The sequence below is a fragment of the Desmodus rotundus genome, chromosome 3 (genome assembly GCF_022682495.2).
Source record: "Desmodus rotundus isolate HL8 chromosome 3, HLdesRot8A.1, whole genome shotgun sequence".
Taxonomy (NCBI): domain Eukaryota; kingdom Metazoa; phylum Chordata; class Mammalia; order Chiroptera; family Phyllostomidae; genus Desmodus; species Desmodus rotundus.
In genome coordinates this window covers 36,206,627-36,476,972 of record NC_071389.1, presented here as the reverse complement: position 1 = coordinate 36,476,972, position 270,346 = coordinate 36,206,627, and the positions used below count along the sequence as shown (strand labels likewise).

The 270,346-nt window shown below is 45.9% G+C and overlaps 9 protein-coding genes, 1 non-coding gene and 1 pseudogene across 20 annotated transcripts; 6 read left to right on the top strand and 5 right to left on the bottom strand.

The window, feature by feature from the left end:
• Positions 1-82: 82 nt before the first annotated feature.
• On the top strand, positions 83-22,227 carry CYB5RL (cytochrome b5 reductase like). 3 transcript variants are annotated; one of them, XM_024571233.3, is made up of 7 exons: positions 83-141; positions 4,007-4,295; positions 5,167-5,315; positions 7,888-7,975; positions 11,035-11,139; positions 14,301-14,504; positions 17,779-22,227. In XM_024571233.3, the coding sequence occupies exons 2-7, from the start codon at positions 4,101-4,103 to the stop codon at positions 17,980-17,982; spliced, it is 945 nt and encodes a 314-aa protein (XP_024427001.2). In that variant the 5' UTR covers positions 83-141; positions 4,007-4,100; the 3' UTR covers positions 17,983-22,227. The 3 variants fall into 3 exon arrangements, with proteins under 3 accessions (XP_024427001.2, XP_053776494.1, XP_045060134.2); XM_053920519.1 differs by lacking the exon at positions 11,035-11,139; XM_045204199.2 differs by lacking the exon at positions 7,888-7,975 and having other exon boundaries at positions 5,167-5,325.
• An 11,427-nt stretch (positions 22,228-33,654) lies between these two features.
• CDCP2 (CUB domain containing protein 2) lies at positions 33,655-50,633 on the top strand. The gene is made up of 6 exons (XM_024571013.3): positions 33,655-33,786; positions 38,941-39,288; positions 42,387-42,722; positions 43,690-44,043; positions 46,942-47,120; positions 50,224-50,633. The coding sequence occupies exons 1-6, from the start codon at positions 33,708-33,710 to the stop codon at positions 50,548-50,550; spliced, it is 1,623 nt and encodes a 540-aa protein (XP_024426781.2). The 5' UTR covers positions 33,655-33,707; the 3' UTR covers positions 50,551-50,633.
• Positions 40,625-40,731, bottom strand: LOC128780633 (U6 spliceosomal RNA). The gene has a single exon (XR_008426571.1). It is a non-coding gene; the product is annotated as a U6 spliceosomal RNA (small nuclear RNA).
• Positions 50,634-78,805: 28,172 nt separating the features above from the next.
• On the bottom strand, positions 78,806-109,084 carry TCEANC2 (transcription elongation factor A N-terminal and central domain containing 2). 3 transcript variants are annotated; one of them, XM_024571029.3, is made up of 5 exons: positions 108,947-109,084; positions 107,885-108,028; positions 100,554-100,695; positions 86,479-86,672; positions 78,806-79,841 (listed from the first exon to the last, which is right to left on the bottom strand). In XM_024571029.3, the coding sequence occupies exons 2-5, from the start codon at positions 107,984-107,986 to the stop codon at positions 79,653-79,655; spliced, it is 627 nt and encodes a 208-aa protein (XP_024426797.2). In that variant the 5' UTR covers positions 107,987-108,028; positions 108,947-109,084; the 3' UTR covers positions 78,806-79,652. The 3 variants fall into 3 exon arrangements, with proteins under 3 accessions (XP_024426797.2, XP_024426798.2, XP_053776027.1); XM_024571030.3 differs by lacking the exon at positions 108,947-109,084 and adding an exon at positions 108,623-108,811; XM_053920052.2 differs by lacking the exon at positions 108,947-109,084 and adding an exon at positions 108,162-108,592.
• On the top strand, positions 108,982-133,974 carry TMEM59 (transmembrane protein 59). The gene is made up of 8 exons (XM_024571027.3): positions 108,982-109,355; positions 113,917-114,022; positions 115,539-115,633; positions 119,049-119,201; positions 120,735-120,816; positions 121,992-122,073; positions 127,219-127,327; positions 133,349-133,974. The coding sequence occupies exons 1-8, from the start codon at positions 109,167-109,169 to the stop codon at positions 133,502-133,504; spliced, it is 972 nt and encodes a 323-aa protein (XP_024426795.1). The 5' UTR covers positions 108,982-109,166; the 3' UTR covers positions 133,505-133,974.
• A 9,446-nt stretch (positions 133,975-143,420) lies between these two features.
• On the top strand, positions 143,421-157,688 carry LDLRAD1 (low density lipoprotein receptor class A domain containing 1). 3 transcript variants are annotated; one of them, XM_024571235.4, is made up of 6 exons: positions 143,650-143,853; positions 144,272-144,326; positions 146,915-147,040; positions 148,998-149,135; positions 150,890-151,018; positions 152,650-157,686. In XM_024571235.4, exons 1-6 carry the CDS (start codon positions 143,833-143,835, stop codon positions 152,796-152,798), a joined length of 618 nt encoding a protein of 205 aa, XP_024427003.1. In that variant the 5' UTR covers positions 143,650-143,832; the 3' UTR covers positions 152,799-157,686. The 3 variants fall into 3 exon arrangements, with proteins under 3 accessions (XP_045060238.1, XP_045060237.1, XP_024427003.1); XM_045204303.2 differs by lacking the exons at positions 150,890-151,018; positions 152,650-157,686 and adding an exon at positions 150,510-150,883 and having other exon boundaries at positions 143,421-143,853; XM_045204302.3 differs by lacking the exon at positions 146,915-147,040 and having other exon boundaries at positions 143,639-143,853; positions 152,650-157,688.
• A 7,742-nt stretch (positions 157,689-165,430) lies between these two features.
• LOC123480825 (transcription factor BTF3 pseudogene) lies at positions 165,431-166,314 on the bottom strand (annotated as a pseudogene).
• A 1,323-nt stretch (positions 166,315-167,637) lies between these two features.
• On the bottom strand, positions 167,638-189,088 carry LRRC42 (leucine rich repeat containing 42). 2 transcript variants are annotated; one of them, XM_024571252.3, is made up of 9 exons: positions 188,874-189,088; positions 187,525-187,557; positions 183,151-183,637; positions 176,216-176,347; positions 174,618-174,736; positions 173,207-173,295; positions 172,928-173,041; positions 169,349-169,433; positions 167,638-168,132 (listed from the first exon to the last, which is right to left on the bottom strand). In XM_024571252.3, the coding sequence occupies exons 3-9, from the start codon at positions 183,621-183,623 to the stop codon at positions 167,858-167,860; spliced, it is 1,287 nt and encodes a 428-aa protein (XP_024427020.1). In that variant the 5' UTR covers positions 183,624-183,637; positions 187,525-187,557; positions 188,874-189,088; the 3' UTR covers positions 167,638-167,857. The 2 variants fall into 2 exon arrangements, with proteins under 2 accessions (XP_024427020.1, XP_024427019.1); XM_024571251.2 differs by lacking the exon at positions 187,525-187,557.
• A 34-nt stretch (positions 189,089-189,122) lies between these two features.
• Positions 189,123-234,631, top strand: IFT25 (intraflagellar transport 25). Of its 3 annotated transcripts, XM_053919942.2 has the most exons (8): positions 189,123-189,195; positions 200,191-200,256; positions 200,947-201,059; positions 205,680-205,786; positions 207,364-207,432; positions 210,544-210,587; positions 224,785-224,904; positions 234,272-234,631. In XM_053919942.2, exons 3-8 carry the CDS (start codon positions 200,962-200,964, stop codon positions 234,326-234,328), a joined length of 495 nt encoding a protein of 164 aa, XP_053775917.1. In that variant the 5' UTR covers positions 189,123-189,195; positions 200,191-200,256; positions 200,947-200,961; the 3' UTR covers positions 234,329-234,631. The 3 variants fall into 3 exon arrangements, with proteins under 3 accessions (XP_053775917.1, XP_053775919.1, XP_053775918.1); XM_053919944.2 differs by lacking the exon at positions 224,785-224,904 and having other exon boundaries at positions 234,272-234,600; XM_053919943.2 differs by lacking the exons at positions 224,785-224,904; positions 234,272-234,631 and adding an exon at positions 215,136-215,344.
• On the bottom strand, positions 220,565-236,949 carry DIO1 (iodothyronine deiodinase 1). The gene is made up of 4 exons (XM_024571154.4): positions 236,628-236,949; positions 230,220-230,363; positions 223,737-223,936; positions 220,565-221,753 (listed from the first exon to the last, which is right to left on the bottom strand). The coding sequence occupies exons 1-4, from the start codon at positions 236,947-236,949 to the stop codon at positions 221,685-221,687; spliced, it is 735 nt and encodes a 244-aa protein (XP_024426922.2). The 3' UTR covers positions 220,565-221,684.
• A 3,742-nt stretch (positions 236,950-240,691) lies between these two features.
• On the top strand, positions 240,692-266,890 carry YIPF1 (Yip1 domain family member 1). 2 transcript variants are annotated; one of them, XM_053919940.2, is made up of 10 exons: positions 240,692-240,933; positions 241,657-241,736; positions 245,683-245,846; positions 249,197-249,277; positions 249,534-249,621; positions 253,147-253,263; positions 256,694-256,860; positions 257,211-257,393; positions 262,323-262,420; positions 266,386-266,890. In XM_053919940.2, the coding sequence occupies exons 2-9, from the start codon at positions 241,706-241,708 to the stop codon at positions 262,410-262,412; spliced, it is 921 nt and encodes a 306-aa protein (XP_053775915.1). In that variant the 5' UTR covers positions 240,692-240,933; positions 241,657-241,705; the 3' UTR covers positions 262,413-262,420; positions 266,386-266,890. The 2 variants fall into 2 exon arrangements, with proteins under 2 accessions (XP_053775915.1, XP_053775916.1); XM_053919941.2 differs by having other exon boundaries at positions 240,714-240,933; positions 266,406-266,890.
• The last annotated feature ends 3,456 nt before the right edge of the window (positions 266,891-270,346 follow it).

The window sequence follows — 270,346 nt, the reverse complement described above, 5'->3', positions numbered from 1 at the left end:
CAGACACTCAAACCAATCAAAAGTCAGGGCATCTTATTCTTGCCCCACCCCATAGGCCTTTCCCATTTTCTCATAGGTGGGACTCGGGGGAGGGGAGGGAGCGTGAAAGGTCCAAACGTGAAAGAAAACGAAGAAGTGTAGGTGAGTGGTCTTGGTTGTGACTGGGACGGCAATAGGACACCTAGACTTCACACTTGAACTCAGGGCAACCTGGATCTCTAACGAGTAGTTGGAGCCTGAGCAAGGCACTTTCCTCTGAGACCCAGCGTCCCTTGCTGTAAATGTGGGGATAGAAAGGCCTAACCTAGCACACCTGTACAGTGCCCGGGACGTAGTGGGTGCGCTGTGAGTTCCCTTACCTTTCCACCCACTTCTGCCTGCTGCGGGCACTTTTACCCTGCCCCTCCCCTAAGCGGAGAGTGGCTCTCTCCTCCACACCGGCGTCACGGATCGTACTGCACGCCTCTTCCCCGGCCCCGAGAGTGAGTTATTTACCTTCCTTTTCCTCGGGATTTCCCTTTCCGCCTCCCGGAAGCAAGGCCAGAGCGGTGGACGCAGTCCTTTGCTCATCGAGCAACACGTGTGTATCAAATGCCCACTGTGTGTCGGGCACTGTGCTGAGCATTGTGTTTGTGTTCGTGAATAAAATAGATGTGCGATGTAGCGCTCACAGTTTAATGGGAGAAACAGACAGCAGGTAACCAAGTGAGCAGTTGCAACGTGCGCACGCGCACACACACTTCCTATCCCTTTCCCCAGTTTTTTTTTTTTTTTTTTCCTCTTCAGCATTTAACACAAATATACTGTATGTTTTCCGTTTTGGTCTCATTTAATGACCATCTTTCACTAGAACGTGAGTTCCATGAGTGCAGGGGTTTCTGTTTCTTCACTGATACATCCCCCCACCTCTCGAACTGTGCCTGACACAGTAAATACATGTTTAATGAATGAACACTAATAGAAGCAAATAGTGTACATGATAGAGAGTGAGAAAGGGGAGGTTCACTGAGGGCCTCTGAGGAGAGGTGACCTTCAACAAGGTCTGAAAGGCGAGGAGAGTCATCCAGGCAGAGCAATGACATGTGTCGAGGCATGGCTTAAAGGCAGTGCCTCCTAGACCACAAGGTGGAGTGGAAGAGAGGCATGAGCCAGTTCTTTAAAATTCATGACTGACCTGGCCAACTTCCCTACCAGTTTCCAAAGTGCCGGGGAAAGTGGGATTAAGAAAAAGAAAGGTAAATTGAAGGCAAAGGCTGAGATGAATAGCCCTCACAATGTATAGCTGCTTACTGACGATGGCGTTCTTTCACTTATCTCACTTCATCTTAAAAAATCAGAGTGAGAAATAGGCATAAAGAGGGGACCAGACCTCATTCCCTCATATACATACCTGACACATAACATGCAGTAAAAGTGGGCCAGGTCGATGCAGCTCCGTGCTGGGCTGCAAGCCCTGTATGGTGGGGCCCGTGTCCTATTTACTTCTCCTGTATCCCAGCACCTAGGTCTGTGCTCGGCCCCCAGACCTTATTTGTAAACTGAATGAGCACTCACCGCTCGCTGGAGCCTTTCAAATGCCATGCTTCGTGATAGAATACAACCCTCAAGGGGAGTCCCAGCCTGCTAAGCCTTCATGAAATCATAGAACCAGCAGTAGAACCAATTTTCCCAAGCCAAGCCCTTCCATAAGAGATAGATTTATTGCATACAGAGGGAGGGCCCTTCTAAAACCTATGATACTGATAAGAAAGTTTGGACAGGTTCTGATTAGGAAGAGTCTTGGGCATCAGGCAAGAAGATTGAATTTGGTCCAGTAGGCAATGGGCAGCTGTTAGAAGTTGCTAAGCAGGGCACTGGTGTGGCAAGTGCAGAGTAGCTACCATCGCAGCTGGTGGCAAGTGCACCGGTGGGTGGTGTAGAGAGAGTAGAAGTGCATCCTTTGGGCCCATGGGAAGCTGCAGTATAAATGGATGTGGGAAGCAGTAAAAGTGGAAAAAGCCTTAATGATTAGGATTCCTGGGAAGTCATTGATAACCAAGAAATGGGACTTCCTCGTCCTCTGGCCAACATGGTGGTTCTACCTCTGCCCTTCCACAGACTTGGCCCACACCTTGATCCTAGCACTTTATGCACAAATGAAATTAGTGCCATTGGGAGACTTTGGGGTGCCCAAAAAATTCAGTGACAGTTTGGCTAGTTGGACCCCTGTTCTGGGCCAGCCCGGTGGCCGGGCACTGAGAATCAGAGATGAAGACACCCTCTTCCCTGCCCCCAGAAGCAAGAAAGCTGGTGAGAAAGCACCAGCCTAGAGACATAAGAGACCCAGGCGTGCATTACTCACCTCACTACCTCTGGCTTCCTGACCTGGGCCTCAGTGTTCTGCGAAGTGAGGAAGAACCTGAACTGAGGGAAGCAGTGCAAAGCGCTTGGCTTGGACTCTGGCTCCGCCGGTGGCATCTATTCTTATAATGGTTATCGTCTGTTTAGCCGATGACTCTCCAGTCAGGAGACTCCTCCAGAGCAGAGACAAGTGTCACTCACCTCTGCATCCATCCCAGCTCCTCGCTCAGCAGCCCCTCTTAGTACGTGTCTATGGCAGGAATGAATGGGAGGGAATCAAAGCCTGGAGCTCTTAGAGGAGCTGCATTTTAGAGAAATGACATTAACGTCAAATAACGTTCTGTGCATGAGACTTCCCCTCAGTTTGCTTCTCAGGCCAGAGGGAGAGAACACTTTGATTTGCCTGTGGAACTCTTTAAAAACTTATTTTTTTAAAGGTTTTATTTATTTATTTTTAGAGGGAGGGGAAGGGAAGGAGTAAGAGAGGGAAAGAAACATCAATGTGCGATTGGTTGCCTCTCACACACCCCATACTGGGGACCCAGTCCACAACCCAGGCTTGTGCCTGATGGAATCCCACTGGTGACTTTTCAGGTCGCAGGCTGGCGCTCAATCTGCTGAATCACACCAGCCAGGACACCTATGAAATTTGAAATGAATAGTTTGCTAATAGGTGAGATGATCAAAGCTATTTCTATGTAAACTGTAGAGTTCTACATATAAATAGGGATGACCTTGATCAATCCCAAACTACTCTTACAGAAAGATCTCTAGCCCTGGCTGGATATGTTGTAGAGATAAATGAGATGCAGCAATCTGGTGGGTGATTCACCAACAGTGCTGAGTGAAAGAAACGACACGATTCTGTGTAGGTAAGGACATCATTCATATGGCTTGTAAAGGTAAAAACTGAGCAGAGCTGAACCGTAGTGGTCAGGGCTGCAAACAAAGGGGACAAAATTAGGGGAAGTGGGGGAGCGATTACATCAAAAGTCAAGATGCTGATTACAGGGGTGGGGGTTGTGATCAGGAAGGGACACGCACAGGTGACTTCTGGGATGCTGGCAAAGTTCTTTTTACTTGACTGAGTGCTGGTTACAAAGCTGTTCTTTGATAACATTTAAATTTTTTAATGATTATTAAGTTACACATAAATGTTTTAGTTCATCATTTAAAATGTATTTTAAATTTATTTATTTTTAAAAAATTTTATTTATGTTTAGAGAGATGGGAAGGGGGGGAGAAAGAGAGGGACAGAAACATCCATGTGTGGTTGCCTCTTGCACATTCCCCACTGGGGACCCGGCCCACAACCCAGGGATGTGCCCTGACTGGGAATTGAACCGGTTACCCTTGGTTCGCAGGCTGGCACTCAATCTACTGAGCCACACCAACCAGTGGCATCATTTAAAATATTTTAAAAATTCAACTAGATTTCCTTGTAAATTGCTTAATCCAGTACTCAGAACACAGGAAAAGGCCAGGAAACCTTGGTTGCCAGTTCTAATTGTTATGTCCTATTTGCCTGCCCCCCCTGCCAGGCACCAGAGTCCAGGGTGATTCATCCCTGTCTTCTGTGTTCACAGAGAACACGGCTCCTGCAGGTCTCAGGAGGGTGGGAGCAGTAAAGGTGACCAGAATGTAACACATGTTTTCCCTCTCCCAGACTGGCAAGGGACCGGGGCCTGGGCCCATGACCTCACAGAGCCAGGCCAGCTCTGGGAAGAGCACTAGTCCCTCCCAGGCTCCTGAGCCCTCTGATGATGGATGAAAGGGAGGAAGACGATGATGAGGAAGCCTGGCTACAGCTTCGGCCTGTGGAGCCCTTGCCGTCCCAGTGCTGTGGCAGTGGCTGCTCGCCCTGTGTGTTCGACCTCTATAACCAAGACCTGGCAAGGTGGGAGGCAGCCCGAGCCAGAAAGGACAGAAGCCTGCTAAGAGGGAAGGAGTCACAGGTAAGGGAGAGCTGCTCCTCAGACAAGAGGGCCGGGGTGGCAGCATCTATCTGGCCTTGACCCTGCACAGTGTACCTGCTTGGGGAAGCTTTCTCTGACTCTGTACAGCAGAGAAAAGAGAGTGTGCTCAGTGGAAGCAGACAGAAAAGCCTGGCCATGAGTTGGGTATGGACATCTTACAGAAGAAAGAGATCCAGGAGTTACGGCATTCAGAGAAGACTTCCTGGAGGAGGTGCAGTTGGGGTGGAATGTTAAGGGCAGTGGGCTAAGGCCTAGAAGACATGAATTTGAGTCCCTGCTCATGATGTGACCTTGGACAAGTAAATCACTACCATCAAGGCCTCACATGTAAAATACGGATATTAGATTAGATCATCTTTAAGGCCTCATCAATTTCTAAATTTTGCAAATATGAATTTTAGCAGGTTTGAAAGATGGGTAGGTTGTTTGTACATTAGAGATGAGTGTTCTATACAGAGGACCCAGCTCAAGCAAATAAAGGCCCACATGTAGGAGGCAGCAGGGTGTTCTGGGGAGAATGGAGAAGAGCCTGGCATCTGAGCATGGAAGGTAAAATGAGGTCTGAGGGTCACCCACAGGTCCCGTGAGTGTCCAGCTAATAAGCCCACACTTTATCCTGGGGCTGAGGGGGAGCCATGGAAGTGTTCAGAGCACGGCGATCACAGCGTAAATTGCCTTGGCATCGTTAGATCAGAGTGTGGAAGGGACGTAAGGCGGGACTAGTCTCCACTGTAACAGAAAACTTATCGGCTGGGGTAGTGTCTCCTTGGGGAAAGTGGGGAGGTGCTTGTGGATGCTTGCATGTCTCTTGAGCCCCAGCATGTAGCTGTTGGATATTTTCCTGTTGCAGAGCTGCCCCTCCGAACTGAGCCCAGAGACGTTCCTGGCCTTCCGTATCAGTGCCATGGAAAAACTCACTGAAGACACCTACCGTGTCCAGTTTGCCCTACCCGGGAATAGCCAGCTCGGCCTGTGGCCTGGCCAGCACCTCATCCTACGGTACACGCAGGTAGTGGGAGGGTCAGTGCTGTGCAGCCCTGCTTTGCCCCTTGCCAGCTGTGCGGTTTGGGCAACTGCTCAACTCCCCACTAGTCATCTTCAAAATAGATATAGTAATACATGACTCAGAGGATTCTTGGGAATGAACCAGAGAATGCGTTTTTCATAATAAACTATAAGAGCAAGCACTTTTATAGCACATACTCTCCAAGGCACAGTTCTGTTTGCTGGTACATATGAACTCATGTCTTTCTCACAAAATCTGGTGTGGTAGGTGCTGTTATACCTGAGAAGAAACTAAAGTCGTAGAGGTTCAGTAACTTGCCTCAGGTCACACAGTTAGGAAATGTCGGAGCCAGGGTTTGAAGGCAGGCAGTGTGGCTCTAGAGCCTGTGCTATGGACCTAGTGTGGGTAGTACCAGTGGATAGAAAGAACACTGTCATTGAGAATAAGGGACTTGCCCAAAGCACACAGCTAGTAATCATGGAGCCAGGGTTCAAACTCAGACAGCCCAGCTCCTGAGTTACACTCTCAGCCACTCCTCTGAAGTTCCTTCTTCCTCCCAGCCTGCTTGTGTACTCTCCCTCCTGCCTCAGTCCCCACCTTTACCTGCCCAGGGACAAGACCCTTTGGGACCTCCTGATGGAGTCCTCTGCCAGGCGTTTGACTCTGAGTAGGAGGCTCAGTAGAGAGATCTGAGCTACGGACGTGGATATGGGCATCATTAGCGTATACCTAGACAGCATTTGGGAGCGTGTGGCGTGGAAAGAGGGAAGGGCAGGGAACCCAACCCTGTCTACTCTAGCATTTATGGTTTTGGCAAGAGGAGGAGGAGCCAGCAGAGGAGACAGAAGGTGCCGCCAGAGGATGAGGAAAACCAGGAGAGAGCTTATTACTGATCACACTCTGGCCCCTTGCCTTGCACTGACCCCCACTATTTGTGCCCAGTTTGTTCTGGCCTGTGGCCTGGCCTTCATCCTTAAAGCTCACTGTTCCAATGGATAGGAGGGGCCACAGGGTAGGTCACAGCCCCTTGCAACCAACCATCTACAAATCAGGACCTCCCTCCCTCCTCTCCACCCTTCTCGCCTCTCAAGTGACATTCCTAACACATGCAGCTAACTATGTCACTCCCTGTTCCAACACCTTCTGGTGCTCCCTAACGCCTCCCCAAAGACACCCTAGCCCAGCCTCCCAGCTTCCTTCCCACCAAGTTCTCCCTCCCCCTGCTGCATATTTACCCCTTGTTCTAGCCTCATGGATCCACCCAGCAGTTCCTGCCCTACATTATCCTACCTCAGCTTCTGCCCCACTGTTCCCCTGCTGGAATTACCTCCCTTCCTGTCCCCATTCTCACCTGCCAGTGGCCTGCTCATCCTTTAAACCCCAGCTCCAGGAGGCCTCCGGGGTTCCCGGGGCCCCCAGAGAGAGTGGTTGCTCCCTCTACAGCGTGCCACTTTAGCCTCTGTCGCAGAAAATGTCACTGTCCTCTTTGCATCCAAGTCATGTCATGTGTTCTATTTATTTTCCCATTTGTTCCACAAGCATTCATTGAATATTTCTGTTCAGCTTCCCTGCTTTTGATGCATTAGGACAGGGCCTTTTTAAAAGTATTTTCAAACATTGTAGGAATTGAGAGAGGAGTGCTTAGGTGCTTCTGGAAAGCCCTGAGGAGTAGTGGTAACTTGGCCCCGCAGTCAGACAGGGCTACGTGTGAATTGTAGCTGTGTGACCTTGGGCAAGTGGCTTTCCTTCTCGAAGCCTTGCTTTTTCATTTGGGTCATTATTTGAAATCAGTAAGATAACGCGTACGAAATGCTTGCTGTGTAGTAGGCAGTTAAGACAACTAGGCTGCTCTCGGCCAGGATGATCGTCCTGCCCCCTTGTGACAACATTACAGTGAGGATTCGTGCATGGGACCAGGCTCGGACTAGGGCACCTTTGAGGACCCTTCCAATTCTATGGGCACCTTTGAGGACCCTTCCAGTTCTATGGTCGAGAAGAGGTCAGGAAAAAAACCGCAGTGATAGCCTAACAACAGTTACTTCATTGGTGTACTTCTTCTTTTTTTTTTTTTTTATAAGATTTTATTTATTTTTAGAGAGGGGCAGGGAGAGAGGAAGAGAGGAAGAGAAACATCAATGTGTGCTTGTCTCTCATGCACCCCCTACTGGGGACATAGCCCACAGCCCAGGCATGTGCCCTGTCTGGGAATCGAACTGGCGACCATTTGGTTCTCAGGCCTGTGCTTAATCCACTGAGCCACACCAGCCAGGCCATCAGTGTACTTCTTGAAGCACTTTCCTTCTGTAATCCCTGTGGAACTACACAACAGGGGCAAAGATGGCTGGCCCCATCTCACAGAAGGCGGAGCTAAGGGGCTGATGACCTGCCCAGGGGCTCACAGCTAGCACATGGCGGGGGGAGCCTCAGTGCTTTTTTCCTGCACCATCTTGCTTGCCCCTCAGTGAGGACCACTGGGGATGACCCCACCCTACCTTCACCTTCACCAGCCTGGCGAGTAGATACTTATACAGGTTTATTGAATGACTGAGTGCTTCTCTTTCCCAGAGGGATAGTAGATGGCTTAGAAATTCAGAGAGCCTATACGCCCATCAGCCCTGCCAACGCAAAAGGATACTTTGAAGTTTTAATCAAGGTGAGCTGAAGCTCTAAGGGCCCCATGGGTTCCCGTAGAAGGAGGCTGGCTTGAAGGAACAGTGGGGACAGTGAAGAAAGCCTTCTCCCATCTCCTTTCCTGGTGAAGGGGTTCTGCCTGACCACCAGCAGAGGGCTTATTCCTGACAGATTTTATGGAAATGAGGCTCAGACTGAGAAAGTTAAAGCTGCCCCTTCCCATTTTCTTGCCAATTGATGGAGACTGAGTGCAGAGCCAGGGGGATGGGAGGCCCAAGCTGCCCGGTACCTATTGTGTAGTAGGCATGGGGGTCCAGATGCAACTGACATGTGCCTGTCCTCAGAGGAGCAGCCCGGACAGTCCAGTGTGACAGACACCAGGACAGGGGCTCCCAGCTCGGCGTGCTGCAGCCGTGAGACAGTAGGCTGGGCCCCCTAGCAGAAATGAGGGGTTGAGCGGTATGTTGGGGTGAAGGAGTAGGAACCAGAGGGGAGATGTGGGAAGGAAGCTCTCCATGCTGGGAACAGCATGTAGGGTGGTAAAGGAGGCATGACTGGGGAGCTGTCTATCATTTGTCCTGGATCAGCAGGGGGCGTGGAGGACCTTATGGTCCAACCTAACCTGAGATCACCTCTTGGGAACGTGGGCAGGGGCCAGGGCACTTGAGCTGGGCCTTAAAGGCAGAGCAGAAATTGGCAGTGGCAAGGAATGGCATCCAGGCCAAGGGGGTGAATAAGCAAAGGCAGGGAGGGGTGAAACAGAACAGGGTCTCATGGGAACTATTCCCAGTCTTAATGGCAGGGGAAAGGGGCTCGTGGAGGCAGCCAAGTGGTGAGGAATTTGGCAGAAATGAGATGAACAAAGTGGGTTGGATACAAAAGACCCCAGAGACCCAAAGAATAGGCACTGAACATGTAAGAAGTCACGAAGGTCCAATTATGTGGAAAAGATAAATAGGTGGAACAGCACGGAATTGCTGCTACTCTAATAGTCGACTTACAGAAAGAGCAGTTTCATGTGGGTTAACCTAATATATGGCTCTAGATCATCATTTCCCAAATGGAATCCTAGGGAACACCAGTGTTCGAGAGTAGCTTTCACATCCTTTTATCTCCCTTGTAGGACAGGAATTATTATCCCTATTTCACTGATCCCCAGGAGAGCCCAAAGCTCCACAGCTAGTGAGAAGGATGGCTGGCGGCGAGCCCTGGCCTTCTGATGGCGAGCCCCAGCACCGGCTCTGGCTTCTGCCTTCAGAGCCCGAGTGTTACTCCCTCACACGTAACCTTGGATGGAATCCCTTCTCCACACAACTGTTTGTCTGGGAGATTCCACAAATCCTCTCCAAATGGCCTGTTTCCCCAGGCTGCTTGTCTGAGTCTGTTTCTGTTGAAAGGATAAGCCTGGAGACAGTGTTCTCCCAGCTGCAAGGCTGACTTTCTCCTTTGCTTACCAGAAAGCCTCTCTTAGAGGGATGCGCAATTATCCCTAAGCCGCTGGCTAGAAAGAGCTGGAAAAGATTGCAAACTGGGAAGGTAGATGGGTTTTTTTAAGTTTACCCTTTCTGGTACACGGGAAGTAGGAACTGCCATTTCTCAGGCACTGTCTGGGCACCAGACACGGCTTCTGGCTTTTTATTTCCCTAACCACCCTACAGAGTAGATCGTGTTATCCCATTTCACAGATGAAGAAGCTGATGCTCAGAGATGATGTCATTGTCCCAAGGCCCCTTAAGTAACATAATTCCGAGTGGAAGAACAGAAGTTCAGTGTCAGTCCTCTTTAACAAGCGTGTGTTGAGCAGTCTCTGTGTGGGCTGTGCCTCCCTGAGACCACGCCAGACAACACTGGGTGTGCTCTGAGACACGGCCTCCAGCAAGTTAGGAGAACGGTAGACTCCCTCCCAGACCTCTTCCCAGTGACCGAGGACTTCCCTTGCTTTATGCATATGGTGTCCAAGGAAGTCAGGGGTGGTACTGGAGGTGGCTATGGGCGCTTAAAAGCATGTCTGATGACCAAAGCCCAGTCTGGTTATAATCTCATTCCAAACACCCTTCCAGTCCTGTTACCCAGTGCTTCCCTCTCACCGATCCTGCTGTGACCCCTTGCTGTTCCCAGCACATGACCTGGGCTGTTCCACCCTTGACCATACCACACCTGATGCCCAGAATCCTCTCTGCCCTCCTGCTCCTGTTCATTCCCAGTGAGTTTGATCTTACCTGCTCTTCAAGGTCCAGCTCAAATGCTTCCTCCTCCAGGAAGCTATCCTTGATCCTGCTCCGTTGGAAGTGCCTGCACATCCTTAGTGTTCTCCCAGCACCTTATCCTTCTCATGGGGTATTAGGGTGTCTCTTCTTTGTGTATATCCGAGACTTAGGTACCTTCTAGATTGTGAGCTCCTTAAAGGCAGGGCCTGAATCTGGTCAATTGATTGATTAATTGATTCATTCATTCAAATATTTATCAATTCCTTTCCATGGCACTGACTGCCTTCTTGGAGCTTCAGGCCCAGCTGTCTCCCCTGCAGCCTCAGCAGGGTGCATGCCATGGAGTGGGCAGGCCCCCAGGAAATGTAGACTGCCTTCCCCCCATGGAGGAGTCTCCTTCACATCCTTCATGTTTTTTGTCCAGCCAGGAGACAGTGTAAGGTAATGCAGGGATTGCAGATAAGTAAGTGGTCTACGAACTTTAGAAGGAGCATTCACTCCCCAGTTTACCACAGTCCCTACCCTTCCCCGCTGTCCTCTTATACTGAGACTGCTTGTTGTCATTAGTCATCTCATACCCAGTTCTTCACTCATTTGGGGTACCCGTATGGGCCCTTGGTTATTTGAGTTTGAGACTTCTGTAGTCAGGGCTGGAGGTCCTATGGGTTCTCATCCCAGCCTCACCATTTCTCTTCCATGTAAGCTTCTGAGCCTCATCTGAAAGTTGGGAACGACAGTACCAATTTTGTGGGATGAGGAGGAGGATTAAATGAGATAACACATGTAAAGTACTTAGCATTGTGGAAAGGGATGCTGTGGTTTGTATTCGCAGCATGTGCCTGTGCCACTGAGGTCTCCCTGGGTTTGCTCCTAGTGCTACCAGACTGGGCTGATGTCCCGGTATGTTGAGTCCTGGAGAGCAGGAGTCACGGCTTTCTGGCGAGGACCTTTTGGAGGCTTCTTCTATAAACCAAACCAGGTCAGTGCCAGCACCCTGAGTCCTCAGGGGACCCCTCCCAGCTGAGCCTCCAGGACTGCAGCTTCAGGTTTTGGGTTGTAGAGTCTCACTGTACCATTCTTCCTGAAGCCACACCCAAGCCTGGGAGTAACCTTGGGGTGGGACATGGGAGGAGGTGGAATAGGCACTAAGACACAAAATTGTTTGCCCATGCCCCAGAAATATCCGTGACTGCCGTTGCTTAGAAAATTCAGACTCATGCACTTGGTATTTGAAGCCCCATCCCATCTTACCCTCAGATGTCTTTCCAGTTCCAAGACTATAGAGACTGCCCCTAAATATGTCCCATGGCTCACCACTTGGGAGGCGGCTGCCTCCCAGCCTGGAATGCTCTTCTCCTTATCCTCACGCTGTGTTCAGAGCCTTCCCTGATGTTCCCAGGAAGAATTAGCAATTTCTCATCAGTTGGCGTGGTTCTTATTAGTTGGAGAGCAGTTTGGCAGTATGAAGAGGCTTAAAAATTTTTAACCCAGTAACTGCACTTTTGGAAGCCTGTCCTGTGGAAGCAATCCGAAACGCTGACTTCTGCACGCGTTCGTCGCCGCTCCGTTTGTAATAGCAGGGGATTGGAGATGACCAAGTGGTCAGTGACAGGGGCGCAGACACACGCCCTGGGTTACAAGTACTTAAAAGAATATTATCTTGGATTTTAAAATTATGTTAATAAATGATATGTGCTTATGTTATAAGATCAAGGGACAGACGCTAGTACAAAACTGAGTATACAACAGGCGGAGAAACTGAGTGAAAGTGCACAGGAAGGTATGAACAGGAAATGCAGGAAGCGATAGCAGCTCTGGGTGGTGAAGTAATGGGTGGTTTTTATTTTCTTCATTATACTTTCCAAGTTATCCACAATGAGCACTTATTACCTTTATAATTAAGAAAAAGCAAAACAAAGACAAATGGAAAAGAATGAATCATCCCTCTCCATTCTTTTTGTTTAATTTAAAAATGGCTTTTATTGTTTTTTCCCTTATTACAAATGCAGTACATGTTCATTCCCCCCAAACCCAGCAGATACAGAGAGGCAACAGTGAGGAATAAAGAACTCCTGCAGGCCATCTCCCCAGGCACATCAGTCTCTCTACCTCGGCATGTGCCCTTCCAAGCCCTCTTCCGTACAGGGCTGTTTGTACCCGTGTGCACACACATGTCTGTATAGTAATATCAGACATGTATGTGGCTCCGGTTTTAATACTTACTGTGTAGTAACTCATTTAATCCCCCCCACTGCTCCTAGGTGCTGCTACCCTCATTTTCCAGATATGGGGGTGTACGTATATTAATACTCTTCTACAGTGTTCCCCCAGGACTCACCATGCTCAGCCTTGCGTGTTAGCTGAGCATGTCCCTGTGTCCCTGGGCCCTTGAGGGCAGGGACTAGGGATTTTCATTTCCTCCCAACCTTGAGGTACACCTGGTGAAGGCTGTCTTGACCACCTTCTCCGGGTGGGGCCTCTCCACACCTTGTGGCTGCTCCTGTGCACCCGCAGAACACTGCTGGGGAGCCCCTGCAGTAGGGCCCAGCAGTGAGGAAGGACAGAGGGGGTCTTGCACGCTGACACTTGGACCCTGAACTGGCAGCTATCTTGGCTCTGCTCCTCTCAGGAGGCTGGGGTGCACCAGGCCTGTCCCCAGCCCTGTCTTGCTGCTCTGTACTTGTCTTCACTGCAGGTGGGCATCGAGTCAGCCCAGACACCGGCACATTAGCATCTGTCTATGCGCTCTTCTGCCCAGGGCCAGGCCCAGGGTGGGCCTGGAGGCCCAAGACGGGTCAGACAAGACCCCTGTCCTCCAGAAGCTCACGGTCTGATGGGCAGACAGACACACAGACAGATGTCAACAACACAGCATGGCCAGTGTAGTGAGGCAGGGTGCACTGAGGGCTGTAGGGAAACAAGGAAAGACCCTTCACCTGTCCCTGGTTCAGGGAAGCCTTCCCAGGGGAGACCCTGAGCAGCAGTGGGAGGAGGAGGAGCAGGCTAGAGACAGGGCAGTAAGTGAGCAGGGACACAGGGCTGGGTGGCATGGCTGGCAGTAGGGGCTCAGAAAGGGGATGGAATCTAATTGTTAAGCCCCAGGCCTCACCAGGCACTTTATGTCGCCTCTTTTACTCCCCATGACAGTTCTGAGGCAGGTGCCATTCTGGGGAGGTGCTGCTGTTGTTATTATTTATTACTTATTACTTATTAATTATTACTACTTTACCAAGGAAGAAACCAAGGCTCAGACAGGAGAAAGCATTTGCCCAGAGTGCGTGGCTGGGGGTTTATACCCAGACCTGTATGACTCCTGGCCCCCCAGGAGGTAGTTCAAGCAGTGGTGTGTGTTGGGGCTGTCAGTGAAGCTAGTGAAAACCTGGACTGCGTTCACAGAGGCCTGGTCTCTGGAGCGAGGGAGGTGAATACTGCACTGCACGGGTCAGGCACTAACCTTTAAGGCACTGACGGTAAAGCAGACTGCCTTTCTTTAAGAGGCCTAGAGCCAGGAAATGGGCTCGGCGAGGAGGGGCTGATGGAACTGAGACTGCTTAGGGTGGAAACTCACTTATTACATGGCTCTTCTGTGGTAGGTGCTTAAGTATTTATTTGGTCTATAGAGTGGAGCAGTCTCAGGGTTCCAAGCTAGCGCCCTCAGATGTCTACAGGGCTGCCCTGGGGCAGAGGAAGCAGCCCAGAGAGCAGACCTGGGGTAGGGGCAGTGGGGTAAGAGCAGGTTTGAGCTCAGCGTGAGGTGGGAAGACCTCCCTGGCAAGGGAGTCAGTCCATAGTAGAGCAAACTGACTTGAGAGGTAGTGGCCTGCCTGTCAGTAGAAGTGTGTACGAGTCCTATGGGGATGCTTTAGAAGGAGAACAAACCACTTGCAGGATGGGCCACACCCTTATCCTCCCTTTCAGCCCCCAGATTCCATGATGTCTGTTACAGAGACCTCACAAATTATAGACTTGAACAAGCAAATGGTTTCCTGGGGGAGGCAGAGGGGGAAACTCAGATGGATGGACACGGGAGGGGCAGTGCTGTCTGGTTTTAGCAAGCCCAAGAAAAGGCCCCATAGTGGGTGGGTGTGTGGGCGAGACCACTCCCAGCCCACACTGTCACATACCCACTCTGTTCCCCAGCACGGTGAGCTGCTCATGCTGGCTGCGGGCACCGGCCTGGCCCCCATGGTACCCATCCTGCACAGCATCACGGACAATGCAGATGATGAGACCTTTGTCACCCTGGTCAGCTGCTTCAAGACCTTTGAGGGCATCTACCTGAAAACCTTTCTAGAGGAGCAGGCCCGTTTTTGGAATATCCGCACCTTCTTTGTACTCAGCCAGGTAAGCCCAGGGAGAGGACTTCCTTCCCTGGTTGAGACTCTGCGGTCCCCTGCACCTGTCCTGAGCACGTGCTGTGGCCTCTGTGCCCCGTGCTGTGATAACAGCCCTGCCGCTGGTGGGATCCCCGCCACGTGCCTGGCAGGGCAGGCAGGTACAGTCATGTTCCTTATGCAGGTGAGGAGACACGCTCAGGACGGTGACGGTACCAGCCAAGGGCCATGCTGCTAGATGGGGCAGAGCCTAGATTTAGCCTGGGGCTGTCTGACTCCAGAGCTCCAGCTCTCACCCATCATGCTTTGCTGCCCACCATCCGCCCCCTGGCATCGTCAGTGGGGGGCCTGGTTGCGGAGTCAGTGGGCCAGGCCACGGAGTCCTCCTTGAGGCAGGGCCACCTGTCTGGATCACCACACTCTCCTCAGGGCTCAGCACAGTGCCAGGTGCAGAGTAGGCACCCCTCCACCCACTGCTGGGGGAGGAAAGTGGGTCCGACTTCGCTGCACTCAGAAGAGTTCCTGCCACATCACTTTGCCCTGCCTGGGAAGAAAGCTGCTTCCAGCTCTCCAGGCTACAGACTCTCTAGGCCAGGGGTGCCAAACTCATTTTCACTGGGGGCCACATCAGCCTCGTGGTTGCCTTCAAAGGGCTGGATGTAATTTTAGGACTGTATAAATGTCACTACTCCTTAACTGTTAAGCAAGAGCTCGGTGCTGCCGCTGGGTAGAAACAAGGTGGAGGGCCTTGTGTTTGCCTCCTGTGCTCTGGGTGACCCAACCCCTCTTACCTCTGAGTCCTCGTCCCCTCATTCACTCGGACCTTCACTCGCCTCCCCTCCGGACCATAGCATGGGGACCGTCATGCCCCTTATCACCAACTTGGCTCTCAGCTCTCTCTGTTCACCTGCCTTCCCCTGGCTGCATCTCCTGGTTTGGGGTACCCTGCTGGCGCCTCCCTCCATTCTCTGTCACTCAGGGTCCACCTGCTCCCTGCCCTCCAGGTACTCACCTGTATGTCAGAAGACAGCCACAGGGGTTGCTGATAACAGCCCCCTTCAGAGCACTTTGTGCCTAGTGCTGTGCTAAGCATTTGTGTGTTGACTCATGCAACCCCACACCACAATCTTAGGAGGTTTGTACTGCCATCACGCCTACTGTACAGATGTGGAAACTGAGGCACAGAGAGATTTAAGAACCTTGCCCAAAGTAACACAGCAGGTTGGTGGAGAGCTGGGTGTGAACCCTGGTGGTCCTACTCCAGAGGCCCTGCTGTTACTGCCCATCAGTATAAGACAGCACAGGGATGGGTGCTGCTGAGGGTGTTCACGATGCTGCAGCAAGCAGGGAGGGCTTCACAGAGGAGGTGGCCTCTGAGCCTAGGCTTGTAGGTAGAGTGAAAGTTCACCAGTCATAGGGCCTGCAGCCCTGGGCTGGGGCTTGCATGATGCCTGTGCCCTGGGATGTGGTAGGCGAGTGGGCTGGCCATCAATGGCAGGGGCGATGGAGTGAGAGGCACTCCTGCCTGTCCACACTCCCTCCACTCAGGATGCTCCCTCTGCTGTCTGGCACCAGTGACTGCTTGAATCTTCAAGCGTCCCCCTGCTCCAGCCACCCCACATTGATTTGTCCTTCATCCTACTGCTGGAAGGACCATGCCACAGCCCGGCCCTGCTTGCAGCCCTTCCCTGGCTCCCTGCTGCTGTCAGGACGGAGCCCAAGCCTGCAGGGCCATGCCAGTCCTGTGCACCCTCCCTCCCTCCCTGCGCTGTGTTCTGGTGTCACTGGTCTGCCTGTGGGTGCGGTGCTGGTGCTTTCCCCGACTGCCTGGCCTTTGCTCAGCAGCGTCCCCCTGGCCAGGAGCACTCTCCCCCACTTCTTCACCCAACACTGACTCCTCGCCACACCTCTCTTCTGGGGTGTAACTCCATTCCCAGCGCCTTCCCTGAGCCCCTGGGCTGGTGTCGGGGAGTCTGCACTCAACAGTGCCCACCCTGGTGCACCATCACTGCTCACCAGTCCCCACCCCACCTGAGCCGTTGCCAGACCCAGCTCATCTCTGGGTGTGCAGTGGAGGTGGGCTGAGCTGGACCGAACTGCCCGAGGGAGTTGGGCAGTGGGAAGCAGAGGTGAGGCCAATGCCCTCCACCCCCCTATCCCCCCACCACCCTCGGGCCAGTAAGGTGTGTCAGAGCATGGAGGGGTCATCAGAGGGGTCCCTGTAGGCACTGCAGCGCTATCTGTAGAGGGCCCTCGGGGTCCCACGAGCTCCGTGAGAGGCCTGTGCTCACGGAGCCTCTGCCAGGTGTCTCCGTCACCATACACTCAGTTGCTCAGAGAAGTCACTGTCACTCAGCTAGGAAGTGGCAGCAAAGCCCAGATTCCAACCCCAACCCACCCTTCCTGCTTCTGCTGAGCCCCAGGAGCTGGAACTTGTCTTCATGGGGTCTGCAGGGGTCTGAACAGTCCAGTTCTGCAGGGGTTTTGTTTGTTTTGGGTGCTGGGTACGGGAGTTTTCTTTGTTAACGCTCTTCAAGCTACATATACTCAATGATTTCTGTGATTTTGTATACATACGTTGTACTTCAATAACATGTTTACTTAAAAGAAACTCCCCCAAGTCAGCTGGTGGCGGACCAGCTTTTCTTTTGTGACCCTGAGGCTGAAAGCCGCACGCTGAGGCTAGAAGTGCAGAGAGAGTGGGGCCTGGGTCCATCGAGCGCCTGCTGCCCGGCCCCGATACACACAGGCGGGGCGAAGGCAGCAGACGTGCCTGTTCAGAGCAGCTGCCCTGTCCCCAGTGCCTAGTGCAGTGCCAGTCACAGAGTGACTGCTCTGTAAACGTTAAATCAACAAGCTAATGGAAACCCTAAAACAAATGAACAAAAGTTATGCTCCAAGGGTGGTGGGTACAGACAACCTTGGGAAGGTGCTAGGGCACCCACCGTAATGGGGAGAAAACATTTTCCCCAGATGACAGGTACAGCGGCCCCCAGGAGGCCATGAGACACGATAGGGCCTGAGTTCTAGTCCTGCTCCTGCCCCATTGTATGCCCTGGGGAATGCCCCCCTCTGTGCCTCCCCTGTTGTAGGAGGGTAAATGCCTGCCCACAGGCTTGGGGCGAGGTGCTGGGTGCCAACATGAGCTAGTGCCTGGGCCACAGTAGGGCTGGGTGAAGGTTGCCTTCCCACCCCCTCTGCCTCAGTTTCCTCATTTGGCAGAGACCTGGCTGCGTGAACTCTGAGGACCCCCCAGCACTCACCCTCATTTCTCATCACCCCAGGAGAGCTCCCCGGAGCAGCTGCCCTGGAGTTACCGGGAGAAGACCCGCTTTGGCCGCCTGGCCCAGGACCTGGTTGAAGAGCTGGTTGGCTCCTGTCGGAGAAAGCCATTTGCACTGGTCTGTGGCTCGGCTGAGTTCACCAAGGACATGGCCAGGTGCCTGCTGCGTGCAGGCCTGGACGAGGACTCCTACTTCCTCTTCTAGGCCTGTCCTTCCTTCCAGAGCCCAGGCCAGGGGCCTGCCAGTGGGACACAGAGAGGAGCACAGACAGGAACCAGGAAATGTGGATGGAAGGCCACCACTGACTCACCAGGTGGCCTTGGGTGGCCATCTTTCCCTGTATGTACTCTGCTTCTCATCCACCCCACAGGTACTGCCTCCCTCAGGCCAGTCCTGCTGTGTGGAGGGGGATGGACTGCAGGGGGACCAGGGGGTAGGGGGTGGTAACCAGCCTAGGAGTCAGGGAGGACTCCTGGTCCAGGACAGTAGGAGTTGGTAGGAGAAGGGGCTAGAAGAGCTCCCCTGCTTCCTCAGGTTAGAGGGCTCATGGGGGGCTCCTATCAGACCATGCCCTGAATATCTACTCCAGAGCCTGCTTCCCTGGACACTGGGTGTTCCTGGGGGCCTGCAGGGCTGGCTCAGATGAGGTGTCCAGGAAGTGTTCAGCGGATGACCACAGGGGCGGCTGAGAGCTCTGTGGAGGAGGAGCTTGCCTTACATACTCCAGGGCCATGAGCCTGACACAGGGAAGGTCTTGGGCCCTGTGACCTGACCACCTTCTCAGAGCAAGGTGGAGCCAGTGTTACCTGTGTTTTGTATCGGCCCTAGGCCATTCCGCTGCCAGTGACTTCACTCTCAGTTGCCCTTTCCTGGCTGGAGAGCCCAGCCCAGAGTCCTTTTTCCAGCAAGAGTCACAGCCGAAAATGTGCCTCCCTCCTGCAGGCAGCCAGCTCAGCCCTCCCTTCAGCTCTGGTGCCCTGCCGACAGTTGCTATGGAGATCTAAAGATAGAGCAGGAGTCAGGAGACCTGGGTCCTTCTCCCTGCTCTGCCCACTGAGTGAAGGCTGATTCCCATCCACCCACCCCTTCGCTCCACACCCGCCCCCTCCATCCTGCACGGGGCGTGCCCTCCCCAGGGAAGCCAGCACCCCTGGGCAGCGCACTGCAGTTAATGAATTCTGCTTTCCACAGCCTGAGCCCCAGAGCGCTGTGCCCGCTCAGGCTGGCTACAGGCATTCCCAGAATCAGAATATTAAGTCACGGACTCTCGGAATGAGAGAACCACAGAATTGTGGAGTTAGAATTTTACTGTCATAGGATCACAGTCCTCATTGTATCAGAGATTCAAGTTCAGGACTCCAGAGAGCATCCAGTCTGCCAGACCCACTGTGTCCACGGGGAAACCAAGGCCCAGGGAGGCCAAGTGACCTGACGACAGTGAACAGTTCCCAGCAGGGCCAGCCCTAGAAGCCAGGTGTCCCAGAGGCAGCCCTGTGCTCAGTCAGAGCTCAGAGCCAGCAGCTTCCGTACTGGGCTCCACAGCACACGAGGGTTTCTAACCTGGCAGCAGGGAAGGGACAGCCAGGCAGGGTGTCCAGGTCCCCCTTCAACCAGAGCAGTCTCATTTTTATCCCATTTATGTCTTGGGGCTTGGATTCATTTTCATTTGTGCAAAAAGGGTTTCCTTGCACCACCCCAAAACTTGCAACAGATCTCTGTACTGTGCCACGTTCAGTAAATAACCGTGACAAGCAGTAGGGGACGGTGCCAAAGGTGTCAGACTGTCTCACGGGCAGAGTCCCACGGTCAGGTACACGTGGGAACAGGGAATGTGCCCGCACCCAGAACCCCATGCACACGAGCACACTAACGGCTCTGAACGGTCCAGTGGTAAAGAGACTGTTTTCATTTTGTTGAACCCAGAGATTCCCAAGCTTGTTTAGCTGTAGAGCATTTTTATCCACTAGAATCTGTTGAGACCCGTGACCATGGAATATGCTTCGGGAAACGCTGGTCTGTTGAGAGCCTCTTTTCAGCGCAGTGGTGTGTGGGAGGGCCCTGCCCCAAGTCAGAGGTCCCAGCCTGTGGCGAGGGCACAACCTGCGTCCTCCCTTGCTGCTGGGGGAACCTGGGTGTCTTCCTCCGAGCTTCCCCTTCTCCAGTCAGCACACGTGACTGAGTCTCCTCACAAATACTTCTGGAGGGCCTACTGTGAGCCAGACTCTGTTCCAGGCACCCAGGAAACAGCAGTGAAAAGGCAGGGGCAGTTCTGGCAAGCTCCACCGAGGAGCCTACTGCCCGAAAGGAGAGCAAAAATGAAGCCAGTGGTTCCGCAGGGGATGAGTGCTCTGGACAGGGAGGTAGGGAGTGCTGGGAGAGTGGGGGGCGAGGGTTTGTGGCCCCACCCGGGAGAGGGCCAGGACACACCTCCACACGGAAGGTGGAGGCTTCACAGGTAATTCCTCACTCATAAGGGTGATAGGTAGGAGGTCCCTGCTTAAGGGGTAAGGAGTCTGTGGCAGTTCGTGCATGCGCCTTTGTTCCCTGTAGACATTTGATGTGTGGCTGTTAGACAAGGCCACCCAGTGATAACCAGCAGCCTCCCCCGCCCCACGCTGCTCCGTGCAGCCTGGGCACCGGTGGGGTCTCCTATCATCAGCCCTTGGGAGGGCCCCAGCCATGCCCTTGGTGCCAGGATGCCAAAGGGCTCACTCTTATCATCTGGAAACCTGAGAGCTCATGGGTGCTGTGCCTTGTCAGATGCTGAGTGAGTCCAAGGAGAGGACTGGTTGGGGTGTGTGAGAGCGGACCTCTTGAGAGTGGGGGGCGAGGTCCCCATCGGCTGGCCCATTCCTGCCACCTCTCCTGATAGTGCCCCGCTGCAAGTCGTGGGAGCTGTGCTGTCAGGGCTGGCAGCGAACACGGGGGCTGCCCCACTGTGTTTGCCTGCACCACTGGGCCGCCCCCTCAGTGCTCTCCCAGCCTCTAGCCTCTCCCCGACGCGCCCCACGCTGCAGCCAGACCGACTTCTTTATTGTGGTGAGAACACTTCACAGGAGATCCGCCCTCTTAACACATTTCTGAGTGTACAGCGCACTGTTGTTGACTGCGGGCGCAGACCTCCCGAGCTCAGAGCTCATTCAGCCCACTCTCCCTCTCACCCACCAATCGGAGCCTGTCAGGCCCTTGCTTAACCTCCTCCAAGGGCTCCCCTCTCCCCTCAGGACACAGCCTCTCAGCTCTGTTTACCTTTCCAGACTGACTTTATGGTTCTGACTCCTTGTCCCCACCCCCAGCTCCTACGTTCCCAACCAGTTCTCTGGCATCGGTCATTCCCTTCACATTCATTTGCTGCCCCCTCTGCCTGCCATGCTCCTGTCACCACTCGCCTTGGCCTCCTTGTTTTTCAAGGGCTCAGCTCAGCGCCACCTCCTCTCGGAGGCCTTGCCTGCCCCTGCCCCTGCCACTGCAGGCTGGGTTAGTGGGTGGTCCTGTGCGCTCTCCTGCTGTTGCACCTCTCAGAGTGTCTGGTTCGCAGTGAGCGCCCAAGGCCTCCGCACCTCGGCCTGGCCATTGTGTCCTGGGGTGGCGGGGGGAGTGCTCAGCACGTCCTGAATGTTGACCACCTGAAAAATAAACAGTTAATATTCATGGAGTACTTTACAGGTTGCAAAATGCTTTTTCATCTACACTGAAGCATGTAATTGTCACCAAAATGCATGCTATTTTAGTACCCCAATTGACTGATGAGGAAACTAGCCTTCTGGGACATTCGGCAGTTCCCCAAGGTCATGTAGAGGTACACATGCTGTAACTGTTGCAACGGTCGCGTGTGACCCATGAGTGCTCCAGGAGGTGTGTGTGAGGATTGTCATCGCTGTGCTGTTTGAAATAGCAAAGAATGAACAAGTACCGACTTTCCATCAGAAGGAGAATTGAGAACTGAACTGTTCTGTGGAGATTCGTCAGCGGAATACCATGCAGCAAGCAGTTCAAATGAATGAACAGGTCTGCCGGAAGCAACGTAACTACATCCTAAGAACATAACAATTGAGTGAAAAGCCATTGTAAAAGGAAAGCTCTGGTGAGATAACCATATTTGGAAAGTTTAAAACACAAAAGGATGCCAAATGCTCAGGAAGGAGATCACAGGGAGTGGTGACCTCTGGGGATGGAGAGGAGGAACCGGTGGGGGCGGGTGGAGGGCTTTTGTCTTTGTCACTTTCGAGCAGCGAGCCCTGACTGGTGTGACTCGGCTGGGCATCCATCGTACCGCAGGGCGAAGGGCTGCCCTGTGGCTTCCCGGTCGGGGCCCATGCCTGGGCTGTGGGTACCGGCTCCCATCAGGGCCTGTGTGAGAGGTGGCTGACTGATCTTTCTCTCCCTCTCTTTCTCACTCTCATCCCCTCTCTCTAAAGAGGAATGAATAAAATGTGTTTTAAAAAAAGAGTATTTGAAAAGAGTATGATCAAATAGGAACATCTGGTGAGTCTGGGTGATGGGTTCCACCTTTTTTATGGTGGAAATATTCCATAATTAAAGAAACTAGAGGCTTAAAAACATTCATTCCCTCTCCCACACCTCAGGTTTGCTATGTCCCTTTATGCCTCCAAGGTTTTGTGTCTCTCATTTGAAACAACTTGTGAGCACCTACTGTGTGCCGGCCTGGTGGAAACACAGCAGTGATAGTATAAACAACGTCCAGCGCCTGTAGTTTACATGCGGTTCCTTCTGCTCGTCCCTCTTCTCTTCCTCGTAAACTCGAACCAGAGTGACTTTCCAGGCACCACAGCTGGGATTCCTTTCTCCTTCTTTTTAAAAAGGTTCCTTTTAGTGGGAGGCAGGCTGGGATTGTGTCAGTACTCAAAGCAAGTAAGCTGGCCTCTCGGAGCCTCGGGTTTCTGTACACAGAATGGAGGCAGCAGCACATCTCCCTCCGGTGTGAGGGGGACAGGAGTGTGCGTGATGCCCAAGCATGACACCTGGCACAGAGCAGGCGAGGGCCCGGTCCCCTCCTGTCCTCGCCCTGGTGGCTCTTCTCAGCAGTGCCCGGCCCATGCTTGGCCTTGCAGGATAGCACCTGTTCTCAAACTTTGCGCTGTCGGGGACTTCCCTTTTTCTTATTTTGCCCATGCTTTGGAAGATTTTGATCCTAAGTTGCATGTATTAAGTCATTATTAATTTATCTCCCATTCCTTGTTAATCAAAGACATGGATAGCTGCCCCTCCAAGCTTCTGATCTGTACAGGCAGCTGGGAGAGTATGTGGGTGACGTAATTCCAGCCAGAGGCAAAGCCACTCAACAGCGTGTGTGGCCCGGGTGGCCCGAGGAGGGGCGAGTGTAGGTGCATCACACTCATTTTCCTGTAGCCGACCGTGAGTTGTGGAGGCTGCTGGCCTTGCCTGGTGGTCTCTGGCGGATGAGCTGGGGCTGAGTTTTCAGGGCCAGGCTTTAACGTGGGGCCCCACACGGGGCCCAGACCCCTCACCCCATGGAGCTCACTCTGAATAGATGGTGTGCACCAGTGCCACGCAGAAGAGTGTGGGGTTCACACAGTGGGAGTTGGCAAAGCCGTCTCACAGGCGGATCCCTCAGTCTCTGGCCAGAGACTACCACATCGCCTTGCCCCTTGCTTCCAAAGCTGGCAGAGCTTGTGTGGGGCACAATGACAGCCTTGACCAGGTCTTGGATCTGGGCCCTCAGCACTGCAGCAGGTGGGCACCCTGGGCTGGGTGACAGGCCGCACTGGCCAGCTTGGAGGGCAGGTGAGCCTGCATCACTTCCTCCACCTGGATGCACGGCAGCTTCACCTCTGGCCTGGCTGACCACAAGGGAACCTGGAAGGAGGAAAGGAGGGAAGTGATGGTGGGCGGTGTTTGCAACAAAGAACGTAGAGTTTGGGCCTAGTGTGTTGAACATAGAGTCCTGAGTTGGAGCACACGACTGGGACATTGGGATGGAAAACAGAATGCAGAACCTGGAACACGAGAGGATGACTTTATAACTGCAATACTGTGCAGAGATTAACCTGGCTTCCTAGTAGTTCAGCCCTAAGTGCCCTAGGGCTTGTGGACCTGACTCCTCTCCCTCCCCTGTGCTCCCCGGCCACTGGCCCACACATGTTCCTGGATGGTGCTGATGGACCACTGATGACTCAGCAGGAGCTGCAGAGCTGCATCTGAGCTCTGGAAGAGGTCGGGTTCTATGAAAGTGAAAGTGAGCATGGAGACAAACAGCGTTTACTGAGTGTCTACTGGGTGCCAGGTTTTCGTCTTCTGTGACAGGCTGGGCTTGCCCCGCAGCTGGGAGGTGATTCAGAGAAGCATGGTAAGGGGGTGGGGGAGGAAAGCCAACAAAGGGTGTACTGAGGAACAGGTTACCTGGGGGTCAGCTGGAGCTCATCTGCGGGGTCCGGCCATAAGACTGCTAAATGTTCTTGAACTCTCCAACCAAGGGGTATATTTATCCACTAACGTCCATCATCCCTCAGGGGCTGAGCCTTGCTCCCTGTGCACCAGCTCTTGCATTTGTGGCCTCCTGGGGGTGGCTCCATGCCTGGAAGCCAGAGACGCCCTCAGGCAGAGAGATACAGGAAGCCTGGTGCAGGTAGGAAATTGCTGCAGGTTCCTCCAGGTGATCTGGGCACGTCAACAGTGAGCTAAGTTATCTCACTTCTCATCGTATTCGGAGAGCAGTAGCCTCCCTATTTTGTAGGCAGAGAAACGAAGGCTCACGAGGCAAAGCAGCTGACAGGGAAAGCGGTGCTCTTGCCGGAGGGCAGGCCGCCACCCCGTGTCCACTCCTACCCCACCACCCGTCGGGTGCAACATCCGACCAGTGAGTGTTGCGCTGGCATCTGCTGAGCGAACGAACGAATGAATGAAGGAATGACCTGGTGGAAGGCACAGGACCATGGGGTAGCTACAGCTCTCCTGTAAAATGCAGACGGGACTGTCTTTCCTCCCAGGCTGCTTTGAGGAATACAGGCGATTGTGTCAGGGAAGTGCCCAGCGTTGTGCCTGGCCCGCAGTGGGGTCTCCATGTGTGTTTATTCCCTTTCTCTGACACCTCTAAGCGCAGCAGGGGGTCTCTACTAAGATGTGAACCTTCGTGCCCAGTTCAATGACCACCTTCAGGGAGCTGCCCCTGAACCTCCAGATGAAGGGCCCCAGGGAATCCCCCGAATGTCTCGACTGGCTCCATCCAGCCAGTCCCAAAGCCTGTCCAGGCATCCCCCACATTAACTCAACAAAGCACAGCGATAGCTTGCCCTGCTTCTTCTATGTTATTCCAGAGACAATGCAGTCTCGGTCTCTCTCTGTCTGTCTCGCCTTCGAGAGCTGCGCACAACTTGTAGAGACTCCCTTCTCACCTCCCTTCGCTCCTCAGCCCCCAGCCATCTGGCACTGTCCTCCATGTGCTCTCGACAAGGTTCCTGGCACCCAGAGGTTATTTTTCCGCAGCATTTGGTGCCGCTGTCAATCCCCTCCTTTCTGGGCCTCGGCATCCTCAATGGCGTAACAATTCCTACCTCCCCAGATCATTCTGAGGACTAAATACCTCCTTCATTCAGGTGTTCAGCAAACATTTCTGAACACCCACTGTGTGTGTGCAGGCTTTCTGCTGGCTCCAAGGACCTGACGTCAGAGGTGTCCCGTCTCCCGGGGGCACAGACTCGGTCATAACAAATGAGAGACAGCCTGGCACTCTGCCTGATACCTGGTGGACACTCAGTGACGTGGGGCCCTGTCTCCTTTCGGCCTTCTCTGGGTCTCAGAGAACCGGTAGGAAGAGGGTGGACTCGCTCTCTGAAGTCCCCTCTAACTCTGATGGTCCAAGGCCTTGGCCCACCCTCTTGGGTTTCTTGGCCCCTCCTCCACAGCGCACCTGTCTCTCTCACTCTGAGCTCCTGCGTGAGCCTGCATGCTGCCGGGAGGTCCCAGGGGCTGAGTGTGGCAGGTTCTGTGTCTGGACTTTTTGAAGTAAAGCTGGTCCTCCTTCTTGATGAGGGACCGGAAGTGCTGCTTCCCTGACCAGAATTGTCAGTGGCCTAAGGGACAAGTTGAAGGGACCAAGGCTGTCAACAAAGAAGGCTACAGGGGCCACTCCAGGTACCTACAGCCCATTACCCTAAGTCTGCACCAAGCTTGGCCCCCTTCTCCCCTCTCGCCCCCCACAAATGGCCTGCGTGTGGGGAGAATCAGTGCCATGGGAAGAACACGGACTTGCGAGTGGTCAGACTGTATCAAGTTTCTGCCCTGCCACTAAGCAGCTTTGTGACCTTGGGCAAATCATTCATTTCTCTGAACTTCGGTTTCCTCTCTTGTAAACCGGGGATACTTTTACTCTGTCTCTCAGCAGATCTTTATTGAGCATTTAGTCTGCACCACCGACAGAAGCACAGTTAGTGATAAAGTATGATCTTTACTCTCAGTGGTCGTGTGCTGGTGGGGAGATAGACAACACAGAGCCAGGAGTCCCAATCAGGGTAGCACTGCCCCCGGGGGACCTTGGGAATGTTGGGGGCACTAACACCTCCTCACAGAGCTGTGAGGATTAAGTGGGATAGTGTGTACAGGTAGTGAGTATTGCCCTGGCACATAGTAGGTGTTCAATAAATGCCTGTTGATAAATGAACTAATAAAAGCAATTCTCTCTGAGCCCTGATTACCAAACAGTGTAATAGAGCTAATAATCCTTACCTTGCAAAGTTGTTATGAAGATCTCTAATTTTGTTTAAATAAGTGAATTTAAATTAATAAGTAGAGCTTACAATATGCCATATACTCTTCTTCTAAATCCTTCGCAAATATGAACTCATTATTCTTATTTTACAGAGGAGGAAACTGAGGCACAGAGGGGGAGGTTAAGGAACTTGCTCAAGGTCACATAGCTTGGATGTGGCTGGATATGAATGTACCTGGCAAACCGTAGGAGCTCAACAGTTGCTTTATTTTGTGGGGCAGGGAAGTCTTAGGCTTGGTATCCTGCCGGCAGGGAGCTCTGGAAGGCCCCCATGCGGGGACATCTGGGTGTGAATGTGTAGCTCAGATGTGAGTGTGGTGGGAGGGATTGGAGGGGCTGCAGACAGGAGGGCTCGGAGGGTAAGAGGGGGAAGTAAAACCCCCCAGGCAACAATGCGGGGACCCTACCCCTGAGACAGCCACTGCAGCAGCCTCTCCTGCGACAGGGAAGGACTGCAAGGCAATTTCCCCTGATGTAACTAAACTTCCTCTGTTACTGGAGAAACCCTGGTTCTTCTTGCCGATGCAGGAAAGAATTACAGGTCAAAGCTTTTTGGCACAGGCAAAGTAAAGTGCCAAGTTCTAATGGGACAGCAAAAGCAAGGGTGACAACAGCAAGGGTGACCAGAGGCTGGGTGACCAGAGGCCGAGTGGTCAAAAAGGGGTGGCCAGAGGCCAGTTGTCCAGGCCCATGTAGCAAGAGAACCAAGAGGCCAAGAGAGCGAGTCCTTTGTTCTGAGGACTTCTATAGTTGGTGGGATGGGGTGAGAGAGTTACATTTTGATTGACGGATAAAGGTGGTGCCAGCTTCCCCCCAGGGAGACGTGACTGCCCAAACATAAGTATGTGTGGGTTCCGTTAGCCCCAATCCTTACCTTGCTTCAGACTCTGTTCATTTTTTTAAAGTTTTTATTTATTTATTTTTAGACATGGGAAGGGAGGGAGAGAGGACGGGAGACATCAACGTGTGGTTGCTACTTGAGCGCCCCCAACCGGACACCTGTCCTGACTGAGAATCGAACCAACAACCCTTTGGTTCTCAGGCCCGCACTCAATCCACTGAGCCACACCAGCCTGGGCACTATTTGTTCATTTTGCATACATCACAGAAGACAGTTAACCAAAGTTGTTTTAGGGGCTTTTCTTTGGGCACAGTAAACACCCCCACCCTGCCCCACCTTTCTCTCCCTTCCAGGCGTTGGGATGAATACACAGCCTTAAAGTTTTCCTTTTCCCAGCTACTGGAGCTGATACACGCAGACTTTCAAGGACTGCCCCCTCCTACACTGTCCTGTTTGGAGTGCCTGGCAACCTTACTGAACCAGGATCAGGATGATGGGGTCAACAGGTGCCTTTGCTTTTAGCCTCCTGTACTAAGTTCTTTATTAGATTGCAATGGTGAGGGCCCTGCCTTCATTTTCCCTCTCTCCGCTCATTCTACCGTAACATAACCTGTGTTGGTCTGTTGAAGATCCGGGCTGGGCCACAGGAGCAGGACTAATGGCCCCCAAAGAGGAGGTGGGGTGAGCAGTTGGGCCAGCAAGAGGCTTCCCTTGTGAGCCTCCCTCACGCCCTCTGCTCCCTGGCCCAGCACATCCTCCTGCAGGACCCTCTCTGCCAGGCTCTACCAGGGGGTGACCCTACTTGGTGCTCAGAGCACCAGCCTTGCAGCTCCATAGTCCTGGATCTGAAACCTTCCCGTCCTGGCTCTGCCCCTTGCAGGGCGTGTGATCCTGACCGGCACTTCATGCCAGCTTCTCCATTTGTACGGTCGGCGGCGGTGCTGCCTGCTCGGGGTGGGGTGGCGTGAAGGCTGAATGGTGACCCACAGGAAGCGCTTAGCCAAACAGCCAGCTCAATGCACGGCCACTGCGGGCACCGCTCCGGTGTCACGCAGCTCTCCTCCCCCTGTAAATACAGACTCTGTGGCGCACAGCTCTGTACAGCTTACAAAGCCCGTTCGCCTCTCAGATCCTGCATTCAGGCCTCAGGCAGCCCAGCGAGGAAGAGCAGGAGTGTGACCTTATTTCATACGTGTGGGCCCTGGGGTGTGAGCCACTTGCTTGAAGTCACGTATTCCGTCAGATGTGGCACGCAGTTCCAAACCCAGGGAGCTCCTAACCAAACCCCTGATCCCTCCGCTTGAACTGTGGGTGATAGCAGTCCAGAAGCTCCCATGAGGGGCCTGTTCTCTGCCTGACCCCCAGCTCCTGCCATGTCCTGGGGCTTGTGGGTGCCCACACTGTCCCGTTGCTGCTCCGGGGCAGGCCCTTTGCCATGCTGGCCCTTGGTTTTCTAGTTTGTAATGTGGGGACAGCACCCTCTTCCCTGGAGGGATGGGAGGTTCAGTGGAAGGGCCTAGAGCCTGGTGGGGCGATCTTGGCCCCCTCCTCACTTTCTTCCTATTGGCCCAATAACGGACGCTGTGCAGGCCATGCCCTTGTCCAGGGAGGGGGGCTCTCAGGACACCTCATCCTTGGCCCTTCAGGTCTTCTGGACAATCATTCCCAGGTGTGGTCTTCATACCCCAGCCTTTGGGAACAGAGACAGGGTAGAATGACTGCAAGAGAGAAATAGAGACTCAGAGAGACAGGAGCGAGGAGGAGGGGATGTGGCTTCCTCCTCTGGGCAAAGTCCCAGCCCTGGGGCTGGCGTGTGGCTCCCAGGGGTGGGAGTAGCCAGCAAGACCCAGTGGGCCTTGTCCTGCTGTCCCCGGGGTTCCACCCCAGCCCACCAGCAGCCATGGCTTTGTCAGGGAGTGGCTGGTCCTGCCTCCCCCAGGGCTAACTTTCCACCTCTCTCGGTGACCCCTTCACCTCTCTCTCGCTCTGCTGGTTGTTCTCTCTGTATTCCCACCCCCTTCTCCTTTTCCTCATCATATAGGGCCCTGCCCACCCCCACACCCTCGCACACACTGTACTGTGCCCCCACCCCCGCCCCGGGGCTTCTATCCCGCCAGGCGGAGGAATTCAGAAGTGCAGTTCCAACCAGGCAGGGCCAGCTCCGGCAGACTGAGGGAGGGGTGCTCCCTGACCATTCCTACCTCCTGGCCTCTGCCTCCAGGACCATACTCATGGAAGACCCCCAAGTCCCCAGGGCTCTGTTACTGGAGAGGCGTGGCTCCCTGGGGCCCAACCAGAAACCCCCAGGGTGGTCGCCTCCCTGCTCCCTGTCCTCTGCCTCCCCCTTTTCACCACCCAGACCTTTGGGGGGAAAGGGAGGTGTTAGGCAGCACCCTTGCTATCCCCTGGGCACCACCCCTATGCTCAGGCACAGGGACAGAAAGCGGACACAAAGACAGAACTGGCTTTGTGTGGAGCAGGTTCAGACGAGCACCCCAGGACTATGCACACATGTGTACTCAGAATTAGGGACACTCAGGCGCAGATTTGCGCCCCTGGAGGTGGTAGTTGTAAACAGAGACACAGACCAGTACACCAGCAGATAGCTGTGTATCCGTGTGGAGAGGCACAGATCCCCTGAGATTGTCATGCACACACGCAGCTGTGACATTTGCAGAGACATGATCCACACCTAGTGAGGGACAGGAGTCCCACGGAGGTCTTGGTGTAGGTCCAGAGAGAGAGCTGGGTACATGCGGTACCCTCTGCACGGACACAGAGCCACGTGTGTAGGCAGAAGCAGAGTGTTCGTGACCCACGTCTACACAAAAAGATGGGCACGTGAGTGAAGAAACACACATGAGGCACAGTGATGGGTGCAGCCATCAAAAGGCATATCCACACCCAGAGACGGACAGTCACCCGCAGAGCCTGGTGTGATGGTACCTAATGTGTAGACACTAAGATGGGCTCATGTACCTGAGGGTGTGGTTCATAGCCAGACGTCCCCCCGAGATGGACAAGTCTGCATAGTGGCAGAGCAGGCACACAGGGTGGCGAACAACCCCCAGCCCCCCTGCCGGACATGTAGCACCCCATCAGGGCCAGCCCCGCGTCCGTCAGCGCTGGGACACTGCAGAGCCAGCCACAGAGAGGAGGGCCATCTCTCTGCCAAGGCACCCCGGGAGTTTGAGGGTAGGCCCTCAGTGCTTGGGGCGTGCTCCCCGGCAGGCCCCCAGGTGCCCGGGGCTGACAGTCTTGTGAGCAGGGAGGTGAGGCCGCCTTTGTTGCATCTCCACCACCTCTGCTGGGGATGAGGAGAGAAGGCTGCTGATTGGAGGGAGGGGCCGCCAGGTAGGGGAGCCCTCACTCAGAAGTGGCTTGAAGGGCAGGTGGGTTAGAAAGAAAGGTGCATGAAGATCTGAGGCCAGTGTAGCGTTTGGAGCTTGCACAGTGCGTTGCGGTGTAGGGGAACACACACGGCCGAGCTGGAGGGTCTGGCACTCTGCTGTACACCCCGCGGGTCTCAGCCTGGTCAACCCTCACAGCGCCCACAGGGAGACGCCACTCGCATTTCACAGGTGAGGAAGTGGAGGCCCGGAGGGGCCCAGTGTCTTGTCCAACATCACACAGCCAGTAACTGCCAGAGACTCTGTTGAACCCACACGGTCCCGGGTCCAGGAGCTTCGTGCCCGCCGCTCGTACTTTGCTCACAAATGAACACAGGTTCCGGTGGGTAGGACGCTTCCCAGCGGGGTGTCCTTGAGCAGTTCAGTCCACAAATGGCAGCTGAGCACTTAGGATGGGGGGATGGGGGGGCGGCATGCAGTGGGGACAGAGAAAAGTGAGAGTTCGTGCTCTGGGCTAAGCCCAGTGCTGGGAACTGGGGTGAAAGCCCTGGGAGACAGAGGGTGTTCACAGAAAAACCAGCCAGAGTGCAGGGGGACCTCGCAGTGCTGGGGGTGTGCCCGGGAAGGGGCACTCTCCCAGCTTGGGGTGGGGTCATGACAGGTCCCTGGAGGAGGTGACAGTGTTCTGAAGGACGAGTTGAGTCTGTCAGGGGAAGTGGAGCAGAAGGAAGGGCCACCCCAGCCCGGGGCACAGCTTGTGAGGACACGTGGGAGACCTACCTGGTGGCGGGGTGTGGAGCTCAACGCAGGGGCAAAGTCTGGGGCTTCAGGACTAAATCCAAAGTCAGTCCTGAAGAGGCCTGCACACCAAGCAGAGGACTTTGGATTTTATCCTGAGCAGAGGGGGGACATGGTCAGATGAACAATCTAGAGACACAGTTTTGTCACTGTAATAGCAACAGTCTTATGGATGGCTCAGGTGACGGCTGTCATGGCCCTGACATGCCCTACGACACTCACCACTCCCAGGCATGCCGACGCTGTGCCTGCAGCCCCTGGACGGCTGCTCCCCGTTCACAGGCAGGCTGCGCTACCCGGGGTGAGGCCGTTGGCAGCCTACACACAGGGCAGCTGGCAGCTGGTAGACCAGCACTCCACTTCCTCACCCCTCGGTGGAAGAACTTGGGGTGGTAGTCTACACTGTCTCCAGGGGTGCCCGTGGGGGTCAAGCCTCATTTGCCCACAACAGCAAGCTGCTCACAAACACTCCCTGAATTGGCTGCTTTTCACCCCGGTCTCAGTTCCCCACTTCCACACCTAGGCCTGCTGGGGTCTTTCCCGACACAAATTACTTGCCCTTTAGTTCTTGTCAGAGGTCTTCCTGTGGAACAACCCAGCCCAAGACGGTGGCTTGGACCCCTGAGCTTCAGGGCTGTCCTCTCCGTGATGGGAAAAGTCTCCTACACACGTGCTATGGGAGGCGCCCAGCACTTAGGAGGGACTGGGCTAGCTCCTTCTCACACGTAGTGGTTGTTTCATACAAGTGCCCATCCCCTCAGACTGCCCAGGCCAGCTGAACCTTTGTTCCTGCCAATCAAGCCCTACAGGTAAGCAGATCCCTCCGGCCTGACTATTCCTGATGCTCTTTGCTGAACACCTTCCAGGTGGCCTCCCACGCCGGCTACAAAGGGCTCCCTGGGGACCTCCCGACAAGAGGACGGGCCAGAGGCAACATGAGGTCTGGCAGATGGACATCTGAGTTCCTCTGAGGTAAGTAAAAATCATACTCGCTCCCAAGCACGGAGCCAGGAGCTGGCCAGGACTTCCCATACATCGTCTCATCCACCCACCTGCAGCTACCGAGATGCCCTGCCTCACCGTCGGACACTGGGCTTAACCCAGAGCACAAACTCTCACTTGTCCCTGTGGATGCTGCGCCTCAGAGAGGCTGGGCGACTTCCCCAGGCCCCGCAGCCTGGTGGTGAGTGGGAGCACCGGGATCCAGACCTCACCTGTCCGAGCAGGAGCATGCCACCTTTAGCCCAAGTGCCCCGTGCTTGGTGCAGGCTCTGGGCAGAGGCGCCGAGGAAGTGAGTGTCGGGTGAGCCAAACCAAACAGGCTCCTAGAGGAAGTGGGAAGCTCCTGTTTCCTGTTAGACCCTGAGCCCTGGAGGGCATTCCTGCAGCCTTGCCCCTGCAGGGGTCTGGTACTTAGGGATGTCCGAGCAAGGTGTGTGGATCCAAAAAGAGGGAACATTGATATTCTTGGCCAGAATTTAAACTGTGGCCCCGATCCGTGGCTGCGTTAGGGGTTGCACAGTGTGATCACCCCATTCTGTCACTCCTGTCCTATTCTCCCGTGACACAGGCGTTTCCCTCGACAGCTGCCTGCCAGCACCTCCCTCACTGTCTATCAGAGCTCCTCTGAGTGTGTCTGAAGGATGCTTGTCCCACATGTCCCACTATTTAGAGGTTCCCTTCAGTCCCCCCGGGAGTGGGGATGGGAAAGCCTGCAGCAAGCCCCCTCTGTGTGCCCCTGCATGTTACCGTGTTTCATGCCCATGGCCGCCCTGTGGGCAGCGCTGAATGGTCCCACTGCGCAGATGGGTAAGGCTGAGACCCAGAGGAATTAGGCCACTTGTTCCAGGTCACCTGGCAAGTCAGAGGCAGACCTGGGGTGGATCCCAGCTCTGTCTAGCCCAGGACTCAGGCCCTTCCTCCACCACCAAACTCCCTCCGAGCCCCGGCTTGCTTCCCTCCCCCGTGCAGCGTGGCCAGTGCAGATCTCAGGACGTGTAAACCTGGTGACACTGGATCCGTCACCTTAGGGTGGAGTGAGGGAAGCACCTGGGGATCAGCTTACTAATTCGAGGGGCCAATGAATTATTCACGCTGCCATTAACTTGGAGGCCCTTTCAGCCTCACCTCTCTTTCCCCTGCTTCGGACCCTCAGACCCTGGCCTGCAGACTTGTGGGGCCCCCCCCAGAGGAGATGCTGACAGAGCTGGGGTGCTGCCTGCTGCTGGCAGTGGCACTGCTGGGCCCAGGACCCAGGGCTCGAGCCATGACAGGTAGGAGCTCCTGGCCACAGGCAGGAGTGGGGAGGAGGGGGAGGAGTGGGCAGGCAGCAGTGGGGGGCTCGGGAAGTTTCTATGTGGGAGGCCAGAAAGCAGGAGGCCTTTTGGGGGAAGCTGGCTGATCGCGGAGTATTGGCTTCTGAGATGGGGGAAGACAGTATTACTGAGTGCCTGCTACGTGCTGGGTGCTTTACATTTATGATTGCGTTTAATCTTCACAACAAACTTCAAGGTGGGTATTAGACCCCATTTTATAGACGAGGAAACTGAGGGTGAGAGAGTTTAAGTAATCTGTATGAGCCTGCATGGGTACCAAGGGCAAAGGGAATGGCTCAGAGAACCAGGACAGGTTTGTTGCTAGAAGGAGCCTTCGATCCGCTCCCGAGAGCCCGCTGTTCTTCCCACTGCCAGCCGGGTGAAATCAGAGTTCCCTGGGGTGGCAGTGAGCACGCTCCCAGCACGGGCTCCGATTTCTGTGCAATATCCAGCCTCTGGTGTGCTGTGTCCCCAGGGCATCCTGTACTCTGACAGAGGGTCACACCCCTTTCACCCGGGGCTCCTCCGCCTAGAGAGTCCCTTTTGTCTTTTTCCACCTGAGAACATCTGGCTCATCCATCATACTAAGGCCAAACACCACCTCCTCCAGGAAGCTGTCCGAGTCCCTTCTTCATCCGCAGATGCTCCCAGAACCCTCTGCCAGCACTGGTCCCAGGCCACTTCGTGCTGCTCTGGCCCTCTGAGCTGAGTGTGTGTGCTCGTGAAAGGAAGGCAGTCTCAGTTACTGGCAAGGGGCGTGCGCACAGTTGGGCTCAGCAAACAGCTGCCAGCACCTCATTTTCCTACAGGCTCAAGGGGGGCTCAGGAAGGAAACATAACTGGCCAGTCACCTAGCTGGTGGCACAGATGGACTGGACACCCAGGTGTCTCATTCCATGTCTAGGTGGTGGGAGGAGCCAGCTGTTCCCATTTTCCAGCATCCTGGGCTTCAGTGACCTTGGGGTGCCCTTGGGGGTCAGTTCCTGGGTAAGTCCTGGGCCATGAGAGTTCAGCTCTGACTCTGTCATGGCATGTCCTGTGCTGTGGGCAGGGCTGAGGGAAGGACAGGACAGCTACCGGGCAGATTGTCCCTCTGTCCTGCTGCCATAAAGGCGTGAGTCAGACACCGTCCTCCAGGTGTGCTGCAGCGGGACCCTGGTCTGACCCAGCACAGGTCCACCTTGCAGGCCAGTCAGTGTGGTGGCGGTGGGAGCCCCAGGATAGCCTGGCTGGGTCCTGTGGTAGGGGTGTTACCACACGGAGGCAGGGGAGCCAGTGTCGGGAAGAGGGGGCGTGTTGTTGCAAGAGATGGAGAAGTGGGTGCTGGGAAGACCAAAGCAATAGATGTGAGCTATAGCAAGTTAACTTCCTTCTCTGGGCCTCAGTTTTCTCATCTGTAAAATGGAGACAATAATACCTGCTTTGTCTATTTTATGGAGCTATTGTGAGGATGATGTAAGATCAGACACACATTCATTCAGCAAAAGTGCATGGAGCACCTGCTTTGTGCCAGCTACTGTTCCAGGTGGTTGGGATACAGCAGAGAACCATGCACAACAGTTCCTGCTCTCGGAGAGCCTAACAATGAACCAAACAAATAAGTAAAATATATAGTATGTTAGATGGTGGTGAGCGCTACGGAGAAAACGGCAGCCGAAAAGGCAGAGAGAGAGTATAGGATGGAAGGTTACACTGCAAACGGAGCGGCTGGGGAAAGCCCCACTGAGAAGGTGGCCACGAATGTGTTGGGTTGTTTTGAAACTTTTAATTACAAAAAATTTCCAACACACATGCACACAGTAGAGAAAGTAGCATAATGAATCTCTAGTCTTCAACAACCATCTGAAACAATCACCCACGTTCCGCCTGTCTTGTTTCTTCTGCTCTACCCCCTCCGTTTTGGGGGTCTGGACCACTTAAGGCCAATCTCAGATATGTTATTTCACCGTAAATATTTCAGAATATGTCTCTAACAGATGCACAGACTGTCCTCTCCCCTGGCAACCACTTTCCTACTCTGTTTCTATGAGTTGCACTTTTCTTTTTTAGATCCCACCTATCTGTGATGTGCAGTTTGTCTTTCTCTGTCTGGCTTCCTTCATTTAGCAGTGTCCTCAACGTCCGCCCATGTGCTCGCACACGAAGGATGGCCTTTCTAAATTCCATTGTGTGTGTGTACAGGGTCCAGCACACATCATTCTCCTTTTTTTATCACGGAATCTTCTATTACAAGATCATGTAACTCTGTAATGTAACAATGTCACACTCAAGCACACCATATGACATTTTAGGTGAAATGTTCAAATCGCAGTCCATCTCATGCGAGACATTCACGTACCCTACCAACCACACTCAAGCAGGCGTTACTTCTGCCGGACCCTGTACAAACACACACACACACACCCAGTGTGTATATCACCTCTTCTCCATCCATTTATCTGTCGATGGACACTTAGGGTTTTTCCATATCTGGGTTATTACAAATAATGCTGCAACGAACATAAGAGAGTGCAAAAGTCTTTAATATTCTGTCTTCATTTCCTCTGGACCCATACCCTGAAGTGGGACTGCTGGATCACGTGGTAGTTCTAATTGTAATGTTTTGAGGACGCTCCATACTGTGTGCGAGGCAGCCGCGCTACCTTACACTCCCTCCAACAATACACAAAGGGTTGCTCTTTCCCACGTCCTCACCGACACTGTCACCTCTTGTCCCTTTGGGAACAACCGTTCGTTCTAACAGTGTGAGGTGACAAGTCCGTGTGGTTTCGGTGTGCATTTCCATGGTGGTTAGTGACGTGGAGCACCTTTTCATGTACCTGTTGGCCATTTGTATGTCTTCTTTGGAAAACTGTCTATTCAGTTTCTCTGCCCATTTTTAATGACTGTTTTTTTGATTTTTGGTTTCTGAGGGGGGGTTGCTATGGAGTTGTAGGAATTTATGTTTTGGATACTAAACCCTTACCAGATGTATGATTTGCAAATTCAATATTTTCACCAATTCTATAGGTTGCCTTTTCATCTCATTACCTATAAAAGTAATTTTGGGGGGTATTTTTTAATTATAAAAAATTCAAATATTTAGCAAAATTGAAAGACTTTTACAGGGAGTACCCATCTACCCAACCACCTAAGTTTTATCTCATTTACTTTTTTACTCAGCAATTAGAACAGACACTGAAGACGATTATTTCATTAAGGTTTGCAAAATTCTGTTTTCCTAATGTGCTCATTCTTTCTGCAGTCAGCTATAAATAACAATGTTCCCTCACCAGCTATTTGGTTACCTGAAACACAGCACACAACAGGGGAGGCAAAGTAGATGCTTAATTCTTTCTCTTTCTACATACTAATGAAAGAAAATGAGTTTGTGCCCAGCAACCTCTCAAAGAAACCAATGAGTTTCTCTTTTATTTCTTTAGAGTTACGTTATGAATTCATGAGTTTTTATATACTTAATGTGCTATAATCCACTGCAATCATCACTCTAGTTTGGTGCTCAACCTGTACCTTCTTTAGCCAGTAGGGGCCCCTTCAAGTAGGTTCCCATGACCTTTGACCCAATTCCTGCAGTCTTTGCTGGCTTCTTTGCTTTCTGGAGTGACAAGATGTCCCAAGTATACTTTGTATGTGTCCTGCCCTAGGCCCACCGTTTCTCATTGGACATAATAATCCTAATCTAAGGCCCAGGGTGCAAAATACTACTTTAATATTGTTACTTTTAAGCCTTTTCAGTGAACAGAACTAGAACATTATTTTTCAGAAATAAAAAATATCTTAAATTTATATTGATGTTCTCAATTCAAGTTAAGGATCACAAGGGTTTTACTTAATTTTTAAATTTTATATTTGTATCATTCTTCTGTTATACTGAAAAACTTAGTTTCCATTGACATTAATACATTGCTTTGTTTCAATATATAAAAATACAGTAACAGTATTTACTATTATTACTAATAGTCAGTCTGCTGAATATACTTTAAGATTTCTTTGTGGTTTATTTGGTCCTCCGGATATATTCCACTAGGAGTATACAGTCAAAATAGTGTCTTTAAAAGTCATTTGAAATCATTTTTCTCCATGTGAATGTGCCTCTAACTTGATGATATAGTTAAGTTTATTTGTTTCAGTTTGGGATATTTAAGGGTTACTTAAAAATTTTTTGATAATTTAAAAATTATATTAAAATCATTCATAATTATAAAGTCAAAATTATAAATCAGGTTGCCTTTAAAGAGATTCAGCAGTCATGCCTTTTTCCTCCCCTTTGTTCCTTCCCCTGACAGAGAATCGTTTTTATTTGTTTCCTTCCATTGTTTTCTTTTTTAAACTATAAGCAAATGTATACATATAAGAATATACTTTTTAAAAAAGATTTTATTTATTTATTTTTAGAGAGAGGGGAAGGGAGGGAAGAAGAAAGGGAGAGAAACATCAATATGTGGTTGCCTCTTGAGCACCCCTATTGGGGACCTGGCCCTCAACCCAGGCAGGTGCCCTGACTGGGAATGGAACGACAGTCCTTTGGTCTGCAGGCTGGCCCTCAATCCACTGAGCCACACTAGCCAGGGCTAAGGATATGCTTTTAACATTGTAATAGGCTGTGCACATTTTCACTCAGGGTGACGAGGAGTTATTATTTAAAAAAATTTTTAAATTCCCTCCTGCACGTATCTAGGGCCTGACATACAGCACTACTTTGTCTAAAATTATAGGCTCATCTGACACCTGTCTCCTTTCCCTGCATTTTCTCCATAGCATTTATAACTATTTAATTTACTCTATATTTTACCTATGATGTTTATTGTCTGTCTCTCCCACCAAAATGTAAATTCCATGAGGGCAGGAATTTTTGTCTGTGTTGTTCGTGATAAAAACCTCGGCACCTAGAGCAATGCCTAGCACTCAAATGATATTCGTTGAATGAATAAAATAATGTTTGATAAATACATGAAGAATAAGTCAGTAAATGGACAACTACATGAATAAATGAATTAATTTAGGACCATGGTTTCGGGCTCCCTCCTCCCATCCCAAAGATCCGGCCGTGGAGCTGGGCCCACTACCCACTGCTGCGTGCGGACTCTGAGCCAGTCTTCCCTCTTGCCTCAGGTGTCAAGTGTGGGGGTGTCCTCTCAGCACCTTCTGGAAACTTCTCGAGCCCCAACTTCCCCAGACCCTACCCCTACAACACAGAGTGCAGCTGGCTGATCGTGGTGGCTGAGGGTTCCTCCGTGCTGCTCACCTTCCATGCCTTCGACCTGGAGTACCACGACACCTGTGGCTTTGACTTCCTGGAGATCTACAACGGGGCTGCCGCAGACCAGGGCAACCTGCTGGGGAGGTTCTGCGGCCAGGTGCCCCCGCCACCCTTCACCTCCTCCTGGCACGTCATGTCTGTCATCTTCCACTCGGATAAGCACGTGGCCAGCCGTGGCTTTTCTGCAGGCTATCAGAAAGGCAAGGGGGACTTGGCAGTGGAGGGGGTGGGTGGTCCCAGGGTGGAGGTCAGGGAAGAGCAGTGGGACTAGGCTGAGACTTGCAGGGTCCCAGCATCTTAGCAGGTGGGCTGCTCCGTCGTAACCTGGATGACTTGCTCTCAGAGCTCATGGGGCAAAGGCAACCTCCATCTGTTGTCGTCGTAGTTGCAGGGTCCGATCTTCATGGCGACAACCCCCGTGTCTCCCTCTGTTGCTCCTGGGAGCCCCCAAGTGTCACACTGTGTCTCGGTCCTCACTGTGCTCAGGAATGAAGCCTCTCATACTCTTCTATTCTTATCCTCCTGATCCCCTGCCCTGGCATCAGGATACCGGAGAGGACACCGTCCTGTCACTGCTGCCGGTCCCTCCATGGCATCTCATTACTTCATGGGCATATGACCCCTGCGCCCCTTCAGGGTCGTCCATTGGAAGGGTCACAAGAGTCACGGGGAGCTGGTGATGCTCTCCCTCCCAAAGCCTTTCCTGACCTCATCTCTTGTATCTGGGCTCCTCCCTCCTTCAAGCAGGCTGGCAACCTGCCCCTAGACTAGTGAGGGAAGCAGAGGCCCTGCTTTCCTTGCCTTTCTCCTTGACTCATTCCTTCTGTCCTGGGCTTCTCTGCACAAACTTATTCATGGCAGCTCAAGCAGCAAACAACCCCTGAGGCTCCTGGCACACGGGGTCCATCAACAGCAATCAGGGGGCTCAGGTGGAACCCCAGTTCTCTCTGACTTTAGAGGCACAGAATGGTAGAATGCTAAACCACCAGAACCACAGACTGATTTAATAACAGTTTTGGAGTCTTAGACCCTTAGATTTTTAGAATGTTCGGATATCAAAGTCATAATACCTTGGGCAAGGTGTTCCGACATTTTGAAAAATTTATTTTTAAAAAAGATTTTATTTATTTATTTTTAGAGAGAGGGAAGGGAGGGAGAAACAAAGGGAGAGAAACATTGATGTGCAAGAGAGAAACATCAATCAGTTGCCTCCCGCATGTGTCCAAACCAGGGACCAGGCCTGAACCCAGGCATGTGCCCTGACCAGGAATTGAACTCGCCACCTTTAGGTTTGTGGGATGACGCTCAACCAACTGAGCCACGCTGGTCGGGGCCCACCATTTTTTAAAAATTATATTTTATTGATTATGCTATTACAGTTGTCCTCATTTTTCCCCCTTTGCCCCCCTCCACCCAGCACTCTCAGGAAATTCCCCCACCATTGTTCACATCCATGGGTCATGTGTATAAGTTCTTTGGCTTCTCCATTTCCCATACTGTACTTTACATCCCCATGGCTATTCTGTAAGTACCTATAAACATATGGAACACTTCACGAATCTGTGTGTCAGCCTTGTGCAGGGGCCATGCTAATCTTCTCCATATCATTCCAATTTTACTGTATGTGCTGCTGAAGTGAGCACAGGGCCCAGCATTTTTTAAAACAGTAGTACCCTTATGTCAAACGGGACCTTATGTTAATCCCTGATATATGAGAGACAAAGGTGGCCAGTATTCTGGTGTATGCATTTGTTTTTAAGGTTCATATTTTTAACATTTATTGTAAGCCAATCATTAAAAACATACCGTAAGTCGGTACTTATGGCCACCAATGAGTTAAAGTTATAAGCCCTGTTGTAAGACATGTGACTGTGGATACCATCTTTTGTTGCATTAAAAAATAGTTTGAATAGTTTGAACACAGCATAGGAATGAAATTTGCACCAGATGCTGTGGACAGAGGCTCCAGAAGGCCCCTGCGGAGCCCTGGAGCACAGTCGGAAAGGCTCTGCTAAGGGTGTTAGCCTTGGGAGGGGTTGCACACTGTCAGAGCCTGCCCTCTCACTCCACAAACGGTAACTCTGAGGCCAGAGAGAGAACGCCCTCCCCAGGGTCACGGCTCAGAGGGGAAATCACTGGGACAGGAAGTCAAGTCCTCCGCCGCCCAGCACAGCGCTTGGTCCGCACAGCCACACCGTGGGGTGAGATTCTGGAGTCTCAGGAAATACGTCGGAGTGTGCCGCTCCCAGCTGGTGGTCCCCAGCCAGTCACGGCATTCGTCATCAACTGCCTCCTGGTTGTATTGGTCACACAGGGCTCCAAAGGGATTTCACCACCACCTTCTCAGACCCTGCACGAGTCTGAGCCCTGTGGGTCAGGCTGGGCAAGTGTGATGATTTCTAATATTCCCGTGAGGCTCAGAGAGTGCTGGGAGACTTGCCCATGGTCACACAGCTGACATAAGGCAGAGTTAGGAGGACCACCGTCTTCAGACTTCAAGCCCATCTCTACTTCACCAGGTCCTCTCTCTCTAAGCCTCAGTTTCCTCACCTGTTAGGGAGGTTTGACAGCACTTCTGAGCTCAGGCACGGCAGCCCCTGTGCCCCACCGGCCTGGTTGGAGGGACAGTGAGCATCACAAGATCAAGTGCACAGGCACCGCAGTCAGTCAGACCCCATTTTCCATGTTACCAGCCCAGCGACCTGCTGTCAGGGCCCTGGCCCTGTCCCTCGGGCCTTGCCACTTTAATGGTTCCTGCCAACCTCCTCATATCTTTGCCTGAGGGCTTTCTCTGAAGTCTCCGCTGGTCACCTCTACCCCCAGCTTCACACCAGTCCCCAAGTTCCCCAGCAGGGCGCAGCAGCTGGTTTGACAACACCCTTCAGCGTCTGTCTCCCTGTCCCTCCCCTTTAGTGTTCCTCACCACCCCCACTCCCCACATGGGGACCCCTGTATCTCCCAAATAAGCTCACTGTGCTCAAATCCTTGTCCCAGAGTGCAGGTGAACCCGAACTCACACAGGTAAGTAACTTAACTTCTCTGTGCCGCCATTTTCTCAACTGTGAATGGGAAGAACCACTGCCCCTCCCTCACAGGGATATGTAATGGTTTAAAAAGACGGTGCAGGTGCTAAGTGCCTGGCCTGAGTCTGCCACGCGACCAGTGCGCAGTGGATGGCGATGAGGTTCCCATGAAATGCCTGTGGCAGTGGCTCGTTGTGGGGTGTCTGGTGCCCATGGGAGGGGACCGTGGAGCCACAGGGAAGGAGAAGGGTGAGTTCAACCAGGCTCCCTTGCAGATGTATGTGGTGGCGTCCTGACGGGCCTGTCGGGGGTCCTCACCAGCCCTGAATACCCGAACAATTACCCCAACAACGTGGAGTGCCACTGGGTGATCCGGGCCGCTGGCCCTGCCACGGTCAAGCTGGTGTTCGAGGACTTCCAGGTGGAGGGCAACGAGGAGTGCACCTATGACTACGTGGCTGTGCTCGGGGTGCCTGGCCCTGCCCGCGGGCACCACTACTGCGGCAGCTCCAGGCCCCCCACCCTGGTGTCGCTGGGCCACGAGCTGCAGGTGATCTTTAAGTCTGACTTTAACATCGGAGGCCGGGGCTTCAAGGCCTACTACTTCTCAGGTAGGAGGGACTGCAGGTGCACCCCAGTCCCCGGTGCGTGCTGGGCACCTGCCTCCCCAGTGTGCTTGTGTGGAAAGAGGGTCACCCTTTCCTGCCTCTGGGCTTTGTGCTTTCTCCTCTCTCTGCCTGGAATGTTCTAGCACACTCTTCCCTGTCTGGCCAATGCCAAGACATAAGCATGTCACCTCCTCCATGAAGACTTCCTGATTCACTCAGAATTAATCTCTTCCTTCAGTTCATTACAGAAGTTTTCTCATAGCAATGATCTGTTGCCTGTTGATCTTCTCTGCCTGTGTGAGTCCCTACGGGCTTATCTTTGTACCTGCCATGTGGAGCTATTTCATTAATGTTTGTACAAGTAAATGAATGAACCCTTGGGGGATTCACCTTCTATAGGAGAAGATGGAAAAGGAAACAGGCAATGACAACTCACTGTGACCTATGCTATGTAACAGAAAGAATCATGGGTGACATCCTGGAAGAGGAGAGAATTAGGCAGTGCTTTAATTAGGCAGAAGGAAGGGAAGGGGGCCCCAAGCAGAGGGATCTGCATGTACAAACGCATGGAGGACAGAGAGGGTTTGGTGTGCTTTGCTTGTTGTACTAGGAGATGTCTGGTGAAGCTGGAAGGTAGGGGTGGATGAGGGGCAGTGAGAAAAAGGGTAGGGTCAGGTCAGGAACCACACTGTCAAGTCCAAGGTTAGGCTCAACTCTGAGGACCAGTATTAGATATAGTTTTTTAATTCCAAACAGAGCCAACATGCATGAAGGGAAGTGCCAGTTGGAATGAGATTCCCAGCTTTTAGCTAATTTCAGGTTGAAGCAGACTTTGGGATCAATTGTCTAGTTTTATGGCCATGGTGCCCACAACCTGCCACGGTGACATTATAATCACTATAGCGCCTGTTGCAGAAAATAACAGTCCCCACCCTTCTCACCATTGCTCCTTCTACCCACTGTTCCCCAGGAGAATGCCAGGAGGTGTATACAGACGTGCGGGGCAACTTCTCCAGCCCACACTACCCCAGCTCCTACCCCAACAACATCCACTGCCACTGGACCATCCGCCTGCCTCCTGGCTACCGGGTTAAGATGTTCTTCCTGGACCTGGAACTGGAAGGGCCCAACAGCCTCACCAAGACCTGTGACTTTGACCATCTGGCAGCCTTCGATGGGGCCAGTGAGGAAGCGCCCCTGCTGGGGAACTGGTGCGGCCGTCACCTGCCGCCACCAGTCACCTCAAGCCACAACCAGCTCCTGCTCCGGCTACACACAGACCGCAGCACCACCCGCAGGGGCTTCTCTGTGGCCTACATTGGAGGTCAGCTGGGCTTGGAGGGGTGGGTGTGCTGGAGCGGGAACAGCAAGGTGGGGACCCCAGGTCTTTGCAGCTTCCTTCCTCCATCCCACGAACTGGTCTCCACAATCTCTTTCCAGGTGGCTCTGCTGCCACCGACTCCTCCTCTGGGACCTTTGAGACTGTGCCAGTGTGGCCCTTACTTATTTCCACTGTTGCAGGGATCTACTTTTCCAGCTTCCAACTCTGCAATCCCTAATCCCTCCCCGTCTGGCTCCTTCCCCATTGGCCCATGGCCTGTCTTACACTGTGATTGATCTTGGTCCTATATCCAGGGGTAATATACAAAATATGGTAGTGTTATTTATGGTAAACAATTGGTATAACCACATGATGCCGGCCAGCCTTGCTTGTGTTAGTCAGAAACCCTAACCGCCAGCAGCTTGAACAAATGGCTTTTGTTTTCCTCACTTAAGAAGAAGTCTGGAGCCAGGCAGCTTCTGTGTTCGTTCAGGAACTCGACCCTGTCCCAGCTGGAATCTCTGGGATTCTCTTGGCCTCATTACTGCAAAATGGCTGCCACCACGCCAGGCATCATGTCCATGCTCAAGAGCCGGAAGAGGGTAGGAGAGGAGCCAGCCACAAATTTCCTTTTATTAGGAAAGCAAAACCATTCTCAGCAGCTGTCCAAAGACTTCTCACTGGAAGTCTTGGTCTCATTGGTTTGAACTTGGTCAGATGGCCATGCCTAACTGCAGAGGGGGCTGGGGACACTGGCACTCAGCTTTTCCAGCCTCCACAGTGCCAGTTAGATTTGCCAGCCGACATCGCTCCCTTCTTCTCACCGCCCTTCCCAGGGCCATGGGTCCAGAAACCCATTTTGCCCTCAGCCTGACCAGGCTGAAGCTCTCTGTTGTGCAGGTGCAGACACAAAGGTGCAGGGGGGGATGGCACAGCCAAGGCTAGAACTCACTCCCCGCCTTCACGTGTGGCTGAGCGGGGCTGAGGAGGCCCCGCTGAGCTCAGACAGACCAAGGCCACACCCAAGTGCTGCCGTTTATGACCATCCATCTGTAAAGGGGGTTGATGGATGCCCTAGACAGGCTGTCATCAGGATGAAATGAGGTGACACAGGTGACAGTGCTTGGCTCTGAGGCCATCCTTGCTGAGGATGGATTTCTTTCTCTCATGTGCCCCAGGCCTGTCCTGCATTTGAAAGATCTTTCCTGTCTCCTTACCTCACATACAAGAGGGGGTGGGGGACCCAGTGATGGGGAAGGGAACAGCAGAGCTGCAGCGAGCTAGTGGAGAGGGGTGGCCTGGGCAGCCCCACCCTCTGGGCCTCAGTCGGCTCCTTCCCTACACTGGGAGGGGAAAACGGTCCCTCTGTTAGCGGGGCGCCCTCCTTGGGTTGCACTCTGCACAGCCAGGGGCCATGGGGCTCTGCCACAGCTAGCTGGCAAGTCGCTTGCTCTCTGTGGGCCTCAGCTTTTCCACCTGTAAAACGAGGACATTGGCTGATGGATCTTTCAAGTCCCTTTTGGCCCCCTTAGTCTCAGTTCCAGGCCTGGGTCCCCTCCCAGCTCTGTGTGATCTCAGACAAGCCCCTTCTCCTTTTGGTGCCTCCAGGGACTGAGGGTGAGGCAGCTCTAATCCTGGCTTCTGTTCAGGGGCAGGAGCCCCTGCTCCCACCACACCGCACCTCCCTCCCCGGGTCCCCGTGGGAGCCTGGGGTCAGACAGGGGCAGTCATGCTGGGTGAGGTGCCAGATGTGGCCCAGGCTGCAGGCGGCCCCCTGGCTAGAGGACAGCCTCGCATCAATCAGAGGTGACACGCAATTCAGCGCCACCAAGATCGTTGTGGGAGACGGCAGACCCATAAATCCCTGACTGCCCAGACACCAGAGGCTGAAATATGTCTGAGGCATTTCCCGAAGGGGTGTTGAGAGTCCCAGGCCCCTGGCTGCCAGCTCTTTCCTTTTCCTCCCACCACCCCCCCCTTCCCCTACACTCACCCCTGCCCCCGCAGGCGCCGCCCCGTACACACACGTGTGCACACACAGGCCTGCACAGACCCAACATTTGAGTCACAGTGTGGTGGCCTGGGGGGCGCAGGGGCCCAGGTAGGGTGAGGAGATCAGGACCTCCCTAGTCCTACAACCTCGATGGTTGCCATCCCGCTCGAACCGTTGCAAACTGCTTCTCCTCGCAGAGCTTCGGTTCCCAAACTGTGGAGACGCTCTAGTCACGTTCACCTCATGGGGTCATCATGGGGAGAGGGTGAGGCTGTGTTCACCACTGTTTTCAAAACTGCAGCCCCTCCCCTCCCGGCCCCTCCCCTCTCCCAGCACCCGCACACACTCTGCGCTCTCTCTACTCTTGGCCTGGTTTGCCCTCAGATCGCTCCGGAGCTTAGGTGCATTGTACATGTTGCCCCTCACCCAACTGCAGTGTGAACTCCAAGGGGGCAGGAATTTTTGGCTGTTTCTCCCACCCCCCATTTCTGTATCTGAGGTACTTACAATAGTGCTTGCACATAGTAGGCCCTCAATAAATATTTGTTAACTGATTGAATGAATTGCTTGGCACATGGCAAAGCAATCAGCAAATAGTAGCTTTTATTATGGTTAAGAATATTCACTCATTCATTCATTCATTCATTCATTCATTCAATCGTTCATTCAGCATCCACTGTACCTGCCAAACTCTGTGTGAGGCTCAGAGGACGCTGAGAGGCAGGCATGGTGCCTGTCATCGATGGAGTTAAATGGAGTAATGCATATAAAACATCCCCGCAGGACTGCGAAAGAGTTATTCCCACTCTGGGCTCGGTCTTCCCATTCGCCACCCTTGAGTGGGAGCTTGGGGGGTGGGGTCAGACTGCCTGCCCCCAAGGCCTCCAGCTCCTCCCTCCTGTCCCCAGTGGTGCCCATGAACGTGAGCTGCTCCCGCACGGACTTCCAGATCCTGATCTCCACGCAGGCGCTGGCCCCACTGGGGCAGACCCAGGTCTATCTGGGCAGCCGGCGCTGTGCTGCCCAGGAGGTCGGCAGCACCTTCCGGATCCAGGCCCGCTTCGACACCTGCGGCACTGAGTCTCAGGTAGGGGCTGGGAGTGATGGGCGGGCGTGACGGAGGGCAGGCGAGAGAAAGGCACCTGCCATTCCTGAGCATTCAGCTTCTCTTCCTGGCTCTGATGATCACAAGTCTGGATACAGAACTCAGCCTCTCTTGGCTTCATGGCAAACTTGCTCAGTGTGGACACAACCGAGAACTCAGATAAGGGAGACAGATAAGGGAGCCCGTTGCACAGCCTGGCGCAACCAAAAGCTCCTGTTGGAGGCTCCTCCCACGAGGCCCTATGGATCGACCATCCCTGGGGGCCTCCTGCTGTCCCCCTCCCCAGAGATCCCAGGGCCACCCCGTCCTCACCCCTTCCACAGGCAGAGCTGCGTGAGCCCTGCTGCCTACTGCCTGCCCCTTCCCTAATATTGGGGGGGAGGGTTAGATTTTATTTATTTATTTATTTTTAGAGAGAGGGGAGGGAGGAAAAAAGAGAAATATCGATGTGTAAGAGAAACATCAACTGGTTGCCTCTTGCACACTCCCAACTGGGGACCTGACCAGGAATTGAGCTAGTGACCTTTCAGTTCATAGGCCAACACTCAGTCCACTGAGCCACAGCGGCCAGGGCCCCTTTGCTAGCTTTGTGATCCAAATCCTTCCCTGGGCTCCACAAAACAAAAGGGCCTTTCAAGTAATAGGATCCACCTCCCTCCAAAGGCAGCGAGACTTACAAATACATTATTTCTATTATCCTTGTGTTTTGGAAACCTTAAACCCAGGCTCGGGCCCTAAGAGCTGCTGAGCAGTGCCCCAGACACCCTGGATGTTTATACTCTTAGGGACAGATGGGGGGGGGCAAGAGGAGAACGAACCGTGGTCTCTATCAGGGCGACTCCCCAGCCTTGGTACCTGGGGGTCTGCCAGGCTGGCCTGGGAGAAACCACAGGAATCCAGCAAACCATACTCCCCCTCCCCCGATATTAGCCTAATATATGCCTCTAGCCCCTCCAGCCTACCCCTCTGCTTCCCAAGCCTCCTGGCAGCCGCTGACCTTTTGACCTGAGAGGAGAAGTGCGGTGGGTCTTGGCTGCTAAAATAATCTGCCTGTACTACTCTCCTGCCCTATGTCCCCCAGGGGTTTTCTCTGGGGCAGAACCACATTCCACAGAGTCAAGAAGTGAGCAGATGGGGAATTCTAGAAACAGGGAATTATATGGTCTAGAAGGAGGAACTCAGAGACACTCAGAGTCTCAGAGTCACGGAGCCACCACCAGAACGGGGAACTACGGAATCCTAGAACCTTGGAATCACAGACTCTTGGAGTTCGTACCTGGGAAACAAAGGGCTGAGAACCTTAGGCTCATGGATTCTTGGTGTAATGCTTTTCAGTCTTCCAGGAGAATCAGTCTCCGCACTGGGTTGCTTTCCAAGGCACTCTGCTCAAACAGCTGAAAGCCCTGGCAGCCTTCGTGTGCGCCACTTGAAAAGCACTGCAGAGCTGACTGCATAACCGTAGCTTCTTGTGTGGCCTTTGCTTCCTCCTCCAGCCTCGCACTCATAGAAAACTTTCCCGCACCCCACTTTATGATTTTTCTCCCTTCTTCATAATGAAGAGTCACTTCAGCCCTTTGGCTGGGTCCCCTTCCACGCCCAGGTGCGGCCCTTTTCTTGCCCAGTGTCCCAGTTCTGCGTTACAAAAACCCGGGATGCCAGTCCTCTTCAGAGGGTGTGGTGGCGGAGGGGCTGAGGGCACAGATGCAGGGAGGCTCCTGCGCTACAGAAACCCAGAGCTGGGAGACACCCTCAAGGTTGCCTGGCGTCCAAAACTCCCTCCTCCGAAGTGTCCAGGCCTGCTCTCTCTGTTTTAGGCAGCTTTCTAAAAAACATTATTTTTAGAGAGAAGGGAAGGGAAGGAGAAAGAGGGAGAGAAACATTGATGGGCTGCCTCTCACACACCCCCAACTGGGGACCTGGCCCTCAATCCAGGCATGTGCCCCAACTGGGAGTCAAACCAGTGACCTTTGGCTTTGTGGGACGACCCCCCATCCGACTGAGCCACCCCAGCCAGGGCTGTTTTAGGCAGCTTTGATTTTTAGAAGCCCCACCACTGGGCAGGGGCAGTTGGGCAACCTGAGGGGTGTATGGCTGCTGCAGATACAGGGTGGGTGGGGGGAGTAGCCCTGTGCCATGGCAGCCACCTCCAGACCCCTTCAGACTGCCCATCAAAATACTGCCCCCAGGCCTGGCCCTAACGCCTCAGCACCTCGGGGCGACTTGACTCCTGCCCCCTCATCTGTGGCAGCGGGGGTGGGGGTGGGGCAACGTTGGCCAAACCTCTCACATCTCACTCCTCAAGAGTTCTCCCCAGCCTTACGGCGCTGCCACTCTGGTGACCAGGGACTCAACAGCAGGGACACTTAACTGCTGCAGACATAACTTGGAGGAAAGATTCCAAAAGAAAAGTCACATAACACCAGGGACAGGGCTTATATCTGGGAGGCAGGAGCCGTGGCTTCCGGACTTGGCTCGGGGCGTGGCCGCCTTTGCTAGGCCCCAGTGCTCACGTCTGTATGAAGGGAAATGGAACTGGATGCCATGGAAGTCCCATTTGGTCCCATGTTCTTTGAGATGAATGAGGCGTGGTGGCTAAGAGCGCAGTAAGAATCGGGCAGATCTGGGTGAGAATATGTTCCCTGTCACGCGAGTGCTGTGTGACTCAGACAAGCACTGTAACCTCTAGGTCTCAGTTTCCTCATCTGTAAAGTGGAGGCACCAATAGTACCAATAAGAGAGGGTTGTGAGAATTAAATGAGATAGTGCACTTAAGATACAAAGCCTGGGGTGTGGCAAGCGTCCCTGTGCTTACTAGGGCTCCCTGCCATGGATCCTGCTTCTTTGAAGCCAGAGCAAACACTGACCCATCAAATCTGATACTGTCCTTCCAGACACCCTTGTAGCGCCCCTTCTACAGGTGGGGACACTGAGGCTCCCTGTGGGAAAGAAGTCAGTGACCAAGCTGGGACTAGAGCCCAGGCTCCTGGGGTTCTGCCGCCTTGGTGCTGAGTCCCCAGATACCTAGGGGGACAGGGTGAGCTCTGGGTCCCTTCGGGTACGAGTGAGTGCCCCGTGACCTCCACAGAGAAGGAACAACACTGCGGTGATCGTCAGCGTACTGTACATCACCTTCTCTGCTGCCGGGCGGGACGACACCCACGAGTACGAGGTCCGCTGTGAGCCCCGGCGCAAGGAGGCGTCCGTGCACTTGCTGTCCGGCTCCCACTGGCTCGGGCCCTATGCCGCAGCGGCCGAGCCCCTTCAGGAAGCGCCGCCCAGGGATGAGGTGGAAACAGTGGAGGTCCCCGTGGCCATGGTGGCCCAGGATACCAGTGACATTGTCTTCCTGGGCCTTTGCGTCCTGGCTGGAGTCCTCATGGTCATTGCCATTGTGGTCCTGATGCTGCTGTGAGCGGGCCAGGCAGGGCCCTGGCCACCGGCTTCCCTGGGAAGTGGCTTGGGAAGCCTACAAAAGGGGCAGAACCGGGCCTCGCTGACGTGTTGGTGACAAGGGGCAAATCACTGTCCCTCCCCGAGCCTCAGTTTCCTAAGGACCAGTACTCCAGCGTGCTGATCTTGCAGGGCTGACGTGAGGCCCAGAGAAGGGCGTGGACGGTGAGAGCTTTGTACACTATAGCGTGACTGGCTGTGTATGCGATCGTTGTCATTAGTTTTAAAGATACAAAAGAACTGTGTGTGGTACTCTCACTGGAGACAGAGTGGATAAAGCTGACTCCTTCTGTAACTTGTGAGAGTGTTTCACCAACTCAGGGTGCAAGTAAGGGCATCTCTTACTTCTCCAACGAGTCACGCACCCCAAGCCTTCGTTAACAGGATGTTCCTGATCCATCTGGAGCCTTCGCTGTCCACAAAATGGCCCAAGAATCCTGAGGACTTCATCTAAAGCAGCCCCGTCCTGCCTCCAGACTCCAGAAAGGAGGAAAGGGGCAGAAACCCCATGAGCATGGCTGTTTTGGGCCCTGCCACATGGTGTCGCTGCTGAAGACTGACCGCGTGCGGGGAGGTGGCAATGCCCTGCTGGGGAAGATCCCTGTATAAGCCACAGGCAGGCCTGCACCGTGCTCAGCAGTGAGGCTGGAGGCTGAGGACCTGTGTGTCCATCACATTGGCGTTTATCCTAAAATACCTGTGGTCCTCGACTGAAAAGCTGATGGAAGTCCCATGTGTCTCTGTCCTCCTTACCCCTGATGTTGACCTTAGGCTACCGCCCACCGCCCCTCCCCAGATGAGTTCTCTTGGAGCCCTCTGGACCTTGTCCTGCCATTGGACTTCACTCAGAGCTACTCTAGTCTACTCAGCTACTTCAGGCCACCCACATTTCTCTAAGTTCCCCCAGAGGGAGCAGGGCTGGTCTCTGAATGCTGACCTGTGGGAAGGCCTCGGGCATCTTTGTGCAGACTGGCTCATCCCTCCCTAGAGCTCCACATACCAAGAAGTGGAGCAATCTTGTTAGTGAAAAAGAAACAAACAATGCATTTGTAATACACCGCTTTCCCTTGTTCACCTTTATATTGCATAATAACACATTCAATTAAATCCTTCCACAATAACAGAAATCTCCAAACCAACCGTGCTGACCACTGGCATCAGTTTTAAAAGCTGTAGCCCAATTACACAATTCCTTCAACAACCCAACAAGCATCCACTGGTTTCCAGCTGTGTAGCTGTCAGTGTGACGGGCTGCAGGCACACCTGTCAGCCCATCAAGCAAATTCCTGCCTTCAGGGTGCTTGTGGCCGGGGCAAGCAAAATCAGGGTCAGGAGGGCCGGCAGCTGGGTAACTCGCAGAGTCAAGAAGTAGAGGAAGAGAGCCAGCAATGTAAGGGATGAAGTAAGGGGAAAGAGCTGCCTAGACATTAGAAGAACTGTGTTCAAGTCCAAGTTCTTATTAATTTTGTGAGCCTGGGCAAGTCACTTTGATTCTATGAACGATGATGTCTCTACTTGCAAAACAAGATGTAGATCATAGCTTGCTGTGAGGATGCAGCAACATGACGAGCTAGGGGAGTCTGCCAAGTAATGGATGTGACCGCAGGGAGAGTCGTGCCTGTGATCTGGGCACTTGGAGCACAGCCCCTTCCTCTCTCCCACCCACCTTCTCACTCTCAGGTGCCTCCAGCCACCGAGCCAAGCTACCACCGCCAGCCTGCATGGTAAACACCTCCCAAACCACCTGGGCCTCCGTTTCCCCATCCGGAAAGGACTGGACACACACCAGATACTCTGTGGGCGCCCAGAAGTTCTTCCCTCCAGAACCCATGGGTGGGCCTTGGGGTACAGCTGGTGGGACCTGAGACAGGTGAGCCCAAACTGGCCTTATCCTTGTCAGCTCATCACGGTGGGGGAGACAGGGGCTTAGCCTGTGCGAAGCCTAATTTTCAGAGCTGAGTGTGTGATTGTGTTTGTAGACTTGCACACGTGGGAAAGTGGGGGCCTCTGTCCGAACCGTCAGCAGCTGGTCTTCAAGGGCCAGCGCAGAGAGGCCAGAGCTCAGGCTTTGCAGCCAGGCCACCAGGGCCCCACTGCTTGCTAGCTGTGTCACCGTGGGCCTGCTCACCAGTTCATTGGGAGGATTAGGTGAGATAATGGGTGACAGTGGCCAGGACACAGGGAGGAGGCGGCAAAACGCAGTTGTTACCACTGACTAGCAAAAGCTCTGGCCTAGAAACCCAAGTCCTTGGCCCAACCTTGCCACCGACTTGCCGTGTGGCCTTGGGAGAGCCCGTCCCCTTCTCTGGCCTCATCTTCCCCATTTTCCACATGTGAGAAGCATCATTGTCACCCCAGCACTGTCACTGTCATAGCTCCTGCCTCCTCAGCGCCTACTATGTGGCAGGTGTTTCAGATGTGTCATTCTCACTTAAGCCCCCTCGTGAGGCCAACATAAACTGCCCCCATTTTACAGATAAGAAACTGAGGTTTGGGGAGGGCAAGTGCCATGGCCAAGATTGCAAGGCTATGAAATGTGGAGGCTTGTCTTAAAGGAGTCGGTTTTCCCCAAGCTGGGGCGCTCTGCGGAGATCTGGGTCCTCTCGGGACCCGGCCGATGCTCTCAAACCTTGCAGCTGTGCCTGGTTGGGAGTGCAGTGGAATGACTGAGAGGGAGAGAGAGGGGGGTTGTATTTTCACAAACGTGCTCAGGTCCCGCCACTCCCTGCCCTCTGGGCACCCTGCACGCCCACAGGAAATAACAGTCTCTGTGACAGCCCAGTGAGTTATAGCCGTCAGCCAGCACGCCTTGGCCCTGGGAGAGTCCAGGCCTGGCACCGCCTTCCTGCCCACCTGCCCAGCTCCCTGTTCCGCCAGTGGGGGCTGTGCAAGGAGCCGGGTGAGAACCCCATGGGCTGTGTAGCCTTGGGACGTGCCTACCCCCAGCTAGGAGCTTGGGGTCCTCCTTCCAGCCTGTCCCTGCAGGGCCAGTGCTACTGATGAAGAAGTACCAGGCAAGTGGATGTGCTCGCCCTGGGAAAAACACCTTCTGGACTGCATGTCAGGCAGACCGGGGTGCATTTCCAGTTCTTCCCCTGGCTCAGTGTGACCTTGGGCAGGTCGCTCAATCCCTCTGAGCCTCAGTTTCTTTATGTGTGGAATGGGGGTAGAAAGACTCCTCACACAGGTATGGTGAGGGCTGAGAGAACATGGGGAGAGCACCCCACATGAGGCCTTCGCCTGGGTGATCAGGAAGTGGTTGGCTGGCAGGCCGGGCCTGGCAAGGGCTTCCCTGGGGAGTCCTCAAGTCCCAGAGCTGGAAGGGGCCTGACAAGAAAGCAAGTCCCCACTGTGTCTCCCATGAGCCTCCCTGCTCTCAGTGTGCCCAGCCTCCCCGCTCCCCTGCTGTTCTGCTGTAGACCAAGGTCGCTCCCACCCAGCCACTCCATCTCCCGGTCCCTCTGTGTGGAACGTCCTTGCCCCAGAGCATTGCCTAACCTGGCCCCTTCACACCCTTCTCCACCCGCAGGCCCCTGAGCACGTACGTCCCATCGCACACCTGTCACTTTGCTCCCCCCTCGGCTTGCTTTATTTTCACCACAGGACATATCACCACCTGAAATGGTGTGACGGGTGTTTTTGCTTTTACTCCCTCACGTCTGCTCCTCTCACTATGGTGCCAGACCTGTGGAGGCAGTTTTCCGCCGTCCACCCCACCAGAGCCTGGCACGCAGGGCCGGCAGGAGTGTGGAGAACGAGTGAGCAAGCCCAAGAAGGAACCGGTGAATCTGATGTAATCCCATTCATTTAATCTCATGTGTGTGGCGGTATTGGTGCTTCGGTGCAGTTGGAGTCAAGGGCATTTCCCAGTGTCTTCTCTGAGCCCCCTCTTCACGGACATGCAGACAGGCTCAGAGGCGGCCCCTCCCTCCAGGAGCCCGCCGTCTGCGGGCAGAGAGCCAGCTCTGAGGCGCATGGGGCCTCACCCATGGCCACTGAGATCAGGAATCTGAGATGACTTTAATAAAGGGGCCATTATTTATTTATTTTAAATAATTTTTACTATAGTTGGCATACACTATTATGTTGTTTAAGGGGTACAACACAGTTACCACACTTAGACAACTTATGAAGCGATCCCCCCGGTAAGGCCAGCACCCGTCTGACACTGTACGTAGTTATTGCAATGTTATCGACCACACTCCCTCTGCTGCTCTTCACAGCCCCGTGGCTTTTCGTAACTGGCAGGCTGCACTTCTTAACCCCTGCTCCTTTCTCATCCAGCGCCCCTCTCCCATCTGGCACCCATCAAAAGTTGTCTGCATCCGTGAGTCTGTGTCTGTTTTGCTTGTTCATTTATTTTGCTTTTTTAGATTCCACATGTAAGTGAAATCATATCGTCTGTGTCTTTCTCGGTCTCTGAGTTATTTTACTTAGCATAATTCCCTCTTGGTTCGTCCATATTGTTGCAAATGGCAAGATATCACTCTTTTTATGGCTGAGTAATATTCCATTGTATACCCATGATAAAGAGGTTATTTGCAAAGGCGCAGGCAGGGTGCAGAGAAGCCATGGGGGAGTGCAGAATCTGGGGGTAGTGACAGTGGAGGCCTTACCATCCTCAGGCCTGAAGGGTGAGGAGAGGGATGCAAGCCAGCCAAGGGACCCCTTGCCCCCTCCCACCCTCCAGTCTCCTGGGGGGCCGTCCTCACGGGCCGAACCCAGAGGAATGCAGACCTCGTTGGTCAGTGTCTCCAGGGCAGTCAGCAGGGTGGAGAGTGATAGTGGATGGAGAGGCTCAAATGGAGGTGACACAGAAGTAACCAAAACACTTTCCTTTCTAAGGCTTTTGGGAACAGGACAGGATTAAATTCCTGACTCAACTTGTGGAGTGCTGGAGGAGCCCAGAGGAACACCTCAGGCTGTGCAGAAGGCTCAGCAGGGGGAGGAGGGGGAATGGCATCCAGGCACAGGGAACAGCACGTGCTAAGGCAAAGAGGCATGAAAGAGCCTGTCATGACTGGGAGACAGGACAAGGGCCGCTGGGGGAGCTAGGAGGTGCACTGGGGCGAAGCTGGAAAGGCAGACTGGGAAATGATCTGGATGGCACCGGCTGCTTCTCTTAGAAGGATGGAAGCCCTTGTGTCCTTGGCTTCAGAATGAAGACACCTGCTGGGCCAGGAAGGCCAAGTGACTGCTCCTTTCTGTCAGTGATGCCCCTGGGACAGCCCCCACTGGGAAAGGCCCTCGATCCGTCAGCACTGCGCACGCTGTTTGGGAGTAAACCAGCTGGGCACGGCGAGCTGGACCCTGGGTTCTGTCTCTGTCCCCTTCTGGGGAAGTGGCCTTAGTCTGTCAGTCTGCCAATTCTCTGGACTCCTTCAAGAGGCGCTTCCCCGGCAGCCACCATGAGCCAGGACCCAGGCCAGGGTGCTGGGGTCCAGAGAGGAATGGGGCATGGCTGGTGCAGGAGCTGGGCCTGGGCCACTAGCTTTCCACAACCTCCCCAAGTCTCAGTTTCCTCATCTGTAAATCGGAAACAAAAGTGGGAACATTTACTGAAATTTACTCAACACCAGGTATTGTTCTAGATGTTTTTACATTTATTTTCTCCTTTAATTCTCTACACAGTAGCTATTATTATTCCTTCTAAGCAACAGGAGACGTGGGATTCAGCAGGTCTGCCTGAAGAGCCCAGGCCTTACCGTAAAGCAGGTGAGGGGACTTCACGAGGAAACAGAAGCAACTGTCAGTCATTTGCAGCTGTGACGAATGCGTGTTGGATACGAACTTTGGGCTCCTGCGCCTGGTGTCGGTCTCAGAACCTAAGCGCTTCCCATAAATTAATTCGTGTGGTGATGTTGTGAGGCAGGTACCGTTATGAGTCCCACCTCACAGGCGAGGAACCCGAGGCACTGAGAGGTGGAGAGACTTGCCTGAGGTCACAGCTAATAGCTCTCAGGAACTGTCTGGACATTTCGTGTGTATTAGCTCGTTTAGGCCCCACAACAGAGTTGCTGAGGCACAGAGGCTGCGCATCTCACCCACAGTCACATCCCTAGTTGTGGTTGTAGCCGGGCCTCGAACCGGGAGGCCAATTTCAGAGTCTCTGCTCCTGCCCAGCAGCTCTGACACTTCTTGGCTCAGTGCCTTGCGCAGAGCAGGAGCTCAGTAAGTATTGGCCAGTCCCAGTGGGAGGCTGCATGCAGGGTGGGTTCCGGGCTCCTGAGGTGCCAGCCAGGCCCCATGAGCTGCTGTCGCGTCTCAGGTGGCTCGTCAGGGCTTAAGGCTGCTCCCAGGGGAGACTTCCGGGATCCCAAGGTCTCCGTGGCCTGTCTGTTCTGCCCACGCAGGCCCTGGCACACACAGTGCAGGAGTCGGGTCTGGCTGCCCTAGGCACTGAGCCTCAGGGCCTCCCAGGGCCACTCCATGTTGCCCTCCAAAGTCAGCAACTCGCCTGGGCTGGCCTGCCTCTGGAACATCAGGGGAGCCTCACTGCCCTCTGCTGGCTTCCTTCAAGCGCACACAGGGTCCAGGAGCAGCAGGAACCTTTGGAAAGGCACTGTGCTGGCCATCTGAGCACCCTAGCCCCACCTGGGCCTGGGCCCCAGTGCTGTCCAGACTGCCCCTCGGGGGCTGATTGTGAAGAGCCCACGTGCCACCCTCCTTGGAGTCACTGGCAGAAATTCGGACATAGTAGCAGTGGCCCCAGCTCACTAAGCCCCCAGGCAAGCAGGCGCTGCACCCACTCTCCTCCTCACAACCATCCCACTTTACAGATGAGAAAGCTGAGGCCCAGCCAGGCTAGGGGGCTTACCGAGGACCACCCAACTGGTAAGTGGTGGAGCAGTGACTTGAGCCCAGCTCCTTCTGGGGGCTCTTTTTAAAAAAAAAAAATGTTTTATTGATTATGTTATTACAGTTGTCCCATTTTGCCCCCTTTATTCCCCTCTGCCCTGGACACCTCCTCCCACCCGCATCTCCCCACCTTAGTTCATATCCATGGGTCGTACATATAAGTTCTTCGGCTTCTACATTTCCCATACTATTCTTACCCTCCCCCTGTCTATTTTTATCTACCATTTATGCTTCTTATTCCCTGTACCTTTTCCCCTACTCTCCCCCACTGCTGATAACCCTCCATGTGATCTCCATTTCTCTGATTCTATTCCTGTTCTAGTTGTTTGCGTTTTTGTTTTTTTAGATGCAGTTGTTGATAGTAGTGAGTTTGTTTTCATTTTACTGTTCAGAGTTTTGATCATCTTCTTTTTCTTAGATAAATCCTTTTAACATTTCATATCATAAGAGCTTGGTGATGATGAACTCCTTTAACTTGACCTTATCTGGGAAACACTTTATCTGCCCATCCATTCTAAATGATAGCTTTGCTGGATACAGTAATCTTGGATGTAGGTCCTTGTTTCTCATGACTTTGAATACTTCTTCCCAGCCCTTTCTTGCCTGTAAGGTTTCTTTTGAGAAATCAGCTGATAGTCTAATGGGAACTCCTTTGTGGGTAACTCTCGCTTTTCTTTTGCTGCTTTTAAGATTTTCTCCTTATCTTTAATCTTTGGTGATGTAATTATGATGTGCCTTGGTGTGTTCCTCCTTGGTTCCAACTTCTTTGGGACTCTCTGAGCTTCCTGAACTTCCTGGAAGTCTATTTCCTTTGTCAGATTGGGGAAGTTCTCCTTCGTTATTTTTTCAAATAAGCTTTTAATTTCTTGGTCTCCCTCTTCTCCTTCTGGCACCCCTATGATTCAGATGTTAGAACATTTAAAGTTGTCCTGGAGGTTCCTAAGCCTCTCTTCATTTTTTTGAATTCTTGTTTCTTCATTCTGTTCTGGTTTAACGTTTCTTTCTTTCTTCTGCTCCAAACCGTTGGTTTGAGTCCCAGTTTCCTTCCATCACTGTTGGTTCCCTGTACATTTTCCTTTATTTCACTTTTCACAGCCTTAACTTTTTCCTCTATTTTGTGACCATACTCAACCAATTCTGTGAGCATCCTGATTACCAGTGTTTTGAACTCTGCATGTGATAGGTTGGCATTTTCTTCTTTGGTTAGGTATATTTTTTCTGGACTTTGTTCTGTCATTCGGGCCATCTTCCTTCCTTCCTTCCTACCTTCCTACCTTCCTACCTTCCTACCTTCCTACCTTCCTTCCTTTCTTTCTTTTTGGTGCACCTGTTATGTATAAGGGGTGGAGCCTTAGGTATTCACCAGGGCCGTTGTGGCACTGTATGTGGGGGGAGGGGTCTGAGAGGGAACAGTGCTGCATGTTCAGCTCTTGGTGGGCTTTCTGTCACTTCCACCTCTACCCACAAGCAAATTGGGACCTTCTGGTGCTAATTCCCGAGTGGGTGGTTTTGTGTACATTCTAGGACCCTGTTGGTCTCTCCAGTGAACTCTCCTGTGAGGCTGGGAGTTTCTCCCACCACCTCAACCCCCACAGGTGTTTTCAGTCAGAGGTTTTGAGGCTTTATTTTTCCAACTGGAACCCTGGATTGCGTGGTCTGTCTTGCTCCCCAGTTGTTCCTCCTGGTTTATCTGCATGTGAATGTGGGACCACCCAGTCCGCCAACCGCTGCCTCTCCCGGCCAGCCAGTTGCCACCTTGCTGTGAGTCCTCCCCGTCTCCTACCAGTCTGGATGAATGTTTTTTCTTTAACTCCTTGGTTGTCAGACTTCCATACAGTTGGATTTTTTTTGGCAGTTTTGGTGGTTTTTTGTTTTTAAATTTGTCATTGTCCTTTTGGTTGTGAGAGGAGGCACAGTGTGTCTACCTACTCCTCCATCTTGATCAGAAGTTGATGAGTCTGGTGGCTCTTTTTATAAGACCCAAACCACACAGATTCTTCCTGATGGCCCCCTGCTCTTTGTGCCAAGAGGACCCCTCAGGGTATTATTCATGGCTTTGAGTGCCTGGCCCCGACTGGCCGACCTATGGGTGATGGGGAGACAGCTTCAGTGTCAGTGGCGGGCGTAGTCCTGCCCATAAACCAGCAACGACATAGAGCAGGTGAGCACTGTGGCCAGGAGTCCCAACACTGCCTGGAAGAGCAGCAGGGAGGGTCCCCTGGAGGGGATGATGCTTGGCAGGTCCTGGGGGATGAGTAGACATTGAACAGGTCATTAAAGGGGAGAGAGGAGGGAGAGGAAGGGCATTTTAGGCAGGTCATGGCTGGAGATTAGAGATTTGGGAGTCTCAAGGGAACCCCAAGTTCACCACATGGGTCAGCACAGAGTGGGACAAGAGAGTGGAGGTGACAATGCCAGAAAAGCAGGTGGGGACAGGGCCTGGATGTCCAGAGACTTCCCGCATAGTGACCATGTCAGCTCTTTGTCCCCATTTGGTGTCCCCAGGGCTCCTCTGGGATATAAGGGGCTCCCCAAATTATAAATGCTGTGCACTGGCTTTATAGCTGAAGCCCCAGAGAAGGTGATTGGTCTAAGGCCAGCCAGAAGAGCCAGAATCACACACAAGTCCCCTGACACCAAGGGACACTCTGTCCCTGCAGCACAACCTTACTGCCCTGTCTCCTTCCTGGGGGATGGGTTTCCACCCCACCACACTGGGGGGCAATTCAGAGCCCCCCCCCCCCACTGCACCGCAGGGATTCCCCCCCTGCAATAGTGTTGACGAGGTCCCGCCCACATCACCTGGGCCAGGCTGTTTCCCATCTTTGAAATCAAACACAAACAGACCCCAGACAGAAACTGCCCCACACCTGAGCTCCAGGTAAATGCAGCCCAGCCTGTGGGGCGTACACCCCTTTTGGCTCATACCCAGGATAGGCTGGGAAGCTGTTTGAATAAAAACTCCCCTGGACAGGTGCCCAGCCTTTTACAGTTTGCAAATTGCTTTCCCCAAACATTCTGCCCTTTGATCCTCATACCTGTTCTGAGAAGAAGGCATTACCCACTTTGCAGAGGGGGATACTGAGGCCTGAGAGGTGAAGTGATGTGCTCAAGGTCACAGAGCGAGTTGATGATGGGTCTAAATTAAAACAAGCGGCCGAAGGAGGCTGCACCTGTTGACCACGTGCCAGTTAAACGGCCCATCTCTGATGAGTGTGGTGGGGCTGAATGGGGCAGAGGAGGTGCCATGAGGCTGAGTCTTTCAAAGATGCAAAACAGTCACCGGGCACAGTGGAGGGGGCTGGAGAAGAAGGGCTTTCAGGGCAGAGAAAAGAGCGTGAGCAAAGGCCTGGAGGTAGGAAAGCAGGCAGACAGTTCAGCGCCTGGGAGCACTCCAGTGGGGCAGGTGCACAGGGAGTGTGGGGACACGTGGAGGTGGCCCCTCCTTTCCCAGGGCCCCTCTTCTCCCTTGCTCTGGGGGAGGAGTCAGGTGGGCTCTGAGACCGGCCCACCCCTTTCTTCCCTGGGGACTCAGCGCCCTGTCATTAGGCATCTCCCGCTCTGCCAGGGTGTGGAAACCCTTTCTTTCACAGGGTCTGCCTGCTCCACGCAATCTCCACCACAAAATTATGACTCCCTGACATAAAGGAAGCAGATTTCCTCTATCGCTCTGGCGTAGCAGACCCTGTGCTGGCTCCTTACAAACAGTGCCACCCCTGGAGAGGCTCATCAGGCGCCCAAGTCACCTGCAGGCAGAGGTGGACAGGTGGATCCAATTTTCCAATTTAGGTGTGTTGGACTCAGCGTGTCCCTCACTGCTCAAGTCTCTTACCAGAACCCCTCCCCACAAAAACCCCTATAAGTCTGATAGAGGATGGTCCCTCCACAGGGAGCAGGGGAGGGGCCAGAGAGGGGAGGGCCTTGCCTGAGGTCCCAGTCAGTGGAGAGGGAGCTGGAGCCAGGGTGGGGGCCATCTCTTCCAGGTCTCATTTGACACCCCCCACGGGGCTGTGAGGAGGCCTAGCAGGGGCGGTGGGGAAAGGGAGGCTGAGAGGCAGTAGGACCTCCATGCAGGGCGAGGGGAAGGGTCTGGCTGCAGGGCCAGCTTTGGGTGTGTGTTCCTGTACAGAGGAGTTCGTGTGTGTGTGTGTGAGAGAGAGAGAGAGAGAGAGAGAGAGAGAGAGAGAGAGAGAGAGAGAGAGAGAGAGAGCGCGCGAGCGCTCTCTCTTTCTCTAGAGGGGGCTGGAAGCGATGATCCTGCAGGTCCCTCCCAGCTCCACAGAGCTTGCTCCTGCGGCGCTGTCAGTGTTGCAGTATTTCAGGGCCTGTGTGGGCAGGAAAGTGTGTCAGTGTCTTATCCGCCTGGTGAGGAGAAAGCTCGCGTGTGCCGTGGGGGGGTTGGAGTGTCTGCTTCCACAGATGGCTCCTGAACTCCCAGGCTTTGGAGAGAAGGTTGGCTGACAGCTCTCCAGGTCCCTCTGCCTACCTGGCAGGGGCCTGGGCTGTTGTTGGGCATAGCGCCACCTTGTGGGGCCAGGAGGAGGGATCCGTGGCATCACCAGGAAGCCAGTGGCCTCCCAGGAGAGAATCACCGCAGTGGTGGTGGGGAACTGTGGCCTGGGACACCTAGAAAGCCAAACCACCACCAAGCCTGCTGAGCCACTGCATCTGGGCTGTGCCGGTTCCTGGCAGAAAAAAAGAGCCAAGATGCTTCCCTGAGCATTTTCTCCAACATCCCAAACCAGTCCCTAAACCCTCCAGCCATCCTCCTTCCCCCAACTCTTAAGCCCTGTTCCTGTGGGCTGGGGCGGAGGGCGGGGACAGACAACGACGAAACCCTTAGAACTGAGATGAGCAAAAGGAGATCAATTGTCCTGGTTTGCCCAGGACTGGGGACAGGGCAGGGGTGTGGTTCCTAACACATGGGACTTGCTGTTTTAAAACCAGGGCGGTCCTGGGCAGACTGGACTAGTCAGGCACCCTAGATGGGCAGGTGTGGAGGAGGAGAGACACCCCTTGCAGTGGAGACAAATTCCTGGAAACCTAGCTCAGTCCGAAGGGCCAGAGGACACCCCCTGGGCCCTCCTCCCAGCGGAGGGTCTTGCTGGCTCCAGACCCCTCAGTCTCTGCTCACCTGGGGGTTTTGTTTCATTTTGTGGTGTTGGGTGACTCTTAACCTGGGTCCCCCCCCAGGCCTCTCTCCTAGGTCCAGGCCCCTTCTCCACTGGCCTGGATGACAGCGCCAGGCTGTCCCGCAGGCACAGCCACCTCGCAGCCTCCTTCTCCGCCTGTGCTCCTATCTCAGGGAGCAGCATTGCCACCCACCGGTCACCCAGACAGGCACCCAGGCTCCTCTTGGGTCCCTCCCTCCCCTCCCCTCCCACACCGAGTCCTGTCAGTTCTCTGTGCCACCATCTCTTCAGCCCGCCCCTTTCCCTCTCATCCCCACCGCAGCCACCGCAGTGGCACCTTTAGCCTCCCCTGGGCGCCCTGCCTCCAGCTGTTGCCCTGAGTTCATCCAGACCAGGGGTGTCCAACCCACGGCCCGCCGCCGCATGTGGCCCAGGATGGCTATGAATATGGGCCAACACAAAACTGTAAGTTTACCTAAAACATTACTTAGTTCTGTTACTAAGTTTTATTACTTAGATACGTACATTTTCTATATTAGTGATCACAAACTTGGGATCTGCTCAACGATTTTAAAAGATTATCGAAAGGGCCGCTGCATAATTAGGGTTATTGTGTGAGGACGTTTTTGCTTATCTGTGGTGGTGGATATCACGAAAATTATGTATGGACCTTTTTTATGCTCATCAGTTCTCATTAGTGTTTGTGTATTTAATGTGTGGCCCAGGACAACTCTTCTTCCAGTGTGGCCCAGACACCAAAAGGTCGGGTTGTCCTGCTCTAGACCATGGCCAGACCATGGAGTCTGGTCCTGCTAGAGGATGGGAGAGAGTGTTGGCTCGGACTTGGTTCCAGGTTCCGGGCCCTGAGAATTCCTGTCGTGCCAGTCCGGCGACCCTCCCTCTCACCTGCCCTGCACTGGAGGACTGAGAGGGTTCCACTCGTGTCCATGAGGGCTTTTGTCTGGGCAGGATGACATGGCCGCCTCAGGCTCCTCTGCTCCACCCCACACTGCCGCTGGGGGTCTTCGTACTGGGTGGCCCTCACTGCTCTCGGGATGAAGCAGGAGCTCCGCAGCCTTGCTCACTAGGCCCTACGTGACCAGCCCTGTCACTCTCAGAGTGACGCTTCTAACCATGGTGGTACCTGCACCACTGTGCTGCCGGTTCTGTGGAGAATGAGGACGGTATGTGTGTAACGATGTGTGCGTGTGTGGTCAGGATGGTGTGTGTGTGATTGGGATGGTGTGTGTGTGGTCAGGATGGTGTGTGTGGTCGGGATGGTGTGTGGGTGTGTGGTTGGGAGGGGGTGTGACTGTGTCGGCAGGGACAGAATAGGGCTTGCAGACCCCTCACATCTACTTCCACCAGAGCACTTCCATTTGTGTCTGTTTTATGGGTTGGGTTTCCTGGATGACTTCCTTTGTAGGAAGACTTCTGGGGCTCTGACAGGTTTACGAAGACTCTCGCTCTAAGATGACCCGTTGTTCTCTGCTGCTCCTCCATGCTGGCGGGCTCCCACCACTGTGCTTTTACCCACGCTCTTCTGACGGCCACCATCACCGTCTGTAGAAATGTGGCCCTCTCAAACATCCCCACCTCCTGCAAGCTTCTGGGGCTCACTGTGGGGACAGGATGGCCCTCTCGGCTAGACACTGCTGCCCCTCGTCTCTCCCACCTTTGCGTTCTGGTCTTACTCACCCACCCAGACTGAGAGCTGCCACCTCAGGAATCTCCACACCTACATTCTCCCTTTCTCCTCCACCGACTCCTGCATGGACAGACAAAACCTCCACCGGGTTCCCGGGCAGCACACAGCCTGGTGGGGGAGACAGACACGGGGACATCATGAACTTGGTTTGGACCTTGCAAGTGTGAGCTGCTTGGGGACCATGCAGGTGGAAATGTCCTTCAAGCATTTGGAGGTGTGGGTCTGGAGCTTGGAGAAAGGCCTGGGCAGAGGACTGGGGCTCAACCGTCCTCTGCATGTAGCTAAGATTCTCAGGAGAGCAGGGAGGAGGGAGATGGGAGAGTCCGCTTATGCTGTGTGCTCTGGAAGGTGGGTCCTGACGACTCGCTCACCCCTGAGTCACCAGACCCAGCACAAGGACTGACACGTAAAAATAGCCACTTAAATCCCAGGTGGGTGAATGAAGGAGTGCACAGAAGAAGCCTGGGACCTGGGGGGAGAAACCAGCAGAGTACGGATGCTAGAAGCTCTGAGAGGAACAGGTTTCGAGGACAGAGTGGTCAGCAGTGCTGAGTAGCAGCCGCCTGTCTGGGTGAGAGCCGACAACCCTGATTTATATTTGGGAATGACAAGAGCACTGGTGAATCAGCCAAGTGATGAGGTGCAGGGGGAAGCCGGGGTCTGCGCCCAGTGAGCGTGTGGTCAGATTTGCGGAGTGGTACAAAGTCAGGGAAATCCTGAGAGCCCTTGTGGGAGGGCACATGGAGGGCAGAGTGAGCTGCAAGGCCTCATCGGTCAGCCTCGTTGTTGGGTCAGCCTTGGCCCTGGTCAGGAAGCTGGGATCCAACTGAGTGACCTTGGCTAAGTCCCCTCCCCTCTCAGGTGGTTGAGCGGCCACTCTTGGAGGATCTGCAGAGACCTGCCTGCACCCTCACCTGCTGTAGCCCCGACGAGCCTCCACAGGAGCAGCCCTTACCTGGTGCTGTGAGCCAGGCCCTTCTGCTGTGCAGAGGGAAGGACTCCCTACCTTGAGAACACTAATGGCCGCCCCTGTTTTTCAGTGGCCCTGAGAGGTAGGTAGGTGAGAAGGAATAACTAGAAGCTTATGTTTTCTTCCTCTCCTCTAAAGCTGAGATTTTTTCATAAGCCCTGGCACATCAGAGGGGAGGGCAGAAGGCATTTGGGGGGAGCCGAGAGAGCCCAGGAGCACCTGAAGTCAGAGGGAGGGTGGCCTTGCATCTGGATGGCTCAAAAGACCCCATGCCCACCTCACAGCTAGCTGGCCCTAGTCTAGTCTCCCAGAGCTGCTGTGGTGGCGCCTAGCCAGCAGGTGACCCCACCCACATCAGTGGGGGACCTCTGAGGGAAGAGTAGGGACCCGTTGGCTCGGGCCAACTCACTTCCTCGCTGAGCGGCTGATAGTCAGGGGGTCCTCTTCTCCAGTACTGTCTCTCCCGCGGGTTCACTTCACTGCCTAATGCCCTGACATTCTAGGGCTCCAAACTGCCCCACCGAGACCAGCTGCAGACACAGCACAGCACCAAAGGTCCCCGGAGACAAACCATCAGAAATGTGTGTGGGGCTCGAAGGCTCCCCTGCTCTTTATTGAGGTCCTACTAAGCACAAGGCACTTGGCTGACAGCAGAAGTGCAGCCTGGGAGGCAGGAGCTTAGATTCTAGTCCAGCTCTGCCTTTAACTCACTGCATGACCTTGGTCTCCACCTTGTGCAAGCACGGGATCAGAATCACCAGGAGATGAGGCTGAATGCTGCCCACCCCCTCCCACGTTTCCGATTCAGTGGATCTGGGGTGAGGCCCAAGATGTGCGTTTCTTTCAGGCGCCCTGGTGAGAGCCGCTGGCCTCGCCCCTTCCTTCCTCTGAGTCCGAGTCTCCTCAGCTCCCAACAGGGAGACTCATACAGCCCTGTGCTCCTCCTCCCAAGGGGTGTCGTGAGGCTCAAATTTTAGAAGCCAGGTGAGTTATGGAACTTCTGAGAGCTGGTTGGAACCTCAAGATTCATCTGCTTTGAATTCCCCATGTGATAGGAGAGGAAACTGGGGACCAGAGACTACATAGACCAAAGTCACAGCCATTTTGCTGGTGACAGAGCTGGGACTAAAAGCCAAGTAGCCTCCACCCTGTTTCTAATCTCCTTTAGCCTGAAGGAGATGCTTTTGGCCTCTTGTCTTTTAGACGAAGTGACGCTCATGGCTTTTGTGGCAGATGTTCTGAGCGTCCTGCCTGTGTCCCTTGGCATTCACCATTTCCATGCACGCTGACCTGACAGCTTCCAAGTGCCAGCGCCTGCTGTGCTGCCTGAGGAATTTTTCTGGCCTCAGAGCACACTCAGCCCGGGCATGAATGCAGGAAAAGTGCCAGAGACTTAACATGCTCTGCCCCGCAGCAGATCCTAGCCGATGTCTGGGGGAACACCAGCTCCCTCGCTCTGGCGCATGCTGTGCTATCGCCCAGAACTCCCTGGCGGAACTGAGCCCTGGCTGGTTAGAGCAGAAACTTCCTTGGTGACACAGCCTTCGCTGCTCTCCCTTCCTTGCCTCACCTTCCAGCACCTTCACAGTGCAGCTTCTGATCCCCTTTCAAATCAACCACCTGTCTCCAATCCTCATTCAGGGCCTGGTCCAGGGGCCCAGCCTCAGACAGCACTGTAGTGGTAATGACTGCCGTTCATCGAGCACCTGCTGTGTGCCAGGTGTCGTGTACACACGTCCTCATGTGGCCCTCATGGCAACCCTTGCCAGCAGGCCTTGTCACCTCTGCGTCACAGCTGCGGTTGATCAGATCCAGCGGGTAGGTGGCCTGCCTAAGGACTGGCAAGCTTTCAATCCACAAGGGGGACACAGTCCCTGCCCCTCACAGGACTAGGTGTCGAGGGACCTGGATTCCCTCCCTGGGGACCTAGCCCTACTGGGTGGCCACAAAGAGACAGTGTGGGGCACTTCTGAGCCCTGCCACTGTCCCCACAGAGGCGCCATTAATGGTGACAGCAGTGGGATTCCTTCCGAGGGCTGAAGAAGAGGATATTGATGAGCTGAAGAGGGAGAATAGATAATGATCTTATGGTGGCTGAAACCGACAGGCTGGCTCGTGGCTACTTCGGGGAAGAGTAACTGAGCGACTCTTTGAGGAGGGTCAGTTTCTGCTTGTGTAGAAGGGGGCTCAGGGTCATTGTATTTCGGACAAAAATGGGGCTCCGTTTTGTAGGCACAGGCTGATGGAGCCAGGCAGTGTTTCACCTCATACATCCTTTGTTTATGGAAGCGCAACGTTTCATTTAGGTTTAGGTTTCAGCCCATGTTTCCATAGCAAATAGTGTTGCTATGTGAAAAGAAAGCTACCTGAGTAATAATGAACTCATACACTCTTGGTCAGTAAAACCAGCTCCCTTGAAGGTACTCAGAGGCTCACATTAGAATTCACATCGGGCACATTTTCCCTGGTGGGAACGCTGAATGTATCCTCCCATCTCTGGCCTCAGTTTCCTCATGGGTGACAAGAAAGGCAGCTGACTGGGCTCCATGCTCCCTGAGGTCCCAGGTTTGACAGGGCCCGTGGCTCTCCCGGGCTGCTTGGCAAATCTAGACAGGTTCCTGCCCCCATCCGGCCTGGAAGTGGGTCTGTAACTGAGCCTGCAGGGTCACTGCGACAGGCACAGCCTGGAAATCTCAGCTGGGGAAGCGCCAGGGAGATACACCATGCTGCAGCTGGCTCTTCCTCGCTCTTGGGGTGCAGCCTGTCTCTGGGGTGAACATGGAGAGAAGGGGAAGCTGACAAAGCCGTTCCCCCTGGATGAGAAACTCAGCAGGGTGGGGGGCAGAAGGACCGGGCCACCTGTGGAAGGCGGAAAGGAGTGGGTGCAGAATAGGGTTTGCTCCTCGGAGCCCATGAATATGGGCACAGGATGATTTAAGCAAAAACAGGCTTGGTCAGACCGAACGCATTGTCGTGGAGTGTTGAAATGCTTGGTGTGCTCAGCACCAGGGCTGGGAGAGGGGAGGCACCCCTGAAGCAAACAACTGCTTCTTGTTTTATGTGTACTATATACCCCTCACAACAGTCCCGGGGGTAGGTACCTCGTGACATAGTTGAGAACACATGTCCACAGCACAGAGAGGTTAAGTAACTTGCTCAGGATCACTCAGCTAGTAAGTAGCTGAGCCAGGATCTAAACCCAGGTCATTTGACTCCAGAGCCTGGGCCCTAAATCACCGCGAATTGATCAATACGGTAGTGAGACAACAGCCACAAAAACTTCTGTGTCAGGAACCCATCACGGGGACGAGAGGAAGAACTGATGAGAGAGGGACAGCAGTGCCCCAGGCGGCGTGGCCGAGGGAACACCAAGTGCAAAGACAAGGGGCTGAGAAGAGTCGTTGTGTGTCCAGGGAATGAGGGCACAGTCGGGGAGGCTGATGGACAAAGGGGGCTGCGTGCTGACAGATGGATCTGGGAGGGAGGTGAAGCCAGATCCTGGGGAGCCTCAAGTGCCAGGCTAAGCAGCACAGGCTCTGCCCCGTGGACAAGAGCAGGGCAGTGCTAGGACCTGGTCTGAGGACCATGGCACTTCTCATGAGCTGTGACCTTGGACAAGGCTCTCCCTGTCTTGAAAACTCAGTTTCCTCATCTGTACAGCAGGGGTGACAGTTCCTACCAAACCTGCCTCTCAGGGCTTGCTCCAGGCCCAGTAAAGGCAGTGGACAAAAAGGACTGGTAAACAGTGAAAGCTTTGACAATGGCAGGCTGGTGGTTTGGACGGGACGTGAACAGCCCGTAGGTGTGCATTTAGCCAGCTATCTTTCCACAGATGCTATCAGACCCACTCCAGCTTTTCTCGTTGTTGGAAATCGCGCCGTTTGTACAGCACTTCGTCACTTGCCATTTGGCCTCCGTTACCTCACTGGAGGATCCTCAGACCTCTAAGTTAGATGTATTATTCCTCTTACAAGGGAAGACACAGAGGCAGAGAGAGGTGACATGACCTACCCCAGCCTGCAGGCCAGAGGGGCAGAGGGACATAACCTGGGTTCTACAGCTGCCCAGTTGTGTTCTTTCTCTTCCGCCTCACGTCACCTTATTTACACTGAGCAGCTCATCAGGGCTGACCCCTCCGAAGGGCACACCAAGGGCATGAAGGAGCAAGAAGGCAGGAAGCAGCAAGAACTGATGACTACAGGGATTCTGGATTGGAATATTCAGGTCTTGGTGGCTTGTCAATAGCCTCGAAGGTCTGTGACAGGTCATAATTTGTCATTCCACTGAGGCCCAAGTTTGAATTCTTTGCTGCAAAACCGGCATGTGAAGCAAAACCCTGTCAGTGAGCAGCTTTCGCCCAGCACACACTTCTCAGCTCAACTTCCCAGTTCTCCCCTCCCAGAGGGAGGTGGGGTGGCGGGGTGGGACCACACAGGAGCTTTAGGGTTATCCCATCTGGTCCAAAATCCCAGCTGTGGTACTTGAAGCTGTGTGACCTTGAGTAAGTGGTTTCCTGTCTCTGAACCTGACTCCCAATATGACAAACAAAGATAATAGTACCTATCTCAAAGGGTTGCTGAGAAGATTAATGAAACAGTAGTAATTCATGGGTTCTACAGGACATCCAAGGAATGGGTCACGTGGTGGCTCAGGGTGGTTCAGTGGGAGACAGGAATGCAGAGGAGGGAGACTTACTTACCGCCATATACCTTTTTGTAATTAAATAAAAAATGTGTAGGGTGTTCTTCATTCAAATGAATTCATGGAATTTCAAAAACTAAGAAATGCATGTAAAGTGCTCAGCGCAGTCTTGACACTTAATGCTCTATAAATGTTAGCTTTCATTATTATACATATTACTCTAAAGCAGTTTTTAAGAACTCTGTTTGTGGCAAATGAGTCCCCCCAAAGGTAAATGCTCCTTGATGGAGGCAGCAGAGGAAAGGCTAAAGCAGGGGACGCTTCTCAGCCAGAAAACAGGCGTATCACAGGGCAAACACCTGCCGTTGACTTGGCTCCGTGCTGAGTCAGGCAGGGCCGACGCCTGGGCACTTGGAGGAACGTGGCAGCTTTGCTGGAGAGGGAGGCTGGCCTGGTCGGGCCTTGAATGTGCGGCAGTCCATAGCCTGTCTTGAAGCCCGTCTCTGCATCCCGCAGGATGAGCAACTTGGGTGAGTCCCTGAACCTCTGAGCCCTCAGATTTCCATTTGACAAATGAGGATAATGATACTTGTCTGCCTTTTGGGGCTATGGGGAGCTTGTAAGAGTTCTGAGGTAGTTACCATTATCACATCCTCATCTTCATTGTTACAAGGCATTTGGACTTTATCCTAGGACCATGAGGGCCGGGAAAAGGTTTTCTGCCTGGGGTGGTACAATTGGATTTTACAGTTAAAAAGGTCATTCTGGAGGCCAATTGAGAGAAGGGACTGGAGGGGAAAAGCAAGCGGGAGAGGGAGAGGGCCTGAGGATTCTATATGTGACCCTGCCCACTCCCATCCCATCTGACCTCTCCGAGTAGCACCCTTAGCCATGAATTGGACCCAGCAAAAAAGATGGTTCTGAATTGCAGCAGGAAAATATAATCTTAATGTAACTAACAGAGCTTTACCTTATCTACTTGCCTGGGATGGTATTTATGCTAATCCTATTCCAAGCAAAAGCAACTCAGACTAATAAAAGCCACGCCCCAGCTCAGGACTCCATACCATCTGTCAGTCCACACACTTGGGATTAGTTTATCCCAGCAGCTGCTCAGCTGGGCTGCCTGGGTTCTCTGGGCCATGGAGGTGAGGAGGGGGCGTGGTTCACTTGTTCACAAGCACATTCATTCCGCAACATATGTATGGGGCCCTCGCAGGGGCCACGCCCTGGGGAGCTTGGGGAGAAGACACAGACAAGGTTGTGGCTCCCATGAAGGGTGTGCTCTGTTGGGAGAAGCAGAAAAATAAAGTAAATAAATGAGTACGGTAAGTTCAGATGGTGTTAAATCCTGTGAAGAAGAAAAGCACGGATGTGTCAGAGAGTGACTTGGGGAGTGAGGGCCTCATTAGAGAGGACGACCAGGGAAGGCCTCTCTGAGGAGGTGACACCTGAATGATGAGGAGCCAGCACGGGATCGCCATCAGAGTGTGCCAGGCAGAGGGACCAGTGGGTATAAACGTCCAGGGAAGAGCCACGGTTGGCAAGTTTGAAGGCCAGAAGGCCAGAGCGGGTCAAGCCACTGGTAGGAGTTAGGACAGAGACAGCAGCAGAGGTGGAGACGGGTGGAACGTGGTGGCCCCCTGTCAGGGCTTTGTGTGACGTGGACCACTGGAGAGCTCGGAGAAGGACAGGGGCATGACCTGCAGTATGTTCAATTTAGCTGTTCGCTCTGACTGCTGGGGGAGAATCCATTGCAAGGAGGAACAAGAGTGCCCCCAAGGAGACGAGGTAAAAGGCCCTGGCACCGGGGGCAGGAGACAAGCAGGACCAGGGTCACACTTTGGAGGTAACGATGGGAGTGAGGTAGGGAGGCTGGAGTACCCAGCACAGCCTCCAGCGTGTAAGCAGGCACTCACTACATGCTGGATGGGTTTTGACGATAGTGATTCTCCTCTGCCAAACAGCCTCTCCAAAATAATACTTTTAAAAAATCCTGGTATTTGATCAGCGCAAGAACTAGCCGGGGGCCCCCTGTGATGATGCAAGATGCGATTCCCCTTGTAGGTTGGCCTCAAATCAGGTCCCCCATGGCTGGTGGGCTGCTTACCTCTGAAGTGAACCTCCCGTGGGCCGTGCATTTCCTGGCTCTGAAGAAATCCAACACTCCGTGCTTCCTCAGGGAGCCTTGCTCTGTGCCTCAGGCAGGAAGGGATGGGGCTCTTGCAGGTAGAGATTTCCTGACCCAGCACCAACTTCAGAACCACTAGAAACCCATGGCTTGTGGAGGGCTTTCCTGCATGGTGAGATCCTAAGCAGGACTCAGGCATGAGTCCTTTTACAATATTTATTGTAAATCAACAAGTGCAGGGGCCAATGGAGGGGCCCAATGTCTCCAAATGGATCAGCTGGGTCCCAAAGATATACCTCTCTACCCTCCACTGCTTAAAAGCAGCCTTACCTCCTCCTAATGATCAGCATTATCATCCCTGGAAGAATAGTCACTCTGCTTCTTGCCTGCTGATCCCTTGTCACAAGGAGCTCAAAGTAGCTGGGTGGCAGTCCCAGGTAAAAGCTCAACAGTGGTCTTGTTTGGGAACTAGGACCTCTAAGCCTGCAGAACCCAGGACTGTGCAACAGGAAGCACAAACCCCTCCTGGGGCGATGGCCAGAGTGAGACCATTCCTGCTTTCATCCCCTGGCTCCTGGACCTATGCATTCTACCTGGGGGAGACAAAGTTCTGTGTAACAGTCTTTGATTTGGAATGTATGCTGCATCCTGAAGGACGGCACCCTATTTTCACAGAGTTTCTGAGGGGGTGCCTCACTGTGCCTTCAACAGAATAGCTCCAAACTGGCAGCCTAAGGATAGTGTGGTGTGTGAAAGGATGAGTGGCCTGCGGCCACTGCTTCGCCTCCCTGGCTGTGGTCATCAAACACACTGTAAACCCTCCGAGCTGTGCTGGATTAAGCCCTACTAACAAAGCCATATCTGGACTACGTCTACGCCAGTGAAAATGAATTGCAGCTCTTTCCAGGGTGGAACGGGTTTAATGTAATCAACTTACCAAGTGGCGGTTGTTCTCTAGGGATAGAGCTGCATCTGAGACTCAGAGTTGGTCTCAGTAACTGGCAGGCTGAACACTCAGCATCAACAATAGCTAGGTCAGTCTTGGTGAGTGTAAGCCCATACACACTCTCTTTCTAAGCCACCGTGGTTACTGTTTATGCACTCAGTGTGCTGGCTCTGAGGCCTTAGACGCTGGCTGATGTCAACTGCATACACATGGCTGTTCAGTGCTTAACCCATGGCATGCAACCTGGTGGGGGTTAATATGGAATATAATAACCTTCACACTTGGTGTCCACTCTCATAGGTCCGACCACGTGCCTCTACCACAGATTTCCTTGTCCTCCGTTTTCCAATCTTACTCCTTCCAGACTCCTCGCTAAGCAGACAAGCTGTTTGCCACGGCCCATGAGATCCACGCATATTCACAAAAACTGACTAGGTGCACTGTCCAAACCCATTGGGAAGACTCTCCCCTCTGCTGTCTTTCAAGGACACCCCTGCGTGGGACTGCAGCACAGCCACAGTCTGTTTTTGGCTTGCTCACTCACACTGGGCCGACTCACCTGGGAAAAGGCTGGGCTCTTTTTGACTCCAGCTGGATAGCTGAGGGGAGGCATTGGTACAAGGATGGTGGGTGACATAATGTCTGGGCCACCTACTCATGCAGCTACCTTATGCCTTTTGGCCCTGCTGTGCCCAATGCCAGTTGTACCTTGTCCATCATATGATGAATTGCTGCTGGGCTTTCTGACCTTATAACCTGGTGGATCTGACAGAATCCAGCTCTTGATGAGCAGCTTTGGCTGCATGGTGTACTTGATGATCCATGCTCAACCTGTCTTTTGCAGAACGCTGTAGCAAATTAGGAGATGTGTTTGGAAAAGTGTGTCGTTCCTGGCTCCAGGTGGCCCTGCCCCAGATTCCTAGAGGTCTACTTAGTGATTCTCCTAGGCCTTATCATAAACTCTATCAGCATCTTTTCCCACCAGGTACCTCAAATACCATGGATTCTGCCAGATCATATGGCCCACACAGCATGGCTCGTTGTACGATAGCCTGGACCTGCTGTGGAGCCCTTTCCTCATCTGGGCTCCCACTGGCAGGCTTATGTGTCATCCACTACAAGGGATGGAGCGGTGTTCCCAGATGTGGAATATGCTGCCTCCAACACCCAGAGAGGCCTACCTGGCACTGGGCTTCCTCCTTAATGGGGAAGGGGCAGTACAACAATTTGTCTTTTACTTTGGAGGGAATGTCCCCAGCATATCCCAGGCCACGGGCCCCTAAAAATTTCACTGATATCTCAGGCCCCCGAATCTTCATGTTGTTTCCTTGCGCGCTCTGCAACGTACGTGTCTCACTGAGGCTTCCAATATACTCGTCGTGTCCTGCTCATCTGGCCCAGTTAGCTGATGTCTTCGACGCTGTGGATCACTGTGATATTCTGCAAGATGCCTAGGCAGGACAGGTCTCTTCAGACTAGGTTGTGAGATGGTGGGAGAGTTAACAGCCCTGGGGCAAGACTGTAAATGTGTATTTTTATCTGTCCCAAGCAAATACGAACACTGACCTTCCTTTCCGATGGGGAAGGAAAAGAGTAGCATTCACCAGATCAATGGCTGCATGCCGTGTAGCTGAGAACATGTTAACGTGCTCTAGGAAAGATGCCACATCTGGCGCAGCAGCTGCAATTGGAACTTCCACTTGGTTGACTTTGCCGTAGTTCACTGCCATCGTCTAGGATCCATCTGATTTTTGCAGGGACCAGCGAATTAAAGACAGACATAACAATGATCGTTATCTCTGCATCCTTTAGGTCTTTAAGGGTGACATTTATCTTTGCCATTTCCTGATTACTAATGAGGCTGAGCATCTTCTAACACGTTTATTGGCTTATTTCCTTTTCTTTAAATCCCCATAATTCATAATCATTTGCTTTTTTAATCGTTTATCTAGTCCTTGGCACTCACCTTCACGACTGTGAACTTGGGGCCACAGACTATGTCTTATTTATCTCTGTGACCCTTGGATCTGGCCCATAGGAACTCAATAAATAAGCACTGGATGAGTGATTTTAACAGGATAAAAGAGCAGCATTTGATTGGACTTCCTGGTCTTCTTGAATCTTGAAACTAACTTCCTTGGCTATGAGTAAGCAATCATTTTGGTTGATTTAAAAGAAAATACAGTGTCGCCCTGACTGACGTGGCTCAGCTGGTTGAGTGTCATCCTGCAAAGTGAAAGGTCAGGGCATATACCTGGGTTGCGGGCCCGGTCCCAGGTTGGGGCATGCGTGAGAGTCAACTGACTGATTGATGTTTCTCTCCTTCTCTCTCTTCCTCCCTCTCTCTAAAAATAAATTAAAAATAAAACCTTAAAAAAAATACAGTGTCATCCAATCAAACCACTGCTCTTCAGAAATCAAGGCAGTGTCACTGAATTAATCGAAGCTCCCAAAGCCTTGTTTTCTGGATGGACTCCCTTCGAGAGCAATAATGGGCAGTAACAAACTGAGCCTTCGTTCCATACGGCTGTGATAAATGCATCCAAAACACATTACAGATCTCAGAATGAGGTTCTGAGGCCTGAGGCTGCAGCAAAAGAAAACCAGGGTTGACAGGCACAAGTGTGAGAACCTGATATTCTTTAAATGAAAAAAGGCCAGCTGCCTGTTCCCTTACCACTGAACACAGTAAATGCATTATCTGAGCTTCCCGCCATTTTTCAAACCTGGGACTATCTAATGACATCTGTTTGGTCAACTCTAAACTTCATTTGTCAAAAAAATATCTGTAATTTACTGAATCTTGAGTGTTTCTTTCCTTTACCATAAAATGTTGGAGTTTTAAAAGATTTAAAATTTTTAAACTATCTGTTCATGTAGGAACATTTTTATCTTTCTAAAATGTACATCTCATTAGGTCCCTCACCTCCTCTAAACATCTCATGGCCTCCGCTGTCTGAAGGCTGAAGTCCAAAATTCTTCTCAAGGCCTCTAAGGCCCTGGTTTATTTTTCTGCCCCATTTCTCTCCACCATTCCTAAGAACCTTGTGCCTCCACCACTTCCTGTCATTTGACTTTACTGACACAAGGCGCACACTTTACACCTCTGGGCTTTAGTGCACCTACTGATCCCTCTGCCAAGAACTCCTATCCATCCTTCAAGACTTGGGCTCAGTCATTAACTGTCTGTGAAGACTTTTCCTTCCCTTAGGATGGTATTCACTCATTTCTCCACTTTCTCAACATTTTAAATAAATACCTACAATAAACACCTAGTACGCTATACTGCAATTATTTACTTATGTGTCTGTCTCCCCACCAGACGAAGAGCTCCTCAAGGATAGAAATTACATTTCATCTATTGCAGTTTCCCCAGTACCAGTCTAGTCCTTGGCACAGGGCAGACAGGCAATGTTTGTTGAATGAATGAATAAAAATTAAGACTCAGTCCCTACCCAAAGGACCAGGACCTCCAATTTAACCACCAGAAGAAAAGGATCAGTAAGCTGCTGAAACAGACTCTTAACAGTATTTCATTCCCAAACTTCCTCTGGCAACCAGACACATTTAGAAGGCATATTCATGCTCAGACTTACAGGTAACTCAGAGGTACTAGGAACTTTTCTTGCCTCATTTCAGGAGCTGAACCCTTCATGTTTAACAGGTGCTTCTGAGGGGGTGGGTCAGCTGGGATGGACGTGGGCAAGCCTTTCCTCCGACAAGCACTCACAACAGCTCCATTAGCGTTCATGGAAATTCTGCACATGCATCAAGGAGAAAACGACCACAAGTAACACAGCCTGCTCTCCAAACCTGCAAAGCACATCTCTGCAATCACTTTACTTTCCAATATCACTACGGAAGCCTTTCAGCCACAGAGCAATTTGTTTTCAACTTACTCTGAGTTCTTAAGTTAGCATAACTTCGGTTGCCTATAAATGAAGCTTCCGACTTCCAGTCTGTCCCCTGCTCCAGCTTCTCTTCCACAGCCTCTGAACAAAAGACTAACCAGTTCCTGCTTAGAATCAATCCATACAACTTCACCCGTGGCTCAAGATGCTTCAGATTTCGTCCTGGTCCTTGTCTTCCTCTCCTGCCTCATTTCCAGCTACTCTCCTCTGCTCTAGCCATACCAATCACCCTCCAGGTATCTCAGTTCTGAGTCTTTCCATACTCTGCTTTCTTTGCCAGGCATTCACCTCAATCACATAACTCACTAACTGCTCTGCCCTTTAAGACTTGTTGCATACAGGTATCCCCTCCTCCAGGGAGTATTACTTGATTGGGTTAGATGCCTTTTCTGTGCACCCAAAACTAGTCATTCAACTAGTCAACAGTTATGGAGAACTAGTTTGTGCCAGGCTTTGTTCCAAAATGAAGACTCTGCTCTCATGAAGCTTAAATTATTTTTGTAAATTTAATGACATTTATGGTTACTAACATGTAAGCTGCAGGTGTACAACTCTGTAAAGCATCATCTGTATGTCGCACTGTGTGCTCACCACTCCATGTCCAGTCTCCTCCTGTCGCCACACATTCGACCCCCTTTAACCTCTTCCCTTCCCCTCTGGTAACCACCGCGATGTTGTGCTCTGAGTTTGCAATCTAGTGGGGAGACAGAATCAAAAGCACAGCCACAGAACATGTGGATAGGTACAGAACAACACACGGGGTATTGCGGCAGGGGCAGGAGAGGGACTTAGGTAGAGCAGCACTTCAGAGACAATAGCATGAGAAAATGCTTAGAGGGGAGTGACGTGGTGGGACTTACAGTTTTGACATGTCACTTTGGTCCTAGCACAGAGAGGTGGATTTGAAGAGGCTAAGCCTGGACGCAAAGGAACCGGTTAGAAAGCCCTGTAGTCAATCTGGGCAAAGAGGATAAAGTCCTAAAGTGGTCCTAGGGATGGAGAAGGGGCAAGAGATCCTAAATATACGTGAGAAGTAAAACCATTAGGACTTGACTAGGTAAAGGTAGGAGAGGCGTCGTGTAGGTGACCCCCAGGTTCCTGGCTAGAGTACCTGGGTTGCCAGTATTGCCAAGGGAGAGAAGACGTATTATATCTGAGATGCCATCTGAAACTCAGGGACCAGGCATGGTCTGAAGATGCAAATTAGTGTCACCGGCATGTAACCATGAGAGTGAATGAAATCAACCAGAGAGACTGAATCCAGTCAAAGAGACCTGGGTTTTGAATCTTAGCTCTGCCACTCACTGTCTGTGTGACCTTGAGGAACTTACTAAACCATTCTGAGCCTTCCTTTTCTCATCTTTAGTAGGATGTTGTTGTTATTATTATTATTATTGAAATGTCACAGTGCTGAGCACATGGGAAGTGCTTAATTATTATTCTAGCTCCAGTACTTCCTAGCAGTGGGAAATTGAACAGGATACTTCTCCTTGGTGGGACTCAGGGTCTCACCTACAACTCCTGCTAGGAATCCACAGGACCTCGTGGAATGGGTGCTCAATAAATGGCTGCTGAATAAATGAAGAAACCTAAAAAAACTGAAACAATACCTACTAACAGATGAGAGGATGAAACAGGATTAAAAACACTGTATAAAGATCAATGTAAACGCTAATGAATTATCTGGCACTTAGAAGGCAGACAACGTCAGTCTTGTCCTTCTGTCCTTGCTTTTTAACCCATCTTTTCTTTTTTTGTATTTCAAACCTCTCCCTTTTATTAGCTGTCTTTTCAGATTACAAACATGCTCCAGTCTCCCCACCCTAATAACCTTTCTTTGGATCTTGCTCTCTCAGATTCTTGTCCAATCATTCTTCACTTTCACCAACTATACTTTTTCTCAACTCAAAACACTTTTCAATGAACAAGTGACATCTTTTGTTTTAGGGAAGAAAAAAGTCCCAGTTTATTATTACTTAAAAAAAGAAAAGCAAATGTCATTTACATAATTGTTCAAGCAGAACTATATAGAGGTATTTCATTTTAAAATATATATGTATGTAATATTTCTACTACAGTAATTCATTTCAAGGAGAATTTCATTATGTATCTTTTACCGAGCCCTAAACCAAGAGAGTCAAGTATTCAAATAAACCCCAAGGTGTGGAGATGCTTCAAGTCAGTCCTTCATTAGGAGCCTCAGCATGGGGGCTCCGGAGACCAACACAGAAGGTTTTCCCGGGAGAGCTCAGACGTTCAGATAAGTGAGCTCTGGAAAGAAGGGGTAGCGGGCTGGCTCTGGCAGGCTCACCCCTGGGGCAGAGCAAAGGGAACAGACAGGGTAGTTCTGAGAGGCACAGAGCCATCTAAACTCAGGGGACAGGACCAAGTGAGCGGCAGCAGTCACTGAGTTTCAACTGCCTGCTAGGTGGCGAAATAAAGCAGTAACTTCATCTGCCTGACGTGGGGGAAGTTTAGAGGCATCCCTGGCACACTCACAGGGAAACCTGTCACCTTTTGCTGTGTTGGGTGATGGCAACCACACAGCACCAGCTTCCTAGTGGAGCCGGCGCACTACAGCTAATGAAGCATCTCCTGCAGGCCTGCCCCCCAGGGCTCTCTGCATCCTCTGTCTGAAGGAATGGCACCATGGGAAAATTTAGCACAGCCAGCATCAGCCATCACCCAAACTCAAAAGAGTCTTTGAATGGCAGAGAGGGGCCCATTTTCTTTTTCTGCGGAGCCCAGGGTTAGAACCATCCTCAGGTCATTTTCTGTGAGTCTGTACAAACGAGCCGACTGGCAGCGAGCCGTTCTTCACCTGAGCCCGGATTTCAGCTCGGTGCTTTAATGTGAAGACCAGGGCTCTCACCGTCCGCCGGTACGGCCCATTAATGAGGCGGGAGCAGAGATGAAACGTTTCCCGCTCAATATTTTCAACCAGTAGGTGATCCATCTAAAAAACAGCAAAATTGTCCAATTAGGGCCTTGCATTGCATACGGATTAAAAAACAAGGGAGGCTGGAACGCTCTGCTCAGAGGCTTCCACTAATCAACTGAAATTCAAGGACATCTACTTCCTGTCACAAGAGAAACAGGAAGAGCAAATTAATTCCACCCTGGCAATTAAGGAACAAGGCCATGTGCTTTGTGACAGGGACCTCGTTCACAGCCCCTGCCGGGTGGTAATATTTGCCATTATAACAGGAAACTGGCCTGAATTCAGCAACGGGCACTGGGCCCAACCAGGAAACGAAGACCAAGGACAATAAATCAGTGTAACATTTATACTTTTTTTTTTTGGTTTGTTTTAACCCTTGACTGCATTTCAGAAACACTGGATCTGGACCCTAATACGTGTGTAGAGCAGTTTGTGAATCACTTTTCACATTTAGTGCTCACAACTCCCATGACCTCATTTTACAGATGAGGAAATGGGTTCAAAGGGGAAAAGAGGTTCAAGGTCTTACATCTGCTAAGAGGCAGGGCTGGGACTCTGACCTGGAGCCCCGACTCTGAAGTTCACGTTTCTTCCCTTTCACCACACTAACCGCCTCGTCAACCTCCTGAGAGACCAGTGGAGTTTGGAGAGACGCTTGCAGGGTCAGCTGAGCAGAGCAGGCCTGCGGGTGTGACCTGTAGCAATTGTGACGTGGTCTGGCTCAGGCCCAAATCCTCCTAAGGCCACAGACGTAATGAAAGTAGGACGGGCCTGGAACTTTGTCCACACGGTCTGGATCCAGGTCAGGTTGGGCTGCTGGTCAGGGAGCCCCTCCGCCCTTTCTTTCGAGGCCCGCTCCCCACTGTCCCCGCGTCAGTCCCCAGCATGGCCTGGCAGAGCCCACTCAGCTGCTTTCACATGCCTCTGTGCCTCTGCACAGTGTGTGTTCCCTCAGCAAGGTCCACCTCGCCGAGGAAACACATTCCTGTTTGTATGTCGAAACTTAGCTAAAAAGCAAAATGCAAAAAACAACAACAAAAAATACGAACCAACCAAAAAACCAAAATGACAACAACAAAAGCAAATCCTAGCTCAGAGGACTGAAGGTTCTGCTTTGGCCGCCGCCATGTCTGGAGCTCCCCTGAGTCATTACCAGAATGTATTACAGTGATCCGTTTTTTGTCTGTCTCCCCTGAGAGCAAGTTCCTTGAGTACAGGACACAAATGTCTCTCTCACTTCCTTTTTTCCCTTCATTCAAATATTTATTCAGCACTTACTATGTGCCAGGCTCTGTGCTTGGGGAGGGAGAAAAAGCAGTGAATGAGGCTGGTGCAGTCTCTGACTGCAGGGCCCAGTCCAGTAAGAAACAGGTAGGGAACTGGGATTGTAAGAGTACTGAGCGCTGGGAAAGAGGCCGGAAACGCATGCTGGGGCGCAGGGGTACAGCAGAAGGACCCACCCAGGAGGGCAGGGTCTGGCTGGGTAAAGTAGCATTTGCTTTGTGATAAATTCACTGACCGGCACATACATGTTTTGTGCGCTTTTGTTATGTATGTATCGCACTGTTATTTAAAAAGCAAAGTTTAAGAAAGAAATGCACCAAAAGTAAAAAAGGCTCACCTGACATTTAATAAAATATCCTAATATAAGAAATAGACAGACCAAAACAAATAGAGAAAAGAAATTTGGAAGAAATAAGGACCAAGCAGGGAGTAGAATAGAACTGAGAGAGAAACCGAGAGACAGAGGATGAATATCCAGGCCCAGACATCTGCCTAACACAGCAGACAGGGGATGTTCAGGGGAGTCTGTGGTCCCGATGACTGACCAACCCCCTAGGCTGTGCTGGAGTGAGTGGACTTGGCACCATGGCTGTCCAGAACCCAGACTCCTCAAGCTTTTCATGGCCTCCTGGGTGGGCACTGACCCAGCCCCTGGCCTGAGGCAGCCCTGGTAGCAGATTACTTTGGGAAGCTGAAAGGGTGGCTGGCTGGCTGCCCAGCATCTGTCCAGAGACATATGCCAGACAGCCTCCTCAGTCCAGTGTCAGGATGGTTAGTCACTGACTGTTTAGACATTCACTTAGTTTAACAGTCAAGAAAAAGGGATTTTTAAAAAAATTTTTTGAGGGGAGTGGTTGTTTGGGGAAAAGGGTATATATACATGCATTTGCAAAACAGGTTGTGGCCATTCCATCAAATCGTAGTATATATACGAAATAAAAAAGAACTTGCAGAGTGCCCTGGAATTCACAGAACTGGATCCTCATACATTACTTCACTTAGCAAACAGTCACTGAGTTGCTATGCTGAGTCTGGCCTGATCTGGGGAGTGGGGACTGAGCAGAAGAGACCGGACCCCGGCCCTCCAGGAACTCACAGCCCAGAAAGGAGACGGCGTGTACACAGACAACCGTGGGGTAGTGGAAGAGGTGTTCCACCCACCATGTGGTGGGAATAGGGAGCAAGCATCTAACAATTCTCATGTCTTCTTATTAAATGAAGGCCAATCAGAATGAAGAAGTAATGAAAAACACCACTGATGTTAAAATGTAAATTCTATGGGAAAATGCTTCATCAAGTACCTTTCTGTATAACAAGTTCACTGCACAAAGTGAAGAATGCCTGTCTCATAACTGCCTTTGGATAACCCCTCCCCAAGTTACTGAGTCCTTCCCAACCGGTCCTAACCTGGTGACTTAGGTAATCCCTTTGGGGACTTATCTAAAGGACCACAGTCTCACTGAGACCTTGAGAAAAAGGGGTTTTGCTGTGCGATGCAACTGTAGGAATGGGAATAGGAATCTGTTAAAAAACATACAGATCTATGTAGGGACCATATGCCTTCTCTGTCTCTCATGATCCGCCCGCACCCCTCCTCCTCACAGGTTGTTTGCTCCTCTCCGTTCGCCTTACTACCAACACTACCAATTCCAACCGCCGTAGTCTCTCCCCATATGCTACACATCTCTACCCACGGCTTCCGCTTCCTCATCCCTCCTCCAACATCCTTTGTTTCAACACTCCCACTGTTGTTTTCTTAGTATTTCCTAGTTCACATTTCTCAGAGACAGAATTTGATTTGCCTTCCCTATCCATTTGTACCTGTGGGTTACTCAGTTGTCCAATCCTGGACGAATTGGCTATAGCTGGGAGAAGGTAAAAAACATGACCGCCTAGAGCTGTCTTTCATGAAGGACTCTGACCTCGTGGGAAATGATGCCATAATCAATTAGTGTTGTCTACCACATCTGTAAGCCTTTTTAAAAAAGGGGACCAGGCCTTCTTCGTGTGTGTGCCTTAGTGCCAAGCTTCCTACGTTGTACTGTAACTGTCTCCCTCAGAAGACTGTGAGAGCCTCTCCAGGGATGGAACTGTGTTGGACCCCTTTCTAAGTCCCCCACACCTAGCAGAGGTACTAGCAGATGCTAAGAGGTCAGTAAATACTTGTTAAATGAATGTCCTCCCCCCCCCCCCCCCCGCCCCGGGTAACCTCCCTCCATTCCTGCTCTTTCAAATACCTCCTATACATAGTAGATAAGATACGAAATATAATGCTTCTATTTTATATGTATTTTCAAGTTAGCAAAATCCTACCCTTCCTGCAAAGGCCAGTTCAATTGCCATCTCCTCTATAAAACCTTCCCAGATTCCCCCAGCAGATTTCGCCTTCTGTCCTTTGCGCGTCTATACCACTTGCTAGTACCACTATTTCCGATGTATTTCATCTTGCCTTGTATTAGCCATTTACAGGCTCTCAGCCAGGAGACAGTATGCGTTCTTAAGATAGGGAGTGCAACGCACTTATGTTTGCTTTCTCCCCTGGCACTAGGAGTAGTAGCACTAAACATGGGTTGAATTGAACGTCCACTGGAAGCAAACTTTGTGTGGGTTTTAGCACACATGGGATGACTGGATTTGTGCATATCTAACCACACTCCTTTCTGACCACTTAAATGCATTTATAACAGAGCTGGTCAAAGCCAGAGGTGCAGCCTGAAGCCATTAAACAAAGAAAAACCTAATAGTTCCATATGGGGACATACCCCTGACCTCGATCTCATTAGCACCATCTGACAACCAGCTGGGCCAACCAGCCAGTGTTTCATAACTCTTAATGATACAGGCTCACTTTGAGAATCGGGTTCATTTTTTTTTTTAATGACATAAATAGGAAAATGATCATAGGCCATGAGGTAGGAAGGAGAGTGGATAATGAGGAAGGGGAAATAAGAGAATGACACCACAGGGGACATTCACAGGAGGAAAGATCTAAAAGATAGAGCAGAACAAAGAAGGTCCAGAGGGGAGAAAGTAAAGGGGAATGGAGCCGGGGTCTCAACAACGGAGTTTTTGTTCATCTGTCCCATTATTCGAAGAACAAGGATTTGGAGAGCAAGATCTATACAGTAATAAAGAGACAATTGGGCTGTGTGTGTATATTCTTCATCTGCCGTTTTCACTGGTAAAGAATATGACTAAAACAAAGAACATGAAAACTACTTTTCTGCAAAAATGTAATGAGTAGATCTACAAAAACACCTTAGGATCAAACTGTAAAGGCTGTTTAGTCACTGGGCCAATAACTTAGCCAATGGCTCACCACTGCCTGATGAAGTACATCTGTTGAGACAGGATGTCTGATTTGAACGCGCTCAACATTGGTTTCCGTCAAAGACTGGATACTGACTGGGTTAGATGGCTCACTGATTTATCCTAATTTGGAAATGTTTCAGGTAATAGGTGCTGAGAGTTAACTTTTATGCAGAAGTGTTTATATTTATAATTCTCTGACATATCAAACTGATAAAATTACTATCCCTACTGTTCTATGCAAGAAAAACAGATTGATTTTTTTGGCCAAGGAAAATAATAAGATGCATACTTTTAATTTTTAAAATTTACTCTTTGGGAACAAAACCACTCAACTGTGCTCAATCTGATATTTTTTTCCAATATTACATTAGAAAGCACTAACGAATGTATTACTTTTTTAACTTTGCTTTGTAACACTTGAGTGCTTACCACTTGATGTGCCATTTAAAGGATAATTAATGGGTAAACTAAAAGGATAATTATTACGGAGTTTAATATAGCAGGCAAACTGCTCATTAATCCTCGCAAGCATTGCTTCGTTATTATCATTTACTTGAAAAGATACCACAGGGAACTGGTACTTACCACCACGTTAACTACATATTATATACCCACACTCTAGGTTTCTGTAATAATTTTGGTTTATTTAAAAAATAAACTTTATTTAAAATACCAAATAGCAAGTCTTGTTGGCTAATCAATATTCTGGAAAATTAGACTTATAATCTTCATATTTTTTCTTTCTTTCAAGGATTTAATATCCATACTAAAGTTTCCTTTAGGAAAAGGTAAGCAAACTTAACACTGAACTTTCAAATAATGTTAAAAATTATAAAAATGAAAAAATTAACATATATAGGAAATGATATACAAAATGACACTGACTGATATTGACCAAGATTAAAAAGACAACACAAATGTAAATAATTGTCAATTTTCTGCAGTGTGGTTTAAATAATCAATAAAACTATCTTATGGAACACTTGGCATATAATTGGCTCTTAATAGTGGGATAATCATAACTTTATAGCGTTCATTTAAAAAGCTATAATAATTTACCACACAGAAAATGCACCAAAATATTAACACAATTATGTCTGGTTGGTAAGTTCAATGGTGATCTTATTTTTCCTTTCTATATTTTTCTCATTTTCTATCATGTTTGTATTAAAAAACCGAAAACTTTATTTTTAAAAAGTAAATAATTACCACAAGTCTATTTGCCATTCTTTTGTGGATGCATAATTAAGATAGAAAGATTAAAATATTTTTTCAGATAATATAATAACACATCTAGCATTTTAATCAGACTTCTGAATTGCTTCTTTTGTTAACATTAAATTATTCTTAAGGGAATTTAATAGGGTTACCCTAAGAAAAACAAAAATGTAGATGTTGTATGTCTGATTTTTCCAGAGCATAAACTGACCTATCAGATATGTTTGATGATGTATTTCATATTATTGTCAGTGAGCAAAAATCTTCGTAGCATGTGTATCTCAAACCCCTAATGTCATCTGAAATGTTGACTGTGAAGATGACAGGAATGATGTCTAGCCAATTGATTATATGCTTTAGAACCAAAGGTATGAATGTGGAAAAAAGTTATTTATTTTGCCATTGATATTCCATAACAGAGTCCATCCCAGAATTTTTGCTTCAGTGGGAAGGGAAAGGATTTTAAATGGAAGGAGCCAATGTTCATTAAGTGACTTCTAATCACCAGGTATTACATTATTCTTTTGTATAAATGGATCATTTGCTCTTTCTAATAACCTTAGATGGTAGGAATAATCATCATTTTACAGATTAAAAAAAACCAAGTCTCAAATATGTTAAGGGATTTGCCTAAGGTGCCACAGCTAGAGCCAGGGTTTTAGTCCAGGTTTTGCCAGTTCCCTTCTACAACACCGTCTCCCAGGATGATTACAAATCCAGAACCCTCATAGAAAAAACAAAACAGGTCCACAGCACTATGACTACGAAAGTTCATTATGAAAATGCGAGGCTCATTTAACCAAGATCTCCTAGCAATCACATTCCAACCAGACATTACCTCCAGTTCCAATGCTTCTGAGAGTAATTTCTGGGCATTCTTCCTAAATGTCTCAGTTTTGGAATCACTTTGGACTTCGATAGAAGGTCTGTCCGCATGTTTCTCAATGAAAGTTCTCCACTCAGTGTAAACTTCTCTGGCAAGACAAGCCACTTCTGGGTCCGAGTGTTGACTCATCTTTTTTACAGTATGACCTGGAAGGAGAGAAGGGAAAGCAAAGGAAAGGTTGTTTTTCTTCTGAAAAGTACAGGACTAGACGGACTGATGTGTGTGTGACACTTAGAAAGTAATTCACATGCCTAAAACTTTCGAGGCTCTTGGGCAAACAAAAACCATTTCTCAAAGACTAAGATTACAAGATAACCGCTAGACTAGTCAATGTAGTAAGTCATAAAACAGAAACAATCAATAGACACTTAAAACCGAACAACTAGGGTACCAACTCCTTAATCCAAAAATTGCAATAAAAGAAAATGAATTAAAAGCATTTTTCTTATCTTTTTGGTACATATTGTATTTCAGAACAAGCAAATAGCTCTAGTTATTCAGGACATGTTCTTTATTCAGCTAATAAAGGTGATAAGATTGACAGAGCTAAAAAGAATTGTAGCCTGGGGTGGGGTGGAGGGATGGGGCGAAAAGGCATACAACTATAATTGAATAACAATAAAAATTTTTTTAAAAATGGGAAAAAAAAGAAAAAAACAAAATATATCTCTCAAAAAAAAAAAAAAAAAAGAATTGTAGCCCATAATGAAATAATTCACAAAGGTGATAATCCTCAGTGGATGAACTCATTCGATGAAAGGTTGATGGGACGATTTATAATAGAGTTGTCATACCTGAACCACTGATCAGTCAGCATCCCCAAGAGTGGGACTATTGGACAGAGGCAGCAATGCACAGCCCTACCCATGAAGTATTCTTGTACCATCATCCCCAACAAAAGATGAACCAGAATCCAGTGAGTCATCCAAAGCTAACTTCTAGTTTACAGAAAATATGAGAGGCAGTGGGATGAGTTATAGTATGACGTAACACACAAATCCAGAATGTGGCACATTCTACAGAACAACAGACCTGGCTTCTATAAGAGTAAATGGCATTTTTAAAAGGGGGGGATAAATTGGCGCCATAGCTCAGGGGCTAGAGTACCGGCCTTGTGAAAAAGAGGGTAAGGTCACGGACTGCTACAGATTAAGAGTCTCTTGAGTCCAACTACCATGTGTGATGTTCAGAACCCCTCGAGGTCATCTTCCACAGGAGCCAGAAGAGCCTTTACTTAACTTTATTATTTTCTCTTTTAGGGATTTTTCCCCAAAATATAAACCTGACCATTTCACTGCTCCACTTAAATCTCTCCATTCTATACCCAAATTCACAGCTTGTCACACAAGTCCCTTCAATCATGTGCCACCCTCCCACCCACTTTCTAGCTTCATTTCCAGCTATCACACTGTCATTCTATACTCCAGCTACTTGCAGCTCCAAAGCACTCCAATATTTTGAAAGTCTCTACTTTTGAGCATGTACTCTGATAGACATTCTGTCTGCCTGGAATACTCTTTCTTCCCACTTCATCTGGTTAACTTCCCGTCTGTCTTTAAGACACAGTACAGGAGTCCCTTCCTCTAGGAAGCCTCCCCTAGAACCCCTAGTCTTGGTTGTTACACCTCCCCTGTGCTTCCTTAGCACCTTGGACTTTGTTTATCACAAGAATTATTGTAATTAGTTGCAATTAGATCAGTTATCTCTCTTGTTCACCAAAGCAAGCTCCTTGAGAGTAAGAGCTGTGACACGTGCTCCTCCGCCTGCACCTCGAGCAGACAGCACGGCGGCGGGGGGCAGGGAGCAGGAGCGTGGGAGTGCAAGAGCTGTTGTGGAACGAGAAGCCTGTATAAAGAATAACATATTTTTACTAAAATATACAATGCAAGGGGAAAAGTACCATATTATATAATAGGAAATTAGTAAAGTAATGCCAATATATTGAAGTTAATTTAATCTCAATCAAAAATCTTAATAGGCTGTTTTTATTAGAATACAACCTATCTTGCTAGACTTATTGTAGAAATATAAATGGATAAAAGTATAAAATATTATTTTGGAAAAGAGAAATTATCAGGTATAAGTAGCCTTAGAAAATATTAGAACATATTATAAGCAACGGTAATTAAAATTGTATGAGCTAGCACCAAAAAAAAGACCTACTAAATAAAAAAGTTCAGGAATAGACCTTACTATACACAGGAATTTAATATATAGAAAAAAGAATCATCATTGAGCAAAGGGAAGCAGAAAAAGGATTTAAATTTGGGGAAGTGGTCAGAAACACTTATTAAGTTTATTAGCTTCTGGCAACTGTGTAGGCCACCACTTAATGATTCATTCACTCTCCACACATCTGCAGATCCACCACTCTTATGTGAGGCCCTGGTCATGCGGGGCTGAACGAGAAAATGTACTGCTTTTAAGGTTCTGTGACAAGCATCCTGTAGATGAAAAAGAAATGTAACTTTGAAGGGAAAGCAAGAGCCTTGAACTTCTCAATCTAACCTCTCCCCATCACCTACTGCAATGATTTACTAACCAATCTTTGTTCCCAGGCCGGCCTTCTCCAGTTTATTCTCTATCCTGAAGTGAAAAATAACCTTTTTAATACACAATTTGATCACACCACTCCTTTACCAAAAACCCATCAGTGGCTCTCTCCACTGCCCTCAAATTAATTTTTAAGTATAGCATTCGAGCTCTGGATGACCTGAACTTCTTTGGCCTTACGTCTTACCAGGTCGCCCTCTTTCCTCCCTCCCCTCACACCCAGCCCTCCTACCCCTTTATCTCCATGCACTACGTTCTAGCCACAGAGAGCAGCTTGCACATCCTTGTTTTGGTTCAGGCTCTCTGGGTTTCTCACATTTCTGTGCCTTCGTTCACTGTTCCCTTTGCCTGGAATGTTTAAATGCCCGCCCTCCCTGCTAAATGGCAAACATCTGGAGGGCAGAACCCGCACCTTACTCCAAATCACAGTCCCAGCTCCCAGAATAGCGCCTAGCACAGAATAATCAACAAATGTTTGAACTGAATCAAAGGTAAATATAAAAATTTACATTTGGCTCTCAAATTGGTTTTGTACTAACATTTGAATGTGGATGCAGTTGACTGGGAAAGTCACCAGATGTAAACAAAATAATGGAATGATACTGTGAAGAACTGAATCCAAAGGTGATGGGAAAACCAAAAGCTTGTGATTCTCACCCATTGCTAATAACTCTTCCGCTTACTACTCCAGATTTTATATGGATTATTTAATTTGTATAACTAAACAATGAATTAAATACTACTTTTATATCTCTTTTTACAAATGAGAAACTGAAGATCAGCAAAGTTACACGCCCCGGGTCTCACAGTAAGAGTGGAAGCCAGGGTTTGAATATGAGCGGCTTGACTCCAGGGCTTGCACACTTAGCCCCTGGCAGCCCCAGCGCCCTGTATTTCTCTGTCAGCAGGGACTGGAACGCAGGGAGTGTTCAATAAGGTTCTATTGAGATCACGTTGTTTACCCTCCTGGGTATTCCCCTATCAGAAGACAACCTGCCTTGGGAGGTGGCCACAGGGCTTAAGGCTCCTGGCCTGCAGGGGGCAGCACACCCCACAGATAACTCTCACAGGATCCCCACCCAGACTGGTCGGTCCCCAGGCTCTGCCAACACCAAGAAAACCATCCCAGGATGGGCGAAGCTATCCAGGAGCCCAAGGAGATGTAAGCTTTGTCAGCAAATGGTAGGAGTCTCCAAAAACCAGTGACAGCAGGAAAGGCGGTCTGGGCAGGAAACGAGAAGAGGACAGGGGGTCCGAGGAACCTTCTTCTAGCAAAAACAAGGCAAAAATCATAAATTTTGGATCACAAGAGGAGTTTTGTGATAACAGCAATGATGTCAGTTAACCACTGTACTGAATGCTTTGCACACCTTAACTCATTTCATTCTCAGGACGCCCTGTGAGGTCGGCGCCCCTGTGGTCCCGCGGTTTACAGTTACAGAGCCTGAGGAGCTTGCGAAGGACATGGCACGTAAGCAGCAGCGCCAGGTTTTAAATGTAGGCAGTTTGGCTCCAGAGCTCATGCTTCCACCCCATGCTACTGCTTCTGGTGATAACACACTTCTACCTTCGTCTGATTCAGATGAAAATAATGAGGATCCATGACCTCTCCCCAAGGTCACCAGTTGGTCAGTAGCTACATGAAAGAAGTTAATGGTCTGCAAAAGTCATTATTTGCTCCATGAAGTTTATGTTTTAAAGCAAGCAGTGCCACTGGCTGATCTTATGACCTAGGTCAAGTCCCCTGGGTTTAAGTGTAGGGGGCTTCTGCATCCCGGCACATTAAGCTAAATTCCCTGCAGGAAGCAATCTTTCGCTCATTTAATAAACATTACCACATGCTATATATGTACCAGGCCCTGTGCTAGATAGACATTGGGAGAGAATGTTGACCAAGTCGCCGCCCTGAACTTAAGTAGCTCCAGGTAGGTCTAAGCACAGAAGGCACCTAAAGAGACAAAAGCGTGGCACTGTGACAGGTCCTAAGACGGCACCGAAGGGGGAACTCCACCGAAGGGGGAACTCCACAGAGGGCCAAAGGACAGAGGAGTTAATGCATCTGGCAAAGGGGCCAGCAAATACCAGCACAGAGGCAAATTCTCCTCCTGGTGCTTGCCAATGACTCGAGGAAACAGGACTCACCGAGGAAGTAGAGCGAACAAGATCATGGACCTGAAATAGCATGGCGTCATTTGAGGGCTTATGGCAGGCAAGACAGTGGTCCCCAAAGACAGCCATGCCTACTCAGAACCTGTGAATACACTGCTTTCCGTGGACAAGGGGACTTTGTGAGTAGGGTTAAGGACCCTGAGCTAGGGTGGACTAGCCTGGATTATCTTGGTGGGCCCAATCCATTCACACTCCTTGAAGGCAGAAGAGACAGAGGGTGGATCAGAGAGATGAGGTGTGAGAATTCAACCCTCCAGCTCTGAAGATGGAGGAAGGGAACCACAACCTAAGGAATACAGGAGGCTTCTAGAAATTGGAAAAGGCAAGGAAACAGATCCTCCCTGAGAGTCTCTGGAAAGGAACGTAGCCCTGCCAACACCTTGATTTTAGCCCACTGAGACACATAAAACCGTCAGACAATAAATATCTGTTTTAAACCACTAATTTTATGGCAGTTTGTTATGGCATTATACATAGAAAATGAATACAGAGCCTATAAATAGTTCAGGATTGCTGATGAAGAAGGAATCTATGGCACAAGTTGAGAGTAGAAGGCCATTTGAAAGGTCCTTGACACTAACTTCTCCCGTGACCTTGGGCAAGTCAAATCACATGCCTGTCCATTCACCACCCAATCACTCATTCACTCAATTTGTTCATTCAACAAACATTTTTAGCTTCACAGAGATTATGTTCCATCTGGATCTTGAAGGACAAGTAAAAGCTTGCCATGGACAAAGGTGCATCTAGGTTTCAGGAGGTGGCATGACGTGGTATAAGAATATCTTAGCTTTGTCACTTACTACTTGGTTTTCTGACCTGGGCAAGTTACTTTAAACTCTCTAAGCCTCACTTTTCCTACTTGTAAAGAGGAGAAAATAACAATTACCTTCCAGAATTGTTATGTGGATCAAATGAGGCCATACTTGGGAAGGTACTTAGTAAGTATAGGTTTTCTTGTTAATCAATCATAAATGAAAATAAGACATCTCTGAAATCAGATCAATAAGACTTTTTCAAGAATATTCACATACACAGGATTGCAAAGTGGAGCACACCTGCTCACCAGGTGGAGGGTGCAAGGCCTAACTCTACTGCCTCATCAGCCATCTACCCGGCATCTTGTGCCCACGGGTGTCCTTTAAAATAAAGGAATCTAGCCCTGACCAGTGTGGCTCACTTGTTTGGGTGTCATCACTCAAAGCAAAATGTTGCCAGTTCGATTCCCAGTCAGGACACATGCCTGGGTTATAGGTTTGGTCCTCGGTCGGGTAGCATATGAGAGGCAACTGATCGATATTTCTCTTTCTTTCTCTTTCTCTCTCCCCTCTCTCTAAAAATAAATAAATAAAAATCTCTTTAAAAAAATTGTTAAGCCCTAGCTGGTGTGGTTCAGTGGATTGAGCACCAGCCTATGAACCAAAGGGTCGCTAGTTTGATTCCCAGTCAGGGCACATGCCTGGTTTGCAGGCCAGGTCCCCAGTTGGGGGTGTGTGGGAGGCAACTGATTGATGTTTCTCTCCCTCTCTCTCTCCCTTCCCCTTTCTCAAAGAATAAATAAATAAAATCTTTAAGAAAATAAAAAATTGTTAAAAAATAATAAAATAAAATAAAGGTATCCATTCACAGAGACCCCGTTAAGTGCCAGGTCCAAAGGCTTTCGCCCAGCTGGCCCTCAACTTCCCAGACCACGTGAGAACAGGGAGGCCAGTCATTTCCCTCGCCTCTTAAAACACTCTCCTCCTTGGCCCTCATGTCCCAATACAGAAGTCCTGGCTCTCTTCTTCTCTCTCTAATGATACTCCCTCTGCCTTTTTACCGGCACCTCTTCCACCTCCCACTTCCCCGCCATGAATCTTCCAAGTTCCACCCCTTAGCCCTTTAATCTTTTCTTTTACCCAGAGAATTCATCCATTTAGGTGATTTTAAGCAAATGACTTCCAAATATGTATTTTGAATTTAAATCTCTCATGTGAGCTTCAGTCCCACATCTCCAACTAACAGCTGGACATTTCTACCTGGAGAGTTCCAGTCAGAGCAAAATGCTAGGGGCATGTCTAAAGTGGGAATACTAGGAGAAAACTTGCATTTGAGGTACACAAGAAAGGCCACTAAATTCTGTTTGAAAGAGGTGAGTTTGAGCAGATGGCAGAACCCATTGAGATGGTCCAATAATATAAAGGCACATATGGCGAGGGTCCGGGGCACAACGGCAGTCTGCTGCTAACCAAGAAAGAGCACTGTCCCAAGAGACCTGGGTGCTCATCATACCTCTGGTGCTAACTCACTATGTGGCCCTGGGTAAGTCACTTCATCTCTCTGGGGCAAAGGGAACACTCTCTGTTTCCTCCTTTATAAATGTAGGTAGCTACATGGAGTTAAATGTTATGAAACTGACATTCACAAAGTGCAGAAACAGCAAAAATGATAAGATCTAAATAGTAAATGGACAAAGAACATAAACAATTCATAAAAAGAAAGGACAAAGTGCCAATAAACACATAAAAAACAATTCATTCTCTGCAGCAAGTGAAAACAACCTATTTTAATCTATTACTTAGTAAGATTTTAAGAAAATGGTAGGAATATAAATTGGAACAGCATTTCTAAAATCTAAGATTCAAAATCGAATCAGGGCGGGAGATACATATCCAAGAGCTATCTGAATTAAGGCCGAAGTTAAGCTTCAGAGTGGACAGGCTCTCTGCTGAAATACTTTAAAGCGGCAGCAAGACTGAGGTCAGAGTTTTAGGGAAAAGCTCCCCATTAGGAAACAGAGAGCAGGGACTGAAGAAACAGGGAAAGACAAGAAACAGGAACATTAAAAGCTACAAAGAGTCATGGAGAAAAGAGTCACCTGATTTGAGCTCATCATTTTCATTCATTCGATGAATAATACATCCGGAGCTCCGCCTATATGCCACACTAATGCTCGAAATGCCACACTAACATGTGTCACACGGTCCTGCTGGCCTAGCGTTACTGTTTAGTAAATAAAAAATACAGAAGTAAATAATTAAATAAGTAATTACAAACTTAGGTAAGGGCTATGAAAGAAATAAACATTAAAAAAAACGAACTGGCAACAAGTTCAGTGTCATTTATGTTGACAGCAAAAAGATTAATCAATGGTCTCAAATTCATGGTTCTAGAAGATGAGAAATAAGACAAAACTATTGGACTTGGATGGAATGAAATCACTTATATCCTGGGAGAGAATAATAGTGATTGTGGGAGGAGCCAGCATGGAAAGCATTCAATGAAGGAATGGGAGGTACAGAAATGGGAGTTGTGATTATTAATCATTTTTAAAGGAATCTGGCTATAAGGGGAAGAAAAACAAAGTGTCTGTAAGAGATAGCAAAGACAATTAAAGGGCAAGATTTGCGTCTGTCTGAAGGCAGAAAGAACCAGCGAAGAGGGTAAGAGTGGCAGCAAAAGAGAGAGGCATCTTGGCCTCCTCATCTTCACAGCCAATCCTTACTAAGTTCAGTGCATTCTGCCTGATAAGGTCTTTCTACAAATCTGTCGTCAACAGGTTAGAAGCTCTCCTATTTTAAAATGACAACTTTCTTCAACCCCACATTCCCTTTCTGATATTACTATCTCTCTTAGTAATTATTTTCACAGCTTCATTTCCTTAGCATCTTCTCATTCCTCAATCTTCTGCCCCCAACCCTGCCCCTGACCTTACCAAAATCATTTAGGATCTTAACTTGTAAAATCTAATGTGTAATTTTTAGACTTAACATATTTGACTCTTTGAGAACGAATGCCACTGACCTAGAAATATTCCTTCCCGTTTGAAGACAGCGTTCCCTCCTGTTTCCCTTGTCACACCTCCTCATCTCCTCCGACAAGTCTCCTAAATATCGGTGTTCTTTGGGATTTTGGGTTTAGCTTTATGCTTTTCTTTGTTTAAAAAACTTTTTAAAATCCTCACCCAAGGATATATCTATTGACTTGAGGGAAACAGAGACACATTGATGTGGGAGAGAAACAGACTGGTTGCCTCCTGTATGTGCCCTAACCAGGGACAGAACCCGCAACCTAGTTATGTACCCTGACTAGAGATCGAACACGCAACTTTTGGTGCTCCAACCAACCGAGTTACCCAGCCTGGGCTATGCTTTTCTTAAATACTCTTCCTGGGCAAGCTCGCCTATTTCCATTGCCTCAATTTCTAACTGTATGTTGACGGTGACTCCCAAGTATACACTTAGTGTCTCTCCTTAGCTTTAGCCTTGCACATCCAATATTCTCTAGGACATTTCCTCTCGGGTATCCCATGGTATGTCAAACACAGTAAGTCTAAAACTGAATTTATTGATTTCCCCACCTCCAGACCTGCTGTTCCCGATCTTAATGAGTGGTACTCCCATACACCTGCTTGGCCATAACAGAAATCTAGGCTTCAGCCTTCACTCCTTCATCTTCATTCCCAACATCCAATCTCTCTCTAGGTTCTTCGGGATTTTATTCCATTTATGTCTCTTGATTCCAACTATACTTCTCCATCCCCATGACTACTATCCCATCCAGGCTACCTGGATTTCTCAACCAGATGTTCTAGTAGCTTCCCCACTGGGCTTTCTGCTTCTAGGTTTGCTTTTCTCCAATACTTTCCCCACATGGCAGCCAGATGATGTTTTTCTAAAATGCTAATGTGAATGTCACTCTTCCATTCAAAATCCTCCAATAATAATTACTGACTACCTTTAGGGTCTCAGGGTTTATCATGGACTAAAACTATCTTTTCACTGTAGTAAAACTAGATTCTAGATTAAAAAAAAAACAAACCTCATTCCCTCTTTCAAAAACATAAGCAGAGCCCTGGCCGGTGGGGCTCAGTGGACCGAGGGCAGGCCTGCAAACCAAAGGGTTGCTGGTTTGATAAACAGTCAGGGCACATGCCTGGGTTGCTGGCCAGGTCCTGGGGGACGTGCAAGAGGTAACCACACATTGATGTTTCCCTCCCTCTCTCTATAAATAAATAAATAAATAATATAAACAGAGGCTAAAGGGTTAGGCTCAGGGAGGGGTGGGGCTAAACTAAGGGCTGATGTAAATAGCCACACTGCTGAAGTACTTACTGTTCGGTCAGTGGTGAAGAGGGACAGCTAATCCTGGGACTCTCACACTGACCTGGGATCCTTGAGAAGTGTGCTGAAGTGTTCCAGGTCAGAGGTGACCCTTCACTATTGGTAGAAAAAAAACAAAGAAAAGAAGCTAATCCCCTCTAGAGGGAAGCTTCTCCAATTTAGTCCCACTCAATTCCCATAGATTAAAAGAAAATAATGTCTCACAATTAAAAATCAACAAACACACGGGAAGGCGAGCACCATTAGAGTCAGCAGAAACAGGAGACAGATTTAAACCTCCAAGGACTACACATGAGAACTGTCAGACGAGAAATACAGAAGAACTATACATTAAATGTTTAAAGAAATAAAAGGCATGATCATAAGAATGTACAAATAACATTTAGAAGAGGCAGATTTAGGGAGAAATGAAGCATAGAAATAAAAAATAATTTTTAAGATAAAGAACTCAATGTATGGGTTAAAGAGCAAATTAGAGTCAGCTAAAAAGAGAATTGGTGACTTGGAAGATTTGTATCTGAAGAAACTGCCCAGAACACTACAAGAGACAAGAAGATAAAAATATATATATAACCAACAAGCTAAGGGATATAAAAAATAAAAGGTTGAACATACCTCTAATGAAAGGGAGGTACTTTTGAAGGGATAATGGCTATAAATTTCTACAAATGAGCATAAGCCTGCACATCCAAGAAGTATAATAAATCCTGGCTAAATAAAAAGAAATACATACTATGGGAGCTGTTCTACAAGACCCCCCCCAATGACCCTCAACTCTTAGTATTTATAACGTGTGTAGTTGCCCCCCAAATCGTACCAGGGGTGGTCTGTGTGCCCAGTAGAGTATGAAAGAGGCAATGGTATGTCACTTCTGACGTTAGGTTATAAAAGACACTGTAGCTTCCATCTTGGTTGTTTTCTCTGGGACCACCTGTTCGGGAGAACATCAGCTGCCATGTCATGAGCTGCCCTAAGGAGAGGCCCACGTGTTGAAGAACTAAGGCCTCCTACCAGCCATCCTGGGAGTGAGCCATCCTGAGCAGATCCTTAAGCCCCGTTCGAACTTTCAGATGACCACAGCCACAGCCAACAGCTTGACTGAACCTCTAAGAGACTACGAGCCAAAACCACCAGATAAACAGCTCTCAAATTCCTGACTTTCAGAAAAACTATGTGACATAAAAATACTTAAGCTACTCAATTTTTAAAAAAGATTTTGTTTATTTATTTTTAGAGAGACAGAGAGGGAGGGAGAAAAAGAGGGAAACATCTATCGGTTGACTCTCACACGCCCCCAACTGGGGACCCATCCTGCAACCCCGGCATGTGGCCTGACCAGGAATCGAACCAGCGACCTTTCAGTTCTCAGGCTGGTGCTCACTCTACTGAGCTATGTCAGCCAGGGCGCAAGCTGCTAAATTTGGGGGTAATTTTTATACAGGGATAGATAACTAATACACATGCTAAGACCAAAAAGTTTTGAATGGCTTACAAAGAACCTTCTCTATCTGGTACAGACTGCCTCCCCAGCTTGACGTCAAACACATCAAACTTCTTTTCGTTTCTGCAATGCGTTCTGTTCTCTCCCACCTCAAGCCCTGTGTACAGCTCACATAATGTATCCCCTGCCCGACACATTCTTCAACACCTTCTCCTCTACTCCCAACGCACATACTCCTTAGGCTAACTTCTCCGGATCACCAGAGCGTTCATCACGTTGTCCGGCAAAGTCTGGTTAAATTACCTGTCCTTCCATTATACTGCAGGCTTCAGAGAGGTGTGCAAAATGTCTGCCTCCATTATTATGCCAGCGCAGTTCCTAGCACAAAGAAGGCCCTCAGTAAATATTTCTCTCTTATAGCCCACAGGACAGGGACAGGCAGGAGGCTAAAGGTGGAAGAATGTAAACATGCTCAGGCAATGATCCCAATGAATCTTGGGCTTAGCAATTGTCTTAAGTACAAAGAAATCAAGAAACCCTTATACTCCATGCAACCTCAGGTTTAGGGAAGCTTGAGGCAGGGTCAAGACTCAAAAGTGAGACGGTTTCCAGCTCCTCCCAAGTCAAGCCACCTTGTGGTTTCATTATGATCCTTGAATTAAAATCGCTGATCAGACACACCCATTCTTAAAAGCATACTCAAAGAACAAACAGAAATAATTTAAAAAAAATTATCATGGTCTGTATTTGTAGAATAATTCTAGCCTATTATGTTGGTATTTAAGATCTGATCATACATAGTAACTGAGGTGTGTGCCTAAATGCGAACAGATACATATATGTAAATATATACATGTCATAAAATACTAATCACCAGTACCCTCTACTGGTGGAAATACCTTATCGGTTCATGCGAATGGTCTTACTGCCCTCTAGTGGCCTCAACCTATAAAGAGAAAATCCACCAGCAGATGGGAGCAGTTCCTTGGCTATGATGATAGGGTTTTATGTCCTTTAAGCATCTAATTTTCTCAGATTCTGGTTTATATTAGAGGGGTGCAACTCTCAAGACTCTAGGGGGGTCTCTGGGGGATTTCACACAGCTCCTGCCAGCTGTTAGCACCAGTATGAAGCTGATCTCTCCTCTGCTTCTCATGAACAAGAGGTCAAGGGGAGGCAGGGAAGGCAGTGGCTGCACTAGTGTGAGGGCAGGAACAGCAGCTGCGCATGACTACCCTGGACTCCCTAGGGAGTTGGGAGCAGCTTGAAGAACACATGTTGGCCCTCCCTTGCATATTATTCACAGTTGTGTACTGTTCTAAAATGGCAATTCAATGTAGTCCCTGAGTTACCTTTTAAATATCTCCAGTGCTTAACAAATGATGTAGCAGCAAGGGATGCTATCATTTTGTTTTTATTTGCCACACTTTGCAAGTTATTTCTACTCAAGACAGAAGAGCCAAGCCTCTTTCAAGATTTAACTGAAATGTCCCCTCTTCTATGGACCCTTTTCTGAATTTCCCCCGGTGAAAGTGACTGCTCCGTTCTTTACGCCAGCATACACCTTGTATAGGTCACCGTGGTACTCAGGACATTCTTTCTACGTTTTTATTCGTAATCTGTAATCTCTTAACGTTCACATTTGTCTACATGTTTATTTTTCCACCAAGCCCTAAGTTCCTTGAGACCACAAACCATGTCTTACTTTTGCACACCCAGGATCAAGCACACTCAAAACGTTACTATCCAAAGACCACTACCAGTCACCAGTTCATGAGGTTAGCATACAGACTGAAGTATTTAGAGACTTTCAGAGCAATCTGACAATAATTCTACACCTGTTGAAGAAAATTTTTAAAAATGGGGCTTGTATTTTGTATATTTTAATTTTATTTTTCTGGTAATTTAAAAAAAAATATATGACGAGGTCTGTCTGGAGAAAGTCCAGCCATTGTTAGTATAATGAGAACATTTTGAGCGACATCGATGTAACCTGGCAGCCAAGGAGAGTGGACTGGAATGCACATGTGTGAACAATGAAGACTCCACTGTACTAGTCAGTGGGGGCGGCAGACACCACTGAGAGAGCATGTGTACTGTGTGGCTGTTGCATTCAAAATGACTGAACAGGTAGAGCAGCGAATCTGCATCAAATTTTGCATTAAGCTTGAACATTCCTCTGTGCAAACTATTCAGATGATTCAGAAGGCCGCAGCTATGGCAACTGGTGATTGGCAGCTGCACCATGACAACATGCCCACTCATGCACCTTGTCTCGTGCAGAGTTTTTTGGTGAAACAACAAATCTCCCAGGTGACTCATCCCCGCTACAGCCCAGATTTGGTACCCTGTGACTTCTGGCTTTTCCCCAAAACAAAATCACTTTTGGAAAGGAAGAGATTTCAGACTGTTGATGAGATTCAGGAAAATACGACAGGGCAGCTGATGGCGATTGGGAGAACTGTGTGAGGTTCCAAGGTGCCTACTTCGAAGAGGACTGAGGTATCATTGTCCTGTGTACAATGTTTCTTGTATCATGGATCTTCTTCAATGTCTGTTTTTCATATTACACAGCTGGGTACCTTCTGTACAGACCTGTATAATGAAAATCTGGTGTGCTACCAATCGAAACTTTTTAAAACAATGGTCTCTTACCATGTATAGTTTGAAAAGCACGTAACTTAATTGTTGAGGGAGGGAGGAAAGGCAGAAGGAAGGAGACAAAATATGAGCACTTTGCATAACATTCAGAAAGAACATACCTATCCTTGTTGATTTTAAAACTTCCCTGGAGGGTATTTTCTTCTTTAATTCTCGTAAGGTTACAACTAGATTCTCTTTGGTTTGATCAGGAAGCTCCAACACAGTTTTCCATCTTTTTATGTCTTCTATAACCACAACTCTCTGGGAAAAAGAACAGTCATTTGGAAAATGGAACATTTTCATTAGAAAGACATCTGCCTTCACCTGCGCTAATGGGGCTCCTACTGACATCTGAATTATTGATCATGACCTGAACTACACCACAGTGTGTGTGATTGCCCCAAATGATGGGTAATTGCTTAAAAGCGGGTCCTGCTTACTGCAAATCAGGAAAAGAGTTGCATCTATTAGGAAAACTGCAAGTTTTAATCTTACCATGTCAGACACCACTGGGCACTTTGCAGTGAGAAGCAATAAGGATAAGAAAAACGATGCTGAGGTGAATCAACCCTATAGCTCACTTAAGTGTTTTAATTCATAGACAAGGACAGGGAGCAGAAAAGTCTTAAAGACATATTTATTTCAACAATAAAAGCACACTTCAACAGTTCCCGCTTCCTAGATGATATGATGCAAACTGTCTCGTTTGAAGAATTTTTTAAAACTTCAAACACAGAGAGGCAGACTAATTCACTATTTATAATAAAAAAGTGAACATTTTGCTATTTTTCATACATAAAACATTACAAAGTTTAAATTTCCTTACACCCTTCACCAAACTCATTCCCTCCCTCCATTTCCTAGAAGAAACTACTATACTTCCATTAAGTGTAAAATTTTAACAATTAAGGAATATGAGAGAAGGGATAGGAAAGTTCTTTGTTCTGTGTTGCAATTTTTCTAGTTTCTATAGTAAACAGACACAAAATAATAAAGTTGTTTTTATAATCTAAAAATTCTTACCTCGATAGTTATTACCCTGGGGAGGGACCCAGTTAGAGAATGGGAGGGGGGCTCTGGGGTTCTGGCAATGTTCCGCTTCTTGATGTGGGTACTGGTGACACAGGTGTGTTCACTTTGTGAAAATCTGTCAAGTGTACACTCATGGTTTGTCCACTTTTCTACATGCATGTGATAGTTCAATAAAAAGCAACAACAAAAAAGTCCAATGGCCTCCCCTGGCTGGGGTCTGCTCTCTGCATGGCAGGAGTGCTGGGAGGAGGAGACGTCAGACTCTTCCGCTTCCCCATCTTTGCTCCTCCTCCTCCCCCATCTGCTTCCTTGCTTTGATCTCTGACTCTTCCAGGTTCAAAGATTGGACAAGCAGGAGAGGTAGAGACAGGAAAAGCCTTACTTTCTGCTGTGATACTATGCTGATCAGGTTTTAGCACACTGGGCTATTTTCAATAGGAATAAGGTATAAATATCATCATATCACTCTGCAACTTGCTATTTCACTCAATATATTTTCTTCACTTATTCACATTAATAATATAAAGCCAGATGAACCACTTTAATAGTATTTTATATACGAATGTCTTAGAGCTTTAAAATCTATTCTAATGAATACTCAGGGTTATAGATAATGTGAATTTAAACTATATATACACAGATATATAAATGTAAATATATAAATATATGTCTCTATGCACAGTAGTAAGTGTGGGGTTCTACTTCATTATAGTGAACCCTTCTTTCATCCGAAACCCTGGGAAGACTACAAGCTTTATGTTGTTTCATTGGACTGATGGAATTTCTCTAGTTCATTTTTCTCGAACACGTTAGCCCTGTTTTGGCTCTCAGCTTCAAATGGGGGTTATTAGCCTGAGGACTTACGCGCAATCCTCACACTGGCCCTAAAACCCCAGCCCCTTAAGCATTACATCTGGTTTCAATAGAGCTATTCAACTTCAGGTCCTACTTGCAGTTCTGGGTTTACATTTCCTCTTTTTTCCTTGTACCTGAGGATTTCTCGTTCTTGCTTTTGAGTTCAGCTCTGTATTAAGAGACTTTTTATTCAGCACTTCCACGTGGTCAAAATGAGGTTCAGGGTTCTACTCAGTTCATCCTAGCATAGGGAACTATAGAAGCCCAAGCTCTTTAGCATGGCATAAAAGGCCTTACATGACTTGGCTCCTAACATCCTTTTAGGCCTGATCATTTGCTCCAGATACACCAAAGGATTTCAAGCTGCCTAAAAGAATCACAGTATTTCACTCTCTGCCTCGGATGTTCTTTCTTTGCCTATTTAGTTTTTAAGATTCTCTTTAAGCATCACCTCCTCTATGAAGCCATTCTTGCCTCTCTCCAACCACATCCAACCGTACTCCTTTTTGGGTCCCTTTGTATTCTGTACAGACTTCTATTACTGTATCTCTGCTCTCTGCATTTACTTATCTACACGGCTGTCTGCCCCACTGGACTATGCGTGACTTGAGGGCTGGAACAATTCCTTTGTCTCTCTATCCCCAGTGCATAGTACGTGTAATTGAACAAAGCCATTTTTACCCTCAAGGACTAAGTACAGTGTAGCTTTCAGATCTGAAATTCTAGGGCAGAAATAGAAAAATATAGCAGTCAGTTTCAGAGCTGAAGAATTCCATACATACTAAAGAACGTTTCCTTATTTCTGTCCAAATATGGGCCCCAAACAGATATTTCAAGTTTGTATCAGAATTACAGAGAGGAACAAGGGACGTGAACATGAAATATCGATGGGGCAGCTACAATGAGTAGTGGAATGGTTACTGCCAGAAAGAAGAGGTGCTCTTCAGAACACATCCGGTCTTATAGTTATGGCTGGCTGAAATATCAAGTTTGACAAAACCAATTAGGGACAATGATTCTCTCATAAGCAATAACATGGGCACCATTCCACTGGAGGGGGCAGGAGACGTATATGGGCTAGTCAATCCTACAAAGGAAGGAAAGGTTTGTAGAGCATTCTTAAGGGCTGGATCTAAACGAATTAGTGTATTCTAGAACCTTTTAATAAAATAAAATCTCCGATTGCAACCAATAGAAGAAATCACTTTCCCTTAAGGGAGTAAGAAGAGATTAACCAAATTAACCTTTACCATTCAAATATGAGCTTTACCGTTCACTACATGAGCTCTACTGAGTATCACTTTCGTTGAATGTGATCAGGCTATGGCAAAATTACTTGTACTATACTGATAACAGAAGTACAATGGTCCTAATATTCTAAGAATTTTACACTTCCTCCACATGGCATTCAGAAACTCCACTTTTTAAAAATAGTTTATTGTGTAAGGAGCAGACTGTTGAATCAGATCATGTAGTTCAAATCCCAGCTCTGCCATTGATAGCTGCACAACATTGAGCAAACTACTTACTCTCTCTGTGCCTTAGATTCTTCAACTGTAAAATGCAAATGATGATAGCATCTATTTCACAGAGCTGCTATTAGAATTTAAAGAGTTAATGTATGGAAAGCACTGAGCACAATGCCTGGCCCACTGGAGTGGGCTCAGTAAATGGTAGTAGTAGTCAGTACTGTTACCATCATCACCATGAGTCTCAGTTCTAGTTTTCCTGCACAAGCCTCTCTTTTCTGCACATGAAAAAAAGGAAACTTAGTTTTTACTACATTCCAGGCACAATGCTTAGCCCTTTCAACATGCATTTATTTATTTAGTCCTTATAACAACACTGCAGGTTAGATGTTATTTCTGATGTCACTGATGAGGAAATAGAGGCTTGAACATTCAGCACATTTCTTGGCATCAAAATGTGATGCTGGTGTGTGGGAATAAGTTATCTGGCAGACAGTAGAGCTAACTAACTCTCTAGAACTCACATTTAAGTCAACTTGGTTGTAATTTATCATTGTGTACACATGAGAGCAAGCAGACATGTGTGCATAAAGGAAAGAGAACAGCAAGTACCACTTATTGAATGGTTATCTGCCACTACTTCCCTCTATCTAGCCAAATCTTCCCATCCCCTTTAGGGTGCTCTGACCACTAAAACAGGCGCTGAGCTCTCTTCTCTCTTAACGTTTATTGCCCAAAAAACAAACGTGTAATGGATCACATATGATTTCATATCATTACTTAATAATTTCTTATGCTATGATCCTCTAATAGGAAGTCCCACGAGGGCTCATACTTTGATCTTGAATTTCTCTTATGTTCCCTAGAGTACCTGGCATAATGCTGGACATAAAATTATTTCACGATAATATTTATAGAGCCCTGATTGGTGTGGCTCAGTTGGATGGGTATTGCTCTACAAGGTGAAAGGACCCCAGTTTGATTCCAGGTCAGAGCACATGCCTGGGTACACATGCTTGGGCCTGAGGCCTGGATGCATGCTTCTCTCTCACAGATGCTTCTTGCCCTCTCTTTCTCCCTCCCTTCCCCCTCTCTAAAAATAAATAAGTAAAATCTTTAAAAAATAATAGTAATATTTATGGAATAGTTTAATATCTAGATCCTGCAAGGGCACCTCCAAATAAAGATGATTCTTATTTACTCAGTAAATTTTTACTTACAAATCTAGTAGGCACTGTGTTAGGTACTGGAGCAGAATTAGAACAAAGTAAGACACTGTGGTCCCAGTCTTTAGGAGTTCATAGTAGACTGGGGAACTACAGGTAATCAATAAACATAATATAGTGAGGTAAGTGCTATTAACAGGTAGTTGAGCCAAGTGCTAAGAGTGTATTGAAGAGGGAAGGATGAATGCCCCCAAAGGACCTGGAAAGCCTTGCAATAGCCACTTAACAAATATTTACTGACTACTTATATGTGTGTCAAGCACTGCGATAGGTCCAAGAACACAGAGGTAAGTAAAATAACCAAGGTCCCTGTACTCATGAAATTTATAATCTAGAATTCACAGGGAAGGTTGCATTTGAGTGGGTTGACAAATGAGTAGGAATCCACTCTGTGAAAAGAAAGAGAAAGGCTTTCTGGGAAAAGGGACCAGCAATATTCAAAGCACTGGAGGCATGAAAGAGAACAGCTTATACAGAAAACAGCAAGAAATGGGGTGTGGCTGGGAAGTATCCCTGTGAATAGGAAGCTAGAAGGGATGAGATGACAGGCTCACCGGGTCAGAGCAGAAAAGGTAACACACGCCATGCCAAGGCTTTTGGAGTTTTGGTTCATTTGGTCATTCAGAAAAATGTGTTGCAGGGGACACAAAATAAGTAACTTGTCCAACATCACACCAGCAGTAATGGCAGAGCTGGGATTTTAACATAGACAGTTTGGCTCCAGAGTCTGTGTTTTTAATAACTATACCATATCATTTCCAAGACAAGGGCGTAAAGTCATTCTGAGCAAAAGGAAAGCACATGCAAAGGTACAGAGGTATGAAAGAGCACATATTTGGTAAACTGTGAGTGGCTGAGACTGGATGAAATGTACATATGAAGAGCCAGCAGGGGATGAGGCAGGCAGGTGCCAGGTCATGGAGGGCCTTGGGTGTCACGTAAAAAAATGTCTTTATTGATAGGTAAGGAGGAACCACTGAAGGATTAGGCAGGGAGATGACTTGAGTAGATTTTCATTTTTTTAAGACTTAATTCTCTGGCTAATGTGTGGAGGGGAGAACGACAGGGAATGCAAAATTAACAGACCATGGCACTGCTCCACGTAAGAACTAGTAACAGTTTTGAATTTATGGTGGGAGATGTAAGGACAGGAAAGATTTTTAGGAAGCACAGTTGAAAAACTGCATACAAGAGAAAAAAGAGTTAAGGATGGTTTCTGTTTCTAGTCCTAGTTACTTGGTATATGGATACAAAGTAAATACAGGAGAATAAAGAACAAGCTTGAAAGAAAAGCTATTGTATTTAACAGAAATGTCATTCCATACGCCTAGCTTATTCTGATTCCATAATCTGCACATGACTTATTCCCATCATCATACAGTGTTTCTCAACTGGGACACAAAGGAGAGACACAGAGGGGAGAAGGGACAGGCAGAAGTAAAGTAGAATACGGGTGTTTACATGTGAGTATACATACAGTTTAATTATTACCCTCCTCTTTTTCTTCCAGACAGTCTGATACCACGATCCCACCCACCACCACCCCTCACTGAGAATCACTGCTGTATACAATTATCCGTGAATATTCTGAAAAAACAGACAGTTGACAACTTGAATGTGTTCCATGAAATCACAGAACTGCGAGACAAGGAGCGATTTTAAAGATGATCTAGAGTTCAGTAGGTCTCAAGCAACCAACCAAGGGCTGCTTGGAAAGTTGAGGTATTTTTGGTTAGCACCACGGGAGGTGTCTGAGGGCCAGGGATGTTAAACTTCCTATAACTCACGGGACAGTTCCAACCGATTAAGACTTATTTTACCCCAAATGATAACAGTACTCCATTAAAAAACAGTGACATTGTTTGACCCTACATTTTATGAATGAGGACAAGCTGAGATCCCACAGGAGGAAATGACCCAGCTGCACAGCAAGGACCAGAACCCAGGGCTGTTGTTTACACGCCCTTTCGTACCTGGACCTGGTAAGCCTGTGGCATATCTAGGAGAAGAGTCCATCTGAGTATGTAAGTCAAGTGTGCAGGATGCCACCTTGCTGCCACAATTCTCTGCACATTTTGTCTAGCCTCAAATTCCATTCTCACCCTCAGAAATCTAGGCTGGAGGTCCAAGTAGGTAGTCATCAGCATGGGAAGTCTTAACATGAATAAGGTCACCCTGGCTAAATACATAAAACGTACAGCAAAGCTCTTGGGAGCACAAACGTTAGAAATCTAGTGGAGGAAGAGAAACCTATAGAGGAAAGTCAGATATGGAGGAGGAGAGGTTCAAGAAGACAAAGAGAACTAACCATAAGCAGGGTTTGGTTTTGGTTTTTTTTGTTTTAGTAAAATAACAATTGCTTTACCATTAATTGGGCGTCAATGTTGACGGACTCATTCTTGGTTGTCTGTCCTGTCTCTATTCCTTGATTCTTTCTTGCTAAAACACTCCGGCTGCAAAGAGTCCATTAAAACAGTCTCTTTCCCACTCTCTGCTGTAGCTATGGAGGTCATGTGATACAGTTCTAGCCAAAAAGACGGGACAGTACACAATCATCACCCAGCCTCACTGAGTGTATACAGGGTACACAGAGTCACTCAGTACTTTAACATTCCTAATGGACAAAATTTTGCACAAGAAGAATAACACAGGGGGCAAAACCTACTAAAAAGCCAAAGTAATGAGAAGAGTGTAAGAGAAACGCGGGACTTGATCAATAGAAGTCAGTACAGGGCATGGGGAAACAAATTAGGAGTGGTCAGGAACACTCGGGGAGGAAGCGTAGCAAAAATACTTCACAGGTCTTCCACAGAACTTCTCCACACCACCTTGCCATCACGTTTTCTTTAGTCCCAGATCCCCTCTCACCTTCAGAGATTCAATCGTGGCCTGCTTGTAAATCTTTCTTCCAGGATCTTTCTTCTGAGGACTACCCTGGGGTCTAGGCGTCCGAATGACGAATTTATCCATTTCTAGGGGACTCCAACCACCTTCACGTGCCTGCGGTGTGTTCTGCTCAAGAAAGAGGGCAGATTCTAAAACGTCATCCAAACTGCTGGGACGTGTGCTCCCTAAAGTGACACCATTGGGTCCTATACACTCTGGAAGCATTCCTGAACCGTGAGGACTATAGCTTGGAATTTACCTTGAAAGAGGATGATGTCTCTTTGAAAAAGTAGCATCTTCCTAAGAACTGAAACTTGTACAATGATGGGTTTCAGCTAGGGAGGGCCCAGCTTTCGGAAGTGCATACTGTGGCTGGGACTGCAAACTGGCCCAGGCCAATACTGATCCTAGTGACAAGCCTCTTCCAACTTAGGTTGGGTTGTGTTAGGGTTAAAGTTCCACTGGGTCCAATGAATCTCTCTTAACAACCACCCCAGCATAGCTGCAATCCCAAGGGTTCCCCTGGTAAGCAGCAATCAGCAACCGCTTCCAGATCTCAACAGGGTCCTCACAACAAACAACCATCTCCACGAACTGCTTGGTGATCAGAGGACCCTACCCGCGACTACAGTCTTCCGGATCCCCAAGCAAAAGTAAAAACCATCTTCCTCTTCCCTCAGCACTCACGAGCCCAGAAAGGGGAACTAGCAACAAACCCACCAGGAAAAGCAGCCCTGGCAGCAGCTAGGCCCCCTCCAGAGAACACCTCCTGAGGCCTCCAAGCCTGTTGGAACTAAACGGGTGCCTCCTTCCAGAGTGGTAGTTGGCCGAAGAGGACCCCTCCGCTCGCAGAGAGCGCAGCAAACCACAGTCCCCAGAATGCACCGCGAAGGGAGGGGGATGAGGCCGCGCCCGGGGCGGCTGTAGTTCTCCCAGACCAGCTCTCCCGACCGCGCCGTGCGCCCCTGCCAGGGGGGAACTACGTGTCCCAGTGTGCCCCTCAAAGGGAAGAGAGGAGCCGAGGGGGCCGCTCTGCTCTTGTACCGGCGTTGGCTGGCTCCGCCTCTTCTCTCTAGAAGTTCGTAGACCCTGAGCTGAGGCGGAGGCGTCAGTGTCGCTCTGGCCCGGGCGGGCGGAACTGAGAGGGACGGCGGAGGCGGAAGTGGCGGCCCGCGGGCTGGAGAAGAGTCTGGCCCCGGAAGGAGGCGGAAACCCTGAAAAGAAAACAGCAACAAACTGAGCCGCTGCGAGAGAGGGGGACAAGATGGCGGCGCCGAAAGGGAGCCTCTGGGTCAGGGCCCAGCTGGGGCTCCCGCCGCTGCTGCTGCTGACCGTGGCCCTGGCCGGAGGCTTGGGGACCGCTGCGGCCGAAGCGTTTGACTCGGTCTTGGGTGATACGGCGTCTTGCCACCGGGTCTGTCAGTTGACTTACCCCTTGCACACCTACCCCAAGGTAGGGCGCGTCCGAACCCGGCTGCAACCCTTCCCTGGCCGCCCGTGTCTCCGCTCTCCCTCATCTCTGTCGGCTCTGGGAACCTGGCGATTGAATCCACCATTCACCCGCTGCCTCCCACCTGTGTAGCTGCTGTTTTCCATTCTAATCACACCCGCACGCCGCTGCCGCTGAAATTAGCGGAAGTTCGTGCCGCACCTACCCTGGAATGGGCGGGGGGACACAGAGATGAAAAAGAACCGATCCCTTTCCTATTGCAGCTTGCGGAGCACCAGGGGAGACTGGCATTCTAAGCGGGAGGAGGATGCTGATTGTTAGCGCGGGTCCTCACCTTTAAGGAGCGGGAGGAATGGTGGGGGCGGGGGGCAGAAGCAGGTGGGCAAGCCCACAAAAGTTACTTCATAAACCTTGTGTCCTGAGCGCCTCTCTGGGCCCGAGCTCCCGGCCTGCCTGTTTCGGGAGTCGGACAGGACAATTCCGCTGTGGTAGGAAATGTGTTAGGTCCGCCGAGGAGTTGTGAGACGCACCGGAAGGGCTTTCCATCTGTGTTGAATTACTGTGTGCATGGCACTGCCATTAGGGACTGGGATGGCTTAGAGGAAAAGCAGATGGATCTGCATTGAATGAATTTACCGTTTAGTGCAGAAGATGGGATTCGTGGAATAAAGGAATGAGGCCGCCCCTCAGGCGGAAGGCGGGGGTCATAGCTTAGGAAGCGGAGTGACCCTACTTTCACTCCGTACCCCTCCGCAGGTGCTGCCTTTCCTGTGATTCCGTTCTACTTCTCAAGTTGTTTTCCAGCTTCTTGAGAACTCTTTACTCAATATTCTAGATCGCGTGGTGACTCCACCCTTTTCCATATGCAGGGGTGGATAAAAGTAGGTTTACAGTTGTGACTGCAAGAAACAGTGTTTATTCTTGTATTATTATTATTTGTATTATGTAAACCTACTTTTGCTTACCCCTGTACAGTTTGGTAATGCGTTTTTCCCACCCCACTGCCTTTACTTATAAGAGCTTTTGCTGATGTTGCTTGTCTTTCCTTGTTTTTCCTTCATCTCTATGCTGTCGGCTTAACCGTGTGGCTAGCCAGCCCTTTCTGCTCTCTCAAACTACAAAGTAACCGCGAGGACAGGTCCGGTGAAGTTAGGATGCAGCTTACGGCAAGTGTATTCAGGTCTTTCAAATGAAAAGTTCTAAGAGCTTTTACTTCCCATATGCCTGTTTACATTTTACATTGCAAGAGAATGGTCAGTTTCAAGACAAAGTGTGGGAGAGGGTATTGTATTACCCTAAATTTTCAGTCAGAGGCTAACAGCGAGAGAGAGAAATGAGAAATTCTGACTTCCAGACTTAAATCAATGTAGAATGCCCTAAATATATGATTTTCTTCTCTCATCTGAGGATTGTATGAGGAAATTCATTGATCATTTGGCCTGGTTTGGGATGGAGACTGACTTCGTACCATTGGGTTTTTTGTTTTTGTGTTTTGACATTTCCTAGAACATTTGTAGTATGAACCAGAATCCGGGGAGAATAATTCAAAGGGATAAACATTCTGAAACTCAGAGGTATTTTTATAATATCCACTACTTCCTAAAGATCTCTGTGACATCTCTATGCCATTTTTAGTTATTCTTGAGAGTTGTTCTCACCAGGAACTCTAAATCATCTGGCTCCCTGTGAGTCCTGGACTTAAAATTTATTCTGTCTACCCTCTGTTAGCTAGTATGATGAGAGATTTATACACATTATCCCCGATTCTCACAACTACCCTGCAAAGTAGGGTTTTACAGTTGAGGAAATTGAGGCTCTGAAAGATTAAATGACTTGCCCAAGGTCACATAGCCAAGAACTAGTGGAGTAGTTGGAATTCAGTCCTAAAACTGGCTACACTGTGTTGCCTTTTATTAATAAAGTTGTATTAAAAATAATTAATTTACTTATTTCCTTGATTTCTGTTAGTCCTCCTCCCAATTATTGTGCTTTGCAGTTCAGGAAGAAGCAATGTGTTATATGAGAAATGAATTTAGATAAATTTACAAGCTCCACGTAGCCTGACTTGGTCTGGTATTTGTAGCTGGCGGAGAGAGATCTCATTTTAATAACTTATTTTCAGAATTATTTGTTGTTTGAAAAGTACAGTACTTAACTGTTTGTAAGCAATTATTTTTAAATTATTATAGTTTACCCTTTAACTTTCCTTAAAAGTACAATTGCATGATTTGCATGAATCCAAATATAAGAGCCATGTTTATGTTAATAACAAAGCTAACTAGATCCAGCCTGATTATTTTTGTATATGGTTCTGGAACCATATAAATCCAGGTTCCATCTGCAGCTCCACTTTTACTATCTGTGTGACCTTGCTGATCACGTAACTTCTCCTAACTTCGTTTGTCAGCTGTAGGAAAAAAACCCGTCGCACCCTGCAGGGCTAGTGTAAAGATTAAAATAATATACATGGTGTTTCAGCGCAGTGACTAACGCATGTCAGTAGTTGTTTCTTCTGTTGTACGAGTGTGTCACTAAACCAGTGTGGTATGTGTAGTATTAATCGTGTTGAATAATGAGAGAATAGTTAGCTTGACTTCACTCAGGATATAAAAATGTGTATAATTATGTAGCTGGTGTTCTGTTTGGTGGGGAGGACCATTTCCTTGTGCTCTAAATCAGAGGAGATACATTTTATAAACGCTTGACAGTCACTTGGGATACATGGGGCGTGAATTATTACTTGGAGTAATAATATTATCTAGAACATGAAACGTGTACTCAAAACAAGGATATGATTCTTCCTAACTACCTATTGATAGAACACTCTGTGCTGAGTGTTCTATCAGCTGTTAAGTGTTAGGACAGTGCCTGGCACATTGTGGGTGCCCATTAAATGTATTCTAGTGTTGTGTCTATTTATTAAACAGTATAACACAATGTTGATGGTATTGTGAATATGAAATGTATAATCCTTATATTCAAGATTGACATTAAGAATATTGTCTCTGTTTTGTAACTAAGAAAACAGAGACTCAGAGAGATTTGAGTCACTTGCCTGAGGTTGTACAAAGTAAGTGGTGAGGCTCAGCTGCCGGGCCGTACATACTCTCTTCTGAAAATGGTGCTCAGAGGCTTACGGGGTTGATTCAGTAGAAGAAAACATATCTGAAAATGAAATGGCATTCAGCGAAGCTCATGCTGTTGAGCTTGTGCCTCCTCTGTGCAGTATAAAAAAATACGTGGTGCTCCAAAAGCATGAGAATTCTTTTGTTGTTGTACAGCGTCTGCAAAGCTACTCAGGTATGAAGTTTATTTTAATTGCTAAAATTCTTTCAATTTCACCTAAACTAAACGTAACAACAAATGCAACTAGAACTGAAGTCCAAAAATGTGCTACCTCAAAGCTGTATGATGACACTTGCTTAATATTAGACTGCAGCCATCTATTCCTAATGGATGGCTGCTGCCATGGCAATTTTGCTAATCCTCTGCTGGAAAGAAGTGCGTGCCTTTGTATTCTGTTGGTTGCTAACTGGTACATGCACATGCTGTTTCCTTCCTTATTAGGTGCCTGCCAGTTTGTACACGGCGGATCACACAGTAAGTTGAGGGGGCTCCCCCACATGTACTGGTTTGTCTCAAATACTGTATGTATTTCACTGAAGGAAAGCCTGTTGAAGACATTGTCATTAATCTTACCAAGCAGGAAACATTTTCCGGTAATGAAGAATATATCCTATCTTGAGCTCACACTCACATACAATGATGCCTATAACTATTGTTTTCTATTTTAAAACTCTATTATTATTAACACTACGACCATTTATTGAGCACCTTCTATGTCCCGGGCACTGTGCTAGGAATGGCTAGCTATCTCCAGCATTATTGAGGGTGTTGGAGATAATAATTTATAGCTATTATCGCCTTTTATAGTGAGAAAACCTGAGGTTTAGATAGGTAAAGTCACTTGTGTTGGGTCACTCACCTAAAAGGTTTTAATCCAGATCTGGCTGATTCCATTGGCTTTACCATATGGCACGCTATTGCTCTTGTGTTTTTAGTTAATAAGCCAAGTTTTTAAAAATCTCTCATGTAAGCATCTTTGTAGATGTACACCTCACTCTGTGGGGACCTTTATAGCACTATCTGCTGTGTGAGGCTAATCGTGGTGCTTTCCCCGATAAGCTTGATGAGTTGTGTAAGTATTTATGTGGCAGAAGGATGCTATTGGCACTAAAGCACTTGCTTACTCATTTCTGTTTCTCTTAAAGTTCTGATTATATCGTTATTTTTATTTCAATTTTTTTGATGAAATACGGGAAAAGAGTGACTTTACCCACTAGGCTTCCTTCGAAGGATATCACTTTAAAGACAAGAAACTAAAACCTCTTTATATAGCAGAGGTCTTGGGTGTTACCTGGCTCCTATCATTTTTCTTTCACTTGTAAAGTTTTTTATTGGACAGTTTATAATAAACCCTACTAACTTTGCTTTCTTTTGACCTATTTTCCCCGAGGGAAATGCACTATTTTTTGGTAATCCTCTCTGTTCTTGAATTCTCTAGGAAGAGGAGCTGTATGCCTGTCAGAGAGGTTGCAGGCTGTTTTCAATTTGTCAGTTTGTGGATGATGGAATCGATTTAAATCGGACCAAATTGGAATGTGAATCTGGTAAGATGATATGCTAATGACAGCAGTATGTAACATTTGTACTACATACTTTTAATATACATTGAGGTGTATTGTACTTTTAATGTATTTTCCTCAGAAAATGGCAAGCACACTATTTAAACTAGTCATTTAGCATATTTTAATTACTATGAAGTTAGAGTTTTAGTAGCTGCTACTAGAAATTTCATGGGCTTTAAATTTCATCCATTTGTTGAGACAGTGTTATTTTGTACTGTGGATAGGACGCCTTTGTTTAAGCAAGTACTTGGTTTAGACAAATGCAGTCGTAATTACCCTTCTCATAATTCATCACTACCTTTTCGGTGAATAGTATAATTATCCTAAGCCTTTCAATCATAGGCTAGTTGACCTAGCTCCTAGTTTTTTTAAACTGAATCAGGCCTTTGACTCAGTATTTAATAGTGTATTCTTTTGTGGGTCATGCCAATAAAAGAAGTAACCAGAGTCTTTGTCATCTCTTAAAGCACTATTCTTACTTTTTGCTGAAAGAGATGTATTTAATAAAAGAAACCTGTAAGTAGGACAAAATTGACATTTAACCTTTTAAAGAACTATAATGGAATTTTCTCCATTCGTTACCTCACACTGTTTATTCAATGGAGCAGGAGGTGTCTTTCTCCCTATCACTGTGCCGTGGCTAACATCCAGCCTTCGTGGTGTCGTAACCTTATTTTTTTATGGCTCGTTCTCCTAACTGGCTGGCCGTCTCTATATGTGCATAATGCGGTTCGGTTTGTCATCTAGCACCTTTGAGAAGTGTATCACAAACACGCAACTGGGTTGGAAAGAAAAATAAGATTGTTGTAGTGGTGAAACGCTCTATCACAAGAAAAAGATGGGTCTGGTGAGCTGAATGCAGAGAGTATAGCTGGTAGAGACCCATTTTACTCTAGAATCCTGCTGTAGAGCATTTTCTAAGTTCTATTTTCTCAGAACTTAGAGTGTTAGACTGACTGCTTATTTTTCTTTGCCATGTGAATACCCTTGCTTCTCAACTAAGTGACCCAGTTCTGAACAGTAATATCATATATTTGTATAAATAACTAAAATGTATTATTTTGCTCAACCCCATGAAGTAGGTGGTTGTATTTCCATTGTACATATGGAAGTCAGTAGTCAGGTTAAACAGTCAGTCTAGGTCACATACACAGCCAGCAAATGATGGAGCCAAAACTTCAGGTTTCCTGTTCAATGTCTTTTCTACTATGCAAATCTTAGCTATGAGGCTCCCTTTTTATGAATGTCATCATATTGTCAGAACTTGAGTACGTAATTAATAGATTTATACCTGATGTATTTGACTTGCGGGAGATAAAAGGAGTTTTATTAAAATAATACGTTTGCTACTGTTACCAAGTTTGGAAGTATATATTGATGAAATGCTTTTTAAATAACAAGAAATTTTTTCGTAAAATACTAAATCTCTTTTCTGTCTTCCCCCCTTTTCTTTCTCTCTCTCTCTCTTTCTTGTAATTTGACTGTTTTTCTCTTACAGCATGTACAGAAGCATATTCCCAATCTGATGAGCAATATGCTTGCCATCTTGGTTGCCAGAATCAGCTGCCATTTGCTGAGTTGAGACAAGAACAAGTACGAAACGAAACTGCTTTTTAAAATTGCCTTCTTAGATTATACTCAGTTGTATTGAAATATTTGTCATCTGCATGATCCTATTTTAGTGTTATATTTTATAATGAGTTTTCAGCAAATTATATGTTTGCAAATACAAAATATCAATTATATTTTTGTATACTGCTTTACCGTTAAAAGATATATTCATATACATAATTTTGTTTTTTCTCATGGTCTAGTGAAGATATTTTCCCCCTTTTACATATGAAAAAAATTGAGGCTCAGGGAAATTGATCGTTCAGAGGCCCTTTTTTTTTTTATCCCAACTTGCAATTACCTTAACAGATTGTCATCAATATTACTAAATTAACTTCCAGACTATTTTCACGCTGTAACCCCCTCTAGTTCATCTTTTAGTCTGTGTCCAGATATTTATTTTCTAAATGAAAATCTCATCATGTCATACTTCTATCTTATATAGTTGCTCCCCATTATATACAGGTTTAAGTCCAAACCACTTATCTCAACTTGGCTCCTGATATCCTCTCCTATGTCATCTGTTACAATTCCCCACCCCTCATACTCTGTATTCTCTAAACATACTGGGAAAAATTCCTTAATTTTATTAACTTTTGCATAGAAAATACAGCCACGTGATACAAAGCTCAAAAGGTAAAAGTAAATAGTGACACGTCTCCCACTCCTGTATGTCTTATCCTCCATTGAAGTAGGCAGAGTCACTGATATAAATATATTTTATGCTTATACAAGGATACATGCATTCTTTCTTTTAAAATTAAAAGTATACATAATGAATATCTACTCTTCACTACATAATACTTCATTGTGTGGATGTATCATTTATTTGTGCATTCTGTTACTTGGGACATGTAGATTATTTCTAATCTTTTCATTTAAAAGTGATATTGCAAATTTTGCACATGTATGAGTCAGAATTGTAGGGAAGATGATACCAGTTTGTGTTATGTCTCTATAGTTGTTTTATATATATATGTATACACACACACACACGTATATATATTTGGCCCATAGATACTTCTCTCACCCTGCCCTTTATCAGATATCTTACATTTTTTACATATATTCTTTTCATTGATTTTTTTCCATTGATGTTCATAATGGCATGATTTATTTTATTTGAAAGATGAGAATGGTATGATTTATTTCTTTCCCTTATATCTCTCGAGGACTTGCTAGTCCTTATTTAACCAAGTCTCAAGATTCTCCTTATTTTTAGACCTGATTCAAAAGCCTTTTATTCTGATACAGGTGACAGAGGTAGCTTATAAATATTTTTGGTGGCAAATTAAAAAGATTTTCAGCTTTACATAGTCAATGTGCATATATAATGAAGCATTTAATGGTAACAATTATTGTAGATTTATTTCATTCTTTTTTTTTAGTATATTTTATTGATTATGCTATTATAGTTGTCCCACTTTTTTTCTCCCCTTTTCCCCCTCCACTACCCCTTCTTCCAGCATTCCCCCCCCCTTAGTTCATGTGCATGGGTTGTACATATAAGTTCTTTGACTTCTCCATTTCCTATACTATTCTTAACCTCCCCCTGTCTATTTTCTACCTACCAATTAAGCTTCTTATTCCCTGTACCTTTTCCCCTTGCTCTCCCTCTCTGCTGATAACCCTCCATGTGATCTTCATTTCTAGGATTGTGTTCCTCTTCTGGTGTTTGCTTAATTTGTTTTTGTTTTTTAGGTTCAGTTGTTGATAGTTGTGAGTTTGTTGTCATTTTACTGTTCAGATTTGGGACTTCTTCTTTTTCTTAGATAAGTCCCTTTAATATTTCATAGAATAATGACTTGGTGATGATGAACTCCTTTAGCTTTACTTTGTCTGGGAAGCACTTTTATCTGCCCTTCCATTCTAAATGATATCTTTGCTGGGTAAAGCAATCTTGGATGTAGGTCCTTGCTTTTCATGACTTTGAATACTTCTTGCCAGTCCCTTTTGCGTGCAAGGTTTCTTTTGAGAAATCAGCTGATACAGTCTTATGGGAATGCCTTTGTAGGTAACTCCTTTTCTCTTGCTACTTTTAAGATTCTCTCCTTATCTTTCATCTTGGGTAATGTAATTATGATATGTCTCGTTGTGCTTCTCTTCGGGTCCAACTTCTTTGGGACTCCCTGTGTTTCCTGGACTTCCTGAAAGTCTATTTCCTTTGTCAGATTGGGGAACTTTTCCTTCATTGTTTTTTCAAATAAGTTTTCAATTTCTTGCTCTTCCTCTTCTCCTTCTGGCACCCCTATGATTCAGATGTTGGAACATTTAAAGTTGTCCTGGAGGTTCCTAAGCCTCTTCTCGTTTTTTTAAATTCTTATTTCTTCATCCTGTTCCAGTTGAATATTTATTTTTTTCTTTCTGTTCCAAACCATTGATTTGAGTCCTGGTTTCCTTTCCTTCACTGTTGGTTCCCTGTATATTTTACTTTATTTCACTTTGTATAGCCTTCACTTCTTCCTTTATTTTGCAACCATACTCAATCGTTTCTGTGAGCATCCTGATTACCAGTATTTTGAACTCTGCATCTGATATGTTGTCTGTCTCCTCATTGCTTAGTTCTTTTTCTGGAGTTTTGATCTGTTCTATCATTTGGGCCATTTTTCTTTGTCTCGGTGTACTTGTTACATTGTAAGGGGCAGAGCCTTGGGTATTCACCAGGGCAGGGCAACCCACTTCACTGCGTTGTGACGCTATATGTAGGGGAGGGGTCAGAGAGGGAACAATGCTGCTTGCTCGGATCTTGTCAGCTTTCAGTCACTTCCCCCACTACCCACAAGGGAATTGTACTCTCTCAGGTGCTTCCCTTGTGATTCCAGGGTGGGTGGATTTGTGTACGTTCTTAGGATCAGTGGGCCCCTCCAGTAGACTCTCCTGTGAGACTGGCAGTTTCTCCTGCTGCTGCAACCCCCACAAGTTTTTACAGCCAGGGGCTTTGAAGCTTTCTCTTCCTGTGCTGGAACCCTGGGTTGTGCAGTCTATCTTGCTCCCCAGTTCCTCCTGGTTTATCTGCACTTGATGTGGGACCGCCCGGTCCACCAGCCATCACCTTGCCATGCATCCTTTCTGCCCCTGCTGCCTGTCTCCACTCCTCCTACCAGTCTGGATAAATGTTTCTTCTTTAACTCCTTGGTTGTTGGACTTCCATACAGTTTGCTTTTCTGGCAGTCTGGTTGCTAATGTTTTTAAATTAGTTGTTATCCTTCTTTCATTTATACAAGGAAGCAAAGCTGAAGTGTATCTACCTACACCTTCATCTTGGCCAGAAGATTCACTTAATTCTTTATACCCTAACCCAATGAGGATTTGGAGAATCTTGATTATGTTGCTGTCTTGAATATGCATGTATAAATAATAATTATATGTGTATATAATTTATTTATTTTTTTTAAAGCTCATGTCCCTGATGCCAAAAATGCATCTACTCTTCCCTCTAACTCTGGTAAGGTCATTCTGGAGTGACATGATGGACTCTGCACAGAGCTTCATAACCTCTTCGTGGACTTTTTATCTTCAAGCTGATGATGGAAAGATAGTTATATTCCAGGTAACACCTGTGCTTCCTATATTCTTCTAAATACCAACAAGAGTAAATGGATATGTCTTAAATGCATGTCTTGGCATAGAGCTATGTATTCAGTCCCTTACAAATACTTATTATCAAGTAATATTTATTTGGTCTAATGGACACATTGGGCATCACAACACTGTGTGACTTACCCTTCCTTCTGCCCACTGGAAGCTCTTCTAAAGGCCATCAGTCCCTATCTAATAAGAGCTGCCTTCTAAATTTTGTAGTGGTTAAATTGATAAAGTGACACCTCTAGATATGAGAGATAAGAATAATTAGTATATTTTGAATATAAGTAGTGGAATGTATTTATATCATATGTGGATATTCAAGAAAAGCAATACAATGTAATTTTTGGTTGTTTTTAGTGCTTTTCCTCATAACTCTTGTTAAGAGCTTGTTGAAAAAGTATGTACCTCCTAGAGAGGTAACTTCTACCTCATTATTTACCATATGATGTGATAATAATAGTTATTTTTTGAAGGTTCTTATATACTAGGGATTTACATATTTCATCTCAAATCTTCAAACAACTTCATGAGGTTGTATTATGTCTATTTCATTGATGAGGAAACTGAGAGTCTATAACTCATTTAAGGTCACCCTGCCCATGAGTAACAAAAATAGGCTTCAAACTCAGGTCCTTTCTTTCCAAGGCCCACATGTCATCTTACCATCTTACTGTCTTCCTTTTAATTCCATAGTTAAATTCCTGAAGTTTACCAGTCCACAAATTCTGTTGCCGTACTTTTTCTCAGACAATAATTGAAATGAACCTTTACTTATTATTACCAAGTGAGTGGCTCACTGTAAGGCTAGTATGTGATTTTTAATACTATCCTGAGCCTTGAATATCTAATAAGTAAAACACAGAAGGAATCTCTTTAAATTCATGAGTAAATTTTACATCCTAAAGCTACTTAAGTTAAAGCATAAGTTGGCTCTTAGAGTGGAGCCCTCATTCACTCCTAATTAGATGTGAGATCAATCCAAGTGTAACTAGGATGGAGAAGCCTCCACTTCGGAGGATCATTGCTGTATGTAAAGTATGGGATATTTAGCTGTAATTTATGAGTTACTCATACTGAAGGAAGAATGGAATGTTTTAGTTGAGAAAAAAATGAGAGTAATAAGTGTTTAGCCAAAAATGTTGGCAGTCTGCTAAATTATTCCTGATCAACTAGAATTAGAACTCATTCTTGCAGGATATGATATTTAATGCAGTATGTTATAATTTGTCCTTTTTTCTATTTTTTAAAAGTGCTGTCAGGAAGTTAAACTAAATACTTGATGATGCCAGAAATCTGTCTGTTTCTTTGCAAGGCACTGGATCTGATATTTAGGAAGTGCAATTAAAATATATTGTGTTAATGTGTTTTATTTTTTATACCATACTTCTGTTACTTTTTCTCAATTTGGATGTTTATAGAGATAATGTGTTACAGAACTTACTACTGAGAAAGGCTTAAGAAGTACAAATGGCTTAATTTGCTTTCATTATCACTTTAGTCTAAGCCAGAAATCCAGTATTCACCACAGCTGGAGCAGGAGCCTACAGATTTGAAAGAATCATCGCTAAGCAAAATGTCCTGTAAGTTTTATTTGAAGCAGCCTAAGATAAAAACATTAGCAGTCAGCCCTGGCTGGTAGGGCTCAGTGGACTGAGCACTGGCCTGCAAACCGATAGGTCACCAATTCGATTCCTGGTCAGGGCACATGTTTCTCTCCCTCTCTTTCTCCCTCCCTCCCCCTCTCTCTAAAAATAAATAGATAAAATCTTAAAAATAAAAAAAAGTAGTCAAGTCTGCTTGTGATAGAATTGGTTGTATGATTGTTTTTACACTAATGGAAGATGAACAAATATAATTTCTAAAATAGTGATTCTCAAACTTAAATGTGCATTAGGATCTAGAGAGCTTGTTAAAAACAGATGTCTGAGCCCCACATCCAAAGTTTCAAATTTACCAGATCTGGGACACACCCGAGAATTTGCATTTCTAACAGGTTCACAGATCTCATTGATGCTGCTGGTCTGCAGACTGCACTCTGAGAACCACTATTCTAAAACCACTTAGTTTGCTTTGAAGGACATTATGAGCATAAGTTAATAAAATGTTCTGATACATCCCAATAAAGCAACCAAATAGTGAAACTACCCTGAAAGTGTGAGTTCCTGTTCTATTTTTATTTACTCACAACAAGTGAATTTTAACTCATGAAAATATAAAATATCAAGCTAAAGCTGACCTTACCTCTAGCTCATACCTTATTTTAGGTACTGATTAAAGTAACTTTCTAGTTATTTTGCTGGGTAGATAACGACAGCACATAAGGCCATCTTTAACTTTACATTAGAAGAAACCAAATTCTATTTTTGAGGCCCACTTATAATTAAACCGAAAGCTTTAGTATCAGTGAGAATTTGGAAATAAAATAGGCAATCCTTTTTTTTTTTTTTAATTACTTTATTGTTGTTCAATTACAGTTGTCTGCATTTTCTCCCCACCCCAGCCAAACCCACCTCCCTCCCTTGCTTCCACCTTCCCCCTTGGTTTTGTCCATGTGTCCTTTGGAAATCCTTAATGTAGTAGAATATCCAGTTGGTTTTTAATATGTCACAGGAACTTGCATTCGTTATTAAATGTATGAGATTATACTTATAAAAACAGCTGGATATCTGTAAAGTGTACAGATCTAGAAGTAGTCATCCGAGACTGTCTTTCGGAGTATAGAACAGCATAAATGTGTACCTTTTTATTTCGGCAGATCTACAGATGAGAAGTTCACAAGCACACAGGAACTATCTTGAAGATGGAGAAAATGATGGCTTTTTAAGATGCCTCTCTCTGTATGTATTCTTCTTTGTTAATGGATATAGGAGATAAAATCTGTCTTATATCAGAGAGATACATTCCTTTTTATTATTTTAAAATTTTATTAGCTGCTCAAAAGTAAAACATTTTTCCTTTTCCCTACCAAACTTGTACTTTGGATATTTTAGTTTGTTTAAAAGGTAACATGCATACTACTTTAATAAAACCCAAGCATGCAAAGCATGTAGTTTTTTTCACAGTACAAAAGCTGTCTTGTTAGGATTCTTTGATTTATGTTAAGATATGTGCTTCTCCAGCCATTTAAATTAAATACATGTTAGTGGTTTGGGGACCAGATTTTTGTTTTTAGCTTCACGGATACACATGAGGCTAGGGGAGGGCAGTAAGGGCGATAGCTTAAGGAGGGCTTTGTGTTGTTTACCAAGGAGTGTCAGCTCTGTGCCAAGGAGTCTTAAGACTGGCAGGGGAAAGTGGGCAGGCAGGGTTGAGGGTACCCTATGCCCTCCTAGGAAGGCATATCGAGCCTTCTGAGGGTGAAGAGGTTTTTTTCAGTGTATGTGTGCTTCCATTCCTCCAAGAAGTTATGATATGAGCTCCCCCTTCCACCCTCAATATCCCCTACCCCCCCCAAAAAAAAAGAAAAAGAGAAAGAAAGTTGGTCTTAACTCTTATTGGTAACTATGTACTCTGGCAGATACCAGGCCAAGCACTGGAGTAGAACACATACAAGTGCTTGCCCTCACAGTCTCCCACTACAGTAGTCCAGACTGCACGCTTCCTGTAATTTCTCGTGAGAGAAATAGTTTCTTGAGAGGTTTTATCAGATATCAGTAGGGTCATACTAGAATCTAGAAATCAGTGCCTTTTACTGAACATATGCTTTAAAGACTGGCTGAGAAAAAGAGGGTTTAACTTTAAATGTTCCCTTTCTTCCCTTCCTAACCCTACTTTTGTCCTTGTGCAAAAAATGGGCAGTTTTTCCCCCTCCAAAGTTACTGTTTATTCTTAGTACGTCACTACCTGGTATCTTATTTGTGTTACTGCTTTTTAACATTTTGTCATTATATTTTATATTGTTGTTCTAAGTCTAACATTTTAAAAGTTAACTTTGTAAATGTTTAACTTAGGAAGCAACTAACTTTATAAACAGAGATTTAATTTTATGAAGCTTCTGTGCACAAACATGAATTATTATAATAATATCCTATATTTAAATTAAAAAGATTCCTTTTAAAATGCTTGTCCCCTCAGTGATGGCATTTGACTCTCAGTGTAGTGTACCTTGTGATAAGTAGGTAGATCAGAGGGGACTCAGCTATCCCCAAGGTTATATATCTACTGTTAAAATTCAAAGCTACGTTTTCTAATTCTGTATCTTCTAATCATCCTGTTCTGCCACAGTTGTCTGCCTTGTAAAGGGTCATGATTTTCCGTGATTGCAAATAAGATCACCTAGCTAATCAGTGGAACTGGTCTTCTGAGTCTTACTATAGTACTTCTTTGTATTATATCACATAGTTGTCATGAAGCTACCCTTGACCTCCAGAGTGGAAATTGAACTCATACTCATTTTTCATTTGCCATTTCTTTTTAGAGTGTCTGTTATGTGCCAGGCACTGCGTTACGGACTTGAAACCTAAGAAAAGATGTTCAGTCTCTGCCTCTATGGAATTCTCAGGTCTAGATGGTAGAGACAGACGTGCAAACAGTGAACAGCACAATAATTATTGCCACATATTATACATACACACACACCTCTCATAGATAGAGTACAAGGAGTACTGAGTCTGTCAGAGGTTGTAGTGGGAGAATTTGCAGAGGAGATAAAAATGCCTTAAATGATGGGTAGAGATTTTTGCTAGTTGTAGTACATTTGTTTTAACATATTTGACCAGAGTTCTGGCCAAGATGGAGGCGTAGGTAGAAACCCTTTGCTTCCTTGCACAACCAAAAGGAGGATAACAACCAGTCTAAAATCAACCAGAAGCACCAAAAAATCAAACTGCATGGGACTTTGACAACTAAGGAATTAAAAAGTCAACTAGAACAACCAGACCGGTAAGAACCCTCAGCGAGGCTGCAGACCACGGGCGGGGCTGGCTGAAGGTGAAACTGAGACTCAGAGCTGACTATGGCCTACAGCGGAGGTTACTGGTAGAGGTTGCTGTGGTGGGAGAAATTCCCGGTCTCACACACGAGTTTGTTGGAAAGTGTGCTAGAGTGGAGCAGATGAGCTGCGTTGTTCCCTCTCTGGCCCCTCCACCACGGGCAGCACCGCAGCACAGCAAGGAGGGTTGCCCTGCCCAGGTGAATACCTAAGGCCCTGCCCCTTACACCTTATCAGGGGTCCCCAAGCAAAGAAATAGGGCCCAAATGAAAGAACAGAGCAAAACTGCAGGAAGAGAGCTAAGTGATAAGGAGATAGCCAACCTGTCTGATGGAGAATTTAAAGCCCTGGTAATCAAAATGCTCACAGAACTGATTGAGCTTGGTGAAAAGGTAAAAATACAAATGAAAGATACCCAAAATGAAATAAAGCAAAATATTAGGGAACCAACAGTGACAGGAAGGAAACCAGGACTCAGATCAATGATTTGGAACAAAAGGAAGAAATAAACATCCAACAGGAACAGAATGAAGAAACAAGAATCCAAAAAAATGAAGAGAGACTTACAAACCTCTGGGACAACCTGAAATGTTCCAATATTCGAATTACAAGGGTGGCAGAAGGAGAAGAGGAAGACCAAGAAATTGAAAACTTACTTGAACAAAATGAAGGAAAACTTCCCCAATCTGGCAAAGGAAGTAGACTCCCAGGAAGCCCAGAGAGGCCCAAAGAAGTTGGACCCAAAGAGGAACACACCAAGACACATCATAATTATATTACCCAAGATTAAAGATAAAGAATCTTAAAAGCAGCAAGAGGAAAGGAGAGAGTTACCTACAAAGGAGTTCCCATAAGGCTAGCAGTTGATTTCTCAAAAGAAACCTTACAGGCAAGAAGGGGCTGGAAAGAAGTATTTGAAGTCATGAAAGTCAAGGACTTACATCCAATATTACTCCATTCAGCAAAGCTATCATTTAGAATGGAAGGGCAGATAAAGTGCTTCCCAGATAAGGTCAAGTTAAAGGAGTTCATCATCACCAAGCCCTTATATGAAATGTTAAAGGGACTTATCTAAGAAAAAAGATTAAAAAATATGAACAGTAAAATAACAACAAACTGACAACTATGAACAAGTGAACCTAAAAGAAAAGACAGACAACAAAAGCAAATACTAAGCAAACAACTAGAACAAGAACAGAATCAGAGAAATGAATATCACGTGGAGGGATTTCAGTGGGGAGGGGGAAGGGAGGAATGTGGGGGGCAAAGGTACAGGGAAGAAGCATAATTAGGGATAAAATAGACGGGGAGAGATCAAAAATGGTATAGGAAACAGAACTCAGAACTTACAGGTACAACCCATGGACATGAACTAAGGGGGGGAATGCTGGAGGGTTAGGGGGTATAGGGTGGAGGGGGGATAAAGGGGGAAAAACTGGGAAAACTGTAATAGCATAATCAATTTAAAAAATTCTTAAAAAAAAAAGAGATTTGACCAAACTAGATAGACAGGAGCAAGGAAGTAATCATTGAATATCAGGAAGAGGCCTCTGTGAAGGATAGAGGATAACTTTGGAGAACTTTTGTAGGTCAGGTAAGAAGTTAAGAGGTCTGAACTAGGGCAGTAGATGAGTAAGGAAATGATGGAGATAGTTGAGGATCTTGCAGGATTGTTTTGTTGCAGAGATTGGAGAACTAGATTGACTATAAAATGAGCTCTACTTTTCTGGCTTAACTAGTTGTGACTGGAATCCAGATGTCAAATATATCCTCATTTCATGGAAGGGAATTCCTTAGTAGCCAGGATAGGGCTCAAGTATGTAAATTAGGGGTTTTTTTCCATTAAAAACATTTTTTACTCCATTATCTTTCTAAATTGGAATGCATAAAGCGTCCTATAGGAGTTCCCTGCTTTTAGATGCAATGTATTTTCTAACGTCTGCCTCTTTTGCTAAGAGACAAACAGCGACTGTGTGCTTTTTCCTTAGCGTGGTCAAGTGTTAGCCGGCCGGCCGTCAAGTGAATGGGTTTTGGTGGTAACCTCAGGTCTTTTATCAGGCAGCGTTAGATGAGCACAGGCTTATTCCTGCTCTTGGAATCCTAATCTGTAGTTTGGCAAACAATAGGTCAAGTATAGAAAAAGCTTTGCTTACTGATTCTTGTAACTGGCTTTCTACATGAAGATATTTTAATCATAAGAAACATGTAACCATGTCTTTACTGACATACGATGTAATGGATACCGAATGCCTCATAATAGATGTACTCTTGTAAATTGAACAAGTAAGTAAATTGTGGCCGATGCAGTATTTGAAATATTCTAGAGAAGCTAACTGCTGGAAGTGTGTTGTGAATCCCTTTATAAAACAAATGATAATTTCATAATTTATCTATTGTATACCTTAACCCTGAATATTGGGTTTACTTAAAGCAAGTATTATAATATTTTGCAGAATGATACATGACATTTTTATAGCAGTGTATAATTTATAGGACACTTTCATTTGCCTTAGTTCATTTAGTAATTTAAGAGTACCCTTGACCGTATTTGCTTTAATTTTATACATTTAACAAGAAGCCAGTATGACTGATTTTCAAATTATAAAAGGGATGTAGCCATGCTGCAGAAACTTGAGGAAAAAAGGGAAGGACTTCACACTACCCTAATATAATACCTGTTATAATATTTCCTTCTATAAGTGTGTTTTTAGAATTACCATATTTTGCTATGTATCATGTGTTCTTGTGTGTAAAACACACCCACGTTTTCATGCACATTGTATATGGGATTCTCATGCCCATTAATATACCCATGCTATGTAATCATTATGCCCACGTATGATATACATCCTTATTTTTCCCTCAAAAATCTGGGCAAAAAAGTACACATTATACATGGCAAAATATAGTAGTTTTAAAGGTAGTAACCATGAAGTTTTAATTATATTATTAAGCTAAGTACATATAGTTGATTGCCTTTAATTATTAAGAATCTCCTATTATATTATGAAATTTTAACATGACTGATGTTTTTTTCTTTTTTTTCCCCCAGTAACTCCGGGTGGATTTTAACCACAACTCTCGTCCTCTCGGTGATTGTGTTGCTCTGGATTTGCTGTGCCACTGTTGCTACAGCTGTGGAGCAGTATGTTCCCTCAGAGGTAATTGTCATGCTGATACGTTGTTTGAACACTGAGCCATATGCTCAGTCATTTTAAATGCCTGTTTGTTTAACTAGAAAAACAAGGCCTCTTTACTAATAATAGAGTGAGAGAAGATTCGGTGGGTTTAAGTACATACCTGGGTGTTGGCAGAAATGAAAAATTACAGGCTTGCAACACAGGAGTCACTGTTCTGGTTTTCTGTAGAGCTAACTACCATAGTTACATATATGTTGGCTGGTTTGAGGAAAGCGTTTCTCCTAGTTCTTTGAAGTTGAGAAGAATCTACTGTCATCAGTTTCTGAGGTGATATTTAAGAAAGAAGACTTGTAGAACCACTTAAAGTTTTTAATTGTCACAGACTGAAATAGTAATTGCTGCTTGAGAAGCAGCAAGGCTAAAGTGTGTGGTTTTGAGTTCATTTGTTCTCGTGCCTGACCCTGAGAGGGGTGGAAAAGTATTGTGACTTCCTTGATAATTAAAATTCAACTCACCCAAGAAACATAATTTGTAAGGTTAAGGAGTTTTGTTTTGGCAAAAGTCTATAATTTGATGATTCAATTTAGCCTTCAGGGAAAGAAAGTTATTTATATAACTAAATATGGGATGATAGTGTCTGTTAACCTCAACTCCAAATGAGACAGACTTTAGTTCTCTTGTGCCTCGAAAGTGCAATTGAAAAAGAGTGAAGAGAAGAAAGGGAAATTAAATAGACTCTAGTAATAAGTAGTTGGCATGTGCCTAGCATGGTGGTTGAACAGTCTTACCTAAATACATTATAAAGATGTTTTAATATAAGATTTATACATGAATAGTTAAGGTAATATTAAGATGATATGCGATACAGGCAGCTAGAAACTGGGACAGGGTAATGTTGATAACTAACATTTACACAGATCTTTAAAATTTATAAAGTATTTTCATGGATCTCACATGTCTACAGTACTCTGTAGCAGGTTTTATTACCCATTTAACAGATGATTAAGCATACTTGCAAGATCTAGTTAACCTTGGTGAGATTACACAGCAATGAGAGTATCGAGGCTGGAATTAGTTCTTGTCTTTGGACTCATAACACCTATGTTTTTTTCCTGTATACTGTTTTTCCAATGGCTGGTAAAGATTTTAAGTGGCACAAATAATAAATGTATAAAGTGCTAAGGAAAGCAGACACCATGTGCTGGGATTGTTAGATAATGCTTTTAGATAATGTGGACTTGACCTGAACTTGGAAAAACGGGTAGGTGTGGATTAGCAGATAGAGGAGGGTGGGCAGTTTTCCCAGGTACAGGCAAGAATAGCTAATTGTCAGGGAAGTACTGTAAGGAACAGACTTGACTGAAAGAACTTAAATTAGGAATCCAAACCAAGTAGATAATGTCGGGCGGGATCGGGAATTGAAATACCAGAGATTGTGTAAATTTCTGTAAAACCCATCTATTTGTGATATAAATGTACTGATGACATCCTCTTGCTACGTTACCTGTGTTATTTTTAGTTCTGATGTCCATATTTTAGTCATTTTATTATTTCTAAAAACATGAAATACCCATCTTACATCGGATTGCTTTTGCCTGTTACTCCCTTTAAAGTTACCCCATGCACTCTAAACCCTATGGCAACAAAGCTACAAACCTATAGTAATAAATTTTCGTTGACCTTTCACCGTGTGGCACTTTATTCCTTCCTTTGTATATTATTAGCCCAACTTTCCCTCACCCCCAGGATGTCCTTGTTTTAAAAAAAAAAAAATACACATAGAGATTGGTCTGGTTATTGTCGGGAAAGACTGGATGGGGTCTCAGGTGAAATTCACCTTGATAAATCACCGCAACCTGGATTCTGGTCCCCAGGCCAACAGACTAATTTGAGCACCTCCTACTAGGCACTGTTTTAACTGAGTTAGTTTATGTAGTCTTTTCACTAATTCTGTGAGGTGGCCGATATTACTGCCTCCATTTTCCAGATATGAAAACTGCAAGAGAGAGTTTATAATTGCCCCAGTGTCACATACCAGTAGGTGGTAGAACCAGAACGTGGACCTAGGTAGCCTGACTGCAAAGCCAGTACCCTCCAGTTTCTTTAGTTATCTGGGCATCATAAATAGGGGTGTTGGTTATGTGATTCCTATGAGGAGCTGATCTCCTGTGTACCTTCTGACACTAGGAAGATGGAACACCACTGGGACCACATGGTTCCTGTTTTTGAGCCAGGATGCTCCAACTCTCTCCTCTCCAAATAGGTCTTAGATGGACATTTCTTAGGTCTTCCTCTCTTACCTCCTTACTTGACTTACGGAAGTGACCTCTTCTGGGGGTGTTTAGACATACTGGTGCCTCATTATGGTTTTGATTACATCTTACAGATTTGAGGATCTCTCCTTCCCTTTCAGATGACTCTTCATCTTCCTTTTCCTTTTAGATGTCTCTGCTATGATAACTTTGTTTTGATTGTATAGTTTTCATTGTCAGAAATTCTCTCCCCTTATTTTCAAATTCTTTGGGGAACACCTCACTTCTCCCATGCATGCCCCCTAGACTCCTGTGATCATAAAGCCTAAGGCATCAACACCCACGTGGGGTCCTGTTGGTGCCTGTTACATTTCCTACGACTATCTGCCTCATGGATATTACTTTACTTTCTTGCCCTTCTCCAGAACTCTTCCTTTCCTTAACCATTAAAATTATGGCTATAACCTCAAAGAGCCTATAAATTTTCTAAGAGATATATTTTCTGAAATAATGTGTGGAAAACAGCCATTTGGAATCACTGTTTTAGACTTTACTTTGTATGTGAAACCACATTTTGGCTAGGTATTAATGTTGTTTCAACCATATTTTTATTATAGATATATTTATTATATAGTGCTTTATAGTTAATATGGAAATTTGTAAAGTACATATGAAGAAGCAGGAAAAAATTACTCATCCTATCATCCAGAACTGTTTTTGTGTTGCCATTTGAGTGGATTTCTTTTATAAACAACTTTTAATATATATTAAGGCTTTTGTTTCTTGTTTAAAAATATTTTAGTATAAGTACTCCTTCCCTGGTGTTTTCTTTGTTTACTATAAAAATAACTAAGAACATAACATTAGAAAGTTATTCAGATTTTTTTGGCCAGAAGCCACCTATTTTAAACTTTCATAAAGTCTTTTCATTGATTTTATTATTGGAACATAAGTTATTTCTGACCCTTCTTCATAGTAACATGAGACTCCACTTTAATTACACAAGTATGTATAATTCATCTGTGAGCAGTGTTATTTACATTGTGTTATTTACATATATGATCCTTTGTGTTTGTTGGAAATGATAAGCCTGCTGAGAGAATGTGTGTCTCTTAAGCTCCAAGACCTAGTGTCTTGGAGCTTAAATATGAAATGTAAAAAACTTCCTTTTTCAGCCACTACAAACAAAGCTTAAAATGGTGATAATAAATGTCTGGAATGTAGCCTTAGAAACTTATGAACAGCTTTATTTTTCTTAATTTAGGGAAACTCTGAAATAATTTCTTTTTAGCCTGTTTTTCAAATAGTTAGGTATTCATCCCATCTCATTTGATTGTAATGGCCAGAAAGAGTTGGCAAGGAATTTCATTTTCTTGGTTGATCTTAAAAGTAGGGTCATTTTGAGTGACTTGATGAATAAAGATTTTGATCCTCTTTTTTCCACCTTTCTTCCTCTGTTCTTTCACATTTATGATGTCATTTTTGAAATTTAATGGGATGACACTTTATCTCATTGAGTTATCTATTTAAGATAATAAAGAGTTGTCATTCATAGTGGTCCTTGTCAGGCAGGTCACACTTGACATGTTAGTAAATCACATACAGTTACACATAACTTGTTACGTGCCAGACCCTGTTCTAGAGTCTAAAGATACAATGAAGAATAAGATCAAGATGGAACCAAGTTTAAGGCCAAAACTCAGGAAGTATGGTGAAACATATCTTCAAGTATAATAACATAATTTCCTTTATCTAAAAAAAGAAGTCAAAGAATCTTGCCATTTAGAAGCTTTACGTCTCATAAAAGTCAATCAGAAAGCAATTTAAGAGCTATAGTTTTTTAATTCAAATTCTGTTAAGAAACTGTGGTTTAGAAAAGATTTAAGTAACTTATTCAAGATTATATAATTAGTTAGTGGCAGAGCCAGGCCTAAAGCTCAAATATTATTTACTAATTAAATTTATTTTTTAACTTTTAGAAGCTATATGTATAACAAATTAAGTCTTCCTCTTCCTCATTTCCATATAAACCACAGCCAAAAGTTTTTAAAATTTCATCTTCTATTTCTTTGTTTTAATCACCTTTAGACATTATCTAATGTCTTCCCACTAAAGGATGAGGAATTAATCAGTTCCCTTACACTATCTCCCACCTCACCTCCATCTCTTCACTTTCTTCCATGTTGATGTTTGAAATCAATTCTAGCAGTTCTTGGTTACTGTTTCAATATCTGTAAAGATTTTATTTATTTATTTTTAGAGAGACAGGGAGGGAGGGAGGAAGAGAGGGAGAAAAACATCGATGCTTGGGAGATACATCAATCAGTTGCCTCTCACATGCCCCCAGCCAGGTACCTGGCATGCAACCCAGGCATGTGCCACCAGAAATCGAACTGGTGACCTTTCAGTCAGCAGGCCAGCGCTCAATCCACTGAGCCACACCAGCCAGGGCATTAAGGTCTTTAAATGTTGCTAAGTAGTGCTATGAAAGTTTTTCTTTCACAGTGCCCCAGAGCAAATTACCACGTGTTGATCCTGGGTTTTAAGGAGGCCATACCATGTCAAATCCATGTCTAGTCCATCAGCCACTGAATATGTCTGGGAGATATTCTTACTGGAAAGCTGAAAGGCGCTGGGCCATTTCCTTATTGCAGGATAGTTGTTACCTTGAAACAGTGGGCAGCAAACCATACCTGAAACACGAAACAAATAAGCAATTATCACTATAGTCACTTTTAAAATATTTTTATCACCCCAAAAAGAAAAATCATACTCAGTAGTAGTCACTTCTCATTTCCTCCCAGGCCCCACCGGCCCCACCACCCCTACTCAGCCTCTTATACTTAGCATGATATTTTCAAGGTTCACTCATGTTGTAGCATGTATCAGTGCCACATGTGTGATGGATACTGAAAATCTTGAAAGTGCTCTTGATATAACATCTTTTAAATGCACCTTTCCACCATTAAGTAGTTCTGTGTAGTTCCCGCTCTATGTTTGGTCACTTGCCTTCTCAGTAAAGTCAGCACTTCCATTTTTAACTCATGATTCAGAGGTGGATTGCTGTAGGAGTTTACAACAAAATCTTTTTCATTTCTTAGCAAATACTTTTCACTTCGCTTTTCTGCCTTGAGGAGAGAACCCTACATGTGAATAGGCCTACTTCCTGAAGACAGTTATACTCCAGGGAGTCGTATGGCAGTTGCAATGGCTATGTTACGCTTTCATTCCTTTGTTTTACTGCCTTCTTGGATATGATAGTAATAACTTTAAGGAGCTTTTGTGTGTTTGTGAAGACCTTTCTCTCAGTGTTAAAATATTTCCTATAAATTTTTTGTTCTCAAATCCTTTTAAAATAACACATATTTTTCGAATGCATTAAGTTCAAATATTTAGTAGCAGAGAAACTTACTCCAAATCATTTGATAACCTGGTTGGAGAGCTAAGATTTTAAAAGGAATTAATCGCTTAAAGAATCAAACATCCCAAATCAGTGCTCTTAGTATGACTTAACTCCATTTAAACCTGAGCAGCTTTTCTTGATATCCACTTGTTATGCTTCTAAATATTTTAAGTTGGAACATGTGGAAAAGCTTTCTTTGGCCAGCACTGGCAGCTGAATTACCCATCTGTAACACTTTTGATTAAAAGCATTCCTTTCTTGAGGACAGTTATAGAATTTTTTTTTTTTTTTTTTACTGAATACCCATAGATTAAATTGTTACTTGGAGACTTATGTAATGATGTTTCTAATTACCCAAATTCTAACATGCACTGATGTTCTTTGCAGAAGCTGAGCATCTATGGTGACTTGGAATTTGTGAATGAACAGAAGCTGAACAGATACCCAGCTGCTTCTCTTGTGGTTGTTAGATCTCAAGCTGAAGACCATGAAGAAGCAGGGCCTCTGCCTACAAAAGTGAACCTTGCTCATTCAGAAATCTAAGCTTCTCTTCTTTTTCCAAAAAAAGTGGAATAGATACCTAAAGTTCCATTTCTTGTAGGGCTTTTAAAATTGGTCTCATTTGGATATAGGGCTTAAAAATCACTATAAAATGAAAATAAAGTTACCCAAATCTGAGAAGGATGTATTTGCTGTAACTTTACCTGTAACTTTTTTCTAGTAATTTAAGAGATGGGTATTTGGGATTGATTTTTTTTTTTTAATCTCTGTAGCTGCTTTATTAGTTGCATTGTTTTTGTTTTTTTAGCCAAATTCTGTGAGCTGATCATTGTTTCCCCACCTCTCAGCATGATACTGTCATCACGTTAGTTAATAAGCTGAGTACTCAGCAGGATGTGGTGCTTCTGCTCAGAAATGGCCCATACCCTGTAATTTGAAATTTAGCAGGAAATGCCCTTACACTACATTTTCAGTTGTATTGAACTGAAATCATTAAAATTTTATTTGAATAATTATGTGCTGAAAGTTGAGTTAATATACTCTGGATTTTCCAGATTTTTCCTCTCACCCCTACCCAACCTGGACAGAAGTTCTGACATGTTCTGTTCCTACCTGTTGCTGTGTAATATGATCAGGAAACAAAATGAAGCAAAGACGATGGTGGTCGGAAGTGCATTTTACGTTACTTGACCGGCTACAGATGTATGTTGAATGAGTCTTTCCAAAGAACTATTTTTCTCTGTTAACATACCAAGTATAAGTTTAAAGATATTTTCAGAGAAAACTTTTCATTTTGAAAGTAAGAATTAGACTCTTGTGGTACAGAATGAAGTATAGATTTCACTTGGCAAAAGCTATTGTTATTATCATTCCTTTACCTGTAATAATACAGATTTAAAAATAAGAGTTATATTAGGTAACCGAGTATACCAAAATCTTAACATGATTTGATGCTTTTTTACCGTGAAATGTTAAAAAACTTTGCAAACCCATACTCCCCTTACACATGGGGAGCTGCGGGCGCCTGAAGTAGTGCTTTTTGACTAAAGAGTGAGTCGCCCACCTTACAGCCTAGTTGTCAGCTGTCTCTGAATCCAAAGAAAGCATACAAGTAAAAACTAATCAAGTAGGACTTTGGTCACAAAATACGCGTTTTGGTTTTAAAATAGTTTGTCTGGATTTGGAAGGTAGAGGGTTAGAAGGTAATGTGACTGCATCCAGATGTGGAAGAGAGGAGTAATTTCTAGGGAGTTGTCCAGCAGTCGGGGTCTCCAACTTGTGAGAAAACAGTTACAGAACATAGGGACTGAATTGGAGAACACTTTTTAAAAACCTGGCTTGCTTATTTCCTGCCTGTGGTACATGCTTAGTGTCAGGTTCCAGTTTAACTGAACTGCAACCCGTGGAGCAAACCGAGGGGAAGCATACAAGATGCTGCAGATTTAAAGGGGTCAGCCCGTTGGTAGGAAAGCCCTCCCTTACTAACAAAATAATGAAAGGAATACCTAGATCAGGAGCAACTGTATGATTGTACTGTATTCTTGGAACCTGCCCTTGGTATTGTTTTTCTTTGCTTCCGAATAAGGTTACCCTGAGACACCCTCATTTGTCTTGAAAATAGTGATCCAAGTGGACACAGCCCTTCCCTTCCGGTTTATAACCCTGAATGCGGAAAGAACCCAGCCGTTCCTGGTGTTTAGCAGGCACTCAAATATGTGTGTCCCGTCTTCTTTTTATTTTAGCATGATTAAACCAAACTGACCTTTTCAAAAAGAACTTTACTTTAAAAGAAAATTATCCTTCCCATCAAAAAGAAAAAGGAAAAATATACACATTGTAAAAAATGTTTGGCTTGAAAATCCTAATAAAGATAACAAAACTGCTAGGCCCCTTCTCCTAAAGTAACAATTCAGCCCTCCTTAAATGGACCCAGCTTCACTTGTTGCCATGAGACAGGTTATCACCTTTCCTACCACATGAAAAGCATCTCCATGAGAAGTTTGTCTTGGCCCTAGGCAACATCTCAAGACCCGTGATTCTCTGTTTCAAACCTTGCAGACTCCTAAGGTCCGTGGTTCAGGCCTCTGGTATAAGACACACTAATTCAGGCAATTACGTAGACAGTGGTCGCCATAATGAATGATACAGGCCCAAGATTCCCAGTCTTCACAAAATTCCATGGATACCTTTTACTTATGATATATATGTTGGTAAATCAAAAATTTCCAGATCATCTAGCCAATCACTCTTAGAAATTTATATGATGCATCATAAGCCGATAAGCATGTGAAACCAATATATTCACTCTGAGCTGATATTCCAGCCAAAAGCAAACAACTTGAACCCTTGCTATTTGTCTTAGGTAATGTGCCATTTCCACTGTAAATTTTGAGATACATAAAATCCTAATTTGTGTGGGCTCTTAAGGGCCACATACTAGGAATCATTGATCTAGAGGTTTCTAGACCTTTTCTGTTAGTCAGCCCCCCTCATTTTGGAGCAATTTATTATGAACACATTTTGGGCTGTGCCCCCACCACCCCGTGGCAGCAATTTTGCCCAGATACCCTGTAACAGATCCACAACTGAACCCTTCAGCAACCACTTGGGAGTCTGGGTGCTAGGCCGATGCTGGGTGACAGACGGCAACAACAAACAAGGCCCAGTGCCTGACTCCCACTGGGCGAAGTCCAAGGCGACAGACTGTTGTTAATGTGATAGTTGCTATGACTAGATAAGCATAGAGTGCTATGAGGATGCACAGTAGGGCCCTAACTTCTGGAAGGAAGTGACATCAAAAGTAACCTGGAGGAAATTGGTGAATTTTTGTGTGGCCATTTTAATATTGAAGATGGGAGAAAATATGCAATTATGTGCCAGAAATAAGAAAGTTTTTGGCACATTATGCTCTATTATTTCAAGAAAGGAAAAAATGCAACTGAAGGGCAAAAAAAAAGATTCGTGCAGTGTATAGAGACAGTGCTGTGACTGATCAAATGTGTCAAAAGTGATTTGTGAAGTTTAGTGCTAGAGATTTCTTTTTTTGAAAAATTTATTTTATTGATTATGCTATTACAGTTGTCCCATTTCCCCCTCTTTATTCCCCTCCGCCCTGCACATCCCTCCCACCCACATTCCCCCCCGCCTTTAGTTCATGTCCATGGGTCGTCCATATAAGTTCTTTGGCTTCTACATTTCCTATACTATTCTTACCCTCCCCCTGTCTATTTTCTACCTATCATTTATGCTACTTATTCTCTGTACCTTTCCCCCCTCTCTCCCCCTCCCACTCCCCTGTTGATAACCCTGCATGTGATCTCCATTTCTGTGGTTCTGTTCCTGTTCTAGTTGTTTGCTTAGTTTGCTTTTGTTTTTGTTTTAGGTGTGGTTGTTAATAACTGAGTTTGCTTTTGTTTTTACTGTTCATACTTTTTATCTTCTTTTTCTTAGATAAATCCCTTTAACATTTCATATAATAAGGGCTTGGTGATGATGAACTCCTTTAACTTGACCTTATCTGGGAAGCACTTTATCTGCCCTTCCATTCTAAATGAAAGCTTTCCTGGATAGAGCAATCTTGGATGTAGGTCCTTGCTTTTCATGACTTCAAATACTTCTTTCCAGCCCCTTCTTGCCTATAAGGTTTCTTTTGAGAAATCAGCTGCTAGCTTATGGGAACTCCTTTGTAGGTAACTCTCTCCTTTTCTCTTGCTGCTTTTAAGATTCTCTCCTTCTGTTTAATCTTGGGTAATGTAATTATGATGTGCCTTGGTGTGTGCTTCCTTGGGTCCAACTTCTTTGGAATCTGAGCTTCCTGGACTTCCTGAAAGTCTATTTCCTTTGCCAGATTGGGGAAGTTCTCCTTCATTATTTGTTCAAATAAGTTTTTCAATTTCTTGCTCTTCCTCTTCTCCTTCTGGTACCCCTATGATTCCTAAGGATGTCCTGGAGGTTCCTAAGCCTCTCCTCATTTTTTTGAATTCTTGTTTCTTCATTCTGTTCTGGTTGAATGTTTCTTCCTTCTACTCCAAACTGCTGATTTGAGTACCAGTTTCCTTCCCATCGCTGTTGGTTCCCTGTAGATTTTTCTTTATTTCACATAATGAGACCTTCATTGCTGCCTGGGTCTTTCTTATGCTGTTGAAGTACCCAGTGAGTTCCTGGAGCATCCTAATCACCAGTGTTTTGAACTGAGTATCTGGTAGTTTGGCTATCTCTTTGTCACTTAGTTGTATTTTTTCTGGAGCTCTGAACTGTTCTTTCATTTGGGTTTTTTTGGGTTTTTTTGTTTTGTTTTTTTGTCTTCACATGCCTGTCATGTAGTAAGGGGTGGAGCCTTAGGTGTTCGCCAGGGCGGGGCAACCCAAGTGGCTGCTTTGTGATGCTGCATGTGGGGAAGGGGTCCAAGAGGGAACAGTGCTGCTTGCTCTGCTCTCTGCTGGTTTTCAGTCACTTCCCCTGCTGCCCACATAGTGCTAGAGATTTCTTGTTGGACAATGCTCAATGGTTGGGTGGACCAGTTGAAGTTGATAGCGACCAAATAGAGACATCGAGAACAATCAACCTTCTACCATGTGGGAGATAGCCAACATACTCAAAATATCCAAATCAATAAACTTATTGGTGAAAATTAAAAATGTGTCTTTTATGGAGAAAACTAAACAGACTTTTTGGCCAACCCAATATATTTTTGAGTTTTTATCTATAAGGCGCTCTGTTCCTCCACATTTGGTTTGGATGGTAAGCTAAGGACTGGTTTCTGGGACCTGGTCACAATCCAGTTTTGTCAAGCAGACTGGGAAGGATGGGAACATTGGGCTGCATTTTTAAACTGCAATGCTAATTCCACTTAACCACCGTCCTCAAATTCTAGGTTCGCCAACCCAGCCTCTCCTAACTCAGCGTGCTCTTGAGCCCCTTCCGCCAGGTTGTCTGTTGCTAAACATGTCATGCTTGCCTTTGAGTATCTATCTTCAGGATAAGTTACCTTTCTTATCTTTCTAGACTAGAGTTGGGGGGGGGTGGGTAATGTGCAGTGATGGAGATAAAAGATGGAGATAGTGGGAAATGCGGTCTTCCGTGGGAAGCAAGACGGAAAATTAGTGTGAATTTTCCAACTCTTTGCATTAACTGAATTCTGAAGCACAGTTGGTATACCTTTTCTGGAATTTATAATTGTTGAACGTGGCTTCATGCATTTCACTATTAAATCTTCTCTTCCTGTGATGTATTATAATGGCTTACTTGTTTAGATCAGGTTGTCTTAACCTTTTTGATGCCATGGCCTTTTTGGTGATTTGATGAAGCCTCTGAACCTGCTTCTGAGAATATTATTCTCAGATGCACAAACTAAATGTGAAGGATTGCAAAGGAAACTACTTATACTAAAATACAGCTAAGATATTTTCAAAATTTTGTGATACAGATGATATGGGCTTCTTGATGAATACATAAAACAAGGTCTAGTGCTGATGTAATTTCAAACTCTTATTTTGAAACATACACAACCACCATAATCTGATATCTGAGTACAATTTCTGTTGGCGAACAAGTCACAGGCACTGCTAATGCTGCGCTAGTTGTTGCCTGTGTTCATAACTGGAGGGAGTGCTATATTTCAGAAGTCAGTGGGGGAAAAAAAGAGGCTTTTTTTCCCCATCCAAGTTCACTGAACCCCTGGTTTAGAGGTTGCATGAATTTACCTTGTTATTTTAAGAGTAAAATGGTTTTGTCAAATTCTAAGTTCTTTGGGCTTCTATTACTACCTCCTGTGTGCTTTGTATACTTGAATGGATTGGCAACGTTGGAACAGCAATACTTGAAGGCTTGTGTGGAAAGAAGTCAGCACCTGATTAGAAATGACAGGTTTCAACAAAAGCTCTTAATAATGTTACCTCAGGACAGACCACCAGGCAGGGAGTCGTTGGAGCCCCTCCTCTGTCAATTTCGTGATGCTTCAGTGTGTAAACTTCAGTAAAGTTCGGATGGTCCGCATTAGCCATATTATAGTGCTGTCTTGTGACAGTGTCTACTTAGATATTTCACGAGGGAGTTTGTTGATTCATGTGACTTTGGCAACGCCCTTTATAATACACCCACCTTCACCTTAAGTGAGTCCTTGCAACATCCCTCTAGGACAGCAGGGTGGGGGTTAACATCCTCATTCTGGAGTTGAGGAAACAGTCTCTGAGAGCAGACGTGACCAGCCATGGCTCCCAGAGTTGTGGAAGGTGTAGGGGCGGAGCGATAAACACTGAAGCAAGGACTGGGCCTCACCTCTAGCCAAGTCTGGAAGCAGATCTCCCGGTCCCTGGGCGACCTGTGGTGTCCACTTTGCATTCTCCAGCCCAGAGGCGGGCCCTGGAGTGAGAAGCAGTCCCAGCCCTCAAGCTAGATCTCTCTGTAAAAGCAGACAGACCAAGGCATCCAGAAACAATACTGTACCCTCAAAGGCTGGGAAAAATGTTCACATGTGCGCTCACTTCATCCTCTCAACAACTCTGAGGTAAGTATTCTTATCCCCATTCTGCAGAGGAGCAACCTGAGGCTTAGAGAGGCTGTGATTGGCCACCTTAAATTCAGTATGTATTCAGCAGTCGATGAAAACCCAGGTCTGTCTGACTCAAGCTGGGGTTTGCTGATCTCATGTCCGGAGGGTCTCTCCTAGCCACCGCCAGTCTGCGATGGAGTCCCAGACCATAAGAAATATAGGGAAAGGTAAATCCAGGGGAGCAGGAGAGTCGAAGAAAGCTTCACGAAGTGAGACTTTTACCTGGCTCTGGGCAAGAATGATGGACTTAGAAAGATGGAGCCAGTAGAAGTCACTCTAAGCAAGTGACAAGCTATAGACGGAGAGAGATGTACAACCCATGTAACAAATGACTCGAACTCAGCATAAAGAAGTCCATAAATCAGTAAGAAAAACACAAATCACCCACAAAGGAGTGGGAAAGATGTGGAAAAGCAATGCACTATGTAGGAAATCCACATGACCAATATATTTTTGTAAAAGGGCAGCCTAACAGCGTGACGGAGGACGGGGCTTCTCAAACTGTGTATTCAGATCTTGTTAAGATGCAGGGTCTTGTTTGGTAGATTTGGGGTGAGACCCGCCTCCAACCAGCTCCCAGATGATGCAGAGGCTGCTCCTCTGAGGACCGCGCTTTGGAGCGGAGAGGGTGTAGGTAGAGGTAGGGGTGCGAACCTTCCAGCCTCCCAGGCTTGTCTCTTCGATTGTAAACCTTGGGCAAGTAATTGAATGTCTCTGTGCTTCAGTCTCCTCATCTGTAAAATGGAGATGACAATAGTCTCCATCTTCCTTTCTTTCTTATTTTTTTCCTAAAATTGTATTTTTAGAGAGAGGGGAAATAAGGGAGAAAAAGAGAGAAACATTGATTTGAGAAACATCAATTGGTTGCCTCTCTTACATGCCCCAACTGGGGGCCCAACCCACAACCAAGGCGTCTGACCTGACTGGGAATCGAACCCACGACCTTTCACTTTGCGGGATGATGCCCGACTGAGCCACACTGGTCAGGGCAATAGTCCCCACGTTCTGTGGCTGGGAGGACTGAATGAGTTAACATAATGTAAAGCAGGGAGTGCTGCATGTGGCAAAGGTAAGTACTCCATAAATGTTAGCGATTGGTGGTAGCAGTAGGAATTGCTAGAGAAATGCAAACTAGCCACACTGAGGTGCCATTTCACACCTACCAGACTGGCAGGTGTGAGGGAGTCTGACGATTTCAGGGCTGGGGAGGCAGAAACACTCACACACTGCTAGTGGGAGTGCAAATTGGTACGGTCACCAGGAAGAGCAGTTCAGTGGTATCTGCTAAAGTTGAGGTGCCCCCGTGGTGTGATTTTAGGTGTGTGTGTGTGTGTGTGTGTGTGTAAAAACCAGCCACTGAAAGCACACACGGCACATTTAGGAAATGGTTGACTTTGGGGAGGGAGGAAAGGGATACAATTGGGGGGAAGGAAATACTCTGTCAATTTTGCTACACTTAACAGGAAAAAGTATGAAGCAAAAGTGACTAAATTTTAACATTTGTTAACTCTGAGTGGTGGGTACATGATTATTTGTTACGTTATTCTTTCTACTTTTTTGTATTTTTCTTAAGTTTTTGAAACTTCTTTTCTAGGGAAGGGAAGGGGGGAGGAAGGGAGAGGTCGGAGCACGTGGGAGAAGTGGGTGGTGCAATGTTAGACGCTGGGTGCCTGTCTTCAGGAATGAGTGGAAAGGGGCTTTGAAGAGGTAGGGCGGGAAGCTGAAGCTCAGAGATGTCAGAGGTCACACAGCTAGCGGTGGAACCATTTGGACTATCAGCTCCAAAGTTTCTGCCCTTGCTAGAAGTTTATCCAGGGGCAGGACAAGCAAAACCCAGCCAAGGCCAAGGGAGCCCAGCAGGGCGGAGGCGGAGGTCGCACAATGCAGCCCTCATATTTCTTCTCCGAGATATCACCTGGCTGTCACTCCAGGAAGTTCTGGGATGGAGGCAGCAAGGCCTCTCCTCCATCTTACCAGGACCCCCTGCTGCACGTCACACGAGGGTTCTCCAGCGCAGCCAGATGTGGCTGTGCCTGCACTGGACCAGGATTGCAGAGGAAGGGACATTTCTACGTCCCTACACAGTCTTTTCATAAAGAAACACTCAAGAATCAGGGTCAAGGAAATCCAGAGGTTGAAAGGCATGAGTTGGTCCAGAAACGGCAGATGGCTTTTATGTATGATATCACTGTTCACTCTTACACCCATGGCAAGACATCTCTAATCAACCAGAAAACCCCGAGTCCTGACCTCAGAATCCTTCTGAACCCCCTATTCCGGACACCGTCTATACTCAGTTGCAGTGGGCTGCAAGATGAAGTCTAGTTGGCATCTTTAGCAGATGTCATGGGTCCCTGTCTATCCCCTCAGCCCTTTTCATTTCAGGGCATAGCAGCCCGGCTCGCAACTGCCAACACGGGCGCCTCCTTGTCTAAGGCAGGCCAGCGGTGCCAGGAATGAACACCCTCTGGCAGTTCTCAGCCAATGACTTGCAAGAGCGGGCAAATAAATACCCCAGTTCCCTTAGTCTCGGGACCTGATTATGGGGATCCCCAAACAAAGATGCCCCCTTTGTCTAGTCTAATTGTTCCATTTTCTGGACAAGGGAACTGCGGCTCAGAGCAGCCAGAGCCAGTGGCGGGGCTCTCATGGGGACCCTGTTCTCCTGACCTAGGGTTTAGCTCTTCCTGGTGCTGCTGCCCCTGTGTCTACCCATCCCACCCCACCCTGGGGGACTGGGCAGTCTATATCCCATTGAAAAAGAAAAGACTTGTCGCAGGCTAGACACCCCACAGGCATCAGAAGCAGGCTGCAGTGTGGCTCAGTGTTTTGAGCACAGGTCTGAGAAGCAAAGGGTGGCTGGTTCGATTCCCAGTCAGGGCACATGCCTGGGTTGCAGGCCAAGTTCCCAGTAGGGGGCGTGCAAGAGGCAACCACACATTGATATTTCTCTCCCTCTCTCCTTCCCTTCCCCTCTCCCTAAAAATAAGTAATAAAATCTTTTTTTAAAAAAAGAAGCAGGCTGTAGACGGACCCTCCCTGGAGCCCCTGTGGACACCTCTCCTTCCTTGGTCTGGGACCTCTGGCCAGTCCCTTACGCTCCCAGGGCCTTGGTCTCCTCAGCAGAAGAATCAGGCTGCAGGGGAACTCACACCTCATGGGGTAGACTTACCTTAGTCAGCCGTCCCTCATCACGGCACCATCTCCGGAAAAATTTCAATGCACATGGTCCCTTTTTAAGAGAAAATAATTTAAAATTATATTTGCTTTATAATTTTAGTGGAAAATGCATATTCTTTTAACCTAGATTACTTATTTAATGGAACAGAACATCAATGATAAAATGACTCCTGCTTTTTAGCCACAGGAATGTTAATTCTGTGTATTTCTGCCTGGATCTCCATGCAGCTGGGGGCCTGAGATCCTCCAGTCTTATCGCGGGTGTGGAGGAAAAGGCACATCCTGAGAAGCTCTCCCCGGACTGAGTGACATGAGGGGCGTTTCTCTCCATATGTCAGCCTCTATCTGTCAAATGGGAACCAGGAGGATTCCAACAACTTTGGCACACTGCCAGCAGACCAGAGTGAGGAAGGGCTGAGCAGGACCACAGCCCTCTGGCCCTTTCCTCAAGCTGGCAGGCAGCCTGGGAAGGGACTGCCCACAGGAAGGGTGCAGCCAGGCAGGGCCTCCCATGCACCCTCCTCCAGGCTGCCCTGGTGACCAGGCAGGGAATCTGAGCTGAGTTCTACACACTCGCCCAGCGCCCAGAGCTGAGAGCTGGGAGCTGGGAGCTGGGAGCTGGGAGCTGGGGACCAGAGACATGAACAAGACCTTCCCCCAGGTAAGATCTGCCTGAGAGGGCTCCTGACCCAGGGGAGCCAACCTGGGGTAGGAGCAGGCAATAAAGAGGGGGTATGTTGAGATGGCTCAGCTCCCCCTACGCCAGAGGGCGTAGGGGGATCCATCCACATGATGGGAGGGGACATCAGGGAAAGCCTCTCCCAGGAGGAGCTGCCTGAGCTGGTTTGAAGGATGAATGTTTACTAAGTGGACTGTGGAGGCAAAGGTATTCCAGGCAGAAGGCACAGTGCAGGCAAAGGTGTGGGAGTGGGAAGCAGACGTGATGAGTTTTCTGTGTGAGGGGCCAGTGGTTCCACCTAAGGCTCTTGGTGGCTTTCGTGAAAAACTCTTTGGTGTGGCTCCCTGAGGCTGGACTTCACCTCACCTAAGGCCACTCCTCACTGTGTTCTCTCGTACAGGTGGAGGTCAACGGCAAAGCCACTGCTCGAACCGAAGTCCTCCCTGGGGAAGAAGGTAAAGGGTGGAGGGGCAGGAGCCAGTGCCCTGCAGGCTCTCCGCAGGTGGGGTTCCTCAGGGTTGGGCTGGTGCTACAGAGGCACAAAGAGGGCACCCTAATGATCCCCCTGTCCCTCAGACCGCCGCCCCCTATGTTGATGTACTTCACTGACATCTTCCTGGCCAGACATGCTGACAGCCAGCTGCTTCATGGGGTTGTTCATGTCTTCATGCACAAGCATTTGTTGAGCACCGACTGTATACTGCCTACCTCACAGGCACTGCACCACATACAGAGTCCACCTGTAACCCATGAAGGAAAGATCTCTGGAGTCAAATACTTGACCCAGTGGATGACCTGGGCAATTCTCTTAACTACTGAGGGATAAAGTCGGCGGGAGCACGCACTTATTTAGCACCTGCTGTGTGCCAGTGACTTGTGTGATTAGAACAGTTCAAAGGAAGGACCGCACATTGACCGAGCACCTACCCTGCCCTCTGCCTTGACTGCATCTGACCAGTGAGGAAGCAGACCCAGAAAGGTAGACACTCATCGGATCTATAAAGGTCCTTGCTGCATGGCCTCTTTTAGTCCTTCAGCCAGCTCTAAGAGGTGCTGCTGTTGTGGGGCAGTAACAGAGGAGACAGCTGAGGCTAAGAGAGGTTGGGTCACTTGGCCAAGCTGGGATCCCTCACAGCTGAGAGGTGGGAGAGACAGGGTTCGAGTTCGTATTGGGGTCCGTCTGGTTGCAAAGCCCCAGTGCCTTCATTGCCCCACACTGGTAGTGTTGATTTCCAAGTCCTGGCTCCTAGTGGGCATGGTTGTGGAACAAATGGCCTCTTTTCCCGCCTGTCCAGAGTGGGGATTGGTGCCTCAAGGCTTTCCTGCTCTGGAGAGCAGCATCTTCACCTGGGCATGGGTGTCAGTTCTGCCTGGGTCTCCCCTGTGACCCATCTTGCCCACGGCCTGTGCTGCACAAATATTTGAGGAGTGCCTGCCTGGCTGATCAGGACATTCCAGCCCGGATTCTCATTGTCTTGTCTCTCTGGTTACCAGAGTTTACCCTGCGTTTGCTGACAACAAGCAAACCACCCGCTAGGGCCTGCAGGGGTTATCGGTTTTAGATTTATGCTCTATCTCCTACTGTCGTCTCCTTTCCCAGCACACACCCATCCCAGGCTCCCGCCACACCAGGCCACATGCTGTCCCCCCCCAACACCACCCACCGGGCCTTTTCTCCCCCTGTACTCTTTACATGGAGTGCTCTCTTCTTGCACCCTCCCCTCCCCTGCTGGCGGAAATTCCATGGCACTTGGCTCACACTTCCTGAACGACCCTGACTGCCTGGCCCCGGGAGCTGCACAGGGACAGATCTGACGAGCAGGCGAGCAGAATGGACGGCTCCACAAATATGAGTGGATTGGATAGAAATGACCTGCCCTGCCCTGAACTGGGGCCCTTTCCTAGTCTCCTGGAGCCCTGGGTCAGAATATTCACACAGCACCTACTACGGCGTGCCTGACCCTGGGCTGGATCCTGGGCACACAGATGCTTCCAACCCGCCCTGCTTCTTTCTCTGGAGTAACTGGGACCCAGAGGACGGCAGTCTACCCACACTCCCCTTCTGACTCGCCGTGCTTTGCCTTCTAAATGCACTGCAAACTCTCAAAGGGCAACAACCTGAGCTGTGACTGCTTTTGTGTCCTCTCCAGAGCAGGACACCTAGTAGGTCCTCAATAAGCTTTCCTTCATTATTTCACAAGCAAGCAAAAATTAAAGGAGCAAAGTAAGTTAAAGGAGCAGGATGTCTCCTATTATAGTTATTTCCACGATGCTTAGGATACAGCTTGGTACATAGTAGGTGCTCAATAAACACTAACAATAGCTAAAACCTTTATAGCACTTACTACGCCAAGCACTATTTTAATATATTCACTTGCTTAATCCTCTCAGCAACCCTGTGGTAGGTATGATGACCCCCATTTTCCACATAAGGAGTCAGGCAGAGAAGTAAAGTGATGTCTCCATGGGGCCCGGCTGGGAAGTGGGGGAGCTGGGCATCCAACCATCCATCCATCCAACCATCCGTCCATCCAACCTGTCAGGATGCAGAATGAACAATCAGTTGGCATGTGGAAAGGGCTCTGGTCTGGGCAGCAAATAGGTGTGAACTCACACCTCAGCTCCGCACAAGGGGACCTGAACTTTGCCTTCTCCGAGCCTCGGTGTCCTCATCTACAAAATGTTGTTTTGGAAAATAAACATAATGGCTAGATAGAAGGGCTGCTATAGTTCCTGCCCCATGATCGGGGCTCAGAAAGCAGGTGTCCATTTCTGACTGCCTCCTGAGGAGACAGCAGTGTTTGTGGAAGGACAGGAGGGTAAGGGCAGTGGAGCAGAGGCATCCCAACTGCTGCCCATGGGCTACAGGCCTGGGGCCAGGGCCCGCAGGCAGAACTGACAGCATCACGGCCCCTCCTCCAGGGAACCTCTTTATGCCCCAGTACCCAGGTGGGGACAGGCCACTTACAGGGAGGGCCAGAGGAGGGGATCCCTGCGCCCTGGCACTGGCTGCTGCACCCCTGGTTTCCTGCTCTCACCGCAGGCCGTGCTCCCTTATGCTGCTCTCGCCGAGGCGCCTGCCTCTCGGCCTTCCTGCTGCTCCTGCTGGCAACTCTTGCAGCCCTGACTGCCTTGGGTGCCATCTTCGGAACCCCACCACGTACACCAGGTCAGGGTGGTCAAGAGAGGGTGGGTCCGACTTGCTGGGAGGGGATGGGGTGCAGAGACATGGGGGAACCCTGACCCTGCCTGGTTTCTCCACAAAGTGACTTTTGGTCAACGCCTTAGGGTGTGTGCACAGATTCAGGCACACACACTGACATTAACATGTCTCAGAACCTCCATTTACACACCTGTAATATGAGCTATAGGGAAGACCCAGCTCTGATGACCCACCTCCTCCAGGAAGCCTGCCCTGACCTCCAGGCTGGGTTAGAAGCCTCCTCCCCTGGCCTGTGTCCTGGGTGGTGCCATCCATTTATGTGTCTGCCCCCATCACACAGGATAGGAGTGTGACCCTTGCCCAGGGCCCCAACTTCAGTGTTGAGCCCCAACATGGCCCCTGCCCTCACAGAGCTAACAGTTTGGAGAGCGACATAAGGGTTAATTAAATAGGCACATCAAGGCAGGGGTAATGGGACGCCGAGAGTCTGGAACAGGGCCTCTGACCCAGTCCAGGAGTCAGAGTGGGCACCTTGGAAAGTGAAAGGGAGCTGAGGCCTGAAGGTAAAGTGGCAATTGGTTAGCTGAAGGGGTGGCAGGGAAAGCATCCCAGGCTGAGGGCACACTATATGCGGAGTCCCTAGGGTGGGAGGAAACCTGAGGAAAAGGAGAGACTGCACAGGGGCCAGCGGACACAGGGCTGGAGCGGTGGGCAGGGCCAGGGGTCTAGGGCCTCAAAGGCTGCACTGGGGAGGGAGCTCCCCATCCGGAGCACGATGGGGCGGGCTGAGCTCGCTGGGTGTAGGTGTCACCATCTCTCCCTTTCTGACACATGGCTCTGTAGCCAGGCTGGGGATGGAAGGGGACAAGGCAAGGGAGGGGTAAACCCACAGTTCTCTGCATGCCTGTGCAGAGACTCGGGCGCCTAGGGCAGACGCACACACTTGAGGAGCTGCATTCCTGTGCCTGTGTGTGTCTGTGTGACACATCTGTGTGTGTGCATGTCTGTGTGCTTGTGTGTACACATGTCTGTGTGTGTGCATTAATGTGTGTGTGTGTGTGTGTGAGTTTCTGAGAGTAAATTCCCCTCACGTGAGCTGGGACCTGGGTCCCATGGGCCCAGGCACATGGACAAACCCCCTCTCCCATGCACGTCCCGTGGAGCCGGGGTGACCTCCCGGCTCATCTGACAGTTTCCCTCTAATTCTTTGTAGCAGCTCTGGGGGTGGGGGGAAGGCTGTCAGAAGGGAAGACATGGCCAGATGCTGCCCGCCAGTCCTGGACACTGGGGAGGCAGCCCCAGCCTCGGGAAAGCACTGGGTCAGCCGGCCAGGGTTATGAGCTGTGCCAGGGCCCATCACTCCTCCTGAGTCTTCCTTTTCTTATCCGTGAAATGGGGCTAATGATGGTGCTTCCAAGGGGTGTAGGGAAACAGTAGAGCAAAAATGTGCCAGTGCTTTGTAGACTGAAGTTGTGGCCAGATGTACTCGTACGGAGTGATGGCCTGACAGCCCCCAGGCCAGGCCCAGTAAATTGTCTCTGGTCAGCTGGCCTGGTGCCAGGAGCCCCGTCACGAAAGCCGCTTCACTGCCGGAGCCCCGTCCTCGAGCCTCCTGTGAGCCTGTCCACAGCTCTCAGTGAAGGCGGGAACCGTGACCTACTCGGCGCACTCTGTGTTCTGGGGTTATGGAAGTCTCCCAGAAGTCCTGTGGGTGTGTAGTATGGTCCCCATTTTGCAGACAAGAAACCTGATGCTCAGAGAGGTCAAGTCATTTGCCCAAGGTCACTCAGCTGGCAAATGGTAGAGCTGGGACTTTGGCCTCTGGTGCCAAGCCCAGTATCCCCTTCACTGCCCCAGCCCCTCAGGCCAGCTCAGGGGAGGGGGGTGTCTCAGGTGTGGGAAACTTGTGATGCCCTTGTGAGCATCATCCTTGACCCTCCGGGGCCACCCCCTGCCCACTCAGTGGCCCAGGCCTGTGTGACACTGACGAACAGGACAGGCTTCCTGTGCCATGACCGGAGGAGCTGCATCTCGGCCAGCGGGGTCTGTGATGGCATCAGCACCTGTCCCCACGGCGAGGACGAGGATGAGGCCTTGTGCCGTGAGTACTGCCCAGTCCTGCCCCTGCCCCTGCCCTTTGGGGTTGCCCCTCCAACTCCCACTATCCCTGCAGTGAAAATGAAGCTCAGTCATCCCTGAAATTACCAGGTACCTTTGTGTCCTCAGGCCTTTGCTTATATGGTGCCCTCAGCCAGGAGCAACTCCCCTCGCACACATATGTGAATGCCCACGTTAAGGAATGGCCTCCCTCTGTGCATCTCCATGCCAGAGAATCTGTATTCAAACTTCATGGCAGAGTTCAAAGGTTACCTCCACCAGGAAGCCTTCCCTGACTGTCAAACTAAGTTAAACTTCCTCCTTTGAGCTTCCACATCCCCTATGCTTCCCTGTGTCCCACCCTAGTCACCTTGGTTGTCACCCTCAATTGGCACATTTGCCATGGCTATCAGGCTGTAAACTCCTCAGGTCAGGCCTGGTCTGCTTGACCTTGGGTTCCCAGTGCCTGGCACACAGGGTGTTCGGAATGATTTGCTGAATGAATGATGGAATGAGTGAGTAAATGAATGAATGAATGAATGGGAAGATCTTGTCCCAGACCTTCAAGACCTGACAATTCTCAGGAGAGAGGAGCCAGGCCCTTTGCATGGAGGAGGGAGAGAGCTTGGTAAGCTGGAGTGGGTGGAGAAGGGGAGCCAGTGAGGGAACAGACACTGCATCATAAACCCTCAAGACGAGAAGAGAACTTAAAAGTCATCTAGCTATGTCCCAGCTCATGCCCAAATCCCCCCAACAACAAACCCAGCAGAAGCCCCCCAGCTTCTGCTTTCATACTCCCGAGATGGGGAGCTCACTACCACTTGAGGCAGCTGCTCCCATCATTGCATGGTTTTTCCATGGGAATGTCTCCCACTGGCATCCTTGACTGCTTCCCACTCTGCCCTCTCATCAACCCCTGCCCGCCATGAACTGCTGCTTAATCTATCTCCATGGCGGTGGCACTGCACAAATTTGGAGGCACTGCTCTTTTGCCCCACATAATTGTCCCCTTCCCTGGGCCACACTCTGAACTCCCAGTCCTCTCCCTTGTGACGGGTCTTCCCCATTCCGCCAGCATTCTACAGAACACACATCATGTCCACCTCCCTGGACAGGCTCCAGAACATTCATGACACTTCTGACCGGCTCTGGCTAGACCAAGGAACAAAGGCTTTCCCCCACCACGTCTGGGTTATACCTCTAGTGATGTGGCCTGAGTTTGTGTTCGTTTCTGGTAGCCTTGTCGCACTGCTGCCTAAAACAGAACCCACTTTCAGGTAAAGTGCTATGACCCCCCCTCAGAAGGTACGTGAACTCACATCCTCTGAGTTCTGGGACCCAAGTGCAAGACTTCACATTTATTCTTGTTATGTTCCAGTTGGAGAAGGCTTCCTGGAGATGAAGGAACTTGAACCTGGACCTGACTGCAATGGTTGTGGATAGGTGTCAAGGAGCACATTTCTGGAGGGAGGACAGGGCAGGCAGTGGCGTGGGGTAGGGATGCACGAGAGCTGTGTGGGGAATGAAGAAGGGAGAGGCAGCTCTCTGGTGACCTTGCTGGATGTACAGGGAAAGAACATTTCTCTCCTTCGACTCGACCTCCTCCCCGGGAAAACTCCTTGTGCCCTTCCTGGGGTGGGTGCACAGTGACACTGAGTTTGGCAACAGCCAAGGTGGCCATGACAATCCACCTCCAGATATCCCTGAGACAGCTGTGGCCACATGTGGACTTCCTCCCGCCTCATCTGTCCTCTTTAGGAGATGTGCCCCAGAGTCTCCCCAGATTCCTTGTGGCCCGCTGTGGAGACCCAGTGTCTTGGATCTACTCAGACCAAAGGTGTGATGGAACCAACAACTGTGGGGACTGCTCGGATGAACTGACACCAGGTTCGGGTCTGGGCCAGGCTGGGCTGAGCAGGTGGGCAGGTAGTGACCAGAGAGCAGAGGGTGACCAGGGAATTTCGGAGGTTCCTCCTGCATTCTCCACTTGCATCCTAGAAAGAAGTTTCCACCCCTTCTTGGATGACTCCAGTGGCGGGATGCTCACTACTATACCATCTGACTCCCACTGGAGGTTTATTCTTCTGTAGTGGGGAATTTAACAGATGAGGAAACTGGGGCTCAGAGGGTAATCAGGCAAGAAGTATGTATGTAGCCCAGCTGGGGTTTGAACCTGGGCTTCCCCAACCCCCTCCCAACAACCCTGTGAGGAAAGCAGGGCAGGAACCACTGGCCCCACTTTATATGTAGGCAAACTGAGGCCAGAGAGGAGAAGGAACTTAATACAGTGAATGACAGGATGGGAAGTTGGGACGCCCTCCCTGACTCCTGGTTTCCCGACTCCAAGTCTGGCCTCTTTTCACTGTCCCAGAGTTTAACCCGCAAACACGGCCTGAGCGCTGTGTGGGGCTGGGCCTGCGCCAAGCTCTGCTGGAGGACAGTCAGGAGTCAGACGTGTGGGTGAGCCTCCTACCCACAGGACTCACATCCCGCTGATGCCAAAAGGGAGTGACGAGGACCTGGGGAAGTTTTTTAGGGGAAGGGAGGAATCAAGGGAGACTTCTCAGAAGAGGCAGTATTCAAGCAGGCCTTAGAGAATGGACAGCGTTTTATTTTATTTTATTTTACTTTACTTTAAAGTAAAATCTTTACTTTAAAGATTTTATTCATCTATTTATTTTTAAATTTTATATATTTATTTTTAGAGAGAGGAAGGGAGGGAGAAAGAGAGGCAGAGAAACATCAATGTGTGGTTGCCTCTTGCACGCCCCCTACTGGGGACCTGGCCTGCAACCCAGGCATGTGCCCTGACGGGGAATCGACACAGGGACACTCTGGTTCTCCAGCTGGCACTCAGTCCATTGAGCCACAACAGCCAGGGCTATTTATTTGTCTTTTAGAGACAGGGGAAGGGAGGAAGAGCGAGAGGGAGGGAAACATCGAAGTGCGAGAGATACATCAATTGGTTGCCTCTTGAGCGACCTCAGCTGAGGACCTGGCCTGCAGCCCAGGCATGTGCCCTGACTGGTAATCAAACCTACAACCTCTCAGTTCACATACCTTCACTCAATCCACTGAGCCAGGGCTGGACAGGGTTTTAACAGGCAGAGGCTGGTCATACAGGGAGGAATGCTGGAGGCCCAGGGGGAAAGTCTATGAGGCACCCTGAAGAAGCTGTAAGTGGGCTGGTGTGGCTGATTCAGGGTGAGAGAGGGAGGATGGGCTGGGGTAGGCAGTGTACACCCATTAATATTTGAACATTGGCCACGTGCCTGGCACTATTTCTTAATAACAACCTTGAGCAGATGAAGAAACTGAGGCTCAGACAGGGTACGAGACTTGCTTGAGGTCCCACAGCCCATGAGTGGGGATCTAGAGTCTCTCTCCCACAGGGAAATAAGGGAAACGGTCAACCCATGCCAGATGGGACGGGAGCCATGGCAGGTGTCAGAGGCAGGGAGTGCCCTGGACATTCCAGGACACTACAGCTGTTCTTCCATCATCTCTTGCTCCTCCAGTGACTGCATGCCCACCCTGCGGCCCTGGGTGGTGGCGCTGCCCCTCAACTTTTTTCAAGTACTGTGACTGCATCCCGAGGCGCCTCTGCCGGGACCGGGTGCAGCACTGCTCTGACTGGTCCGACGAGTCCTCCTGCCCTGGGCCCTAGCTGGGCGCCCAGGCCAGAGCAGGGGGCTGGCTGAATGGCTCCGGTGAGCCTCCCCGTGAGCATCAAATCGAAGAACATGAGGGCAGGAAGGAGCCTTCAAGTTCATCTAGTGAAATCTACACACCACGGTCTCTGAAAAAGACTTGCCTCTCCTGCTTTCAAAATGTTCGGCCTCTCCTTGAATGCCTCCAGTGACAGGGAGCTCATTAACAAAGTTGAGGGGAAACTGCTCCCACAATTTTAGACCTGCTTCAGCGGCCACGCAGAGGAAATGTCCTCCTCTGCTCTAAGACAGACTTGCAGATTTTGACCTCATCACCCCTTGGAGAAAAGACAAGTCTGGGCTCAAACATTCAGCCGAGGAACTTAGCCCCTATGTGGTGTGCGTACCACTTCCTGTCTCTTTGTACCTAAAGCAGATATTGCTGGGCTTGGCTGTAGCTTCAGCATCTTTCTCATCTCAGTAATCAGGTGCTGCTGGCTGATCACAGGAAGTTTCACCTGCAGTGGGGCTTCGTCATCCTGCCAGGGGGAAGCCTCCGGGAGGCTCTGAGCTGTAGAGTAGAAGGTATGGAGAAAGAGCAGCCCTTCCATTGCCCCACTCTCCACCCTGTGCCCAGTGCCCAGACAAACAGCCCAGGTTTCTTGTAGTAGGGGTTGCATTTTGACCCCGGGGGCTGCGTGAATGAGTTGTTTCTCTCCATACCTTTCCAGCCCTCCAGCCCCCAGACACACAAGGATCGTTGCTCCCATTAAGGAGATGAGGGAGCTGAGGCCCGGAGGGAGAAATGACTTGCCCAGGATCATACAGCAAAGTCAGTGCTGAAACTAGGATCAGACATATTCTATGGCGTCCCAGCCCTAAAACCTTACCTGTTACCAATATGACTGTATCTTGGCTTGTGGGGGGGAGCGAGTCCCTGTGGCGTGTTTTTAAAATTAGCTTCACAGTCACAAAGTGAGACTTGGAATCTGGCCAACGAGAGGGTTTCTACTGAGGAAGACAGACCTATCCCCACTGGAAGTTAATGAAATCAGTTTTACGTACCAGCCTTGTGTGAGTTTTGGACTGAAAATGGCCATCTGGGAGACAGGTGAGCTCTGGTACATTCATCACTTGCTGAAGAGTCTCTATGTACCTGCTATGGGCCAAACTGGGTGCCAGGTAGCAGGAAAGGAAGAGACCTGAATCCCAGAGCACGAGGAGGGCAGGGTCTCATGGGGGAGGCACCTCCTACCATGGAAGGATTAGGGGACAGCTAGGCTGAGGGTGCTGAAGAGGGGCCTCTGGGAGTCAGGGCACAATCACGGTCCTGACCCTGATGGACTGAGGACCAGCTCTTACAACAGGTCACCTCAGGGATTCTGCCCGAGGGATGGTCAGCCCTGGGTTCTGGAACCTTTGGCTAAGTTTCCCTCCAACTGCAGCACAAGCGAGGAGCTGCGGGCACACTCGGGGCACCCTGCGTTCTGACCACTGATCCAGAGGCACCTCTTTCACAGAGGAGGGGCATTTGGGCTGGCTCTGGAGGGCGGGAGAACTTCCAGTGGCACAGGTGGGAGCGAAGGGCATTCCCAGCTGAGGGGCTCTGTGAATGAAGCTGTGGGTGCGTGACAGGCTGTGGCCCAGCCAGGGAATGCCGGCAGGAATAGGGTGGCCACAACATCAGTGGGGTAGGAGTGAGCAGGGACAGGATCCTGGGGGACACAGCATGTCACACTTCATCCTAAGGACAATGGCAATAAGGCGTGGTGAACAACGACACTATCTGGAGCTACAGTGACCTTTCATTACAACAGTCCAAGAAGGAGATGCCAGGACTTGGACCGAGTGGGCAGAGAAGAGGGGAAGGTCAAGGGTTACTCACTGGTAGAACACATACTTAGTAGGAGTCGGGGGGTGAAGAGGAAGACGGAGGAGTCCAGAGGCCTGAGAAGGGGCACCTGGCCTCCCGCCCTGGACCATGCCTTGTCCAACAGGGTGCCAGTCTCCAGGGAAAGAGTGTGCTGAGCTGGTCCCTGAGGAACAAGAAGCTGGTTCCAGCACTCAAAGGCCAGCATGTTCCTGAGGGCCTGAGCATCGGCTGTTGAAAACCAGGTTGCTGGGGAGAAACCACCGGAACGTGAGCCTATGTTTGATCGCACCAGTCAGCCTCAGTGGTTCGTGTGGCAGGAGAGTACCCACTTCCCGGCAGGGAGTGGCGGGGCCTCATGGGATTGAGGCAGGTGGACCTTGGTGGTCAGCCAGCCCTAGGCTTCTTCAGTGGCCTGTGGCTCTTCTCTGGAAACTCCCAGAGGCACCGCATCACTGTTGCACATCATTTTAGCCTCCCCACCCAACCACGCCCGTGCACGGCCCCCGGGGACACAGAGCGTCGTTTTACAGGACGGAGAAGCCACGGCTGAGCCCAACTTGTCCAAGTCCACTCAGCGTGTCAGTAGCAGCGCACGGGCTACAAGCCAGGTTTCTTTTCTTTTTAAACATTTACTGAAATGTACTGGGGTGACATTGGTTAGTAACAGTATATAAGTTTCAGGGGCACAGTTTTGTCATACAATATCTATACATTGCCCTGTGTGCCACAGTCTAGTCTTCTTCGTCACCAAATATTTGACCCCCTTTACCCTCTTAATCCTCCCCCCGTCCCTGTTCCCCTCTGGCAACCACCACACTGTTGTCTGTGAGTATGAGTTTATTTGCTTGTGTCCCTGTTTGTTTTATATCCTACCTGAGTGAAATCACGCGGTTTTGTCCTCCCCATCTCATTTATTTTGCTTAGCCCGATACTCTCAAGATCTAACTCATCACAAATATAAAAGCCAGGTGTCATTAGCACTTGCTGCAGACCAGGCAGTGTGCTAAGAGCTGTATGTCGCATTCTTGCCACAAAGCTCTGAGGGAGATGCTGTTTTTACACGAAGCTCAGACAGCCCCGGCAGTTCGTGGCAGGGCGTATGACTGGTGGGGCACAGAGCCAGGAGTCTGGGCACTTGGCCAGGGTAGTTGCTGTTTTATGCTATGTCTCATGAGGTCTGGAATCTTCCAGTGTTGATGATGCCCGAGCAGAGCCATGATGGAGCCAGGTGGGGAGCAGGGCAGGGCGGTCCCGGCTGAGGAGTGTGAAGCAGTCCCTCGTGGCTGGAGTGTGAGGATGAGCCTCAGATTCTGGGCTGCAGGGAGTGAACTTGACTCAAGGCTGCAGGGAGCTGGCAGAGGAGTTCAGCAGGAAGAACACACTGTGTTCCTCCTTCTGCAGAGAGGCTGAAAAAGGCTCCCTCCTCTTTATGTTAGGAATGAGGAGGTCATGGCCAGACTATCTTGCAGGCTTATGAAGAGGAAAAAGCGAGAGCTGGAATGTGAACGCTACTTGGAAACAATAAAGCTTGAAGCAGAAGAAAGGGGAGCGCCAAGTGCTATGTTAAGGGATTAATAAATATCAAGAGCCAATATTTGGTGAGCAGTTAGTACAGGCCAAGCACCAGTGCAAACTTTTGTGTGCCTTATCGCTTGTATCTCATTTTCTCCACTCCTCACAAACTTTCCAGGAACCTGGCTTGGTTATGTGCCCTTCACCGAGGCATGAGGCTGCTTGCTTAAGATCACACTGCTTTTAGAGGACTTAACCAGGATCAAACCTTGATAGGCCCAAATCCAGAGCCCACCATACCCCTCCTTAATGTCTCACCCTTTCTGGGCCTGGACTCCCTAGAAGAGTAAGCTGGGGCCCAGGCCACGGGGTGGCAGCCTGAAAAAACAGGAAGGGATTGGCGGCTAGCAGACCAGCATTCATTCTTTCCTTACTTATTGGTTCTTCCTTTCGGAAAGAAGCGGATGCCCTAGCAACCTCCCAAACAGCACTCCATAAGCCGGGTCCAGCAAGACTTGTGCCCAGTGGGGCCAGCCACGACCCTCCCATGGCTCTCATCAGCAGAGCAGGGGATTTAATGCCACAGCCTGCCGGGAGAACCAGGCAGCCAGCATAAATATTTGCCCTCTCCCAGCATCCCTGGCCCAAGCTCCAGGATCAGGACTGTAAGTACAACAGGCTCTTGCTGTACAAACACACAGGGATAGATGGGTGGAATTTAAAGTGGCCCAGCATTCCCCCAGGGTCTGGACTGGAAATCTGGTCTGATGTAACCCTCTGCCACTGTTGTTTGCCTGCGACTCCGTTCATCCTCAGACTCATGAACTACAGACATTGAACAGCTTCCCAGAGAGAGAAGGGACCAGCCCAAAGCAGCACTGTTTGGTGGCCGCTGGGAGGGCCACCAAAGTCAAGGCAGAAGTGATTTCTCTGAGTCCTCTAAAAAAATGTTTTAATTGAGACATAATTTCCATACAGTTCAATGAGTTTTTTTACAACAGCATTATTGAAGTATAATGACATACAATACGCTGCACATATTTAAAATGTATACTTTCATAAGTTTTGACACATGTATATACCCATACAACTACCGCAGTTAAGAGAATGAATATGTCCATCACTCTCAGGTGTCCTTGTAGCCCTTGTAAGCCTTTGCTCTCGATCATCCCCACCCTCATTACCACACACAGCAACCAGAGATTGATGTGGTCAGTAGAGATTCCTTTGTACTTCTATAGAATGTTACATAAATGGAATCATACAGATATGCTCCTCTTGTCTGTCTGCCTTCTTTCGCTCACGATAACTATGAGGAGATTGATCTATGCTGTAGCATGCCCAATAGTTATTCTTTTCATTTCTGAGTAGTATTCTGTTGTATAGATACACCATCATTGTGCATTCCAGGTGGAAGAACTCATTCTTCACTTACCCACTTGTTAATGGATTTTGCGTTATTCCCAGTTTGGGCTATTACAAATAAAGCTGCTATAGTACAAGTCTTTATATGAATGTATGTTTTTTAAAAATATATATTTTATTGATTATGCTATTACAGTTGACCCAATTTTCCCCCCTTTACCTCCCTCTGCCCAGTACTTCCCTTCACTCCAGCAATCCGCCCCTTAGTTCATGTCCATGGGTCATACATATAAGTTCTTTGGCTTCTCCATTTCCTATACTACTCTTAACCTCCCCCTGTCTATTTTGTACCTACCATTTATGCTTCTTATTCCCTGTACTTTTCCTCCAGTCTCTCTCTTCACCCTCCAGATGATCTCCATTTCTGTGATTTTGTTCCTGTTCTGGTTGTTTGCTTTGTTTGTTTATTTGTTTGTTTTTATTCAGTTGTTGATAGTTGTAAATTTGTTGCCTTTTTAATGTTCATAGTTTTGATCTTCTTCTTTTTCTTAAATAAGTCCCTTTAACATTTCATGTATTAATGACTTGGTGATGATGACCTCCTTTAACTTGACCTTGTCTGAGAAGTACTTTATCGGCCCTTCCATTCTAAATAATAGCTTTGCTGGATAGAGTAATCTGGGTTGTAAGTTCTTGCTTTTCTTGACTTTGAATACTTCTTGCCTGCAAGGTTTCCTTTGAGAAGTCAGCTGACAGTCTTATGGCAGCTCCTTTGTAGGTAACTGTCCCCTTCTCTCTTGCTGCTTTTAAGATTCTCTCTTTATCTTTAACCTTTGGCATTTTAATTATGATGTATCTTGGTATGGTCCTCTTTGGGTCAACTTGTTTGGGACTCTCTCAGCTTCTGGGACTTCTTTGTGTATTTCCTTCACCAAATTAGGGAATTTTTCTTTCATTATTTTCTCAAATACATATTCCATTTCTTGCTCTTCCTCTTCTCCTTCTGGCACCCCTGTGATTCGGATGTTGGTATGTTTGGAGATGTCCCAGAGGGTCCTTATATATCTTCTTTAAAAAATTTTTTTTTCTTCTCACTGTTCTGGTTGAATGCTTATTTCCTCTTTATGTTCCAAATCGTTAATTTGAATCCAGCTTCCTCCCCTCCACTGATGGTTCCCTGTAGATTTTCCTTTCCTTTTAAAAAAATATTTTATTTATTTATTTATTTATTTTTTTTAGAGAGAAGGGAAGGGAAGGAAAAAGAGAGGGAAAGAAACATCAATGTGTGATTGCCTCTCATGCGCCCCCTACTGGGGACCTGGCCCGCAACCCAAGCATGTGCCCTGACTGGGAATTGAACCAGCATTGGTTTGCAGGCCGGCACACAGTCCACTGAATCACACCAGCCAGGGCTGTATATTTTTCTTTATTTCACTTGATGTAACCTTCATTTCTCCCTTTATGTTGTTGCCATACTCAATGAGTTCTTTGAGCATCCTGATCACCAGTTTTGAACTCTGCATCTGATAGGTTTGTTATCTCCATTTCATTTAGTTTCTTTCTGGGATTTTGTTCTGTTCTTTCATTTGGGCTATATTTCTTTTTCTTCTCAATTTGGCAGCCTCCTTGTGTTTGTTTCTGTGTATCAGGAAGAGCTGCTTTGACTGTCTTAGTAGCATGGCCTATTATAGAAAAAGTACCTGTAAATTGTGTGGGGTGGAGCCTTAGGTAATTGCCAGGGCATGGCAACCCACTTCACCTCTTTGTGGCTCTGTGTGGGGGTAGGGCTTGGAGAGGGGACAGTGCCACTGCCTGGCTTCTGGAGATCTGCCTGGCACTTGCCCCATTTCCAATCACTTCACCCACTTCCTATATGCAATTGGCACTTTTCCAGCTGTTGCCCTGGTGCTGAATCCTAAAGTGGGTTTGCATACATTCTAAGTTCGTGTGGGCCCTTTAAATGGAGTCTCCTGAAAATATGTCAGTTTCTTCAACGGTCCCAACCCCCACTGATTTTTACAGCCAGAAATTATGGGGATTTATCTTCCCAGTGGTGGAATCCTGGGCTGTGTGATTTGGCCTGGGGCTGGGATGGCTCACTCCCAAGGTATCCCTCCCAATTTTTATCCACCATACGTGAATGTGGGACTGTCCATTCCACTGCTACCCCCACCTGTCTGTGCCACACCCCGTCTCTGCCCATCTCCACAACTCCACCTCTCCTACCCATCTGGCTGAATGTGGTTTCTTTAAATCCTTGGTTGTTGGACTTCCATACAGCTTGATTCTGATGGTTCTGGGTGTTAGATGTTTTAAGACCTAGTTGTAATTCTTTCTGTGGTGGCATGAGGAGGTGAAGTGTGTCTACCTATGCCTCCATCTTGACCAGAGGTCTCTGACTTGACTTGAATGTATGCTTTTTAAAAATTGACTTGAGAGAGAGAGAGGAGAGGAGAGGTGGAGAGAGGGGGGGGAGAGAGAGAGAGAGAGAGAGAGATTTGTTGTTCCATTTATTTATGCATTTATTGGTTGATTCTGGTATGTGCCCTGACCAGGGATCAAACTCACAACCTTGGTGTATAGGGATGACGCTCTAACCAAATGAGCTACCTGGCCAGGGCTTGGATGGATGTTTTTGTTTATCATGAGGTAGTGGAATGGCTGGAGGTGGTAGGTGTATAGTTTAACTTTTTATGAAACTGCCTATTTTCCAAAGTAGTTGTGTCATTTTACATTCCCGCCATTAGAATATGAGTGTTCCAGTTGCTATATATGTTTGTCAACACTTGGTCTGGTCTGTCTTTTTAATTTTAGCTATTCTCACAGGTGTGCTAGCATCTCATTGTGATTTAACTTTGCATTTTCCTAATGACTAATGATATTCAGCATCTTTTCCTGTGCTCTTTTACCATCCATTTGTCTTCCTTGGTAAAGAGTCTGTTCAACTCTTTTGCCCATTTTATTAGATTGCTTATTTTTTTATTATTGGGTTTTCAGAGTTCTTTTTTTTTTTTAGATTGCCAGAGTTGTCAACTGTTTTTTAAAATATATTTTATTGATTACGCTATTAAAGTTGTCTCAATTTTTTCTCCCCTTTATTCCCCTCCATCATGTACCCACCCTCCACCAGCATTCCCCCAACTTAGTTCATGTCCATGGGTCGTATATAAGTTCTTTGGCTTCTACATTTCCTATACTATTCTTACCTTCCCCCTGTCTATTTTCTACCTACCATTTATGCTTCTTATTCCCTGTATCTTTTTCCCCATTCTCTCCGCTCTCCCTACCCACTAATAACCCTCCATGTGATCTCCATTTCTGTGAATCTATTCCTGTTCTAGTTGTTTGTTTAGTTCATTTTTGTTCTTGTTTTCATTTTTTTAGGTTCAGTTGTTGATAGTTTTGAGTTTCTTGTCATTTTACTGTTCATATTTTGATCTTTTTCTTAGATAACTCCCTTTAACATTTCATATAATAATGGCTTAATGATGATGAACTCCTTTAACTTGACCTTATCTGAGAAGCACTTTATCTTCCCATCCATTCTAAATGATAGTATTGCTGGATAGAGCAATCTTGGATGTAGGTCCTTGCTTTTCATGACTTAGAATACTTCTTTCCAGCCCCCTCTTGCCTTCAAGGTTTCTTCTGAGAAATCAGCTGACAGTCTTATGGGAACTCCTTTGGAGGTAACTGTCTCCTTTTCTCTTGCTGCTTGTAAGATTCTCTCCTTATCTTTAATCTTCGCTAATGTAATCATGATGGGCCTTGGTGTGTTCCTCCTTGGGTCCAACTTCTTTGGGACTCTCTCTGGGCTTCCTGGACTTTCTGGAAGTCTATTTCCTTTGCCAGATTGGGGAAGTTCTCCATTATTTTTTCAAATAAGTTTTCAATTTCTTGCTCTTCCTCTTTTCCTTCTGACACCTCTATGATTTGGATGTTGGAACGTTTAAAGTTGTCCTGGAGGTTCCTAAGACTCTCCTCACTTTTTAAAATTCTTGTTTCTTCATTCTCTTCTGACTGAATGTTTATTTCTTCTTTCTGCTCCAAACGTTGATTTGAGTCCTGGTTTCCTTCCCTTCACTGTTGGTTCCCTGTACATTTTCCTTTATTTCACTTTTCATAGCCTTCACTTTTTCCTCTATTTTGCAACCATACTCAACCATTTCTGTGAGCATCCTGATTACCAGTGTTTTGAACTCTGCATCTGATAGGTTGGCTATCTCTTCATCACTTAGTTATATTTTTTCTGGAGCTTTGATCTGTTCTTTCATTTTCTCTGCCATATGTTTTTGTATATTGAGCCTGTTATGTAATAAGGGGCGGAGCCTTAAGTGTTCACCAGGGCGGGGCAACCTACATTGCTGCATTGTGGTGCTGCACGAGGGGGAGGGGTCAGAGAAGGAACTGCTGCTCCCTCTGCTTTCCACCAGCTTTCAGTCACTTCTGCCACTACTCAGGAGCAAATTGGGCCCTTCTGGTGCTGATTCCCGAGTGGGTGGTTTTGTGTATGTTCTAGGACCCTGTGGGTCTCTCCAATGAACTCTCCTGTGAGGCTGGGAGTCTCTCCTGCAGCCTCAATACCCACAGGTGTTTTCAGTCACAGGTTTTTAAGGCTTTATTTCCCCGCACGGAACCCTGGGTTGTGTGGCCTATCTCGCTCCCCAGTTGTTTCACCTGGCTTATCTGCACGCAAATGTGGGACGCCTGGTCCGCCAGCTGCCACCTTGCCGTGAGTCCTCTCCACCCAGCTGCCTCTCTCTGCCCCTCCTACCGGTCTGGACAAATGTTTCTTTAACTCCTTGGTTGTCAGACTTCCATATAGTTTGATTTTCTGGCAGTTCTGGTTGTTTTTGTTTTTAAATTTGTTGTCCTTCTTTTGGTTGTGAGGAGACAAAGTATATCTACCTATGCCTCTATGTTGGCTGGAAGTCCCAAGAGTTCTTTATATTATAGTGTAAATATTTGTATTTATAAATACAAATCCTTTATCAGATGCATGATTTGAACATATTTCTCCTAGTGTGTGGGTTGTCTTTTCATCCTTTTAACAGTGTCTTTCAGAAGTTTTTCATGTTGATGAAGTCCAATTTATCAAATTTTTTTCTTTTACGAATCATGTTTTTGTATTTAAAAAAATCAGTGCTAACCCAAGGTCACAAAGATTTTATCCTATGTGTTATTCAAGAAGGCTTATAGTTTTCGGTTTTATAACTGGGTCTGATTGTTGTGAGTTAATTTATGTAGATGGTGCAAAGAATGAATCAAAATTCTATTTCATTATTGTTTTTGCACATGGAATCCAGTTGCTCCTTTCTTTATTGAATTGCCCTTGCAACTTTGCAAAATATCAGTTATCCGTCTATTTGCAATCTGTTTCATTGATCTGTTTGTCTCTCTTGATGTTGACACCACTCTGTCTCGGTCCCTGTCCCTCTGTAAGCCTTGGGACTGAGCAGTGTTAGTGTCCTCCTGCTCCGTTCTTTTTCAAAGGTGTTTTGACTAGTCTAGGTTCTCTGCATTTCCATATGAATTTCAGAATCCGTTTGCTAAATTCTGTGGAAAAGTCCTGCGTATTTTCCCATCTTAGTAAATGACACCATTATCCACTCAGGCAAAAGCTTAGGAAGCAATCATCTTTGATTATACTCCTGTTCCTTCACTCCCTGACACCAAATGCATCAATGTGACCTAGCAGTTCCACCTCCAAAATAGCCCCTGAGTCCAGCCTCTTCTCGTCATCACTGCTGGACTCCGCTCCCAGCTGCCATCATCCCTCACCTGGACTTTAATGGTCCTGACTGGGCTTCTTGCGCCACTGTTGCCCCCACTGTGATCCGTGTTCCACCCAGTGGGTCCAGCAATAGCAGGGCTTCACTCTTCAACGTAGAAATCCTATCACATGTGATTTATGCTTAATCAGGGGCCTTGTGTTCTACTGAAGTAAGATGCAAATTCCATGACTCATCTCCCCTAAGTGCATCTTTCACCACTTATTCACTACGTACTAGCCACCTGACCTTCACTTTTTTCCTTCTTTTTGTCCCTAGAATGTGCCAACTATCTCAGGTTGTTTTCCTTCCCTGAGACTCCCTTCAGCCAGGTGTTTGTTCAATTTTCTCCTAATTATCATACCTCTCAACTCAAGCATCATTTCCTTAGAGATGCCTTCTGTAACCCTCTAACTTAATCTAAATTGTCTCCCCATCCCCCAACACCCCATTACACTGTTCTGCTTTCTTTAAAGTACTTATCACTATGTGAACTTAGCTCATGGGCTTATGTCCCATTTATTTACTTACTTCTTAGTGTGTCTCACCCCACCCCCACGCCCAATGTAAGCTCTTTGAAGGCAAGACTATCTTTTGTCTTGTTCACTTCGGAATCTCTCGTACCTGGCATATATTAAATGTTCAATATACACTTTCACTAATTAATAGCTCAGCACTTTTTGAATAAATGTATGAGGAGAAAACCTGGCCTAATGTCAGAATCATATGTAATTCTAGCAAACTGGAAGATTCTGACCCACTGAACATGGGCGGGGTCCAGGAATTTCATTGAATAAATACGCAGCAGACTCTGGGGCAGAGGTCCATAGACCGCACTTTTGAGAAACACTGATTTACTCATTCTTGTAAAGCATGAGTAGGCGGCTTCATTCTAAAGAGGGACATTGAGGATGAACAGAATTGAGTCACCTGCCCCAAGTTCTTAAGTCGGCAAGTGAATTCTAAGAAGAAATTGTAATTTAAAAATAGCTAATCCTCACATGTAAGTTAGACACACACAGGCAAATCACCTCATCTATTTTACGCCAGTTGTAAATTCTTGCCTTTGATCTTAATCATTAAAACAAAGCCTAGACTTTCATAACTCCATCTGAATGACTAAAATGAATTGTTCAGATCAAACAAGAAATATTTGCTTAAGGGAATCTCCAGCAGAGGAAAATGAGATTCTTGAAAGAAAAAAAAGGATTAAAGAAAATGAAACTTCAGCTCTAAAAGTAAACTATGTTTATATAAGAAATCGGAAGTTGCTTTGAATGAAGATTTGTCTTCCGAAATGATCTGAACAGGTGGGATGTTTAAATGTCACTGTCTGGCAGAGTACTGCAACACCACGTGGGGGTGGTGGCAGTGGGGGTGATCAGATTAGACTCAGGCTTGACTGACAATATACGCCAAGTTTGACAAGGTGTTTATTAGCGCTAGGAATTTGGCAAGGTGTGTTACTGTCCACCCAAATGACATTTTAAAACTCAACTTTACTTCTACAAAGAAAACTATCTACACTACCTTTTTCTTTTTATAAATTTCACAAATCAAAGCTTTTGATATGGTCCTGGGCAACAGGCTAGCACCTTGCCTATCTCTGAATAGCAGATACCTATCAGATCCAAGATCTACACTAATTAAAATCTTAGTTAAACTCTAGCAGGGTTGTCCAACCTGCAGCCCGTGGGCCACATGTGGCCCAACACAAAATCATAAATTTACTTAAAACATTATGAACTTTTTTTGTGATTACGTGTCACAATGTATTTAATGTGTGGCCCAAGACAACTCTTCTTCCAGAGTGGGCCAGAGATGGCAAAGGGTTGGACGCCCCTGCTCCAGAGCACTTCCAAATGTCAAACCTGTCATGCCAATTCTCTTAATTCCTTAAGGTCACTCTGTCTCCATTTTACTTGCCAGGAGGTCTTGCTTTAAGCTGCCTTTTAAGGATGGCGTATGGTCTAGAAGAGAACTGTCCCATGGAAATATAATGCAAATCACAAGTGCAAGCCATGTTGTTTCTTGGTAGCCACGTTAGAAAAATAAAAACAGGTGAAGTGATTATTTTTAATCCCCAAATTACCATTTTAATATGTAATCAATACTTAAAAATGCAGATATCTTTTTTAGAAAAAATGAACCTTGGTTTCAAACTTTATCCAGGCTTCTTCAGCTTAATTAGCTGGAAAGAATGATTTGTGTAGAAGCACAAACTGAAAAGAGCTGCAGTGTCCAAGGGGCAAAGTATTAAAAACATTAGAGATGTAGATTTTATCCGATCCACAAACAAACTTTGAAAGAGCAGTCATAATATAAACTAGCAGCTCCCAGTGACCTCTTCAAGTTTACCTTTTTCAGAAGTTGACTTCATTAGTGTGCTTCGTTCTTGGAAGCCCCATCAAAATTCTCCACAAGGTCTGGAACTTCGTCATCATCATCCTCTCCTGTAGCAAGGGGTGCTTTTCCACCCAGATTGTTCGGGCAGGGCTTCAGTGAGTCTCCTTGCTTACACTAGTCCGACTGCGTGCAGCCCGCTGATCGAAGATGCTGACCGGCATTTCTGTCAGCTGCGTTGTCTCAGCTGTAATGGCCTGTAACGCTGCAAGTGTTCGCTGCCAGAGATGCCTGAACTTTAGGGTTGTTAAAGTGGGTCACTGTTCCTTGGTTTGTGAACATATTTACTTCTTCGATACCAGAGATATTGTTTACCGCTAACTTCTTTAAGGAGAACTGAAGTTTTTTTTTAATCATCTGCTGTAGCTGCTCTGTGAACCACCTACTTCTTTCTACAAGCAGTGCCTTTCCCACCAATGCACACTTGTGCCTGCAGTTTGGCGAGTTTCTCTTGGTTCACCACAGTTTCTTTCATCTTGTTGGAGAGAAAACAGGGCCGCGCTGGGGACTAGGGTTGGCGTACAGGGGGTCTGTGGCAGACCAGCTGAGAATAAGCGCACACATGTGGGGACACAAGATGGCAGCTCAAACCACATCATCTTCCACTCATACTTGTGTACTTTTGATGTCTGATATCTAGTATTTTACTGCACATCTCACTTTGGACTAGCCACGTTTCAAGTGTTCAATGGCCGTAAGTGATGAGGGTCTACTGTATTAGACAGTGAAGGTCTAGACCAAGGGTGTCAAGCTCATTTTCACCGGAGGCCACATCAGCCTCGTGGTTGCCTTCAAAGAGCCGAATGTAACTTTAGGACTGTATAAATGTAACTACTCCTTAACAGCTAAGTGAGAGTTCGGCGCCACCACCAGGTAGAAAAAAGGTGCCGGGCTGGATAAACCAAGGTGGAGGCCAGATTCATGTTTGCTACCTGTGGTCTCGAGCCTCGCTACTCAAAGTGCAGTCCACAGATCAGAAGCACTGGGATCATCTGGAAACCTGTTACAAGTGCTGAACTTCAGGTCTCACTCCAGACCTACTGAGTCAGAACCTGCATTTTAACAAGAGCCCCAGGTGATTCGCACGCACAATAAAGCTTGAGGAGCACTGTTCGGTTCAGGGCTAGTTATTGGTCTCAGGTTCCTCATCCGTAAGATAGAAGCAATTATATGTACTTTACAGAATGCCGTGAAGATTCCTGGTGCTTTACTTTGTAGACACATAATAGTTGGTATTAAAAAATTGATTTGAGAAACATCAATTTCTTGTTACGTGTATTCATGCATGCATTGGTTGCTTCTTGTGTGTGCTCTGACTGGGGACTGAACCCACGACCTTGGCGTATCAGGATGACATTCCAACAACCTGAGCTACCCAGCCAGGGCAACGCAAACTATTAGTTAAAAGGCATTGCAACAGAGTGGGCATTAGGGTTGGACAGAAAGGACTGTATGTTCTGGTTCTGTCACTTTGCAGCTCTCTGACCTTGAACAACTCACTTAACTTGAGGCTGAGGTTTCTTAACTCTAAATTGGGGCTCACATCTTTCTTCCGTGGGGGACAGGTCATGGCAGCAGGAGGCCTTCAATATGGTAGCCACACACAGCGTACGGCAGAAGGAAGGCCTGCGTGAGTGTGGCTGGTTGGGTAATAATATGGGTGTAATAATTTGTAGTTTTAATTTGAACATTTCACCTAAAATGTCATTTGGTGTTCTTGAGTGTGATATTGTTACAGAATTACATGCTTATGATTTTGTAATAAAAAAGTGGTGTTATTTGTGCTGGACCCTGTATATATGATCGGCTGGCCCAAACTGGAGTAGCAACAAATCATGCTAAGCTATTTCACCCTTGCTATTTCGGATGGCCTTTCATCTCAAACCACAGTGTTATTTCCTGTGGCTCCAGTCCATATTTCATATGCAGAACTTAAAGACAGCAAAAAATGTTTATTTGAAAAAATTACTATGTATTGAAAATATACATTAGAAATTATTACATACTTCCATAGCATTCCCCTCCCCCACCACAAAAGTAGAAATATCTGCCTGCTATACTAATGTCATAGGTAAATTCAAACAAAAAGGAAAACATCAGCCCCCTTTCCTCATACATTAGAGTTGGGGGGGAAAAGGTCAACTTCTGCCAATCAATAGGAATTTAACAAGTCCCAGTCTTCCACCGCAAGACACACGTATTTCTGCTTTGCAGACTGTGAAGAATTACTCTGTTCCTTTTCTGGCTCCTCAAAACCTCTCTTCTTGCTCTTTTTTGACTCCTGGCTTGAGATCGCTTCGCGTTTCAGCAATGGCCCGTGGCAGTCTGGGGCTTTCTCTCTATAGAATTGAAGTTTCTCAGAGGAGTTCATGTGGGTGTCTGCCAGGGGACACTTCACTGGGGTTTCTGCTCGAGCCCGCTTTCCATCTGTAAGAGCCGCAGAAGGGAGGGGTGACCCAGAGAAAACGACAATGGCCTAAACAGAGTGATGCCTGGATGAATTTTATTCCCTTTTGAGTCCCCATAAAGTGACAGTGGCATGCCACCAGCACAGGCTGGAGGCATGTGTGAGCCACTTCATGGATAAGAGGCCTTGGGCAAGTGACTTGAGATTCAGTTTTCTCATCTTTACAGGGATATAAAACCTATTGCGTAAGGGTGATGTGAAAAGAAATGAAATAATGTACATAAAGTGCTTAGGACAATGCTTGGCACACAGTAAAAGCTAAAAAAATGTTAGCTATTACTATTCAAAATCTGGACCTGACTGTCTTCTATGAGCCAAATTTATGGCACAACTCTAGCAGAAGACACAACATTATGTGTTTTTTTTCCTTGGTATGCCCTGGCTGCTTCGTATTTTTTTACCTTTAGTTTTTCTTCACACTGATTTCATTAACCTAATTTTTAAAAATTTTGGTAAAATATACATAAGTAAATTTATCATTCTAACCATTTTTAAGTACACAGCTCTGTGGCACTAAGTACATTAGCACTGTTGCACAACCATTACCACCGTCCTTCTCCAGAGCCTTCTGTCTCGCTAAACTGAAACTGCAACCTGTTAAACAATAAATCTCCACACCCCCTTTCCCAGCCCCTGACAACCACCCTTCCACTCTCTGTCTCTACGAACTTGACTACTCTAGGAGCCTCATAAAGAATTATTATTCAATATTTGCGTATTTTTTGACCGGCTTATTTCCCTAAGCATAATGTCAAGTTTCACCCATGTTAAAGCATATGTTAAAATTTTCTTCCTTTTTAAGGCTGAATAATACTCCACGGTGTATAAATAATATATTTTGTTTAACCACTCATCTGTTGGTGGACACTTGAGTTGCTTCTACCTGTTGGCTACACTTAATTCCTTTTGAACCGTCTGTCATATATCTACTTTGTGCCACTGCAAATCATTTTCGGAACAAGATACATACATTTAATAAGCTATTTTCCTGGTCCTGGCGCTCCAAGCCAAGTGTGGACTTAGCACTGTGAGCTATGGGGAGAGAACGGGAGTCCTGGTGACCTAATTAAGTCAGTACTACCACAGTTAAGTTTCCCACTCTGTGAAGATAAGCTAACTGCTTTAAGGGTGCAAAAAGCTAAGGGCAAAAATTCCAAAGGAAAAAGAATTTCTCACAGAAGTGCTGAGCTGCCTTTCGAGGTTCTAAGGCTTGTCCTGGCTTCACAGCTTCCGAAGTCACACGCTCCCACTGCAGAACAATCTAAAACATATTTGAAAAGATGTCAGCCTGAACAAAATCTCAAACCTCCCTTGTTCCCCTTTGTTCCCTTGCTGGAAACACAGGCCCCTGCGGTGCTCTTACTTCACATGATTGGTGATTAGAGTAAGAATCAAGTCAGCCCAGGATTTTCTGTTTTAATGCGGGGGTTAGAATACAAATATGTTGGATATGTATATTTGCATTACTCAGGAAAAATCTATAAAGCTCACTCCCAATTTTCAGCTCATTCCAAGCTAGAAATAAATGGCATTTCCTTAAACTAATACTAAAATTTAAAACTTTAATCATGCCCTGACTGGTGTGGCTCAGTGGGTTGGGCTTCGTACCGCAAACCCCACAAACCCCACAAACCAAAAGGCTGCCAGTTCAGTATCTGGTTAGGGCACACGCCTGGGTTGGGGCCAGGTCCCCAGTGGGGGGCGTGCGAGAGGCAACCGATTGATGTTTCTCTCTTACATCCATGTTTTTCTCCTTTTCTCCCTCATTTCCCCTCTCTAAAAATAACTAAATAAAATTTTTTTTAAATCTAGAAAAAAACAAAACCCTGTGATTACTACTCATACACTCTTAGTCTCAAGCCTTACAATACACTGTAACTTAAACTCTGTGTAAAATGTCCACATTTTCATATTCTCAAGATATTTCATGATCAGCTTCTGTTTTTAAAACCAGTGCAAATGTATTTCTATTATAAGCTACCTCAAATTCTTTCGGAAATCTGGCCACGTATAAGCTATAAATAAATGATTATTTCACTTATACCATGGGAAACAAGAACTGAATTTAATATTTTTCTTTACAGTATGCAATGAATGATCATAAAGAAAAATGTTTTCAGGACACAGAGGCAGTACAACACAGTCTAAGAACACAATTCCAGAGTTAGCTCTACTACCTACTAGCCAGGGGACCCTGGGCGAGTGATTTAATTTCCGTCTCACTTTCTTCATCTGTTAAATGAGACAACGCACAAGAAGGGTGTGGCACAGGGAGCGGCGCACAAGCAGCACTCAATAAATACCCGCTGTCATCCCTTCCACGGTTCTTCCCAATTATGGGAAATGCAGACAGGTCTCCTGAATCTCGTGACTCGGGGGGCAACTGGGAAAACAGTGCTTCCACTAAGAAACCAGAATGTCAACAGAAGAGCTTGGGGACAGGGAAGAAGAAAGTAAGTTAGGTTCTAGACAAGCTGAACCTGAGGGGCCAGGTTCAGATTTATGGGTGATATTTCGGAATGGGTCTAGCGTGTGAGAGAAGGTGGAATCACTCCTACAGGGGCAGTTAAGGCTCTGAGAACAGCTGAGATCACCAGGAGAGAGAGGGGAAGTATCAGAGAAGAGGTGAGTAATCAGCAAGAGCTAGATGGATTAGTGGAAGGGTCAGGGGAGAGCCAGGAGAAAGGCCGAGAGAGAAGCAGCGTGGGGCGGGCATGTTATGTCAAAGCTGAAGAAAAGCCAACGCAGGTGAAAATGAGACCACATGTTACCTTCGAGGCAACACCTACAATAGAGAAATGGAGGCCGGACCTAGATTACAAAGGATTAATAACCTGGCTGGTGTGGCTCAGTGGACTGAATGCTGGCCTTCGAACCAAAGGGTCGCCGGTTGGATTCCCAGTCAGGGCACATGCCTGGGTTGTCCCCAGTAAGGGGCGCATGAGAGGCAACCACACACTGATGTTTCTCTCCCTCTCTTTCTCCTTCCCTTCCCCTCTCTCTAAAAATAAATAAATAAAGAGATTTATTTTTAAAAAAGATTAAGAACTGAGTAGGCAATGAGGAAGTGGGAGAGGTAATAAAAAACAATTCACAGTTCTGTTGGGGAATGCGGAACACGTCAGACTAACAGTGGACAAGTATGTTTATACAGAGAAAGGAAGCAGCCGGCCCAGGGTGAGACTGAAGATGCAGTGCTGGGGCAGTAGGGGAAATAACTGTTAGTACAGCTACAGAAAAAGCTGGTGATCTTAGGGAACAGAACTGAAAAAAAAAACCCAAAACCTCTAAAAGGCTTATCTCTGGAATAAAGTGACGTCCCTGTTCCCCTTAGATAGGAGGGAAGTAGAATATAGTTGAAGACATGAAGCAAAGCTAAGACAGAGATAGGGAAGTACGGGGACTTCTGTTAGACAGTCTCACTCTTTCTGTGTCACCTGCTGAGAGTGAGGCAGGAGGAGCACAGTCAGCCTGAAACCGTTTCAGTAAGGGATCAATGAGAGAGAGAGAAAGCTCTGCAGTCGAGCCCGAGAAGCGAGGCTGCGGCCGCACGGCACGAAGCTGCACAGAGGCCGACTTGCTTCCTTTCAGGCCAGGCTGCTAGGTATTTCACTTCACCCTTACCAAGCTCTGCAAGAGAGGTCCTGGCTTCTGCATTTTATGGATGAAGCAACAAAGACTCATGTTGCCTTAAGTCATATAGCTGCGGGGCTATCAAGCCAGGATCCCAAACCCAGGTCTCTCTGACTCCACAGCCTTTGCTCCTTCCACCATGACACCTGCTACCAAACTACATCAAGCCTTTGTATGACTATCCCACACCTACCTGCCCCAAGTCCACTACTGGCTATGTCTAGGATTCATCCAGTACTACAGACTGTGTGTAGCAATGCACTATGATAATTATTTCAGCGTGCATTTTCTGGACCAACTTCAAAGTGCTTCTGAAACAGTGACTCACCAGCACCCCTTCCTGTTTACCCCTAGGGAGGTGATACTATAATCAGGCAGCTGGACAGGTCCAGCATCATGCACCATAGCTAGAGCCAAGGAGATGCCCAGAACAAAACAGTTTGGGGAGTCCTCTAAGTCTCCACCGAGAAACACTGGTTTATTAAAGTGTGGCAAGGAGAAAGGCACCGGCCACAGGCGAGCTGGAGTCTACTGGTGCGGTATACTTGGTTACCTCTGACTTCCTACTTAAGTCTGTACTTCACCAAGTTGAGGGAGACCATCAAAATGAGACAAAGTAAAATTCAGTCAAGAAGATGAAAATGGGAACGATCCGTGAGAGAAGGACAAAAAGACCTGTCCTCATTAAAGGCTCTGAGACGTAGGAAAATCACCCCCCAAAGAAGAAGAGTCAGATTTAAATCGTTATCAGTGAGTGGGACTTACTCTTTCTAGACTGCTAAGTGACACGTGTCCTTCTGAAGCTGGGTCATACTGCTTTTTTCACAGAAGCCATAGTGCATTTACTTTCGGAATCTTTGTAAGATGGCACTTTTCTCTGAGGACCAATAAGGTGTGAGGCACAATCTAGTGACCAGGGCATAAGGTTTAAGGACAGGCATGTAATACCTTTCCTTAAGTAGCTGGGTCAGTTGCAGGCCATCACTGTCTCCAATTTGACATGAAGATGACAATTCAGCCAAGAAATACTAAGAGGATTAACATTTGTTCAAAGTGTTGAATAAGACTCTTACAGTTACAATGAAAAACCGTATTAGCTGTATATGAAAAACCACGCAGTACCTGGTCAGCCCAGCCCTCAGTCTTGCAGTTACTGTGATCGAACTCCTTCAAAGGCACTTTGGAGTGGACAAGGCCTATGTGGGTCTGGAGCTTGTGTTTGACAGCTCTGACGTCCTAGTGAGGGAAAGACAGACAGGGAGCCCATGCATCTATTAGTACTTGCTTTCAGTAGGAAATAAACACCATCATAAATACCAGCCCTTTCTGAACACCAATTAACAGAAGCAAAATATCAAGCTGGGAATGTGGAAAAATAAGAGAAGGGAGTAAAAGTCCTACCTTAAGCCCCGTCCCAGAGATATCTAAGCAGTTTAGTTTTCTAAAAGAAAAGAGGTATCCAATTCCTGCGTCTGTGATCTCGGGGTTACCTAGGTGTCAAAAACACAGGCAGTATTCAGTTACAAAGTAACTTCGCTAAAATGCCAACGATAAGGTCAGAAAAAGGCCAAACAATGATAAAATATAAAATATTGAGTGAACAAACTTTTCCACATAAATTAAATATAGGGATCTTTATTCTATCTGTAATATGAAGAGCTATGCATGAGATGATCCTTAACATCCTTTATAGCTCTAACTTTCTAGGAGCTGGGGGGTTAGCAGGAAAAAAAAATGAACCCAGTGTTATCCCAAAAGGTTCAATTTACAACTATATGGAAACAACATACATAAACATGTATTAAAATGGTTCATCGGGGGGGGGTGGGTAGGGCAGGCGAGAGTAATGGGGAAAAAATGAGGACAACTGTAATTGAACAACAATAATAAAAAAAAAGGTTCATCAGACTTTGTTCATGGCCATTTCACTTCCAAAGTAAAAAGATTTATTTTAAAAAGGTTTTCAAAGGTCCTCAGACACAGAGGGACTATGACTACTCTTACTTGCCTTTTTCTCAGAATCCTTTCTTACATATTACCGTCTCTGATCAGAGAGTTATTACACTTAGCACTGAGTCCTCAAGGCCATGAGCACAGTGCCTGGGACATTGTAGATGCTTAGAAAACATTTGCTGAATGAATACACTTTCCTGGAAGGAAGGCAGGCCATTCATTATCATCTTCATTTTACAGAAGTCAAAACCAAGGCTCAGAGAGGTTCAATAACTTTCCCAAGGGCACACAGCTGCTAAAAAGAGTAACAGAGCAAGGAGCATCCCCTGACCTCGAACCCTGCTCCTTCTATTCTTTTGACATTATACCATCCTGCCATACGTACATTCAATGGATGCTCAATTAAATTGTAAATGATCTCTATCAACTTTCTACCATTGGTGTCAGTATTTGGTTAATCCTGAGTAAATTATCACAATTGTGGATTCATCCAGATTTCCATCAAGCAAATATGGATAAAAAAGACCTAGATGACAGACAATCAACTCAAAGAAAGTAAAGATGAACCAAATGTGCTTTATAGATGCTACGAATATGACGACAGGCTGCCCTGCCTGCACGGTGAGTGGCACGGATGAGACTGTAAGGGCCTTTCCTACCGTAACGAGGTGCCAGCATGCCAGAGAGGGTTTGGCCAGGAGTCAGGAGCCTCTGGCTTTAGTCCTGCTCTGCCACTAACTTGCTGTGGCACTTAGGAAAGTCCCTTCAATTTATCACCTCTAAAATGAAGGGAAGAACCAAATGATTTCTAAGGCCATTCTTCCAACATTAATATTCTCTAATTTCTGATAAAACTTACAAGATAAGTCTAGTAATGTTAGATTTTCAAGGCCTCTTTTCATCACTCGAACTGGTGCTGTCATTTTCCGTACCCCGGCATCAGATAGACAATTATCCTTCAGGTGGAGTTGAGTTACACTAAGGAAAGAAAGTCCGTTAAGTAAACTACTCAAAGAGAGGTTGAGAAAGCTAGGTATAACATGCTTTCATAAATTTCATTTAAAAATATAAAATATCCTCTACCCCCCGCTACTTCACACCCAATGCATTTAATGGAGTTAAGTATCTGTTGGGGTTATTTCATTACTCAGTGAGGGTTACCTTAGGGAACAATGTCGTGTAGTATTAATCTCAGATGGCAGAAGGCACTAAAGGTACATGGTGAAATGAGATAAATGGATTTCATTAAGGAGATGAATATACCTTGTTAAAAACAAAAGCTGCATTCCTAAAAAAAAATGCTGTGTAAAAACTAAAAACACTCTAAATATGTCAGGAACGTCTCCTAAAGAACTCCTATGAGAATTCTTTTGACAAAGCAAATAACCCTCTAAGTTTAACTAGCTTTATAAATCCAGATTTTCAGATTGGGTTTTTAAGGTATACCCATAACCCAATCCATCCAGCTAATCTGACACTGGAGTATTAACGTGTTCCACTGTCCCACACCCAAGAAGAAATCTGAACTTCTACTAACTCACACAAATATACCTTTGTACAGAGCAGTATGTGGGTGTCTGTCCTAGGGAGGCCCCAGGAAGCAGGTTAGACTCAGGTCTGTAATGCTGTTATCCCTCTGGGTGCTTAGGAAGCCACAGACGGACCCATTTGGCCTCCTCCCTGCTGTCCAGACTGAGATCGGTTGGATTATTTGTGATCAGTATATGAACTAGGTGATTTCTTTAAATTATGGTTCTTTTGAAAAGGATGTATTTGGTTGTCTTTAGTAGTTTACTTTTTAAATAATTTATAATTCACTGATAGTTAAAATAGAAAATGATAATTATAGAAAATTGTGTAACTTCTCATCTCCTGCTAGAATACACTAGGACAAGTCAAAAGCCAAAATCATGTTTCAACCCAGGTCTCTTCAAGTAGTACATGTTGTAATGAAGTTTATTTAGAAAAATGAACCAACTGACTTGTAAGAGCTGTCCAATCTACATTGCTTCTACCAAGTAAATGCAAATTGAAAATTTTATGAAAAAAAAAACAACTTAGCAAATAAACACAGATTTGGGAAGTAATCGGCATTCTTCAAGATGACCCTGTTGGATCATACCTTTTTTTACATTTTAATCCTCATCTGAAGATACGTTTACTGACTTTAGAGAGAGAGGGAGGGAGGCAGGGTGGTAGAGGAAGAGGGGGAAGAGGGAGGGAGAGAGGAAGAGACAGACAGACAGACACACAGACACTGATGTGAGAGAGAAACATCGACTGGTTGTCTCCCGTTTGACCCTCTACTCACCCTGACGAGGGATCCAACCTGCAACCTAGCTATGTGCCCTGACGGCAAATTTGGGTGCATGGGACGACACTCCAACTGAGCCACCCAGCCAGGCCAGACCATCCTTTGAAAAAATAAAACAATTCATCTGCAAATGGTGGCAATACCTAGATAGGGCCTCATTGGTGAGATGTTCTAGAAGTTCATGCTCATCTCCAAGCTTGCAACAGGAAAGATCCAGGCAGGTCAACTCCCGGAAAGACTTAATCTCCTCAAGTTTTTCTGAAATCACCAGATATCTGTGGGGCATGGAGAACAAGAAACAGTTTTTCTTTTCCTTCTTTTTGAAACATTATCGAATGTGGGTCTGTGCCGCAGTCAACATTCCGTCTGGACAAAGCACTATGTAATAAGCAGACTTCACTGATTACTATGTGGACACTGGCTGAACTTTTTCGTTAGTCAATGCCTAGAAAGTCTTTTTTACACGAGAGTGGAGTAAACATTTTAAATAAATAAATAAATGACAGTATATGAGCGAAGGCAAGTCACAGGAGAAAACATGTGCGTTGTTAGAAGGCAGGCCCCGGCTGTGCTGGGACCTCGTGGGAGAATTTGCAAACTTCAGGGGACTCAAAAATGTGTCATCAATTCACTCCTTTCAGGTTGCGTTTTATCTAATGCTCAATATTTTGTGGTTTGAAAACTGAAATGGAGCCAAGAACTCTGGCTTCTGATCTTCACATCCAGGAACATACCAAGAAGTATTTGGCAGATCACATTTTAGCTTTTCTAACTCAAACCCGAGTTTGAGTAGCTGCCCACTCCACTGTGTCCCTGTCATCCCGCTAACTCTGCCCTGAAAGCCTGTGCGGCACGACTACTAAGAGGACTCACTCTAATCGAGACGGTTCTTAAGACAAACCAGTGAGCACAACCAATTAATTACACTGGAGCACCCTGCCCAAGTTCATCAGGACGCATCAGGGAGGCCTCTGAAGAGGAAAAGGAGATTAAAAAGGCACTCCACATCCCAGGCTGTGGCGTCCACTTTGCTTTCTAGCCGTTTCTCTCTTTTAGATGTCGTCAGTGAGAAAAAACGACAAGTAATTAGGTATGACAGGAAAAGAGAGGATCCTAAAAGAATAGGGAAACTGGCTTGTGACAAAAGCATGCCTTTCTAATCTACCTTTCTCAAGAGTGTCTAGATGTCTCCACAGAGAGATGGCAAACTAGGATCAGTGGGGGTCACACTTAAAAGTGTTCACATCTCTGTCAGCAGGATTATAATGACCAAAAACGGGATGGAACAATCTGACAGTAAGAGGGAAGTTAAATCTCTTTTCTTCCTACTTCTGGCAAGTTGTCGCTGACCTGACTGCTAGCCACAGATGGCCTGGCACTGATAGCCCCTCTAAGCCGCCTGATGGAGCTCAGCTGGGTACACAAATGAGCCTTATTTACTCAGACTATTTGAACCGCACTGTAAATAAAGCTGCTGTTTTCCATCTTCCAATCACAGAGTTGAAATGGGTTAATGGGGATTTGGGGGATTACTAGTAATCAGAGAGAGAGAAACACACATCCTTTGATCAATTTGCCAAGAGATTTTTTGTAATTCTGAAATGGGTTATCTGAGAAGGATAACATAATTAACAAACATTACAAAAATCAAAGCTGAGAAACCAACATGCAAAGCCACAGACCTTACTAGATGTTTATCTAGAACAATGGTTTTCAACCTTTTTCATCTCATGGCACACATAAATTACTAAAATTCTGTGGCTCGACAAAAAACAGGTATAATTTTGATTCACAATAATAACAATAGTAATTACCTATGCATTTTGCTCCAAAGTGACTTTTTTAAAAAAACAGATGCTAATATTTCTATATAAAAATTTCTAGTACCAAGAATTAACCAATCACATGCAACCTTATTATGCAACAGGACTTATAAGATGCAATTCTATTATATGATCTATATTATTTATGGTTCAAGACAGGGCATCCACATTGTATGGCTATTGTTGTGTTGGCTGTTGTCATTTTTTTATTTGACAATCTAAGGGGAAAAGAGGTCAGTGTCCCTGGCTAGTCAGGTATTGCATATTTTAAAAATTCTTGCAGCACACTGGTTGAAAATCACTGATCTAGAACAAGTTCTAGGGTCTTGCTCAAAATTAGTCCCAATTTGCCCCTCAACGATTTCAAAACAGTGAGCGAAGAAGCAACAGAGCACAGAAATATTTTAGCATCAGAGAGACCTGAGTTTAGATTCTTTTTTCCCCCTAAATCAGGATCAGGTGAGTTTAGATTCTTAACAACCCTAATTACCTGTGTGATTGTGAGAAGTTACTTAACCTCTTCGAGTCTCAATTTCTCCGGCTAGAAAATGGGGCTGACGATTACTTTTTTCAAGATTATTAAAGCCCTCATTAAATGGTAGCTATTATAATTACTTCAGTTACACAGGGTGATATTTTAAGGAAAACATACTTCCCTCCCTGCAACCACCAATGGGATTGAAAATCACTGGGGTTTCAACACAGGGAGGAGACCATTCTGTAGGGGTGGGACCCAGTGCAAAGGTACTGGCTTCTCCTTCTGGCAGGCAGCTTTGTGACTCAGTCCCAAAACAGCAATCCCCGGCACCTAACCAATTATCTTATTTTCAATTATTTCCTCAGGCTCTTTCCCTTTCACCTCAACCCTTTCGTGCTGGTAAAACCTTTGCTGTTGCAGCTTCAGTCCTGAATTGCAAATGCAAACCCCAATCTCCTGCCCTCTTCTTTTTCCTTTGGGAATTGAAAAGAAAAAGGGAAGTTTTTGATCACAATTGAAAATCTTACTTATATCTAAATAAGGTGGCAAAATTTGAAAATGCTTTCATATAATATGAGCCAAAAGGTTATGAAAAAAAAATTAAGAAAATATGAAAAATTATAAAGAAAATGACACCAATTTCACTCCCACCATCTAGATATTTCAGTGGGTTTCTTTTTTCTTTCTATATATACAATTATAAAAATTCTTATTTTAATAAAACTGGGATCATATAGCATATGTAACTTTAATTCTTATTTTTTCATTTATTATATAATGAACATTTCACCACATCGTTTTAAATGCTCTTTAAATATTATCTTGAGTTATGTATCATATGAATGTACCATAATTTGCTTAACTAATTTCCTAGTGTTGGACAGTCAGCTTTCAGGTCACTATTACAACGACTACTATAATGAACACTCTTATGTAAAAATATTTGTTCCTATATATGATTATTACATTAGAAATTAGAAGAGATCGTAAATAAATGGAATCAATGGGCTGATAAACAGTATGGGTGTTCTTTAGAGGCTCTTGGTACATACTGCTAAGCCACTTCCCAGAAACACTGCACTAACTTCTGTGCTCATCGAACATGAACGAAGGTGCTGTTCTCATCCAACCGGACCTCTGGTGCAGGAGGCAAACCTTGCAAATGGGTGAAAAGCATTTCCACTATCATGAGAAACGCTTAAGCCACAATGGTAAGTGGAGGAAAACCAAAACAGGATACAAATTGTAGATTAGGGCATATTCCAAATGCACAAGGATATATATTTGAAAGTGATTATCATGAATGGTGGGATGATTATTTTTTTTTAATATCACAGTTCTATGTATTTCCCAAATAGTATGTATTGCCTTTACAACATAATTTTAAGACAAATTATACATCATAATTCTATTTATTGCTCAAATTTTTCTACAAAACATAAATAACTTGGATTAAAAAGTAAAATGTGTTTCCAATGTACAAGCTGCGATGAACTGTTACTTGACTATTCAGCTGGGCGATGTTTTCCCCTCCGCTGGCCCAGCCAGGACTGAGACCACAGCTCAAAGACAGAGTTTTCACGAAGTGTCTGAAAAGTTCATGAGCCCACGGTTCTGTTTCTGTCTGCATCTGTTTGTGTCTTTTCTTCTTAAAGTATAATATCTGGCCTGGGGTAAAAACACGAATCCTATGAGCCAATTAAATAAACACTGCTTCTTTATTTTTTCAAGCATATAAGCTTAACTTACGCTTTCCGGTACAACTTTCTCCTCTTTTATTACATGCTTTCTGTGTAGCCTTATTTTAATGATCATATTGATTGTGTATCTTAACAGTAAGCTGTCTTTTATATTGTAAGTGTATTTTATTGATTATGCCATTACAGTTGTCTCAATTTTTCCCCCTTTGCCCCCTTCCACCTGGTACCCCCCCCTTCCCTCCAGCAATCCCCCCCTTAGTTCACGTCCATGGGTCCTGAATTTAAGTTCTTTGGCTTCTCCATTTTCTATGCTATTCTTAACTTCCCCCTGTCTATTTTGTTCCCACCAATTATGCTTCTTAATCCCTGCACCATTTCCCCATTCTCTCCCTTCCCCCTCCCGGCTGATAACCCTCCAGATGATCTCCATATGTATGATTCTGTTCCTGTTCTGGTCGTTTGCTTAGTTTTTGTTTTTAGATTCAGTTGTTCATAGTTGTGGATTTTTTATCTTTTTAATGTTCGTTATTTTGAGCTTCTTTTTTCTTAGATCAGTCCCTTTAACATTTCATATAAGGGCTTGGTGATGATGAACTCCTTTAGCTTTACCTGCCTTTCCATTCTAAATGACAGCTTTGCTAGATACAGTAATCGTTGTTATAAGTCCTTGCTTTTCATCACTTTGAACACTTCTTGCCAGTCCCTTCTCGCCTACAAAGTTTCTTTTGAGAAATCAGCTGATAGTCTGATGGGCACTCCTTTGTGGGTAACTCCTTTTCTCTTGCTGCTTTTAAGATTCTCTTTGTCTTTAACCTTTGGCATTTTAATTATGATGTGTCTTTGGTGTGGTCCTCTTTGGGTCCAACTTGTTTGGGACTCTGTGCTTCCTGGACTTGTATGTCTATTTTCTTCACCAAATAAGGGAACTTTTCTTTCATTATTTTCTCAAATAAGTTTTCCATTTCTTGTTCTTCCTCTTCTTCTGGCATCCCTATGGTTCGGATGTTGGTACTTTTGGAGATGTCCCAGAGGTTCCTAAGCCCATCCTCGTTTTTTAAAATTCTCATTTCTTTTTGTTCTGTTTGAATATTTATCTCTTCCTTATGTTCCAAATCATTTCTTTGAATCCTGTCTCCCTTCCCTTCTCTGTTGGTTTGCTGTGGATTATTCTTTATTCACTTAGTGAAACCTGCATTTCTTTCTTCATTTGCCTGCTGTACTCAAGGAATTCTCTGAGCATCCTATTAACCAGTGTTTTGAACTTTGCATCTGATAGGCTGGCTATCTCCATTTTGCTTAGTTCTTTTTCTGAGGTTTTGTTCTGTTCTTTCATTTGGGCATATTTCTTTGTCTCCTCAATTTGGCAGCCTCCCTGTGTTTGTCTCTGTGTATTAGGTAAAGCTGCTTTTACTCCCTGTATTAGTAGCAGGCCTATTATAGAAAAGGCACCTATAAATCGTTTGGGGCAGAGCCTTAGGTAATTGCCAGGACCAGGCAACCCTCTTCACTGCTTTGTGGCTGTGTGGAGAGGGCTCAGAGATGGGACAATGCTGCCTGGCCTCTGGCAGTTTGACTGGCATTCACCCTGTTTCCAGTCACTTCACCCCCTTGCTGTGTGCCACTGGCGCCTTTCCAGCTGCTGGCCTGGTGGTGAATCCTGGAGTGGGTGGATTTACATACACTCTAAGACTATGCTGCAAAAATCCAGAAGTTTCTTCCACTGACCCAGCCCCCCCTGGTTTCTACAGCCAGAGGTAACAGGGATCTACCCAATGTTGGAACCCTAGGCTGTGCGGTCTGGCTTGGGGCTGGGATCACTCACTCCCAAGGTACCCATCCCTTTCGTTCCACCGCTGCCACACCACCACTCGGCTTTGCTGCACCACACGGCCTCTCCACCCATCTCTGTGACTCCACCTCTCCTACCTGTCTGGATGAATGTGTCTTCTTTAAATCCTTGAGTGTCAGACTTCCACACAACTCAGTTTTCTGACGGTTCTAGGTGTTATTAGTTTTGAGATCTGATCTTAATTCTTTCTATGGTTGCACAAGGAGGCAAAGCATGTCTACCTACACCTCCATCCTGACTGGAGGCCTCACAGTTTCTAATCAGAAAAACACGCATACCGTGGTATACTATACAGCTATGTAAAAAATCTACAAGTATTGTTGACAAATAATTTTCAAAATACGTGAGGAAAGCAAGGTACACAACAGTATAAGCAGTGTGTTGCCATTTGTATGACAAAGGGAAGATCTATATATGCATGTGTATGCACAGAATATTTCTGGAATGATATAAAAATAATTGATAACAGTAGTTGCCTCTGCAGAGAGGAAATAGGAAAGAGATGGGAGTGAGGCTTATGTTTCCCTTTCTACTTTTTTGTGTTTGCTTTAAATTCTTTTGCGTGTACATTTTTAACAAGTATTCTTTTAAGTTAGTAGTTACTTTGAAAGTCATTTTATATGATGCTGGGATAAAAATTTTAATAAATCCTAAAAGTATTTGAGCAAGGCAAGTCACACACACAAAAAACATCTGCTCTATGAGGAAAGACAGACCTTCCCTAAGACAGAACTTCCCAGTGCTGGGAACTTCTTTGAAAATTTCCAAATTTTAGGGTACTTGAAATTTTAACCACTCATTTTTTAAAAAAGTTTCTTTTTATCTAATGCTCAATATCTAGTGGTCTGAAAACTGGAATACGGCTGAGAACTCTAGTTACTAATTTTCATATCCCCAAAAGCATACCAAGGGATATTTGGCAGATCACATCTTCTCTTTTCTATTTTCTCTTACTAGAAAAGTTGGTAGAAGAGTCTTTTCTACCTAATGGAGCTGTGGTAATCAACTAATCCTTTTAAATTGTTTCAAAAACAAAAGCTAAATGCTGTCTGAAAGAGTGAGGGGGGAAGGCAAACAGTGATTTTTCTAAAAATGGCCCGTCATTTTGTGTCTGAAAGTTCAAAATTGAAGTGCTATTTGATGGGGAAGCCCTCAAAGCTACTAAGCCCCAGAGCTTGACATAATTAATGCGCAATAAACTACTCAATATCCTAATCACAATACCCACCTGTTTCGCAAACACAGGGAGCAAAGCACCAGACTTCCATAGGCCTCCGTGAATTTCTGTAAAGCTCTCAGCCCCGCACCAGGCTCTGTGAATTTCTGTCTGGCTTCGGCAGCAGAGAACAGCTTTTCAGCAATCTGCTCAGGAAAGCCAATAAGGGAATCAATGTGATCAACGTTGTCGGAGATGAAGCCCAGGACCAGGCTGAAGAGGGATTTGGCGGAGTACCGAAGATTCCCCTCCCGGGTATATGTGAAGATGAAATGATCAGTCTTCTCTTTCTGCGCAGTATCGTCTTCCCTATTCATGCAAAGCTCCACAGAAAAGCCTTTGGGAAACAGTCGGAAAGGCCTTGGCTTCTGGAGGCTACTCCTGACGCCATCCAAGGCCAAATTGACCATGTGCAGCTGCCCATTCTCTCGCACATATATGGGCCCTGGGTCCAGGTGGTTTTCTGAGTTGAGGTAGTAAGACATTGCCTTGCTTGCAACTGTAAAAGCAAGGCACAGAGGAAGCAAATACAATTAAAGTGACATCTGTAACATGTAACATCATCTCGCTGTGCCCACAGCTTTATTCGCCTACCAGGCAGGCCCTGCAGCTAGTTTGGGAAAATGAAGCTTACCAGTTGCCTGTGAATTATGGCACTGGAGGTTGCCTCTACGGCCTCTACCTGGAATGCCCTTTCTTACTGCACCCCTTTTCTTGTCTATCTGGTGATCTCCTATTCATCTTTCAAAATCCAACTCAAATCTTATTTCTAAAATTTACCCTAAGGAAGTTTATTGCAGAAGTGAGCAAAGAATCATCTATAAGGAAAGTTATGGAAGCACAGTTGATATTAGCAAAACAATTGGAAACAACCTAAATGTCCAGAAACAGGGGTGTTATTAAATACATTATGATACACCCATACCATGCAATGGCATGCAGCCATTACAACTATAAAATTTTCATGGATTTGCAAGTTACAAATCATACATTTGGAACTTCCATTTGTTTTTTAAACCATGTTTATGCATAGAACAAAGACTAGAAATGAATTATTCCCTTGCTACCATGGCACCTTTCACACACTTTTTTGTTGTACTTGGCTCACTGTCCTGCTACTGATTTGTTTCTGGGTCTGGGTTCTGCTGGTTTGAGCTCCTGAGAAAAGGGGCCATGTTTAATTCCACCAGACTTCCTAACAAAGTGCTCTGGCATTTTAGCAGGCCCTGAGAAGATATTGGCAGAACTCAAGTTTACTTATTTGCTAAACCTTACACAGGCCGCAAGCAACAAGATTTTTATTGGGCTTACAAATAAAGACCTCCATCACAAGAGCTAAATAAAAGCTATTCTAGCCCTTGAAGCATCACTTCTATTAAGGCTCTACTAGGGCACATTAGAGGTTAGGCAAAATATCAAAAACAGTTGGGTATTTATGTGGTTATGTGGGTGACATTTTGTGCCCAAGTATTAACTGAAATAAATACTTGTTTTCCTGAAGAACTGTGAGATTTCAAAATACACAAAAAATTGCTACATTATATGAAAGTACTTCATTATCGTTTCTACATCAATTTAAAGGGAGAAAAGGGGTGAAATTTAATATAACGTAGGTCAAAAAGCTATTATGTCTGAAAGATTCCCATAGACATTTAGAGGGAACCAACCCAGCTTCTTCCACATCAACGCAGGGCTAGGATGTAACTATGATGACACTTAGAAGTGTCAGCCAACAATCAAGTCAGTGATCAAAAACGCTGTGTCTCTGGAGATCAAACAGTGGATCTCGTTTGTGGGCATCAGTGTAATTCAGTTTCCCCCAAGGACAATTGTGTGTGCAGAACACATGAGAAAAGAGGGCTCTGCCTAAGGTAAGAGCTTCGCCCTCTCCTGATCATTTTCTTACGCCCTGCTCTGAACATGCGGTACTGCCCAGGTAAACTGGCTGTCCCACTGCCCTTTGCCCATTTGGCTGGAATACCCTTCTCTGCTTCCCTGACCTAGCTAATTCCTACTCATCATTAATGCCACCTTCCCTCTCCTGGGAAACTTTCCCTAGCCCTTGTACCAGTGCAGGCCTGTCTGATCCTTCCCAGAGCACCAAAGACTCCTTCTGCATAACACTTAGCACCATATACGATGTCTGTTCCCTTACTAATGTCCCCAGAGCTGTGAGCTCTTTGAAGGCATTTATTTGATCCATTTCTCTTTCCCAAGCCTAACATAGAGCCTAGTACTGAGTAAGCTTTCAACAGATATTTGCTGAACCAACGGAGATGAAGGGTGAGACCTCCAAAGGGACAGGCTTAGTGCTTTGAGCTGCAGGGCCTGCTGATACTGTTGCTAGGAGCCAGCTCCTCTTCCAGGCAACAGCTGCAGCTCCTCCCCCTCTTGCCAGACCCTTCTGCAGGTGGTAGAAGCAAAGCAGATGATGGGAGTACACTGCTACTGGTACTGCCAGGGGAAAAAATCTACAAATCAGGAAAAAGAAAAAGAAACTGTCACAGAACCAGCTCTTAAAACTCATAGTCTTGCTGGTATTCAGTCTGCTGCTAAGGAGATGCCTCACTTGAATTCTAAGCTCTTCTTCCAGTAGAAGCAAGCATCTGGCCCCTTCAATCTCACAGAATTTAATCTTGATGAGAAGATAGAGCAGACCCCCTTTGGTCTTTATCCCTGTAACTGGATATTCAAGCCCTACTCTACTTATAGATCAGAAAGTAGATACCAAGTATCATCCTAAAAAGGAATGACCTGATTTAAATAGAAAGGCAAATTCAATGGAAGATAATGTTATAATGGATCAACATATTATAAGCTCCCTGGCAAAGAAATAGGGTCTGCCCATCTGCATTACCCCAAACCCTCAGCCCCCAATATTGCCTCCACAAACTTTGCAGTAAAATGAACAAATGGATGAATGGATGACTACTGCGGGGACAATCAGAAAAGTCTGATTCCATCCAGCAGAGGGCACAGCGGCTTGGGGCCGGAGCAAGGATGTTAAGCCAGGCGGCCCCAAGTCCTGGCAGCTTCTGCTTCCAGGGATCATTTTCAAAAAAGGGCACAGTTCTGGCTATATTTTACCTTTAAATTACTCATCAAATGCTAGTTCTCTTTCTAAATAATGAAAAGAAATCCAGTGTTTCCTAAAGAGTACACCCATATCATCTGTCCAGAAACCCCTAGGCCTCTCTATTCTTCAACTACGGCACTTGAGGAACTCCTCTTGGTTCAGTGAATCCTGGCAACCTTTGATTTCTATAGCTGAATCTGGGCATCTTGTATTCTCCCAACAAGGAGCTTCCTGAGAATTTGTGAGGTACTACAAAATGATCTAAGAATTATAACCTTTAGTATTTAAACCTTTCAAGGTTAAGAAACATAAAGGCAAGAGAATTCCACACAAAGCTTCTGTACTTGGCTTTTGTTTCTGCCTGGCTGTTGTACAGGGTGGTCTATTACAAATGGGCCTGCTAAGGAGATATACCATGGTAAAAACCCCATGCAAACTGGAAAATTAAAATAATCAGTATCTCTAAGAAAACAATGTCCAGTGTAGGTCTGCATTAGCTATATTTTATGTTAGATCAACAGAGTAGCAGGGGCATTCTAATAGTCTCTCAGCTCCCCACAGAGGGGCGGTTTTGTAACTGATAAAACACTGCAGGAAAATATCATGATTGCGCATGTTCTAGTATTTGGCCACCATAAATGAACCAATACCACGAAGTATGTCATTTCATCAAACCAATAAAATATAACCTTACTCCATTAATAACTCAGTTTTCTACAGCCTCTTTGAATAAGCAGCAAAATAAAACAATTGATAACCAAACATAATGGCTTTTTAGAACTAAAAGCCAGTTTACCAAGCGAGGAGAATGGCTATCCCAGCCAAGGGGTGGGGAGGCAGATGGGAGAGTAGGAGGCAACAGTATTAAAATTGTGAGGTAAGTCTATAGATATCTAATTTGAAGAGAAAGAGGAGAAAACACCTAACTTTAGTAAGTGAAGTTAATAATCCCTGTAATAAAAAATCATAGTAAAGATTACGATGAAAATGATAGTGGGTATGATAGTTACCATTTGTTAAGCACCTACCAGTTGCCAAGCACGGTGCTTGGTACTATATTAAATGATCTCATGTTATCTTTCACAGTCCTCTGAAGTCAGGATTACCATTTAACAGATGAAGAGCCTCAGAGAAATAAAGTAACTTACTTAAGAACCAGAGCTAGTAAGTGGCAGAGCCAGAATTCAATCTCAAGGCTGTATTACTCCAAAGTTCAAGCTCTTTCCACTGCATGAGGCTGTCTCTCAAGAATAAAAATATGACATAAGCCTTAAGGATAAAAAAAGATGTTAAAAATTAATGTCACCCACCTGTTTGATCCCTTTGGTATTCACTGGCTCTAGCTGGGGGATGGGGAGACAGGGAGGAGATTAAAACAAAAAACAAAAAACAGTGGACATGTGAGGAAAGAGTTGGTGGGAACAGAGCCAGGACAGGGCTACATTGAGGCCTCCCTTCTACCTTCTGCCAGGGCAGAAATTACCCACATCCACACACCAGGAAAACATCTGTCAATTCATGGCCTTCATCCCAAGGCTGCACACACCCTTGGTTAATTTGAAAATGCAGAACTCTTGAGAAAATTTCCAATGTAGAAACCTGAACAGAAACTAGGTCCAAACCATGAATAACCAACTAACTAATCTTACCTTCGCTGTTCTGTGTCAGATCCATTATTCAATTTTCAACTCCCATTTCTTTTATTCCTAAACTTGCATTTTCCTACCTGACTTCTCACCCATACCCTTTCCTCTCCCAAGCTCCAGAGGATGGTACCATACCCAGCTCTCTACCTTCCTCCAGGAACATACCAATCTCCCCCACATCTTGAGACTTAGTTTCTCTATCTGCTAACTCTAGATCTTCACACACAAAATCCAATCTCCACAGGAAAAATCCTAACCTCTCCTTCCTTCTCCCACTCTTAGCTCCTCTGCCCCCACCTCTCAAACCTTATGCCCTTCTAATCCTTCCATGGCCCTTCTGAAATCCGTCTCCCTGTCTCTGAGACCCAATCCCATCTCCACCAGCCTCTCCCGCCTTCCCCACATCACCCCCCCCCCACCCACTCTCATCCCCAGGCAACATCTATTCTGCCCATCACCATTTATTCACCCTTCCCCCTCTCTGGGATTCCCTCTTGTAGGACCCAAATCTCTCCATCTCTTTCCTCATCTTCTGTTTTCAACCTTCAAAATCCCCTGCCTTCAGGCCTCACTGTGCTCAACTTCACAATCCACAGCCCCAACTTCTTTCTTCCCTACCCACAAGACCCCACCCTTTCTCCTATTTCAATTCTATATCCTTTCCTCTTTGCACTCCTCAAGGCCCCTTCCCAAGCACTGCAAGTTCTCCTTCTCTCTAATTTCCACGCATGTCCCTCTCTGAGCCTACCCCCAAAATCCTGGTCCCTTCTCCCCCACCACCCCGAACCCCAATTCTCAAACGCCCACATACCCAACCCCAGCACCACTACCTCAAGCTTAAATCCATCTTCCACACTCTTTATCCTCTTCTTCACACCTTTCACCCAACCACACCCCAACCGCATCTCTCTGGGTCTTCCCCTCCCCCACTTTGCCCCTCACTAGCACCCCGCCCCCGCCCTCACTTGCGGCCCAGGGATCCGTAGGCGGCCCAGCCCGCGGCCGCCACCTACCTGTGCCCCTGCCTAGGGCAGCAAGCTGCAGCTCCTCTGTGGCGGATCCCTCCTCCAGAGGCGCGGCTGAGAGGGAAAGCGGCTCGGCGCCGCAGGCACAAAGCTAAGGAGGGTGGGACAGAGAAAGGATGGGAGGAGGGAAGGGGCTAGGGGCGACCTAGCGCCTTGGGACCGCTGGGCTGACAGGGGCGGGGGGGAGGGTAGGCTGGGCATGGGAGTCGCGCGTGCGCGGTACCCGGCAAGGGGGGCGGGGTTGGACCTGGAGGCGGGGCCGAGCCCTGGGCAGGCGACCTGAGGGCCAAGGGCTCAGGATCTCGGAGAGGTGGGGACTGCGGCGTGCGTCCTTTGTGTGTGTGGTTGGGGGGGGGTGGGCGGGTCCCTGGGGTCTGAAAGCCTCCAGGGATCCAGTTCTACTCGGGAAGAAAGGCAGCGTGTGCTCAAGGTTCCTGCCTCTGGGTGAAGGCCCTTGGCCTTTGGGCCGGACCTGCGCAGCCTCAGTCACTGGAAGTAAAGAATGAGTTTAGGGGCCCGTGGTCTGGGGGTGGGGCGTGAAGGGCGGGGTGGAAGATGAGCCCAGGGGTAGAGATACAGGAGATCGAGGAGGTCCTGGGGCGGGTAGGAGGGGCGGGGCCTGCCCCCCTAACGCACCGCGGGGGGGGGCGGGGCCTGTGGGCTGGGGTGGAGCGAAGACTCCGGAGTCAAGAGGAGCATGGGGGGGGGGGGCAACTCGGTGGAGGCTGGGAGGAGGGGGCGGGGCGGGGGCGGGGCTGAGGGCGTGGTAGAAGGGAGGTTTCGAGGCCCTACTGTCTGCGTTTTTGGAGCTATCAGAGGTCCCGGCGAGTAGGTCGGTGCGGCTGGGCTAGGTCGGCACCCGGGGAGGTGGGAACCTGGCTGGACAAGGCCGATGGAGAGGGATGCTGGTGAAGAGGGAATTGAGCGAGAGTGGAAAGGGGTCGTGAGGGGGTGCGCAGCGCGGACGCGGGCGGTGGGAAGGCGTTGAGGGGCGGCTGGTGAGGGGATGGGATGGGGAAAGTCTAATTCACGTCTGTTTTCTCTCCATAGCCCTAGAGACGCTAGTGCTAGCCCATAACTTTTTTGAGTTCTGAAATAATGTTTTGACCCCCCAAAGGAGAAGACAATTGCAAATCGAAATTAATAACTCTACCAGAATGTAACCTACCAGCTACAACGTAACCCGTATAGTTATGCGTTACATTTAATGTAGGGTGTGGATTTATTTAATATTTTATATAGTTTGGGGCGGGGCGCCCAAAAAGGAGTGAATGTTTGGGCCCTCGGAGGTGTTGAAATGGCCTGGGACTGAGGAGAAGGGTTTGTTTGGAATGGAGGTGAGAGCTGGTGTGAGGGCTGCTTTGCCTTTCAAGGGATACCACGCATAGATTGTGGCACGGGGGATGGAGGGGGACTGTTTCTAATTTACACAGAAGTTCCCAATGGATGTTATGGGGAAGGGTACCAGAACCAAGGGGCTGTTTAGGGAGAAAGTGAACTGAGGACTAACCTCAAGAGGTTTTTGGAAAGAAGGACCTGAAAGGGCACATGAGCTGGAGGTGAAGGATAGTTAACCTGACTGGATTGACAGGACAGGACAGGACAAGGCATCAGAGAAGTCCATGTCAGGGGTCTCGAAAAATGCAAAGAAGAGCACCGCAGAGTGCACAACCTGTGATTACCTGAGGCCCTGTTGGAATGTGTATTTAGAGTAAGGCACCCCAAGGTGAAATTAGACTACATCCCCAAACCTGCATTTTGGAGTTGCGGAAGCAACATGTCAGATGAGTTGTTCCATGAGTTTCTCTGGGGTTGGTTTGCCTCTTTCTCATTAACTACAACAAAGGAACCTTTAAAGGGAACCCATCTTCTGCCATTTATGACTTGTTATTTAAACAGTTCTACCCAACACAGGAAATAGGAAGGGTATTGATGGATATAGGAGGTATGAAACGAGTTTTTATTAAAGGACATGTTTGCTTCCCTCAGACAACTTAGATGATAAGAGTGTGAGATAAGGAAAAATTGAACATTTGGAGAGTAGTACACTTCCTTATTCATATATTATACAATGCTGGATACTTTCCCCTAAAACAGTGATGCCACAAGAGGCACACTGGTGTGCTGCAAAAATTTTTAAAACATTCATCAGGGGTGCTGACCACTTTTCCCGTAGTGTCAAATAAAAAAATATCAACAGCTATCACAGTAGTGTCTGGTGTAAATGAATCAAAAGTGTACCTATTTTTCGTCAAATCAAGAAAAAAGTGTATATTTTGGTGTGCTGCAAAATATTATTAGTTTAAGTGTGCCATGAGTTGAAAAAGGTGGAAAATCGCTGCTCTAAAATATAACTCTTTGTCCTGGCTGGTGTGGCTCAGTGGATTGAGCACCAGCCTGTGAACCGGAAGGTCACTGGTTTGATTCCCAGGCAGGGCACATGCCTGGGTTGCAGGCCAGGTCCCTGGTTGGGGGAGTAGGAGAGGCAGCGAACTGATGTTTCTCTTTCACATTGATGTTTCTCCCCCTCTCTGTCTCCCTCCCTTCCCCTCTCTCTGAAAATAAATAAATAAAATATTTTTTAAAATTATATAACTTTATACAGCAAGTTCTCCTCCTACACCTCCAACTCCTAAACTTCCACTCCCAGATATATTGCTTCACCATTATTCCACCTCTGCACTATTTACATTTTAGACCAGTTCATTGTTTGTTGTGCGGGATTCCCTGTGCATGTTGGGATGTTGAGCAGCATTGCAAAATTCCCACTATGTGACAATAGCATTGCACCTCCTCTCCAGTTGTGACAGCCCAAAAGTTTCCAGGCATTGTTAAATGTCCCCCGGAGAATAAAATCACCCTTTCTACAGTTGAGAACCACTGCGCTACAGGGTAAAGCCCCTCGTCCTTAACCTGGTTTTAAGATCCTTCATTATCTGTGTGCGATCTACCTTTTCTAGAATTTGATTGATTAAAAGAACCAACAGACGTAGGAATTCTTTCTTTAGTTTCTTTCATAGATTATCATCTAGTCTTCTTGGACACTTTCAGGGATGAAAAAAATTTAAAATCTTTGTCAGAAAGTGTGTATGTGTGTGTATAGTGTTCCTGCTTAAAATTCACATTTGTTGAGTCCTCCTTCTTGGAATTGTAAAAGAAAAATACGAATCCTTTTTCTGTTTATGTACACTTATGATATTGAAAATTGTTGCTGGCCTGCAAACAGAAAGTTTTCTGTTTGATTCCTGGTCGGGTCACATGCCTGGGTTGCAGTCCAGGTCCCCAGTTGAGGACATGGGAGAGACAACTGATTGATGTATCTCTCATGGATCAATGTTTCTCTCCCTCTCTGTCCCTGCCTTCCCCTCTCTCTAAAAATAAATAAATAAAATCTTCAAAAAATATTTTTTAAAAATCGTAGTCACATTTTCTCATCTCTCTCTTGAAATGTTTCAGTCCCTACTCTTTTAGCTTTAACCATGTAACATAGTTTATAGAATATCATGAACTTTTTACTCTCCTCTGAGTAATATCAAGCCTGATAACGTCCTACTTAAAATATACCACCCAGAACTGAACACAGATTCCAAATGTAGATCACACTATTAGCATATAACATTATATTATTAGTTGCATGCTTGCCCATCTTCCTTGACTGAGCTCGAAGGCAAGAATTAAGTCTTAGTTACTATCTTGGTCTTAGATTGTAGTCATCTTTGCATCACTCGTGCAGTGCCTAGTGCTTAGTTTGAGTTCAAAACTTTTCATGGCGGGTAGTTAGTTCCTCTACCTTTGAGGGCAGATTCAGTACACTCTGGCCTTATAGTGACTTTGTAATGAACCAAACCTATATTTTATAAAAAGCATTCTTAGCTCCTGAGACATACAAAAATAGGTGGCAGGTTGAATTTGGCTCAGAAGCAGTAGTTTGCCAAACCCAATTTTGACTAATCCTTGCGTGATTGATTTTTAAAGTCTGAGTATAGGTTTTTACTGTTATCCTTATTAAATAACTTACTTATTGCAGCCCATCTTTCTAGCTTGCTCAGATCTTTTTGTGTGCTGATTCTGTCGTCTGGTGTATTAGCTGACATCCCAGTTTTGTGTCATCTGCAAATTGATAAGCTTACTTTTCCCATCCTAATTCATAAAAATGTTGAATGGGATAAAGATAGAGATCCTCCACAATTTATTTTGTTCCATTAGTCATTCTTTTAGTATAGCCATTCAGAGACTTACAAATATCTACGTAAAGTACTGCCTGTCAGCCAACCCACATTTCTCCATCTGGTCTGCGGGGTATCTTGAGAAGCTTTGAAGTTTTGTTGAAAGTTCAGAACATGTCCCTAATTGGTAGTAACTCTATCGAATAAACAAAAAGAAATATTGGTATGGTATAACTTTTGTGAACTAAAGTTAACTGCTGCTTCCTATTTTACTACTTTCTTATTCACCTTTTCAAAGTCACCATTTTAATAATGAAATTTAATAATTTTGTTCAGAATTAACACCCAAGTTCATCAATCTGTTCTTTCTAGGAATTCACAATCTTCTCTTCAAACTAAGGGTTGATATTCATCTAATACCAGTCCTCTGGTAACAATAGTAAAAAAAAAAAAAAGAAAAAGGCACAAATGAAAAATAGTAAGATATGCCTCTTTCTTGAGCAATCTTACCAAAAGTTCAATACTATCATACTAGATTTTAAAATTACAATGAAAATGAATTTTATGCCCATAAATATAAAAACTAAGAAGAAATGGATAATATTCTATAAAATAGAAATTTCAAAGTGCTATCTGAAGAAGGTGTAGAAAACTTGAAAAAGCTATCGAACTTGAAATCGTGAAAATAAATCCACCTACAAACACTTTATCAGGCTTACAGGCTCTCCCACTTCTTCATGTTGAGAGTCCAATCTTGATTCCAAAACCAGACATGGACTGAGTAACAAAGGAAAATTATAGTTCAATCTCACTTAGAAATATAGTCTGCAAAAATTCTAAGTAAAATATTAGAAAACTGAATGCAACTGTAGGTACATCTTGGCCATGTAGACAGAGTTTATAGTGGGAACTGGGGATACTATACAATTAGAAATTTTTGATTTAATTTATCACATTATCAACCTGTAGAAAAATCTGTATGCTCGCTCATCTTAGTAAATGTTAGAAGAGCACTTGATAAAATTCAATGCTTATTCATGCTTAAAAACTAGAAAGAGAAAATAATTTATATAACCCAATGAACAGTGTCTAACAGAACCTTCAGTAAGCATTACATTTAATGGTGAAATGTTAGAATTTTTAAAATGTTTTTTATTGATTATGCTATCACAGTTGTCCCAATTTCTTCCCCTTTGCCCTCCTCCACTCAGCATTCTCCACTCCTTCTGCCCTCTGGCAACCATCAAAAAGTTCTCTGGATCTATGCTTCTGTTTCTATTCTGCTTGTTTGCTTATTTGTTTTTTAGATTCAGTTATTGATAGATTTGTATTTTTTTGCCATTTTATTGTTCATAGTTTTGATCTTTTTCTTAAGTCCCTTTAACATTTTATATAATAATGATTTGGTGATGATGCTTTTAGCTTTTTCTTGTCTGGGAAGCTCTTTGTCTACCCTTTAATTCTAAATGATAGCTTCACTAGGTAAAGTAATCTTGCCTGTAGGTCCTTGCTTTTCATCACTGTGAATATTTCTTGCCAGTCCCTTCTACTCTGCAAAGTTTCTTTTGAGATATCAGCCGATAGTCTCATGGAAACTTCCCTGAAGGTAACGAAGTGCTTTTCTCTTGCAGCTTTTAAGGTTCTCTCTTTGTCTTTAACCTTTGGCATTTTAATTATGATGTGTCTTGATGTGGGCCTCTTTGCATCTCTCTGTGCTTCCTGGACTTGTATGTCTATTTTCTTCACCAGATTAGGGAAGTCTTCTTTCATTATTTTTTCAGAGAGGTTTCCAATTTCTTGCTTTTCTCTTCTTCCTGCACCCCTATGATGCAAATGTTAGTATGCTTGAAGTTAATCCAGAGGCTCCTTACACTATCCTTGTTTTTTTTGGATTCTTTGTTTCTTCTTGCTGTTCTAATTCGTTGGTTTTTGCTTCCTTATGTTCCAAATCATTGATCTGATTCTCGGCTTCATTCACTCTACTATCGTTTCCCTGTAAATTGTTCTTTATTTCAATTAGTGTATCCTTCATTTCTGACTGGATCTTTTTTTATGTTGTTGAGGTCCTCACTAAGTTCCTTGAGCATCCTTACAACCAGTGTTTTGAACTCTGCATCTGGTAGATTGCTTATCTCCATTTTGTTTAGCTCTTTTTTTTTTTTTAGTTTTCATCTGTTCTTTCATTTGTGCCATGTTTCTTTGTCTCCTCATTTTGGCAGCCCCGCTGTGTTTGTTTTTATGTATAAGGTAGAGCTGCCATGACACCCTGTGTTGGTAGCGTGGCCTAATGTAGTAGGTGTCCTGTAGGGTCCAGTGGCACAACCTCCCTGATCACCCAAGCTTGGTAGTCTAGGTGCGCCCTCTGTGTAGGCTAAGTATACGCTCCTTTTGTAGTTGAGCTTTGATTGCTGTTGGCAGCCAATGGGAAGGATTTATCCAGGCCAGTCCACTGCAAGGACTGGCTGTGACCACTGACCACCAGCCTCTGTCCTCCATTGAGGATCAGCTGTGCCAGAGGCCATTCCACAGAACAGGACTTATTTCAGCAGGGCTCTGGTGCCTGCTGAGTCTGCCTCTTGAGTGTATCACTTGTGGGGATGGTGAGGTGGTGGTGTTCTGACCTGTTCCATAGCTATTACTGGGTCACAGGCTCAGAGGTTTCCCAGGAGGGGCAGGCCAAGGTCAGCCACCACCTATGTTCTATCTGGAGCCACTTGGCATAAGCTATAAGGCAATCTGCAGATAGCTGCTACTTGTGCTGGACTTGAAGATGCCCAAGCATGGCCAGGCTGTGAACCAAGGCCAGCTGCTGTTAGTTCCAGGCCTTGGGCCACTTAGCAAGCAGTATGCGGCCTCACTGAAGCCAGCTGTTGCTTGTTTGAGGAGATTTAGGAAGATCTGAAGCATGAGCCAAGACAGGCCATTCCTATGGAAAAGCCAGTGTTAATAGCTTGGGTGGACCCATGAGTTGGGTGGGGCAGAGCCTCAGGGATTCACCAGGGAAGGGCAAAGAGCCAGTTTTGTGAAGTCTCATATGGTGCCTGCTGCTCTGTGGCTCTTTGGTGAGGGCTCAGAAAGGGAACAATGGCCTCTGCTATTAGCTCTGTCTGGGAGAAAGCTGTCACTCATCTCTCACCCTGATGCCAGGCACTTCAGTTCCTCCCTGTGTGTCACTGGTGCCTTTCAAGCTCCTGCCCCAGTGCTGGAGCTCAGATAGAGTGAAGAACTTGTGCAGGCCCATTAAAAGGAACTGCTTGGGAATTCAGCAGTTTCTTCTGGCGACTCAATCCCTGCTGGTTTTTACAGCCAAAAGTTATGGAGACTATCTTCCTCGCACTGAAACCCTCTGCTGGGGAGGCCTAGTGTGGGGCTGGGATATCCCTAACTATCTCCCTAGATATCTCTCCTGATTTTTTACCACTACACGGTGCGGGACCAGGATGCTCTGCATCTTAGCATTTCCGCCCCTCCTACCAATCTGGATGGATGTTTCTTCTTTAATTCCATAGTTAGAGACTTCCATTCAGCTTGAGTTCTGACAGTTCTGAGTGATGACTGGTCTATAGTTTAGTTGTAATTTTGATGTGGTTGTGCAAGGAGGTGAGGCATGTTTACCTAGACCACCATCTTGGAGAATTCTCAGAATTTCCTCTTTATGGCTGAATAACATACCAGTGTGTGGATGGAACACATTTTGTGATATCAGTGGACATCAAGCAATTTTTAAATCTATCCATATAGCAGTGTAGACATCCAGTTTGTTGTTCCCAGCCTAGCATACGCCTCCCTCTCCCTGCAATGGAATCCCGGGTGCCTGCAATAACCCCCACTATAAATGTCTAGAAATATTTCTGTGTGGTGAAGAATAAGATTTTTTAAAGTAAGGGTTTGTTTTTTGTTTTAATGATTCCATTTAAAATAGCAATAGCAAGCAACCATAGGCATCTTAAGAGTAGCTCAAATAAAAGAGGTGAAGATATATTTGGGGAACATTTTAAAATAACTTAAGAACTTAAAAGAAGTCTTAAAAAAGTGAAGAGATTGTCCAAATCATGTATTTGAAGACTCATTGTCACAGACATGATAGTCTCCCAGAATTAATCTATACATTGAATTGAATTAAAATTAACATTTCAAACTTTTTTTCCCATAACTTAACAAAACTTTCTAATAATCAAGGTACAAGGCATAGAAACAAATCAATTTTAAAAATTAAGTAGAGGAATTTACCTGCCAGATAATTAAGACATATCTTATTCTATTCTTTTACTTTTAGTCTATCCACATACTTAGAGTGTGTTTCTTGAACGAATATCTAGTCGGGTTTGTTTTTAATTCAATCTGATGATGCAGTGTTTAGTTTATCAACATTTAATGGAATAATTGATGTATTTGTGTTTAAGTCTTCTTGCTATTTACTTTCTAATTGTGACTTCTTTTTGGTCTTCTTTCACATTAATCAAGTATTTTTCTGCTCTTCCATTATTTTTTCTCTGTTGGCCTTCTTCCTATAACTGTTTTATGCTTTTTAATGGTTATTTTATTCTAATCCTAGGATTATAACACACATCCTTTACAATCTAGTCTACTTTGAATTAATATTCATGTTCAATGTACAAACTTTATGAAAGTACTTTACAGGAAGTAGTTTCATTTACCCTCCTCTTGTCTTGAATTATTATTGCATTTATTACATATACATTCATTAAACCCCTATCACTCATTGCTGTTTTTTCTTTAAGTAGTTTCTTATAAAGAAATTTTAAAAAATGTTATTTTAGCCCTGGCCAATGTGGCTCAGTTGGTTGGAGCATCCTCCTATAAACGGAAAGGTCACAGATTCAATTCCCAGTCAGGGCACATGCCTAGGTTGTGGGTTTGATCCTCAGTCGGGGTATGTAGGAAGGGCAACCAATTGATGTTTCTCTCTCACATCGATGTTTCTCTCCCTCATTCTCTCCCTCTATTACCCCCTCTCTAAAATCAATAAACAGGTCCTTGGGTGAGGATTAAAAATATTATTTTATATTAGCAATATATATACTATTTCCAGTGCTCTTTATCCCTTGCCACAGATCCAGGGTTCTGCCTAGAATTATTTCCCTTCACCCTGCAGAACTTCCTTTGATAGATTTCATAGTGTGGATCTACTGGTAATAAATACTTTCAGCTTTTGTTTGCCTGAAATTGTCTTTATTTTGTCTTCACTTTTGAAGAATATTTTTGTGGATATAGAATTCTATATATTTTTTTATCTTTTAGCACTTTAAAGATGTCATTCCATTGTCTTTGGCTTCCATTGTTTCTGATGAGAAGTCAATTTTGATTCATGGTGTTCACTTATATGCAATGTGCATTTTGCTTTGACTACTTTTTTCTCCTCTTTTCTTTAATTTTTAGCAATTGACCATGACATGCCTAGGTGGAATATTCTTTGTATTTACCCAATTTAGGGTTTATGAACTTCTTAATTTGTGGGCTTATGTCCTTCACAGGTTTTGGAAAAAATTCTGCCGTAGCTCTTCAGATTTTCTTCTACAATATTCTCTATCTCTTTTCCTTCTGGGACTCCTATTACATGTGTTTCAGAATAGTTTCTCTGATAGTGTGTCTCTGGTTTCTGGTACTCTGTTCTGTTCTTTTCATTTATACTGCTTTCATGTTAGATCATTTCAATTGGCCATCTTTAAATTCACTAACCCTTTCATATGCTGGGTCCAGTTTGATATTAAACCCAACTAATAAAATTTTTATTTCAGGTATTGTATCTTTCAGTTCTAGAATTCCTATTTTGTTCCTTTTTTAGTGTTTCTATTTCTCTGTTAAAATCCCCTTTCTGTTCACCCATTTGTCCATATTTTCACTAAATTCTCTAATAGATTTATTAGTTATCTTTATCTGTGTGCTAACTCCAGCACTCCAGGTGAATGTTTCTTCTTTAACTCCTTAGTTTTCAGACTTTCATACAGTTTGATTTTCTGGCAGTTTTTTGTTTTTAAATTTGTTGTTGTCCTTTTGGTTGTGCAAGGAAGCAAAGTGTATGTACCTATGCCTCCATCTTGGCCGGAAGTCTGTGTGCTTTTCTATATGTTTGTTATTGTTCAGTAACAAAAAAGAAAGTATGTATGGGGGAACTCAACACAAAACACAAAGTTACAAAGAAAAATCATACCACAGAGTAGAAAATATTTACAACACATAAGAAAGGATTTCTATCCAGAATATTTCATTTCTGAAATATCTACAGATCAAAAAGAAATGGGCAGAAAAAAAATTTTAAAGCAACCCAGTATAAAAATGAGTCAAAGATAAGAAAAAACAAAACATAGGAAGAGGCCTGAATAGCCCATAAACATACGATATGCTATTTAACCTCAATACGTGTATTGCTGCAATACACTATCGGGGATTTTTTTTTTCCATTGCTCAAAACAGTTTTTGAACTTGTCAATTTTGATACCTTTTAGTTCTTCTATTGTTTGTTTCTTCTTTTCCACATGGCAAAATATTCCCTTTAAGGAGTCTTTTCCTCCAGGGAAACAAAAAAAAGCCACTCAGGGCGGGGCAAGATTGGATGAGTAGGGAGGGTGGGACCCAGGGGTCATGCCATTTTTGGTCAAAAACTGCTGAACACTCAGTGCAGTTTGGGCAGGTGCACTTGTAAATCACCCATCATGAAATTTGCAAATGCGTTAAGTCTTTTAAAAAAATTCCCTGAAGCCCAACACAGCTTCCCACAATGCCAGCTGGTGCACTGACACAGACGGGCTCCTAGAGCACCCACCTAGTGGGGGGGGCCTGTGCTACCAGGGGCCGCCCTCCAGAAGATAATTTTAGATTTTTTGAGACCTCATATGTCTCAAAATGTTAATGTAAAAAATACCCAAATATATGATGTTATATATTTTAAAAAATAAAAAACAATAATAAATTTTTAAGTAAATGTGGCAAAAATAACATTTATTAAATCAAGGCTGTGGTACATAGTTGTTTAATATATTGATATATAATGTTCTCTGTGCTTTGTTGTTTGTTTATTTGAAATAGTTTCATTTTTTTAAATGTTAGATTGAAGTCAGGGTGTGAAGGGTATTGGAAACCTTCCTCACTTTTCCAAACACTCTTTTAATTCATTGTAGGTACGGCTTTTCCAGTCACCGCATCTATATATTCGTTTTTGCCCTATAATCAGAGCAAGGAGGAGGGTGAGTGACATCTGACAGAATCTTCTCTGTCTTCTTTGTATCTTACCCACCAGGGTTCGTAGTAGAGCTCAATAATATTCTTTCAGATGCTTCTATTAAACTTAAAATATTACCATACAACATAAATGTCTTTAAGCCCATGACCCAAGTGAGTGATGTAGAATTTGAAAATAAGTAAAAGTATATCTTCTCTCTTACATTTCTGCTCCAAAGAAAGAATAATGATTATATCTTTTAAGATATAAATAATATTTTTTGCTACTTCAATTGATAAATGTGTAGATGAACAACCACAAAGAATCTGTTTTTATGTTCCAGCTATTTTTTAATAATTTCAGAAATATAACAATTTAAGTAATTTCAAAAATTAGCCCTCTAATGTTGTCTTAGCTTATTAACTCTTTCTAAATAATTATTGAGGACTTTTAATTTATAAGCAGAAAAATTGTGTCAGAGTAGTCAGGGTCTTGTTTTGCAGAATAATGTAGTGGAAATACTCATATCTTACAGATTATTCGTGGGAGAAGTCTGAAGTTTACTTAGGTAAATAAACATGTCACAGAGTCCCTCCCACTTGTTGAAGAGCTTGGTTGTTAAGCTGTGTGCTAGGCAACAGGCTCTCTCTTCCTTTTCTCCCATAAAGTGCAGAGAATCAAGAAGTGGCTTTTGTTGTTACTGTTTTATTTGCAGGTTAAACAGTTTAAGATGAGAAAAGTTGATCTCTGTTTGAGCTCTGAAGGGGCTGAAGTAATTTTAGCTACATCAAGTGATGAAAAACACCCTCCTGAAAATATGATTGATGGGTAAGGGTTTTATTCTTTCTTCCTTAAAGTCTTGACATTGGGTCAGTGAACCCCTTGAGTACTGGGACTGTGTGTTTTTATAACTAACCCTGTTAAATATAGTTTAATAACCGTTTGGTTAAAAATAAAGGTAAGTAAATAAATAAACGTTTGGTGAAGTAGATTACCTGACAATATCCACTTTTGGTCCCATTTCTGAAACAAGTTCAGGTGTATATATTTCAGTTATGATCCTTTTCTTGATAATTCCTAAACTGACCTTAACAAATAGTTTTTTAAGGAGTAGTTTAACAAGACAAAACTTCAAACAGCAACAACCTCATTTTATGGAAGTATAGATTTTAATGTCTAGTTACGGTTTTATTTCAAGTTTTTCTTAGTAAATAGGTGTATAAACATTGTAATTTCCTGTCCACTGCCTATTTCCTTATTAGCCTAAGCAACGTCTTTGCTAAGCTGGATGCTTCACTATCGGGCTATCCACCAGCATTCTTTGGTTCTTGACCTCTTGATATTTTAATTTCCACTCTTCACCATGCTAGAGCTTATTCTAGGTACATGAGTACTGTTCTGAAACTTTAAAATTCCAAGAAAAAAATAGTTAATGGGATAACTCTGGCTATTTTATCACTCTCTTGAGTTCTCTTCCTTGGTATTTGTACAGTGACCAGAGTTTGACTGATAGAATCATATGATTTTACAGCTGGGAAGACTTATGAGTTCATCTATCTAAACCTTTCATTTTAGACTGGTGGTAAGAAAGGCCTAAAGAGGTCAAGTACTAGTTTAACTATTGAAGGCAGAGCCGATCATGATACAGATCTTGTTGTTCTTCGGGTTTTATTGTGAAGCCCATGTGTGTAGATAAATACGAGCAGTTCACCTCTTCCTTTCAGCCCAGTAGTTATATTCGCTCTGGTACCTCTCCCTCTCCCTCGGGTGGGATGCATTTATCTTTTTTGTTGGAATCCAGTAGAATTTGGTAGATACCTCTATCACTTTATTTATTCCTTTATTGTATAATTATTTATCTTTAATGTTTGTTTCTTAACAGTGACTTCTTATACGTCAGAGACTGTGACTTGTTCATTTTTAACTCCACAATGTCTTAAAATACATATTGAGTAGCTTATTGAATTAGGCCATCAAATATTAGTCAAATTTAACAATATTGGAAAGTAGCTAAGTATTTATATACACACATACATATACACACATACAAACATATGTGCATATGTTACTTTACATTTGCATAAGCCTTTATAATTTCATAGATGATATGTTATTGATAGACACTATAAGCTTGGGGAATAAGGCAACAAAAAAAAGTATTTTCAACCTCATTGCAAAGATGAGGAAAAAGATGGTCAGAGGTAACATGACTTGCACAAAACCACACAGATAACCAAGTGGCAGAATCCAGATTAACATTCATGTCTTCTAACTCCTCGTTTGGGGTTCTCTGTACTGCACTATAACTCAGACTTCAGGTTTGCATCAAAAACTTGATTCCTGCTTTTTGCCTGTACCTCTTAATCCTTCTTACTTTTTTACTTTCTGAAATTCGGATAATAGTTACTTATCCCACTCCGCCTTGGAGTAGGAAAATTAATGTGGGAACTGCTATAAGAATACATAGACCTATAAAGATTTGCATTAAGTTGTTTGCCAGAAATAGAGATCTTTCCATATCAGTCCATATCAATGAATAGTGACTAAGGACATAATATGTTTTAGATTAGACAAAACCCTTGGTAACGAAAACCACACGGAATAAAAGAAGTTACTGACCTGGTAAGTGAAGAGAGCACATCAGAGACTTTTAACCTATATGCATGTCCAACAAATAAAATTAGACTTTATATAGCAGATATGAAAAGTTCTTCTCTCCTCATAAATTGGTTTATTGAAATGGAAGTAACCATAGAATTATTTGGAGAAAACAGTGCTATAAATTTGCCCCAACTGGACAATGTCCCCAACTCTCCCTTTCCCAGAAATAGGAGTTAAAGAAGGTGATTATATTTTTACTTGCCCTTAAAGTTACTTTTTCCTCTGGCATTTAATGTATCAATGAAAGGGAGAAAAAAGTTCTGCACTAGAACATACAATAAGTTAAGAGAAAAAGTAGAGGAATAGAATGCGTTCTTTTTGGATGATGTAGAAGAATACAAGATTTACAGTTACAACTCCTGGGTAAGTGAACTGTACGTATTATCTTGGGCTTAAGAGTAAATGTGTTACTCTTTGAGTCTCAGTTTTCTGGTCTGCAAAATGGGGATACTACCACCTTCTCTGAATACCTTACTTCTCTGACTAGCTCAGAGTTGTGAAAAAAGTCATGTGAGATAATAGGTACTAAACAGTCATTAGCTATAAACCTTATTTCAAAGAAAACTATTTTCCCCTTGGTCAGATGGCGTGGTTGGTTGGAATGTCGCCCGTATATCAAAAAAAGGTTGCAGGTTTGATCCCCAGTCAGGGCGCATACCTAGGTTATGGGTTAAATCCCCAATGGGGGCATGTACGGGAGGCAACCAGTCAATGTTTCTCTCTCTCTCTCTTTCTGTCTGTCTGTCTCTCCCCTTTCCTCTCTCTCTAAAAGCAATAAGCATATATACTCAGGTGAGCATTAAGATAAATAAATAAAAAAGAAAATTATTTTGACTACTTCATTAAGTATGAGGATTCAGCCCTGGCCAATGTGGCTCAATTGGTTGGAGAGCTGTACTGTAAACTGAAAGGTCACTGGTTTGATTCCCAGTCAAGGCGCATGCCTGGGTCGCAGGATGGGTCCCCATTCTGGGTACGTGCAAGAGACAACCAATCGATGTTTTTCTACCCCTTCTCCTCTCTCTAAAGATCAATGAGCATGTCCTTGAGTGAGGATAAAAACAATAATAATAAATACATAAATAAATATAATTTATTTAAAAAAGAGGATTCAGTAATATGTCATTTTAAAATCCATACCTATAGATACTATTTGATTTTATTGGTTTTGTTCATTAAAAGGAAAAAACATAGGGCAATTAAACATCATTTAACTTACTTAAATAAGTATTTAAAGCCGTATAAATGTAAATTTGAAAAATTGGAAAATATTAAGCATAGTATTAAAAACTCAGAATTACGAGTTAGGAAACCTGGCTTTTTTCTTCTTCTCCTTCTTTTTTTTTTAAATAACATATTTATTGACATATTATTCACATACCATGCAATTCACTCATTTAAAGTGTACAGTTTACTGGCTTCCGGTATATGCACTGAGCTATGCAACCATCTGCGCAATCAGACTTAGACCGTTTTATCACCCCACAAAGACACCTTGCAACCCATCGTAGTCACCCTGTATTTCCCCTACCCTCGCCAGCCCTAGGCACCCACTAATCTACTTTCTGTCTCTTTAGATTTGCCTATTCAGACATCTCATGTAAACGGAAGTAGACATATGTGGTCTTTTGTGACTGGCTTCTTTCAGTTACATGTTTTCAAGCTTTACCCATGTTACAGTGCATCTAAGTGCTTCATTCCTCTGTATTGCCAAATGAGACTTGATTGTATGTATATAACACATTTTATTACTCATTTATGAGCTCATAGATATCTGGGTTGTTTCTACTTTTTGGGTAGATTTCCCCAATCTTATTTTAAAATGCTAACTTACAGATCCAGGAAATTCAGCAAATCCTAAGCAGGATAAATACAAAGAGACCATATCATTATCTGCTAAAAATATACAGAAAAAATTTTAATAGCTAGAAGAAAAAAATACATTAAATACAGAGGAACAATAGTACCAGTGATAGCTAACTTTGCATTATAAACAATGAGATCCAGGTAACAATGGAACAATATTATTTAATGCTGAAAAAGAGAGACTCCCCTACCCCCAAAAAGCTTGTCAATGCAGAATTTTGTATCCAGCTAAAATATCCTTCAAAAATAAGGATACAATAAAGACATATTCATCACAAGTAGACCTGCATCACAAGAACTGTCAAAGGAAGTTCTGTAGGTTGAAACGTAAAATACTAGATGGAAATTCAAACCTACAGGAAGAAATTAAGTTCATTGGAAATGGTAACTATTTAGATAATATAAAAAACAACCTTTTTTATTTTAAGTTTTTTGAAAGACAATTGACCACTTAATAGGAAAAAAAAATTGTACTTTGGGATTTATTACATAAGTATTAAAACCCGGGAGCATGAGTCTGCATGATGTGTTTGCAGCATTTTAACTGGCCCCGTGTGAGTACAGTAATGGGAGCTGATAGTGTGATGGGCCACGATATAGTATTTTAATGATGGGACCAGATAATTATTTACAGAGTCATAAAATGCCATACTAAGGCATTTAGATTTATAGACAATAAGGGGCCACTGAAGGTTTTAGACAGGAGTGACATAATTTCTGTTTTTAAAGAATATATATGGTAGTAGAAAAAGAAGAATTATGAAAGTTGGGGAAAGATTAGAGGCAGAATGAATGGTTAGAAAAGGACTGTAAAAATCCAGGGCTTGTTTATTTTTTTAAAGTACTTATTCACTAGAATGTTGTGAATGTTTAATTTTTATTTGACTATTTTTCTCTCTCTTTTTTACAAATTAACGATAGGAATCCAGAAACATTTTGGACTACCACAGGAATGTTTCCCCAGGAGTTCATTATTTGTTTTCACAAACACATAAAAATTGAAAAGCTTATAATCCGAAGTTACTTTGGTAAGCAAATCATACATTAATTTTCATAATTTTAAAATTTTTCCATGGGCAGAGGGCACATATGTAAACTCTGGCAAGCATTAATGTTTCTTTGCAGCATGGAATCCAGCTTTATTATTGAGGTGGGAGAGTGAGGAGCGTGGCTTAACTGCCTTGAGCACAGTTAGACTCCATGAAACTGCAGATTTGAAACCCTTCCAAAGCACATAATAATTTCCATGCAATTTGCTATGTGAAAGTCTTTGGCAAAAGACCCTATTTGAACATAAGAAGCCAGCTTGCCAGAACGCTAGGTTCCTTGATATATTTATTAAAGATTCATTTGGCTTGGGGTTCTCTGTCAAATTCTTTCTGAATATCTGATAACCCTGATTATTTGCATTGGATAATTTTGACTCTTCTGTTAATAATGACATTTTCTGAGGGATTTAGGGGGGAAATCTCCCATTGGAATATCATTCTAATCCTGTCTTATGTTTATGTAAGGATAAAGTATATCAGACAGAATTGTGGCAGGAAACAGAATACATTCCAGATGGTTCAAATGAAGAGATTTTATTGATGGGACTACTTACAAAATTATGTTCTGACTTAAGAGAATAAATCAGGGATGGTGAGACGCCCAGAAACTGGCTACAGCGGGAAGTCATTACCACCCCTGGGCCCGGTGGGGGAAATAGTGTTATGGGAGCCCCGTGAAAGCTGGAGCCTGTAAATGAGGGCCTGCCTGGCAGGAGCGGTAATCCTGAAGGGACACAACCACTGTCAAAGACGTGGCCCTGAAGCAGGAAGGGAGTGGAGAAAAAACAACCTGACCTCACTTCCCCACTGCTCTCCGGTGTCCTCCCAGCCCCTCCCCTTGGCCAGATCTGACCAGTAGCCAGAGGGCAAGTGAGGGAACAACGCTCATCTCCCCAGGGAACAGAGGAGGGAAAGAATGGATCTGGGGGAGCTGAAGCTGGGTCAAGGGTATGGAGAAAAAACAGTGCAGAAGGAAGGTGACTGCGTTCCTATTGTCTCTCTTCAGTCATTCCTTATAGAGGCTCTGGGGTCAGACAGACCTCAGGTTTGAATTTCAGCTCTGGCACTTGCTAACTCTTTATCATTGAACACTTTGCCTAACATCTCTGAGTTGCCCGATTTCTCTAAGCCTGCTTTCTCATCAGTAAAGTAGGTGAACGATACTTTTCTCATAAGGCTGTAGTCAAGAGTGAATGAGTAAGTGTGCCTGACACATAGTAAGTTCTCCCTAAAGATAAAAATGTATGCCCAAGACTACAAATATTCATATACAAAAATATCTGTATGATACCAAATTCAAAAAGGCTCCCCTAGCACTGTGTTGTGTGTTTGCACACACTTGCAAGATTACAGTGACGTGAGACTGCATTTCCCCATAGGGACTTACGGAGACAGGGTGAGTGAGTGATTTTTGAACGTGGTGTTCCTGACCCCAGTTCTTTGTGCAGTCTCACCAATCCTGACAGTCTTAAAGGAAAAACAGGAATATAGGGATAATGACATGGGATCCGTTCGATAATTAATACATCATTTACTTTGTTTATTTACAATGCCAGTGCGCACTTTGAGGATTGAGAAGAGCACGTCTAATGAGCCGGTCGATTTTGAGCAGTGGATCGACAGAGGTATGTGCTTGTTTCACCAGCGTTGTTCTGAGTGCGAGGGAGACGACGGTTGCCTTTGACTCTGTGTTTCCAGTCAGTCTGCATTTAGGTGAAAAATGATGACCTGCATGACTCCTGTGACATATTTACAGCCTAGAAAAACCCAGGTTTGAATATAAGACTGCTTCTTTACTTACTGGTTGTGTAATTGGTAACGTTACTTAATTTTTCTGAGTTTCTGAATCCTTATCTGAAAAATGGAGATGATACCTACCATTTATGGTTTTTGTGAACAAAACGTCTGCCATGTGGCAGACAAACAATAAATACTAGTTTTTGGATTTCTTTGCAGCAGAATTTGTAGCCTCCAATTAAACTCATATTGCCTTCCTGTGTCTATCTCATTTCCTTTCCAAAATACTGTGAAAATAATAGTAAAGGAATGAAAAGAGGCATAAACCTTAAAAGGACAAAAAAATAAACAAACCAAAAAGCAGGAGACCAAAGCAGATGTGAGAGATCAATATATATTATGGAAGGGAAGATACAAATGGAGAAGTAACTTCTGTAGCTGAAGGGTATAGGTTATAGCCTAAGTGCCTGCCAAGGAGAAAATTTAGGAGAAGCAAGCCAATTTGCCCAACAGACCCCCAGATACATGTAGAACTTGAAGGCAAATGGTAACAAAGTGTGAGTGAGACATAAACCAGAAAAAAAGGGTCATTAGTTGAATATCAATATACAGAGTTGTTGGACCCTAGATAGTTTCTCTCACTGCCAAAAGCTAGGTGACCACTCCTTCCTCGCATAAACCACCCCAAGAGATGACTTTGTTCTCCCCAAGGCACATTGAATGTTTAGGCTCAGAACTCAGGGAGACCAGGCATAGTTGGGAGAGTGAATGAGACATGGAGGTGAAAACAGGGATTTAGGTAGAAGCCTAAATACTGAATAGTAGGAACTCCTTCTGTGCTTTGTGGTTTATGACAGCAACCAAGAATACAGCCCGAGCCAGGAGATGAGAGGATTTATTTTTGGAGAAAGTGAATGGCCCCAGAAAAAAGGTCTGTGGATGTGGACAAAGACTAGCTCATTTCCCAGTCCCCCCATTGAAGTCCACTATTCACCGAGCCTGGCTCATGCACGTAGTTTTCAAATGATGTATTCATAAGTAACAAAAGACAGCCAAAGATCACCAGACATTTGATGAAGGCCTCAAACCCTGAATATAATTAAGCCTTTAGCTTTAATTTCCAAGCTATAGGAAATAGGCAGATTAGAGGAACAAATTAGGTGAAACCATGAGAAGCGAGATGACAAAATGTGGGACATTGCACAGGACAACTGACCTGGTCTCTTCTATAAGCCAATGGCATGGGAAAAACATGTGCACAAGGGAGAGAAAGCAGCTCAAATTTAACAGAGACAGTGCTGATTTGAATAAATCAACTACAAATAGACATTTTGGGGGCAATGGGAAAATTTGAATATAGACTGGGTACTGTGTGATAATAAAGCATTTTTGTAATCCTCACCCGAGGACATTTTTTCATTGTTTTTAGAGAGAGAGGAAGGGAGAGGGCAAGGGAGGAAGAGAAACATTGATGCAAGAGAGAAGCATCAGTTGGTTGCCTCCCATACGTGCCCAGACCAGGGATATGCGCCCAGACCAGGATGAACCTACAACCTAGGCATGCGTCCTGACTGGGAATCGAACCTGCAATCCGTTGATTACAGGCCAATGCTCCAACCAACTGAGCCACATGAGCCAGGGCTTAATGCATTATTTTTAATGTTAGCGTGATAAGGTATTGCGGTTATGTAAGAACATATCCTTATTATTTAGAGATGGATAATCAAATACTTGGAAGTGAAATATGTTGTCTTAGACTCATTTTAAAGCACTTTAGTAAAAAAAAGATATGAGACAAGTCAAGTATGGTGAAATATTAGTAACTGCAAAATCTAGATGACGAGTTATATATAGGAGTTGTGTTCTGTCTGCTTTTATGTTTGTTTGAAATTTTCTAATATTTCATAATTAAAAAACTAAACAAATGGAAAAAGACGTTATCATTGACTTGTGGTTAAGGAGGAGTCGAATAAGAAAATGTGATCATAATTTGTTACTTATTTCAGCAGCAAATAACATGCATATAAACAATAATGTAGACATCTAGTGTTGATTTCAAAATTGAGAGGATGGCAGGAGGGACAAGTTACTGGAGGAGGAGGAAGAGGATATTAGTTTAAGAGACCTAAATTTTCACCAACCGTAATATAAAGTCAGTAAAAAATTATTAAAACAAGAAAAGGAGTATAAACGTAGTATAATTCCAAGGGGAAAAGTTTAAAGGATTGAAAATGTTTATGTACCTGTAGGGAGCAGGACTGGAGGACAGGAGAGGTCAAGCAGAGGATTCCTGGTTTTCATGACCTCAGAGAGAGGTTAGGAAACAGAAGGAAAGTCATACATAATCTTACTCCCCAGAGACTTCCCTTTGTATAGTATGTGCCTTTTAAAATTATGTACACTATTTTCATACAAGTGAAATTAATTTCTAAATAATGTCAGTATTTCTTATTATACCAATATTTCATGTTTCCAAAAGAATGTTTGATATTATTAACTCATGACCAAATAAGCTAACCTGTCCTAAAATCATATGAGTAAAGGTTTTCTAAAGTTGGATACCAGAGAAGATCGACTCATGGGTAGCATCATTCTGCATCAGAGTAAAAATGTATTGGGACAAACTGAGCTCTAGCCATTGCCTGTGGGAACAATAAAACGGCTCCTCTCAGGCTTGCAATTGCAGTTAGTAGCTCGACCCTTGAAAGGGATTTTCACATTTTATTAATCCCTCACTTTATATTCCTTTACCGTAATTTCCATTTGGTTTTCCATATGTTTATAGTCACTAGAGATATTTTATGGCTCATAAATAGTTTATCTTTCATACTTTCTTATATCAGATATCTCTATTTGTATGTTAAATTTCAACCCCAGGACACTGGTGAATCTGAGTTAACTGTAGTTTAGCAGACATCATGTTGTGCTGAACATAAATTTCAGTAGCAGATCCTCATGTACTTGAGCCCTAACTCATTTCTGTTAAACTTATGTTTTAGATCTAGTACACACAGAGGGGCAGCTTCAAAATGAAGAAATTATGGTAAGTAAATAAACTTTGTAGAGATAAACATTATCTTTAGCCAGTGTAATATATTTAAATTTTAAACTGATCTCTAGAGTCATAAAGGTAATAAATACTCTCATGATATTATGGTTTCTGTACTTAATCAATAGAGGTTATTCTCAATAATATTATAGTCTAAATGTAGCATTCATGAATTAGGCTTTTATCTATTCACAGACAGAATGACAGCAAGGATAAAACAAAATTCACTTACTTGTTTTTGTTATAATTTTATTGGAGTTATTTACTTGCTTTGCTTTCTTTCATTTGATTGTGTAGGCCTTTTAGAATAGGAAACAGAAAAAGGTTGAGATGCCAAAATTGGATGTTAATTTAATTACGAAAGGACAAAGGAGTTTCAGATGAGGGGAACTGGAGCACAGGATCAGCAACAATTAAGCCAAAGAGAGATGAGGTGGAAAGAGAATAAGCATTTTTTGGACAACATTCCATTGGGCTTTGCTTGTCAAGTGGGATGAATGCCCGTTGATGAGGAAGCTGCTGCCTCATCAGGAGTTTCTCTGTTCCTGCTAGTTTGTCAGACTCCGGTTTTAGACAAACACAAAAATGGGGAAAAAATGAATGTGTGGTGGGGGTTTTTGGTGGCATTGTTTGTTTAATAAAGGTTTCTTGAAATGAGGGTTAAAGTGGTATCTTGTCCATTAAATTTCCTTTATCACAGCTTGTTGGGAGCTGCTATGAAATCAGTATTTTAAAAGAGTCTGTTTGGAAGTTTTTGAACCGTGTTACTTTTCTCTACCCCCCAAATGTGCCCAATGATGAGGAAGGGGAGTTGGAGGTGTTGAAAAATGATTAGACTGAATTTATCTTACTATTTTTATCCAACTTTACCAATGGGTTATGATTAGGAAGTCTTTGCTGAATACTTTGCTTCCGGACTCACTATGGATCAGGGAGACTCACATCATTATAGAGCATTGGGAAATAGTATCGGGGGATGGGGAGGCTGAAAATCACTCATCATTTTATCACTCTGTCACAACATCTTTTACTACACCTACTTTCTTCCAGTTGTCAACCATATGCATCACAGATAGCATATTTTGCCGTGTATAGCATGTTCCCATGTATAACATGCACCCACGTTTTTGGCCCAAACTTTCAGGAAAAATATCTTTCATTTTAATTTTTTAAATCAATTGTTTATTTATTTATATTTTTTATTATTTTATATATTTTTTCTTGTTCTATTTATATTTAGATACTTGCTTTTTGCTGTATAAAGGAATTTAGCATTTATTTTTGAACATATTATGATATAAGAAATTTTATGTAATAAACAATTACAAAACACAAGAACAGATACAAGGTATTTCAGGTACTACCCATGTACAATGTGCATCCTTATTTTTCCCTCAAAAATCTGGGCAAAGAAGTGCGCATTATACATGGCAAAATACGGTAGTTAAAATAGTAATGAATGAATAATTTTGTATCATTTTTAAACTTAATATTATGGCCATTTCTGGTCTGTTTTCTAAGAAACTTCTGAATTCTATTATCTTTACAAATATATAAGATAAGAAAATAACTTTCAATATATTTTATTTTTAAAGTATATGTTATTGATTATGCTATTACAGTTGTCCCATTTTTCTTTCCCCTTTATTCCCTTCCGCCCTGTACACCCCCTCCACCAGCATTTCCCCCCCTTTAGTTCATGTCTATGGGTCATACATATAAGTTCTTTGGCTTCTCCATTTCCTATACTATTCTTGACTTTCCCCTGTCTGTTTTGTACCTACCATTTATGCTTCTTATTCCCTGTACCTTTTCCCCATTATCCCCCTTCCCCCTCCCTTTCCCCCTCCTTGCTGATAACCCTCCATGTGATATTCATTTCTCTGATTCTGTTCCTGTTCTAGTTGCTTGCTTAGTTTGTTTCTGGTTTTGGTTTTTTTAGGTTCAGTTGTTGATAGTTGTCAGTTTACTGTCATTTTAACATTCATAGTTTTGATCTTCTTCTATTTCTTAGGTAAGTCCTTTAACATTTCATATAATAAGGGCTTGGTGATGATGAACTCCTTTAACTTGACCTTATCTGGGAAGCACTTTATCTGCCCTTCCATTCTAAATGATAGCTTTGCTGGATAGAGTAATCTTGGATGTAGGTCCTTGCCTTTCATGACTTAGAATACTTCTTTCCAGCCCCTTCTTGCCTGCAAGGTCTCTTTTGAGAAATCAGCTGACAGTCTTATGGGAACTCCTTTGCAGGTAACTGTCTCCTTTTCTCTTGCTGCTTGTAAGATTCCCTCCTTATCTTTAATCTTTGCTAATGTAATCATGATGGGCCTTGGTGTGTGCTTCCTTGGATCCAACTTCTTTGGGACTCTCTGAGCTTCCTGGACTTCCTGGAAGTCTATTTCCTTTGCCAGATTGGGGAAGTTTTCCTTCATTATTTTTTCAAATAAGTTTTCAGTTTCTTCCTCTTCCTCTTCTTTGTCTGGCACCGCTATGATTCAGATGTTGTAATGTTTAAAGTTGTCCCAGAGGTTCCTAAGCCTCCTCATTGTTTTGAATTCTTGTTTCTTCTTTCTGTTCTGGTTGGATGTTTCTTTCTTCCTTCTGCTCCACATCGTTGATTTAAGTCCCAGTTTCCTGCCCTTCACTATTGGTTCCCTGTATATTTTTCTTTATTTCATTTTGCATAGCCTTCACTTTTTCCTCTGTTTTGCGACCACACTCAACCATTTCTGTGAGCATCCTATCAGTGTTTTGAACTCAGCATCTGATAAGTTGGCTATCTCTTCCTCACTTAGTTCTATTTTTGGAGCTTTGATCTGTTCTGTCATTTGGGCCATATTTCTTTGTCTCGGTGTGCCTGTTATGTTGTAAGGTGGGGAGCCTTAGGTATTCTCCAGGATGGGGCAACCCACGTTGTGGTGCTGTATGTTGGGGAGGGGTCAGAGAGGGAACAGTGCTGTTTGCTTAACTCTCAGAGGCTTTCAGTCACTTCCCCTGCTACCCTAAAGCAAATTGAGCCCTTCTGGTGCTGATTCCCCGGGTGGGTGGGTTTGTGTACATTCTACGATCCTGTGGGTCTCTCCAGTGAACTCTCCTGAGAGGCTGGGAGTTTCTCCTGCTGCTGTAACCCCCACAGAATTTTATAGCCAGAGGTTGTAAGGCTTTCTTTCCCTGTGCTGGAAACTTTCCCGGTTGCTCAGTCTGTCTGGCTCCCCAGTTGTTCCTCCTGGTTTATCTGCATGCAAATGTGGGGCTGCCGGGTCCACGAGCTGCCAGCTCCCCAGCCCAGTCCTCCAACTGCTGTCTTGCCTCATGTTCTCCGCCTTGGCTGCCCATCTCTGCCTCTCCTACCAGTCTGGATGAATGTTTCTTCTTTAGCTCCTTGGTTGTCAGACTTCTACATAGTGATTTTCTGGCAGTTCTGGTTATTTTTTTGTTTTTAAATTTGTTGTTGTCCTTCTTTTGGTTGTGCCTCAGTATTTTTTATCATGGTAATCTTTTTATAAAATGAAAATAAACTCCTATAATTGATTAAGGAAGGTGGTTATGGCTGGGTGGTTTATGGGGTTTTCTTTGTTTATGTTTTTTTTCTTTTTCTTCTTTTTAACCTTAAGCTTTAAGTTGAAACACCATCTTAAAATGGGGTCCTTGTGCTTGCCCTCTGGGGAGGCAGTCCTGAACGGGCGAATATGCACATGGTATGCATATGCCTGTGGCACATATGTAATGGTATATGCAGACTGCACCTATCATCTTCCCCTGAACCTTTGCCTCTTGGGTTGTTGTGCCACTTTCCCTTTACTTGGCTGTATTTTTATAGTTAAGTTGGTTTTACTTGAATGATTCATGTTAGGGGTGGGGGGAAGTGAAAATACCCTTAAAGATGTGTTTCAACTCATCATGCAAATAAAAATAAATAAATGAAGTGGCAGATGTAAAAAAAAGAAAAAAGGTCAAATGTATGCAAATAGGCAAATGCTAACTAATTTCCTTTCCATCCCTCTGTCATTGTAAGTCATACTACAAGCGACCTCTTATGCATGTTCCCACTACCAGGACCTTCACCTTCTCAATTATTTTCTAAGTTTAAACTTCAAGGAATGGAAATCCTGGGTTGAAGGATATAGATGCATTTATAGCTTTTTAAAAATATATTGCCAAATTGCTTTCCAGGGAAATTATGTAAAATTATAGTAATGTTCCAGGGTAACATATTCTGAGGTATCATTCACTCAAAGAAATCTTTTATCATGAAAAATACTTTAGAAAGCCACTTTGAAAACATGGATCAGAAATATACGGTTGTAATTTTTAGCTCCATCTGCTATTTTATGTCAAAGCAAGGCTGCTATTTGGCTGATACACACTAGAACTGAACTAGAACAACTGTACTGTTACATGTGACTGGCTTCTCTTCTGAATATTATCATATATTGTTATGTACTTAGAATATTACTCTTGCATCAAACCTTTCTTCTGCTAACTGCTTAACAGTGAACTAGAATTGCTAAGAGCATTCATATTGATTTTCCCTTGCAGGCGCATGATGGCCACACCACTTACTTGAGATTCATTATTACATCAGCCTTTGATCATTTTGCAGCTGTGTATAGCATTTCTGCAGAGGGGACAGCAGTCTCAAATCTCTCTTAGTAATTAGAACAAAATGACTTTATGTGCTTTTTGACAACATATTTATTTAAAAATAAAGTTGTCTTTGATATAGTTTATTAAAGGGATTTGTATCATCTGTTCAGTTTTTATTTCTTTTCTCTTTAATATTTGGTGCAAAGGATTTGGTGTCATGGTCAGCAGCGATGGCCACCATGGAGAACGTCAGAAAGCTCTTGCTTCAGTCTATAGCTTAATCAAGGAAGTGACTGTACATGAAACTTAACTGATAGTACATTGTGTCCCACAGCATCTAACAGGGGACCCTTCAGGTCTCAGTGCATTAATTTTTAAATGCATTTATTGATTGATGCAAAGGTCTAAGTGGGTAGTGTATAGACAGCACACGATGTACAAGTGCAGCAAAGAGAAAGTACTTATGGGAAGGTTTCGCAGTGGTCATGGAACTTGAGCTAGGCCCTATGGAACAAATCATTTTATTTTTTCTTTTAATTTTATTTTGTACTGATTTGAAAACCTCAGAGAAGAGGCAGGCTTTCTTCTTTCTTTCCAAAGATGTCCATTATTCTGGACGTTTCTGTGTGGGTGTTTTTTGGATGAGGTTAACACTTAAATGGGAGGACTCTGAGTAAAGCAGATTGCCTTCTATAATGTGGGTGGGCCTCAACCAATCAGTTGAAGATCTTAATAGAACAAAAGACTGTCCTCTCCTGGGCAAGGAGGAATTCTGCCACCAGATGGCCTTTGGACTTGTACTGCAACGTCAGCTCTTCTCTGGGTCTCCAAGTCATTGTCCTGAAAAGTGGTGATTGATGAAGGAACGGGGCCGCTCTAGATCCAAAGAGATGTGAAAGCTCCAATAACCACATGCCGTGTGTGTTTCTTGTTTGGATACCGATTTGGGCAAACCAACTGAAAAGAGACATTTTTAAGAATTTGAAAATCTGCTTATGGACTGCTATTGCTCATTTTGCTAGGTGTGATGCTAGCATTAAGCTTTTGTAAGAAAATGCCTGTATTTTTTAGAGATGCACATATAAGTATGTAGGATTGAAATTACATGATATCTGGGATTTTCTTTAAAATACTTAAGTAAATGAAAGAGTGTTAGTTGAAGCAAATGTGGCAACAAATCATTGAATCTGGGTGATGAATATATGGGGTTTTGTTATACTAATCTCTAATGTATACCTGAAATTCTTCATAACAGAAAAATAAGTTTAATGCTACTAAGGATATTTTTGTGCATAAATTTTTTGCCTGCCTCTCAGATGATTTCTGTAGAAGAGATTTTCAGAAAGGGAGTACTCAAAGTTAGGAACAGTTTTAAGGCTCTTGAAACTTCCTGATAAATTGCTTACCAAGGTTTGTTGTACCAATTTACTCTTGGTAAGGTAGCTTTTAGATAAATGGAGGAGAGTAGGAAAGGTATTCCAAGAGCAACATTGGTGTGATCAGATGTGAAGGTGAGTACTTTTTCATAACATACATTTGGGAATGATGAATATGTAAGTTGGACAGGAGCAAAGAATAGACTAGAACCGTACATTTCAGCCAGATCACAGAAAGCCTTTAATACTTTCAGATATTTTTTCTGTAGCCACTAAGGTTCTTGAGAAGACAGGTGACTTAGAGCAATTGTGTTCATGTTCAATACATTGAAATGCTGTGGATTTGCTTTCTGCCAGCTTCCTAAACTGAGATGTCAATAATTCTTTGTGTGAAAACCACTGTGTTAAGCTTTAGAGATTGCTGGAAAGGATCTTCAGAGATTATCTGATTGATCTCTTTGGCAAAGGCCTAACAAATTATTTCTAAATCTTTTTCTCTGTTTCTGTGTTCTGTGGATGCCCAGAACAAGTCCATGTAATATTCATAATACCACTTTGTGATATTGAAAAAGTATCTTTGTGCCAGCTGCTGTGGCTCAGCGGGTTGAGCAGCTGCTTGCAAACCAAAGGGTCACTGATTTGATTCCCAGTCAGGGCACAGGCCTGGGCTGCTGGCCAGGTCCCCGGTTGGTGGTGTGGGAGAGGCAACCAATAGATGTTTCTCTCACACATCGATGTTTCTCTCCCTCTGTTTCTCCCTCCGTTCTCCTTTCTCTAAATAAATAATTAAGTAAGTAAAATCTTTTTAAAAACTATTTAAAAAATAGCATCCTTTAACCTTCATTATCCTAGGCCTTAAAAACTCATTTTCACCTTGTAAGTTTCAAGCAATGGATATAATCATATGTGGCTTTAGCCTTTATTTTGTTTTTCACTGCTGAACCCCATCATCTTTTTAAAGTCTCATTTGTCCCGCATCGGCTTCCTCTGACCCCCGCATTTGGCCATCTCTCCACCTGCACACCAACTCTGGATTGCCAGGATGCTGTGTGTGCTACATGGTTTAGACCTTTGCAGCTTCTCCTGCCTGGAGGGCTCTTTTCCTTAGGTTCTATACTGCTAGCTTCCTTACTTACTTCTGATCTTACTCAAAGGATACCTGCCCTGGTTGGAAGGCTAGCCAGCTCCCTGGGGCCTCTTTTATAAGAGCACTAATCCTATTGATGAGGACTCAGCCCTCATGACCTAATCACCTCCCAAAGGTCCCACTTCCTAATACTATCACATTGAGTTCTAGGATTTAGGGAGTGAATTGGGGGGGCGGGGAGCGGGAAACGCATTTAGACCATAGCAGTATTCCAGGAAATTTTGATATAAAATAATCAATACTGCAGTATGTCTTGTTGAAGTTAGTAAACTTCTAATATAAAGAAAGAATTGAATAGGTTTCCAAGCAGAATAAAAGCAATTCAAGTGCCAGGAGAAATAAAGTAGGTGGGCTTCAGACTTCTGCTCGCATTACTGCTAGGCAACAGTGGAGCAATGTCCACAAATCTCTGAGGCAGAGAGATTGGAACACAAGACTCTGAAACCCAGCCAGGTATTCTTCAGGTTTAAAGACTACAGACTGGCATTTGCGAGCATGTAAGACTTCAGGGAATACAGGATTTACATCTCTCTTGAAAAAACATCTTGACATTTTCTAGACATCCTGGAATCCTTCCTCTATCGAACATCTAACAGTGCTGGATAAAGTACTTTAATACACTGTCTTTTTAAATATTTTATTTGTTTATTTTTAGAAAGAGGGGAAGAGAGGGAGAAAGAAAGGGAGAGAAGCATCGATGTGTGAGAGAAACAGCAACTGGTTGCCTCTTGCATGGCCTCCAACCAGGGACCCGGCCTGCAACCCAGGCATGTGCCCTGACTGAGAACCGAACCAGCGACCTTTCAGTTCAAAGGCTGGTACTCATCCCACTGAGCCATGCCAGCCAGGGCTAATACACCTTCTTAAATTAATGACGGTTTACCAGAAATGAAGGACATAGTCTGTGGCCAGGAATGGATTGCGAGCCCAACTCCAGGGAGGTGAAGGAACATTAAAGGCAGTAGGCAGTTCTGAGGGCATAGGCTAATTCCTGATAGTTGGTGCTTTGGTTTGCTAGGCCCCCTGCCAGGCACACAAGGCAGTGCCTTGCATCTGCCAGAATGGAGTGTGGCTCATTGCTCCACAAAACAAATGCCTGGAGCCACAGAGCGCGTCACCCTCAGAGAATAAGTGAACTGGGGGAGAACCTGTCAAAAGCAGAAAGACATATCATGATGAAGTATTTCCTTCAAATCAGTTGATGTTGTGACTACAAACTACTGAGACAGACAGGACATATTAACAAGCTTCATTCACAAACTAGTAGTTTACAATGTTAGCCAAACAGAACGGGTTTATTCTTACTATCTAGACCCAGAAAGATCACCTTCAAAGAGAAAAGCCCTTCATCATGAATTAGAATTGAGCCCAAACCTCTTGCAGTCCGCTCCACATGTTCTTTTCCAACTTTGCCCGTGTAGTTATCTCCACTTGCGTACCCTCCTCCCTTCCCATGTTCTCCAAGTCCCCATACCAAACTATGTCCCCATACCAAACTATGGAAGTACTGGGCACCCCAGAGGTCACCACCTCCATAAAGCTTTTCCAGCTCCACCGACTCGGAGGATTGCTCTCTCCTCTGCACTCCCTGAGCATTTGGTCTTTACCTCAGCTCTACCCCATCCTACCGCACCTTGAATTGTGCTCATCACAGTGTACATCTGGCCTCCCATGAGGTTAAGCTTCTGGGAGACAATAGCTGGACCTTGTCCATCTCTGCATCACCCAGCACCCAAAGAAGAATCAGTGCTCAGTTGATGTCTAATGCATAAAAGTGAGGAGACCTGAATTGGAACACTTGGGGTCTATTTTATCATTCTGAAAACTCCTCGGTTCCAGCTACTGTTATTTGGTGGAAACCGGGAGGTTTCTGTGCAATTGTAAACACGAATTGGAGGACCATCCAAAGTGATGCGGAGGACTGCAGTCTCACAGACTCTCTCCTTTTGTGGGATTTAGGATTTAGGATTTAGGACAGTGCTCACGTGTGCTTTGGTCGCACCACATTCACAGCTACTCGACGCTCAGTATGCCTTCCCACACTCGGGCCAGCATTGAACAGTTGTTTTGGCAAGTTGAAGAATTTTTATTGTGTCCCCTCTGTCCTGTCTTCTTTCCATACCTCAGCCCTTAAAAGCGGAGCCCAAGGAGGCAGTTATGGAACCACAACGATGATATTAATGATAATAGCCAACACTTCCATGGCATTTTCTTCATGCCAGGCACAGTTCTGAGCGCTTCACTCACGAGTCCTCTCCATGGGGTAGGCTCTACTCCATCATGCGATATCCCGTCATAGTTCTAGGTATCAAGGCAACGTGACCAAAGTCACAGCTAGCTAGGCACAGAGCCAGGACTCTGGCCTTGAAGTTAGAGATGGGGTTTGAATCTCACCTTGTTACTCACTAATTCTGACACCCTCCACAAATGACTTAGAGCTGGGCTTTCATTTCCTTGTTTGTAAAATGGAGATCATAATCTCCTCTCTGAGGTGTATAGAGATTAAATAACATATCTGAAAGAGCCTGTGTCTGGTAGATGACTAAAGATAGCTAGTTTTAAAAGAGTAAAATAGCACATTAATAATATTAGTATTGCAGAAACGAAGGCACAGCCAAGGAGAATGTGTTTTCATGTTAGATAAATGTCTCCCAAGTCCGTTCCTTTATGTCACATGGTGAAGGTGGTTTGATGCCAGGGTGGAAAAATTGTCCAGTGGGAATTCACAGGACAGAACTATATTTGACATGTAACATAGAGATGGAGCGTTCCTCCCATCGCATGAGGCCCTCCCAGCATATGGTGTTTTTGCTGATCAGATTTCTGTACAGGTGGACACAAATTGGGAAAGAAAACACAAAGATCACACTAAAGCCATCCTAAATGAGCTGATATATTTTAATCATTCTGTATTAGCTTGCTACATCTTAAAATATTTTGTTTTCAAATCAGGTCACAGCTGTGTGTACTTTAGGCTGTGGCCGTCATAAACAAATATGAAAAGAAGCAGAGTTAAAACAGATGAATACCGATGGTTATCCATTAGTCTGACATAATTTTGGTTTGCAGGCTCATGCTCAGTCCATTGAGCTAAACCAGCCAGGGCCCATTAGTCTGACATAATTTAACACAAATGACCATTAGGAGACTTGCAAAAAAGAAATCTGAGAAATAGAACTTCAGATATGATTTTCTGCATAACTGAATGCACTTTGCTGGTGCCTGTTGTCCAGTGTGGTCAAGGTTATCATGTTTTTTGGAAGTCAGTCCTCCCCTGCCCCCTAGTAACTCTGTTGATAAGATAGTAAAATGTTCCAGAGCCAAATTTCTTTGAAATATATGCAAAGATTGTAAAGTGAGTAACCTCCTCTTCTATGGTAGAATTGGAGATGGGTTACCATGGAAACACACCCCTCACGAGCACCACCACCACTGACTGGTTTTTCAGTCTTTTGGCAGGGAAAGTATTACCGTCTTTACTCTCTCCTCTCATCCCTACTCCCTCCTTTACCAACTCCTTGTCTCTCTCTAAATACCTGGAGTTCTCCCCATGCTTGGTTCTAAAACCAGTTCAGTGCATTAAATATCAATGCCACAAATGACCAACTTGGTAAAGTGCACTTACCTAGTGTAAGGGATGCCATATCTAACCCCTTGGTATTAGAGCGATGGCAGAGAGACCGCCCTTCAGAAGCATTACGCCCTCGGAGAACCGGGGCACTCTGTCACACTCTGAGACATTGTGCACTGGAAGTGGCCTCCGCGGTGGAGGCCGAGTGGAGCTGTACATTCCTCAACACTCAGCTCTCTGGCTGCTTCATTTTCTGGTTATAATATTGTTTGCTCAGATCAGAAAAATTTGAGCTAGGGATTCAACTGGGGGCACAGGTCAAGAGGTAAGGCCAGCTGGGTTGCAGGGACAGCCAAGCCTTGAGGAGCCCTCCTCTCGGTCGCTTGGAACTGGGGGATCTGCCCAGATTAACTGTGGAGCTTTTCCAGAACAGCACGAACCTCCTCGGGATGATAGTTCCAAGGGCCAGGTTTACCCTGCGAGAGAAATAAATCAGCATTCTGAGATTTCTGACTTGCAGGAGGTCTGGGCTCGGGATATCCACGTGGGAGCCATCGGGATCGTGTGGTCGATGGCAGGTGAGGTGTGCGAGGTCACCTAGGGAGTGTATGGAGTGGCACCAACACTTAACAGGAAGATAGCACATAAACAGGAGGAAAACCAGATGGGGTAAAGTAAATAGTTTCAAAAGGAGAAAGGGGTATATAGAAATAAACTTTTCTTCCATAATCATACACTCAGACTGGTCTTATCTTCTCCACGCCTCATATCAAGTTCTATTCATTCTACCCCAGAACCGCTTCTGCCTCTCCAATCCCACTGCCTAGTTCAGCCCTCATCCTCTTCTACTCAGGCAGCTGTCTCACCTCCCGACTCTGCCCTGATTTCTCCACTCCATTCTTCACCCAATAGCCAGTGATCTTTTTAAAGTAAGGATCTGAGCATGCCTCTCCCCTGCTCGAAACTCCGTAATGGCTCTCCTTTGCCCTAAAGTGAAGGCCAGTCTCCTTGATTCAGAATGAGAGCCTGAACCCAAGTGCCCTCAATTCTCCATTCACACTCTGCCCTAATGTGCCGGTGCTTTGCCCCTCCCCCCCCCTTCCTAATGTTTGCAATGATTCTCGCCGCCCATGCTCACATGGCTGGCTCCTTATCCCGTAGCCAAGAAATTGTCCCCTCCTCTGAAAAGCCCACAGTTCCCCAGGAGTTGGAAAACTGTCTGAGAGCTAAATCTGTCCTGAGGCCTCCACACTCTTGTTTACTTTTGCCTGTGCTGCTTTCGTATTATACCAGCAGAAGTGAATCATCACGACAGGCATTGTTTGGCCAACAAAGTTGAAAATAGTTATTACCTGGCCCTTCATAGGAAAGGTTTGCCGACCCCTACTCTGCAGTCTCGGAGCACTTGGGATACTGTAACACTCTGTTTGGGTCTTCCTTCTCCCCCAGACTGTGAGCACCTTCAAGTAAGGTGTGGGCCACTTTAAATTCATTTTTGTGTTTTCAGTGTTTGCACAGGGCCTAACCCGGGGTAGGGACGCAGTGCCCAGCTTGGCTTAATCTAGCCATCTGAGAACATGTCTCAGGGAAGAGAGAGGAAGAAAGGACCTGAATCCTTGGCACCCTGGGGATCCATCTACCTGTGGTTTCTGGTTTCGTGTTTCACCTGCATGCATAGGGCCAGCTTGACCCGTGGGCAGAGGAGTATCCACACGGTTGGGCTTCACATGCTCTCCAAGGCTGGAGATCTCCTCAGCGGCTATCACATTCAGTTTCTCCCTCAGAGGAGGCCCGCAGTGCTCAGGGACGTTAGAGGCTGTGCTTATGCCCCTCACCCGAGCTGGGCTGGGAGCCTTAAGAGGAACGCAATCCTTCTAGGAAGGGAGCCTGGACTCAATTCCTGTCTTGAATACCTGTTTCAGCATTTCCAGCTCTGAACTGCTGAGTTTGCTTTCTTCCAGCCTCCTTCAGCCTCACCAGGTTCAGGCCTGCCTCAGAGATTAGCTGCTTCAGACCCTCCCACTCTGGAATCACCCCATCCGGAAGAGTCAGAATTAAAATCAGCCTTGTGCAGTGTGACCTTGGGCGAGTCAATTCTGCTCTCTGAGCATTGTTTATAAAATGGAAACAACATTCTCTCTCTCATCTTCAGACTAATCCAGGGCTGGGCCAGTCTTCTGGGTTCGGAAGGCTGCCAGGAGGCTCCAGCTCCGGTCTAAATGCTAGGGGCTTTCTGTGCATTATGTCATCCCCTGTGCCAAGGGAGCCAACACCCTCATTTTGCAGAAGAGGAAACAGAAACTCCAAGAAAAGAAAGAACTTGCCCACGGTCACATGGCTAGTAAATGTCTGGGCAGCAACTTGAATCCAGGTCTACCTGATACAAAGCCTCTCTTTGTCCTTTGCCCTCCCTGGGCCCCTGCCCCTGGGGTGGGGGTGAGGGTGGGGGTGGCCACCACCTTGTAGAGGATCCTGCCCTCTTGGAGCACGTAGAGCCTGTCGGGCAGCGCCGCGTAGAGCTGGCTGCTCAGGTTCTTCATTGTGTCCACCACCACAGGGCACTGGGGGCTCCTCTCCAGCAGCCGGTGAGCTGCCTGGAGGCGGTCCTGGAGGTTCCGGTGATTCTTGATGACCACGTTGTTCTTAAAAGCCCAGCCATCTACAAGACAAAGGCCAAGCAGTGGGCCCCACAGGCATGGCACACACTTCCTGCAGACTCAGTACCCCTCACTTTAAAGAGGGGGTCCCAGAGAGAGGAGCCCTTGGCCATGATTTGGCCCAGTTTTCTACAGGGTCCAACACAAATAATGCCCCTTTTTTATTACAAAATCATAAGCATGTCATTCTGTAACATAACAATATCACACTCAAGCACACCATGTGACATTTTAGGTAAAATATTCAAATTAAAACTATAAATTATTACACCCACATTATTACCCTACCAACCACACTCAAGCAGAGCCATACCCTGCATTATGGGTAAATGCATGAGATCACGTAGGGAGTTAGTGGTTGATGCAGGATGGAAGCCCGTGGCTCCTGACTTCCAGACATTGGCTCTTCAACGACGCAGTCCAACAGACCACTGCTTCTCAAACTTCAATGTGCCAGTGAATCACTCAGGGACCTCACTGAAGGAAGATTCTGGTTTAGTCTGTCTAGGGTCGCACTGAGTCTAGCTAGCTCTCAGGATGCTAAGGCTGCTGGTGCTTGGACCACACTTAGAGAGACAAGGGTCGAGCGCAGTATTTCTTTAAGTGTGAGCTGCCTAGACCAGCATCAGCATCACCTGAGAGTTTGTTAGCAATGCAACTTCCCAGGCCCCACCCTAGACAGACCAAGAACGAGGCCTAACAATCTGATTTAACAGCCTTCCAGATGATTCTAACACATGCCAAAGTTTGAGAACTACTCCAGAGTCTAGACAATTTCCCTCTTCCAGTTATTCTCCACTGGAGTGTTCCTTCCAAAACACAAATCTGACTGTGTCACTCTCCTGCTTAGATCTTTCAGTGGCTCCCTGTGACCTTCAGGATAAATCCCATGCTCCTCAGTATGGCCCACCAGGTCCTTAGTGAGCTGGTCCATCTCTCCAGTCTTCCTCCAGCTTTTTGCTCCAGCGAGGTGGGTATAATACTTGGGGCTCCTTGACCCACTTACCCTCAAGCTGTCTCTCACTTCCGCCCTTTTCATCACAGCTCCTGCTTCCAGCTGCAGTGGGAGTAGAGCAGGACTTTCTAATTTTTTGTTTGGATACTGCGACTTCTGCTGCAGCAGCTGATAGGTGAGATTGACTGACAGCCTCATGATAAGCCATTCAGGGTGAGCTTAGAGCCAAGTACAGCTGCCAGCCTGGCAATAGCCCTTATTTTCATCCTACGCAGTCTTCCTGCCCTGATCTTACTATGTTCTATGTCGTCATTCAAAAATCCCCAAGAGTGATTTGATCATATGTTTTTCTCTACTTAAACACCAATTACAAGACCAGCTCCTTAGCATAGTATTTAATCATCTCTGTCATCTCTCCCTCCCTACATTTCCAGTCGGGGCTGCTAGTCCCTCCACATCTAGCCAAAGCGGACTCCTCCTCAAACGATGCTGACACCTCTCTGCCCTTTCTCCTTACCATCTCTTCCATGTGTGAAACCCTACATGTCCTTTAATAGCTCAACTCTACCCTGGCAGGGGTAGCTCAGTGGATTGAGTGCAGGCCTGTAAACCAAAGTGTTGCTGGTTTGATTCCCAGTCAGGGCACATACCTGTGTTGAGGGCCAGGTCCTCAGGAGGGGGCATGCAAGAGGCAACTACACATTGATGTTTCTCTCTCTCTCTCTCTCTCTCTCTCTCCCCTTCCCTTCCCCTCTCTCTAAAAATAAATAAATAAGAATCTTTAAAAAAATAAAAATAAAGCTCAATTTTAACGCAGGGCTTCTCAACGTTGGCACTATGGACACTTTGGGCTAGGTAATTCTTTGTCGTGAGGGGCCGTCCTGTGTGTTGCAGGGTGTTGAACAGCATCTCTGGCCTCTGCTCACTAGATGTCAGCAGCACTCCCCAAGCTTTCAATTTGTGCTGACCAGAAATGTCGCCACCCCTGGCCGGTGTGGCTCCGTCGGTTGGAGTGTCATCCTGTGGACCAAAAGGCCATGGTCCAAACCCCAGTCGGGGCGCATACAGGAGGCAACCAGTCACTTTCCCTCTCACATCGATGTTTCTCTCTCTCTCGCTCTCCCTTCCTCTTTTTCTAAAAGAAATGAAAAATGTATCCTGAGGTAAGGATAAAAAACAAGGTCTCCAGATATTGGCAAATGACCCCTGGAAGGTAAAAATCCCCCGTAGTTGAGAATCAGCTCTAACACCCTCTTCTCTGGGAAGGGCTCCCTGACACAGTAAGCTATATGATACTGGTCAAGCTCTTTAAGATCTCTTTAAATTCTCAGTTTTCTTATTTGTCAAATGGGGTTAATAGAAACTATTCATTAATAGAACCTACTAAGAAGATGACTGTGAGGTTTAAATAAGATGATATGTATGGAATTCCCAGTACTCTGCCTGGTTCACAGAAGCTGCTAAAAAAATATTGCTTTATTTTGTCTGGCTGCCCCCAAATAATAGGTGGAAAAGAATCCAGTTTTTATTATACACCACCGATTTTCTGATTTTGCCCTGGAGATGTTCCCCTCACCCCTAAACCAAGCCATTTAAAGCTGCTTAACTTTAAATAGAAAGGGATTTTTCAATTGGCCTCATTTGTCAGGATGCCCTTCTGCCCACTTACAGGAGGTGGCGCTCATTAGCCAATAGACCCACAGATTGGGAAAAAAACCCAATAAATTGCGACGTCCCCTTCTACCTGCCCCATTTCTCAGGAGCCTGGAACCCAGCTAATGTGGTCATGGGTTCTTTGGAAGCTGCATGGCCTGTGCTCACAATAATAGTTGCCTTGCAGGGTAATATAAGTTGCTTAAGCCCATCAGCAGAATTTGCTTCACCTTCTCAGTGCTTCAAAGTCTTTCCCCCAAGAAAAACTAGTATTTAAAGTATTTATTACCTGCCCCAAGACATCAAAATTTTGTAGATGACAATAACACCAGCTTCTTTTGCATCACAGTTAGGCAGTAAGCCTTGTCCACCCTCTGCTCAGTAGAGCTTCACAGCAGCCTCCTATAGGGGGCCAGGCAGAGGCTCCTCCCCATCCTGTAGCTGAGAACACGGAGGCCCAGACAGGAGCACTGACTTGCCTCTCATCTCCAACTGTGAAGTCCTTAGAGGCAAGAACTGTGTGTATCTTTCGCCTCTATATCCCCAGGCCCAGCATGGAGGTGGGCACACAGCAGGCACATGTTAAATATTGCTGAATAGGTGATTCTGTGAGATCGGTGTTGTTATCCCAATTCAGTGGCTCAGAAGCCAGCATGGAATGTAAGTTCCTCCAGGTTGTGCGTCCAGCATGTGATGGGGCCAGGACTCACATTCAGGCCTGAAACTCCAGAGTCTGTTCCTCACTCCGTACCTCGTGCTTCCCCATAACTTACCTGGAGAAACGTGGTGTGTGGGAAGAAGGAAGCCAACTGATTGGGCCACAGGCCTCCTAGAATCAGTGGACCTCCTAGAATCATTAGGTTCTCATAAGGAACGCGCAACCTAGATCCCTAGCATACACAGTTCACAGTAGGGTTCGCGTTCCTTTGAGAATATAATGCCCCTGCTGATCTGATAGGAGGCGGAGCTCAAGCAGTAATGCAAACAATGGGGAGCGGCTGTAAATACAGATGAAGCTTCACTCGCTGGCCGGCCACTCATCTGCTGTGCAGCCTGGTTCCTAACAGGCCGCAGACTGGTATTGGTCTGTGGGCCTGGCATTGGGGACCCCTGCTCTAGGACCTTGTTCCTGCTCCAAGTGTGGTTCCTGAACCAGCAGTCTCTAAATAACCAGGGGAGCTGGCAAGATGTGGCAAATCTCAGACCCTGTGAAGTCCTACTGAACCAGAACCTGCAGCTTAGTAAGATCCCCAGGTAATTTAAGTGCAAACATTAAAGTTTGAGAAGTGCTGCCCCAAGACAGTTACGTCAGCCTTGGCTGAGCTTCAGCTGTGATGACATCAGGGCACCATCTCCTCTCCACCACGGAGACCACAGACACCTGTAGCCACCCAAGTTCTCTTTCTTTAACCGATGGCTGCTGCTCTCAGAGGGGTATTTGACAAAGAGGTACATTGTGCTTGCATTTGCTCTTCTTTTACCTATGCTGTTTAAATTTATTATGGAATTATTTTATTTTATTTTTTTATTGATTTTTAGGGAAAGAGAGAGAAATATCAGTTTGTTATTTCATTTAGTTATGCATTAATTGGTCGCCTCTTGTATGTGTCCTGACCGGGGATTGAACCCGCAGCCCTGGTGTATCGGGATGGCACTCTAACCGACCGAGCTCCCTGGCCAGGGTGGAAAATTTAAATATACATAAGAGCTGAGAGAACTGTATGTACCTATTACCACATGCTAATATTTTAAGTTGCCGCAAAGTCTTAATGAGGATAGGAGGTTCCAGTTAAGTGAACACGGCATTAAGTTAAACTCTGTAGACGACGGTAACAGCAGCTTCTTTGGCATCACGGTTAGGCGGTAAGTCTTGTCCACCCTTGGTATTAAGTTAAAAGCAGTTCTCAAACCTTTAGGTGCATTTAAATCAAGATGCAATGGGCCTGGGGCAGGGCCCTGGAATACGCATTTTCAACAAGCAACACAGGAGGCGCTGACACCCGGAGTCCTAGTACCAGACTGCACTGGAGAAAGTGCTGCTGGACCAACCTTGCTGATGATTAATTAATAGCAATCTCTACACTTACAACACATGGATAAGCCAGCCAGGCCAATACTGGCCTAAAACACTCACTCATCACTCAACGCTTATGAGCTCTAAGTCCGTGACACGGACTCTGCCTGGTGCTGGCTGACAAAGATGAATCTTGAGGGAAGGTGGGTGTGTAAACGACATCCATTCTACTAGGCCACCCAAGCCTTCTTGCCTTCTTCAGTCTGTGGGTTTAAGAGTTGATCCCCGTGACAGCCAGGAAGAGAATAGTGTACCCGACTGTAACAGGGTGCAGCCTAGAGGGGGATTTGTAATGGGGTCCAGAAGAGCTTGGAGATAATTGGCTCCACACCACAGGGCCACACTGCCTGGAATGCTGGCAGCTGTGGCCAATAGTGGGAGGAGCCGTAAATGGGGCTGCAGAGGAAGATTGGTGCTGGTATTTAAACCCAGGCACAGCAGCCATATGGCATCTCTTTTGGGACCACACATCTTTTTGGGGACCATGCAGCTTGGGCAAGAGTCAGGACCACACGGCTTTGGAAGTGCTCCCTTTCGCCACGTGGATGGTGCTGGGAACCTGAATCACGGACTTCTACTTCTTTCCTGAATTACGGTACCCCAGACTGGGCAGAGGGAAAAGAAGGACTATGTGCATTTGTGGGTATAGTCTGTATAACTTTTGAATAAATAATAATTCCTTTCCTTTTCACCAATCTCTGGCATTGAGAGATGTCTTTTCTCTGGCGGCGGGCAAAGCGAACCTAGTATGGGGGAGGAACCCCCGGAGGAAAAAGGGGGGTCTTTTATATCGTTCAGCCCCCCTGGTTTGTTCTGTAACATGACCGTTTTGTAAAGTTCATGGGGCTTAGACCAAGCTGTAGAAGTTTCAGGGAGGGATGTGTCTGCTCATTGCAAGGAAGGGCTTTCTCACAAACAGAGCTGTCAGCAAAGGAACAAGATTTCCCGTGAAGTAATAAAGATGGGTGACCCCTGTTAGGGACTAAAGAAAGGATTCCTGTCCCAGGTAGAAATCGGGCCTGGGGAAGTGATCCTCAGTGTGGCCCCCAGACCGGTAGCTTCAGCCTCACCTGGAGTTTGTTAGAAATACAAATTCTCAGGCCCCACTCCAGATCTAACTCAAACCTGGGGTGGAGTCCAGCAGTGTTTTAACAAGCCTTCCAGGTACTTCTGATGGTCACTGAAGCTTGGGAACCGCTGACAGAGATGAACCACAATGCACTTTTGAGCTCAGAAGGTCTCAGGATGGATTTCACAAGTTGCTAAATAGCAGCCATTTCACTTGTGTCATTTCAGGTCTAAATTCCTTGCAGTTGCGCTTATATTAGCTGCTCTCCCTTGATTTCCCTATTTATCCATTCAGAATGTTAGATGCTCCCCCAGCTAGACTCTGTCACTCCAGGTTTTCTGCTCTGTGTTCCTAGTTGAAAGCACAGACTGAGGTCAGCAAGAGGTGGGTAAACCTAGCAGGGACTGGGAGATGGTGGGGGAACAGGGACCCTTTCCCTCTCCCCTCCCATACCTCTCCCCACCCCCAACCCTGGGGTGAGGGGAGCAAGAAGAGAGAAGGCAGGAGGAGGTAGGCACAGGGGATCTTGTATACCTGATGCGTGTGCTTCTTCAATGTAAATGACGAGAAAATCTGCTACGGAACTAAAGTCTTCAATAAGTCTCTTGAATTGGTCAAATTTGAAAAGAAATGAAGGTCAGGTACAACTTCCAAAATTCAGCACCAGTGGCCTGTTGCCTGAAACAGAAATGAAACCATTATCATCCAATAATCTACACACAGCGGTTATTTTGCACGTTCCACCTTCACTCCTGCTTCAATTTTGTTATATCTCCCCCCCTCTAAGAAGGATCGAGGGCACAGTGAGGAGCTGAAGCATAGAGAGCATGACTTAGCGGAAGCTGGAGCCAGTTTACTCTTCTGTAGAATGAGGGGCTTTATCAGGTGGTCTTAGTGGACCACCTGCAGTTGCTGGGTGGGAAAGAACAGAGTGATAGAGTCCTTTTCATGCAGTGTATAAGGCAAGCACATATCTATTCTTCCATGTGATGTGATCAGTATGCTACAGGGTAGAAAACTTTTCCTCTGTTTTATGGACAAACTGCGGTCTGTAGTCTTGTTTCATGTCACACAGTGGCCAGTAGTGGAGCCGAATGAACACTCTGGCTCCCAGACTCTCATTCAGTGCTCTTTCCATTCAAAGCCTCTCCGTTTCCTCATCCACAAATGGACACAGTGATAATACTTACTTTATAGGATTGTTATGAGAATTAAAGAAGTTAACACAGATGAGGGATTAAAATGGGCCTGGCCCATGGGAGGCACTCAACCAGTGTCAGCTGCTGTCATCAGCTTTATCTTCTCCCTGAGCTATGAAGTGGGGAGGCGGTGAGAGGGACTCCGCAAGGGGAGAAAAGGGTGGGAGCAGGGCCGCCTACATGATTTGCTGGCCCATTGCAAGATAAATATGCGGGCCTCTTGTTCAAAAAGTAGATGGAAAGTGCCATTTACTACATTAAAATACAAAGATTTTTCTTATCTTCCTTGGCCTCTCTCTTGCCCTGGCATGGTACTTTTTAGCTGCCATTTAATGTTGCATAAATGAAGTAATTTCAAGTTGTGATAAGTGTTATGAAAGAGACTATAAAGGAGCGACCTACTTTAGACAGGCAGGTCCAGGAAGGCCTCTGATGAGAGGCCATGTACCTGGGGAAACAGACTAGGAATGAGCCAGAGGGCACAGAGGGAGGAGAAGGGCGTTCCAGACAAAGGGACTCCATGTAGAAAGGCCCTGAGGAGGGACAGACAGAGGTTGGTGTGTTCAAGGCCAATGTGGCCCAAGCCAGGCTGGGTGCAATGAGAGTCTTGGCTGGAGAGGCAGGCACGGGCCAGAGCGGGCAGGCTCCCTACACCGTGAAGAGTCTGAATAGGATGCCAAGAAGATATAAACCAAGGATGGTAGATATTTTGGCTGCCCAGCTCCTACCTCTCCTTCCTACTTAGAATTCCCTATTTTGTGTACTACTTGTCGATGAGAGAGTGTGCCCAGCCTTGCACTGGAGAAGACAGAGTGGCCAGGGCTGCTCTTTGCCCCTGGCAGCCAGGGCATAGTCAGTGAGTCATGTAGGGCTGATTGGACCCTCCCACATGGACCTTTGGTTCTGCAGTCACTGAGATGGCAGATTTCATCCATGGTCCAATGCTGGTGCCCCTGTCAGGAACGGTGGAGTCCTACTGTGGTGATGGTTTCCCATGGCAACCACAGGGATGGCAGCGTCCAGGCCTGACCGCTGATGCTAAAACACAGAGTAGGCTCAGTGCTCCATGTGGTGGGGTCTGGAGCTCCTACAACACTTTTCTAACATATTTCTTCCTCTATGGATGTGTGTGTGACCAAGAAAAGCAGAGTGAGTTTCTGTTGCTTGCAAGCCAGCACTGTGACTGCTACGATGAGAAAAAATGACCAGATTTACACAGAAGATCACTCTGGCTGCTCAGTGGGGAAAGGACAGATGTGGAATGGAATGGCAATGAGAAATACGAGGGGTGCAGGGACCTGAGCTGGTGTGTGGGCAGAAGAGAAGGGAACACTGGAGCTGACGGGACCTGCTGATGGAAGGGGAGTAGAAGGCATCTTAACTTGCTTGTGGTTTAGTTGGTTAGTTAGTCCCTCTCCCACTTCTGCAAAGGATTCGAAGCAGCTTACACATGTAATAAAATATTAAATAGGAATTTAAAACAAACATGCCCCTCTGGAAGGCAAAGAAGAGGGAAATGTGGAACACAAATAAATAGGCCTTGAGGTCCCTGCATTCATTATAACTGAGCTAATATTTGACTCAGCTCCTGGTGACCACCTACAAGGGGAGACAACTGGCAATGTAGTTCTCACTCGTCAGAACGGGAGGGCGAAGCTGGCCAGTTTCTCTGGAGACACACAGTCCTCCTTGTCTGTGGCTCGCAGGTTTCCTCACAGGAGGCCCTACAGGGTGTTGGGTGATTGCACAGAGTCCTCACCCATGTGACAGGGTTGCCCGGGCCACCGCCAGAGAAGCTCAGAGGCCAGTCATGGCCAAGTGGATGGCCGTTGGCCTCCAATGACCTCAGGGAGTCACCCATCAGATAAGAATCCTAAAGAGTTAAGGTCAGGACTAGAGTTAAATATTAGCTGTCTGGAATTTGTTTTTCATTGAAAAAAGAAAAAAGACTCAACATCCACTGATTAGGACCTTAGAGGAGACAGAGCCGTTTGTTTATCTACATGTACTGTGGTCGGGTGCAGTGATCAGTATTGAGGGCAAAGTTTAAACTCAGTCACTGCTTTCCTGGTAGCAGAGAGAGGAAAAATGAGCGCAGGGGGCAGGGGTGCCAAGGGCTGACACCCTGCCTGGTCCACAGGCCACGGTGCAGAGAACACCATTTCAAGGGTGTTGGGCAGGGACTGTCCACCCCAATTCGCCAGTACAAATGGGCAACAGCTCTGTGGTAGTGCTGGACTCAAACCTGCCGTCATGACCCCAGACCTGTGAATTCACCCTGCACTGGGCTCTCAGAGCGGGGAAAGCCCATTTATGATTACTGGATGACACCTCATAAATATGCTTGGAGAGATTTTAAATAATGTTAAATAAGGGTAAAATGAATCAGGTTGCAGATTAACTCCTAGGTACCTAGAAAAGAAATCATCAGACTTGCCTTGCGTTCTACCACAATACACCAGTTAATCAATGTTTTGCTGTGTGTGTGTCTAAGGCATGTGTGTTCATGTGTGTGCATGTGCATGTACATGCAGAGGATGGGGTGGCTGAGAATTTCTCTGAGCATCTGCTGTCTTTCTCAATAAGGAAAACTGCACTAGCTGAGAGTCGGAAGGCACAAATTCTAGTTCTGGCTCTATAAGAACTTGCTGTGTGACTCTGAGCAAGTAACTTACCTCTCTGGGCCTTTGTATCCAAACGCTGAAAGAGCTGCTTTAGGTTACCATAAAGACTCTTCCAGACCTTCCAGTCTGTGTCTCTAAAATAAGTTCAGATTTATACCCAAAGCACACAAACAGAGCTTTTAGTGGCCTCATGGGTTTCCAAAGCAGTTGCAGGATGTCTTTCTAACGAGTAGAACTGATTGTGTTAACTCCTTGCTTGAAAATCTTCCTAGAACTCACCAACACCCTCAGGATAAAATCTACTCTTTGGTAAAACACATAAGGCCCCCTAAGCTCTAGTCCCTGATGGTGTCTCCAGCCTCATCCTTCCCTCCTTCATGCCTCCTACACCCGCCTTCTGCCAAACTGACCGATGCTCCTCCCCACCTCAGACCTCTGCTGCTCCTCCCCTCTGTCCTGCTCTGTCCCCTCTCCCCCTTCCTCACCCACCCCACGGTTCCACTGTCCCTAGACAATCAGCCCACCATCCTCTTCTCCAGGAAGCTTTCCTCTGACTACCCCCCTACCCCACCCTACTTCTCCCAGAACCCTCTGGCTCCGCGTCTCACTGTGCCATCTCCCTCTCTGGATTACGAGATCTGCGGGGACAGAAACCAGTTACGTTGACTTCTGTGCCGCCAGCAGCTGGTATTTCAGGGGACTCTGGGTCAAGGTGCTGAAAGCCAACTCCATTTCATAAATAGAGTGTTCTTTTGTCTTTCAGCCTCCTCTCCTCTTTCTTCAGTCTCAAGCACAACAGCGGAAAAACAGGGATAAATAGAACAGTCTTTAAAATGCACACTGGCTCACTGAAAGTGAACAATTAAAAGAGGCAAGTAAATTCTATGAATTGACCACGAGGCAAGTTGTCTTTCATGGAATTGATCGCTAGATAATTGATATGCAGCACATCCGCCTGGTTCTGCCACAGTGCTTGACACGAAGTAGATGCACAATAAAAGTTCGTTGTTATTCTCATTGCTCTTATTATCAGCGGTCACTTGGTAAATGTTTGTCGAGCAAATAGAGGCCACTTTTAAAGTCATGATCAAAATCTCTTGGCTTTCCTTTTTCCTTGAAACATGCTCCCCTTTTCCATTCTCAGGAAAAACCTTACTCATTCTTCAAGGCCTAGTTCCAAAGCCACCTCCTCCAGGAAAACTCCCAAGCCCTGCAGGCAAAGTCCATGCCTCTATAGCCTCCTCATCTCACCGAACTGAAAGAAGTTGTTTATTACATCCATCTATTCTGTAGAACCACACACTCCTCGAGCAAAGGAGCAAGCTCTTAACTCTGTGTCCCTGACATCTAGCTGAGGGCCTGGCACGCAGGAGGTACTCCTGAATGTTGAGGTGCCATGAAAAAAATGGGAAGAGAGCCCTGATTCTGGGTCCGACTCAGTCCATCATTGGCTCTGTTACCTTTGCCTCTCAGTTTTCTCCGTTTCCTCTCTAAAATGAGAGGACTGGGTTAGGTCAACATTTCTCAAAGGGTGTTCTTTGGAACCATCAATATGATGACAGGCATTTCCTCTGGTGGAGAGTAGGGAGGTGTGTGTGTGTTAGGAAAATTTGTCAATGCTGTGTTAAAGTTTTTTCAAGTTTGTTTGTATTTAAGCTTCGAGTCTTCTCAGAGCCTTTTATATGTTCAGGTTCAGTATGAATTTCCGAGAGCAGGGGATAGTGTGCAGGGATTCCCAAAGTACTTTTTGACCAGGGGACTTCATGTACTAAAGCATATCTGTGGGATTTGTGTTCCAAAGAACACTAGATTAGTCAACTGCCCCAGGGGCCTTGTCTACTGGGCCCTGGGAATTCAGTGATGAATCAGATACAGACCTGTTGCAGGCCACAGCCATTGAGTGAGGAGAGAACACTCGTGCTCAGGCAGTCTGGGGCTGGGGAGGAACGATCAGAGTCCAAAGAGATGTGCAGACGGACAGCCATGAACCCACAACAGAGAGAGCACGTGCCCAGCTGCAAGCATCAGAGATGGTTTCACAGACGGGGAGGCAGGAGAGCAGGACCCCGACAATGAGGGGCATTTGAACTGTTGTTGGCAGGGGTGGGGAAGAGCCAACAACTTCAGCAAAGACAGAGAAGGAAAGGTGCAAGGGATGTAAAAGATCCAACAGTTGTCTGCAGGCAGTGAACAAGAGGGGAAGCTTACAAGTGAAGTGTGAAAAAAAAAAAAAAAGCTGGAGTCAGTACGGGAAGGACCTTGAGCACAAAGCACAGCCCCGGGGAGGACCTTGAGCATTCATCCTGAACGCAGAAGCGGGACTGCCGAAACTTGGTGAGTTGGGGTGTCGACGGGTCAGGGATGTGCTTGTGGAAGGGTAATCTGGCAGATATTTACAAGCTGGGTGGGAAAAGAGGGCATGAAGGGGAGGAGGAAATCCTGGCAGGAAGAGCGGCTGTTAGGACAAAAGGAGAAAACTGATCAGAGAGGTCTTTAAGAACCCACATAGATAGAGCTGGTTTGCCTGGAAGAGTCAGAGTGCACACAGAGATCTTCAACAAATATTTACTGAGCAACTCCCATGAGTCAGCAGCGGCCATGGGGGTGCAATGGGGGTTAGAGCCATGGTCTCTGCCTGCACAGAGCTTGCAGGCTAGTGAGGGCAAAAGACATTAATCATATATACCTAATTAGAAACCAGGACAGGTGTAATAATAAAGAAAAGTTTAGGAAGTTAAGTATACAAGATGGGTTAACCTAGTCTATGGAATTTGGGGTTAGCTTGTCACAGGAGTGTCACTGAGTAGAAGCCTGAAGGATGAACAGGAGTTGACCAGGCAGAGAGGGCTTGAAGTGCATCTCAGGCGGAAGCGGCCATGTGGCAACAGCAGTGCTGGAGGAGCTGAAGGCCAGAGTGGCTGGTTTCAGGTTTGAGTGCCTGCGACAACACTCAGAAAAGCAGAATCTTGGAAAAGGACTGGCTTCAGGAAGTAGGAGGAAGACAAGAAGCCAAAAAGGGTGCTGGAGGAGTAGAAGAATTCAGGACTTTCCGACCCACCTCCCACCCGCATTGAATATCCCCGTCCCTGGCACCGCTCATGCTATACCAGCCTCCTGACCTTGCATGAAGTCCCAAATGTTACACATCTGTCCTGAGAGGCGAACCACAGGGCAGTTTGGGGCTAGACCTCCTTCCTCAGTCTTGTCCTCCAATCGTTGCCAACGAACCTTCAGGAGAAACCAGAAATACTGGATGCTGAAGAGGGTTGGAACCCAGTTTTCATAGGAGAAATGTGGGTTCTTCCGGTTCATGGCCAAGATGTGCTGTTTGACTCTCCTGGGAAACAGTTTTAGTTGTACTTTGCCCAAGGCCACATGCAGGACCACCTGCAAGAGTACCCAGAGCTTCTTCAGCCACAGCCCTGCCTGGGCCAGCCCCATCTCGGCACAGCCAGACCTGGCTCTGAGGCTGATGGACCTAGATGCTGCAACTGGGCCACGCTGGGCGGAGCTGAACAAAGGTGCAGGGTGGGAGTAGCCAACCCTGGGCAGGAGGAAGGTACCAGGACAGAAGGTGTCTGCCTTCCTGTCAATGGAATGGAAAATCCCAAACCAGGTGCTCAAAGATCTGTTCTAATTAATATCACTTCTGATTCTTTGCCTTAACCTTTGAGAGACTGTTGGACCAGAAGACTTCAGATCTTAAATTCTCCCCCTGATAAATTTTGAAGAACAAACACTTTAAAAGATCACACTTAAAGGGATTCTGTAGTCCTTTAGAAAGGCTCTGCTGCAAGCAGGTAAGTTCTTTTTTTTTTTTTTTTAAGATTTTATTTATTTATTTTTAGACAGAGGGGAAGGGAAGGGAGAAAGAGGGGGAGAGAAACATCAATGTGTGGTTGCCTCTCACACACCCCCTACTGGGGACCTGGCCTGCAACCCAGGCATGTGCCCTGAATGGGTATCCAACCTGCAACCCTTTGGTTCTTGGGCCAATGCTCAATCCACTGAGCCACACTAGCCAGGGCCAAGCAATTATTATTATTATTAATTATTCTTTTAATAAAGTAAATATTTCTCTTACTAATAAAAGATGTTTTTTCCACTCATAGCTTCTGGCTGGTGGTTAAATGTTTCTGGAGTCATAGCTCTCCCTGGAGGATTTGGGTCTGGAAGCTACCCAAGCAGAGGCTGGGGCCATCCCCAAGGAAAACTGGGCCTTTGACTTCCCTTAGCACTGGGGGCAGAGTATAAATATTGTACTCGCTGATCGCAGGGGTGTGGTAGTCTAAAGTGGGGAAGAAACTAACACAAAATTACCCCTGTTTTCAAAGTCTTTGAAGTCTACTGTTTTGTCTTTAAAGGTATATGTCATTTGACCATAGATACAGAGAACAAACTGATGGGTGCCAGATGGGAGGGGGCGTGGGTAAAAAAGGTAAGGAGATTAGGAAGTAAAAATTGGTAGTTACAAAATAGTCATGGGGATGTAAAGTGCAGCCTAATTCAGTTCTCCCTGGCCCACAGATGGCTTCAAACAATCTTAGCTCTTAACACCAGGCACATAAAAAAAGGAAAAGAGGTCTATTTGTTGAGACTCCAGAAGAAAAAGATTAAAGTGGAACCGACTGCCCACCCCTTATTTGCATCCCTGGAGCCAGGATGAGATGCTCCCCCAGGGGGTATGGCTACTGCTCATGGGGCACTGAAGACCCTTCAGGAGCACGGCTCAGCTGTTTGGTCTCCAGATTCCCTCCTCACGGAAAGGCAGGAGACTCGGTCAGGATCACACGCAGCATCTAACCAAGGCTCAGACTTTTCAGAGTGTCCCCTCCGCCCCCTATCCTGTCCATCAGAGCAAGTTCAACAGCTTCCTTTCACCCCTTCCCCTTTCCCCATTCTATCTAAGTGAGGGTGGGAGGGTTCTATCTCTCAGTGGTTCATTCCTCCCTCAGAGCAGTAGAGGTCTGATTAGAATCATCAAGCTGGGCTCACCTACCTTACCATACTTGGGCAGACAAGTTAAGGAAACCTGAACATTTGAGCTCAGAATTTTTCAACTTTGACACCAGTGATATTCTGAACACTGTGCATTACAAGATGTCCAGAAACACCCTGCCCCTAGCACCCCACAAGTTGTGGCAACCAAAAATTCTTCAGAAATTGCCAAGTAAATATCCCCTGGAAACAAAATAGTCCCCAGTTGAGAATCACTGTTTTTAATTAAACCAGTACAGTTATCTTTGATTCTTGTCTCATTTTGAGCCAAATCTTACATGTCATTATAACTAATAGGTCAATATAACTTTGCCTTCTGTTTCTAAGAGAAGAAACATATAGTCTGGGTGTCATCACCTCCCAGGACACACACACTTATCACTCACTACCTACCAGGCTGTTGTTGCCACTGGACTGGTGAGCAGTCCAGTTCCAAAATACCAATGTGAGGGCCACTTCCTGGGGCCACTCATGGCACCACCATGCCTTAGTGTGGGTTGCTCATACTATATTGGCAAGTGTGAATCCCAGGACCAGGCGTGAAGGACAGGAGTTGTATGGCAGGGGAGGAAAGAGAGCCCTAGTGAGGACCTTTTTCCCATCAGCCACTTCCAAAGGCATTTGGTTGCTTGATCCTGCAAAATAGTTTGAATGTTACATGAGAATCTGCGGGTGGCTCTCTGAGGGGAAAAGGAAGAAACATGTACTCAGCAGGTGTTAGCCCCACTGGTCAAGGATTTGCCCCTGAAGATAACCACTCCCTACACCTGCACTGCTGGGTTGTAACTGTTCGGGTGCTGAGTGGTTCCAGCAGTCCCCTGACCCCATAGTACCAAGACACAACCCCTGATGCAGAAGGTAAGAAGCCTGATGTATGGGCTGGAGGTGAAGCTCATTTAGGTTCTACCTGCTGAAGCCAGAATAAGATCAGTGGTGGTGAAATAAGCAACAGGTGAGGCCAGAGGATCTGAATGGGGCCTAAAAGGTGTCTAACACACCAGCACATCTGAATTTGTGCCCTGAGATTCATTCCTGGTATATATTCAGCCAAAGTACCCTGCACCTACTCTAAGCCTCAGCTTTCTCTTTATAAACGGAGGATCATCACCTCAAGCTTACAGGATTGTTCTGAGAATTAGAAATCTTGCATGTGTGAAACCTAATTATGGTGTGAGTTCAATAGATATACTATATTTATATTAATACATAAATATATGTATTAATTGTATTACATAATCCATGCAATTAGTACATATAAATACATAAATAAATGTATTAATGTATATACTGTATAAATACACACACTATATTTAGAGTCTTTCCAGCTGAACACAAGGGCCCATTGTGGCGAGGCCAAAGGTGCAGGTCCAGCTTGTGTGATCTGTGAATTTGGCTGATGCTGCTCAGACAGCCGGTACTTGATCACGCTACTTAGCTTTTAGTGAGCAACTATTATGTGCCCCCCTCTAGACCCAGCACTGGGGACCCAGAGGCCAGAATCTCCTGGATTTTTGCCCTGAAAGCACTCACAGGCTGGCAAAGATGGACAAACAGTAGCAACTGTGGTGGTAGAGGCAAGCCTAGGGGATTAAGGGGGCAAAGAAGTTTTAGAAGGCGAATGGTACCAAAGTCTGGAGGGCTATGTAGGCATTAATTAGCCAGGCAAAGAGAGGAGGCTGGGTAAAATGTTTCTCACCAGGACCACTCAGTGCAATTCCACCGTCGTCGGGCCCTGCATATTAGAGTTGGCGGTCAGACGCCCTATGGGGACACTGGGGTGAGTGAGCCAATCCTTACCATCGCTCCCAAACAACCCCTCCCACACTAACCGTAGGCTAGGGCTGATTGTCGTGCGAGTGAAAGAACAAATGACCACACTTATTGGGGTGTTCTTATTAACAGACGTCAACCTGACTTCCATCACTCCTTCACAAACTCAGAGCGATGGACTCATTCCCTTCTTCACTGGTTAATTAAATTTTTATGGCCTAAATGAATTGGGGGGAGGGGATTGATGACTTTTTATTTTCACAATAGATTTCAATAAGAAAATAAGTATAAACAAAGAGAAAGTATCCACAATCTCAAGACCTCCCTACGCCCCACCGGAGAAAGGAGAGGGAGAGGGACCTTCTCAGCGCGTCCTCCTCTCGGTCTCTTTAAGAACCCGAGCTTCGCACTCAGAAGAGGCGGGGAAGGGAGCAAGTTCCGGAAGCCAAGTCCGGCCGAAGTCTCCGGAAGCAAGGTCTTCTGGTGTTGCTGTCTCTTTAAGGAGGCTGAGCTCTACCCAGAGGAGGTGGAGAAGTTCCGCCCCCCTGCATCTCCGGCTTCCGGCAACTCGGAGGGACCGGAACCTGCGCGGATCATCTGAGGCCCTAGCTTTCCCGTGGGGCTGGACTCGGAGCGTCCCCCCGCCCCGCCCCCGAGGTGAGGAGGCCAGATGTGCGGGCCGACCCGGGATAACGGGGGCCGGGATCCCTTGCCCGCCCGGGCCGCTGCCGCCCAGCTCCTCCACCTAAAATAATGCCTCTGCTTCCTAGGCAGCTCTTTCCCAGACCTGCCTTGGCTCAGGTTATCCCAGGCTGCAGGGTCGCCCTCACTACAGCACCTGCTAATTGCTTGGCTACGCATAAGCGCCTTACTATCTTTTTTAGTGCGCACCCCACCCCCCAGTACCATATGAGTAGGTATCATTAAGAACGCATTTTACAGATGAGGAAACTGAGGCCTCGAGGAGCCCACAGTCACACAGCAAGAAACAGCAGAATCGAGAATGAAACCAAGGTCTGTCTGACCCCAGAGCCTATGACCTTAACCACTGGTGAGGCTGAACTGCCTTTGCCCTTCACTGTCTTCAGAGCCACCTTTCTCAATCCCATAATCCCTGACTTCATCCTTCCACCTCCAGGCTGCTCCTGGTCTATAAACACAGTGAGTGAAGTGGATGGAACCCCTTTGGACAACACCCCCTGCCCTTAGTTTCTTTTATAACAGTTTAAATAGTATCTGATGTTAAGTGGTTATCTTTATACACACCTATCAAACCCCACTAAAAAGAAAGGCAAATAACATTTCAAATGCTGAAATAAGATTTGTTTGCAGATATTATATTTTTATAACCTGTTAAGTTTCTTCATTTTTTCCTTTTAGACTTGTGCAAATTTGCTTCCCAATAATTGGAAGAAGACCCACTGGCTGAATGGCAGCGGTAGATGACTTGCAGTTTGAAGGTACATCAGTTGGGTGCCCACCTTTGTCTTTATGACCGGTGTTTCTGTGGTCACAGCAACAAATTTTCATCGCAATGCTGGCACATACATTAAGATTATTTCAAACATCGTGGTAAAAGAATGTTACCCCCACCCACATTTTTCTGTTTGTCCACACCAGCTGTTCTTTTTTTTTTTACCAAATAGCCCTTCAGATGGTAACATCATAAATTCAGTACAGTGACTACAGAAAATGTGCATAGAGTTCCTGCTTTAGTTCAGCCACATTCATGGAGCACCTACTCTGTGCTTAGAACTGTGCTAGATACAGAGGATAAAGAGATAAAGGAGAAATGTTTTATGCTACTGGAGTAGGTAACAGAATATAAAAGATGATTAGGATGAAACATGACCAGGTCATTTCTTCATTGACTCAGTAAGTGTCTCGTGAGCGTGACCGTGAACCAGGCTGTTGTTCTGGTTGTCGAGGATAGAAGAGCGAGCAAACAGCCAGTTTCTTCCCTTATGAAGCTTTCAGTCTAGTGAGGGGGACATTTATTTGTTAAGTGGTCATTTAAATACCATATTTCAATATTAAATAGTCTACAAACTATGAGAGTGCTGGAGGGAAAGTTCGAAACTCGTAACCCAGAGCCTGGTCTGTGCTAGGGATGGACGGACGCTTGTCTGTCTTGTGAACACTTGTGTAGTTCTTACTCTGTGGCGGGCTCTGTTCTAAGTGCTTTGCCAATATTAACTCATTTAATCCTTATGTCCACTTTATGAAGTAGTTATTTTATTTTCCCTATTTACTATCTTTCTGTTTGGGACATTCTTATTCCAGAAAGTCACATGGCTTGTACCCTCACTCTGTTCAGATCTCACTTCATTAGAGGAAGTTTAGGCACAGAAAAATTAAGTAATTTGCCTTAAGGTCATATAGTTAGTAAGTGCTGAAGCAGGGTTTGAACTCAGGCAGCCTACCTTCATAACCATGCTACCTCAGTACTATCTGAGGAGGAGATATGATTAGAAATCCATTTTATTGGCAAATATCATCAGCTCTGTCTGCAAAATACGGCCAGCATCTGACCTCTTCTCACCACCTCTGCTACCTGCCGTACTCAGGATCACAAAAAATCACCTCTTCTCTGGATCGTAGCCCTACCTTTCTTCTGGTCTTCCTGCTTCCTCCCTTGCTCTGCTACAGTGGGTATTTTATAGCCAGAGAGTTTTTGTAAAACTAAGTCAGATCGTGTCATTGCTATAAAACTCCCAGTGGCTCCTGTCTCACTAGGAGTGCAAGCCAGAGCCCGTCCTGTTCTTAGGAGACTACGTGATCCGCCCTCTACGGCCTCTGATTTCACCTCCCACTACTCTTGCCCTTTCTCTGCCGTTCCCACACAGGCCCCATCCGCTGTTCCTCCCAGAAGCCACGTACGCTCACAGCTTCGGTGCCATTGTTTCTGTTTGGGACATTCTGACACCAGATAGTCACACGGCTTGTACCCTTGCCCTGTTCCAATCTCACTTCATTAGAGAGGCTGTCCGTGGCCATCTTATCTCAGTACAGTGTGAGAACGTTCGAGGATAAAGAATGGCATACACAAAGTATCTGCAGAAGGAGGAAATTTGCTTGATTTTTTTCCAAGGTACCAGAGCACGGGTGTTGGAGGAGGCTGTCAGAAGGTGAGGTTTGAGAAGGGAGAGGAGCCAAGTGTCCCAGGACTTTATAAAACTATGTACAGGACTTTGCTCTTTAGAAAAGAACACAGGATGCTGTATAGGGGTCATGGAAGGCTTCCCTGAGGAAGAGCGGTAGTGTTAGCTGAACAGGTGGGGTTCAGGACCCTTCAGGTGGAAGGCGTTGTGTCAGGAAAGGAACAGGTAAAACAGCATGAGATATGCCAGGGTGTAGAAGCAGAGAATGTTGGTGGCAGAAATAAGAAACATACCAATCTTGCCCTCGAGGAGCAGAAATGGGCAAGACTACCCAGTAGCGAGCATAATGTGTGAATAGTTACCATGTGAGAGGTACACACATTCTACATTTCAGTCGAACTGTGCCATCTGCTATTCCTCAAACACGGGCCACATTTTTCACCCCTGGGTCTTGCTTATCGCATTTACTTTGCATGAGATCCCATCCCCACCACTCCGACCATCCTTCTCATGTGGCAGCTTTTCCAAGAGACCTTTCCAAATCCCATCAGCTAGATGAGTTTTCATCCTCCCTTGAACCTCCTTGGCCTTTGTGCCTCTAACCTGACAACCTCTGTTCTTTCTGGCAGCCCCTCCCCTGGTAAACTACTGCATTTAAATATGAAACTTCAGTTCTGTATTTTTCTTGGTCTGATTCCCTCAGGCAACGCTGTGAGCATCTCTTTAAATGTTAGTGCCGTGTCCTGTCAATAAATGATTGCCATAATGTTTATTATCTCATATCATCTTCCGTCTCTCTTTAAGATAGGTCCTATCTACATTTCATAGTTGAAGAAACGGAGACTCAGAGATATGGAGTAATTTGCCCAAGGTCATGGAGTCTTACAGTCTTAATTTAAACAAAGGACCTTATGCTCCCGAGTCTCGTGCTGCTTCAACAGCCAAAACATTGGAGACTGAAGCTTAAGTAATTGTAACGTGTCAGCCACCTAATTAATTTCAGTTACCTTAGTTTTCTCCATAAAGCTATTTACATAGCTGAAAGGCGGTAAGAGTGGGCTTGGCTATCCAAGAACCCCATCCTGCTGTTAGTCACAGGGTTTGTGCTGTGCTTGTAGTGTGGTAACGGTGCCCTGCTGCTACCCTGCCTTAGCCCTGCCAAGTTCTAGAGATGCCCTGAATTGTATTCAAGAACAGCTAAATAAAATTCACTAGGATTCCCAGAGACAGGAAGTCTCAATCTTTGCTTGTGGACTCGAATAGGTGAGGTTCTTCTGGAAAGCAGTTTAACGATATGCTCAAGAGCCTTACAAATGGTTTGCACCCTTTGATCGACCTAGTGATTGCACTGAGAGGTGTTCTCCTAAGGCAATGATCCAAAACTTTTTCTGCGCAGGTGCTCCTCACAGTGCTATTTGTGCTAATGAAGAGTTGAAAACACCCCAAACATCCAATAACAGTGGAATGAATAATTGTGTTAACTTACAGTGTCTCTTTCCTACTCTCCCGACCCTTGGCTGATAGCATATTATGTAGCCACGTAAATGATCATTGTAAAGACTGATAGAAAATCATTTTTATATAATCCCCAGTAGACAGAACAGGATACAAAATTGTTTATATGGTATTATCCTAAATGAGTACTTGGAGCACTGTGGGTGTGCAGTAAATATTTGCTGCGTGAATCAGTGATCGTCACTGGCGTGAATCTTACTATATAAAGAAAAGGAAATACAACAAAAGTTAATAGTGGTAGCCTTTATGTGATGGGGTCAAAGTGATTTTTATTCTGCGGTTTATACTTTCATTTTTGTCCCCACATTTTTTGTAATGATTACATAGACCTTATTGGAAAAAGTAACTTCATTAAGTTTTTTGTACTAGAATCAAAGAAGGAAGGTTTAGATTGGGTGCTTGCTGTGGGTTAGGCACTCTGCTAAGGACTTTGTTTAGGTAATATTCCTAAATTTCCCCAAATTCTTTAGAGTAAATACTATTCTCCCCATTGTACAGACGAGAACACTGAGGCTTATACAAGTTAAGTTACTTACTCAGGTTCGTGTCATTGGTTAGTAGCTGAGCCAGGACTGAAATCTAGGTCTGACTTCAACTTCTGCCATCTTCATAATCATTTTTCTATGACAGCTTGATTTCTAGATGAGATTTTTTTTCAGAGACTTTTGTCATTTGTATCAGATAGGGTTTGTAGCAAAGTTGAGGTTTTAACAGCTTGCCTTTAAATGAAAGGTATAGCATTTCCAGTGTGGTAAGGTCTTTGATGCCCTTATGTTCTCGTTGATTTCAGAATTTGGTGATATAGCCACTTCTCTAGCGGCAAGCCCAGATGCCACCACGATAAACATCGAGGGTCCTGGTGAAACCCCCAGACATCAGCCAGGACCCCCAAGAAGCTCTGGGAGAGAAGAGGATGATGAATTACTAGGGAACGATGAGTCTGACAAAACTGAGGTTTGCACTTGTCTTTGAAATTGAACTTGTCATGTATTTATGCACCATCTCCTGTAGGCCAGGTAGAGTGCCAGGCAGTGCCAACACAAAGTGGCATCCCAGGTGGTCTCTGCCTCTGGCGGAGATACACAGATAGACAGACATACTGCTGCCACCCATGGGAAACACACTGGGTGGGGGAGCACCAGGGTTGTGGGAGAAGAGAGAGAGGTGTTACAGGAGTCTTCCTGGAGATGGCGACCCTTAGACTGGGTCTTAATGAAAGGATAGGCGGTAGCCAGGAGGAGAAGGCAGGGAAGGGTGTTCTAGGCAACAGCTTTGGCGAAGTCACAGGCGTGCAAGAACACGGTACAGACAGCGCCTCTCCCATCTTTACATACATTGGGAACAAAGTCTGGTGAAGATAGGAGATGAGCTACACAGATAGGTAAGGACCCAACCCAGTGAATGGAATATTCTGAAAACTACTGGGAGCGACTAAAAGATTTTAAACAACATGGCCAGATACATTTAAAGACTTTTAAGATGTGGCAGCCATACAGAATATAAGTTGGGCGGAGATGGCCTGGAGGCCAGGAGACCAGGTAGGAAACTGTTGAAGTGGTCCTGGCTACAGGGGACGAAGCCTGAACTGGGGTTGGACACACATATTTAGGGGCGGGCTCAGCAGGAAGTGGTGGCAAAGAGGTGAGAGCAAGAGAGGGAGGGCCTAGGGAGACTTCCAGGTTTCTGCACCGGGTGGGTGGTAACTGTCGGGTGGCTTTTTTACCACAAAGATTTAATTCCGTGTGCACTTTCCATGTTCCAGAAGAATCATATTTCTAGTGATATTTTGTAAATGGAATCATGATTGCAGTGTGCTGGAGAAGCCCCCAGTTTATAGCAGTGGGTTCCGTCCAGGCTTCTTAAAGTAGTGGAGCTCTTGGGTGCCGGGTGCTCTTGGCAGAATGCCACGAAATACCAAAATAAGCACCAAAGCTTATGCTAAATCAAATACCATTATATACTAGATACTGTGACGAGCTTTGGCTTAGGAGCCTAACTCTGAATCCTGGTCCAGGTCAGTAGTAATAGCCACGTGGTGTTGGGTAAGGTACCTGAACTTCCTTCAGCCTAGGTTTCCTCATCCGAAATAAAAGAAGATGTGCATGTCGACTATTGTCATTATGAGCATCACAGTAGTTAATATTTACTCAGTGTTTAATATCTACCAGACACCATTTAAAGTTCTTAACTTGGATCATCATATTTAATCATTCAAAACAACCCTGAATGCCAGGAACTGTTCTTATCCTCATTTTACAGATGGGAACCTGAGACACAGAGTTTAAGTAGCTTGCCCCAGTACACACAATTGGCAGGAAGCAGATGACTTTAAACCGAGGCGGTGTGACTCGAAGAGCCTGTGCTCCTCCCCTCTGTACTAGTGTTAGTATGTGATACGTGCTTATTAAAGTGGTTGGCACCCTCAGGAGACAGGAGGGATTATTAGTATAGTTAAATCTGTTAGGGTTCCCAGAGATGTCGGACCAGTAGGATGTAAATACATAGAAAATGAAATTTATTTTAAAGAATTGGTTTCCATGATTGTGGAAATCTGGTGGCAAGTCCAATATCTGGTGAGGAGGCCGATAGGCTGCAGACTCAGAAAAAGTCGGAGTTTGAGTTCAAAGGCATTCTGCTGTAGAACCAGGAAGTGCTGATGTTGGAACGCAGGCCTGAAAGCAGTCTACTGGAGAATTCCCTCTTGCTCAGGAGGTCGGCCTTTTGTTCCGTGTAGGCCTGCCCCTGATTGGCTGAGGTCCACCCACGTTTTGGAGGGCAATCTTCTTTACTTAAGAAGTCCACCGATTTAAATGTAAATTTCATCCAAAGACACCCTCATAGAAACATCCAGAATAATGTTTGACTAAATATCTGGGCACCAAGGCCCAGACGAACTGATGCATATAATTAATCATTACACTGAGCAACAGCAGGCTTCAAAAGTCTAAGAAGAAATGTATGGGGAGGGGGGAATCTCAAAACATTCTATTTATTATTTTAATGCTGTCTGTGTATTGGGAAGAGTTTACCAGTATTCTGACAATTTCTTGGCCTAGCTATGGAACATGAGTCTGTGGTGTTCCCTATCTTGTGATATTAGGGTTGGGAAGAACCTTCAGTTTTCCCCTAGTTCAGTTTCCCTTCCAAGATACTGATGCTGTTTGTGATAGGTCAGAAAGACAACACCGAGCCCCTCTAAAACATGTCGTTCATTACTATGTAAAGCAGCCACTGCCACCGTTGGACGACTTAATTGTGAACATTTTTTCCTTTATAATGAACAAAAATTTTTTTTTGCTAAATTCTATTTTGTTTTGATTTTAGTGAGAGGGGGAGGGAGGGAGAAAGAGAGGGAAAGTAACATCCATGTGTGAGAGAGAAACATTGATCAGTTACCTTCCGTATGCACCCTGATCTGGGACCAAACCCGCAACCCAGGCATGTGACCCAACCGGGAAGCTGACTGGTGACCTTTCAGTTTGTGGGACGACGCCCAGCCGGCCGAGCAGCACTGGTTGGGGTCTGATGAGCAAATATATTTGCCGAGAGTACCTCCCTTGTCCTTCAGAGTTCCTCAGAGCATCGTTCCTTTTGCTGCGTGGGTCCTCTCCAGACAACTGAAGGTGGCAGTCACAGTTCTGGCATGCGGCCTGCTTTCCGCTGTCGAATGGCTGTGCTGTCGGGCCAGGTGTGGCCCTCCTGGGCGCCGCTTGTAAACTGGAATTTTGTTCCTTTTGTCAGAGAGTATATTTTACGTTTGTAATACTCTAGAGTGAAGCAGTATATCAGATTTTGGGGAAGTCAGGTGGTGACAGTAGTAGGGATCTTGAAGGGGTGAGGGAAGAAAAGATACACTGACTGCCTTTTGTGTATATGCGTGTATAAATAGATGCATATGTATGTTATTGTGCATAACACATATATTATGTATAATTAACCCTCCCTATAATCCTATGAGGATTAATATAGTCTACATGAGCTATATATCTATAGATAAAGTCTACCTATGAAGTAGTGCTTGTTAGTGCTACTTCGTAGATAAGAGAACCAAGACTGAGAGGAGTCTAGTGATGTGATGAAGCTGCCCCTAGTGGAGGGACCAGGATTTGAAGCCTTTTGGGGTGACTTCCAAACCCATGCCTGTTGTATGTCAGGCTGAGAGTCGGGCGTGGCTATTGCAAAGTTGATTGACGGGTGCAGAAGAGCTTGTCTTTTGTACTTCTTGGCTTTACACTAGATCGGCTCCCTTTCTCTCTGTGTACCTGGAATAAGGAAATCATTATGTTTTATTTTACCTCTGACAGTTACTTGCTGGACAGAAGAAAAGCTCCCCTTTCTGGACCTTTGAATACTATCAAACATTTTTCGATGTAGACACGTACCAGGTTTGTAAAGCAGTTTTATCTTTGCTTTTACATGTAGTGGAGACTTGTTTCTTCAGAGGTTAAGCAATGAGATAGTGTGAAAGCTTCTGTACTTTTGTGAGACACTGCGTAGGGTCTCACAAAAGTAAACGGTTACTAGTATTTGAAAATACGACCATCATAAAAGCTCTAATGACTGAGTTTTAATTTTGCGGTAGTTGAGTTTATTAATCTTAAAAAAAATCTTCAGTAGACTTACTGCTGTGTTGTTTTCCAGGTCTTTGACAGAATAAAAGGGTCCCTTTTGCCAATACCAGGAAAAAACTTCGTGAGGTTATACATCCGCAGCAACCCAGATCTCTATGGTATGTGTTGTGCCTTTTTGATTCTTCACCATGTGCCCGCTGAACTCAGGTGAGGGTGCAGAGTGCCTGGAAAGCTGGAGAGTGTACTGTTGGCAGGGCATGCGGCATTTTATTTGACTTTTCTGATTCTCATTAGCAACCCTTGCAAAGAATTTTGGAGAAAATGCAATTATCTGTTCCATTAATGCCATGATTATAAGTAATATTAGGTCCTTTAAAAGTCTTCAAATGACATTACAAACTCGGGACAAATTAAGTTACTTTTTATAAGAGGAGATTGTTGACTTCAGTTTCAGAGGAATTGGTTTGGGTGGGGGAGTGCGCGTAAGTGTTTTTACATTTTTTATTGGCCCAGCTCTGCCTTCAGACAGACTGGCTCCTCCCCTTGGGACTCAGCAGCAACAATAGAAGTCTGTCTGTCAGAGGGGTGGGCCAGGAGATGACTGTCATCCTGGATGTCCCTGCTATCTGAGAAAGGTCAGAGGCCACCCAGTACGCTGCAGGAAAGGGCTCCACCAGGAGTGGTTTTGTGTGTTTGAGGGGAGTCAGTGGCCTGAGTGCTTTCGTGTGCGGGTGCTCTGTGAAAGGCCTCATGTGCGTGGTCACATTTGATTCCTGCAGTAACTTTGGGATAGGTATTGTTATCCCCGTTTTTCTAAAGAGGAAGCTGATGCCCACTGAGGTTTAGTAATATGTATACTCAATCCTAAACAGTAAGTATTGGAGTGACTATATGTATTGATTACAAGAGGAAAGGAATTCATGAGAAATTTCTGGGTGCCAGTTAATACATACATTATTTGATCCTTGAAATGAGACTGACTATATATTCAGTACTGTTATCCCTGTTTTCTATGTGAGGAAACTAAGGCCGAGAGTTGTCAAACTAAAAAAGAGTAGAACTAGAGCGCAGTTCAGCATTACGGAAAGCCGAGACGTATTCTGTTAGCTGGAGGTTTGAAGCTACAGTGACTTGTCATCGTATAGTACCAACATCCAGTGTCTAAAGCCAGGGTAAGTGTGGCTGCTCTGGAGGCCGAGGGGCCCCTTCTGTTCAGACGCAGCTCTTTGCCACAGGACCAGGAGTTCCACCCAGCGATCTACGGAATTCCTGGAGCGCCAGTGAGCACGGTGTGATAACCATCGCCTTGGCCATGCCCGCGTACACAGGTTGCCGAGCGGTTTCTTTTCAGCTGTCTCATTCATTCTTCTAGTCTGAGTGCTTCTCGAGAGGCTGACTCTGTGTCTGAGTATTCCATGCCCTCAGTGCCTGGTACAGGGCTTGGCTCAGACAGTTTGTAAGCACCTTGCTTCATGCTAGAGACCGAGGGTTCAAAGACAAAGCCATAGTCTCCACCCGCAAGGGGGAAGAAGAGAGAACTAACGTGTTGAGCATTCTACAAGTGCCAAGTGCAAAGCTTGTAAAACAGGTTAAAGGCATTATCTTTAACTGTTTTATTTCCCACACTCCAGGGTAGCCTTATCAAAAGAAAACAATTGAGGTTTGTTTTATCATTCTTTGTGCTTTTCTGGATGTTAGAAATATTTCATTGTATAAAAACCACATAGTACAGTTGAAATTAAGGCTCCTTCCCACCCCACCCTGTAGTAAGAGTAGGAATTTGGCAGGAAGGAGGAAGAGAGAGGCTGTATGAAGCAAGGTGTGGGCCCGGGACGCACGTGTGGGGGGGTGTCCCTGGAGTCTAAGCTTCCACTGTGCCTGAGTGCTCTGGAGGTAGCAGCGGAGGCCAGGCCTAGTTGGCAGTGGGACTTGGTAAGTAAGTCTGACAGCTCTGTCACGGGCACTGTGGTACTGCGGCCACTTGTAGTATTGTGGCCTCTTGTGATGATACGCTTGGATGGTCTCCCCCCATCAACAACATGAGTTCATTTTGTTAATTTGTCCTACAAAGCTTTCAGGGATTTTTTTTTTTTTTTAGATTTTATGTATTTATTTTTAGACAGAGGGGAAGGGAGGGAGATAGAGAGGGAGAGAAACATCAGTGTGAGAGACATACATCAATCAGCTGCCTTCCACATGCCCCCAACTGGGGACCCAGCCCTGCAACCCAGGCATGTGCCCCAACCAGGAATCGAACCAGTAGCCTTTCAGTTCACAGGCTGGCACTCAGTCCACTGAGCAACACCAGCCAGGGCAGGAATTTTTTTATTATTGTTGGTTGTAGGTTTTTTTTTAGTTTTTTTGTTTGTTTGTTTGTTGCATCTTTAAGGTGCTAGGCTCTCAAAATGATACAGTGAACAAGATTTAGTCCTTGGCTATAGCAGAGAGCTAAAAGGATGGTGAGTACACCACGATGTGTGGGAAGTTGAGGGCGACTCCGGGAGTGCCCAGTCGAGTGTCTGTGCTCCCTTTCTTGCCTTTGGGACCAGCGTGGCTCTGAAGAGCACTGACCCATTTCCGCTCGTCCTCTCACCCAGCACAGTAATTCTCTTAATTTTAGGATGTGTCAAGGTGCCTGCAATTACCCCAGAAAGTATTGCAAAATGTTAGTGAGATTGAAAATGACATTCATAAGATTTATTAAAACCTCCAGATTTAAAATTATATTTGTTCTACTAGAACTTTTCCTAGATGAGGAGAAACAGGGACAGTGTTCATGAAATGAAGCGAAATGATGAAAGGGATTTGCAAGCACGGTGGACTCGTCCATTCAGTGGAGTGTGTTGTAATCACGGAAAAAGAATAAAGCTGATTTTGATCTTAGCTGTGGTAGAAGCTCCAGGATATATGAAGGGGAAAGTAAACATGTGTGTAATCGTTTGTAGAAGACATGCACACACATGCACATATGCACTTGCTTTTATGTGTATAGAGATCTCTGGCAGGATTTACCAGAAACTGGTTACAATAGTGAGGTCTGGGAAGGGGAAATGCATAGCTAGGGACCAGAGAGCGAAGAAGGTTTATTCTTCTCTGTATTCCCTTTTGAACCTTTCAAACACTAAACTCTGTGCATGTGTTACTTTTTTTATTAAGAAGAAACAAGGAAAAAAAGAAAGCCTTGAACACACATAGGGAATTGGTAGATCACACTAACTCTTCCCTAAAGTGTTCTGCTTGCCCCAGTCCTTGCAGAAAGACCTGTCTGATTTGAGGTTTGTTGGTTGGTTGGTTTGTTTCCTGGTAATAACATTTGGCACTTACATAAGGGAAGTAACTTGCTTCCTGAATCCTGATGGTAAAAGTTGAACACAATGTCTGAATTATTTTGGTGATCTTCCAATAAAAGAAGCTGTAAACAAATTAGTGTCTTTGTTCACCTCATTATGAGAGGTGTTTTGGCTTTTGCGTTCCAATCCCCCATCTTTAAGGCAGCTAATTACTGAGTTTTGCGTTTGGCCTTTTAAAAGAGAAAATTCCTGCTAAATGAGTATTGAATGCATCTAAAAATCATATTCCCTTGCTTACATGAATAGGGCAAGGGAGTTAAGAAAATATTCTTTAAAAATCTAAAGGCTGGTGCTTCATTTTCTCGTCTCTGAATTTTCTGGTTTCCCTTGCAGGTCCCTTTTGGATATGCGCCACGTTGGTCTTTGCCATAGCCATTAGTGGGAATCTTTCCAATTTCTTAATCCATCTGGGAGAGAAGACATACCATTACGTACCCGAATTCCGAAAAGGTTGGTGAATAGCTTGACTCGTTTGGAATGCTGTCAGTTTGTAACCACGAGTTCCTTTCTCCCACTGAGCTCCTGGTCCCCTGTCTCTCGGTGCGGCACCCCTGCTTTCTGTGTTTCAGGGCTCAAACATACGTGGTGTCTCAGAATTTACCGCCCATCCATATAAACCCACATAATTAAAAAAATGTGAAATACACATAAAATTTACCATGTTAACCACTTTTATTTACTTTTTATTTTTTTAAAGATTTTATGTATGTACTTTTTAGAGAGAGGGAAAGGGAGGGAGAAAGAGAAGGAGAGAAACATCGATGTGTGGAGAGAAACATGGATCGGTTGCTTCTCTCATGCCCCTACCCAGGGACTCGTAGCCCAGGCCTGTGCCCTAACCGGGGATCGAATCAGAGACCTTTGGGTTTGGGGGACAATGTCCAACCCACTGAGCCACTCCAGTTACAGCCATATTACCCATTTTTAAGTGTACCATTCAGTGGTATTAAGTAAGTCACAATATTGTGAATCCATATAATCTTCTGGAAAACTGTAAAGGAATGCCTAATAGCAATTGGAATTTATTCAAAGAAAAATGTGCAAAATAAACAAAAAGCAGTGTGCATGAAAGTTTCCATTGTGGCATTATTTGTGTTATCTAAATCTTGGGAACAGTAAGGGCGTTGTTATTTAAGTCACAATGACTCAATTAGCGAGGTCCGTAGCCACTAATTATGAAGATCTAGTGCGGGTGTCCAGCCCACGGCCCACGGGCCACATGTGGCCCAGGATGGCTATGAACATTGCCCAATGCAAAATCATAAACTTACTTAAAACCTTGTTTTTTCTCACCAGTTAGTGTTTGTGTATTTAATGTGTGGCCTGAGACAACTCTTCTTCCAGTGTGGCCCAGAGACGCCAAAAGCTTGGGCACCGCTGCTTCTAGAGCACGGTGGAGGCCGATCGTCCAGACCGATGCCTGTGCTGTCAGCAGCTTTGCTAAAGAGAACTCTGTGGGTGGTCGAGGCCCTGAAGGGGAAACGCAGAAATGAGTGTGTGTCCTAGTCGTGGACATGTGGGTGACATTCCTGTTTCAGAGCTTCCTTTCTCGTGGTAGTACTGGATAATTAAAAACAAAAACAGCTTTCAGGGACTTGCAGATGAGAGCCACTCCAGAGTGAGAAAGTTTGGCTCTGTAGGGGATGGACCTGGGCCACTCCCTCAGTTTGTCCTCCCGCCCGGCCTGCTGTCCTGCTGCGAGGCTGTACACTGGCCATATGAAAGCATGGTCTCGTCGACCAGGTCACTGGCTTCAAGTTCCAGCCCCTCCACTTAGTAACTTCTACCGTGTTGGGCAGGCTATTTCATCTCTGTTGGCCTCAGATTCCTTATCAATGAGATGGAAATAATAGTACCTATATTATAGGACTATTGTATGAATAGAGTCGATATATGTAAAGCAACATTACATGTATATACATATATGTGAACAGACACGTGCATGCACGCAGAGATGTGTATTTACCTGTATGTATGTGGGTGTACCCCTCTGTAGCCTTCTGTCTTTCTTTCCCTGTACCCTCCATGCCCAGTTTCCCTTCTCTTTCCTTCCCATCGTGGAGTCAGACCTGGATTCGTTCCCAACTCCATTGGTCAGGTGACCTTGGTTAGAGGTTAACTGAATGCATCCTGTCCATGAGGTACAGACCCTGCCTTCAAGTAGCTTCAGCGGTTAATCAGAGAAAGACAGGGAAATGCACATTGTTGGGAATAGGATGTGGTAACTCTGTACTGGAAGTAGGTGTAGGTATGCTGACAGAAAAGAAGGAGTGGATCACCTGCCTGAGGGTCTGGAAGCTTGGGAGGGTCTTTATCTGTTCTTTTTCTCTTTGGCTGAGCACCCCAACATCAGGAAGTCAGGGGACGTGTGTACAAGTAAGATAGTCATTGCCTCTGTCAATAACCAGGTTTCCATTTTATGTAAAGACTGTGGGTGACACATCCAAGTTCAGATCCTGCTGCCACTGCTTATTAATTATTTGACCTTGACCACTTAGCTTCTCTGATCCTGTATCCTTGTCTCTAAAGTGAAGATATAGAATATATGAAATAATGTGTTTACATATCTGTTAACAATATGAAAGACTAATTATTGGTTATTTATTATTCATCAATCAGTATTTTAGGTATACCTGTTTTTTACTCATTTAATTATAATAATCTTTTAAGGTGTAGTATACTGTTATTTTTCCCATTTTACAGATAAGGAAACTGAGGTAGGATGGTTAAGTAACTTCCACCCAGGGCTACTTAGCTATGAGTGGCATAGCTAGGATCAGAGCCCATGGAGCCTGCATCCGGAGTCTGTACCCCTGACTATTACACAGTGTTGCCTCCCGATAAAGCAGTCAGTGTGATGCCTGATACCCAGTGGCTAGCTGTGACCATAGTAGTGATTCTTTCCCCCTTTTTTTAGTTATCTGAGAAAAAGAAACGTTATGTCAGCATATTTATGTTTGGCTTAATCAGGGAGTTTCCAGTGTGAACAAACCGCGCTGGGAGCTAACAATTTTGGATGGTCACACGTCTTAACCAGAGTCCGACTGTGATTGCGAGGGGTGCCTTTGTTCTCACCAAGAGTGTTAAGTGAATTACCTGTTGATTTTCACGTAGGAAGGGTGGTGCCGCAGGCTTGGCCACGGTTTGTGACCCTCCACTCCAGAAGAGAGGGCACAGGTCCTCTAGGGTACGCTGCTGCCAGAGCAGGAGGGAGGTGCCGTAATATACTGAACACTGCTGTTCTGAGGGGCCGCCAGATAGCTTCTCCACCACAGACACGGAATTACTTAAAGAAGGAAATGAAACTGGAGAATATTTCAAGCAATTCATCAATGAGCTGGAACTCACTATTTCAGAGTCAGAAGGAACCCTAAACAGCATGCAAAGCAAGTTAATCTGTACCCAGGGCATTTTAATAAATTTGCTAAAGAAATCAGTGTCAGCTCTTGTTATACTAGGAAAGAGGACGTGTTCTTCCAAGGGGATAGTTGGCTTTTATTTGACTGAAATGCCTAGTATATTTAAACACTTGGAGTGTGGCCCTCTGAAGTATATCAGTTGCATAATTTAGTTTTTAATAACCAATTTAATAATATTAGTTGTTAGTTAAACAAATTTTTAAAAACCATATGAGAGACTACTGGTCATCATCACTACCAAGACAAATGCTAAAGATTCATCAGTTCTGCACATTTATAGAGCGCCTACGTGTGTTGGGTGCTGTGCCAGCCTCGGTATCCATGAAGACCAGCAGGACAGGACCCCGTGGTCCAGCGCAGTGGATGGATGTGTGAGGAAATCGGCCCAGGGAGGTACTGGAGCTGCTCTCCAGTGCACGGGAGGTTCAGTGGGGATTAACGCTGTGTCCCGTCACCCGCAGTGTCCATGGCAGCCACAGTCATCTACGCCTATGCCTGGCTGGTTCCTCTCGCACTCTGGGGTTTCCTGCTGTGGAGAAACAGCAAAGTCATGAACATCGTTTCCTATTCGTTCCTGGAGATCGTGTGCGTCTATGGATACTCACTCTTCATTTACATCCCCACAGCAGTAAGTACACTTACGCTGAGTGATGTCCTGTTCTTGGTTGCATATTCCACCAGCGTCATTATTTCTAGCTTAATACTTATGTGCACCTGAAAAACACTCTGAACGTAGAAGTGCCGCATGAATGGGGGCTGAGCAGCCAAGTGCCTTCAGTGGATCTAAAGCCCTTCGCCGTGAAAGCTTTCCCCAGTATGTGTGCTGGGGGTGTTTCTCCGGGCTGTGCTGAGAACCAGAGAGGCCACGGGGGCCCAGTGCCGACTGACTCACGGGCCTTTATAAACATACGGCCCTGGAATGAACACATACCTCTCTGAAATGCCTCCAAAACCCCTCCCTTCCCTCTCTTCTTTCAGATACTGTGGATTATCCCCCAGAAAGCCATTCGCTGGATCCTAGTCATGATGGCCCTGGGCATCTCGGGCTCCGTCTTGGCGATGACGTTTTGGCCAGCTGTTCGGGAGGATAGCCGGCGCGTGGCGCTGGCCACGATCGTGACGATTGTGTTGCTTCACACGCTGCTTTCTGTGGGCTGCTTGGTACGGTCTCGTTCCTGTGTCCTTACTGTGTGCTTTAAGTGCAAATGCCGAAAAGCCTCAAACTGTTAGACGTGATCGTTCTTTAAAAACTGGCTGCACGAAGTAAGTGCTGTTTTAGACAGACTCTGCTGGATGAGAAGTGGCAAAGTCATGGGGATTTGATTGTCATCTCCAGCTTTGCCTAATTTCTAATGTTTGGTTAAGATTTGGTGTCTGGCCAGAGGGCATGGGGTGGATGAATGTCTATAAATAGGATTGGGGGGTTCTGCCTTTGGATGCTTTTGCTAGTTTTCTGCACATAACTAGAAAAGAGTTTTGAAATTTAAAGCTTCATAGGTGGGAAGCTTGAGAATGCAGCTGAATATAGGAAAGGGGAGAATTAAAACTTTAAGGTGAACAACATGTAAAACAGTTATTGAGTTCACGTGTTTAGATGTCTTTTTAAAAGGGAGAACGTGTGCTTTTGAGTCAGACAGGTCCGAACTGAAGACCAGCTCTGTCACGCACTGGCTGGTGAACTTCCCTGCATCGGTAACGTTGCTATAGTAGGTCCTGCCTCAGGTGGATGTTCTGAGGATAAGATAAAATAACGTAGAGCACAGAACGTAGAACATATCCTGTGAATTAGACCCCTTTCCTTTGGTCCGAAGGAGATGGGACTTTGTATCTCTCACACACGTGGCACACAGAAATGGCTGTCCCCGGCCTTAACGAGGCCGGTGCAGGTTTTGAAAAAACTCTTGAGTTCAAGAATGTAAATGGTCACTGGTGCAGGAAAGGACGTGCCCCTGGGAAGTCGTCCACGGAGCACATGTCCGGACCCTTGGCCAGGCTTTGCAGTTATGGGAGGAAGTATTTCCGTGGCACCATTTGATCTTTAATTTTTGTGTAGACAACCGTGGTCTCTCCAAGTGCATTAATAAGATTCTAATACTTTATCATTGAACAAGTCTCATAAAACGTGTCCAGTCAGAAACACGGACCTGGTTTACACACACTCCACCTGTGCCTAAGCTTTAAACCCTCGCGACAGAGGACTGTGAGCTTGATGCACGGCAGAGTGACACTGTTCGTTCCTGGCGCTTGGAATCTCTGGCTGATCCCTTGAAATGCTGCTGGGACCCTTCTGTTTGCCGAAGAAGAATAACCTGTTTATTGTAACTGCCACTGTAATGCCTCTCACCGGCGTCTTCCCATCTCTCTTCTGAATTTTTTCCCCCTTACATACCTGGTGAGGAGAAAAGGCATTGCCTTTTTTGGTTCTGTAAAGAATAGAGAGGAGGAAGGTAGATTGGATGACGGAGCTGGGAGGTGTGGTTGTGGTTGTTGTTATTACTAGTATTAACCCATTTCATCGGTATGTGTGGCCAGGATATTTACCTCCTGTGCTTATTACTCCCTTTTGGGGTAAATGACTCTGACGTTAGGATTTACCTGCCCGTCTTGCTACTCAGGAACTTTTTATTTTTTTATTTTTATTTTTATCCTCACTCAAGGACATTTTTTCATTGCTTTTATGAGAGAGAGGAAAGGAGAGGGAGAACATCAATGTAAGAGAGAAGCATCCAGTGGTTGCTTCCCATGTGTGCCCGCACCAGAGACTGGTGCATGGACAGGGATTGTATGCTTCCAGCCTGGGGTGGCGTTCACACACACCTGCGCCCAGACAGGGGATCCGACCTGGAATCTAGGGGGTGTGCCCTGACCGGGAATCAATGCTGCCATCTTTCAGTTATGGGATGACGCACCAACCAACCAAGTCACATCGGCCACGGCAGGAACTTTTTAAAAGAGAGTGCTATAATGAAGTGGGAGGAGCACTGGACTGGGAGCTGCTGAGCACTATGGGCCCTGGCAAGTGATGTAACTCACAGAGCCTTGGTTTCCTCTTTTGTCAGGGAGGTTCATATTTTCAGTGGCTTTTTAAAGACTCAATGAAATGGCTGTGAAAGCCCTTCATATACTGGGACAGTTTCTTCAGATACAAAGAACTTGTTCAGAGAGCCCTGTGTCGTCAGAAGCTTCCAGCACCACTCTGCGGCGTATTCCTCCCGAGTGCCCCAACGTCATACAACTCTAAAGACTCTGCGCATTCCTCGGCGCCGCTCACTGGCATCTTCCCGTCTCTCTCCTGAACTTTTTACCCATTGTTACCTGGTTGAGAAGTTGGAGGAGTGCAGGAGACAGGAGAAAAGGCTTTGCTCTGTTGCGCCCTCAGGGACTTGGCGGAGCAGGGAAGAGTGGACGGCAGAGCAGGGAGGTACTTGCGGGTGCAGGGCCTTTTCTGGCAGCAGTTTTTTCCTCCTCAGAGAAGGGAGCCATCCCATGGTCAGGTGTGTAGCAGGGCCCGCAGTGCCCGGGGTTTTGTTCTGCACACTGATCACCTCCTCCTTTCTCTCCTGGAGTTGTGCAGCGCAGGAGGGCCAAAGCAGAAGTCAGGAATGGGTTCTAGTTCCAGCTCCATCACTCCCGGCTCTGGTTATTTCCCCTCGATAGACCCCCACCTCTTCACTTAGAAAAAGGAGCGGTAGTGACACCCTTACTGTTAAGGATGAAATGGTATGTGCTACGTGAGAAATAGGACAAACTGTACAAATGAAGACATTATTGGAAAGGCAGGGAGAGGAGTTGGCAGGGGGTTAATTGAGCCAAGGGACACCAGCTGAACCAGACGGCTTGGCCTTCTCACTCTCCCCCGGGAGCGCTGATTGGTGTTTTTGCCTCAGTGCAGTGAGGCGAGTGACAGCCCTGTACCTGCTGAGGTCCCCTTGGTGCTGCCCCTGCACACAATGGCTATGTTTGTGCTGGCACACACCTGGCAGGAACCCTGAGGCAGCAGAAGAGGGTGAGTCTGGTATGAATGGAGATGTATGAACCTACGTTTGAGGTGGTTAGTGCTGCTGGCAGAGGGTCCTGTGCCCTCGTATTTGTGGAACTAATGAATCGTAACTTGCCCTGAGAGATCATTTTTTCCAGTCCTTTTGTTTTACAGATAAGAAAACTAAGGCCTATGTGTCACACATACTTTTAGAAACCAAAAAAGGGGGGAGTGGGGTATAAAGGGAGTAAATGGTGGTAATGGGAAAAATACAATAAAGATTAAATCTAGAAAAAGAAAAAAAAAAGACTAAAAGGGCTAAAAGTTTTTTTTTTTTTAAATAACAGGGTACTTTCACATTTTTGTATTATTTGAATTTGTTCAACATGTATTTAAAAGCAGTGGGCCCTAGCCAGCGTGGCTCATCGGTTGTAGTCACGTAGTAACCTAAAGGTTGGGGGGTTTGAATCCCAGTCAAGGCACATACCTAGGTTACAGGTTCAGTCCTCTATCGGTGTGGGTACATGTGACTGCCACCTCCCCCATCCCCCCTGTGTGTGAACCCTCCCCCACCCCCCTGTCCAGATGCAAATGAGTACAGGAGGCTGTCGATGCTTCTCTCCTGTATTGATGTTTCGCTCTCTCCCTCTCTTTCTCTAAAAGCAATGAAAAAAATGACCTCAAGTGAGGATTAAACAAATAAAATAAAATCAGTGGAAAAAAAATATATTCCTTTTTTCTTTTAAGAGAGAGAATTCCTCACTTAATCTGTAAAGTTAAATTAAACTGTCAAATTAAACAGTTCCCAACAAAACAAAACTAAGGCCCATAACGGTGGAGTGACTTGTCCAACTTACAGTGCAAGTTATTAGCAGAGCCCAGTTTAGAACTGGGGCCTCTTGTCTCGCTCGTTCCATCTGATGAGGGTTTCCTCCAGGAGTCTGGGAGAAAAGCATTGTTCCTGCATCGTTGAGGCTCCATGGCTCAGTGCTCCTGCCAGGTAACTGGAGGGGCTCAACACTAGCAGCATGGCCCGACCCCCACCTTAAGCTGGGGATTGTTCTTTCCCTGCCTCAGAAGAAAGTTGGTGGAAGGGGTTCTGGGGAGGAAGACTTTTAAAGATAATAGAATTACTCTGGGAATGTGATAAACTAGAGGGAGTCTGTTGCTAGAAACTTTTTGAAATGGACTGTTAACTGAAAATCTGTTTGGGAAAGCTCCTGTGTGTTGTGTTGGTGCCCCCTTCTGGCCAATAGAGAGCAGAGCAGGTGAAATGGTTCTTAGCTTATCAGCTTATCTTTTTACCTTCCTAACACCCTGGACATGCAGTGGTCCTTGATTTATTAACGTTTCACCTTTCTTTTGAACATCCAATATTCAAGGCTAGTGAGGTTGATACTTTCCTGGGCTAAAGTTAGGATTCTCAGACCATGACACAGGTGGGAAAATCCTCTTTGCTGTTTTATCTCTTTCACTCCTCCTGATTTTTGACAGTTAAATTGTAGATGGTAAGTGGAAGCACTTAACGAACCTTTCATTTCCAAGCTGAAGAACTATGAGGTCTGGCCTGCCTGGCACTTTCATTTTCAGGTCTTTACAGAGCTACCTAGTTAGCAGCAGTCTATCATAGTTCAGTTCATTAAGTATTAATCTTTGCACTGTGTGCCAGGCCCCGGTGAGGAGCTGGTGACACAGAGACCAGAAGGGTACAGTCTTTGGAGGAGAGACTAGAGCTTTGGAAGTAGAAGGACCCGTCTTTGAGTCCTGGCTTCACCACTCATTAGCCATATGCATCTGATTGAACAATAGCCCCTCTGAACCTCAGTTTCTTCATCTGTCAAATGAGGGTAATAATAACAACTCATGGGGTTGTTATGAGGATGAAGTTACATGTAGTAAATGCTCAGTAAGTGGTAGTGAAATTTACAAAGGCACTCCCAGCCGAGTGAGTGAGACAGACAGGAGCAGAGACGATTGTAGTTCAGTGTGATGACCAGTGTGTTACAGGGAAACGTAGGAGCCACGAGGACCCGGAAGCACTATTAGCATGGAGTCTGGAACACTGTTTTTTAGTGTGTTTTAACTCTCTTATGGGCCTTCTTTTTCTACAGGCATACTTTTTTGATGCACCAGAGATGGAACATCTCCCAACAACTACAGTTGTTCCAAACCAAACAGTGGTAGCAGCCAAATCCAGCTAAAGAGAAAAGTAAGAGATTATATTTTCATCTCCGTGCTGTGTGGTAGGTGCAGTAAAAAATGGGCAGGTGCGTTGGTTGGTACAGTGAGCATAGGAACAGAGAGGGCCAGACCTTTTAATCTTTTTGCACAATTTAGTGTGGTGTTTGTGTACATGTGTGTCCCTCTTGCCGAAGTCTTCAGTTGTGAAATTTGCATGATCTGACTTTATAAATTTGGGAAACATAAGCGTTTGGGTTTTTCTAGAAGAGGAGTTCCTGCCTTTTGGGCCCAGCATCCCTTCCGCTCTACTCCCTCTCCCCTTCCCAGCAGCACAGTATAGGTTTTTTCCCTTTGGTTACAGTCCTGGTGGTTTGTTGTTATTTTTTATTTGTTTGTTTGTTTTAGTTTCCCTGTGACTTTTTCACCTGGCCTCAGGCTCTGAATGTGACCCTCTCTTAAATTACCCATGGCTTCTCCAAAGCTTACAAACTCTCATGCCTGGTACGTTCTCTGAGCCTCCGATGATTCCACTGCCAATGGTTAGCTCAGTGGGTGAGAGTACAGGAGAAACGTCAGTCCCCCCACAGCCTATTCCTGACCTCCCTGTTCTATCTCCTCAGTATTCCAAGGCCGCGGCCAGGCCCAACTTGCCCTTGTTGGAATCCTCATGCTTTTGCATTTGCTGTTCCAGATGTCTAAAACATTCCTTCCCTTCCAACGGCCATCGCTTACCTTGCTACCCTACTACACCCTGTGTTGTACATCACAGAGGGGGGTCTTGTTTGAACTGGGTCTTGAAGGTTGAGCAGAAGCAGTTACCCATTGTTCTGAGGAGTAGTCAGCTTCCCGTGATTTGGGGAAGGTGACGACGTGGGCTGTTCATTGGGGCACAGTGATGCCATATCACTGAGAACAAGAAAATCTGGAGCGAGGTACAGGTAGAGAACACAGTGGTGACAGTTGCCTGGGTCTCTGCCTTGGCCCAGAACACCTGACATCCACCTGGTGAGGCCCTGGTGGAGGGCTCTCGCAGCCTGCTCCTGAGCTGAGACTTCATTTCCTTCCTTATAGTACGGTTATGAAGGCTCCAGACCAAGTGTCCCAGGTGCTGTAACCTTAAGAGTTAGAAGCTGGCATCTGAGAAGACCCTGGCCCTCAGGGCCTTGTAGACCTCCCATCCTGATTTACAGAGATTTGATACCTCTGAGCTTTGCTCAGATCTATAAACTTGGGTGTCAGCACCTCCACTTGGGTGTCAAGTCTCCAAATGAGATCACGATAAACAGTTTCTGGGGCGCCCCCCTGGCAGAAGCATTAATCTCTTTGCCAGGGAGAGGGGCTGTCCAGAGCTCCAGGCTCTGCAGATTTATGGGTTGGCTGTGCCCTTTCCTGTAATCTCTGGACTCGCAGCTTTTGCTGAAAAAGTGATGGCTTCTAATCTCTCAGATAACCTTCTTCATGTAAATCTGTGCATTGGGGTCTTAGCCTAGAGTGCATTACTGGGAGAAAGTTAACCCCTTTTCTCCCTGAAACCTCCAATTACTTGTAATCAGGGAAGCTACCCCTACATAAGCCACTGATGTTACTAAGAATATCTGTCTTTCTTCTTTCCTTCCTTCCTTTTAAAAAATTAACTTATTACCTGAGGGCCAATGCCATTTCTTCTCTTAGCCAAAACCCTGGTAAAGCCTGGAAACTGTACCTACAAGTCTTGCTTCAGCTCGAGGGCTGGAATATCTGAAGGGCCGCAGCTAGACTGGGGCTGCCTTCCCGGGGCGGTGACAAGTGGGTCTGTCCAGAGTAGCGCGGCCAGCAGACAATTATGCCGTAGTGTGAGAAGGGCTTTAATAAGAGATGAGCATCAGGAGACTCCTTTATAATTAAAACCCTCCTGATTCATAATACACAGGGTTTATACGCAATTATCCCTTCACTCACTCATGTCAAGAGTGCTCATTTTATAAGCCAAAGCTCCACTCCTTTTTACTAGGTTTACACACATCAGTCCTTTTATTCTGAAATCAGCTTTAACTCATTGCTCTAATCCCCTTTAACACAGCGTCCAAACCGCATGACTTTACACCATGCTAACGCTCTTTTCTCCCGGGCCGTTATTCTTCTCCACACCGTGTCTGAAATGTCCCTGCCCAGAGAATCCATTCTCAGTTCCCAGGCTATTTCTTTCTCAGTGTTCTTCGTTGTTCCCTTTCTTTTAGGTACATTGGGAGAACCTGGGGTGGCAAGTAGGCCAATATAACAACTTTTCATTCTTTTTTAAGAACTTATTTAGTGGAAAATTTCAAATGTAGATAAAAGTAGAGGGACTAGTACCTTGAGTCCACTTGTGCTCATCACAGCCCCCATGTGCTCCTCCCCACTTTCAGTGAGTGGCACCCCCGGCTGATCCCGCTTCACCCACATGCCCGCCTCTCTCCCTTACATTGTTTGAAGCAAATATAAGGCATCCTTTTGTTTTATCCATAATATTTAAATTCTGCATCTGTAAAATATACTCTTTAAAACATTACCACAATACCATAGTCACATCTAAAAAACTTATAACTCCTTAATATCAAATATATTGGGTTGGCCAAAAAATCCTTTCTGTTTTTTCTGTGCAGTGGCTGTGGTAGCTCTTAGTTGTCTTCAACTTCATTCGAAACAATCGTGTTAGATTGCATTGTGGCAGCTGACCTGTCAGCGCGCACTTAAAAACAAACTTATCAAAACCGGTTATTTTTTTGTGCAGCCATTTTAATATTGAAGGTGGAAGAAAATAAGCAACATTTTCAGTGTATTATGCTGTATTATTTCAAGAAAGGTAAAAACTCAACTGAAATGCAAAAAAAAGACTTGTACAGTGTATGAAGAATGTGCTGTGACTGATGGAACATGTCAGAAGTGGTTTTGAGTACTTTTGACATTTTGGCCAAATAATTCTTTGCTGTGGGGCTGTCTTATGCATTAGAAGATGTTTAGCAGCACCCTTGGCTTCTACTCACTAGAAGCCAATAGCAGGAGATAGCCGACATACTCAAAATATCCAAATCAATAAAGGTATTCGTGAATGAAAAATGTGTCTTTTATTTTACAGAAAAAACTAAACGGACTTTTTGGCCAACCCAATACATAAGTGTTTGAATTTCATATTGAAGTTGGTTGATTTATCTCTTAAATGTCCTTTTTCAAAAGTTCATTTTCAGAGAGAGAGGAAGGGAGGGAGCAGGGGAGGGAGAGAGAAATCAATGTGAGAGAGAAACATCCATCACTTGCCTCTCACAAGTGCCCCGACTGAGACCGAAAGGCCTGTGCCCTGACCAGGAATCAAATAAGCGGCTTCTCGCTTTTCCAGACAACACTCAGTCCACTGAGCCACACCGGTCAGGGCGTAAATGTCTTAAATTAGAGAATCCTGTTCTGTCGCCCTCTTTCCCTTTGCCATCTACTTGTTGAAGAATTGTCTATCTTATAGTTTCTTACTGTCTGGAGTTTGCTGATTGTATCTCCACAGTGTCATCTGACATGTTGCCCTATCATCTTTTTTTCTACAAATTGGTGGTTGTATCTAAAGATTTGATCAGATTCGGGGGCTTTTTTGCAGGGGGGTGGGCAAAACTACTTGATAAGTGCTGTCAAATTCTTCTATCCATAAACTCATAATGCCTAATTACCTTTCTTTTTTTGATATTAGTAGCCATTAATAAGCAATGCCTAGATCCACTAATATATCAGGTGCTCCAAAATGGTGATATTTCAAATCTGCTTTTCCTTCTTTGTTTATTTACTGGACTGCTCCATTTATAAAACTCCCCTCCATCTACCATTCGGCTCTCCAGTGCTACAGTTTATGTAAGAAAAGCTGCCCGGTGGCGGCAGACTGCTTTGGTGTTGAAGGTGCATCTTTAAACATAAATGGTATGCTTTTCTACAATTTAGTCCCTTTCTCTATGAGGGGGCCTTTATCCTGAGAGCTTTTTTGTTTTTGTTTTTCAGTTCACTTTTTTTTGTTGCAGTCTGGTTCTTTCGGACACCAAAGCCAGCAGGAAAGCTGACGGAAGGGCACGAAACTCCCGCAATCCGTGCGGTGCCACACTGAAGCCTGCTTGCCCGTTTACCAAACAAAAATTAAATGTTGTTCAGCACATGTGTCTTTCAGCTCTTCTGTCTCACCTGTCCACGGTCGTCGTGACCACACCCTGATTTGGAGTGAAATACGAGGGAGTCGGGTAGGCGGGCTCAGGTGCATTTGCCTCTCCTGTCCTGTTGTGCTTCGCCTTCAGTACGCCCTTAATTCCTGAAGTGGATCCACCCCAACTTCCGACGTCTTTTCTCTGAATTGTGTACAGATTTCCTCTTCTCTCCGAATGCTTGCCACCCTAAAGTGGCCAAACAGCGTGAACTTTGGTTGGGGTTCATTAGGCGCCTGAAAATTTGTCTTTGGTGACCTGATACTGGGCAACTGAACCTAAAGATTGCAAAATAAATACCTCACATAACAGCTGCGTCTGCACTTCATGCCTTTGACCTCAAGTTCTTCCCTGATTTTCGTCATTAGCATGCTGGAGGCTTCTGGGAATTTGACATAATGTGCTAGCTGTTGTGCTATGGGGGTTACATTGCTCGTCTGAACTTTTCCTCCTGTAAGTATGAAATAGTTGGTTTAAAGACCATGCTCGTTTAGAACCTGTTTTGGCAATGATTTTAGAAATTTCTTTTAGGGCACTTGGAGTGCCTCTGCAAGGTGGCATGCCTTCCTGGCTAGAGTGCATTCAGGGGAGAAACCAGTGACACCTCAGAGATGTTTTTAATACTTTATATTCCAAATGCACACCATGTGGGAGGTTGAGCTTCTGGCAGGTCAGGATTGCCAGTTCCCTCCTGAGTTTGTTGTCCTCTTCAGTTCAGAAGTTCCCTGTGTATCTTTGAGTAGGCTACAGAGGCACATTTGTACTTAAAAGGCTGGCCAGGCAGATAAAGAATGATGCACACAAATTCGGGTGATAGTGAGCTTAAGGTCACCTTGGTAAACCTAGGGACCTCATCTACAACAGAACTGGGTGACAAGATATCACCACAAACCCCAGAATTCAGGTAGGTGGAAACCACTGTCAGTTTGAAGACTTACGCAGTATTAGCAATTTTGTGGAAAGAAGCAGAGGGAAGCCACAGGGTGCCTGAGAAATATAAAAATAAGAGAACCTCAAAATAGCCAGCAAGAACTCCCTGGAAAGTACAGAGGACCAAGAGGAAAACAGCAGCTGGTACTGGGGTTGGGGGAGCTTTGTGCAACCCAGTTTGCAGCTGATGAGTGCAAGGGCTCCGAAGTAAGATCTGAAGAAGCTGGAGCAGTCCAGGTTACCTCTTATACCAGACAGAGTCTTTCTCGGACACCAGAGGGAAAAAATCAGGAATAGAATACAAATAGGGTAGGGTAGGGATGTCCGGAGCAAAGGCAATGGAAGTCCAGATGAGAGGGGGGATGGGGAACAGAGCCAGGAAATCTCAGAGCATCTGAAGCCATATTTTTGAGCATTTCATGAAAATATAGAAAAGGAAGTTGTCACAGGGGTGTCCAACCTGCTGCCCGTGGGATGTCTATGAATGCAGCGCAACACAAAATCGTAAATTTACTTAAAACATTATGAGATAATTTTTGTGATTACATGTCTCAGTATATTTAATGTGTGGACCAAGACAACTCTTCTTCCAGTGTGGTCCAGACATGCCAGAACACTGGACACCCCTGCTTGTAGAACCTTGAATTTAGCAAAGCTCTCCTGACTCACTCCTCCCTCCTAAATGTGCAGAAAAACTAATTTCATGTAAAAACAGGCAACTAAAAGGATTGCAAACAAATCTAACAAAGTTATTTAAAAAAATGAGGAGCAGAATAACATCCGTAATGAATGAAAGCACTCCGGAAACACGTGTCCACAAAACCAGATAAAAACTAATAATATTTCAAAATGAGCTAATGCAAATTTAAAAAGTAGTACAAGATAGAAATGCACAAATCAGAATTAGAAAGCAGAAATTAGGTAATAAAACAGTAAAGGAGAAGAAAGAAAAGGGAAAACATTTCACAAAAGAACTAAACTAGAAGGAATATCAGAGTAACAAAGCTGTTGCACAGTAGATAGTGCCTTAAAGGAGTAAAAATTGAAAAGAAGGAAAAAATTTTAATTCCAAAATGAATAAAGAGAAATCAAAGAAAAAATGACAAATATAGAAGATAGTCCAAAAAGTTCTAAAGTGTATTATGCATGTCCTAGAAGAAAAAAAAAGAATAAATATGAAAAAAAACTAATAATAAAAAACTTTTCCTGAAAAAAATTAAAAAGTCTGACTTCATATAAAAAGAACATACCTTGTACCTGGAGATCTCAACCCAGAAGATCAACACAGACATATTCTAGTAAAATCAGTGGATTTAAAAAAAATTTTTAATCCTCACCTGAGGACATGTTTTTATTGCTTTTTAGAGAGAGAGAAACATCAATGCAAGAGAGAAGCATCAATTGGTTGCCTCCCATCTGCCCTCAAACTGGGGATTGTACGCGCCTGGACCTGAGACCGAACCCGCAACCTTAGTATGCGCCCTGACTGGAAATTCAACCAACCGAGGCACATCTGCCAGGGCGTACAAGTAGTGGAGTTTAAAGGAAAAGTATATGGAGTATCCAGGCTGAAGACAAGTTCGCTTATAAGGGACCGTCAGATTGCCGTTAGACTTTGACAACAGCACTGGTTTTGTGCGCTTAAAATAAAACTAACTAAAATATAACTAACAAAAATGGAAGGAGAAGGGGGAACACTTACAAGGGAGAATAAGCTTGCTGATTGCCTTTTAGTTACTTAGTAAAAGAACATGGCTTCAAATCAGATACCGGAGAAGAAGGGAAGGAGGAAGGTATTAGGTAAGTGCCATGTTGTTCATAAGAGAAGTAAATGATCAACAGAAACTGCACTCCCCAAACAGAGGGTTTAAAGATGTTGTATAAAGGAAATAATTGGAAAAAATACAAACCTTTTTAAATATTAAAAAAAAAGGAGAGAGCAAATAAATTGGTCACACACTAAAAAACTATTAATGAGGATAATAAAACATACTAAAAAAATTAAAAGTTGAAACATTCAAATAGATATGGGTGCAAATTCCTGCTTCACTTGAAGGGCAAGTGTGAGAATTAAGTGTATATGATATGATTTCTAGTGTCCAAGATTAATAAGTTAAAAAAAAAAGGTGTGTTCAACCAAAGCAAGATCTCTAGCCTTCTGAGCCAGGGAAGGAGGACCAAGCTGGGGCTTGAATACATGACTGGCTTCAAACTTTGCTCTTTCAGTACTGTGCTATGCAAGGCAACACATACCCACTAAATCACAGGTGGCAAACACAAGGCCCGTGGGCCAAATCCCGCCCTCCACCTTGTTTTATCCAGCCTGGCACCTTGTTCCCACCTGGTGGCAGTGCCAAGCTTCTTGCTCCTAGTTAAGGAGGAGTTACATTTATACAGACCTGAGATTACATTTGGCCCTTTAAAGGCAACCACGAGGCTGATGTGGCCCCCAGTGAAAATGAGTTTGATGCCTCTGCATGAAATGGTGAACTACCGGAAGGAGAGATTGGACGGGAAAGGCTTCCTGGAAGACATGGCACTTGAAGATACGGAGAGTCCAGTTTAAGCAGAGGCAAGAAGGAGTAAAAGCAAGTCTTGTTGATGAGGAGGTGAGGGGTCTATTAGCAAGCCAGTTTTAGCTTCTGCCTGTACTGATCCTTTCCCTGAGAACAACTTACAAACTAAAAACTGATAACCAGTTCTACCACATGCATTAGTTGAGGGTATGGTTTAGGAGAGTGAGTGGCTAAAGGTGGGGCTTGCATACCACATGGGCAGGTCCCGACAGCAGGGACTCTGCTCTGATGCGTACCCCCACAGGGCTCAGCACTGTGCCT

What these genes read in the sequence shown, in the direction of transcription:
- LDLRAD1 (XM_024571235.4), top strand. Translation starts at nt 143,833, where the DNA reads ATGAACAAGACCTTCCCCCAG. An exon ending in CGAGGATGAGGCCTTGTGCC is followed by an intron (nt 149,136 to 150,889) that starts GTGAGTACTGCC and finishes TGTCCTCTTTAG; the next exon opens with GAGATGTGCCCCAGAGTCTC. An exon ending in CTCGGATGAACTGACACCAG is followed by an intron (nt 151,019 to 152,649) that starts GTTCGGGTCTGG and finishes TTGCTCCTCCAG; the next exon opens with TGACTGCATGCCCACCCTGC.
- CYB5RL (XM_024571233.3), top strand. Translation starts at nt 4,101, where the DNA reads ATGATGGATGAAAGGGAGGAAGACGATGATGAGGAAGCCTGGCTACAG. An exon ending in TAAGAGGGAAGGAGTCACAG is followed by an intron (nt 4,296 to 5,166) that starts GTAAGGGAGAGC and finishes TTCCTGTTGCAG; the next exon opens with AGCTGCCCCTCCGAACTGAG. An exon ending in CCTTCTTTGTACTCAGCCAG is followed by an intron (nt 14,505 to 17,778) that starts GTAAGCCCAGGG and finishes TCATCACCCCAG; the next exon opens with GAGAGCTCCCCGGAGCAGCT.
- LRRC42 (XM_024571252.3), bottom strand. Translation starts at nt 183,623, where the DNA reads ATGTCTTACTACCTCAACTCAGAAAACCACCTGGACCCAGGGCCCATA. An exon ending in ACCAATGAGGCCCTATCTAG is followed by an intron (nt 174,737 to 176,215) that starts GTATTGCCACCA and finishes TTCTTTCCTTAG; the next exon opens with TGTAACTCAACTCCACCTGA. An exon ending in AACATTACTAGACTTATCTT is followed by an intron (nt 173,296 to 174,617) that starts GTAAGTTTTATC and finishes TTTGACACCTAG; the next exon opens with GTAACCCCGAGATCACAGAC.
- TCEANC2 (XM_024571029.3), bottom strand. Translation starts at nt 107,986, where the DNA reads ATGGATAAATTCGTCATTCGGACGCCTAGACCCCAGGGTAGTCCTCAG. An exon ending in CCACGATTGAATCTCTGAAG is followed by an intron (nt 100,696 to 107,884) that starts GTGAGAGGGGAT and finishes TCTTTTTCCCAG; the next exon opens with AGAGTTGTGGTTATAGAAGA. An exon ending in CAGAAGCATTGGAACTGGAG is followed by an intron (nt 79,842 to 86,478) that starts GTAATGTCTGGT and finishes GCTGTTTTTTAG; the next exon opens with ATGGATCACCTACTGGTTGA.
- YIPF1 (XM_053919940.2), top strand. Translation starts at nt 241,706, where the DNA reads ATGGCAGCGGTAGATGACTTGCAGTTTGAAG. An exon ending in TCGATGTAGACACGTACCAG is followed by an intron (nt 249,278 to 249,533) that starts GTTTGTAAAGCA and finishes GTTGTTTTCCAG; the next exon opens with GTCTTTGACAGAATAAAAGG. An exon ending in TGCTTTCTGTGGGCTGCTTG is followed by an intron (nt 257,394 to 262,322) that starts GTACGGTCTCGT and finishes CTTTTTCTACAG; the next exon opens with GCATACTTTTTTGATGCACC.
- CDCP2 (XM_024571013.3), top strand. Translation starts at nt 33,708, where the DNA reads ATGCTGACAGAGCTGGGGTGCTGCCTGCTGCTGGCAGTGGCACTGCTG. An exon ending in TTCTGCAGGCTATCAGAAAG is followed by an intron (nt 39,289 to 42,386) that starts GCAAGGGGGACT and finishes GCTCCCTTGCAG; the next exon opens with ATGTATGTGGTGGCGTCCTG. An exon ending in CTCTGTGGCCTACATTGGAG is followed by an intron (nt 44,044 to 46,941) that starts GTCAGCTGGGCT and finishes TCCTGTCCCCAG; the next exon opens with TGGTGCCCATGAACGTGAGC.
- IFT25 (XM_053919942.2), top strand. Translation starts at nt 200,962, where the DNA reads ATGAGAAAAGTTGATCTCTGTTTGAGCTCTGAAGGGGCTGAAGTAATT. An exon ending in TATAATCCGAAGTTACTTTG is followed by an intron (nt 205,787 to 207,363) that starts GTAAGCAAATCA and finishes TTACAATGCCAG; the next exon opens with TGCGCACTTTGAGGATTGAG. An exon ending in TGAGCAGTGGATCGACAGAG is followed by an intron (nt 207,433 to 210,543) that starts GTATGTGCTTGT and finishes CTTATGTTTTAG; the next exon opens with ATCTAGTACACACAGAGGGG.
- TMEM59 (XM_024571027.3), top strand. Translation starts at nt 109,167, where the DNA reads ATGGCGGCGCCGAAAGGGAGCCTCTGGGTCAGGGCCCAGCTGGGGCTC. An exon ending in CTGAGTTGAGACAAGAACAA is followed by an intron (nt 115,634 to 119,048) that starts GTACGAAACGAA and finishes TTTTTTTTAAAG; the next exon opens with CTCATGTCCCTGATGCCAAA. An exon ending in AGCAGTATGTTCCCTCAGAG is followed by an intron (nt 127,328 to 133,348) that starts GTAATTGTCATG and finishes TGTTCTTTGCAG; the next exon opens with AAGCTGAGCATCTATGGTGA.